Source organism: Podarcis muralis, chromosome 13 (genome assembly GCF_964188315.1).
Source record: "Podarcis muralis chromosome 13, rPodMur119.hap1.1, whole genome shotgun sequence".
Classification (NCBI taxonomy): domain Eukaryota; kingdom Metazoa; phylum Chordata; class Lepidosauria; order Squamata; family Lacertidae; genus Podarcis; species Podarcis muralis.
Window position 1 is genome coordinate 3,179,592 of NC_135667.1, and position 283,736 is coordinate 3,463,327.

The 283,736-nt window shown below is 49.0% G+C and overlaps 8 protein-coding genes across 29 annotated transcripts in view; 3 read left to right on the forward strand and 5 right to left on the reverse strand.

Annotated features, from left to right (window-relative positions):
• The first annotated feature begins 4,079 nt into the window (after window positions 1-4,079).
• Window positions 4,080-75,520, forward strand: NLGN2 (neuroligin 2). Of its 4 annotated transcripts, XM_028703610.2 has the most exons (7): window positions 4,430-4,541; window positions 29,065-29,843; window positions 39,793-39,849; window positions 51,078-51,227; window positions 60,275-60,460; window positions 66,391-67,180; window positions 68,505-75,520. In XM_028703610.2, exons 2-7 carry the CDS (start codon window positions 29,378-29,380, stop codon window positions 69,322-69,324), a joined length of 2,469 nt encoding a protein of 822 aa, XP_028559443.1. In that variant the 5' UTR covers window positions 4,430-4,541; window positions 29,065-29,377; the 3' UTR covers window positions 69,325-75,520. The 4 variants fall into 4 exon arrangements, with proteins under 4 accessions (XP_028559447.1, XP_028559443.1, XP_077772926.1 ...); XM_028703614.2 differs by lacking the exon at window positions 29,065-29,843 and having other exon boundaries at window positions 4,080-4,541; XM_077916800.1 differs by lacking the exon at window positions 51,078-51,227.
• A 14,600-nt stretch (window positions 75,521-90,120) lies between these two features.
• Window positions 90,121-102,753, forward strand: TMEM256 (transmembrane protein 256). Its single transcript, XM_028703588.2, has 4 exons — window positions 90,121-90,275; window positions 91,590-91,627; window positions 100,987-101,067; window positions 102,266-102,753. Exons 1-4 carry the CDS (start codon window positions 90,188-90,190, stop codon window positions 102,407-102,409), a joined length of 351 nt encoding a protein of 116 aa, XP_028559421.2. The 5' UTR covers window positions 90,121-90,187; the 3' UTR covers window positions 102,410-102,753.
• Window positions 102,754-111,969: 9,216 nt separating this feature from the next.
• On the forward strand, window positions 111,970-140,335 carry PLSCR3 (phospholipid scramblase 3). The gene is given in 10 exon segments (XM_028702311.2): window positions 111,970-112,119; window positions 112,122-112,198; window positions 116,320-116,387; window positions 116,389-116,429; window positions 127,441-127,718; window positions 129,774-129,816; window positions 130,437-130,657; window positions 132,519-132,680; window positions 134,525-134,686; window positions 137,383-140,335. Coding segments are annotated over 10 exon segments (1,167 nt in total). The 5' UTR covers window positions 111,970-112,067; the 3' UTR covers window positions 137,446-140,335.
• A 6,179-nt stretch (window positions 140,336-146,514) lies between these two features.
• TNK1 (tyrosine kinase non receptor 1) lies at window positions 146,515-179,203 on the reverse strand. 3 transcript variants are annotated; one of them, XM_028703543.2, is made up of 14 exons: window positions 179,095-179,203; window positions 170,015-170,185; window positions 167,315-167,388; window positions 166,349-166,546; window positions 164,750-164,902; window positions 163,329-163,597; window positions 162,954-163,080; window positions 159,471-159,617; window positions 158,266-158,360; window positions 156,600-156,803; window positions 154,826-154,902; window positions 151,908-152,269; window positions 150,601-150,696; window positions 146,515-147,589 (listed from the first exon to the last, which is right to left on the reverse strand). In XM_028703543.2, exons 2-14 carry the CDS (start codon window positions 170,175-170,177, stop codon window positions 147,467-147,469), a joined length of 2,088 nt encoding a protein of 695 aa, XP_028559376.2. In that variant the 5' UTR covers window positions 170,178-170,185; window positions 179,095-179,203; the 3' UTR covers window positions 146,515-147,466. The 3 variants fall into 3 exon arrangements, with proteins under 3 accessions (XP_028559376.2, XP_028559377.2, XP_077772927.1); XM_028703544.2 differs by lacking the exon at window positions 179,095-179,203 and adding an exon at window positions 173,670-174,195; XM_077916801.1 differs by lacking the exons at window positions 167,315-167,388; window positions 179,095-179,203 and adding an exon at window positions 173,670-174,197.
• Window positions 179,204-188,839: 9,636 nt separating this feature from the next.
• Window positions 188,840-198,603, reverse strand: TMEM95 (transmembrane protein 95). Its single transcript, XM_028703298.2, has 7 exons — window positions 198,202-198,603; window positions 196,555-196,611; window positions 195,928-196,008; window positions 193,668-193,688; window positions 190,810-190,890; window positions 190,098-190,185; window positions 188,840-189,369 (listed from the first exon to the last, which is right to left on the reverse strand). Exons 1-7 carry the CDS (start codon window positions 198,479-198,481, stop codon window positions 189,324-189,326), a joined length of 654 nt encoding a protein of 217 aa, XP_028559131.2. The 5' UTR covers window positions 198,482-198,603; the 3' UTR covers window positions 188,840-189,323.
• Window positions 198,604-202,998: 4,395 nt separating this feature from the next.
• KCTD11 (potassium channel tetramerization domain containing 11) lies at window positions 202,999-218,500 on the reverse strand. Its single transcript, XM_028703297.2, has 3 exons — window positions 218,235-218,500; window positions 209,838-210,944; window positions 202,999-204,024 (listed from the first exon to the last, which is right to left on the reverse strand). Exon 2 carries the CDS (start codon window positions 210,920-210,922, stop codon window positions 209,927-209,929), a length of 996 nt encoding a protein of 331 aa, XP_028559130.2. The 5' UTR covers window positions 210,923-210,944; window positions 218,235-218,500; the 3' UTR covers window positions 202,999-204,024; window positions 209,838-209,926.
• Window positions 218,501-232,101: 13,601 nt separating this feature from the next.
• On the reverse strand, window positions 232,102-249,693 carry LOC114582012 (asialoglycoprotein receptor 1-like). Its single transcript, XM_028702763.2, has 9 exons — window positions 249,546-249,693; window positions 244,318-244,422; window positions 242,129-242,254; window positions 240,897-240,992; window positions 238,328-238,399; window positions 237,708-237,800; window positions 236,035-236,177; window positions 234,663-234,769; window positions 232,102-232,688 (listed from the first exon to the last, which is right to left on the reverse strand). Exons 2-9 carry the CDS (start codon window positions 244,388-244,390, stop codon window positions 232,538-232,540), a joined length of 861 nt encoding a protein of 286 aa, XP_028558596.2. The 5' UTR covers window positions 244,391-244,422; window positions 249,546-249,693; the 3' UTR covers window positions 232,102-232,537.
• Window positions 249,694-270,547: 20,854 nt separating this feature from the next.
• Window positions 270,548-283,736, reverse strand: part of DLG4 (discs large MAGUK scaffold protein 4) — a 128,162-nt gene continuing 114,973 nt past the window's right edge. For all 17 annotated transcript variants that reach the window (XM_077916804.1, XM_077916802.1, XM_028751884.2 and 14 more), the window contains 9 exons: window positions 281,720-281,896; window positions 281,585-281,621; window positions 279,609-279,636; window positions 278,135-278,182; window positions 277,830-277,931; window positions 277,511-277,683; window positions 276,769-276,878; window positions 274,721-274,812; window positions 270,548-273,158 (listed from right to left, as the gene is read on the reverse strand). In XM_077916804.1, coding sequence (XP_077772930.1) covers window positions 273,052-273,158; window positions 274,721-274,812; window positions 276,769-276,878; window positions 277,511-277,683; window positions 277,830-277,931; window positions 278,135-278,182; window positions 279,609-279,636; window positions 281,585-281,621; window positions 281,720-281,896 — 874 coding nt within the window. In that variant the 3' untranslated portion in view covers window positions 270,548-273,051. The remainder of the gene's footprint in view (window positions 273,159-274,720; window positions 274,813-276,768; window positions 276,879-277,510; window positions 277,684-277,829; window positions 277,932-278,134; window positions 278,183-279,608; window positions 279,637-281,584; window positions 281,622-281,719; window positions 281,897-283,736) is intronic.

A 283,736-nucleotide genomic window follows, 5' to 3' on the forward strand; every position in this document is an offset into this window, starting at 1 on the left:
ACAGAGCCTAGGACTTGCCGATCAGAAGGTCGGCGGTTCGAATCCCCACAACGGGGTGAGCTCCCGTTGCTCGGTCCCTGCTCCTGCCAACCTACCAGTTTGAAAGCACGTCACAGTGCAAGCAGATCAATAGGTCCCGCTCTGGCGGGAAGGTAAACGGTGTTTCCGTGCGCTGCTCTGGTTCTCCAGAAGCGGCTTAGTCCTGCTGACCACATGACCCGGACGCTGTACGCCGGCTCCCGCAGCCAATAAAGCGAGATGAGCACCACAACCCCAGAGTCGGCCACGACTGGACCTAATGGTCAGGGGTCCCTTTACCCTTTACCTTACATTCTTGCATGGCAAGATGGGCAAATGGGTTGAGATACCTATGAGGTCCATAAATGACCATATATTCATCACAAAAAACAGCGACAGCTTGTTGTTGACAAAGGACAGCTGGACATATCAAGGGCCCCATTGCCTTCAGTAGCTCAGGGTCTCATCCAACCTAAATCTGGCCCTGGTTCAGGGGGTTCCAGGAGCTCGAACCTGGTTCAGAAGCAGCTGAGCAGCCCCCCCTGCAGCTGACTTAACAGGGAGGGGGGTCCCCCACATCTGGGCCTGATGCCCCCAGGCAAGACACTGTATTGGACCCTGAGCAGCTCCAAAGAGCCCTCCTGGAAGAGGCCAACAGTCCATCTCACCCAACATCCTGTTCTCGCAGCGGCCCAGCAGGTGCCCATTATGGAGAACCAGTAGGCAGGATTCGAACACAAGACCCAGCTCTCCCCTCCTGCGGTTTCCAGCTGTCCAATCAATAGGCCTCCCCTCCATGAATTTGTCAGACTCCTTTATCTTCCTTTTTCAAAAGCAAATTTTATTTTCGCATTTTGCAAATATTGCAAAGGAGGAGAACAAAGCCTTTACAAAATTCAGTTGACATTTCGCTCAACTTCCCTCCTTTCCTTGGTGACTTAATTTATATCTTCTTATTACTGCATCTCTGATTCGAAACAATTTACTGATTTCCCTTTATCTTCCCATTTAATTATTTCTTACTGCACGTGTTTGTATCAATCCTGTTGATGTTTCAAATTGTTTACAATATATATTCAGATAATCAATAAATTTCCCCCATTTTAAAAGAGCCTCTCTTCTTGGTTTTTTATTCTTCCGGTAAGTCTCGCCATTTCTCCGTACTCCGTCTATTTTAATTGCCGGTCCCCCTTTGTCGGAACGGTTTCTTCTTTCCATCTTTGGGCACAAATCATTCGGACAGCCGTAGCAGCGTATGCCCGACTCCTTTTTCAAGAAGTTCAAGTTGGTGGTTTCCTGTGGGAGGGAGTTCCACAGTTTGCACCTGTCCATCTTATGGTCCTGAATGGGGCAACTGTGCCCCTGAAGGACCAGGTGCGCAGCCTGGGAGTCATTCTGGACTCACCGCTGTCCATGGAGGCACAGGTCAGTTCTGTGTCCAGGGCAGCTGTCTGCCAGCTCCATCTGCTACACAGGATGAGACCCTCCCTGCCTACAGACTGTCTGGCCAGAGTGGTGCATGCTCTGGTTATCTCCTGCTTGGACTACTGCAATGCTCTCTATGTGGGGCTACCTTTGAAGGTGACCCAGAAACTACAACTAATCCAGAATGCGGCAGCTAGACTGGGGACTGGGAGCAGCCGCCGGGACCACATAACACCGGTCTTGAAAGACCCACATTGGCTCCCAGTACGTTTTCGAGCACAATTCAAAGTGTTGGTGTTGACCTTTAAAGCCCTAAACGGCCTCAAAGGCCCAGTAGACCTGAAGGAGCGTCTTCACCCCTATTGTTCTGTCCAGACACTGAGGTCCAGCTCTGAGGGCCTTCTGACGGTTCCCTCATTGCGAGAAGCAAAGCTACAGGGAACCAGACAGAGGGCCTTCTCGGTAGTGGCGCCTGCCCTGTGGAACGCCCTCCCACGAGATGTCAAAGAGATAAACAACTACCTGACATTCAGAAGACATCTGAAGGCAGCCCTGTTCAGGGAAGTTTTTAATGGGTGACATCTTAGTGTATTCTTGGTCCTTGTGGAAGCCGCCCAGAGTGGCTGGGGAAACCCAGCCAGATGGGCGGGGTATAAATAAATAATAGATTTTTTATTATTATTATTATTATTATTATTATTATTATTATTATTATTATTGGATCTGAAGGCTCGGAGACCTCCTCCGAGCCCAGGCGAGACCTTTGCAGGGCATCGGGGCTGCGGAACTCCCTGCCACTGGGAATTCTCCAGAGCCCAAGCACTGCTTATTCGGGTCGGCTCTGAGCACCCAAGGCTAAGCAGGCACATTTGCCAGCAATGCGTTCCCCTTGGCATTTGACTCCTCTGCTTCGCCGGGTGGTGGGCCGCAAAGCCCACCCAGTCCAGCCTAGCGGCGTCGTGTGCTGCAAGCTTGAACCAAATCTGCCAGTGCCAGGATGACGCTGCCTTTCCGCTCGTCTCGTGCCGGGTTTTTGGTCAATTGAATCCTGTCGATAACAATTCTCACGGGCCCAGAGATCGCCCTTAGCCAATCCATCAGCATGCTTCAAATCACATTTTTTTCTTTCTTCTTGGACTGGTGCGGGGCGGAGTTTGGGGCAGGATAGAACCCAGGAGTCCTGGCTCCCCACTCTCTTACCTGCCTGCCCCCCTGTGAGCAGACACTCCCTTTTGTTGTGACATCGACACCCCTCCATTATCTCCTTTCCTTTTTGCTATCGCCCTCGTTCTTTCGTTTCACATTGCTGTCCGTGGGAATTTTCTGCTTTGACTTCACCCATCCGATATCCATCTATTTATCTCCCTCTTTTGGTCGCCTGCCAGGCGGTTGGACACAGGTCCTTCTCCTTCTTCCCGCTGTCATTTCTTCCGTAATCCGGGTTCAAACTGATTCAGACTTGGAGGGCACCACCTTGGGGGGTCTGATCAAGCCCCTTTCCCCCTGCCCTTCCTTCCACTCTGCAGCTCTTCCTCTTCTCCCATATCCTATCCATCCACCCACCTGGGAATTCATGTCTCTTCCAATTTCCTGCCTCGAGAGGCCCTTGCAGGGCCTGTGGAACTCCATGCCACTGGGGATTTTCCAGAGCCCAAGCACTGCTTATTTGGGTTGCATGCTCAAGGCTGAACAGACACCTTAGCTTTGATTTCTCTCTGCTGTTTTGTCTTCCTTCTCTCTCTCTCGTTCCCTGCTTCTTTCTTCCAACTCCACCTTCCTGTCTTCCATTCCCAGCTGGGCTCTTTCTCCTATTCCAGTCTTCCGTTTCTCAAGAGCTCCTTCTCTTTACTTGCTGCCCCTTTCACTCCCTTCCTCCCTCCCTTCCTTCCTTCCTTCCTCCCTTCCTTCTAGTTCTCTCCCTCTCACCCTTTCAACGGGGCCTTTCCTTCTCCATCCTTTCCTCCTGGCCTTCTTTCATCCTCTCTCTCTTCTCCCCAACTCTCCCTCCCTCTTTCCCAGGCCCCCCTCGCGCTCTTCTTCCTTGGCCCTGTCTTCCCACCCCCCTCCTTCCTTTGCACCCACACTTTCCCATCTACCCCAAACCCCCTTCGCTTTCCTTCCCCTTCTCCCCCTGATCTTCTCTGTTTTGCGCACCCAAAATCTTTCTCCCTTTGCTTCTCCCCAAAACTCCCTTCCTCGCTTTTTCCGAGTCCTCTTTTCTTGCTTTCTTCTTCCTCAATCCGTTCTTCTCTTCCCTCCCTTCTCCTCCTTTGCGCCCCTTTCCCTTTCTTCTCTTCCTTGCCCCTCTCCCTTCCCTGTCCTGCAGCCCCCTCCTCTCCTCCCTCCTTTCTTCCTATCCTTCTCTTCTTCCCCAGTTCCTCCTTCTTCCTCGGCTTCTACCCTCTCCCCCCATCTCCCCTCCCCCCATCTCCTCCGCCTCGCCACCCCCTCCCCCCTCGCGCTCCTCCCTCTCCCCCCCTCCTCCGGGCCGGGGTCCGCCTGCATCAGTTGGGAGGGAGGGGCTCCATCTCTCCTTTCCCTCCCTCCCTCTCTCCCTCTCTCTCGGCTCCCGCCTCCCTGACGCGGCCGCTGATGCGGGCTCGGTGGGCGAGGCGAGCGGGCCAGGCAGCGGGGCCGGCGGGCGGGCGGGCGCCGAGAGCGGCCAAGCGGCGGCGGCGGCGGGCGAGCACCGGCCACCTCCCCTCCTAAGCCGGGGCGCCGCCGGGCACAGAGGCGTCGGGGGGGGCGCCCTCTGGAACCTCCCACCGGCCACCCATCCCGCCCGGCTCCGGCCTCTCCACCCTCGGAGGCAACAGCAGCAGCGGACGATCCCCCAACCCAACCCACCTCTCCACCCGTGCGCCCCGGCAGCACCCCACTTCCACCACCCGCTCTTCCCCCCCCCCCATGGCCTTCGGCTGAGAGGCAGCCGCTCTCCCCCTCCTCCCTCCCTCCCTTCTCCCCCCAACCCCCCCTCCCAGGATGCGGGCAGCGCTGGGCAACGGACGAGACCCCCCGACGGCGGCCCCGGCACCCCGAGAAGCGCGCAGGCGGCGGCGCCGGCGGCCCCAACCCTGCTCCTCCTGCTGCTGAGGCCGGTAAGGAGCCGCGACCCCGCTGGGGGTTTTTTGGGGGGGGGAGAGACAGACCACCCACGACGGGCTGGGGTGGGGGGCGCAGAGCCACGCGGGCCCCGCCAGCACCTCCATCTTCATCCCGCATCTCCATCTTCCCCGCGCGCCTCCATCCCTCCGTTCGCCCGCTCCATCTCTCCATCACCCCCCCCCCCTCCAAAAGAAGAAGACTCCATTCCTCACCCCTCCACTTCTATAATCCCTTCTTCCTCACTGGCACCTGCTTCTCTCCCCCCCCCCATCTCCCCCCCCCCCACAACAGCAACCCAATTTGAATGGACGCACTCAGGGACGTAGGCCCCGGCACACGCGCGCTCCCCCTGCCTCTCCTCTCCCCCCTCCAACCTCCCTGCCACCCCAGAGCGGGGCCCCCCACATGGAAAATGCCCCCCTCTCCCATTCCTCACCCCCACCCCCGTTTTCCAGAGGAATTAGAGCAAAATGCTGGCGTCGCCCCCCCAGCGCAGCCGGCTTAGAAAACAAATAGATGCGATTCCCCTGCATCCTTCGTGTTAGCGCTGCCTCTCATCCTTCTGCAAAGGAGGAGCCGGGCCGGTAAAGCCTTTATTCCTTTATTCCTTCCTTCCTTCCTTCCTTCCTCCTGCTCTGCCTGTCGCCCTGGCTGCTGCTCCCGTCTTCCTTTGCTTACTTATCCATCCATCCATCTTGTTCCGCCTGACACCTGGTCTGTCATTTCTCTCTCTGCGTGTCCCCCCCCCCAACAATTCCCCCATTCCCTGCTCTCTTTCTCTCTCACACATTCACCCCTTTCCTCTCTCTCTCTCTCCTTCATTGCTCCATCCCCCCCATCTAACCCTGCTCTGCAACAGGGGAGCGTTTTGGACCAGCCTTTGGCGGGGGGGGGGGTCTCTCCCACCCACCTGCCTGCAGCTCAGTCAAGGCCCAACACGGTGGGGGGGGGTGAGACCTTTCAGGGCTGGATGCGGCAACCGAGGAGATCCTGGCAGACCCCTGGACCGACCCCACAAGCAGTCCTTGCAGGGGGCTGAGACCCCCCTGCCAGTGTGGGTCAGAGGTGTTTTTCCTTTGGGGTGGGGGAGCCTTTGGAGAAGATCTCCCCAGAGGTATGGCGGGGTGGTCGCTGTGAGAACCAGGAGGATGTGGAGAGAAGGAAGGCAGTGAGGAGAGAGAGAGAGGGAGTGAGGAAAACGGTTGTGTGGAGGAATAATCCCCAGGCCTGAAATGTATGGAAGCTCAGGTTGAGGAGAAGCCACCTGCCCTTTGGGGAATGATTGAGGACCATCCATCAGAGCAGGGGAAAGAGGGGGTTTGGAGGGCACAGAATTTGGGGGGGGGGCAGGCCCAGGATTTGGGGCGGAGGATGGAGGGGAGAGAGGGCTGGTTTCGGAGGCCGCTGAGCCTCAGCTAAGCCTCCCTCTCCTGGGACTAGCTAGAGCGAAGACTTGTAGGGTTGTAGCATCCCTGTCCATTGTCAGCTATTGCTGCTGGAGATCTGTTTCTTTCTACCTGTCCGCTGTGATGCAGAGCAAAAGTGTTGTGTTGTGGTGTGTTGTGTGTGTGTGTGTGTGTGTGTGGATCTGGGGGTGCAACACGGCTGGGGGAACCCGGTAGCGCTAAGGCGCCCGCTTTTCAAGCCAGGGCTCCTTGTCTCCATCCCTGATGGCGAGGGTGCGGGGTCGCCGTTGCTGCTGCCTGCCCGAGTAGGCAACACTGAAGCAGGTGGGCCACCGACTCCAAAAACGAGGGGACCAGTGTTTGGCCTGGGAGGGGGCGGGGGGGCGGGGCAAGGAGTCCCCTTGGGAAAACTCTTTGAAAAAAGTAAAGAGGAAGGGGGAAATGGGTTTGAGAGTGAATTCTGGCCCCATTTCTCTCAAACTCACCTCCACTCCATTTCCTACTTTCTCGCCCTCCCCCCAGCAAGGCCTATGCCTCAGTGAAGCCTTCCTAAATTTGGTGATCCCTCCGGACAAAGCTGGACTCTCCCCCCCCTCGCTATCGAGGGTTCAGGGAACAAGTTCCTACATGTGGGTGGATAACAGCCATATATCAAAAGGGATTCCTCTTTGCTGCTGGTTTGGGGAGTGCCTCAGATCCCCCCCGTTTTTATTTCCCCAGTCTTCTGGTCCTCATTACACACATGGCAAGACATTTCTGAATCTTCGGATTAGTCAAGCACCTCCAACTGTTTTGGGACTACAACTCCCATCATCCCTAGCTAACAGGACCAGTGGTCAGGGATGATGGGAATTGTAGTCCCAAAAACAGCTGGAGGGCGGGACGTGTTTGGGGATGCCTGGATTCGATAGTGTTGCTAGGACGCCTCCGGATATTTCTCTCCCAGGTGCGGTCCTGGGGTAGCAATGGGTTTTGGGGACTACAATTCCCATCGTCCACGACCCTTGGCTGTGGATCATGGGAGTCGGAGTCCAACGCATCCAGAGAGTGGCCACACAGGTGCCATGTCCCTGTCCTAGATTCTCCTTCGGGGCTGGTGTGTGTGTGAGAGAGAGAGATTGTGTAGAATTGACATGTGTGTTGGTGACATTAAAGTTCAGTGCGTGGGGTCAGGCTAGATGACCCCTCGGACCCCTTCCAGCTCCGCCGTTCTTAAGTTTATTATATGTTTGATGCACAAGCTGGCGCGGCTTCAGATCCCTGAGCGGGACAAGAGGAAGTTTCACTCGCAACGTTGCACCAAGAGGGGAGAAAACAAAAACTGAACGGGGAGTTGATTTGCCAATTGGGGGGCGCCATTTGTGTGCTAACCCAGCCACCCAGCCCCCAAATCTGGGGGTGGAAGGAAGCAGTACAACAGAGTGGGCACTTTGGAGTAGGGGAAATGACCAGGATTCGGTAAATTTGCGGAGGACAAACGTATTCGTTTGATACTGGCTGCGACCGCTAAAGAGAACCTCCTTTCGCAGGGGCAGTCTACCTTAGAATATCGGGTCGGTGGGGATAAATAGCAGGGAAGTTGGAGCTGTTGACACAAGTGGACCAGGCGGGCCTGATCCTGCGGGGCATGTCTAATGTCCTGACTTGTTTCTTGCATTTATATCATGCCTTTTCCCCTCTGAGGAGCTCAGGGTGGCCTGCGCGTGGTTCTCACACTCCTCATTTAATCGCCAGGTAGGTTGGGTTGAGAGGTAGTGGCTCGCTTTGTGGCTGAGCTTTGAACCCGGGTCTCTCCCAGGCCTGGCACTCTAACCACTATGCCGCACTGTCAGAAGGACTGTTTCTGAGCATCCTGACCTGCCATTTCCCATCGGGCCTCCTTTCATTAACCATGAGCCCGAGCAAAGGTCCTGCAATGCGGAGGGTTGGGCTAGATGACCGCTGGGATCCCTGCCAGCTATATGTGAGACCTTCAGCCTAGAAATGGACTCTGCAAAACAGGGCCGCGGTCAGCTCAGGAGAGAGCCAAGCCAGGACCGTCTGCGGAAGACACCCAATCCGTCGGTGGAAATGACCGCAGCAAGTTGTCCCAATGGCCGTCGCCTTGGACCATCCGTTCTCCAACCTGGTGCCCCCGTGCACCTGCTGAGAACTACAATTCCCATCGGTTCTGATGTCGTACAGCCATGCTGACTAAGGCTGACGGGAGTCGTAGCTGGAGGAGCTTGAGGGTTTGGATGACGTGAGGGTTTGTCAAGGGCTTTTGAGCCTCCCTGTTCAGGGGCAGTCTAACCCTCCGTCTATAACCCCACCCTCCTCCCTGACTCTGTCCAGTCCTCTTTCGAAGCCCTCCAACTTGGCAGCCATCAGTACCCCTTAGAACCATAGAATTGTACAGTTGGGAGGGGCACCCAAAGGTCATCCAGCCCAACCCCAAGCAATCGCAACCGTAGGACCCCTGGCAGGCGGCTTAAAAAACCTTCAGAGAAGGAGAGACCACCGCCTTCCATTCCGCTGTCACCGCCAGGAAGTCCTTCCTGATGTTGAGTCGGAATCTCCTTCCTTGTGGCAGCGAGTTCCGCTGGCTAACTGCGAAAACTTCAGGAGAGGCTTGTGGCCCGGCCAGGCCAGCATCCTGTCCTCCCAGAGGCCAACCATAGGCCCCAGTGGGAAACCTCGAAAGCAGGACACGGGATAGCTCAGGCAATTGAGCGTGAGACTCTCGACCTCAAGGTTGTGGGTTCGAGAGCCGCGTTGGGCAAAAATATTCCTGCATTGCAGCGGGTTGGGCTAGATGACCCCCCGGGGTCCCTTCCGACTCTAAGATTGTACAGCAAGTCTCCCTACCTGGCATCATGGCCTTCGACAGCTTCAAGAATTTGCCTAATCCGCTTGCAGAGCAGTCCAAGTTGGTCTGACCCAACAGAGTTTCCCTTAAGTGTGTGTGTGTGTGTGTGTGTGTGTGTGTGTGTGTGTGTGGGCAGGCGGGTGTGTGGTCTGTGGTTAGAGGTGCCTGTCTAGGATCTGGGAGAGATCAGGGTTCAAATCCCCCGCTCTGCCATGCTGACCTCTCGACCCGTCCCGCCTCACAGGGTTGTTGTGGGGTTTAAATGAGGGGCAGGGAGAACCATGAAGGCGCCTTGAGAGGTGGGATAGAAATGGGAAGGTGTGCGTCAAAACACCTCACCTGAGATGATGGGCTTGGAGGAGGAGTCCTAAGGCCAGGGCAGAGGGGAGGGCCTGCCCTCCCTCCCTCCCATTTCATATTCCTTCCCTTCTTTTCCTTCCTTCCTTCCTTCCTTCCTTCCCTCTTTCCCTCCCTCCCTTCCTTCTCTCTTCATATTCCTTCCCTTCTTTTCCTTCCTTCCTTCCTTCCTTCCTTCCTTCCTTCCTTCCTTCCTTCCTTCCTTCCTTCCCTCCCTCTTATTTCATATTCCTTCCCTTCTTTTCCTTCCTTCCTTCCTTCCTTCCTTCCTTCCTTCCTTCCTTCCTTCCTTCCTTCCTTCCTTCCCTCCCTCTTTCCCTCCCTCCCTTTCTTTCTTCCTTCCTACCTTCTTTCCCTCCCTCCCTCCCTCTTATTTCATCTTCCTTCCTTCCTTCCTTCCTTCCTTCCTTCCTTCCTTCCTTCCTTCCTTCGTTCCTTCCTTCCTCCCTTCCTCCCTTCCTCCCTTCTCTCTTCATTTTCCTTCTCTTCTTTTCCTTCCTTCCCTCTTATTTCATATTCCTTCCCTTCTTTTCCTTCCCTCCTTCCTTCTTCCTTCCCTCTTTCCCTCCCTCCCTCTTATTTCATATTCCTTCCTTCCTTCCCTTCTTTTCCTTCCTTCCTTCCTTCCTTCCTTCCTTCCTTCCTTCCTTCCTTCCTACCTTCTTTCCCTCCCTCCCTCTTATTTCATCTTCCTTCCTTCCTTCCTTCCTTCCTTCCTCCCTCCCTCCCTCCCTCCCTCCCTCCCTCCCTCCCTGCTTCTCCTTCTCTTCCCCAGGACTCCTTCAGTTGTGGGGCCGTGTGGGGCAGAGGTGATGGATTTGACTAAGGACATAAGGAGGAGAAACCTCAGTTGTGCCCCCATGGCTGGGCTCTCCTTCTGCAGTTGGAGGCAGCGATTATGCTTCTGAAGACCAGTTGCAGGATGGGCGAGGGGTCTTGGGTTCAAGTCCTGCTTGCGGGTTTCTTATTATGGGCTCCTGGCTGGCCACTGTGAGGACGGGGCGCTGGATTGGATGGGATCCTGGCCTGATCCACCAAGACTGTTTTGATGTTCTTCGGTTGCTGGATTTGGGGGCGCAACTGGACTGCAGCCTGACAAATCTGTGCCAGCGAATCGAGAAGTGTTGCCCTAAATGCATGTTTGGGCGGAAGGTCTGAGCATGGGAGTCAGGCTGTCTAACTCAATACTGCTTGCACGGGCTGGCAGCAGCAGCGGCTCTCTGGGATTCCGGGCACGTTTGTCTCCCAGCCCTGCCTGGAGACGTCACTTGGGATCGAACCTTCTGCAAGCCAAGCAGGTGTCCTGCCATGGAGTTGTGGCCTTTCCGCTAAGATTCTAGTCCTCATTGTTGCGAGCCAAGGCCTGGTGTGCAGGTTTCAGGCAGCAGGCCTCACCCAGTCTTGCCCAGAGATGCCCCTGGGGGTGAAACCTTCTACATGCCAAGCAAGTGCTCTAGCTCTAAGCTACGTTCTTTCTGCTGGATAGACTGGAGATTACGGGTAAGGGGTGTTTGTGTGTGTGTGTATTTGCCTGTGGAGTCCAGGACCAAGAGAGAGATTTGGGGTTGTTTTCTTGAGGAGGAGCTTGTGGTCTAACCCGGCCTACCCCAAATTGGACCTCTCCTGATGTTAGTATGAAGAATTTGTGAATATACTTACAGATATTCTGTCACATGTACATAGAATTGTAGAGTTGGAAGGGACCCCGCGGATCATCTAGTCCAACCGCTGCAACGCAGGAGTCTTTGGCCCAACGTGGGATTCGAACCCACAACCCTGAGATTAGGAGTGCCATGCTCTCCCAACAGAGCCATCCTTCAGGAAAACATTACTAGATGTAATAGTACTATTGCTAACGATGTCACTGTTTTGGACAGCGACTGGGCACCTCGAGGGCACCAGGTTGGGCAGGGCTGTCCTGGCCCAGCAGGGGGAATTGGGAGCCCGGACTCCTGGGTTCTGGCGGGTCAGCGCAGAGCATGTTGGGTCCGAGAGACAGGACCCCACTTAGCTGAAACGCTCGTGGAGTTGGACAGAAGGTGGCAAAGAAGTCTCTGGGTAGGCTGAGGTGCCCACGATGCCAGATTCTTGGGGAAGACAGCAGGCTTGCCGCGAACCCATCGTGTTGGGGGATCCCCCAAAGGCCATCTAGCCTGACCCCCTGCAAGGCAGGAATCCCAGCTCAGGAATCCCTGCCAGGCGGGTTTCCCCAAGGAAGGAGAGTCCACTACATTTTGAGTTGAATTAATTCATTTTATAAATGAAATGATTTTAGAATGTTGTACTATTTTATGGTTGTTAGCCGCCCTGAGCCCGGCTTCGGCTGGGGAGGGCGGGATATAAATAACTACTACTTCTTCTTCTTCTTCTTCTTCTTCTTCTTCTTCTTATTATTATTATTATTATTATTATTATTATTATTATTATTATTATTTTGAGGGAGCCCATCCCCGAATGGAAAGTTCTTCCTAACGGTCAGTCGCAATCTCCTTTATTAACGCCTAAGATAATAGGTCTGGGGGGGGGGCAGCCCCTCTGCCCGAGCAGCCCTTCCAGGCGGCTTGCCGAGAGAGGAAGGCCCTCTGCGCTTTCTCAGAGGCCCTCTTGCTCATTTTCGCGGATGCCTTGTTTCCTTTAGATAATCTGGTTTTCCTGGCAGGCATAGAAAGCTCATGACAGGTAGATGGATATTTGCGGGGTTTTCGGGGCACAGAAAAAGCCTTTCCCCCCCCGGCTCCAAATCCAGGCTCCCCCCCCCCCCGCGTGTGGTGGGGGTCCCACGCTGCCCACCGCAGGGATTTCAGGCAGGGATGAGTAAGCGGGGAGAACGGCGGCGGCTCTGGAAACCCGGTTGCCACGGATACCCGGAGTGACTGCCGCCACGGCAACGGGCCCATGCCTTTACGCCGGGAGATTGTGGGGTTGTGGAGTGGGGGGGGGGGGGGAGAGAAAAAAAGGAGGGTGGTGGTGCAGGGAAGGAAGGAATCTCCCCTGAGCTGCCTCCCCCCTTCTTGCGCTCCTCTGCGTCGCCATCCCTCTCCTTGCGCGGCCGCCACGGGGCTACAGCATCGCTGCCTTAGCAACACCTGGGGGACCAGCGATGGGAGAGACCCGTAGGTGGGCAGTGGGGGAGGCGAGAGGGGTGCCCCGGTGCCAGATGGAGACGTGGGCAAGATCCAGGCCTCGGTTTCCATCAACGCAGGGCGGCTGGCTGTGCGCCTCCTCCGTGCAAAACGCTCCGCGCGCGTTCCTCTCCCCTACGCGTAATAATAACCCTTTCCTCCTCTTGCGCGCGTGTCTCTCCCTCTCTCCCCCCCCCCGCAGTGTGCTTTGCAGCATGTGGGGGGGGTCTTGGGGGGAGGGGCTGGCAGGCAGCAAGCGGCTCCTTCCGTGGATTTACGGCCGGCCGATCCCCGAAAGGAGGAGGGGAGGGGGGAAAGAGGAAATAAAAGATCCAGCAAAACTGCCCTAAAGGGACATCCATTATTAATAAAAAAGATTGTTCCTCTCCGTGACCGCAGGAAGGAGGGAATGGGGAAGGCATAGAGGAGGAGGAGAGGAGAGGAGGAGGGAAAGGAGGCCGGCGCTCGCTTCCCTCCTCCTGCTGCAGGATTTCGGCAGAATATTTGACACACTCGCTCTCTCCATATTTATCTCCTCGCCCGCTTTCCCTGTTCGCCATCAGCTGAGCTGCTGGCCCTTCCACACTTCCCAGAGTGGAATTCCCTCCTGCCCCTTTTAAAATGCGAATTTGCCCCCCAGCCCAGGACAATTGCATGCACCCCTTTTCTCCCTTCCTTTGTCCACAAGCGCCAGGCTCCAGGTGGGATGCCCAGCCGATGGCTTGTCTTCCTGGCACCCTCAACAGCACCCAGCCTGGATGCCCCGGCCACCGTCTCTCTCTGCCCCCTTGCCAAGTTGCAAGCCACCTCAGAGGCCTCCTCCTCTTTTGCTTCGTGTTCACACGTCTAAAACAGAGAGGGATGCTGTTAACAACGGGCGGGAAGGTGAGGATCGGAACTGTAAAATGGGTGCGCAGAACGAGCGCAGGTGCGCAGCGGTTAAAATGTAAAGGATATCAGCGTTGTCCGGCTGGCGAGTTTAGGTCCAGATTCGCCGGGCTTTGCCGGGAATACGTCTCTTCCTTGTTTGGGGGCGGTTAGAGCTTACCCGCTCCCCTCAGTTAATTCCCACAACGACCCTGAGAAGTAGGCCAGGAGGCTGTAAGAGTCCTCGTCGGACACTAACGACTACATCGCGCTGGTGGGGCAGCTCTGTAAATTAAGTAGGTAATAAACATGAAGAGAGCAAAATGTCACTTAGAGAAACATTTCCCTTCAATCTTGACTTTTATTCCAGATGGTTTTATTTGACGTGTGTTGTAAACCACTTTGAGGCTGTTTCTGTCAAATACAGAGCAGCCCAAAAAACCCCGGAATAACAAAACAATAGATTCCGTTGCAAAACAAACGGTGCCTAGACAGTCTGTTGGGGTGACCACAGCCTAGTTTTAAGGCGCCATTTGGCGATTAGCTTATATATCTGAGTTTCTAACCCCGCCAGGAATCTTTTCCCCAGCGCGGGGCTTGAACCCGCAACCCGGAGATGAAGAGCTCTCCGAGTTGTCCGGGCCTAAATCAGTTCCTGGATGTCGGATCTCCCTCTTTCCGAAAGTCGGCCGGCAAAATTGGGGTGTCGGGGTAGAGGAGGCAGTTGCCCCTATCAGCCCCCTCCCTGCCAGTTGGCCCCCTAGCCGAGGGGACAAGGCCGAGCCTGGTTTGGGGCCTGGGAGACAAGTGTCTACCCCACCCGCTTGCCTCTGGCCCTCTGCCCAGCCGGGAGATGGTGGCTTTCTTGTCCTGGCCGCCGTCCAGCGCAGCTTTTTCTATTGAGGATCTCGTTTCCGGCCCTGTGCCCCCTCCTCCCTTCACCCTTGCCAGCTGCACCGAGACACAGCCAGGCGCCACAGTGAATCCCCCTCCCCATCCAGCCCAGGAGCTGGGGGGGATACATATTTTTTGGGCAGAAGGCATGTCCGAGCAGAGGCCAGGTACCCGACCCATCCTAGAGGACCCGGGTTCTCCCATATACAGGAACAGCTTTCTCTCTCTTCCTCCCCGCCTGCCAGAACGGATCTAGAATAACATTGGCTCCAGATCACACGCAAACCTGTTTTCCAGTAAATAGTGGACGCTCCATCCAAGCAGCCTTGGCCGACCAAGCGCCCTTTGGATCTTCTGCGCTACAACTCCCATCGACAACTCCCTCCCCCCAGCCAGCACATCAGTTTGGGCAAGGGAGGGAGTGGTGCTGATGGAAGTTGTGGTCCAAAAGTGGCGCTGGACGTCGCGGTGATGGGAAGTCCAGCCTGTTGCCTGGGTCTTGATTCAGGACGGATCTCAGGCGGGGAGAGAGAAATGAAAGTCCTTCTACATGCAGCAGAGAGTTAAACTGCGGAACTCCCTGCCCACTGACCTAGGTGGCTTTGAAAGTAAAGGTAAAGGGACCCCTGACCATTAGGTCCAGTCGTGGCCGACTCTGGGGTTGTGGCGCTCATCTCGCTTTACTGGCCGAGGGAGCCGGCGTCCAGCTTCCAGGTCATGTGGCCAGCATGACTAAGGCGCTTCTGGCGAACCAGAGCAGCGCATGGAAATGCTGTTTACCTTCCTGCCGGAGTGCTACCTATTTATCCACTTGCACTTTGACATGCTTTCAAACTGCTAGGTGGGCAGGAGCAGGGACCGAGCAACGGGAGCTCACCCCGTCACGGGGATTCGAACCACCGACCTTCTGATCGGCAAGTCCTAGGCTCTGTGGCTGGGCAAATTCACAGAGGAGAAGAGGGTTATTGATGGCTACTAGCCAAAGTGTTGGTGTTGACCTTTAAAGCCCTAAACTGCCTCAAAGGTCCAGTATACCTGAAGGAGTGTCTCCACCCCCATCGTTCTACCCGGATGCTGAGGTCCAGCTCTGAGGGCCTTCCCTCATTCCGAGAAGCAAAGCTACAGGGAACCAGGCAGAGGGCCTTCTCGGTGGTGGCGCCCTCCCTGTGGAACGCCCTCAGATGTCAAAGAGAAGAACAACCACCAGACTTTTAGAAGACACCTGAAGGCAGCCCTGTTCAGGGAAGTTGTTCCTGTCTTTTTGTTGGAAGCCGCCCAGAGTGGCTGGGGAGACCCAGCCAGATGGGTGGGGTACAAATTATTATAGCCAGGACGTCTGTGCTCTGCCTCTGCCGTTCGAGGCATTTGGACTGTTCCCTTGAACCCAGAACACCCGCAGCAGCCTTTCTCTGAACCTGCTGCAATGGAGTAGACCCCTTATGTTAATTGCTAATGAAAGGATCTCTGTTGGGAAATGGTGGGTGAAAGACGCACGAAAACAGCCTTCTGTCAAAAGAGGCTCAGTGTGGTCGGACGAGGGAGAGACCCGGGTTCAAATCCCCCCTCCCACTTGGCCATGAAATTTACTGGGTGGCCTTGCGGGGCCGGTCGCTGCCTCTTTCAGCCTACCCTACCTCGCAAGGTTGTTGTTCCTGGGAGAAAAAGTTGGGCCACCAATGCAATCTTAGCAGGTCAAGAAAATGTTTTGGACTACAATTCCCATCAGTCTCAAGGAGTTGGAATGCGGGAGGGGAACTCAACTTCATTTGCATTTAAAGGCAAACCCGATCCAATTCTGATTTCCGGGAACGAGAGGTGGAACTGAAACCCGGCCACCCTTCACTAATTTGACGCCGTCCGGTTTTTGCAGTGTATGTTTCCTTCATCCAAAGTTGATTCCTATATATTAGGGTAAAGCAATGGCACAAATGGGACGCAGGTGGCGCTGTGGGTAAAAGCCTCAGCACCTAGGACTTGCCGATTGAAAGGTCGGCGGTTCGAATCCCCGCGGCGGGGTGCGCTCCTTTCGCTCGGTCCCAGCGCCTGCCAACCTAGCAGTTCGAAAGCACCCCCGGGTGCAAGTAGATAAATAGGGACCGCTTACTAGCGGGAAGGTAAACGGCGTTTCCGTGTGCAGCTCTGGCTCGCCAGAGCAAGCGATGTCACGCTGGCCACGTGACCTGGAAGTGTCTCCGGACAGCGCTGGCCCCCGGCCTCTTGAGTGAGATGGGCACACAACCCTAGAGTCTGTCAAGACTGGCCCGTACGGGCAGGGGTACCTTTACCTTTACCTTTTAATGGCACAAATGCATGCATCGGTGAAAAGGACCTACAGTATGCCTTTGCAAAAATGTGTATATTGGGCAAAATATACACATGACCACGTGTGCAAGTTAGGAGAAATTTGCGCTTAAATGTTGGCGGGTTACCATGGTGCCTTAAAAAAATATAAATGCAATTGGATGTGGAGTTTAAGACTGGATAAATGAAAATCATCCCTGGTTGGACGAAGGACAGCAGGTTGACCAAGAATGTCTTATTTTTTAAAAAAAAATATTTTTATTCGCTTTTACATATACAAATTTATAACAAATACAAGCACAACTTCATGTAAAGAGATACCTCTGAATCTTTGGACTTCCCTCTATCCCTTCAATGGCTCCTTCTGTCAACATTTACACCTGCGTATCAACCCATTATCCACATTTTTTATCCATCTGAGTTATCCATAGTCTTTGTTACCTTGCAAGTGAGTTTAAAATCCCACCAGTTTTTTCATCTGCTTCCAATGATCTCCTAAGTAAATTATAAATTTTCCCCATTCCTTTTTAAAGTTGTTGTCCACTTGGTTCCTGAGTTTTCCGGTTAATTTTGCCATTTCAGCATAGTCCATCAACTTGGTTTGCCATTCTTCCCTGGTCGAGACTGTTTCGTCTTTCCATCTCAACAAAGAATGTCTTAGATACTGTGTGTGGGTGTCCCTACAATTCTCCCTCTTTCTAAATATGTATCTGTTCATTTGTCTGATGAATATGGGACGTGGGTGGCGCTGTGGGTTAAACCACAGAGCCTAGACCATGGGTAGGCAAACTAAGGCCCAGGGGCCGGATCTGGCCCAATTGCCTTCTCAATCCGGCCCGCGGACGGTCCGGGAATCAGTGTGTTTTACGTGAGTAGAATGTGTCATTTTATTTAAAATGCATCTCTGGGTTATTTGTGGGGCATAGGAATTCATTCATATTTTTTTCAAAATATAGTCCGGCCCCTCACAAGGTCTGAGGGACACCGGACCGGCCCCCCAGCTGAAAAACTTTGCTGACTCTTGGTTTAGACCCTTGTATGAAGGTAAAGGGACCCCTGACCATTAGGTCCAGTCGTGGCCGACTCTGGGGTTGCGGCGCTCATTTCGCTTTACTGGCTGAGGGAGCCGGCGTACAGCTTCCGGGTCATGTGGCCAGCAGGACTAAGCCGCTTCTGGCGAACCAGAGCAGCTCACGGAAACGCTGTTTACCTTCCCGCCGGAGCGGTACCTATTTATCTACTTGCACTTTGACGTGCTTTCGAACTGCTAGGTTGGCAGGAGCAGGGACCGAGCAACGGGAGCTCACCCCGTCGTGGGGATTCGAAACGCCAACCTTCTGATCGGCAAGTCCTAGGCTCTGTGGTTTAACCCACAGCGCCACCTGCGTCCCTAGACCCTTGTATACCCCTCCCCATTTGTGACATGCTAGTGATGTAATGATGATGTATCAGTGATGCCTCTTCAAGTGTATTCTGGGGAAAAGAGGGAAGTTTTAACAGAGATCACCCCCTGCTCGGGGTTCTTACTCCTGTAGGGACCTGTTGTGCAACAATAAAGATTGTGATCTACTGACCGCTCTTTGGCTCCAAATAAGTCATACCTCGCGTTACAGCCGCTTCAGGTTGCGTTTTTTCGGGTTATGGACCCGCCGAAACCCGGAAGTACCCATGGTCTAAACCACAGAGCCTAGGGCTTGCAGATCGGAGGGTCGGCGGTTCGAATCCCCGTGACGGGGTGAGCTCCCGTTGCTCGGTCCCTGCTCCTGCCAACCTAGCAGTTCGAAAGCACGTCAAAATGCAAGTAGATAAATAGGTACCGTTCCGGCGAGAAGGTAAACGGCGTTTCCGTTCGCTGCTCTGGTTTCTCCAGAAACGGCTTAGTCATTCTGGCCACATGACCCGGAAGCTGTACGCCGGCTCCCTCGGCCACTAAAGTGAGATGAGCGCCGCAACCCCAGAGTCGTCCGCGACTGGACTTAACGGTCAGGGGTCCCTTTACCTTTACCTTTACCTTTACAAGGGTTGCGCAAGTTCAACATTTTGTCCCTTTATCAGAAACCTTTCCCAACACCTCTTAAGTCCCCATCACCCAAAGAACAATCAAACTCTTGACATCTCTTTGCCCTCAGGACTTGTCTGGAGATGGGCTTTCAGAACACCTGACTTGCTCAACTGCCTCTGGGGATGTCTAATGTTGCCCCCCTGGTCATTCCCTGGGTGGGGGGCCGTGAATTCCCTCTCACACTTGGGGAATTATGGTGGGATGCCCTGTTCCTGTTTCTTGGTTCATGGAGGGAGGTGGAGCCCAAATTCACCTTTCTTTCAGGGTTAAAATGGTCTCAGATTGAGGCGAGTCGGTTAAAGTATGGATTTTCTACGAATTTATAACCCTAGATTTCTTCCCTGTGCTGTCAAGTCGAAAAGATACGTTCAGGCATAATATTTGCAACATGTAACAACTATAAAGATGCGTTTTCCCCCTTGTCATTTCCGTAACAAAAAGAATGGGGGAAATTCTTAATTTATTTAGGAGACCACCATGAGCAGATGAAAAGATTAGCAGGGTTTTAACCTCACTTGTCATGTAACAAGTACTATGGATAATATGGATAGATTCAAAATATAGATTATGAAATAATATGCGGTTGAAAACGTTGTCAATAGGACGCATGGAGGGGATGAAGTCTCAAGATTCAGAAAAATCCTCTGTATGTATATGTATTTGGTTTTGTGTTATATATTTCATCTTTTTTAAAAAATAAATTTATATTTGAAAAATCAAATAGGATCTCCTATTTAATAATGGGCAGCTTCTAACATACATAAAAACATAATAAAACGTTAAAGGTTAAAAAGCTTCCCCATACAAGGCTGTCTTCAGATGTTTTCTAAATGCTGTATAGTTAACAGTGAGGGGGGCGGAAGTATTTGATCCCCTGCTAAATTTGCCCGTTCGCCCTCTGATGAAGAAATGACCAGCCCATAATTTTAATGGCAGGTTTATCGTAGGTGTGAGAGACAGAATAACAACAGGAAAAACCCACAGAAACCCAGAAGACAAAAGTCAGAAATTGGTGTGCATTATAATGAGCAAAATAAGTATTTGATCCCCTGTCAACCAGCCAGATGTCAGGCTACTTGGTATCCCTCTCACTGTATCTCCTTGGCTCGGGGGTCCCATAACCCCATACCCTCTCCGCTGAGAATAGGAACATCCTGATCGCCGAAGAATGGATGCTTTTGAATTCTGGTGCTGGAGGAGACTCTTGAGAGTCCCATGGACTGCAAGAAGATCCAACCTCTCCATCCTGAAGGAAATCAGCCCTGAGTGCTCACTGGAAGGACAGATCCTGAAGCTGAGGCTCCAGGACTTTGGCCACCTCATGAGAAGAGAAGACTCCCTGGAAAAGACCCTGATGCTGGGAAAGATGGAGGGCACAAGGAGAAGAGGACGACAGAGGACGAGATGGTGGGACAGTGTTCTCGAAGCTACCAGCATGAGTCTGACCAAACTGCGGGAGGCAGTGGAAGACAGGGGAGCCTGGCATGCTCTGGTCCAGGGGGTCACAAAGAGGCGGACACCACTAAACGACTAAACAACAACAACAAGGAACAGGGGGAGGTTCCGGGATCAGTTCAGAAAATGGGACGGCTTCTGTCAATCTGGGACTGTCCCTGGAAAATTGGGATACTTGAAGGGTCTGCCAGGCTCCGAGTCTTCCTCCCTTGGGGGTTCCCTGGCTGGTGCCTCCTACCATTCAATGGCATCCAGGCAGTCCATGGCAAGACTTCGAACTGTGGAACTCCCTGCCACAAGAGTCAGTGTTGACCGCGAACCTGGATGGCTTTAAAAGAGGGCAGGACAAATTCATGGAGGAGGAGAGGGCTATGGATGGCTCCACCCCCATCGTTCTGCCCGGACACTGAGGTCCAGCTCCGAGGGCCTTTTGGCGGTTCCCTCCCTGCGAGGAGAAGTGAGGTTTCAGGGAACCAGGCAGAGGGCCTTCTCGGTGGTGGCACCCTCCCTGTGGAACGCCCTCCCACCAGATGTCAAAGAGAACAACAACTACCTGACTTTTAGAAGACATCTGAAGGCAGCCCTGTTCAGGGAAGCTTTTAATGTTTGATGTGCTTTTAATGTTCTGTTGAAAGCTTCCCAGAGGGGCTAGGGAAACCCAACCAGATGGGCAGGGTAGAAATAATAAATTATTATATATTATTATTATTATTATTATTATTATTATTATTATTATTATTATTATTACTCCTAGCCACAATAGCTCTGCCCTGCCTCCAAGGTTGGAGGCAGCAATGCTTCTGAATTCACTCCTGGAAACCGCAGGAGGGGAGAGCGGGCCTTGTGTTCGAATCTTGCTTGCGAGTTTCCCATCATGGGCATCTGGTTGAGAATAGGATGCTGGCCATTGGCCTGATCTGCCAGGGCTCTTTTGCACCTATAGCCACCTTTTGCACCTGGCTATAGGGACGTGGGTGGTGCTGTGGGTTAAACCACAGAGCCTAGGACTTGCCAATCAGAAGGTCGGTGGTTCGAATCCCCGCGACGGGGTGAGCTCCCGTTGCTCGGTCCCTGCTCCTGCCAACCTAGCAGTTCGAAAGCATGTCAAAGTGCAAGTAGATAAATAGGTACCGCTCCGGCAGGAAGGTAAACGGCGTTTCCGTGCGCTGCTCTGGTTCGCCAGAAGCGGCTTAGTCATGCTGGCCACATGACCTGGAAGCTGTACGCCGGCTCCCTCGGCCAGTAAAGCGAGATGAGCACCACAACCCCAGAGTCGGCCACGACTGGACCTAATGGTCAGGGGTCCCTTTAGCTTTACCTTTATTGGCCACCTGCGACCAGGTGAAGATGCCCGGGCGCCCATCCTTGGATCTGGACTGTTTCTACACTCATACCCCCGTCCTGTAGAATTCCATCAGCTATATTTTCTCTGCACAATTGGAATGAATTTCCGGAACCAAAACGCTTTTTCCGCGAAGCCTGAGAAGGTGCCCTCACCCTTCAGAAAAAGAGGCAGGGACGGGCCGATATATACCGTATTTTTCCGTGTATAAGACAATGTTTTCCCCCCTCTAAAAATGAATGTCAAAAATTAGAGGCCGGATAGATATACACGGATAGTGTCGAGGGTGGACTGGCAATTGGCTGTTGCCCCCCAAAATAGTAAAGGTAAAGAGACCCCTGACCATTAGGTCCATTCGTGGCCAACTCTGGGGTTGCGGCGCTCATCTCGCTTTACTGGCCGAGGGAGCCAGCGTACAGCTTCCGGGTCATGTGGCCAGCAGGACTAAGCCGCTTCTGGCGAACCAGAGCAGCGCACGGAAACGCCGTTTACCTTCCCGCCGGAGCAGTACCTATTTATCTACTTGCACTTTGACATGCTTTCGAACTGCTAGGTTGGCAGGAGCAGGGACTGAGCAACGGGAGCTCACCCCGTCATTGCGGGGATTTGAACCACCAACCTTCTGATCGGCAAGTCCTAGGCTCTGTGGTTTAAATCACAGCACCACCTGTGTCCCTGCCCCCCAAAATAGGGGGTGTCTTAAAGGCGGAAAAATACGGTATGTGGGCTGTACCTGGATCAAGAGACTTTTCTTCACGTTCTGAAAGCTCCTAACCTAGCTCAACGTTGTCGTCTGAGGTAGCCATAATAATAATAATAATGATAATAATAACAATAACAATAATAATAATAATAATAATAATAATAATAATAATAATAATAATAATAATAAATTTATTTGTACCCCCCCCCATCTGGCTGGGTTTCCCAGCCACCCCAGAAGCGAGAATCAATCACAGCCAGTCCATCTTTTGAAAAAATAAGACTTTACAGCAGCCTGGCCCCCAAAATGGCGACTGGTTTTAGTAGCCATTTGGCGCCTAGATTATACATATGAGTTTCTAACACTGGTTTTGAGGTTCCTGTGTATTGTGGTGGGCCTGTCCTTTAGCAGTTCCCCTCCTGCTTAAAAAGTCGTGTCCGGAGATCAGAAGTGGGAACCTTCGTTTCGACTTCACGTGCTACGGTGTCCCGTGGGGTCCATTCTCTTCTCATGAGGTAGCCAAAGTCTTGGAGCCTCATCTTCACGATCTGTCCTTCCAGTGAGCGCTCAGGGCTGATTTCCTTCAGAATGGAGAGGTTGGATCTTCTTGCAGTCCATGGGACTCTCCAGAGTCTCCTCCAGCACCAGAATTCAAAAGCATCCATTCTTCGGCCATCAGCCTTCTTGATGGTCCAGCTCTCACTTCCATACATCACTACTGGGAAAACCAGAGCTTTAACTATACGTACCTTTGTTGGTACGTATAGATGGGACGTACGTAGATGGGACGCGGGTGGCGCTGTGGGTAAAACCTCAGCGCCTAGGACTTGCCGATCGTATGGTCGGCGGTTCGAATCCCCGCGGCGGGGTGCACTCCCGTTGCTCGGTCCCAGCGCCTGCCAACCTAGCAGTTTGAAAGCACCCCCGGGTGCAAGTAGATAAATAGGGACCGCTTACTAGCGGGAAGGTAAACGGCGTTTCCGTGTGCGGCTCTGGCTCGCCAGAGTAGCTTTGTCACGCTGGCCACGTGACCCGGAAGTGTCTGCGGACAGCGCTGGCTCCCGGCCTATAGAGTGAGATGAGCGCACAACCCTAGAGTCTGTCAAGACTGGCCCGTACGGGCAGGGGTACCTTTACCTTTACTTTACCTTTGTTGGCAAGGTGATGTCTCTGCTACCCTGTGAGGTAGACTAGGCTAAGAACAACAACAACAACAACAACAACAAATTTATTTATACTCCGCCCTCCCCAGCCAGAGCTGGGCTCAGGGCGGCTAACACCAGTAAAATTACAGAAAAAACATAATAGGAAAAAAACCCACCAATTTAAAATACAGGTTAAAATGCAATTTAAAATGCAGCCTCGTTTTAAAAGCAGCCCATAGTTCAAGACCATAAGGGGAGGGAAACATAAGGGTCAGACCGAGTCCAAACCAAAGGCCAGGCGGAACAGCTCTGTCTTGCAGGCCCTGCGGAAAGATGTCAAGTCCCGCAGGGCCCTGGTCTCTTGGGACAGAGTGTTGCACCAAGTCGGGGCCAGTACTGAAAAGGCCCTGGCCCTAGTTGAGATCAATCTAACCACCTTGGGACTTCCAAGGTGTTGTCATTTGTGGACCTCTCTGTGGGGCATACCAGGAGAGGCAGTCCTGTAGGTACGTGGGTCCTAGGCCACATCGAAGTAGGAGCACTTCAACCCTGGTGTGCCCCATGCCCCAGTCCAGTGCTCTAACCACTATGCCACACTGCCTCTCATAAAGCACTGGAGGCTTTCTCACAGGAAGGGAGCTGGTTGGACCAAGGTGCCTCTGGCAAAGCCGAGGTGGTCAGAGTAATTGGCGGCTCTAAAAGGCGAATAATAATAATTAGCATTTATATAGTGCTTTTGAAACGCAGAAAGGTTGGTATTGTTCTAATTTGCCCGATTATTCCTCATAATCATGCTGGTTGTGCGGTGGGGATGAAGTGTCTCGCTGTGTTTTTTCGCAGGTAGGTGGAATATTTTGAATCCACCGATGATGCCTTTGTTTCCACACTGCTGACGAGGCGAAAACCGATAAGTGAACTGTAGAATTCTAGAATGGGGAGGTTCCCAGGGGTCATCTAGTCCAACCCGCTGCAATGCAGGAATCCCAGCGAAAGCATCCGTGACAGATGGCCACCCGACCTCTGTTTAAAAGCCTCTAGCAAAGGAGAACCCAAGGGAGACCGCTCCATTACGGTCAGAAAGTCCTTCCTCCTGTTCTGTCGGGATCTCCTTGCTTGTCATTCGAATCGACTTGGGTCTGGCCCTACGGAGCAGGAGAACGCAAGCTTTCTCCATCTTCCTTGTGACAGCCATGATATATTTGGTGAGATATTTTGGCGCTGTGGGTTAAACCACAGACCCTAGGGCTTGCAGATCGGAAGGTTGGCGGTTCAAATCCCTGCGACGGGGTGAGCTTGATCCCTGCTCCTGCCAACCTAGCAGTTCGAAAGCACGTCAAAGTGCAAGTAGATAAATAGGCATCGCTCTGGTGGGAAGGCAAACGGCGTTTCCGTGCGCAGCTCTGGTTCGCCAGAAGCGGCTTAGTCCTGCTGGCCACATGACCCAGAAAAACTGTGTGCTGACAAACGCCGGCTCCCTCGGCCAGTAAAGCGAGATGAGCGCCACAACCCCAGAATCGGCCACGACTGGACCTAATGGTCAGGGGTCCCTTTAACTTTACCTATCTCCTCTTAGTTTCCTCTTTCCCAGGCTAAACATACCCAGTTACTTCAACCGTTCCTCATCAGGCTAAACATACCCAGTGACTCCCATCAGCTTTGGCTAGTGGCCCAGCTACACCCCTATCTGGACAGGGATGATGATGATAATAATAATAATAATAATAATAATAATTAATTTATACCCCGTCCTTCCTGGTTCAAAAACTGGGCTCAGGGCGGCTAACGACAAATTTAAAGCACTTAATTGTAAAATCAGCATAAAATACAGTATAAAAACATGAATAGCAATAAAATTCAAAGTTCAGAAATCAATTTAGGGAAAAGCCATCTAATAATTTTTAGATAATCACCAGGGCTAGCTGGCTGAATTGGTCCTACTTGGGCCAGCGAGGAGACCAGGGGAGAATTAGCTGTGGGGTCTCAGAGCGGGTGATCTTCATAAAAGGGGAGGGGGAGGGAAGAGAAGGTGGAATAGCTCTGTCTTAAAGGCCTGGCGGAAGGAGGTTAAATCCTGCAGGGCCCTGGTCTCCTGGGACAGAGCATTCCACCAGGTCGGAGCCATCACTGAGAAGTGGCAGGAAACCTCAAAGTTAGATGACTGCAATGCGTTCTATGTAGGGCTGTCTTTGGAAACTTCAGTTAGTGCAGAATTCAGCGTCCAGGTTGCTCACTGGAGCAAGACGGTTTGAGCATATTTCACCCATCCTGGTCCGATTGCACTGGCTACCAATTAGGAGTCTTGGAGCCTCAGCTTCAGGATCTTTCCTTCCAATAGGCACTCAGGGCTGATTTCCTTCAGAATGGAGAGGTTTGATCTTCTTGCAGTCTGTGGGACTCTCAAGAGTCTCCTCCAGCACCAGAATTCAAAAATCTATGGACCTCATAGGTATCTCAAGCCATTTGCCCATGTTGCCCTGCAACCAGTCCATGCAGAATGTAGGCACCCTATATATAGAAAGGAGCAAACCAGTGATATTTTAGGAAGCAGGCTAGTAGGCGGGACCCATTATTTACATCATAGGAGCCTACACAACACAAAACACTGTTGCTGTAGGTAGGTTTTATTTTATGTGTTTTTTATCTTATATTTTGGAAATGTACATCCAGGGTTTTTTCTCCCCCCTTTACATTTTTTGGGGCCCCCCAAGAGAGTGGGGCCCTAAGCTATAGCTTGTTTGGCTTATACGTAAATCCGGCTGTAGCCCTCTTCCCTGGTCCCATCCACAACAAGCCTCCGCCAGGAGCCCACCCATTCCTCCCAGCACTCTCCAGATATGCAGGGAACGCAATTCTCAACATCCCCTTGTGCCACACACCCGCTATGCTCTCATCAGCCTCCCAGAGGGTCATGGGAGTTGTAGTCCCAGCCTGCTGGGAACTGTTAACGGAGAAATCTGAGGGCTCCTTTGGACATAAAACAAGGACCCCAGCCAGGAATACCAGAGCAAAACAGCAGCCAGTCGGCTTGGTCTTGATTGAAGGCTGTCGCGACAGGACTCCCACCTGCCACCTGGTGGAACAAGATGGAAGCCCCGAACAAAAGAGCCCCCAAACTTTTAGTAGCTGCTAATCCCCATGTTACACCCCCCCAAAACTACATCACTCATACATCATGGTTACATCATGAAAGGGGAGGTCTGGTGGCCGTAATCTGAGCATCCTGGACCCTGCCCCATGGTTCCCCTTGCCCTCCACCAAACACCCATCAAGTGTGACAAAAAATATATATTTACATTTCCCTGTTTCCCAGCCAAGTTCATCCCACCCTTTTGTCTTCACCTGGGTTTGTTCTTTCTGGAATGGCTACCTGTCTGGCACTCAGGTATCAGGAGGCCAGGGATGATCACTCAGGCAGAGGGGCTGCTGAGTAGCTGAGCTCACATGTCTATATGGATTTGTGAAGTTTTCCCTGTGAGCCAGTACAGAGATCCATTGATCAGTGAATTCTTACATTTGGTATCGTGCAGCAAAGGCCCTTTGAATAGATAGGAAGAAACTGTGATGAGAATGTTTTGTGGGGACAAATCACAAAAGTCACAAAAGCGATTGTGCTGGTTTTGGTAGTGGGCTGCATGTGCATGATATCTGCTGGAGGGGCAAACACCCCCCCCCAACCTATACATAAATTCCTGCAACAGCACCGAGTCTGGAGAAGGCTGTCTGCGCCGCAGCAGCTGCCTCGACTTCCCCTGCGTTGAAGTGTCTGTCCGTCGGCTGTTCTGATGGCGTCGGGTTCTGGCACGCGCTCCCAGCACCGCCCCCCCTTTCTCTCTGGGCCTTTTGGATTCTCCCAGACGCAATTTGGTACTAATTACACGTTCCTGCCTCTAATTGCCACATTGTGAATGATAAACAAAAAACTCCAGTTTTATTTAATTAAAGACCTGGTAGAATCCACCGGGGAGAATTGGTACGGTTGGGAAAGGGGAGGCGGGGGGGAGGACGCCGATTCTCCCAGCGCAGCGCAGAATCCCGCGGGGATTGGTTTCGGCGTGGGAAATGATCCGCGCTCCGATCTGCCCAGGGTGGAGGTTCAAGGGACGACGTGTTTGTGCCCCCCCCCCAATGGCTGCTTGCCTGCGTTTGGTCGCGCAAAGGCACACCTGGTTTGGGGAGAAATCAGAATTAAAGGAGGGCATGTCCAGGAAAGTCCATGAGGATTAAAAGGTAAAGGGACCCCTGACCATTAGGTCCAGTCATGGCCGACTCTGGGGTTGGGGCGCTCATCTCGCTTTATTGGCCGAGGGAGCCGGTGTACAGCTTCCAGATCATGTGGCCAGCAGGACTGAGCCACTTCTGGCGAACCAGAGCAGCGCACGGAAACACCGTTTACCTTCCCGCCGGAGCCGTACCTATTTATCTACTTGCACTTTGAGGTGCTTTCGAACTGCTAGGTTGGCAGGAGCAGGGACCGAGCAACGGGAGCTCACCCCGTCATTGCGGGGATTCGAACCGCCGACCTTCTGATTGGCAAGTCCCAGGCTCTGTGGTTTAACCTACAGCGCCACCCATGAGGATTACCTGTGGCCAAAGTGGTCTGTCCTTCCTTGAAGGTTTTTAAATAGAGGTTGGATGGCCATGTGTCCTGGAGATTTTAGCCGAGATTCCTTCCTTGCAAGGGGCTGGACTAGATGACTCGTGGGGTCCCTACGATTCTATGATTCTTTGAATCAGAAGGTTCCCCCTGTGCAGGAATCTCAGCATCCCTGACAGATGGTCGTCCAACCTCTGCTTATAAATCTCCAAGGAAGGAGCGAGTCCATGACTTCTTGTGGCAGTCTGTTCCACTGTCGAACAGCTCCAGCCGTCAAAAACTTCTTCCTGGTAGGAATCTCCTTTCTTGTCCCTTGAATCTGTTGGGTGTCCTCCCTCATAACGCCGGAACCAGCGGACGTCCAGCGAAGTTGAGGCTATTCGGGATGGATAATAGGAAGTCCTTCAGCATGTAGTTAGACGGTGGAACTCCCTGCCACTGGAGGCCACCAATTGGGATGGCTTTGAAAGAAGATTGGACCTATTTGTGGAGGGCTGGTGTTGCCTGCTGTGTTCCGCCTCTGTGGTTGGAGGCAGTAAATAGTTCTGAATCCCAGTTGTGGGGAACCTCAGGAGCGGGAGAGCGAGTCTTGTGTTCGAATCCTGGTCACGGGTTTCCCAGAATGGGCATTTGGTTGGCCACTGTGAGAACAGGAACGCCGGACTACACGGGCCGCCAGCCTCATCCTTACATTCTCATGTTGCATTTGGGTTCGTGGCCCATCACTCCCAACAGAAGGCGGAAAATGGAAGTGTGGTTAATAGAATAGTTGTGCAAGGAGAGAGAGAGGATATAATTTTTCCAAATGGACCTGTTTTCCCTTAAGGGAACGGAGGTGCCTGGGGTGAGCCAGGGTGTGCCTCTTTCCCCCCCCCCCCAACCCGACAAATCCCCAATCTCCCTTTTTGTCCTCAACTCCCTCTTCGCAGGGAATGTGAGGTGCATAATGCATTGCTTTGTAATCACACATAATCTACATGTCAATATGCAGATCAGTTCCCAAGCCCCCGAAAAGATTTTGGAGGTGAGGGGGCAACACATTGGGGAAGGTAAAGGTGTTTTGGGGATGGGAGCTGTGTGTACTGTACATTTAAAGCATATTTACCCCCTCCAAGAATCCTGGGAACTGTAGTTCGCACCTTCCGGAACTATAACTCCCAGCACCCGCAAAAAAACTACAGTTCCCAGAATATATATATTTTTTAAAGGGGGGAAACTATGCTTTAAATCAATGGCGTGTCAATTTTAGGTGAAGAAAACTATTTGAGGGGTGAATGATTGGAGGATAGCTTCTTTCTGAAAACCCCTTTCTTTCTCTCTTTCTCTCCACCCATCCTGCCTGTCTCCTTTCCGTTTCTCCCCTTCTGCCTCTTATTCACCCCTCCCTTCGATTCTCCCCCCCCCATCTCTTGACCTCTAGGTGCGTCTCTCAAGTCTGGCAGGACGCTTCCCGCTCTCCTGGGCCACGATGGAGCGCAACAGACGCCTTTCCTCTGCCGGAAAACCCTCCTGCGATTCCCGCTAAGACCTCCGGGCTTCCTAATCCTCTCCTCTCGGACCGCTCTCCTGGTGGTTATCTCCTCCTCTTCTTCTGCTGCTCCTCCGGCGGACGCCCGGCTCGCCTCCCGCGCCTCTTTCCTCTTCCCTCCTCCTCGCCCGCTCCTCGCGCGAGGACGCTCCTTTCTCTCCCTTCCCCAGAATCCGTTGCCCGCCACCCCACCGCCGCGTCCGCCATGTTCCTCCCGCCCTCGAGGCTCGTCCTGCGGGTGCTGAATCTCCGCACGGGCTCGGCCGTCCTCTTCTGGCTCCTGGGCCTAGCGCTGCGCTCCTTGCCCCTCTCGGGGCAGAAGCCGGAGGACAAGTACCCGGTGGTGCCCACCAACTACGGCAAGCTGCGGGGGATTAAGAAGGACCTCAACAACGAAATCCTCGGACCCGTGGTGCAGTACCTGGGCATCCCCTACGCCACGCCGCCCGTCGGCGAGAGACGCTTCCAGCCCCCCGAGGCGCCCGCGTCCTGGTCCGAGGTGCGGAACGCCACCGCCTTCGCTCCCGTCTGCCCCCAGAACATCCACGGCATGCTCCCGGGCATCATGCTCCCGGTGTGGTTCACCGAGAATTTGGAGATTGTGGCGGGCTATGTGCAGAACCAGAGCGAAGACTGCCTGTACCTCAACATCTACGTCCCCATGGAGGACGGTAAGGGTGCAAAAGGGGGGCGGGCGAGCGGACACGGGCGAGCCCCCCCCCAAACCCTCCCCCCAGCTGTTTCGCATTTCTCTCCCCATTCCCCTCTCCAGCGCCGTAGGTCAGGGCGTCAGGGAACCCGCTTAACACCGCAATCCCTTCTTTGAAATAATAAGAATCACCATCAGAATCAAATCCTCGTCTTTAGCTCTGTCCGCCTCCCCTGCGCTGCTAACCGGAAACCGCTCCAATCGCTAGCTTCCCAGAAACAGTTTGAGCAGCACCTCTGGGCATGTGCAGAGTGCTTTGTGCGGCCAGAAGAGCTCCGCAGGATCGGAGCAGCTAGACCAGCATCTTTTATTATTCTAATTTTTTAAAGAACAGTTTAGTTCAGGCGTACGGGATGGTCTAAACCACAGAGCCCAGGGCTTGACGATCGGAAGGTCGGTGGTTCGAATCCCCGCCACGGGGTGAGCTCCCGTTGCTCGGTCCCTGCTCCTGCCAACCTGACGTTCGAAAGCACGTCAATGTGCAAGTAGATAAATAGGTACCGCTCCAGCGGGAAGGTAAATGGCGTTTCTGTGTGCTGCTCTGGTTCGCCAGAAGCGGCTTAGTCCTGCTGGCCACATGACCCAGAAGCTGTATGCCGGCTCCCGGAAAAACTGCGGGCAAACGTCGGCTCCCTCGGCCAATAAAGCGAGATGAGCGCCGCAACCCCAGAGTCAGCCACGACTGAGCTATCCCAGTCTCAGACCAAACGCTCTAGCAGAGCGTTGCCAGCGCTGAATGGCAGCAGCGTCTTGCTAGGGCTCCCGGCCAGGCCCTTTACCTACCCAGAGATCGTACCCGGAGCCTTCTTCACTCCAAGCAGCTCTCCCCCTGAGCAGCTCAAAATGTACGAAGACAGGCAAACACATTATACCTAACGCTAGACCTCTGCAGTCTACCTAGCTCAGTGCAGCCTACACAGGCCGGCAGCAGCCCTGCTTTCAGGCACTGGAAGGGGGGGATCCCAGGCCTGCCTGAAGACGCTCCCCCAGGAGCCTTCTACACGCCAAGCAGGTGTCCCGCCACTAAGCTGCGACCTCGGGTCTAGCGATGAGCTTCATCCCTGCAGGAACAAGGGCTCCTCTCCCCCAAAACCCAGGGTGCTCTGGCTCCCAGAATCCTTTGCTGCTGCCCTTTGGGGCCATGTTTTTTTCACCGCCAGGTCCTGTCCGAGCGACGCTCACCCTACAACCACCCCACTAACTTCAGGGTCAGGGGGCTTTGCCGGTCGGGGCGGAGAACGGCGAGGGAGGGAGAACTCTCCGCAAAAAGCAGGGGATGGAGGGAAAGACGAGGAGGAGGAGAAACCAGCTGCTTCTCCTCTCCCCCCCCCCCAAACGCCACCCCTTCCATCTCCCACCAAGCCGTCCCTCTCTCTTTTTGCAGCATCGCTAAGCCAGTTTCCTTGGCAACGGCCGGGAAAGGGGGGGGTTGCATTTAAAGAAGGGGGGGGAGCAAATCCCAAAGCACTAGGCGGAAAAAAACACACACAAGGCATCGGAGCGTCTCCCCCCCCCCCCCGTGTGGGGCACCTGCTCCTGGCAGAGGCAGCTGCTGTTCCTAACCCCCCCCAACCCCAAACTCTGCCCCTCGCGCCCCCCCACCTCGTGCCCCACATCTTCTCTTTCTCTTTCTCTCTCTCTTTCTCCCCTCCGTGTGACACGCTTTTCCCCAGCTGCCGCCTGGGGCGCCGCAGAGAAATGTCAGGTCCCATTTGGGAACCCTGCCTACTGCTCTCCCCGCCCCCCCCCCAACCTCCCTCACCTGAGCGGCAAAGGCTCTCTGGTCCAGCCTCCGCAAGGATGCCCTCACCTGTCCTCACCTGGATGAAGCCAAGGCAGCAGGGATGCAATAGCTCCCCGGTGGAAATAGGGACGTCCCGTTCCGTCGCGATAATTTCTCTGTTTATGCCCCGTGCGTCGTCCTGGGTGGCAGCTTCCAACAGATATAAAAACATAATAAAGGCATTTTTTAAAAACACCCATTCCCTATACAGTGCTCCCTCGGGTTAAGTACTTAATTCGTTCCGGAGGTCCGTTTTTAACCTGAAACTGTTCTTAACCTGAAGCACCACTTTAGCTAATGGGGCCTCCCGCTGCCGCCGCGCCGCCGGAGCACGATTTCTGTTCTCATCCTGAAGCAAAGTTCTTAACCCGAGGTACTATTTCTGGGTTAGTGGAGTCTGTAACCTGAAGCATCTGTAACCTGAAGCGTATGTAACCCGAGGTACCACTGTAGTACCTTGGTTTTTGAACATAATCTGTTCCAGAAGACCGTTTTTGTTCTGAAACGTTCAGAAACCAAGGCATAAGCGTGTGTAACCCAAGGTACCACTGTACAGTCATACCTTGGGTTGAAGTAGCTTCGGGATAAGTATTTTTGGGTTGTGCGCTGCGGCGACCCGGAAGTTACGGAGCGCGGTACTTCCAGATTTCGCCGCATGCACAGGCAGCCAAAATGACGTCACGCACATGCATGGAAGCGGCGAATCGCGATGCGTGGACGAGGGTTGCGTTTGCTTCTGGATGCGAATGGGGCTCCGGAACGGCTCCCGTTCGCATCCAGAGGTAACACTGTACAGTGGTATACCTCGGGTTACATACACTTCAGGTTACATACGCTTCAGGTTACAGACTCTGCTAACCCAGAAATATTACCTCAGGTTAAGAACCCGGGTTAAGAACTTCAGGATGAGAACAGAAATCATGCTCCAGTGGCACAGCAGCAACAGGAGGCCCCATTAGCTAAAGTGGTGCTTCAGGTTAAGAACAGTTTCAGGTTAAGAACGGACCTCCAGAACGAATTAAGTACTTAACCCGAGGTACCACTGTACAGGATCGCTTTCGGACGGCTCGGGGGTCGGATAACTCCACACCCTCCGACATTTCTCAGATGGAAATAGGGACGTTCTAAGGAAAAGCAGGTGGCTCTGTGGGTTAAACCACAGAGCTTAGGACTTGCCAATCAGAAGGTTGGTGGTTTGAATCCCCGTGACGGGGTGAGCTCCTGTTACTCGGTCCCTGCTCCTGCCAACCTAGCAGTTCGAAAGCACGTCAAAGGGCAAGTAGATAAATAGGTACCGCTCCGGCGGGAAGGTAAACGGTGTTTCCGTGCGCTGCCCTGGTTCGCCAGAAGCGGCTTAGTCCTGCTGGCCACATGACCCGGAAGCTGTACGCCGGCTCCCTCGGCCAGTAAAGCGAGATGAGCGCCGTAACCCCAGGGTCGGCCACGACTGGACCTAATGGTCAGGGGTCCCTTTACCCTTTACCTTTAAGGAAAAGCGGGAGATTCCGGGATCAAATAAAAAAACCGGGACGGCTTCTGTAAATCAGGGGTGACCTGGAAAATAGAGATACTTAGAGGTTCCAGAATAGAAAACACAACCATCTTGGTCCGAAAGGTTTCACAGCTGGGGATAACCCTGGAAAATAGGGTCTCTTGGAGGGTCTGGAGTGGGGGTAAGAGAGACCCACAGAAAAAGGAGAAAGAGGTCCCAGCTTAGGGTTGGTTGGTTTGGATTTTGGTGTTTTGTTTTCTGGCCAATCTGAGCAGGTTACAGGTGGATTTAATGCCAGGCCCGATCTGGGATAATCTTTATTTAAAGAGGAGCCAGCAACTGGAAGCCCCATAACTGAATCTGCCCCACTGTGCGGTTTCCCAAACGTGAGTCTCCGGGACTACATTTCCCATCATCCCTGACCGCTGGTCTTGTTAGCTGCGGGCGATGGGAGCTGTAGTCCAAAAACAGCTGGAGACCCACGTTTGGGAAACACTGGCCTAGGAGGGCCACGTTCATGTCGTTCGTTGAGCGCTTTAAAGTCATGGTTTCTCCCCCAAGGAATCCTGGGAACTGTAGTTGGGTTGAGGGTGCTGAGAGCACAGAGCAAAAACCCCCAGAGTTCCCTGGGAAGCGGCGTTGGCGGTCAAACTGGCATGTCTTCTCCCAAGGGATTCTGGGAGCTGTAGTTGGCTGAGCGTGGTGAGGAGACCCTGCTGTTCCCGCTCATGGAGCTATCATTCCCAGAGTGGGTTAACAGCCAATCCCTCTTCCCAGGGAATTCTGGGAATTGCAGTTCTCTGAAGGGAATAGCGGGGGGTCTCCTCACAACTCTCTGCAGCCTTAGCAAACTACAGCTCCCAGAATCCTTTGGGGCAAGCCATGGCTGTTTAAAGCGGTATCGCAGCGCTTTTAACATTCGGCATGAATGCAGCCTAGGTGGCCATTGGCCGGATCCTGCAGCCTGGATCTTTTGATGTTCCTGTTTGATAGGGAAGTCCTGCCCCCTGTTTAGGGAAGCTTTTAATGCCTGAATGTTTTATTGTATTTTTTAATATTTTGTTGGAAGCTGCCCAGAGTGGCTGAGGAAACCCAGCCAGGTGGGCAGGGTAGAAATTATTATTATTATTATTATTATTATTATTATTATTATTATTGCAGGCAGCTGTAGGAAATGAGTATGGAAGCCTGGACCTCCTCAGAGTAACCCCTCTGGACAAATTTTCTTTAAACTATATATTTTTAAATTTAAACCCTACCTTTTCCCCAGGATGGGGCTCAAGACAGCTTACAGCTAAAAATACAGGAATGCAGATAAAGTTTGTCCGTATGGATATTGAAATTCAATTTTGAGGGCCAATTCCACCCCTCCCCAATAGTGGAAAATGATCTTCACCCACTCACCCGACATTTATGGCAAAATTTAACCTCAGGGACACCTCCGCGGCAGTCTCCCCCAATCTTTCGTTCCCTCCAGGCGTCAGACTACAACTCCCATTATCCCTGACCGCTGCCATGTTGGATGGACTTGACGGCAGATAAAATTTCCCCCAGCATCTGGAGGGCACCAGGTTGGCAAAGGCTGTTTTAGGCCCAGGGCGATTTAATATATGTGTCCATCCCAGTGCACTCTGGAAAATGTCGGCCGGCGAGGACAAGATAATAGGGCATGTCCGGGGCTCGCCCCAAACTATAACTCCCAGGAAGCAGGATAGTTAAAAGCAACGGGAGCATGGCAAAGGTGGCCCACCTTGGGTCTGATCCGGTGGGAAGCTGCATGCATTCATATAGAATCACAGAACCTGGAAGGGACCCCAGGGGTCATCTATACCAACCCCGCGCAACCACAGCTAAATTCCATTGGATCGGGTCCTTTGATAGGTAGCGCATGGCAGCTGGGTTCACCTACCTTTAGGTAAAGGTAAAGGGACCCCTGACCGTGGCCGATTCTGGGGTTGCGCCGCTCATCTCGCTTTATTGGCCGAGGGAGCCGGCGTACAGCTTCCGGGTCATGTGGCCAGCAGGACTAAGCCGCTTCTGGCGCACCAGAGCAGCGCATGGAAACGCCGTTTACCTTCCCGCCGCAGCGGTACCTATTTATCTGCTTGCACTTTAACGTGCTTTCGAACTGCTAGGTTGGCAGGAGCAGGGACCGAGCAATGGGAGCTCACCCTGTCGCGGGGATTCGAACCGCCAACCTTCTGATCGGCAAGCCCTAGGCTCTGTGGTTTAACACCCATGTCCCCGTGTCCCCTTCACCCACCTTTGGGTCGGCCCAAACACCAGCAGCCTCCTCCTTCCCTTTCCGTTTTTGTTCTCTGCACGAACGGCCGGTAACCTCCGGAACTGCCTGCCACAGGAATTCCCGAGAGAGTCAAGAGAGAAGGCCGCGCTTTGAATTGCGGGCGGGCGGAAGAAGAGAGGGGTGATGTCAGGGCAGAGAGTCACGATCCGTGGGCTTGTCCTGAGAGAGTAGCTCAGGTCAGGAGGGTGAAGGGGCACTTGTGGTTAGCCCCCTCCCTCCCTCCTTCTCTCCCTGTTTTTCGCTCTCCCGCTCTGCCCTCCCTCTCGCTGCTCTCTTTATATAGCGGAGGATGTTGCTGCCCCGGGGCGAGTCGCCAGCCCGTGAAAAATCCTTCTGTCTTAATCTGCAAATGCCCAGTTCTGCCATCACATCAGGGAGCACGCAGGAAAGGGAGACGCTCCGAAGTTGCCCCAGCCGTCGCGCTGCCCCAGATTTCGGCCGGCCGAACTGAGCCGGGCATGGTGCCAAGCCTTTCGCCTTTCCTTCCCCCGTCCCCCAAAACTCCCCCTCTGTTTTCTCGGCGTAGGATTTCCCTTCAGTTGCAAGTCCCCCTCCTCAGAAACTCAGCCGCCTTCCCGGCAAACTCGTCTCGGGAATTCCTGTAGCGGGGAGTTCCAGAGATGATGATGATGATGATAATAATAATAATTTATTATTTGTACCCCGCCCATCTGGCTGGGTTTCCCCAGCCACTCTGGGCGGCTTCCACAGAGACCAAAAATACACTAAAATGTCACACCTTAAAAACTTCCCTGTACATTTTTCACCTTCTCACCCCTTGCTTTTTCCTGTAAGACCTATTGCAGTCGTTAAGAGTCATCAACAGGCTCATCACAGCTATCTGCCAATCACCCATTCCCACCACCCTTCTGAGTAATACCCCTCCCCACCTTCTCACTATATAGAAGGATCTGGCAACTTCTGTTTCAGTGTATCTGAAGAAGTGTGCATGCACACGAAAGCTCATACCAAGAACTAACTCAGTTGGTCTTTAAGGTGCTACTGGAAGGAATTTTTTTTGTTTTGACTATGGCAGACCAACACGGCTACCTATCTGTTCCCTGTACAGGACTGCCTTAAGATGTCTTCTAAAAGTCTGGTAGTTGTTTATCGTTTTGACATCTGATGGGAGAGCGTTCCACAGGGCGGGCGCCACCACCGAGAAGGCCCTCTGCCTGGTTCCCTGTAGCTTTGCTTCTCGCAATGAGGGAACCGCCAGAAGGCCCTCGGAGCTGGACCTCAGCATCTGGGCAGAATGATGGGAGTGGAGACGCTCCTTCAGGTCTACTGGGCCTTTGAGGCCGTTTAGGGCTTTCAAAGTCAACACCAACACTTTGAATTGTGCTCGGAAACGTCCTGGGAGCCAATATAGGTCTTTCAAGACCAGTGTTATATGGTCTCGGCGGCCGCTCCCAGTCCCCAGTCTAGCTGCCGCATTCTGGATTAGTTGCAGTTTCCGGGTCACCTTCAAAGGTAGCCCCACATAGAGCACATTGCAGTAGTCCAAGCGGGAGATAACCAGAGCATGCACCACTCTGGCCAGACAGTCTGTGGGCAGGGAAGGTCTCATCCTGCGTACCAGGTGGAGCTGGGAGACAGCTGCCCTGGACACAGAACTGACCTGCGCCTCCATGGATAGCGGTGAGTCCAGAATGACTCCCAGGCTGCGCACCTGGTCCTTCAGAGGCACAGTTGCCCCATTCAGGACCAGGGAGTCCTCCACACCTGCCCACCTCCTGTCCCCTAAAAACAGTACTTCTGTCTTGTCAGGATTCAACCTCAATCTGTTAGCCGCCATCCATCCTCCAACCGCCTCCAGACACTCACACAGGACCTTCACCGCCTTCACTGGTTCTGATTTGAAAGAGAGGTAGAGGCCTGTTTGCATTGCTCAGGAGCTGGAAAACCCTGGTCTTCCACGTCTCCTCCTTGGGGATGCAGACAAACGCCTCTCCCCTCCCTTCCGTGGGCTTAAGAGTCCGACCCCCTTCTCTTGGTAGGGACAGGATCTGTGGGGCCCTATGGGGCATCGACATTACTTTTGCCCCCCTTCCTCCTCCAGCTCTGCGCTCTTCAGGCGGCGCTGTCTTCCCGTCTGTCGACACCTCCTCCTCCAGCCGCAGGGGGTTGAGATGGATGACCGTACGGGTCCCTTACAGCGTCCTGCAGCTTTGCGGCAGCCACACACGCCCCCTCTCCCATCTGCCTGCCAGATCCCGTCTCGACGCCTCCTTCCCGCGTCCCGCTGGGCTCTTGGCTTCGCCTCGGAGAGACGAACCTTTTCTCTAGGACACCAAATTAAAAAGAGTTCCCGGTTTGCTTTGCTTTCCGTCGCTTCCCTCTCTAGTCGTCATCCTCGTCCTCTTTGCCTCCCGGTTCCTTCCTCCCGCGTCTTCCGGAAGGATGCTTGGGACGCAGGCAGGAGTCCAACCGGTGCAGCTCATGCGCACAGTTCTGTCCGGGGAGTGGACTGCACCTGTGGCACGCCTGCTTTCTCGTAGAATTGTCCAGATGGAAAGGGGACCCCGAGGTGCCATCTAGGCCAACTCACTGAAATGCAGGATTCCTGCCCACAGCCGCCCGTGGCTGGACTCGAACCGCCAACCTTCCGGTTAGCAGCCAGGCGAACTGACCCTCTGCGTCAGTGGGAAATGATGTCACACACCGGTTAAAGGCCGTAAGAACCAAAGACGTCAACAAGGACCCAGGAAGCGGGTTAGGGACTCGATCCTGACTTTGGAATCGGCACCCTTGGGAGAAAAAGCCTCATAAAAGCATATTTATTTCATTTTATTTAAAAGCTCTTAGCATTTTTTAGCATTTCTAAGCGGTTACACGAGGAGATGTATCCGTTTATTAAATTTCTGCACAGTCGTACCGGGAGTGCGTTCGGGTTCCGAAATGTCCAGGAACCAAAGCGCGGCTTCCGATTGGCTGCAGGAAGCAGCTCCTGCAGCCAATCGGAAGCCGCGTCAGACGTTCGGCTCCCGAAAGGACGTTCAGAAACCAGAATGCTCACTTCCAGGTTTCAATTGTTCGGGAGCCAATTTGTTCTGGAGCCGAGGCGTCTGAGATCCAATGTACGACAGCATTTGAGAATCACAAAGGCAGTTTGCAAGATAAAAACGCACAATGTAATAACCAGTGCTTTTTTTCTGGAGGTACGCAAAGCCCACATTTTTTGAATCTTTGTACAGTCATACTTCGGGTCACAGACGCTTCAGGTTGCGGACCGCCGAAAGCCAGAAGTACTGGAATGGGTTACTTCTGGGTTTCGGCAGCCGAGCATGCGCAGAAGCATTAAATTACGCTTTGCACATGCACAGAAGCGCTAAATCGCGCTTTGCACATGCACAGAAGCGCTAAATTGCGCTTTGCACATGCGCAGAAGCACCGAATCGCAACCTGTGCATGCGCAGATGTGCGACTGTGGGTTGCGAACGTGCATCCCGCACACATCACGTTCGCGACCCGAGCGTCCCCTGTACTTTTGTCCATTTGCTGTATTTATTTCCCTCAATTTGAACTACAAAATGGTGATTTTTCAAAACGAGAGTACCCCTAAACATTCTCTTTAGGAAAAAAGCACCGGCGATAGCAGAACAGGACAGTTTTTGCAGGCACACAGATTTCTTTAGAGGCCCGTTTCCGATTTAAAGATCCGGCGAGTTGCGAAGAGAGGAATTTGGTGTGGCCCTTAAGGAAGTGAGTTTGTCTGCCCAAATGAAATTTGGAAAGGGAGCCCCAAATGTCATCTAGTCCAACCCTCCTGCGATGCAGGAAAATCGCATCTTGCAGGGTCCCTCGCAGATGGTTGTAGACTTGAAAGGGACCAGCAGGGGTCATCTAGTCCAACCCGTTCCGATGCAGAAACTGCAAGCAAAGAATCCCTCCCTCCCAGGTAGTCCATATGGTTCTGTTATCCATTTCAGGATCTAACCCACTCCCCCACCCCACCCCTCCCAACCTGGTTTGTCTCTAACCAACCTTTAATTTCACAGCATCCGGTTTCTCTATAATTCTGTGTCATATATATAAATCTATTATATATATATATATATGCTTTTTTCGGTGGGGGGGAAAAGGAAAAATAAAAATATCCCAGCAACACCACACACACACAAGCCCAGGAGAAAACAAAACCTTTAAAAAAACGAAAATTGTTTGTATTTTGCTAAAAGAAAGAAAAGAAATATTGCTTTTTTCCCTTTTTGCTGAAGCAGACGAAAAACGAAACGCAAAAAAACCGATCTCTTTTTTTTCTTGATCTTTCTCTCTCTTTTTACCCCCTTGTCCCATTTTTCTTTTTTCTTCTTTTTTCTTGCTCTTAGGTCCGCTCACGAAAAAGCGTGAGGAGGTGTCAACTAACAATCCCTCTCCAGACGAAGGTATTTTTCCTGCATGTTTCACAAATCTTGCTTTTTTAAAACAAAAAAACAAAACAAAAAAACAGAAACAGAAACAAAATATTTTCCTTTTTTTATTTTTGGTTTTGGTTTTTTGGTTTTTTACTTCTTCTTCTTTTTAAATATATATATATATTGATTAAAAAAAGAAAAGAAACCAGAACAAATAATATATAAACTTTTGGAAAAAAAGCAACCCTCCCCCTCCCCTCTTTTTTCCTTTTTTTGGGAAAGCGCACCCCCCCCTTTCTTGTTTTCCAAAATCATCACAATTTTCGCTTCCTTCTTTCTTTACCTTTTCCTCTCTTTTTTTTTCTCCTCCTTTTTTTTGGAAGGGAAACAAACAATAACAATACCACCCCCTGCTAAACAATCCAGCTAGGGCCAGATGATGAACTGAGATTTAGAAGAATTTTTGTTGCAAAGGGAAGAATTTCATTTGGGATCTGGGTGTGTGCTTGTATTTGTGGGTGGGTGTGGGGTGTGGGGAGGTGGATGGTATCCCCTCTGTTGTAAACAAAATGTGCCCTTCTTCCCTTATGGGGTATCCAAGAGCCCGTATAGAGTCCTTAAGAGGGTTCCCTATTGGTAGGAGAAAATAACAGAGGCCAACCAGAGAATATTGAGAAGCAAAGCGGCTCGTAAGCCTGATCTTTATTAAATTGTTGCTACAGGATGCTCCCCTCACACGCAGGAAAGGAGGAGGACCCAGAACAAAGGTGTGCCCGCCCTTATATAGACATTTTAAATTGCCTGCCCTGGAGTCCAAGACCACCCCCACAAACATCATACCTACATCACAGAAAAGGCGGTCTACAACAGAAATCTGAGTGCGTTGTTTTTACCCTGTCTGCCAAGTTATCTGATAATGCCTTATCTGATTGCCTTTCCTGGTAGTCCGCCCATTCCTTTGAGATGGTGATTTTCCAATTCCTGTAACAAGGAAGGTTTTTTTCCCCATCTCCTCCCTCCTTGCAGAGAAACATTTGGTCAGTTTGGGAGTCAAAATGGTTTCAGGGCGGTCTTCCTGTGCTGATCTATGTACATGCTTGGTTGGTACATTTATGAACATTTATTATATATTAAGACCTTAAATTTTATTATTACACCACCAAACCAAACCAAGCTTTGGGCCTGTTTCCCATAATCCTCCTCGCTCACAAATTCCAAAATAAAGTGGCTTTTTTTTGGTGGAGAAAAGCCCACGGGGGGGGGGGGGTGTTGTTTCCTCTCGTTTTCTGAACTTGGCAACTTTTAATTCATTGTGAGAGAGGAACGGGCTTCGTGGGATGGGACTCTGGTGTTCTCTGGTTCCCATTGTTTTCTTGCCTTTTCGAACTTAAAAATATATATATTTGGGTTATTTTCCCCCTAACCAGGGTGTCCCTTAAACAAGCCATCACCACCCCTTAAAAGTCCCCAGTTGTGAAACGGGGAACATTTATTGTCACTCCCAAACTGACGGAATTAAAGCCAATGGTGACCCAATTTCCCTTGTGCCCATTTTACAGAAAAGTTGCTCTGCTCCCTTGTTTTCTTGGTCAGCAGCTGAGAACGGCTTTCGTCAGCCAGATGTTGATGTACTACAACTCCCATCAGCCCCAGCCAGCGTGGCCCAATGGCCAGGGGGATGATGGGAGTTGGAGTCCAACGAGACCTGGCTCCCCTTCCGCCGCTTTGCACCAGGGCGGTGTGGGAATTGTAGTTCAGGGATGTCAAGAAAGGAACTAGAGAGTGAAGGAATTGTAGGTGCTTTGACTGTTTGGTTAACAGGATACGGCCGCAGCTTCTCGTAAGAAATCTTGCGTATTTGGGAGAAACGCAGAAAAAAACCCATGCCTTGCGCCATTTTCCCCATCTAATCCAGTGTTACCCGTTCTGGCTGGCAGCATCTCTCTGGGTCCCTGGCTGTTTCCTTTTAAAACGGAGACTCTGTCGGGGTTTGAACCCGCAACCGTCTGCATGCAAAGTGCTCTGGCCCCCTTGAGCAAAGGGGTCCGACCCCCAAAGCTAACCGATAAATACTTTTATGCGATAATTCCACCGATTTAGGGTGCAATGATGCGCCCATTTAAAGACCAAACAAGTTAAGAATTACCGTATTTTTCGCTCTATAAGACGCACCAGACCACAAGACGCAACTAGTTTTTGGAGGAGAAAAAAACAAAAAAAATATTCTGAATCTCAGAAGCCAGAACAGTGAAAGCAACAATCCCTCTTGCTGTTCTGGCTTCTGGGATAGCTGCGCAGCCTGCATTCGCTCCATAAGACGCACACACATTTCTCCTTACTTTTTAGGAGGGACAAATTGAGTCTTATAGAGGAAAAAATACGGTATTTTCCTTTTTTGCCCCGCTCAGCAGTGGCCTTACTGTTTTCCATCGCCTTTTGCCCCAAAACTATCAGACGGTTGTGTTTCGGGTGACCCTGCGGAATTATATCTCTCACCGTTCTGGCCAAGCAGGGAATTTTCGTGAAATTTCCGGAGGAGAAAGGGGGACGTCTCGCTGAAAAGCCGTCTGCGAATATCTTCCCTCTCTCCCCCTTTTCTTTTTGCAACCACAACCCTTTATTTCGCCCAGACTGGAACGGCGCTGCTGAGAGTTCGAATTTGAGGAAAGAAAACGCAGGAAAGGGTTTGGGGTTTTCTGTTGTTTTTTTAAAGGGTCCTGCAGCAAATTATTGCGCAGAGGGAGCAGGAAGTCGGTGGACCGGAATATTTTGGGTTTATTAGATGGAGCGGAGAAATTGGACTCGTGGGCCCTGGTATACGCGGAGGGTTATTTCGTACCAACAAGAGTCCAAACTGCAACTCTCCCCCAGGTATTTTAATCCCGTGTAGGAAAAGAAAAATGATTTGAAACAGTGGGAAATCCTCTGCTGTTAGCAAAATTTGCACACCGGTTGTGGTTCCAGCCTCTCTTTGCAAGGCTATGGAGACCGTGTTCGCTCGTAAATGAGCTACTGGATACCCTTAGTCCTCCGATAATTTGCCCAGTCCTCTTTTAAAGCCATCTAAGTAGGGACGCGGGTGGCGCTGTGGGTAAAAGCCTCAGCGCCTAGGACTTGCCGATCGAAAGGTCGGCGGTTCGAATCCCCGCGGCGGGGTGCGCTCCCGTCACTCGGTCCCAGCGCCTGCCAACCTAGCAGTTCGAAAGCACCCCCGGGTGCAAGTAGATAAATAGGGACCGTTTACTGGCGGGAAGGTAAACGGCGTTTCCGTGTGCGGCTCTGGCTCGCCAGAGCAGTGATGTCACGCTGGCCACGTGTCTTCGGACAGCGCTGGCCCCCGGCCTCTTGAGTGAGATGGGCGCACAACCCCAGAGTCTGGCAAGACTGGCCCGTACGGGCAGGGGTACCTTTACCTTTACTTTTTGAGTTGGTGGCCACCCTGTGGCAGGGAGTTCCACAGGTTAACAGCGCTTCAGGAAGAAAGGCTATCTTTTATCTGTCCTGAGACTTCCAATGTTCAACTTCATTTAATGTATTTTGAAGCTCTTGTTGGAAGCTGTCCCAGAGTAATAAATTTTATTATTATTATTATTATTATTATTATTATTATTATTATTAGTCCTACTGCCACGAGAGAGGGAGGAAATAATTTTCTCTGGGCCATGCATACTTGACTTCTATCATGTCGCCTCTTAATCGTCTTTTCTCTACATGAAAAAACATCCCAAACCCTTCTGCAACTTTTAAACTGACCTCAGTTTCCCATTTCGTCCAAATCTCCGGAACTGTGGTTTCCTCTAAACTGTTGGTTTCAGAACAAGCCAGTATGTCAAACCCACAATTTGATTGTGGTCCGTTTTAACAAGCCACGGTGTTTCCAGGAAACCGCAGTTTGGATGTAATGGGGTTGGGGGACTGTGGTTAGTTTAAGAGCGGAAATTGACACTTCTGATCTCCCAGAACCTGAGGCTCGTGGATGCAGAACCATTTGCGTGTGGTTTTTATTGTCATAAAAACTAGGCAAATGGAAGCGGAGGAAAGAAGAGAAAGCACAAAGAGAAACGCCTTGTTTCGCATCCAATGCCACACTTACTGATGGTGGCAGAATGAGGCGGTGGAACAGTTTCATTTTACTTATTTAAAATTTACACACTGCTTGTTTGTAAAAAAAAAAACAAATAAATCCTAAAAAAACAAGTTTACAAGGAGAAGAAAACAATAAATTTGCCAGGAAGAACAGTAAAAAAAAGAGACTCTTTAAAACAAACAAAAACCAGCAATAAAGTAAAAACAGATTAAAATGTACGTTCTACACATCTGTGCAGGCTTGTCTGAACAAAAATATTTTTTTTAGCTGGCCCCGAAAAGAGCCCAGCGAAGGCACCTGCCTGGTGGCAATAGGCAGGGAGTTCCACAGGCTAGGTGCTGCCACACAAATAGATCAACAAGGGTTTACCTGGGGTGTAGAATGGGCTGCACTGCTTTAGGCTGAAAGAGAAGGGTCACATTTTTTACAATCTTCTACTAGATTGGGGGGGGGGGGTATCTAAAAAAAACCTCCCTGCAAGTAGAAATCTAGCAGAGCAGGGAAGACACTGGTTATCTGAAAAAGACTCCCTGCAAGTAGAAATCTAGCAGAGCAAGGCAGACACCGGTTATCTGAAAAAAGACTCCCTGCATGGGGAAACCAGGAAACAGTGCCTGCTCAGGATTTTACCATTCAACTAAATAGATAGAGTTTGGTGGAGTTTTGGCAGGGAAAGAATTTGGGGTTCACCGTATACTTAAGAACCCCTTTCTTGTCCCATCCTGTGGCCTCCTCTCCAACATAGGGAAAAGGAGAACTTCCTCCTCTGGAAAGCAGAGGGGGAGGAAAGAATCCCATCTCTTGCGGGGGCGCAATTAGTGCCAGCACCGTCCGTTAAGAGTTTGGGTGTCATCTTCAACACCTCCCTTTCCATGGAGGCGCAGGTTGCAGCTACAACAAAGGCGGCATTTTTCCATCTCCGCCAAGCTAAGCAGTTGGCTCCTTACCTCCCTCGCCCTGATCTGGCCACTGTGATCCACGCGACGCTCACCTCCAGACTGGATTATTGTAACTCGCTCTATGTGGGGCTGCCCTTGAGACTGACCCAGAAACTCCTGCCGGTGCAGAATGACGCGGCGAGACTCCTTACGAGGTCTTCGCTGCGAGATCACATTCACCCGGTGCTATACCAGCTGCACTGGCTCCCGGTGGAGTACAGGATCAGGTCTAAGGTGCTGGTTTTAACCTTCAAAGCCCTATACGGCCTAGGAACCTCGTACCTACGGGACCGCCTCTCCTGGTATGTCCCACGGAGGACCTTACGGTCTTCAAATAAAAACATCCTGGAGGTCCCGGACCACAGGGAGGTTAGGCTGGCCTCAACCAGAGCCAGGGCCTTTTCAGCCGTGGCCCCAATCTGCTGGAACGCTCTGTCACAAGAGACCAGGGCCCTGCGGGACTTGACATCTTTCCGCAGGGCCTGCAAGACGGAGCTGTTCCACCAGGCCTTTGGCCAAGGCACAGCCTGACCCCCTCCTTTGGCAATCTTCACAGAACTCTAGCCCAATGGTTGCCATCAATTTGATTTGAATTAATTTTAGAATGAAATGATTTTAGAATGTCGTATTGTTTTATTGTTGTTAGCCGCCCTGAGCCCGGCTTCGGCTGGGGAGGGCGGGATATAAAAATTTTATTATTATTATTATTATTATTATTATTATTATTATTATTATTAATATTATTATTGAATTAGTCGTAGAATTAAAGAGTGGGGACACCAGGGGTCATCTAGTCTAACCCCATGCATTGCAGGAACTGCGGCTGTTTTGTGAGTTAGTCCAGTTAGTGAGCTAAGATTGTGACCTGCGTTGTTCAGCCGAAGAGTACGAATTTAGAAAATCCTGGTCTGAAGACAAGGCACACCCTTCTGAACACTTCCTGTGTGTGTTCCTGAGCACGTGCAGAGTTTTTCTTTCTTTCTCCCGTACCAATGTAGCCATATTCTGCCAGTACAGGACAGGTGTTTATTTCAAGTATCTATTTCTGCATATGTTTCCTTTATAAAGGAAAGGGCTCCAAATTGCTTATTATTTAAAACAGCAACAACGTTTCAGAGGTGTAGGTTAAAACCAAGAACTGAAACAAAAAATGCAACTTAAAACCAGTAAAACAGCGGCGCAAAAGCAAATGAAATTTGGAAATCAGAAAAAAATGAAGGCTGGGGCATGGTCTCCTGGGTCGAGGAAAACCTGGGCACATAATAATAAAAATAATAATAAATCTTTCTTTCTTTATCCTTTTTATTTCTTGAATTTATAGCCAGCCGTTCCTCCCTGAGGGTCCCTGGGCTACAAACGGAGATGCAATTGAAAAGCAAAATGCAAAAGCCTTGTAAAACAGGTGGAAACGTTCTAAAAACAATTGCATCTAAAAGCAATTACAAGCTAGAATCTGCCCCCAAAGCAATTCCAACTAAAAATAAAGCTTCTTGTCCAAAGATTTTGGCGGCGCCTGGGACCATATTTTGTACCCAGCACATGTCTGAAGGCGGGTTTGGGACATGTATGGGACACGGGTGGCACTGTGGGTTAAACCACAGAGCCTAGGACTTGCCGATCAGAAGGTCAGTGGTTCGAATCCCTGCGACGGGGTGAGCTCCCGTTGCTCGGTCCTGCTCCTGCCCACCTAGCAGTTCGAAAGCACCTCAAAGTGCAAGTAGATAAATAGGTACTGCTCCGGCGGGAAGGTAAACGGCGTTTCCGTGCGCTGCTCTGGTTTTGCCAGAAGCGGCTTAGTCCTGCTGGCCACATGACCCGGAAGCTGTACGCTGGCTCCCTCGGCCAGTAAAGCGAGATGAACGCCGCAACCCCAGAGTCGGTCACGACTGGACCTAATGGTCAGGGGTCCCTTTACCTTTACATGTCTGAAGCGAATGGCGTTTGCTGCTTCAGGTGGGGCCAGAGCGAAGGACGACCCAGAGATCTGGGGCCATATCCCACCTGAGGAAAAAGGTCTTCAAAATCAAATATCCCTGGGCTATTTATTTTTTTCCTTTTAGGGCAGCTGACATGGGGTTCGTTTAAAACAACGCCACAAAGCGCAAGAGGATACAGCAGAGGATTCAGCGTGGAACGGGTCCAAATTCAGAGCGGAGGGCTGTTTAAATGCCTTGGAGGGAGATTATAGAATTGTAGAGTTGGAAGGGGGCGCCGGGGTCATCTAGCCTGACCCCCCGCTTATTTACCTATTGTTCGTTTCGTTTGGCAAAACGCGCCTACCGCTCGATGGTGAGGAGAAGGAAAAGGTCTCAGAGCGGCTTACAGAAAGGATAAAGTGATAAGAGGATGGGTAAAAGCAGCTTTTTAAAAAAACATTTAGGAATAATGGACGAAAGATAATTCAGCATCAACAATAAGATAAAAAAAAACACAGATTAAAACACGTGCCAACGGCCTACGTGTCTTAAACAGGCTTGCCTAAACTAAAATATTTAAAACAGGCTCCCCAAAAAGTGTGGAACCTGATATCAAGTGGCAGGGAGTTCCAAAGTTATTAAATTTGCATCCCGATATATATATATATATATAAAACAGCATATCTGTTGGGGAAGACTTCTCACAGCGGCCAACCAGATACCCCAAGGGGAAGCCTACAAGCAGGACTCGAACACAGGATCTGAGCCTCGTTCCACCTGCTGTTTCCTACTGGTGGTAGAATATAGCCATTGCACTTATTATTATTATTATTATTATTATTATTATTTAATGCCCTTCATCCGAAGATGTCAGGGTGGTTCACAAGATTGAAATACAGCATAAAAGCACAAATAAATAGTTAAAACAATAGCCCCTCTCTCCCACATTTAAAAATCTATGGAATATTAAAAAGACACAAGCCGGCTTGGAGAGGAACGTTTTCGGCTTGCCCCTAAAGATGTCGAATGAAGGTGCCCGGCTGTCCAAAGCTGTCTCCTCTTCCGTGAATTGGTCCAGTCCTCTTTGAAAGCCATCTAGGTTGTCTTCCCGTGGCAGGGAGTTCCATAGTTGAACAACGCTGAACGAAGCATGAAAAAGGTCTTTTTTTAATCTTCCAACGTTCATGAGTTCCAGTGTTGCCAGAGAGGGAGGCAAACTCTTTCTCGGTCTCTATGCAAGGCCTAATTTCACGGATTTTGGCTTTTTCTCTGAAACCAGAAATTCCCAAACGCCACAACCGCCCCCCGTCCCCTCGATCATTTGGGTTGGCCTTTTCTGGACCCTTTCGCAGCTCTGCTTTGTGGGTTGCCACCGGCAATCCGTAAGCCGAGCAAAAAGGTCAGCAACATATTCATCTCCCCACTTTGGAGCCCCCTCCCCTCCTGCGAAACATCTGGCAAACAGCTGGTCCACCCAGAATTTCTCCTCGAAACACCCACAGCAGGGCGAGGGCTCACCGCAGCAATCCTCAACCGGGTGCCCTCCAGATCCTTCAAACATCAGCGCCCGTCGGCGGCGCCCGCTGTACTACAACTCCCATCATCCCCTGCTGGCTGGGGTTGATGGGAGTTCCGCTCCAAAATATCTGGAAGGGGAAAGGCTGGTTTACTGTATTGAAACGACTCAAGGGCCACCCAGTGGTTTTCATGGACCTGCCAATCTTCACGCAACAAATAACCATCGAGTTGCATGGGAATTGCAAGGATCTTTGGCCCAACATGGGTCTCGAAACCACAACCTTGAGATTAAGTGTCCCGTGCTGTAATTAACCAGTGGAACTCCCTGCCACCAGACGAATTCTCCCACAAATGGAATACACCTTCAAATCAGGATCGGAGAAATCGAGGAATATCCGCGGCTCTTGGCCAGGATGGCTGTGCGCTGACCTCCACGGTCAGCGGCAGCGACGCTCCTGGATTCCAGCTGCCGGAAACCGCAGAAGGCAATCGCAGGTCTTGTGTTCGAATCCTGAATGCTGGCTTTCCCACAGGTTGGCCACTGTGAGAACAGGATGGGCCGTCGGCCTGATCCTGGCATTTCTAAACATTGACTGGAGCGGGTGGGAGCTGGAGTCCCAACAGCAGTGCGGTGTAGCGGTTAGAGTGCTGGATTAATAATAATTTTATAATAATAATAATTTATTATATATACCCCACCCATCTGGCTGGGCTTCCCCAGCCATTCTGGACGGCTTCCAACAAAATATTAAAATACCATAATGCATCAAACATTAAAAGCTTCCCTAAACAGGGCTGCCTTCACATGTGTTCTAAAAGTCTGGGAGTTGTTCTCTTTGACATCTGGTGGGAGGGAGTTCCACAGGGCGGGCGCCACCATTGAGAAGTCCCTCTGCCTGGTTCCTGTAACCTCACTTCTTGCAGGGAGGGAACCGCCAGAAGGCCCTCGGAGCTGGACCTCAGTGTCCGGGCAGAATGATGGGGGAGGAGACGCTCCTTCAGGTCTACTGGGCCTTTGAGGCCGTTTAGGGCTTTCAAGGTCAGCACCAACACTTTGAATTGTGCTCGGAAACGTACTGGGAGCCAACCGGTGTTATGTGGTCTTGGCGGCCACTCCCAGTCCCCAGTCTAGCTGCCGCGTTCTAGTCTAGCCCCACGTAGAGCGCATTGCAGTAGTCCAAGCGGGAGATAACTAGAGAAGTCCAAGTTGCCCCATTCAGGACCAGGGAATCCTCCACACCTGCCTGCCTCCTGTCCCCCAAAAATAGTACTTCTGTCTTGTCAGGATTCAACCTCAATCCGTTAGCCGCCATCCATCCTCCAACCGCCTCCAGACACTCACACAGGACCTTCACCGCCTCCACTGGTTCTGATTTGAAAGAGAGGCAGAGTTGGGTATCTTCCGCATACTGATGAACACCCAGCCTAATGCGAGGGGGACCAGGTTGTCCAAAGTCAAACACACGTGTGTGGGGTGGTGGTTGTTTTTTTGGAGGGGATGCTATGAGTCACGAATCCCTTTCCTTTGGCCCCACCCTCTTCCCCATCTGTTCCCCTCAGGAAAGGCGGGCGGGGGGGAGGGGCCGAGTGGAAACCGCTAATTAAGACCTTGGTGCGTCTAATTAACGCTCTCCCCTTGCAGCGAATTAATTAGGCTCCAGGTTGCCATGGAAATGGGATGTGACCTAGAAACGCAGGCCGGGGCTTGAGGAGAGGGGCTGCCCTTTTTTTCGCGTCTCCCCTCCCCCCCAGGGAGGCATGGTTTGGGGGCACAGCGGGTCACAGCCCCCTAAGCCCTTTCACCTTATCCCAGGGGCCAAAGACGGGCTGAGGTGTCGCGGGGGATGGAAACAGGGACAAAAAACACCACAAAAATCCCAAAATGAGCACCCCTCCATTGGCTAAGCTTCAACCATCGTCCTTTCATTCATCTCTGGCCTGGGACCCAGCTCACCTGCGGACCCCAAACACACCTGCCCCACCAGTTCCCTGGTCATCGGTTTGTGGGATTTGGGTCTGGGGTCCCGCCGGGATTCTGGATCTCGTTGCAATAGCGCCTCGTAACCCTACTGATCCGCTGGGGTTCCCAGCCAAAGCCGCATTCGCACCCTGTCTTTAAAGCGCCATGGCTTCCCAGAGAATTCTGGGAGCTGTAGTTTCCGAGGGAAAACCCTTTTGTTCTTCCCCTTGCAGGCCTGCAATTCCCAGAGTTCCCTGGGAAGGGACATGGAGTATCAAAATTGGCTTCCCCCAAGGAATCCTGGGAGTTGCGGTTCGGTTAAGGGTAGTGGGTGTCGTGAGGTGACCCCCCTCTCTGAGCTACAGTTCCCAGAGTGACTTAACACATCCACCCCTATTTTCAAGGGACGGAGGACTGTAGCTGTGTGAGGGGAAGAGGGGTCTCCTCGGGGTGCTCAGCACCCTTAACCCTTCACGCAACTTGACTCCCAAAGGCCCAACAATTTCAGGGGCCCCGCGAGCGCCTGGTTTCGAGAACTCACGCTGCCCGTTCTCCCCTGTTCCCATCCCACTCACCTCCCAGCTCTCCTCAGCTACCGATTCCTGCTCCGTATTCATGGACTCTCAGAACCGCAGAATCGGAAGGGGGTCTCCCAAAGGTCATCCATCCCAACCCCCCGCCATTCGTGGAACAGCAGCGCACAGAGAGGAGCTGGCGTGTCTGCCACGCGCTAGGGGAGAACATCTCCGTCCTTCTTCCCAAAGAGGAACGGCAAGAGGCCGTCGCGGAGGGAACGGTCCCAGCCTCACGGCACCCATCTCTCCCTTCTCGCCCCGCAGATATCCGGGACAGCGGCAAGAAACCGGTGATGCTGTTCATCCACGGCGGATCCTATATGGAGGGGACCGGGAACATGTTCGACGGCAGCGTCCTGGCCGCTTACGGGAACGTCATAGTCGTCACCATGAATTACCGGCTCGGCGTGCTGGGTAGGGGGGCTTCGCTGGGGTGGGCTGGGGGAACGGAGCCCAAAATCTTGACTTCTTTCTCTTTCTCTTTCTCTTTCTCTTTCTCTTTCTCTTTCTCTTTCTCTTTCTCTTTCTCTTTCTCTTTCTCTTTCTCTTTCTCTTCCTCTCTCGTTTCCCCTAACATACCATGTTTTTTGCTCTATAAGACTCACTTTTTCCCTCCTAAAAGGTAAGGGGAAATGTGTGTGTGTCTTATGGAGCGAATGCAGGCTGCGCAGTTATCCCAGAAGCCAGAACAGCAAGAGGGATTGCTGCTTTCGCTGCGCAGCGATCCCTCTTGCTGTTCTTCTCAGATTCAGAATACTTTTTTTCTTGTTTTCCTCCTCCAAAAACTAGGTGCGTCTTGTGGTCTGGTGCGTCTTATAGAGCGAAAAATACGGTACATAAGTGTGAGAAGGGAGCGATAAAACCTCCGCATAAAACCTGGTTTCGTTTTCCTCTGCCGTTCTCGCGTTGCGTGCGTGCCACCGGCTCAAAGCGTTCGTTTTGCCTCAATTCAGATCGAGACTGGTTTGGCGGGGAGGGCAGGAACGGACGCCTAAAAATGCAGCGCTTTCTAAGAAACGGCCGGATAGTTAAAAACAAATCGCGGCCGACAACTCGTGTACAGTGCGGTGCGACTTTCAGTCTATGGTCACGTTATAACTTTTCTAAAGTTTTAAAGTGTTGTTGTGGGCAATTTCCGTGCTGGTAATTTTGTCGTTTTCTCTCTTCTTCTTCTTTTGTAAACTGGTTTGAGCTTGTTGCTTTTAACACCCAAGCAGTGTATAATCTTTAACTGAAATCAAATGAAATAAATACACGAGACAAGGCAGGACGGATGCAGAGGCGGTGGGAAGATGTGTGGGAAAGCCTTTGGGTGTCTTGGTTTCTGCCTCTCCTGCGAAGGACGTATTTTGAAAAATCGGAGAAATGAAAACCGGTGTTGCGTTCTGGAAGTCGTGCGCGGCGAGAGAGAAATCTGGCCTCCTGTTCTGATCTCGGAACAGTTCTGTACACGGTTCCGTGTGCGGCCAATCTGTTCCCTGCCCATATGCCAAAAAGTAAAGCAAGGTGTTTTCTTAAAACATATTTCTTTCTGCTCCGAATTGACCCTCATGGATATCCAAGCCGTGAAGCACCTTTGCCCTGGACTTAAAATAGCGGTGACAGCTCAGTTGCTAGAATCTTGATCCCAGGGTTGTGGGTTCGAATCCCATGTTGGGCCATAGATTGCTGCATTGCAGGGGCTTGGAATAGATGTCCCTTGGGGTCCCTTCCGACTCGCCAATTCCGTGATTCCGCTTGTACGTTCGGATAAGTGTTATGTGCACAGGAGAGCCGTTAGGAACATAGGAAGCTGCCGAATCAGACCTTTGGGGTAGCTACGGGACCGCCTCTCCTGGTATGTCCCACGGAGGACCTTACGGTCTTCAAACAAAAACATCTTGGAGGTCCCGGGCCACAGAGAGTTTAGGCTGGCCGCAACCAGAGCCAGGGCTTTTTCGGCTGTGGCTCCAATCTGCTGGAACGCTCTGTCCCAAGAGACTAGGACCCTGCAGGACTTGACATCTTTCCGCAGGGCCTGCAAGACAGAGCTGTTCCACCAGGCCTTTGGCCAGGGCACAGCTTGACTCCCTCCTTTGGCAATCTTCACAGAACTCTAGCCCAATGGTTGCCATCAATTTGAGTTGAATTAATTTTAGAAATGGGATGCGGGTGGCGCTGTGGGTAAAACCTCAGCGCCTAGGACTTGCCGATCGTCAGGTCGGCGGTTTGAATCCCCACGGCAGGGTGCGCTCCCGTCGTTCGGTCCCAGCGCCTGCCAACCTAGCAGTTTGAAAGCACCCCCAGGTGCAAGTAGATAAATAGGGACCACTTACTAGCGGGAAGGTAAACGGCGTTCCGTGTGCTGCGCTGGCTCGCCAGATGCAGCTTGTCACACTGGCCACGTGACCCGGAAGTGTCTTCGGACAGCGCTGGCCCCCAGCCTCTTGAGTGAGATGGGCGCACAACCCCAGAGTCGGACACGACTGGCCCGTACGGGCAGGGTTACCTTTACCTTTACCTTTTAATTTTAGAATGAAATGATTTTAGAATGTTGTACTATTTTATTGTTGTTAGCCGCCCTGAGCCCGGCTTCAGCTGGGGAGAGCGGGATATAAATAAAATTATTATTATTATCATTATTATTATTATTATTATTATCCACACTGACTGGCAGCAGTGACCCTCCAGGGTTTCCAGCAGGTGATATTCTGAGGGACTGGACCTGGCACCTTCTGCAGGCAGCGCAGCACTACTCCCTGAGCTATGCCCAAGTGCCCTTAAAATAACACAAGATTCTAGCCCTCTCTGCTCTGAAGGAATGGTTGTAGTAAATAGGAACATAGCAAGCTGGAGTGTTACTGGAGGGGGGGGGACACATTGTGCTCCTTCTGGCGTAGTTTGTCCACCTTTTGGCCCCACGCCTGCACTCAGCTCTCGCTTGTGGCTCCTGAAAGCGGTCAGTGTGCGACAGGGGCCACACCCTGGGAACGGCTGCGTCTGGCCGGCGGAACCAGGCGAGGGGAGCCGACGGGTCTCAAACTAACTCCGTGAGTTAGGGACTCTCTCTGCATGCGAAGACAGACTCTGGGAGATGTAGCGGATGAGACCAGGAGTGGCTCCAATGATCCTGAAAGACCCACATTGGCTCCCAGGATGTTTCCGAGCACAATTCAAAGTGTTGGTGCTGACCTTGAAAGCCCTAAATGGCCTCAAAGGCCCAGTAGACCTGAAGGAGCGTCTCCACCCCCATCGTTCTGCCCAGACACTGAGGTCCAGCTCCGAGGGCCTTCTGGCGGTTCCCTCCCTGCAAGAAGTGAGGTTACAGGGAACCAGGCAGAGGGCCTTCTTGGTGGTGGCGCCCGCCCTATGGAACGCCCTCCCACCAGATGTCAAGGAAATAAACAACATTCTGACTTCTAGAAGACATATGAAGGCAGCCCTGTTCAGGGACGTTTTTAATGTTTGATCTTTTATTGTGTTTTTAATATTTTGTTGGAAGCCGCCCAGGGTGGCTGGGGATACCCAGCCAGATGGGCAGGGTATACAGTGGTACCTCGGGTTACAGATGCTTCAGCTTACAGACTCCACTAACCCAGAAACAGTACCTCGGGTTAAGAACTTTGCTTCAGGATGAGAACAGAAATCGCGCGGCGGCAGCAGGAGGCCCCATTAGCTAAAGTGGTGCTTCAGGTTAAGAACAGTTTCAGGTTAAGCACGGACCTCTGGAACGAATTAAATACTTAACCCGCGGTACCACTGTAAATAATAAATGATGATGAAGGCAGTTCCTACATTTGCTGTAGAGCAGCGGTTCTCAACCTGTGAGTCCCCAGATGTTGTTGAACTACAACTCCCATCACCCTAGCTAGCAAGGCCAGAGCTCAGGGGTGATGGGAGTTGTAGTCCAACCACATCTGGGGACCCGCAGGTTGAGAACCGCTGCTGTAGAGGGAAGTGAGGGGCAGACAGGGCTCGCCCATCTAGGAGAAGGAAAACTCTCATCCTCAAACTCCGCTGCCTTGCGGGACATCTTCAGGAGAAGAAAAGGTTAAGGAGGAAACGCTATTTGTTGTTATTTAGTTGTTTAGTCATGTCCGACTCTTCGTGGCCCCCTGGACCAGAGCACGCCAGGCACTCCTGTCTTCCACTGCCTCCCGCACTTTGGTCAAACTCATGCTGGTTGCTTCGAGAACACCGTCCAACCATCTCGTCCTCTGTCGTCCCCTTCTCCTTGTGCCCTCCATCTTTCCCAACATCAGGGTCTTTTCCAGGGAGTCTTCTCTTCTCCTGAGGTGGCCAAAGTCTTGGAGCCTCAGCTTCAGGATCTGTCCTTCCAGTGAGCACTCAGGGCTGATTTCCTTCAGAATGGATCGGTTTGATCTTCTTACAGTCCATGGGACTCTCCAGAGTCTCCTCCAGCACCAGAATTCAAAAGCATCCATTCTCCGGCCACCAGCCTTCTTGATGGTCCAGCTCTCACTTCCATACATCACTACTGGGAAAACCAGAGCTTTAACTATACGGACCTACAAATCTGGAATGGAGTCCCTAAGGCGATTGGATGAGGCCTTGTTTGCCTCCTTCCAGCAACTCCTGCAGCGAAACTGGTGCCAAGCATCCTACTCTGGTTTCATTTGGACCACACCTGCGAGGCTGAGAGGGGGGTCTTGTCGTCTGGGCAGCCCAGGACCTCCACACACACTGCCCAGTCTTGCACCCCAAGGAGGTCACTTTGGGGCTGATGACGCAGTGGTTTGGCCTCACCCCGGAAGCGCACTCCATTGTCTCTCGAGACTGACGGTTGCCAACGACAGGAAGCGGATACAGACTCTGGCTCCGTCTAGCTCAGACCTGCCTGGAGAAGCCATGAGGGATTTGAACCCGGGACCAGGTGCCCTACCCACTCAGCTACGATGTCCCTTCCTCAAAGGGGAAGACGCACGCAGGCATTGCGTAATGTGGGAAGGGGGCCTCCCGCCGGCCTCTGGGTTCTGGGTTGGGGGTGAGATTCTGACCTGGAGCGTGGACCCCTCTTCTGAGGCTCAGCCTCGCCTGCCCGATCGGCGGTTCGAGCCCTGACTCGGCCCCTTCCTCTCGCCTCCGCTCCCCCTGCGGGTGTGAAATTTACCCAGGCGCAGTCGAAATTAATATTTCATTAAAAAGCTTTTAATAATTAACGGCGGGGCCTCGTTATCTCCAGCAAAAAAAGAAAGAAAAGCGGGCGCCCCCGGGATGGAGCGATGATTAATTTTAAAGGAGACGTGGCCGTGCGGACGGGAGCGTTGAGCAGAGGCAGAAAGAAAGAAAGAAAGCCCTTTTCCGATCGATCGCTTTCCTGAGCTTCCCTTTGTGCTGTGTGTTGAATTGGGAACAGGAGGAAGTTAAGACCTAGGACCCTCGTACCTACGGGACCGCCTCTCCTGGTATGCCCCATGGAGAGGTCCACAAATGACAACACCTTGGAGGTCCCAAGTCGCAAGGTGGTTAGATTGGTCTCAACTAGGGCCAGGGCCTTTTCAGTACTGGCCCCGACTCGGTGGAACGCTCTGTCCCAAGAGACCAGGGCCCTGCGGGACTTGACATCTTTCCGCAGGGCCTGCAAGACAGGGCTGTTCCGCCTGGCCTTTGGTTTGGACTCAGTCTGATCCTTCTGTTTCCCTCCCCTTGTGGTTTTGATCTATGGGCTACTTTAAAAATGAGGCTGCATTTTAACTTGTATTTTAAATTGGTTCCCCCCCCCCCTCTTTTTCCCCTAGGGACGCGGGTGGCGCTGTGGGTAAAAGCCGCAGCGCCTAGGGCTTGCCGATCGAAAGGTTGGCGGTTCGAATCCCCGCGGCGGGGTGCGCTCCCGTTGCTCAGTCCCAGCGCCTGCCAACCTAGCAGTTCGAAAGCACCCCCGGGTGCAAGTAGATAAATAGGGACCGCTTACTAGCGGGAAGGTAAACGGCGTTTCCGTGTGCGGCTCTGGCTCGCCAGAGCAGCTTCGTCACGCTGGCCACGTGACCCGGAAGTGTCTCTGGACAACGCTGGCCCCCGGCCTCTTGAGTGAGATGGGCGCGCAACCCCAGAGTCTGTCAAGACTGGCCCGTACGGGCAGGGGTACCTTTACCTTTTACCTCTTTTTCCACTATTGTGTTTTTACTGTGATTTTATTTTATTGGTGTTAACCGTCCTGAGCCCGGCTCTGGCTGGGGAGGGCAGGGTATAAATAAATATTATTATTATTATTATTATTATTATTATTATTATTATTATTATTATTATTATCAGGAGCAGCCTCTGCTGGAACCTGGTGCCTGCCAGATGTTGGGTGTGTTTTTTGGCGGGGAGGGAAGCCGGTTGGACTTGGAGCATGGAATCATAAAATCATAGAATTGGAAGGAACCCTGGGGTCATCTAGTCCAACCCCGCTGCGATGCAGGAATCTCAGCTAAAGCATCCATGACAGATGGCCCCCCCAACCTCTGCTTTCAAACCTCCATGGAAAGAGAGTCCATTACCTCCTGAAGGAATCTGTTCCACATCCAGAGGGGGAACCAGGATGGGTCGGAGGATGCTTAACAACCTGGGACCAGTTTACCTGCAAAGCCGCTTTGCCAAACGCAGCTGCTTTGATTGGTAGAATTGGTGCTGCTATGGGACCTTGTGATTCCTGTTTTCTGCATTTTTAAGAACCCGATTGCTTAGTGTGGCAGCGAGCAAGAGATCAAGCCCGCTAAAAACATGCTAAAAACATGAAGGAACTTTTCACCACATGTGGTGGACCTGCCCCAAGGTGAAAGACTTTTGGGAAAAGATTTAAAATGAATTGGGAAAAATGTCGGAATATACATTTATAAAGAAACCAGAGGCCTTTCTTCTCAGAATAACAGGTCTGGAATTGCCCAAGATGTTAAATTATTTTTGTGTGCCACAACTGCTGCTTGAATTTTACTAGCTAAGAAGTGGAAAACGCAATAACTACCAACTGTAGAAGAATGGCAGATGAAGATGGATTTTTCGGAGCTAGCCGACCTAAGCAGAAGAGTCCGCAACCAGAAGGAGGAGGAGTATCAGGGAGAATGGACGAAATTTAATGACTATTTAGTTAAATACGTTAAGTTAAACTAATTGGAAATAGTTTGCAAGTACTAGATCGGCTTAGGATTTCATATAAGTTAAGTGCTGAATTAATAGGTTTAATCCTGAATTGAAAAGTTAGAACGATGATAAGTGATTAAGTTAAGTTTATAAGAACTTTGATTTGGAAAACCGTTAAAAGGATATGCAATGAAATCCAACCAAGGGGAAGCGAGGAAGTCACTTAACAATGTTAAGAAGTGTAATTTTAATAAGGTTATGATTTATGTTTGTTTGCTTATTTGTTTGTCTGTTTATAATTTTGTGAAAACCATTTTAAAAATGTTATATTCTGTTGGAAGTTGCCCAGAGTGGATGGGCAATGCAGCCAGATGGGTGGGGTAAAAGTAATAAATTATTATTATTATTATTATTATTATTATTATTATTATTATTAAATTTTTTTTAGTGTTATGTACTGCAGTTCTCACCCTGGGCCAGTAGGGGGACACTGTAGATAGTTTTCACTCAAATCCGCATATGCAAATAAGGGATTGAAAGTGACGTTCAGTGATTGGATAGTTACAGAAAGTTGTTACAGTTGCGTGGTACTGGAGCTCTATATAAGCAGGCTGGCTGAACCCTTCAGTTCAGTTCTGTTCTGGCCTCTGAATAAACAAGAGCTGTTTGAAGAATCGCTGTGTGTTGTCTGAGATGTTCACCCACAACTTAACAATGATTATGATTATGATTATTAAAGACAAGCCTACTCAGATGCTTAGAAAGTTGAGGCAAATTGAATCTGTTGGTTTTTTTTTAAGTAGGGACCTGAGGTATCAAATGGTGTGTGTGTGTGTGTGTGTGTGTGTGTGTGTGTGTGTGGTTTCTCCCGAAAATCAGAATTATCAGAGTGGCCGGGGCAACCCAGCTGGACGGGCAGGATATACCGTATTTTTCACTCTATTGGACGCACCGGACCATAGGAGGGGGATAATAGGGGGGGGTTCCCTTGTTCTCCCCCTCAAAAACAAGGTGCGTTCAAGAGCAGGACTTCCCGCTGCCCCCCAAGCTTCTGGGGCTGGCGGTGGGGGGGAAGCGCTGCTTTCCCCCACTGCCAGCCTCAAAGATCCCTGAAGCCTTTGGAGCGCAGCTGCACCCCAAAGGCTTGAGGCTTCGGGGACATCCTTTGTAACCTCCGCAGGGCAGCGGGATGCCTTCACCCCACTGCCCTGCGGAGGCTTTGTGCAGCCATCCCAAAGCTGGAACAGCTAGACAGAGGGCTGCGCAGCGCCCCGTCTCGCTGTTTTGGCTTCGGGGACAGCAGGCTGCTATCCGCAAGCCTTGGGAGCCCGGCTGCTGCCTGCTATCCGCAAGCCTTCTGAGCCCGGTGGGAACTCCCGCCGAGCTCCGCAGGCTTGCAAAGAGCTGCCCGAAGCCTGGGGTGCACAGCGCCGCGCTCCCCAGGCTTCGGGCTGCAGGCAGCTGTCCGCAAGACTGCAGAGCCTGGCAGGAACTCCCGCCGGGCTCCGTAGGCTTGCAGAGAACTTCCTGAAGCCTGGAACGCGCACCGACCCCTCTTGTTCTCCAGGCTTCAGCGAAAGCCTGCATTCGCTCCATAGGACACACACACTTTTCCCCTTCATTTTTGGAGGGGGAAAAGTGTGTCCTATAGAGCGAAAAATACGGTAAATAATACGAATATTATAAGATTATTATTATAAAAAAGAAATATGTGTGTGTCTGCACACGCACCTCGTTTCTCCCAAACCAGCCTCGATCCGGATTGAGAAAAAGCAACGACCCGACTGTGTTAGGACCCGCTCTATAGGACGCACCGGACCACAGGACGCACCTTGTTTTAGAGGGGGAGAACAAGAAAAAAAATCTTCCCCTCTCTGCTCAGCGCCCCTTCAGCAAAGTGGCAGGAGAAATGGAACCACTTCCATTTCTCCTCCTGCTTGGCTGAAGGGGCGCTGCGCAGCTCTCCCTCTCTGCTGAAGCCAGGAGAGTCTTGCTCTCCCGGCTTCAGCGAAAGGAACCTGAAGCCTCTGGAGCGCAGCGGGAACTCGCGGTGTGCTCCGAAGGCTTCAGGCGGCCATCCCTGAAGCCTGGATTTCCAGGCTTCAGCGAAAGTAAAGCAAAGCCTCCGGAGCGCGGAGGGAGCGCTCCCTCTGCGCTTCGGAGGCTTCGTGTTGCTATCGCTGAAGCCAAGGGGCCTGCATTCGCTCCATAGGACACACACACATTTACCCTTCATTTTTGGAGGGGAAAAGTGCGTCCTATAGAGCGAAAAATACGGCACGTCGGCTGCAGGTGGATCAGCCTGCACTAAATCGCTCCTTTCCCCCTAGACGCTCGTCCTCTTCTTCCTCCTCCTGACACGGCTTTTTTCCTTTCTTTCCTCCTCTTCCCCTCGGCAGGCTTCATGAGCACCGGCGACCAGTCCGCCAAGGGAAACTACGGGATCCTTGACCAGATCCAGGCCCTGCGGTGGCTGAACGAGAACATCGGGCATTTCGGGGGTGACCCGGAACGGATCACAATCTTCGGTTCGGGAGCCGGGGCCTCGTGTGTCAACCTCCTCATCTTATCCCACCACTCGGAAGGTAGCGCTCGGCTCGTTGGGCGTTATGGCAGCGGGTTGGCAGGGTTTTTTGGGTGGTGGGTGACGATCCCGCGCACGAGAAACTGGCGTAAAGCGAAGCGAGCTAAGGCAGCGCAGTTTTGCACCCGATCCGAACCACATTCGGCAACAGGGGCCGCCGTTTTGCCTAAACCTGGCAGAGGGGAAATAATAATAATAATAATAATAATAATAATAATAATAATAATAATATATTATTTATACCCCGCCCATCTGGCTGGGTTTCCCCAGCCACTCTGGGCGGCTTCCAACACAATATTAAAATGCAGTAATGCATCAAACGTTAAAAGCTTCCCGAAACAGGGCTGCTTTCAAATAAACATTTGAAATAGTTATTTACCCGTGTGGCCAAAACTGAACAGGCCTAGGATCCGGCCTAAGTACCCCCAGTCTGGTCCCGCCCCATGGAACACCCCCTTTGGGGGGGGACTTAGGCCCCAGTCTCCGCTCATCCAGCTTTGGCTGAGCTAGGCATGAGGCAGGGCCTTCTCGGTGGTGGCTCCTCCCAGACCTTGGGACTCCCTCCCTCAAGAAGCCAGACAGGCTCCCTCTTGGTTGTCCTTCTGCCAGCAGGCAAAGACTGTTTCATTCCCACAGGCCTTTGGGGACTGACATCATCATCATTACTATTATTATTTTAATTTTACATTTCAAAATAAACATTGTACAAACGTTAAAATATCAAATGACTTCCCTTCTTCTCCTTCCATGGCTCATTTGATGTATCATACATTCCTGCATATTTCACTATAACCAATCAAATCAGTTTTCCACTTTTACAGCCATCAAAAATTACCATATTTTTCCGTGTATACGACGCCCCCTATTTTGGGGGACTCCAAATTAAGAAAACACCCCACAGCACTATCCGTGTATAAGACGAGCCCCAATTTTAAGCCTAATTTTTTGGTAAAAAAAAACTCTAGTCTTATACACGGGAAAATACGGTATTCACTCTGTTGAATTTATCATAGTGCTGCCAGCATTTTCAGCTGTGTACAGTTATTTTCCATATATTCAATAAATGTTTCCCACCCCTCTTTAAATATATGTTCTTCTTGCTCTCTTATTCTATGATGCCAATTTACTTGGGACCCCGTTCACTTTCCATTTTAGGGCTAACAAAACACAGGCTGCAGTTGTTGCATACATAATTAACTTTTCTGACACATAGGAATTTCTGTCTGGGTTATTCCCAACACCTGGGACGCGGGTGGCGCTGTGGGTTAAACCACAGAGCCTAGGACTTGCCGATCAGAAGGTCGGCGGTTCGAATCCCCGCGACGGGGTGAGCTCCCGTTGCTCGGTCCTTGCTCCTGCCAACCTAGCAGTTCGAAAGCACGTCAAAGTGCAAGTAGATAAATAGATATCGCTCCGGCGGGAAGGTAAACGGCGTTTCCGTGCGCTGCTCTGGTTCGCCAGAAGCGGCTTAGTCCTGCTGGCCACATGACCCGGAAGCTGTACGCCGGCTCCCTCGACCAGTAAAGCAAGATGAGCGCCGCAACCCCAGAGTCGGCCACGACTGGACTTAATGGTCAGGGGTCCCTTTACCTTTTTATTCCCAACAAAAAGGACTCTGGGTTCTTTTGGGAGGGGAGTAGTTTTAAACATTTTTTTCAATTCATTATAAATTATTTCTCAATATACTTTTACCCTTTTACAATTCCACCATATATGAAAGAATGTTTCATCCGCTTCTTTGCATCTCCAGCACTTATCTGATTCTGTTTTATAAATCTTAGCCAACCTACTCGGAGTTAGATACCATCTATGAATCATTTTCAAATAATTCTCTTTCAATAAATAACATGCAGTAAATTTCAGGTCGCTTTTCCAAAGTTTCTCCCAGAGGTTAAGATCTACATTGTGTCCTATATCTATTGCCCAGTGTCTCATTGAAACTTTAAGTAGCTCGTCTTTTGTTTCCCATTCTAATAAAAAGTATTACATTTTAGGTAGAAGTTTATCCTTGTTTTGTAAGAATTCTTTTTCAAATTGTGAGCTTTGATCCAGAAATCAATTCTTTGTATCTAATTTAAACATGTCATATATCTGGTGATATTAACTCTCTTAGTTGTAATTGCTTCAGTGGGAGATAACCGCAAATGTGTTTTTCTTTCCAGCAGTTTTTTTTATATTTCTCCCAGACTCTATATAGATACTTCCTAAGATTGTGGTTCAAAAAACTCTCATAGATTTTAGCCTTCCCATGCCAAAGACATGCATGCCAGCTGAATTTTAAATCATGACCTTCTAAATCTAGAATGTCTGCATTGTCCAATACAATCCATTCTTTTAACCAACACAAACAAGCTGCCTCATAATACATTTGCATATCTGACACTTATCTGAAATAATATTATTTATTAATATATTTGCAGATTGATCAGTATAGATTGCTTTAATTCCTGCTACGAAAGAATTACCTATTTCTCTAAAACCTTGATCATAAATGACCATGAAATATTATCAAAAGCTTTCTCCACATCTAGAAAGATTAGTGTGGCCTATTTTTCATTTATTGCTTCCAGATACTCTCTTAAATTAATTACATTTCTTATATTGTCTTTCTTTTGTCGGCCTGGTATAAAACCCAACCTGTTCTCTGTGGACTGCCTCAGTTAATGTCCTTTTCGATCTATTAGCCAAGATTGTAGCAAATAGTTTGCAGTCAATCATGAAATAGGTCTGTAATTTTTGGTCTTTGTTAAGTCGCTGTCTTATTTGGGGATCAAAGTAACGAATGCATCTTTCCATGAGGCTGGGACTACTCCCATCACCAAAATTCTGCTCATGCTGTCCTTAAGTGGTTTTATAAGTGCATCCTGAATCCTTTTATAATAAATTGCGATAAGTCCACCTGGCCCTGGTGCTTTTCCCATCTTCATTCGATTTATTGCCATTTGCAGTTCCGATAAAGATATGGGTGTATTCAGAATTTGCCGGTTTTCCTTAGATACTCCGGGGTATGTGACAGTCACTTAAATAAGAATCCATTTTCTTAAAGTTCTCCTTCTCACAACGGTATAATAAAGAATCCCCCCCCCCAAAATGCTTTCCTTAACTCTTTTGGGCTAGTCAAATGCTTATCCTCATCAACAATATTATTTATTGTCTTTCTTTTTTGAGTTGCCATGCTAATAATTTACCAGGTTTATTAGCAAATTCGAAAATTTTCTGTTTCATTAATTTAATTTTCATCTCAATCTCTTGATTAACTAACACCAAAAATTGTGCTTGCAGGAGTTTAATTACTTGACATACATCTTTCTCCTTTGGTTTTGCAATTAACTCCTTCTCTTTATTCAGTTGAGCATCTAATATCTCTTGTTTCTTTTTTTCCCCTTTCTCTTTTTTGAAAAGCATTTTGTTGAATTAGGAAGCCTCTCATCACTGCCTTACTGGCATCTCACACTACACTTCACTTAAATCAGGTCAAATCAGGTCAAAAAATTATTGTAGATAGTGTTGACCCTTACTTACAGTTTGTTCATTTTGCAACTCCACATCGTTTAACCTCCACCTAAATGAAGATCATTTCTCACCTGTTATTGTCATCAAGATGGCATTGTGATCAGATAGTGTATTAGGTTGAATTTCTACCCTTTGTACCCTGGTTGTTAATTCTTTCGAAGCCCATAAATAGTCTATTCTGCGTGAAGAATTGTTTGTGTTTGAGAAAAAAGCAGATTGACGTTCCAATGGATGTTTAAGTCGCCATAGGTCAATTACCATATTTTTCCGTGTATAACACGCCCCCATGTATAAGACGTCCTCTATTTGGGGGGGACTCAAAATTAAGAAAATGAGGGGATATTGTCAAGAGTTGTTGAGCTTTTGGGGGGGATTGCTCACCCGACGCTGACAATTGCACGCATCGCAGAAGACACCAATCAACTGCCCAATCACCGCCAGCAGCTGCCAATCAACCACCCAGTTGACGCAATGGCAGCCAATCGCCAACAGCTCTTCACACAGCCACCAATCACCCGCCCTATCGCCGCTGAGAATCTCATGCTCGCGGCTGCAACCAGTCGCCCGTCACCCCTCAGCACTACTCATGTATAACACAAGCCCAAATTTTAAGCATAGTTTTAAAATAAAAAAACTCTTGTGTTATACACAGAAAAATACGGTAAGTCAAAATTGGACACCATGTTGAAAAAAAGACATTTGGTAGTTTCCTTTCTTTTGAATTTATTTTCAGTACAGTTCTGTCTAAGTCAAGGGAAACAACAGCGTTAAAAGCACCCATCATCATCATTTTAGTATCACACAGATCAAACAATTTTTCTTCCAGATTTTTAAAAATCAGTTTTCCATTCATTGGGGACATAAATTCCCACTACAGTAATTGGTTCTCCACCTAGTCTCACTTCAATAGCCATCATTCTGCCTTCTTCATCTTTAAAGGTGAATTTAGGATACATCATCACTCCTCTCTTTTTAGTTTTGTCAGAATAGATAAATTCTTGTCCCGGACCTTTATTTATTAGTAATTTTCTATGTTGTCTTTTTATATGTGTCTCCTGTAAGCGAATGATGTCTAATTTCTGCTTTGTCAAGATGTGCGCTATTTTATTCCTTTTCGTTTTGTTATTTAGTCCATTTCCATTCCATGAAAGGATTCGAAGATCCGTCTTAAATCAGGGGTGTCCAAACTTTTTTCAAAGAGGGCCAGGTTTGATGAAATTAACATGCATGAGGGCCAACCAGAGCTTTTTTTTAGGATTTTACCCCGGGAAGTAAACAAGGGCCGGATTAAACTGACCAGTGGGCTGGATTAGGCCCCCGAACCACACTTTGGACATGCCTGATCTTAAATTATGCTGTGTGTGTGTGTAATAAATATACATACATACAGACAGACACACACACACACACACACACACACACACACAGCCAAACCTTGGTTTTTGATTGTCTCTGATGCCAAATGTTTTGGCTCCTAATTGTCGAAAACCCGGAAGTAAGTGTTCTGGTTTTTGAATGCTTTTCGGAAGCCAAACATCCAACGCGGCAGACAAGCAGCTTCCGATTGGCTCTTCCGATTCCAAAAGCCAATCAGAAGCCATGCCTCGGAAATCAAATGTTTCAGAAGTTGAACGTCCTTTTGGAACGGATTACGTTTGACTTTTGAGGCGCCACCGTGTGTGTATATATCTCACAATTCCAGTTTTCCTTCTAGCCCCTTCCCTCTTTACTTTTTGTCCTCTTCTTCCTTCTCTTCCTCTTCAGTCAGCAGGAAGGAAGGACAAAGCAAAATAATCCCAATTAGATTATGCAGGAATCCACCAGTTTTTTAAAAAAATATATAGAAATTCACAATCCATAAAGCGTATCCCACTCAGTCAGCCAAAATCCAAGCAGGAAATTATATTTATATATTTGAGTGTGCCCTCCACTCCATAAAAGAAAAAAGAAAAAAACAAATTCAGAAGCCTAGAGAGAAGAGCACAAAACTCTTCAGGAATCTCTGATAAATCCTTGCAGTAATCTAGGGGGTATACACCCAACTGCTGTAAGTTGAAGAGCAATGGGGGAAAATAAAATATGCCGGGGGGGAGGACAATCAATCAATCAATCAATCGATCAACTAATTTAAGTGTAGTGTGGGATGCCAGTATGGCAGTGATGAGAGGCTTCCTAATTCAACAAAATGCTTTTCAAAAAAGAGAAAGAGGCACGTTTGTTCATTTTCTCCATTGACTTTGCAGCGCACACTTTGAGCCTCGGTTGTCGAACATCTTGGAAGTCGAACGGTCTTCTGGAACAGATTACGTTCGACAACCGAGGTTCCACTGTAATCATCATCATCATCATCATACGTCCCAATGGCTTCTCCAGCCATTCCCTTCTCCTCTTGACCGCTGACTGTCCTTTTCCTTCCAGGTCTTTTCCAGAAAGCCATCGCGCAGAGCGGCACAGCCATCTCCAGCTGGTCGGTCAACTACCAGCCCCTCAAGTACACCCGCATGCTGGCCTCCAAAGTGGGCTGCGACCACATGGACACGAGCGACACGGTGGAGTGCCTGAGGCGCAAGGCCTACCGGGAGCTGGTAGACCAGGACATCCAACCGGCCCGTTACCACATCGCTTTTGGTCCCGTGGTGGACGGGGACGTGGTCCCGGACGACCCGGAGATCCTGATGCAGCAGGGCGAGTTCCTCAACTACGACATCCTCATCGGCGTCAACCAGGGGGAGGGCCTTAAGTTCGTGGAGGACTCCATGGAAAGCGAGGACGGCATCTCGGCCAGCTACTTCGACTTCACCATCTCCAACTTCGTGGACAACCTCTACGGCTACCCGGAGGGCAAGGACATCCTTCGTGAGACCATCAAGTTCATGTACACGGACTGGGCGGACCGGGACAATGGCGAGATGCGCCGCAAGACCCTCCTGGCCCTCTTCACCGACCACCAGTGGGTGGCGCCGGCCGTGGCCACCGCCAAGCTTCACGCCGAGTACCAGTCGCCCGTGTACTTCTACACCTTCTACCACCACTGCCAGACGGACACGCGCCCCGAGTGGGCGGACGCGGCCCACGGGGACGAGATTCCCTACGTCTTCGGGGTGCCCATGATCGGCGCCACCGACCTCTTCCCCTGCAACTTCTCCAAGAACGACGTCATGCTCAGCGCCGTCGTCATGACCTACTGGACCAACTTTGCCAAGACGGGGTGAGACGATTGTGTGAATGGATTGGTGCACTAGGAGAAGATAGGTTCTTGGCTTTTTTTCTTCCTTGGTGAGATCAGCAGAGCACCACCCTTTGCAGCTTTAAAACTTGGAAGCTGATTTAACCTCCAAGAAATAATAATCCAGGATGCTTTAAGGCCGACTGGATCCCCCCCATTATTCCTTTTCTCCCACTTAAAAATAACCATCTCTCACACACCTTGTTTTGTGAAGATGTAAAAGTAGCATTTACTTACATAATCCAGATCTCTGAGCAGCTAGGCAAAATGTTGTCTGAAGTGCATATTGTGACATCAGTTTCATAATTTTTGACCTGGCAATATATTGCGAATCAGGACGTGTGTGTTATGCAAAAATCATAATGTGGGGGAAACCGCAAAGCCAGCCAATGCTTCTCTCAATTCCTGCAGCCCCTCTTGACTCTGGCAGCTCAGCTGTCCCCTGACTCCTGCGGGGGGCAGCGAATCACAAGAGCAGCCACCAGCAAAAACCACAGTGAACTTTTTGTTTCTATTGTGAGATAAAGTGAAGGCGTAGAGCAGGGGTCAGCAAACTTTTTCATCAGGGGGGCGGTCCACTGTCCCTCAGACCTTGTGGGGGGCCGGACTATATTTTGGAGGGGGGGAGAATGAATTCATTTGCCCCACAGATAACCCAGAGATGCATTTTAAAGAAAAGGACACATTCTACTCATGTAAAAACACGCTGATTCCCGGACCGTCCACAGGTCAGATTTAGAAGGCGATTGGGCCAGATCCGGCCCCCAGGCCTTAGGTTGCCTACCCATGTGCTAAGCTACTGAAGGTAATGGAGCCCTTTCTATGTCCAGCTGTCCTTTGTCAACAACAAATTGTCGCTGCTTTTTGTGTTGAAGATATGCTATATGGTAATTGATGGACCGAATAGGTATCTCAAGCCATTTGCCCATGTTGCCCTGCAACCAGTCCATGCAGAATGTAGGCACCCTATATATAGAAAGGAGAAAACCTGTGATATTTTAGGGAGCAGGCTAGCAGGTGGGGCCGGATTTAGAAGGCGATTGGGCCAAATCTGGCCCCCAGGCCTTAGTATGCCCACCCATAGAGTAATGATGATAAGCAACATAAATTGAAATTTTGAGGGAACCAAGGAAGGAGGGAGGGAGGGAGTGAAAGTTGTAGGTGGAATGATCAATTGCTAAAGTTGAAATGTGGTTCCCTTGTTTGTTTGTTAAAATTTATAAATGAAAGAATCTCGAAAAGCATTTTAATTAACGCAAATGATGACGGTGATGATGATCTCCGTCTCCTCTCTCCCTTTCCGCAGGGACCCCAACCAGCCGGTGCCGCAGGACACCAAGTTCATCCACACGAAGCCCAACCGCTTTGAGGAGGTGGTGTGGACCAAGTTCAACACGAAGGACAAGCAGTACCTCCACATCGGCCTGAAGCCCCGGGTGCGAGACAACTACCGCGCCAACAAGGTGGCCTTCTGGCTGGAGCTGGTCCCGCACCTTCACAACCTCCACGAGCCGCCCTACACCTCCACCACCACCCGCATCCCGCCTTACGTCACCCGCTGGCCCACAACCCGCGTTGGGCCCAGCACCACCCGCCGGCCCATCCCCACCCTGCCGCCGGACGAGGATGACGTGGTCCGCCCCCAGCGCTACGTCCCCTTCCCGGGCGACTCGCGGGACTACTCCACCGAGCTGAGCGTCACGGTGGCCGTGGGGGCCTCGCTCCTCTTCCTCAACATCCTGGCCTTCGCGGCCCTATACTACAAGCGGGACAAGCGCCACGAACTGCGCAGCGGGCGCCGGCTCAGCCCCCAGCGCAACGCGGCCAACGACCTGGTGCACGGCGGCCAGGAGGAGGAGATCATGTCGCTGCAGATCAAGCACTCGGAGCACGACGCCCACGACTTGGAGCCGCTGCGGCCCCACGAGATCCTGCGCCCCGCCTGCCCCCCCGACTACACCCTGGCGCTGCGGCGCGCCCCTGACGACGTGCCCCTCATGACCCCTAACACCATCACCATGATCCCCAGCACTATCACGGGCATGCAGGCCCTTCACCCTTTCAACACCTTCCCCACCGGACACAACAACACCTTGCCCCACCCTCACTCTACCACCCGCGTATAGTCGCCCTCCCCTCCGTGCCCCTCGGACGCCCCGGCCCGCCCCGCTCGGGCAAAGAGCGGGCCACCTTTCCTGTGGACGGGTCTTTTGTACAACCTTGCGGGGGGAGGGGGGTCTAGCAGACGGAGGGGTCGGGCGATTCAGAGGTCCGCCCGTCTGTCCCCACGGCACATGGCACGGACGGGCTGGCAACGGTTCTCCGCCCTGCTTGGGTCCCGACACCCTTTGGCGACACCCGCGGCATGGCATGGCAGCAGAGGAGGGCGGCACCGGCGATCTCGCTTCCTTTTGGGGCGCTGGGGGTTCTTTCCGGCACGAGGCGAAGAAGCGGGTCGCCTTCCCACCCTCGTTTTCCGGATGGGCGGCAGAAGAGCGGCCGTGGTTTTCGCCGGCGCTCCCGGGAGGAAGATGGGCCTGCCGTTCCTCGTCCATCGGTCCGGGCGGCAAAGGCATCCTTTGTCCTTCTGGGCGGAGATAAGGGAAGTCTGACTCACAGGGAAAGGGTGTCCCCGCCGTGGCTGTGATTGACAAAAGAAGGCAGCCCCTCTGCCCCCAGGGGGGTCGGCGACGCCACTCAAAGCTGTCGGCTCGGCTTGGATGGACGGACGGACGGTGGAGAGGAGGGGTGGGAGGGTCAAAGGTCAGAGAGAGGGGAGAAAGAGAGAGAGGAGCCGGTTCGCTTTGGCGCAACCTCTCTCTTGGTGGTGAAGGTGCCCTGTGGTCCGCTCAGCGTCAAATTCCCAGTGCTGGATTGCTGCGGAGGGAGCAGCCAGTCAGCCCTGACAAATTCTGGGCTGAGAGAGGTTTGCTAGAGATCCTGCCCCCTTTCTTTCACCCCCCCCCCTTATTTTTCCTTTTTCGAGTCTGTCTGGCGGAGGTGGAGAGAGAGAAGGGAAGGAGACCTGGAGGTGTGTGTGTCCAGAGTGCAGAAGCAGGGGCGCGTTCCTCCCCAAGGCAGTGGTCCCAGCGATGGCTGGTTCGCGGCTGCCGAAAAAGGGTCGCCCTGCTGGAACGAGGAGCGACCCCTGCCTCTCTTCGCCGTTGGGGGGGGGGGTACTTGTCAAAATCCCAGTGCCTTCCTTGCACAATTTGCAGAGGGTCAGTTGACCCTTTCTCGTCCGTTGGGGGGCAGGGCCGCCAATTTGCTGCCCCCACCTCCCTCCAATTTGGTGCAAGAGCTAAAGCTTTGCCCAGAATCACTAGGTGTTGTTGTTTTTTGGGGTGGGTGGGGGGGGACTTAACAGACAGTGTGGGGATGTGGAGCATCTAGAAGGGAACCCAGAGAGAGGGGGTTCAAAGCGGGGTGGGGGTGGGCAAGCAGCATGCGCCAACTAGCTTGTTCCCAAGGTGAAATTTTTGAATGGAACAACTGGAAATCCGCTCCCCCCCCCCCCGAAGGGTGTGACTCCAAGATTTGGGGAGGAGGGGGGAGCTGTTAAGAAAACCTACAAAGGTACACTGCATGTTCCAGGCTTTATATTTTTAATTTTTAAAGATCTGAGCAAGGAAACGAAGGAGTGGCGATCGTGGGGCGTCAGAGTTTCAGTCTCTTTGGGATGGGGGAGCATTGCTTGCCTTTCGCTTCGGAGAAGCCAGACCTCCCCCCAGATCATTTCTCCCCCCCCCCACAACCCCTCTTCTATGGCGGTGGGGGGAGGCTCCCCCCCTTCCTGAACACCCTCCTCACGAGCTTCTGAACTTTCGCGGCTTTTCGGGTGGGATTCAGCCACGCATGGGCGCAAAATTCACTTTGTGCAGATCTAATTGGCCGGGAGGTCTTGTGCCAACATACCCATTTCTCCCCCCCCCCCCCAAATGTCATAAAAACAAACTCGCGGGCATCTGCTGAAACTGGATGTCGTGGGATTCAGGGCAGGCGAAAGCCCGTCGTGGTGAGACACAGAGTTAAACTCTGGAACTCCCTGCCACAGTGGCCATTCCTCAGGGCTTTAAAAGAGAATGAGGCAAATTTGTGTGCTCTGCCTTCACAGAGACTGTGATGCTTCTAGATTTTACTTGCTGGAAACCACAGGAGGGGAGAAGGCTCCTGGGCTCGGGTCTCGCTCGTGCGTTTACCATCATGTGCAAAATGCGCCCGAAAATGAGGGAGGCCACCCACCCATTCTCTTGACCCATGCTTTGATTTTATCGTCTATCGGTTAATTCTCCCGGGTCCCAGGAGCTTCTCTCGCCATTCTGCAGCCGCGCCTCGCGATGATCCGATCGCACCCGCAGAGGAATTGATGCTCGGTTAAGCAAAACCTCTATTTCAGAGTTTCCGCGCATCTGATAAGATCCGGGCAAGATCAGATGTCCGCAAAGCACAGCTGTGGAACAGCGGGAAAGCCCTCGAACCTGATCAGTCGGGACACAGTGCGATCAAAATATGGGTCAAACGAAAGTGGGTGAAGCCCACAAAATCCACATTTTATGCGATTGATTTGCCCCTGGAGGTGCGTACCCGAGCAGCCTACATTCAGGTGTGATTTTTTAACCTGTCCATTCTCCCTGTTTCACACAATTTGCTGTTTTAAGCAACCTCGCCCCTGTAGCTATTCGACATCAAATATGCCTATTTAAAAATAAATAAATCACAGAAAGCTTGTAAGGAGCGCTTTTAAAGAGGTGACCTTTCTGGATTTTTGAAGGACAGGGAATCTCTGGTTTTTAGCAGGGTGGGGAGTTTGGGACAGCAGTTGTTTCCAGTGAACAATGTGTGGACGATGGGAAATTAAAGGGTGGGTCCTTGCTTTGACGCAATGCCATCCAATTTCCTTGCATACAGTTCCTCCGTAAATAAATTGGCACCAAGGCGCAAGAAACAGGTCACCCGGAATCACCCTGTTTCTCTGCATAAAATTTCTGCAAAGTGGGTGCTTCCAGGTGGGTCCTTATTCCAGGATCTGTGGGTTGCTGTTTTGCAAGTGCAATTTTGTTTTGTTTCGCACAAGCCGCAGGACGTTTTTGGCGTCGGGAACGCCAGCCCGTTCGCCCTCCCCGTTTCCTTTTTCTGTGAAACATCCAGCAAGTTAAAAAAAACCAGCTGCGGTTGCCAGTGAAGGAATGAACGACGCTAAGCCCCAGCTTGGTCCATCGAGAGCTGCAAATTTAAATTGGTGTGAAACAGGTTTAAAAGTTACGCTTCTCCCCCTCCAAAGAGCGTCGTTTGCCAAAAAGTGCAGAGTGTGCTTTTGTTAGTGACTTGCAGCCTTTTCCAACCGGACGGCGCCTACTCCGGTTCGTAGAATTGGACAGCTGGAAGGGAACCCCAAAGTCATCTAGCCCAACCCCTTGCGATGCAGGCTCCTCATTCGAGAGACAAGGCAGTTCCGGTGGGTTTAGACGTGCGCCTCCTCCTTTGCAAACCTGTTCCCCCCTTGTTCCTTCCAGGAAGGCCAACTTTTCCTTCCTTCTTTGGGCTAGGTTTTCCGCGCACGACGCGGCTGGGATCTGACCTCTCTCCTCCTGGAGCGAAATGAAGTTTTGGATTTCTTCTCTTTGGTTACGTCTGGGTTGGCAACCGACCCAAGGAGCAGGTGGGATAGCAGGGTGAGGCCATGAAACAGCACCCTTCAAGAGAGAAGCTCTAGCACAGAAAACCAAGTCAAAATGTTCAAAGCCCTTCTCCGTGCAGTGCCGAGTTAGACTATGGAACTCCCTGCCACTGGAGGCAGAGATGCTTCCGGAAACCAGGAGAATGCTTTCTGTTCACATCCGGTTGGCCACTGCGAGGATGGGCCGTGGGCCTGATCCTGCCCCCCAAATCCACCCCGTTTGCCCTGCATAAGCTCCGCCTGTCCATTGAACCCTGCCCCTGATCGATGCCCACCTCCGCAGGACTGAGCCTTCTTCCCCGCGTGCCTCTCTCCCCGTAATACGCAGCTTGGCTAGCTTGCATGAGCCAGCTCTTGTTTCCTCCGAAGGCGCTCCTTTTCTGTGCGTGCCTTTTTCTCTTTGCTTGGGGGCCGGGTCGTGTAGGTCGAAGGGGAAGGGAGGGCCGGGGGCTCTTTCTCAGATAGGGGTGGCGCAGGGGCGAAGTCTAAAGGGCGTGCCGCCGCCGCCCCCCGACCCGGCGACCCTTCGTTCCCGACTTCCGTCTCCCATCCCCGCCGTGCAATATGGACCCATCTATGCACCCACGCGCACTTCCAGTGATCTCCTGGGATCCCCAGGAAGATTCCTCGCCCCCTGCTCGGCCGTAGTACGCTCTTTCTAGAGCGACCTCCTACTTGCTGGCTCCAGTAAAGATGGGGGATCGTAGAAGAATAGGATTGTAGACTTGGAAGGGACCCCCCAAAGGTCATCCAGTCCAACCTCTGCAATGCATGAAAGGGAAATGTGATATTTTTGTTTTCAGAAGCACATCGTTCTCGGGTGGGTGTTTGGCTCTCGTTTTTCCTTTCCCCTTCTTTTTCTATCGTGCCTCTGCCCTTCATTCTCATGGTTGGGGGCGTGTGGGGAGACCATTATCGTTTCCGGAATATTCCGACGACGACGACGAAAGAGGAAAGACGAAGGGGAGCGGATGAAGGCCGGTGGCGGGGAGGGGGAGGGCGGTTTTGGTTCTTAAGCCATTCTGAAGACTCCATCTTAACTTGGCGATGTTCCGAGTTGGTTTCCTTTTTCTAAAAAAAGAAAAGAATAAAAGAAGTTTATTATAAATATAAATAAATATATATATAGATATCTCCATTTTTTTAAAAAAGGAAAACAATTATTTTGTAAAAAAAAATATGAACAAAAACAAAAATTTAAAATGATTAAATGGACGGGGCGGGCGGGAGGGCGGGGAACAAAAGCGAATCTGTGCCAAACTCAGCAAACTTAGATGGGGAGCATATTTTTTTCAGGGTGGTTTGTTTGTTTGTTTGGGGGGGGCTGTTCTCTTGTTTTTTTTTTGCAAATATCGAGTTTCCTGGGACTCCTGTGAACAAAAAAAATAAAGTCTGTGCCAAGGAACGGAATGAAGTTCCAACGTGGGGTGCCAACGCACCTCTGGAAAGAGCGATGTCAGCGCCTTACACTGTTGCCAAATGCCGAACCCCCCCCAAAAAAACCCTTGCCTCTTTGTCCTTTTCACCCCCGCGCACCCCAAAAGCGCCAACTGCAATATCCCGGATCCGTCCTCCGGTGGAGAAAAGCACAGGCCATTTTGTTTGGAGGTCCAAGATGGCAGCCCAGATGTTCTCCGCCGACCCAACATGGCCGCCTGAGGGACGACAACTACGGCGGCAGCTCCGAAACCGAAAAGTTGCCATGCGGGGCCTCCCTTCCGTTTGTTTCCGACGACGTCCTCCTTCCCGTTTGCCAAATCCAAGGCGGCCCTCTTTGCTTTCCGAAAGCCAACCGACGTGGCCTCCTTGGGGGTGGCTCCGTCCCGCCGTTCAAGATGGCCGCCCGGGAAACGATGCCTCCGCCACCTCGTTTTCTAAAAAAAAATCAAGTGCTGCCTCCGTCTGTCGGCTTCGCAGGCCGGCGCAAACCCGACTCAGAGGATTTATTCTTGCTAGGATGACGACGGCCATCATTCTTACCGTCCCCTTCCAACATTTCAAGATGGCCACCGCCCCGTCCTTGTGGCCCGTTCAAGATGGCCGCCTTCCCACCGCCATGCGCCGCGACCCAAAATGGCTGCCAAGAACCTCGCCTCAGGCGGCACAAGAAGGAGGGTCGGCCTCCCCTCCTGCCGCCATTGTTCCCCCACTTGCAAACTGGAGAGAAATCTATTTTTATGAGACTTTAGGTTTGGGGCCAGGAAGGGGTTGATTTGGGGGTTTAGCAGAAAAAAAGCGAATTCTTTCCTGCACTCGGGGGCCACACCCACCCACGGCCGAGTCCTCTGGGCCAACCTCCCCGAACTTGCGGACTCTTGCCGCCCACCCCAGAAAAGATGGACCATTTCTCATGGAAGAGGGCGCGATTGAAATCAAAAACACAAATCCCAAGGTGGTGCTCTTCTTCTTCTTCTTCCTCTTTTCTTTCTTTTTTTAATTTCGTTGGTTTGTTACGATCGAGACACACTGGTGGGTCGAAGCGCCTCTGGGGTGGGTTGCCGCCCCCCCTTCCAGCCTCCGAGAGAAGAGGGACTTGGGGTGCAATTTGTGGGGAGGCGGGGGTCCGAACTGAGATGCTGTACACATTTTTAAACCTTGCAAGAAATGGAAAATGATATTGTAAATATATAAAAAAAAATGATTTAGCCGCTGGGTGTGCTTCTTGAGCTCTTGGGGGGCTGCGGCGGGGTAGGGTGGGGGCAAGACCCCGGGGCTTCAGCCTTGAAAAGAGCCTTCTGTAACCTGGGGCTGGCAGGCTGCCTTGGACTACAAATCCCATCGTGCTGGGAGTTGTAGTCCCAAAGAGCCGGAGCTGGCAGGGGCTGATGGGAGTTGGAGTCCAGAACAGCTGGAGCTGGCAGGGGCTGATGGGAGTTGGAGTCCAAAACAGATGGAGCTGGCAGGGGCTGATGGGAGTTGGAGTCCAAAACAGATGGAGCTGGCAGGGGCTGATGGGAGTTGGAGTCCAAAACAGATGGAATTGGCAGGGGCTGATGGGAGTTGGAGTCCAAAACAGATGGAGCTGGCAGGGGCTGATGGGAGTTGGAGTCTAAAACAGCTGGAGCTGGCAGGGGCTGATGGGAGTTGGAGTCCAGAACAGCTGGAGCTGGCAGGGGCTGATGGGAGTTGGAGTCTAAAACAGCTGGAGCTGGCAGGGGCTGATGGGAGTTGGAGTCCGGAACAGATGGAGCTGGCAGGGGCTGATGGGAGTTGGAGTCCAAAACAGATGGAGCTGGCAGGGGCTGATGGGAGTTGGAGTCTAAAACAGATGGAGCTGGCAGGGGCTGATGGGAGTTGGAGTCCAAAACAGGTGGAGCTGGCAGGGGCTGATGGGAGTTGGAGTCTAAAACAGATGGAATTGGCAGGGGCTGATGGGAGTTGGAGTCCAAAACAGATGGAGCTGGCAGGGGCTGATGGGAGTTGGAGTCTAAAACAGCTGGAGCTGGCAGGGGCTGATGGGAGTTGGAGTCCAAAACAGATGGAGCTGGCAGGGGCTGATGGGAGTTGGAGTCCAAAACAGATGGAGCTGGCAGGGGCTGATGGGAGTTGGAGTCTAAAACAGATGGAATTAGCAGGGGCTGATGGGAGTTGTAGTCCAAAACAGATGTAATTTGCAGGGGCTGATGGGAACTGTAGTCCTAAACAACTTGACGGCTCCAAATGGCATAAGGCTGGTTAGACAATGGCTACCCCTTCCCATGATGCTCTGCGTTGCACCATGCGCTCTACCAATAGGCATTGTGTGGCAGTGGCCAAAGGTAGCAGACGCTGTTGCCTCCCTTGTATCCGGCTGGATCCTAGATCTCGTCCCGGTTCACTCCAGTTAAAAGGATCTGGAACACATCACGGAAGAGAACCGCCCCCCTTTCCGCAGGAAGCCCTGGAGCGCCATCATCGGCCCAAGTCGAGGTCCTGCTGGGCTAGGCAGACTAACCTGGCCTATCACAGAACCGTCGTGTTCTAAGGGTCCACATGTGGTCATCCAATCCAACCCTCTGCACTACAGGAGCCACAGCCAGGAGGCTTCCTGCTGGGTTGCTGCCTGGACCATAGCTGTCAACCGTCCCTTATTTGGCGGGACAGTCCCTCATCCCAGCGCCGTGTCCCGCTGCTGTCCCTTATTGATGATGTCCCTTAAATTTCCCGGGTTTCAAAGGAAGCAGCTCCTCTCCCTCCCTCCCTGCCGGCCAGGGAGGAGGGAGGCTCCAACTGGGTTGCTTGGCTGCGTTGCTCACCCAATAAGGAGCCTGAGAACGACTGGGGGGTGGAGCTTGCATGCCTTGTGCCAATCAAATCGGCCGCGTTGCCTGGGGACTCGCCTTTGCTCAGCGCTTCCCAGCGGAGAGGAGATGGTGGTTTTCCTTGCTGCATCCCCTTTGCCGGGTTGCTGCGCTGTGGGAACCACCGCTTGAGGCTTCGTTTGGCTGCTGGCTGGGCTTTCTGCCTTTGGCTCGGAGGGGCTCAGAAGTCAAACATACCTGTGGCCTGAAAATCCCTTATTTTGGCTGCTGATCCCTTATTTTCGAGGCTGCTGGCCCCTTATTTTCAAATCTGTTGACAGCTATGGCCTGGATGTGCCCCGTGCCTCATCCATCCCGGGGGGTGGGGTTGCCCCTCGTCTATAGGAGCCCTTGCCCCAAAGCACGGGACGAGGACACATGCTAGGAATGCAGAACGTCTGGGTTCGATCCCCAGTTAGGAAGCGAGTTAGACCACTGGGGTCCATCAGGAAGGCGCACGCGGACTGGCAGCAACAGCCCTCCAGGATTTCAGGCCCTACCTAGAGATTGGACCTTCTGCACTCCAAGCCGATGTCCCAGCACTGGGCGACGACGGCCCTTCCCCATAAGGTGCCGGGTTCGAATCCTCCCTTATGCGACGTGGCCTGCAGGTCCTCCTCCTCACTCCCTGGGCATCAGCTAGCCATCTCCACAGGGACCACAGGCAGGGGGAGAAATCTGGACACCGTCAGCCGAGCCTGCTGTTCAAAGATGCCCCGTGGCTCATTTTAATTGGATTCTTCCCGGCACGGGGCGTAATAGAGCTTCCTTTGCCCAAACCGGCTTTGAGAGCAAACTTTGGAGGCAGCACACAGAATCGTGGCTGAAAGGGACCCCCCAAAGGCCATCTAGTCCAACCCCAGGAAATGCAGGAACGTGACGGGTCAGGGCTCCTTCCCAGGCTCTGTTTCCTCGCTCCTCAACCCCACCCCAAATGCACACTGCTCCCCTGACACCGAAACTGCCCACTAAGGGCCTGCGCACACCTCACCCGAATCTGGATCACGACCCTTTCTTTCTGCCCCACATTTTCTGCCCTATAGATTACCTACAGGGCCACTGCTGCAGCTCTCCTATTCAGATTTCCAAAGCTCTGAGAATCCCCGGGTTTATTGAATTCAGTGCATTTCATAAAATTTTCACACCGGCCAATTTTTACTTTCCTTATATTAAAGGAACAACAACGGCCAAAGCGGTTTGCAAAACACTAAGCTTACTGTTTGGAACTCTTTGGAACATTCAAAAAAGGCTAAAATCAGCAAGAAACGGAAAGCTGGTTGAAACGAACACACCGATGTTCTGCACATCTGGGTCCTCTCGCCTGGGCAAAAAATCCTTCCAAAAATGTACATCAAGTGGCAGGGAGTTCCAGAGGGTAGGGTATTATGGGGCAAGCATACCAGGACTGCCCTCCGGAAACCTGCAGGGAAAAAAATGGAGGGCAGGGAGCAAGCCCGGTCTCTCCAACAGGGGGCGCCGTGGGGCTTGCGGCCTTCCCCAACCCGGTGCCCTCTGCATGTGTGGGGCTACAGCTCCCGGCCACCCGCAGGCCCCTCTCTTCTCCCATTAGGCCTTCCAGTTCGGAATCCCAGAACCGTGGCCTGGGAAGCGATCCCCTAGGGATCCACTAGCGCAGCACGGAAATTGCAGCTGAAAAGGATCCACTGCTTTGAAACCTCCAGAGGAGAGCTGTGACCCCAAAACCTCTGCAGGGCATCCTGGCCGAGGCGGAAGGAGGGTGAGAAGAAGAAGATATCTCTAGGGAGATTTGGGGGGGCAGGGAGTGGGGTTGCGCAGGCCAAAGCCAATGGGTCCTGCAGCCTCGCACACACACCCCATTGCAGCGGCACAAAAGCGACGTGACCTATATATTTTTTGCAAACGGTGCAGAACAGTGGCTTCGTCGCAGGGGAACCCAGAGGGGGACACTGCGGAGGATTTTGGAGGGGGCAGGCGAGGAGAAGGGCTTGGAAGAGGGCAGGAGGCGGGGAGGGGGGGCCTTGTTTGGCAGCGCTATGGGGCAGCCCCCTTCCTCCCTCTCCATCCCTCTATCCCAAGCCATTTCCCCTCTCTAAGCTCCACATCCATCTCGCCTTAATTGCATCTCCTCCTCATCCATCCTCCGCTTTCTCTCCTGTCTTCTTCTTTCTTCTTCTTCTCCTTCGCCTCCCTCCCTTTCTCCCTTGCAAGTCACGGGATCCCCAAAGGTCATCCAGTCTAATAATAATAATAATAATAATAATAATAATAATAATAATTTATTATTTATTCCCTGCCCATCTGGCTGAGCTTCCCCAGCCACTCTGGGTGGCTTCCAATCGAGCATTAAAAACAACACAGCATTAAAAAATTCCCTGAACAGGGCTGCCTTCAGGTGTCTTTTAAAGAGAAGATAGCTGTTTATTTCCTTCACATCTGCTGGGAGAGCGTTCCACGTTGCGGGCGCCACCACCGAGAAGGCCCTCTGCCTGGTTCCCTGTAACTTGGCTTCTCGCAGGGAGGGAACCGTCAGAAGGCCCTCAGAGCTGGACCTCAGATGGGGGTGGAGATGCTCCTTCAGGTCTACTGGGCCTTTGAGGCTATTTAGGGCTTTCAAGGTCAACACCAACACTTTGAATTGTGCTCAGAAACGTCCTGGGAGCCAATGAAGGTCTTTCAGGACCGGTGTTATGTGGTCTCCCAGTCCCCAGTCTGGCTGCCGCATTCTGGATTAGTTGTAGTTTCCGGGTCACCTTCAAAGGTAGCCCCACGGAGAGCGCATGGCAGTAGTCCAAGCGGGAGATAACCAGAGCACGCGCCACTCTGGCCAGACAGTCCGCGGGCAGGGAGGGTCTCATCCTGCATACCAGATGGAGCTGGTAGACAGCCGCCCTGGACACAGAACTGACCTGCGCCCCCATGGACAGCGGTGAGTCCAGAATGACTCCCAGGTTGCGCACCTGGCCCTTCGGGGGCACAGTTGCCCCATTCAGGACCAGGGAGTCCTCCACACCTGCCCGCCTCCTGTCCCCCCAAAACAGTACTTCTGTCTTGTCAGGATTCAACCTCAGGATTCCAACCCCTTTGAAGTGCAGGAAAATCACACACACACAAAATTCCCCCAGCAGACGACTTGTCCAAAAACCTCCCTGGAAGGAGAGTTCACACCCCACCTCGCAAGGCCACAGGGCCAGAGGATTGTATAGAAAGGGACCCCCAGCGGTCATCTAGCCCAACCCCAGAAACGCAGGGATCATACCTAGAGAATGGCAACCCAACATCTGCTGGTCTTTCCCAGCTCTTGCCCGGGATCGAGCCTTCTGCAAGCCAAGCAAGCACCCCGCCCCTGACCTATGCCCCTTCCCCCTGTAAACATAGGCAGTGAGTCAGACCATTCGGGCCCCACCTAGTGCAGCGTTGCCTACACAGGCCGGCAGCAGCGACTCTCCAAGGCTTTAGACTCGGGGTCTCTTCCCAGCGCCACCTGCGCATGCCGTTGGGGACCAGAACTGGCTTCCTTCTGCAAGCTGAGCAGCTGCTCTGCCGCTGAGTTGTGCTCCTCATAATAATAATAATAATAATAATAATAATAATAATAATTTTTATTGATATCCTGCACTCCCCAGCTGAAGCCAGGCTCAGGGCGGCTAACAACAATAAAATAAGACAACATTTTAAAATCATTTCATTAAAAAAATTACTTCAAATCAAATTGATGGCAACCATTGGGCTAGAGTTCTGTGAAGATTACCAAAGGAGGGGGTCAGGCTGTGCCTTGGCCAAAGGCCTGGTGGAACAGCTCCGTCTTGCAGGCCCTGCGGAAAGATGTCAAGTCCCGCAGGGCCCTGGTCTCTGGGGACAGAGCGTTCCACCAGATCGGGGCCACAGCCGAAAAGGCCCTGGCTCTGGTTGAGGCCAGCCTAACCTCCCTGTGGCCCGGGACCTTAAAGATGTTTTTTTTTTTTTAAAGACCGTAAAGTCCTCCGTGGGGCATACCAGGAGAGGCGGCCCCATAGGTACGAGGGTCCTAGGCGTATAGGGCTTTAAAGGTTAAAACCAGCACCTTCAACCTGACCCTGTACTCCACCGGGAGCCAGTGCAACTGGTATAGCACCGGGTGAATGTGATCTCGCAGTGAGGACCCCGTAAGGAGTTTCACCGCAGCATTCTGCACCCGCTGGAGTTTCTGGGTCAGTCTCAAGGGCAGCCCCACGTAGAGCGAGTTACAATAATCCAGTCTGGAGGTGACCGTCGCGTGGATCACAGTGGCCGGATCAGGGCGAGAGAGGTAAGGCGCCAACTGCTTAGCTTGGCGGAGATGAAAAAATGCCGCCTTTGTTGTAGCTGCAATCTGCGCCTCCAGTGTCAAAGATTACACCCAAACTCTTAACGGACGGTGCTGGCACTAATTGCGCCCCCGCAAGACATGATACTAGCACCGGAAGCTGCCTTCTCCTGAATTCACCTAGCTCAATATTGTCTGCACGGACTGGCAGCAGCAACGCAAGGACATCTCTCCCAGCCCAACTGAAGATGTCATGGGGCGGGGGCAAGGAACTGAACTTGGATCCTTCTACATGCCAAGCAGGTGTCCTGCCACCAAGCCATAGAACCCTCCTGGTCTTTTGCCTGTTAATTTCACCCCCACAAACTCAAAAAGATATATTCTCTCTGCTCCTCCCTTGCTCCAAGCATGCACCCATAAATCCTTCTCTCCCCCCCCCCCCAGAAAAAAACCCCTCAACCCTTAAGCCGCCCTGACCTTGGCTGGGGAGGGCGGGGTATAAATAATAAAATATTATTATTATTAAGCAGCACCGGGGGAGCCAACTCCTAGGGGCCCGAGATCCCTTCGACCCCCTCCCCCAAATAAAATATTATTTTAAGGGAGCCTGGCATGGGCTTAGCCAGGATCTAATTTGGGGGGTGGCAGAACCGAGATATCTGCAATTGGCCAGTTCGTTAACTATTTCTATTTATTTACTATTTATTTAGGTACCCCCTGGCTTTGCCCACGGGGCCTGCCACCCCCCCCAAAAAATCGATGAGCATGTTCACACGTGCATGCGAAGCATCGTCTGATCCATTACGCAAAACGGGGTTCTCTGCCCCCCTCCCCATTTCTTTTATTCAAGTTGGCACCCCAAGGGGCTGCAACGGAGAGGTCGGCACTTCTGGAAGGGGGGGGGTTCAGTTCAGAAAAGCCCCCCCCCGTCATTTTTCTTTTGCCGGGAGGGGGGATCCTTTTCCCAAGTCACGCATGGACCAGTCGAGGTTGGGAAGGGAGGGGGGATGCGCGTGGAGGAGACGAGGAGGCGACGCGTGTCAGCGTCACGTGGGGAGGGGGGCGCTCCCCCTCTGCCTCTTTTGCATTCTGGCTCTGCGCTCAGGGCTGCTAAAAATAGACCTCCTCTCCCTCTCTCTCTAACCCCCCCCCAACTATGTCGCAGAGAGAGGGGGGGGATGGATGGGGGGAAGAGAAGGGGGCGGCTGTGATGGCGCTGGGATGCCATGGCAACGCCTGACTGGTTGCCCCCCCCTTTCAAAAGGATACAAAGGGGAGCAAGGGGATTTTATTGGGGGGAGAGACAGATGAGAGGCTGATGGACAGAGAAAACTGGGGGGGGGGTCCTCTAGCTGTCAACTTTTCCCTTTCCTTGCGAGGAATCCTATTGGGGGGAAAAGGAATTTCCCTTAAAAAATAGGGAAACGTTGACAGCTATGGGTCCTGGACCTGGGATGGGGGGGGGAGTGTTTGTTTGGGGGGGGTTATTGTATTTTAGTGTTTTGTTGGAAGCCACCCAGAGTGGCTGGGGGAATCCAGCCAGATGGGCGGGGTATAAATAATAATAATAATAATAATAATAATAATAATAATAATAATAATTTAATAATAATAATAATAATAATAATAATAATAATAATAATAATAATAATAATAATAATAATAATAATTATTATTATTATTATTATTATTATTATTATTATTATTATTATATTGGGGTTCCGCACCCAACTCCAGAGGCCGGCAAAAAATATTTTATTTCCCACCCCCCAAGAGTCCAGAAATCCAGGAAGCGGCGTAAGAGGTGACCACCTTCAGCCGAGCTTCCTTGCTCAAAGGCACTCTGTACATGCTCAGGAGCCCTGCCTCCTCCCCTTAGCGCTGCTAAGGAGTCTCCAGGGCCGCCTAGCGCGGGGGTCAGCAAACTTTTTCAGCAGGGGGCCGGTCCGCCATCCCTCAGACCTTGTGGGGGGCCGGACTATATTTTGAAAAATAAAATAAAAAATGAACAAATTCCTATGCCCCACAAATAACCCAGAGATGCATTTTAAAGAAAAGGACGCATTCTACTCGTGTAAAAACACGCTGATTCCCGGACCGTCCGCGGGCCGGATTGAGAAGGCGATTGGGCCGGATCCGGCCCCTGGGCCTCAGTTTGCCTACCCATGGTCTAGCTCTAGCCCAACGCCCAGTTTTATGCCCAACGCGGGTTTCGAACCCAAGACCCTGAGATTATAACAGCCTACCAATTGAACTCTCTGTTTGTTCTGGAGGGGCGAGAGGGAAGTTCAGGGTGTTGTGTGGGAGCTGGTGGTGGGGTGCAGTGGTTAGAGCGCCGGACTCGGCTCTGAGTTCAAATTTCCTTTCTAGGCCTCACCTGCCCCACAGGGATATTGTGGGGATTATTGGAAGGAGGGAAGAACCATGTACACTCCGCTTTGAGCTCCTTGGAGGGGAAAAAGGTGCGATATAAACACAACAAACAAACAAACAAAGGTTCTTCCTCCCTACTTTCCTAAATTGTGATATGTTGGCCTGGAGGAAGGAAGTTGAGGCTCCCCGTCGCAGAGATCTTTCCCCCTCTAAATAACAACAACAACAACAACAACAATAATTTTATTTATACCCTGCCCTCCCCAGCCAAGACCAGGCTCAGGACGGCTAACACCAGCTATAAAAACAATCGATTGAAATACAACTTAAGAACGAGATTAAAATGCAACATGAAAATGCAGCCTCATTTCAGTAGAAACTCAAATCAAACACTTTTGGGGGGATGAAAACGTCAAATCTTCACCAAGGCGCATACGCACACACATAGATAGATAGATAGATGATAGATAGATAGATAGATAGATAGATAGATAGATAGATAGATAGATATATGCAGCTATAAATGCAGCTATATATATATATATATATATATATATATATATATATATATATGCAGATATATATATATAACTGTGTATATATATATATATATATATATATATATATATATATATATATATGCAGATATATATATACAGTGGTACCTCGGGTTACATATGCTTCAGGTTACAGACTCCGCTAACCCAGAAAAAGTGCTTCAGGTTAAGTACTTTGCTTCAGGATGAGAACAGAAATCGTGCTCCGGTGGCGCGGCAGCAGCAGGAGGCCCCGTTAGCTAAAGTGTTGCTTCAGGTTAAGAACAGTTTCAGGAACGAATTAAGTACTTAACCCGAGGTACCACTATATATATATATATATATATATATATATATGCAGGTTTTGGTGTCCTCGGGTATCTTCCCGTGTAAAAGTTGGGGTGTCTAGGCGACGTTTCGACGAGGTCTCACTCGTCATCTTCAGGCTGGTGTTTTCGGCTTCTTGTTACTGGAACAGAGCAGGATCTCAGTGTTTGAGTTCCTATAAATACTGTTGAGGAGGTGTGGCCTCTAATGTTCTGGGCAGAGAGGAAGTTCCCAGGCTAGTGTGCCTTTTCTTCTTTTGTTCCTTAATTGCTTGAGGGATATCTTGAGTGATTTCTTGAGTGATATCCTGAGTACCACTTAGGTGGGTCATTAGGTGTGGATTAGTTGCTGAAGCCTTTGTGTCTTGACCTCTTGAACTTTGTGAAGAGTTTTTCTGAGAAGATGGGTGTACTACATTTAGTTGTGCTCTGGCTTGGCTTCGTGTATAGGGGCGAGCTGTGGTTTTGTGGCCTGTGCCAGCCAGATCTGTGTAGGGATTGCAGGGGGGTGCAGCATCCGGAGGTGCCACCATGGTTTGGTTACTGGATGGTGTCTGTAATTTATCTGTAATTTATCTCAGAAAAACTCTTCACAAAGTTCAAGAGGTCAAGACACAAAGGCTTCAGCAACTAATCCACACCTAATGACCCACCTAAGTGGTACTCAGGATATCACTCAAGAAATCACTCAAGATATCCCTCAAGCAATTAAGGAACAAAAGAAGAAAAGGCACACTAGCCTGGGAACCTCCTCTCTGCCCAGAACATTGGAGGCCACACCTCCTCAACAGTATTTATAGGAACTCAAACACTGAGATCCTGCTCTGTTCCAGTAACAAGAAGCCGAAAACACCAGCCTGAAGATGACGAGTGAGACCTCGTCGAAACGTCGCCTAGACACCCCAACTTTTACACGGGAAGATACCCGAGGACACCAAAACCTGCATTCCTGTACCCGTGAAAATCTACGAAAGCATATATATATATATATATATATATATATATATATATATATATGAGGCCAGGTGAGTGCTGAGCAAGAGCCACTCTGTGCATGCTCAGAGGCCCTCGCCACGCAGCCCAGTGGCAAAAAAGAAGTGTCAGCAAACATGTGCTAGGAGTGGGGAGGGGGGCGTTATGGGACGATTTGGGCTAAAAATAGGCTTTGGGGCTGAGCCCGGGCGAACTGCGGCTCCAGCCAGGCGTTTAACATTCCTGCTCTGTAACCTGCGGCAGCCGGAGGTGCCTTGTGGGGTTTCTCAGGCGCCTCCTTCCCTGTTCATTTATATTCTCCGGTGACAGGCATGGATAATTTATACGCTGGCAGTGGCAGATTAAAAGCTGCTTCGCTTCCTCTCAGCACAGGGCGGTCGCTCTGAGCCCGACTCCTGCCTCTCGGCTGGGGAAAGGACCCAGGCGTCCGGGCTGAGGCTCACCCAGGGAACTGCCTTCTCTGCCCAGAGACCACCCCCCAAATCATCGGGGAGAAAAGGCCATCGCTCAGGGGTAGAGCATCTCTCAGTCTAACCCAGGGGTCAGCAGACTTTTTCAGCCGGGGGCCGGTCCGCTGTCCCTCAGACCTTGTGGGGGGCCGGATTATATTTTGGGGGGGAAATATGAACAAATTCCTATGCCCCACAAAAAACCCAGAGATGTGTTTTAATTAAAAAGGCACATTCTGCTCTTGTAAAAACACGCTGATTTCCGGACCGTCCGTGGGCCAGATTGAGAAGGCAATTGGGCCGGATCCTTAGGTTGCCTACCTACGGTCTAACCTTAAAACCTGACCCTGTACTCCAGCAGCAGTGGCAATGGCCATATATATACATATAATGGATATATATATATATATATGCAGATATATATATATATAACTGCATATACTGTATATATATGTGCAGATATATATATATACAGTGGTACCTCGGGTTACATACGCTTCAGGTTACACACTCTCCTAACCCAGAAATAGTGCTTCAGGTTAAGAACTTTGCTTCAGGATAAGAACAGAAATTGTGCTCCGGCGCCAGCAAGAGGCCCCATTAGCTGAAGTGGTGCTTCAGGTTAAGAACAGTTTCAGGTTAAGAACGGACCTCCGGAACAAATTAAGTACTTAACCTGAGGTACCACTGTATATGTTATATATAAAGGTAAAGGGACCCCTGACCGTTAGGTCCAGTCGCGGACGGCTCTGGGGTTGCGGCGCTCATCTCGCTTTATTGGCTGAGGGAGCCGGATTACATCTTCTGGGTCATGTGGCCAGCATGACTAAGCCGCTTCTGGCGAACCAGAGCAGTGCACGGAAATGCCGTTTACCTTCCTGCCGGAGCGGTACCTATTTATCTGCTTGCACTTTGACGTGCTTTTGAACTGCTAGGTTGGCAAGAGCAGGGACCGAGCAACGGGAGCTCACCCCGTCGCGGGGATTCGAACCGCTGACCTTCTGATCGGCAAGTCCTAGGCTCTGTGGCTTAACCCACAGCGCCACCTGTGTCCCTAATTCCCATGTTACACCCCCCCAAACTACATCAAGGTTACATCATGAAAGGGGAGGTCTGGTGGCCGTAATCTGAGCATCCTGGACCCTGCCCCATGGTTCCCCTTGCCCTCCACCAAACACCCATCAAGTGTAAGAAAAGAGATACAGTATTTACATTTCCCTGTTTCCCAGGGTTCATCACACCCTTTTGTCTTCATCTGGGTTTGTTCTTTCTGGACTGGCTACCTGTCTGGCACTCAGGTATCAGGATGCCAGGAATTATCACTCAGGCAGAGGGGCTGCTGAGGAGCTGAGCTCACCTGTCTATATGAATTTCTGAACTTTTCCCAGTGAGCCAGTACGGAGGTCCATTGATCAGTGAATTCTTACATTTGGTATCGTGCAGCAAAGGCCCTTTGAATAGATAGGAAGAAACTGTGATGAAGTGTTTTGCGGGGACAAATCACAAAAGTCACAAAAGCGATTGTGCTGGTTTTGGTAGTGGGCTGCGTGTGCAGGATATCTGCTGGAGGGGCAACACCCCCCCAACCTATACATAAATTCCTGCATATATTTATATACATATATATAAGTATACGGGGACGCGGGTGGCGCTGTGGGTTAAAGCCTCAGCGCCTAGGGCTTGCCGATCAAAAGGTCGGCGGTTCGAATTCCCGCCGCGGGGTGCGCTCCCGTTCCTCGGTCCCTGCTCCTGCCAACCTAGCAGTTCGAAAGCACCCCTGGGTGCAAGTAGATAAATAGGGACCGCTTACTAGCGGGAAGGTAAACGGCGTTCCGTGTGCTGCGCTGGCTCGCCAGATGCAGCTTTGTCACGCTGGCCACGTGACCTGGAAGTGTCTGTGGACAGCGCTGGCCCCCGGCCTCTTGAGTGAGATGGGCGCACAACCCCAGAGTCTGTCAAGACTGGCCCGTATGGGCAGGGGTACCTTTACCTTTATATAAGTATACACACACACACATATATGTATATAAATATATATACATATATATTTTATATTTATGTTATATATAATATACATGTTATATATATATATGTTAAAAAACAACAACCCCTGAACAAGCTATTTGGGGCAGAGAGCGGAGGAGGAGGAGGTGTTGGTGGTGAATGCAATTTACACTGAACACTTCCTTGCCACCTTCCTCAGATGAGCAACACGGGATATCGCGGGACCGAAGGTGGCGTGATCAGATAGCGGCAGGAAGGAGGGGTGCCCCCACCCTTTCTCAAATCCCACTCTGCGCATGCTCCGATGCTCTCTTATTATTTCACGTGTCTTGAAGATCTGCCTTCAGAACACCTCCCACAAAGACAGCCTTCGTTATGAACCTGGCGCCCTCTGGATCTTTTGGACTACAACTCCCATCATCCTGAGGCAGCTCAGCCAATTGTCGCGGACGATGGGAGTTGTAGTCCGGCAGCGCCTGGGGACCTGGGGAAAGCGGCTTAGAGGGGCCTTCGGCAAGCTGGCACCTTCCAGGTGTTTTGGACTACAAGTCCCATCAGTTCCCATTGTGCTGATGGGAGTTGTAGTCCAAATATCTGGAGGAAGACTGCAATGGGAGAAAAAAGAGAATTTTAGAAGATGTGAGATCCTGGTTTAAAGCAAACATCTGGAACTGATCACATATGGAAACAGGATTGCGGTCTTATTGTGAGGTCTGGCCCATCCTTTATTAATAATAATAATAATAATAATAATAATAATAATAATAATAATAATTATACCCCACCCATCTAGCTGGGTTTCCCCAGCCACTCTGGGCAGCTTCCAACAAAAATTAAAAGTACATTAAAATATCAGTCATTAAAAACGTCCCTAAATTGGGGGTGTAAACGCTTTTAAACCCTGAATATTTGCTAAAACTGCAGGTCGCTTTATAAGCGGGGGTTTCCCCCTCTATCATTCACGGAAAACGTCTTCCAAAATTTAAAAAAAAAACCCAAACCTGTTACACTCGTGTTCATTTTTTTGTGCGTGGGTACAGCGATTGATTCCTCGATGCAATTAACCGGGCAAGGTTTTTTTTTTAATTTAATTTGTGGCATTGCTAAGCCAGCAATGCGGATGGCAGAGCCACCATCCACCCCAAAAATCAGCATTAAAAACCCGATGCTGTCGCCATGCGCTGAATGGTCGCGCTTTTGCCGCCCTCTGGTGGTCGACGCCTGCAAAAAAATGAAAAATTGGGGGAGCGAGGAGAGAAGTCTTGATGATGAAAAATAATTAAAGGACCAACGAGTGCTTTGAGAATTATTTGATATTTTTTTTGCTTTTTGTTTGAAATAATAATAATAAAAAAACACTTGGCGCCCTCCAGATATTTTGGACCACTGGTGGGAGCTGCAGTCGGCAACATCTGGAGGGCGCCAGGTTGGGGAACGCTGAAACAGACAATGATGGAAGAGGCAGCTGGAAGGAGGCAATGGCTTTAAAGGAGAAACCACCTGGGAATCTCTTTTCCTCCACCAGGCGGCGCTGTGGAGACACTTGGTGTCCCGTAAATATTCTAAACAAGGAGCCCGAACAAATTTCTTCCTTCCTTCCAAAAAGATGGGATGAAGGTTGGTAGGATTTTTAACGCGCAGCCGACTTTTCCTATTTGTCACGTGCTTACCGTATGCATCCTAAGAGCAGCGCCCACCTTAATTTTCCTTCCTCTTTAAGCTGCGGCAGAAGCTGCTGCAAGCGCGTTCCTAGCAGGCGCCCCCCTGATTGGTTGACGTGCTGAGATGGACTTCCCGGAGACAGCCTATCAGAAGAATGGAACTGGAGGAGAGAGGCGGGGAGGAGGCGAAACTACGCTTCTCATTGGACGCGCCCGCGTTCCAACCCCCGGCCTCGCACGTCATTGGCCAACCCTTTCCGAACTTTGGCTGATGCGGAAGGAAGGGCTGGGGAACGCCGATTGGCTGAGGCGCGGCGTTCTGCGGGGGCGGGGGCTGCATACTAACGAGCCGCCGAGGGCGCTGATTGGGTAAAACGCGCCGAGAGTCGGAAACGAGGTTGATACATTTTCACGTCGGGGATCGGAATGGTCGCGGGCGCCGGGGCGTTTTTCCGACGGCTCGGAGCGCTGAGCGGGGCTGCGGCCGTCGGGGCGGCCGCCTACGGGGCTCACGGTGAGGACAGGCGGGTGCCGGGGCTGGAGAAAAGGGGGTGCAATCCTGGCCTCGATCCCCCGACGGTATTTGTGGGCAGCTCCCAAATACTGCGGAGAGAATACAGTGGTACCTCGGGTTAAGTACTTAATTCGTTCTGGAGGTCTGTTCTTAACCTGAAACTGTTCTTAACCTGAAGCACCACTTAGCTAATGGGGCCTCCTGCTGCTGCCGCGCGATTTCTGTTCTCACCCGGAAACAAAGTTCTTAACCCGAGGTAATATTTCTGGGTTAGCGGAGTCTGTAACCTGAAGTGCCTGTAACCCGAGGTATCACTGTAACGGGGTGACCCACCTTGGATCAATTCTATGCTTCCAGGTGCCATAAGAAAGCTGCAGAGATAGTGCAGGATAGTGCGCACCCTTGAAATGATCTCTCTCAGCTTCTGCCTTCTGGAAGAAGGTACAGGGTTATAAAGACTAGGACTAGCCGCCTGAGAAACTGTTTCTATCCAAATGCGATTTTTGTTTTAAAAGCAGTGTAAGGTAGTCCACAGAGCCCTGCGATGGGGTGAGCTCCTGTTGCTCTGTCCCTGCTCCTGCTAACCTAGCAATTCGAAAGCCCGTCAAAGTGCAAGTAGATAAATAGGTACCGCTCCGGCGGGAAGGTAAACGGCGTTTCCGTGTGCTGCTCTGGTTCGCCAGAAGCGGCTTAGTCCTGCTGGCCACATGACCCGGAAGCTGTACGCCGGCTCCCTCGGCCAATAAAGCGAGATGAGCACCGCAACCCCAGAGTCGGTCAGGGGTCCCTTTACCTTTACCTGATTGCAAAATGAAATCAACCAACCAAACCACTCAAAGCGGTTTACTGCTACAACTAATAGTAACGCAATAAAATGACCAGCAAGAAAAATGAGCGGTAAATTAAGGCTTTTGAAACGTTAAGTTACAACAGGCCAAAAACCTGCACTATCAGCTTTCTAAATGTCTGCATGGGCTTGTCTAAGGAATAATGTTTTTAGACAGGCACTGAAAAGAGTACAGTGAAGGCACCTGCCTGATGTCAATAAGCAGGGAGTTCCAAAGCTCACTTAAATATCAGGTCAGGGTTTTGGCTCGTTTCGGCTGAGAATTTCCCCCGGTGAATTGGGCCCTCTGGTTTGCCTCCCCTGTTTGTGTTCCAAGCTCAGAGCATGGAGACTTTTCCTCCACCATATCGCATTTTGCAGCCGTCCGTTGGAGAGGCGTTGATGACCCACCCCTTTCCCCCAGTTTATCTCCTGTGCAGTTTCTGCTAACTCCACTTTCTCTCTCTTCCCCACCCTCCTCCTCCCAGATTTCCGTCGCAGCGACCGAGATGACTACTTGAAAGAGGTAAACGCTCTTATTTGGCTCGCTCAGTAGAGCATGAGACTCTTAATCTCAGGGTTGTGAGTTTGAAACCCACGTTGGGCAGATGATTCCTGCATTTGGGTTGGACTAGATGACCCTCATGGCCCCTTCCAACTCCACAGTTCTGTGATTCTATTTATTGCATTTGTATCTGTTACTTGGGTGGCGCTGTGGGTTAAACCACAGAGCCTAGGACTTGCTGATCAGAAGGTCGGCGGTTCGAATCCCCATTACGGGGTGAGCTCCCGTTGCTCGGTCCCTGCTCCTGCCCACCTAGCAGTTTGAAAGCATGTCAAGTGCAAGTAGATAAATAGGTACCACTCCGGCGGGAAGGTAAACGGCGTTTCCGTGCGCTGCTCTGGTTCGCCAGAAGCGGCTTAGTCATGCTGGCCACATGACCTGGAAGCTGTACGCCGGCTCCCTCGGCCAGTAAAGCGAGATGAGTGCCGCAACCCCAGAGTCGGCCACGACTGGACCTAATGGTCAGGGGTCCCTTTACCTTTACCTTTATCTGTTACGGAAAAATCTAGGTGCGAGGCTGCTCAGTCCCCCAGCTGGTTGGGCAGAGCCCACGGGTCCCTGCTGAATAAAGGAAGGAGTCCAGCCACCAACTGGAGCAAATAGCCGTAGACCAAAGTTTATCGCGTAACAGGTTCAAATAGGATTTTTGAACCCCAAGGAAGGGGTGACAAGGACTTTTAAAACTTTCCCACCATATCCCAGAATACAGTTCGTACAGCATCATTGCTACATCACTGACATGTCACCAAAGGGGAGGGATAGACAGGGGTTACACTAGTTTAACCTTGGCAAACATGTCCAGACAAGTCCTTGGTACAAGATTAGCATAAGCAGACATGTCAGGGCAAGACCCAGGTGTAAGATGAGCAGAGGCAAACACCTCTGAAGTCCCACCATCCAAAGTACAAGAGAACTTCCTTTGCATGTCTGGCCCCTTGGCAAGTTAGGTGATGGGATTAGGCTTTCCTTGGCCAACAATCAGCTCAGCAATTGTCACCTCTGGGAACTTCCTGGAGTCCTTTTTCAAGGGGAAAATACCGTATTTTTTGCTCTATAAGACTCACTTTTTACCTCCTAAAAAGTAAGGGGAAATGTGTGTGCGTCTTATGGAGCGAATGCAGGCTGCGCAGCTATCCCAGAAGCCAGAACAGCAAGAGGGATCACTGCTTTCACTGCACAGCGATCCCTCTTGCTGTTCTGGCTTCTGAGATTCAGAATATTTTTTTTCTTGTTTTCTTCCTCCAAAAACTAGGTGCGTCTTGTGGTCTGGTGCGTCTTATAGGGCGAAAAATAGGGTAGTTCTAGAATGGAGAAAACTGGCAAAGGAGTTGATTTTATATTATTGTTAAAGCTAGGTATCTTCAAGTCGAAAAGGTACATTTATGCATAATATTTGTAACATTAAACAACTTTAAAGATGTGCCCCCCCCCCGGTAATTTCTGTAACAGTTGTTGTGGTTTAGTCATGTCCGCCTCTTCGTGACCCCCTGGACCAGAGCACGCCAGGCCCTCCTGCCTTCCACTGCCTCCCGCAGTTTGGTGAAACTCATGCTGGTCCCTTCGAGAACACTGTCCCACCATCTCGTCCTCTGTCGTCCCCTTCTTCTCCTTGTGCCCTCCATCTTTCCCAACATCAGGGTCTTTTCCAGGGAGTCTTCTCTTCTCATGAGGTGGCCAAAGTCTTGGAGCCTCAGCTTCAGGATCCGGCCTTCCAGTGAGCACTCAGGGCTGATTTCCTTCAGAATGGAGAGGTTTGATCTTCTTGCAGTCCATGGGACTCTCAAGAGTCTCCTCCAGCACCAGAATTCAAAAGCATCCTTTACAGTATCCCAAGGAGCCCACAGTGAAGTGTACATGGTTCGCGTCTTGCCCCATCTTATCCCCAGAACAACCCTCCGAGGTAGGCTTGGCTGAGAAGCAGTGGCTGGCCCCCAAGGCCACATCTTTGTGGCTGAGTGGAGATTCGAACCCTGGCCTCTCCCAAGCTCAGAGTCCAGTACTCTAACCACTACACAACACTGGTTTTCCCCCTTCCCTTCCCAGTCCCTTTGGCTAAGCCAGTTAAACCGGAACCGCCGGTTGTCATTGTTTGTGGGTGGAGAGAGAAACCCCTGGGGGGGTTCAAATTTTCTTTTTTTTTTTTTTTTTTTTTTTTTAAAGAATTTTTATTAGATTTTCAGTCATAAAAACATACAAAAGAAAAATAAAACACTCAAAAAGAAGAAAAAACAAACAAAAAACAGAACAAGTATAATTTCATTTCCCTTCTTTTCTTAACCTTACTTTCCCGACCTCCTCATACCTTCCCTTACTGTATTCCATTTTCTATTAGTATTTTCAGCAAATCCCCTCCTTTAGCTTTGTTTAAATCTCCAAATTCCTTCCCTTTTCTTAATCATTACAGCTGACAACCACTTAAATTCCATATCAATATCATTCAACATTCATTAATTTTACAGTATTTCTTAAGATATTCTTTAAATTTCTTCCAGTCTTCTCTCGCCGTCTCTTTCCCCTGGTCTCGAATTCTGTCCGTCATTTCTGCCAGTGACATATAGTCTATTACCTTCATCTGCCATTCTTCCAGAGTGGGTAGGTCTTGTGTCTTCCAATACTTTGCGATGAGTATTCTTGCTGCTGTTGTTGCATACATAAAAAAAGTTCTGTCCTTCTTTAACACCAATTGGCCGACCATGCCCAAGAGAAAGGCCTCTGGTTTCTTCCGAAAGGTATACTTAAATACCTTTTTCAATTCGTTATATATCATATCCCAGAAAGCCTTAATCTTTGGGCACGTCCACCAAAGGTGAAAAAATGTTCCTTCAGTCTCCTTACATTTCCAACATTTATTATCGGGCAAATGATAAATTTTTGCAAGTTTGACTGGGGTTAGGTACCACCTATAAACCATTTTCATAATATTTTCCTTTAAGGCTGTACATGCCGTAAATTTCCTTCCGGTGGTCCACAACTGATCCCAGTCCACACTCATAATATTATGACCCACATCTTGAGCCCACTTAATCATTGCCGATTTAACCATCTCATCCTCAGTATTCCATCTTAACAGCAGATTATACATTTTAGACAAAGTTTTTGTATTGGATTCTAGCAGTTCTGTTTCTAGTTTAGATTTTTCCACCTGGAAGCCAATTTTCTTATCTTTATTAAATGTCTCCAAAATTTGATAGTAATGGAGCCAATCTCTCACTTTATCTTTCAACTTTTCAAAACTCTGTAGTTTCAATCTGTCACCTTCTTGTTCCAAGATTTCACAGTATTTAGGCCAAGTTCCTTCCATATTAAGTTTTTTCACAGCTCTGGCTTCCATAGGTGATAGCCACCTAGGTGTCTTATTCTCTAATAAATCTTTATACCTAGTCCAGACATTTAACAGTGTTTTTCTGACAATATGGTTTTTAAATGCCTTATGGACCTTGACCTTGTCATACCATAAATAAGCATGCCATCCGAACGCATTGTTAAAACCTTCCAAATCCAAAATATCTGTGTTTTCAAGAAGTAACCAATCTTTCAGCCAGCAGAATGCTGCTGCTTCATAGTAAAGTTTAAAGTCTGGCAGGGCAAATCCCCCCCTTTCTTTTGCATCAGTTAATATCTTAAATTTTATTCTGGGCTTTTTGCCCTGCCAGACAAATTTGGATATATCTTTCTGCCACTTCTTAAAACATTCTACCTTGTCCACAATTTGTAATGTTTGAAACAAAAACAACATTTTAGGCAATACATTCATCTTTATCACTGCGATTCGGCCTGACAAGGAAAGTTTCAAATTTGACCAAATTTCTAAGTCTCTTTTCACTTCTGTCCACACTTTCTCGTAGTTGTCTTTAAACAGGTTCACATTTTTAGCTGTCATATTTATACCCAAATATTTCACTTTCTTAACCACATTTAAACCTGTCTCTTTCTGAAACCTCTCCCTCTCAAGGGGTGTTAAGTTCTTGTCTATTACCTTAGTCTTTGACTTATTCAGTTTAAATCCTGCCACTTGGCCGAATTCTTGAATCAGTTCTAGAACTCTCTTGGTACTAGATTCTGGCTCTTGTAAAGTTAATACCAGGTCATCTGCGAAGGCTCTCAATTTGTATTGTTTTGCTCCGACCTGAACCCCCTTAACCATCCTGTCCCTTCTAATCATGTTCAGCAAAACCTCCAGTACTGAAATAAAAAGTAGAGGTGAGATTGGGCACCCCTGACGTGTTCCTTTTTCTATCTTAAATTCTTCCGTTACCACATTGTTCACAATCAACTTCGCTTTTTGTTCTGAATAAATTGCACCTATACCATTTTCAAAACCTTGACCCACCCCCATCCCCTGAAGATTTTTTTTCATAAAACTCCAAGAAATATTGTCAAAGGCTTTCTCCGCGTCCACGAATATCAGAACTGCCTTAGTGTTTATGTCTACCTCTAGCTTTTCCAAAATATCAATTATGTTCCTTACATTATCCGATAAATGTCTTCGCGGAAGAAAGCCGGCTTGGTCTTTGTGTATCTCCTCCATCAAAACTTTTTTCAATCTCTTTGCCAAAATGTCAGCAAAAATTTTGTAATCCACATTTAATAAGGAGATGGGACGGTAGTTCTTAAGTTGGGTCTTTTCAGTTTCTGTCTTTGGTATAAGTGTAATATACGCCTCTTTCCACGTTTCAGGAGCCCTCTTTCCCTCCAAAATTTCATTGCAGACTTCCTTCAAAGGTTGTAAAAGCCAGTCCTTCAAAACCTTATAGTATCTGGAAGTCAGTCCATCTGGTCCTGGAGATTTGCCCAGTTTCATATTTTGAATGGCACCTTCTATTTCCTGATCAGTCACCTTTTGATTTAACAGTACTGTACTTTCAGTAGAGATTTTTTGTAGTCCATTTTTCTCGAGAAAACAAGCTATATCTGATTCTTTCTGCGGCCCTTGTGCGTATAATTGCTTAAAGTAATTCTGGAAGCAATTTCTAATTTCATTTGGGTTATAAATGCTCCTTCCCTCTATTTCTAAACTTGTAACTGTGTTCAGTTTTTGTCTTTTCTTTATTTGCCATGCCAGGAGTTTGCCACATTTATCTGCTGATTCAAATGTTTTTTGTCTCATTTGTTTAATTTTCCATTCTATTTCGTGATTCGTCAGCTCCATGTATTGTATTTGATGAAATTTGATTTCTCTCAAAATTTCTTGTGATTTTGGTTTTGATCTCAATTTCTTTTCTCCTTCTTTTATCTTTTCCAAAATCTTATCCTTTTTCTCATTTTGGCTCCTCCTTTTTATTGCATTTTGTTGTATCAAGAATCCTCGCATTACAGCTTTACTTGCGTCCCAGATCACTCTTTTCTCCACATTTGTTTTCAAATTTATTTCAAAATAGTCTTTCAAAGTTTTTTGGGCCTTTTTAAGAACTTCTTCATCTTTAAACAAGGTGTCATTCATTCTCCATCTATAGGAACCAGATGTTGTATGTTTCATCTCCATCTTTACTGCGTTGTGGTCGGAGCAAGTTTTTGGGCAGATTTCCACATTCTTTACCTTTAGTGCCATTCCTCTAGTAACCCAGATTTGATCTATTCGGGTCCATGTCATTTGAGCTTCAGAGAAAAAGGTCCCCTCCTTTTCTAAGGGGTGCCTTGTTCTCCAGATGTCGATTAAATCCATATTGTCAGTCATTTCAAAGAAGGTCTTTGGTAACCTTCCCTCCTTTGTAATTGTCTGTCTTTGTGCCTTGTCCATATTTGTAGATACTACTCCATTCATATCTCCCATCAGGATTACATTATAGTCTATATATTCCAACAGCGTCTCATGTAGTTTCTTGTAAAATTCAGATTTTCCTTCATTCGGCGCGTATATTCCAACAATCAAAAGTTTCTCTCCCTGGTGTTGTATTTCAATTGCTAGGGTCCTTCCTTGTTCATCTTTGAAGATTAATTTTGGTTGTAATTTTTCCTTAGCGTATATCACCACGCCTCTTTTCTTGACTTTATCTGACGAAATAAATTCTTGTCCCAATCTTTTATTTATAAGTAATCTTCTATTTGATCTTGTTACATGTGTTTCTTGTAAACAAATCAGATCTAATTGCTCTCTCTTTAAAACATGGAAAACCCTTCTTCTCTTCTGAGGCATGTTCAAACCATTACAATTCCAGGTTAAAAGTTTCAGCGCCATATTGATATTATTTATCTTTACCACCTACCGCTCCAAGAAGTTCTTCCTCCTCTGTCGTTGATTTTAGTCCAAAGGATAGGTTTGCCACATCCAGCAGTCCTTTTACAGTTGTCTCCTCTCCACGATCCACCTCTTTCTGCAGGTCCTCACCGTAGTCTCGCAGGAATTTGTCTTTTTCACTCAGTGTCTTAATCCTTATTTTCTTTCCTCTGAATTTGAAGGATAAGCCCTGGGGGTATTCCCACCTGAAGAAAATGTTGTTCCTCTTCAGCAAGGTAGTCAGGTCTCTGTAGTATGTTCTTATATCAAGAATCAGCTTCGGGATATCCTTGAAGATCTCCACAAAAGAATTTCCAATTTCCAGAGTTTTTTGATAGTGCCAATTCAGTATTTTATCTCTTTCTTCCTTAGATCTTAAAGTTATGAGACAATCCCTTGGTTTGTTTTTCTTTTGTTTAAATCCAAGTCTAAAGGCACTTACTATTTTGAGATCCTCTTTTTCCTGGTCCAGTTTCCAAAATTCCAAAATTTCAGTTGTCAAAAATTCCGCCAGGGGAGGAATGAAGTGGGGCAGGTTAGTAGAAGAAGAGGCACTATTGGGTGCGATAGATGGGAAATGAGTTTGTGCGTTCTTAACTAGATGGAAGGAAGAAGTTTGAAAAAATTGACGGAAGTTTATAAAATTACGCCTGGCATGGAGAAAGTTGACAGATAATTATTTTCCCTCCCTCTCCTGACCCTAGAACTTGTGAAGCTGAACACTGGGAGATGTTCTTTGGCTTAAAGCGACTGGCAGATTTAAGAAATAATAATAATAATTCAGGAATATAGTACCAATAAAAGAAAGTCCTTCATCCAGCACATGATACCTACCTCTCTTTCAAATCAGAGGCGGTGAAGGTGCTGTGTGAGTGTCTGGAGGCTGTTGGAGGATGGATGGCAGCTAACAGATTGAGGTTGAATCCTGACAAGACAGACGTACGGGAGGTGGGCAGGTGTGGAGGACTCCCTGGTCCTGAATAGGGCAACTGTGCCCCTTAAGGACCAGGGGCACAGCCCGGGAGTCATTCTGGACTCACCGCTGTCCATGGAGGCGCAGGTCAGTTCTGTGTCCAGGGCAGTTGTCTACCAGCTCCATCTGGTACGCAGGATGAGATCCTCCCTGCTCGCCGACTGGCCAGAGTGGTGCATGCTCTGGTTATCTCCCGCTTGGACTACTGCAATGCGCTCTATGTGGGGCTACCTTTGAAGGTGACCCGGAAACTACAACTAATCCAGAATGTGGCAGCTAGACTGGGGACTGGGAGCGGCCGCCGAGACCACATAACACTGGTCTTGAAAGACCTACATTGGCTCCCATGTCGTTTCTGAGCGCAATTCAAAGTGTTGGTGCTGACCTTGAAAGCCCTAAACGGCCTCAAAGGCCCAGGAGACCTGAAGGAGCATCTCCACCCCCATCGTTCTGCCTGGACACTGAGGTCCAGCACCGAGGGCCTTCTGGCGGTTCCCTCCCTGCAAGAAGCAAAGCTACAGGGAACCAGGCAGAGGGCCTTCTCGGTGGTGGCACCCACCCTGTGGAACTCCCTCCCACCACATGTCAAAGAGAACAACAACTACCAGACTTTTAGAAGACATCTGAAGGCAGCCCTGTTCAGGGAAGCTTTTAATGTTTGATGTATTAGAGTATTTTAATATTTTTTTTGGAAGCCGCCCAGAGTGACTGGGGAAACCCAGCCAGATGGGCGAGGTATAAATAAATTATTATTATTATTATTATTATTATTATTATTATTATTATTAACCTGTGGAACTCCTTCCCGCTTTAAGAGAGGATAGGACAAATTCACGAAGGAGGAGAGGACTGTTCGTGGCTATTCTCGGGTCTCTGTGGTCGGAGGCAGGGATGCTTACGAATACCAGTTCCTGGAAACCGCAGGAGGGGAGAGAGGGGATCTTGCGTTCGAATCCTGCTTGTGAGATTCTGATAATGACCGCTGTGAGAACAGGGTGCTGGACTAGACGGGCCCTTCTTGGCCTGATCCTGCTGATTCCTCTTATGTCCTTAAGAGGAATTGTGCGACCCATCTCCAGGTGGGCTACAATTTTGGGAAGGGGCTGGGAGGGAACCAGGATGCCTGGGTTCTTTGCGGAAAGGAGACTGGGTGGCGCAGGTGGGTGGAGCTGCCCGTTCTTAGTGAGATCACAAACCAGCATTCCCAAATTCACCTTCATAAGACGCTCCTCTTATTTGAACTCAGAGTCGTCTACGCAAGCGGGTTTTTTCAACCTGAGCCCCCCAAGATGTAGCCACGCCTGTCCAATTCAATTTGCAGATTTCTTCCCGCGAAATAATCTCAAAGCTGCATTTCCCAGAGAAAAACACCAGCAGTTAAAGCAACAGCTTTAATTCCACAAAGGAAAAAACAATGTCACAATTTAAAATGAAAACGTTCCTAAAAACAGTTCCACATATAGAAACAATTTGAAACACTTTCAAATCCAGTGCAGAGGTATAGGTAATGTATTTAAAACATGTATACAATACAATGTATAGATACTATATTTAAAACAAATGTTTATATTTAACCTTTTTTCTTTTTGCTTCTTGATTAAAAAGATTTAAGAAAATAATATAATACTGTGTAAAATATAACAAGGGTGATATAGGTTTTTTGAGAACAATCAGAAGTCTAGGTCTTTTTTTTTTTTTTGCTTTAATTTTCTTGTATTTTCATTTTTTTTCCCCAGTATGGGATGGGATATAAATTGTAATATAGTATATTGATGTATAAATCTGTGGAATATGTTCAATAATGAGTTTTATAAAAGAAAATCCAATACAGCGGCAGCCTGGGAAGCAGATCTCCCCTTGTTGAAAAAGGAAGGCACCGAAAAGACTACAAAGCCCATCATCCATTTCCTAAGCTTGCAGTGGATTATGGGCGTTGTAGTCCAAAGTCGGGTGGGGAGGAAGCAAATGGCTGAAGTACAGAGCTGGGGAACCTGTGGCTCCAGAAATTGCTGGACTACAACGACCATCGCACTTGCAGGGGCTGATGGGAGTTCTGAGCCCCCAACGACGACAGGGATGGCCTGTGTGTGTTGAATCACTGTCCTCACCCTGATCCTCGACCTTCTTTTGTAGCTCTATGAGACGGCCAACAAATACCACTTCCTCCACAGCTTGGCCCTGCTGGCTGTGCCCCACTGCCGCTATCCCATGATGGTAAGGATCCACGACTTAGAATTGACTGGGGTTTTTTTTGGGGGGGGGGTTACAAGGTGCCAACCATATGCCTTAGAGACTCCAAATTTGTGTAGGGTTTATTCCTCAGCTATTTCTTCTCCTAAAGGCACAGGTCAATTCTGTGTCCAGGGCAGCTGTTTACCAGCTCCATCTGGTACGCAGGATGAGACCCTCCCTGCCCGCAGACTGTTTCTCCAGAGTGGTGCATGCTCTGGTTATCTCCCGCTTGGACTACTGCCATGCGCTCTACGTGGGGCTACCTTTGAAGGTGACCCGGAAACTGCAATTAATCCAGAATGCGGCAGCTAGACTGGGGACTGGGAGCGGCCTCCAAGATCATATAACACCGGACTTGAAAGACCTACATTGGCTCCCAGTACGTTTCCGGGCACAATTCAAAGTGTTGGTGCTGACCTTGAAAGCCCTAAACGGCCTCAAAGGCCCAGTAGACCTGAAGGAGCGTCTCCACCCCCATCATCCAGCCTGGACACTGAGGTCCAGCTCCGAGGGCCTTCTGGTGGTTCCCTCCCTGCGAGAAGTGAGGTTGCAGGGAACCAAGCAGAGGGCCTTCTCGGTGGTGGCACCCTTCCTGTGGAACGCCCTCCCACCAGATATCAAAGAGAACAACAACTACCAGACTTTTAGAAGACATCTGAAGCCAGCCCTGTTTAGGGAAGCTTTTAATGTTTAACAGACCACTGTATTTTAATACTTTGTTGGAAGCCGCCCAGAGTGGCTGGGGAAACCCAGCCAGATGGACGGGGTATAAATAATAAATTCTATTCTATTCTATTCTATTCTATTCTATTCTATTCTATTCTATTCTATTCTATTCTATTCTAAAGCTGTTCCACAAGGCAGGGGAGGTTTAGGTAACTTTTGGGTGCGGATGATGGGAGTCGTAGTCCAATGTTTGGCGGGTGCCTAGCTGGAAAAAGCTGTTCCCATCATCCCTGACGGTGGGACATGCACAGCCAGGCCACATTCTAGGTACTGGTACTAACCTCAGAGTTGGGAGGGGACCCCAAATCTCATCTAGTCTGACCCCCTGAAATAAAACCTTTTCATTTCTATTCTTTGTATATTGTATTGTTGTTTTATTCCTGTGGCCGATGGCTGACGCAAATAAACATTCATTCATTCAGTGATTCTAACTTGTGCCTTTCGTTCCTCCCAGGCCGGCAGCATCCTGTCTCTGGGCATGGGGATGTTCTCTGGCGCCCTGTATTACCACGCCGTAACAGGGGACCCGATCCTGACCAAGGCGGCCCCGTATGGTGGTTCCCTCCTCATCCTCGGCTGGATCGCCATGGCCCCTTGACACCCCGTTCTGTCCCCATGTGGCCCCTCTCTCCCATCGCCAGGGCAACCAGCCCTGCCCCTCCCTCCCCCCTTAGGCTAGCCAGAAGGGAGCCCTAGGAGAAGAGAGATTTCCAAATGTCAGAGTAGGATCCCTTGAGGTCTTTAGCCTGCCCCAAACGCGTCTCTGTCCTGCATCTTGGAATTCCCCGAATGCCGAATCCCTTTTTAAAAAGCCAAGATCCTTTCCCCCCCAAAAAAATTGCAACCAGATTTGAGTTTGCGATGGAGGCCACGAAATGCAATGTCCGATCGGTGCTTTTCAATTGGTGTTTTTTAGCTTAATAAATGATGAGAGTGATTTAACTTTTTAAAAAACCCACGCAGCTTTTTTTCTGTGAATAAATTTATTCTGTGGATAAATGTCGTGGTAAATGGTGGCTATATGTTAGATGTCACATGTAAGCTAAGAGCAGGAAGCACAAAGTGTTTCAGTGCGTCTCCGCCTCCCTCCCGAGGTTGCTAGACTACAACTCCCATGAGTCATGACGTTTAAGGCAACCTGGCTGGCCGGGGATGTTGGGAGTTGTAGTCCAAAGCAGCTGGGGAGCCCTAGGTTAACAGACTAAGGTTGAATCCTGACAAGACAGAAGTGCTGTTTTGGGGGGACAGGGGGCGGGCAGGTGTGGAGGACTCCCTGGTCCTGAATGGGGCAACTGTGCCCCCGAAGGGCCAGGTGTGCAGCCTGGGAGTCATTTTGGACTCACAGCTGTCCATGGAGGCGCAGGTCAATTCTGTGTCCAGGGCAGCTGTCTACCAGCTCCACCTGGTACGCAGAATGAGACCCTTCCTGCCCGCTGTCTGTCTCGCCAGAGTGGTGCATGTTCTCGTTATCTCCCGCTTGGACTACTGCCATGCGCTCTGCATGGGCCTACCTTTGAAGGTGACCTGGAAACTGCAACTAATCCAGAATGCGGCAGCTAGACTGGTGACTGGGAGCGGGCGCTGAGACCATATAGCACCGGTCCTGAAAGACCTACAATGGCTCCTAGTACGTTTCCGAGCACAATTCAAAGTGTTGGTACTGACCTTGAAAGCCCTAAACGGCCTCAAAGGCCCAGTATACCTGAAGGAGCGTCTCCACCCCCATCGTTCAGCCCAGATACTGAGGTCCAGCTCTGAGGGCCTTCTGGCGGTTCCCTCCCTGTGAGAAGCCAAGTAAAGGGAACCAGGCAGGGAACCAGGCAGAGGGCCTTCTCAGTGGTGGCGCCCGCCCTGTTGTAACGCCCTCCCACCAGATGTCAAAGAGAAAAACAACTACCAGACTTTTAGAAGACATCTGAAGGCAGCCCTGTTTAGGGAAGCTTTTAATGTTTAACAGACTACTGTATTTTAATACTTCGTTCAAAGCCGGCCAGAGTGGCTGGGGAAACCCAGCCAGATGGGCGGCGTATAAATAATAAATTATTATTATTATTATTATAGGTTGGCAAAAGATAATAAAATTGCAGTTGCCAGGAATCCCCAATGATCATCTAGTGCAACCCCCAGCAATGCAGGAATAAATTGGGTCATAAAATTCGTTGTTTAAAAAGTGGGGATGGGGAAACCTTGGCCCTTCAGATATTGGGACGCAAACTCCCCATGAGCCAGCAGGACCAATGGTTAGGGATGATGGGAGCTGTAGTCTAGGAATATCTGGAAGGATCTGGGCCTGAAATTCCCACTAATTGCTCTTTGACAAATGCTAACCACTGTTAAGAAATCTCTCCCGATGCATTTATTTCACCAACATTAATTTTTTAAAAAATATATGCTTTTATACAATGGTACCTCAGATTACATAGGGGCGCGGGTGGCACTGTGGGTTAAACCACTGAGCCTCTTGGGCTTGCCGATCAGAAGGTCGGCGGTTCGAATCCCCGCGACGGGGTGAGTTCCCGTTGCTCGGTCCCTGCTCCTGCCAATCTAGCAGTTCGGAACTACGTCAAAGTGCAAGTAGATAAATAGGTACCGCCCCGGCAGAAAGGTAAACGGCGTTTCCGTGCGCTGCTCTGGTTCGCCAGAAGCGGCTTAGTCATGCTGGCCACATGACCCAGAAGCTGGACACCGGCTGCCTCTGCCAATAAAGCGAGATGAGCGCCGCAACCTCAGAGTCGGCCACGACTGGACGTAATGGTCAGGGGTCCCTTTACCTTTACCTTTACCTCAGGTTACATACGCTTCAGGTTACACACTCCGCTAACCCAGAAAAAGTGCTTCAGGTTAAGAACTTTGCTTCAGGATGAGAACAGAAATCGTGCTCTGGCGGCGTGGTGGCAGCCGGAGGCCCCATTAGCTAAAGTGGTGCTTCAGGTTAAGAACAGTTTCAGGTTAAGAACGGACCTCCGGAACGAATTACTTAACCCGAGGTACCACTGTAAACTGCCATCTCATAAAGATGTACAGAGCGGTGATTAAAAACAGCACCTGCCATCAAAGCAGAACAGTATAAAAGCCAAAAAGATAATACGGGGACTCCAGTATTGTTGCCGTAAAGCTCCTTTTTTTGGGAGTGGCATTAAAAAGCCGTCTAAATACAACACAGCCTCCATCATAAAAAAGCTCTGGGAAACCTGGTCAAGCATCAAAATCTACGCTGTGGCCGCATTTGGAATACTGTTCTGGTCGCCTTGCCTCAAAAAGGATGTTGAGGAGTCGGAGAAGGTTCAGAAAAGGGCAACGCAAATAACTGGGGAATGGAGAAATTTCCCTGCGATGACGGAAAAGATGCAACGTCTGGGAATTTTAAGGTTTTTTTAGAGGCAACACGATAGAAGTTTATAACTGAATGGAGTGTCTAAATGAATACCTTAAAAGCCAAGGTTCGAGGTCAGAAATCTGGCTGAGTCTGGAATAACCTTGTGAGGTGAAAGGATAAGAAAGAGGGATTTATATCTGGATGCTAGGCTAGAGATGATCAGGAAAACAGGAAGACACAATAAGAGGTAAAGGAGGTGCTGTGCGATTGGTGGAAGTCAATATTTGTTTTTTGTGTTTATATTATTAACTTGTAAGATATGGATTTGTTTGGGGTTTTTTGAATGTCGGTTGTTGTGTTGTGTGTATTGTTATTTTTCGATATTTTTCATGTTGTGTGGAAAATACTAATAAAATTTATAATAAAAAAAAAGAAGTTTATAAATGATCGCAACACAAGAACTCATGGGCACCCAATGAAGGTAGATGTTGGACGATTCAGGAAGGATAAAATAAAAGTCCTTCTTCACGCAACACAGTGTTAAACTCTGGAACTCCCTGCCACAGGAAGCAGCGACGGCCCAGAACCTGAATGGCTTTAAAAAGGGGACAGGGCAAATTCACGATGGAGAGGCTGATATCGATGCCCACTAGCCAGGATGTCTCTGCTGTGCCTCTGCAGTTGGGAGGCAGCGATGCGTCTGAACGCGAGTTTCTGGAAGACACAGGAGCGGAGATGGATCACGGGCACCTAGTTGGCCGCTGTGAGAATAGATGCAGGTCTAGAAGATGGTGTTGTTGTTGTTGTTTAGTCGTGTCTGCCTCTTTGTGACCCCCTGGATCAGAGCAGGCCAGGCACTCCTGTCTTCCACTGCCTCCCGCAGTTTGGTCAAACTCATGCTGGTAGTTTTGAGAACACTGTCCCACCATCTCACCATCTCGTCCTCCGTCGTCCCCTTCTCCTTGTGCCCTCCATCTTTCCCAACATCAGGGTCTTTTCCAGGGAGTCTTCTCTTCTCATGAGGTGGCCAAAGTCTTGGAGCCTCAGCTTCAGGATCTGTCCTTCCAGTGAGCACTCAGGGCTGATTTCCTTCAGAATGGAGAGGTTTGATCTTCTTGCAGTCCGTGGGACTCTCAAGAGTCTCCTCCAGCACCAGAATTCAAAAGCATCCATTCTTGGGCGATCAGCCTTCTTGATGGTCCAGCTCTCACTTCCATACATCACTACTGGGAAAACCACAGCTTTAACTATACGGACCTTTGTCGGCAAGGTGATGTCTCTGCTTTTTGAGATGCTGTCTAGGTTTGTCATTGCTTTCCTCCCAAGAAGCAGGCGTCTTTGAATTTCGTGACTGCTGTCACCATCTGCGGTGATCATGGAGCCCAAGAAAGTAAAAAAAGGAGGTCATAGAGGGAAGTTTTCTCAAGACAGCAAAGCTTTAGGTTGACTTGGGGGCGGGAAGATCTCTACCCTCAAAGGAAAGTTTTCTTGGAGAGAGCAGGCCTACACAGGAACTCAGCCCCACAATCCTGGAAGGACCAACTGTAGTTGCTCGAGTGGAGAAGTCACTCTGCACATGCTCTGAGAAAAAACACAAACACAACACACTGCAACCAACCAGCCACGCCCTGGGCCCTGTGGGCTCTTGCACCGCCAGCAAAAATAAGTACCGGTTTATGTGATGCTGACACACAAACTTTGCTGACACGCCATACAGAAGAATGAAATTTTACTGCCTCCTTTTCTCCCACACAACCCCACATTGCCTGTAATTGTAACGTCTCACTCGGAATGCGACTGATTTGTTTGACTTGAAAAGCAAGAGAGACTCTGTGTGTTCTATTGTTACTTCAGAAAATATTTTATTAAAAACATGTAATAGTAAAGAGACTTGCAGAGGGCTCTTTTAGCTGAGGCAGGCTGGGGGAAGCCTGAGCGCTTGAGATCAGTGGGGTTTGGAGCCTTACCTGGTCTTGAGATTAAATCTGGAGGGGAAAGGGGGCGGAGTCTACGTAGGGGGTTGGACTGGATGACCCTCGTGGACCCTTCTGACCCTACAATTCTTTGATTCTAGGTCAGGTGCTACAGGGAGTAGAGCTTGACCGTGACAACAGCCAGGAAGGCCATCATTGCGCACCGGTTATTGCTATAAACAGAAAGCGAGGATGCTTGCGCGTGGGATAGATAGCTGTCACGTGTTGTTGTTGTTGTTTAGTCGTTTAGTTGTGTCCGACTCTTCGTGACCCCCTGGACCAGAGCACGCCAGGCACTCCTGTCTTCCACTGCCTCCCGCAGTTTGGTCAAAGTCATGCTGGTAACCTCGAAAACACTGTCCCACCATCTCGTCCTCTGTCGCCCCCTTCTCCTTGTGCCCTTCATCTTTCCCAGCATCAGTGTCTTCTCCAGGGAGTCTTCTCTTCTCATGAGGTGGCCAAAGTCTTGGAGCCTCAGCTTCACGATCTGTCCTTCCAGTGAGCACTCAGGGCTGATTTCCTTCAGAATGGAGAGGTTTGATCTTCTTGCAGTCCATGGGACTCTCCAGAGTCTCCTCCAGCACCAGAATTCAAAAGCATCCATTCTTCGGCGATCAGCCTTCTTTATGGTCCAGCTCTCGCTTCCATACATCACTACTGGGAAAACCATGGCTTTAACTATACGGACCTTTGTCGGCAAGGTGACGTCTCTACTTCTCAAGATGCTGTCTAGGCCTGTCATTGCCCTTCTCCCAAGAAGCAGGCGTCTTTTAATTTCGTGGCTGCTGTCACCATCTGCAGTGATCATGGAGCCCAAGAAAGTCAAATCTCTCACTGCCTCCATTTCTTCCCTTTCTATTTGCCAGGAGGTGATGGGCCCAGTGGCCACGATCTTTGTTTTTTGGATGTTGAGCTTCAGACCATATTTTGCGCTCTCCTCTTTCACCCTCATTAAAAGGTTCTTTAATTCCTCCTCACTTTCTGCCATCAAGGTTGTGTCATCTGCATATCTGAGGTTGTTGATATTTCTTCCAGCAATCTTAATTCCAGCTTGGGATTCATCCAGCCCAGCCTTTCGCATTATGTATTCTGCATATAAATTAAATAAGCAGGGAGACAAAATACAGCCTTGTCGTACTCCTTTCCCAATTTTGAACCAATCACGTGTCACGTGTGAACCCTCCCAATCCGGTGGCGCAGAAGTGCTTCTCCCCAAGGCGTCGTGGAAACAGGCCTGAAGTCGGTGTCCAAAAGGCAAGTTCCCTCCTACCAGCCAGCAGCGGGGCCGCGTTCTCGCGTGGCGGTGCGTCCAAACAAACAGCCGCGCAAGACGCGCGTCTCTCCCTCTCGCCCGCGAGGACTCCACAAAAAACCCCACCAGCTGGAGGGCGCCGGGTTGGCCGAGACCATTAACCCGGGCTAAGAGCCCCTAAGCTTTCTCCTTCCCCTCCCATCCCTCGAAGCGAAAGAGCAAGCCCGGACACGCCGCGTTCACACGACCGGCGCGCACCGCTCCTTTTCCCCCTCTCGCTTCTGTCTCCGGGCGCGGCGCCGCTCCAGGGCTGCTGCCGGCGATGGGAGGGCGAGGGGGCGGCCCCTGCCTCGCCCTGCCCTCCCTCCTTCCCTCGGTCCATCCTTTTCCTCTCTTTCTCTTCTTTCTCTCCACCTCCCTCCCTCCGCCACTTTCTTTGCTGGCTCCAGGGCGTGAAGGTAACGCGGAGTGGGGAGAAGGAGCCGGGGAGGCGAGGGGGAGGCCCAAATAATGTGGGGCGGGGGGGGGAGAGAGAAGCCACGGTGTGTGTGGGGGGGTCCTTGGCCTTGTCTCCCCCTCCCTCCTCTACCCCCCCCGCCAGGGGGCTGTTTGGGAAACCACCTGAGATGGCCAGGAAAATAAAAGCTGGGTATCCCCATCCTTTGCGCGCTTGGTTTGTTTCTGTTCCCGGGGACAGATTTGGGGGGCTCTTCAGTTTGCAATTGCCGGGGGGGGGGGTCCTTTTCTTTCTCCTCCTCGTGTGAATGTGGACAGCGGGGAGGTTGTTTTGCAAAGAGGGAGGGAGGGGCTTCCTGTTTGGAAACCCACCCACCCCCTCAATCCTGCCCGGGGGGAAAAAAAAGATGAGAGGAGGAAGAAGGCGGCGGCAAAGAAGTTTCTTTGGAAAGATGATAGCGGGGGGGTGTCTGGTTGGGGTTTGGGGCGCGCGCCCCTCCTCCCCATCTCCTTTGCTGGCTCTTCGGCGCAGCCTTGGCCATCCTGGCGCCCACCCCCGCGTCCTCAGCAGCTGGGGGGCGCCAGGTTGGCAGTTCTGGGAGGAGAGAAACCAGATGGTTTTAATTTTGCTGTTTTTGTTTCACGCCCCCCCCCCGGAGGGAGGGAGTCTCCCCTCCTCTCCCAACATCCTTCCTGATTTTCCTCCCTTCCCTTAACCCAACAATTTCCCTTCTCTCTCTCTCTCTCTCTCTGCACCCAGCCTGAGAGACGCCTCGCAGCCAGGTGGTGGTTGTTTTGCAAAACACTGCAGAATTATGTTTCCAAGGTTCTCGGAAGGCTCCACAAAACGCTTCCCCCCCTCCCCTCTCTATTCTCCCTTCATCCAGGTTTCCTGTCCGGCCCTCGCCTTTGTTCTCGCTGCTCCTGCGCAGCTTTCGATTCCCCGGCGTTGAGTGCGAATTCTGCGACACCCAGAAGGGAGGGAGAGTGGCTCTTGCACCCGGGCTCCGCTTGCTGGTTTTGCACAAGGACTTGGTTGGCTGCTGCGAAGGCAACATGCTGGATTAATGCTCTTTAAAAATGTCTCGTGGAACTGGGGGTGGTTGGGTTGTCTTCTGTTGTGTATTTTGTGTCTTCTGTATTGTAATTTTTGTTGGGGACCGATCTGAGATCTGCAGGTATAGGGCAGTATACAAATAATAATAATAATAATAATAATAATAATCCTCTCCTTAGGCTCTAGTCCAGCCTTTCTCAACCTGTGGGTCCCCAGATGTTGAACTACAACTCCCATCAGCCCTAGCTAGCAAGGCCAGAGCTCAGGGATGATGGGATTTGTAGTCCAACAACATCTGGGGACCCACAGGTTGAGAACTGCTGCTCTAGTCATAGAACTGTAGAGTTGGAAAGGAGTTTAAGCATTGCGATAGCTCAGTCGGTAGAGCATGAGACTCTTAATCTCAGGGTAGTGGGTTCGAGTCCCGTGTTGGGCAAAAGATTCCAGCATTGCAGGGGGCTGGACTAGATGACCTTTGGGGGGGCCCTTCCGACGCTACAATTCTGTGATTCTACAAGGAGAGCCTGCTGGATGAGGCCAGTGGCCCGCCTAGTCCAGCATCCTGCCTTCGCGGTGGCCAAAAACATGCCCCCAATGGGAAAGCAGCAAGCAGGATTCGAACACAGGAGCCACTCTCCCTTCCTGTGGCTTCCAGCAACTGGGATTCAGGAACAGCGCTGTGGAGGCAGAACACAACCAACCTGGCTAGTAGCCAACAATAGCTTTCTCCTGCATGAGCTTGTCTAATCCTCTTTTAAAACCATCCAATTTGGTGGCCATCCCAGCCTCCTGTGGCAGGGAGTTCCAAAGTTTATGTGCCGCACGAAGAAGGGCTTTCATTTTATCTATGTAGCGTGTAAAGTGATTTAGAGAGAGGTCCCTGCTCTCTAGGAAGTTACAATCTGAACACTGTAAACACTGGCTAGGGGGAGTGTATTATGGTTCGTATGTCGGACTGAGACCTGGGAGAGAGCCGGGTTCAAATCCTGCCTCGGCCCTGAAGCTCGTTTGCTGAACTTGGGCCAGTCGCTGTCCCTCAGCCTGCCCTACCTCGCAGGATTGTTGTGGGGGTGAAAGAGGGGGAGAACCATGTACCCCACCTTGATTTCCTTGGAGGAAAAGGGTGCGAATTAATGCAATTAATAAATAAATTCTCCTGGTGCTGCCTCGGTGCTGTCAGTGGACGCAAATATACCAGGGGGAATGGAGCAGGGGGTGGGATACGGCATGTAGAGCATGAGACTCTCGCGGTCTTGGGTTCGAGTCCTACATGGGGCAAAAAGATTCCTGCATTGCAGGGGGTTGAACTAGATGACCCTGGGTCCCTTCCGACTCTACAGTGATTTTATGTGTGTTTGAGCTTTGCCAGGAGGGAGGGAGAGGAAGGGGTTGATTAGAGAGCATCTGGGCTGCGGACTCTGAAAGATACAGGATTCCTGGGTGGCTTTTGCAAGAGGGCGAAAAGCCTGGGGTTTTGTGGCTTCTCTTAAGGGTGAGAAAACACCCTCTTGGCGAATCGTGGGGCGCTGCTTTTTTTATCTTAAGGGAGTGGAAAACAGGCTCTCTTGCCAGCTGCTTGGGTTTGCTGGAAAGCCGCCTCCATCTTTCCGCGGGGAATCCCTGCCTCTCCCTTCCCAACCCAGAACCCAGCGCAGACATCCAGGCACACCCAAAGGTCACTGGGATTTGCGGGGAGAGCGGACTGGATCCCACGCGGTCTCCGGAGTTTGGAAGCATCGCCTGGAAACAGGAGGCCCGAATCGTCCAACACACACACCCTCCAGCAACAATCCCTGCTTTGGAACAAAAAAAAACCACAAGCCCCAAACCTTGGGTGCCACCCAGTTTTGGAGCAGGGCAAAGACTCTGAGCTGTTGGTTTGCCAGTGAGAGGAGCCTGCCAAAAAAACCCCTATTTTTAAGAGGGTAGCTGCTGTCATGTGGTTTTTTAGCAAGGCTTTGTTTTCTTCCTCCCCCAAGCCGCTTGGGCGCAGAAGGAAGATCAAGGCAGATTTTGTTTTCGCAAGGCGAGAGATCGATGGGGAGGCAGAACTCTTGGGTGAGGAGGACCAAGGGTGTGTGTGTCAGGACTCCTGGGTTCTTCGGAGAGGGCAGGAGGGTTTTGTAGGCTGAAAGTTCGGCTCAGAGGCCTGGCAAGGAGTCGGGGATTGCCTCTCCTTCGGCTGCTCCTGCCCTCCCCGTGATGAGTCTGTGTGGGCTTGAGGAGGGGGGTGGGAAAGGAGAGATCCAGTTTCACTTGGATCATGTGTCTCTCGCTTAGGCAAGAGGAGTGGGCGCCATTTCTGGAAAGCCGGACTCAGGGACGGGCATGAAGTGAGTAACGCCTGGAGGCTTCTGAGTTTGGTTCTCCTTAAGACTTAGAGTGTTTGTGTTTGTGTGTCTTTGCACGCAACGCCTTGCACGGTTGCACAAATCTGTGTGTGACCTCTGGCATTTGGGCCAGAGGGTCTGGCGACTTTTAAACTGTTTGTTTCCCAATTCCCTCTGGGGACACGATTTGTGTTCTGTGACACTTTGTGTCTGTGTGTGTTTGTGTGTTGATGGCTATCATGTGTTTTCACTTCTGGGTGCAGGTTTCTGTACTCTGGTGTATCACAGAATTTCAGAGTGGAAAGGGACACCCTAAAGGACATCTATCCCAACCCTCTTTAGTGGCAGGAATCGCTGCTAAAGAAATCCTGACTCGGTCAGAGAGGAAGTGAGAACGCTGTACGCTTAATTCCTCTTCTTTGGTGTTTTTGACACCGTTGCGATTGTGCGAATTTGATTCTCTGTGTGCGCGCTTTGGCATGGGTTGTGTGTGTGCAAATTGCCACCCAGAGATTCCGTGTTTCCTTGTGCATTTAAAAACTGCGCAGTTCCACCGGTGAAGCATTTCTCACCTGCTGCAGCAAGGAATTCCGCACACCTGTTGGATTCCGGCTTGCCTGCTAGCTGTTCAAAAGATCAGGAGCCTTGCCAACGAGAGAGGTGGCAATCGTGTGTCTCCATTTTTGTTGTTTTTTGCTAATACCTTTTGTTTGGCTTCCTGGAGACAGGCCCCAGGTCTGCATTGTGATGAAGAATGAATGCAAAAGGGCAAGAGAGGGCTGCCTCTGTGCCAACTAAGTTTACCCGCTTTTGTGCCAGTCAGAGAGGAGGCTGTGTGTGTTTGTTTGAATCTAGGAGAACAGACCTCCTTGCTTTGCTGCAGCAACAGAGAGTCACCTCTCTCCAAATGACAAAGCTCAGGTATACAAGGATAAGTGAGACGACCGTATGGGTGCAGATTTTGATAAGCGGGCGGCACAAATCCAGTATCACTCATCACAAGGCGGTTATTTCTCCTTTAACCCCCTTTTAAGACCTGTGTCGGGATGCGGGTGGCGCTGTGGGTTAAACCACAGAGCCTGGGGCTTGCCGATCAGAAGGTTGGCGGTTCGAATCCCCGCGACGGGGTGAGCTCCCGTTGCTCAGTCCCTGCTCCTGCCAACCTAGCAGTTCAAAAGCACGTCCAAGTGCAAGTACAACAGTGTTTTGTGTTGTGTAGGCTCCTAAGATGTCAGTCATGGGCCCCGCCTGCTCCCTAAAATATCACTGGTTTGCTCCTTTCTATATATAGGGTGCCTACATTCTGCATGGGGACGCGGGTGGTCCCCATGATCATCTAGTGCAACCCCCAGCAATGCAGGAATAAATTGGGTCATAAAATTCGTTGTTTAAAAAGTGGGGATGGGGAAACCTTGGCCCTTCAGATATTGGGACGCAAACTCCCCATGAGCCAGCAGGACCAATGGTTAGGGATGATGGGAGCTGTAGTCTAGGAATATCTGGAAGGATCTGGGCCTGAAATTCCCACTAATTGCTCTTTGACAAATGCTAACCACTGTTAAAAAATCTCTCCCCATGCATTTATTTCACCACCATTATTTTTTTAAAGAAATATATGCTTTTATACAATGGTACCTCAGATTACATAGGGGCGTGGGTGGCACTGTGGGTTAAACCACTGAGCCTCTTGGGCTTGCCAATTTGAAGGTAGGCAGTTCGAATCCCCGCGACGGGGTGAGCTCCCGTTGCTCGGTCCCTGCTCCCGCCAACCTAGCAGTTCGAAAGCACGTCAAAGTGCAAGTAGATAAATAGGTACCGCTCCGGCGGGAAGGTAAATGGCATTTCCATGCACTGAAGGGGCTTAGTTATGCTGGTCACATGACCCAGAAAAACAGTCTGCGGAGAAACGTCTGCTCCCTTGGCCACTAAAGCGAGATGAGTGCTGCAACCCCAGAGTCAGCCACAACAGGACCTAATAGTCAGGGGTCCCTTTACCTTTTAAGACCTGTGTCAATCGAGGTTCTGGAGACCAAGCCTTGTGAGCAGGCATCCCCAACCTTCGTCCCTCCAGATGTTTTGGACTACAATTCCCACCATCCCTGACTGCTGGTCCTGTTTGTTAGGGATCGTGGGAGTTGTAGGCCCAAACATCTGGAGGGCCGCAGGTTGGGGATGCCTGCTTATGAGGAACGGTGGAGGGAATTGTCTAGGTTTAGCCTGGAGGACAGGAGACTGGGAGATGATGTGATAGCCAGCTTTAAACATTTAGTAGGGAAAGATGGACCAAGCTTGTTTTCTCCTGCTCTGGAGGCTAGGACCTCCAGTGGATTCAAGTTACGCAGAACACAGATTTGGAATAACTTTCTGAGGGTGAGAACAGTTCGACAGGGGAACGGACTCCCTCAGAAGTTGGCAGACTCCATTAGATGTTTTAAAAGAGAGTTTGGATGGCTATCCGTCAGGGAATCTTTAGCTGCTATTCCTGCGTTGCAAGGGGAGTCCCTTCTATGAATCAGGAGGTTTAAAAAGGTGGTTTTTTTTAATTTTATTTTTTTTAGATGATATGTATTGAATTTTTAGTTACATACTATACATACAGATGGGATGCGGGTGGCGCTGTGGGTTAAACCACAGATCCCAGGACTTGCCGATCAGAAGGTCGGCGGTTCGAATCCCCGCGACGGGGTGAGCTCCCGTTGCTCGGTCCCTGCTCCTGCCAACCAAGCAGTTCGAAAGCACGTCAGAGTGCAAGTAGATAAATAGGTACGGCTCCGGCGGGAAGGTAAACGGCATTTCCGTGCGCTGCTCTGGTTCGCCAGAAGCGGCTTAGTCCTGCTGGCCACATGACCCGGAAGCTGTACGCCGGCTCCCTCGGCCAGTAAAGAGATGAGCGCCGCAACCCCAGAGTCGGCCACGACTGGACCTAATGGTCAGGGGTCCCTTTACCTTTACCTTTACCTATACATACACATACATTATATTTCACATTTGTTCTCGCTCTCCTGAGCTGACTTCCCTCCTTCCTTCTTCCGGCTTTTTTATGCCGTCTATAACTTTTCGCATTGTCTTTGTCCGTTTTATATATAATTGTTATTCTTCAATTTTTCCCCCATAAAATGTCTGGAAACAAATAAATCTTTCCATATATACAATTCTTGTTGTCTGTCTATATTCATTTACAAATATTGTTCAACAATAGTCCTAATGTACATTTTTAATTCATTTTGATATTATTATCCAATAAATTTCTTGTATTTTCCCGTTATGAGGTTTAATTTAGTTCTGCTGGTTTCTCTATTTCACACCGTCTTCTCTATATATAACATAAATTTTCCCCATTCTTTTTGATATGTTTCATCACCCTGATGTCGAATTTTTGCTGTTAGCTTGGCTATTTCTGCATACAGTGGTACCTCGGGTTAAGTATTTAATTCGTTCTGGAGGTCCGTTCTTAACCTGAAACTGTTCTTAACCTGAGGTACCACTTTCGCTAATGGGGCCTCCCGTTGCCGCCGCGCGATTTCTGTTCTCATCCTGAAGCAAAGTTCTTAACCCGAGGTAATATTTCTGGGTTAGCGGAGTCTGTAACCTGAATTGTATGTAACCCGAGGCACAACTGTATTCCGTAACCTTGTACAGTGGTACCTCAGGTTACATACGCTTCAGGTTGCAGACACTTCAGGTTACAGACTCCGCTGACCCAGAAATAGTACCTCAGGTTAAGAACCTTGCTTCAGGATGAGAACAGAAATTGTGCTCCGGTGGCACGGCAGCAGCAGGAGGCTCCATTAGCTAAGGTGGTGCTTCAGGTTAAGAACAGTTTCAGGTTAAGTACGGACCTCCGGAACGAATTAAGTACTTAACCCGAGGTACCACTGTACTGCAAAAAAAGGTGATTTTTTAAATCCACACGCCCTGTGCTCTGTTCAGGCTTATTTGAGACGTCTTGGGCTGATTTGCACCTCCTTCTCTCGAAAAAAGATCCCTTTTTTCTCATTGTCTCCCTGCCTCCACCTAAACAGCCGAGGCCAGACCTCCTAATATTTTACAGATCTGTTTGCTGTGCTAGTGACCAATATGCTTCTGTCCTGAAATGATTCTATTCTCTTCCTATTTCCTTGCAGAGACGTCCAAATGGAAGGCAGTCGCCGCTGCTGATCACAAAGGCACCGGAAGTGGGGTCATCATTCACCCCCCACCCCTCGCCAGACGGATACAAAAATGGCGGCTCCAGGTCTGGCCTCTCATCCCTGACTTACCTTGCTTTTTAATTACGTTGCTAAATTACGGAGGAAACGAAGGCGCCGTTCCCCACATAAGTAGCAACTTGCACGTATATTTTGGGCGGGGAGGAATCTGTACGCGAGGGCAGTGTATTTAAAGTTAAATCCAATCCAGCTGTTTTGCAAACTCGCTCTATTCAGAGGATGCAAAGTGGATTTCAGCCCTCGGGAAATCTATATATTGGCCTCCGATAAGGCACTTAATTTTGCACGACGCAAGCAGTTGCACAGCCAAACGGCAGAAAGCTTGGATGCGTCTGATTTCTTTGCGTAAACTGGCCTCGTAGCTGGGCGGTTGATAACCTGCTTCCGGAATCTCGCCTCGATTGCATCGTCCGCACGCACAAAAATCGGAACACAACGCTGATAATTATTGTGTGCCTATTTAATACTACAGTGGTGCCTCGCAAGACGAAATTAATTCGTTCCGCAAGTTGTGTCGTCTTGCGATTTTTCCGTCTTGCGAAGCACAGTTTCCCATAGGAATGCATTGAAAATCAATCAAATCTCCGCTGTCCGGGGCGATCTTAAAATGCTGGCGGGCGGGAGCGAAGCCTCCGCTGCCGCCCGCCAGCATTTTAAAATCGCCCCGGGACAGCAGAGGACTTCTCCGCTGTCCCAGGGCAATTTAAAAGCCCCCGGGGAGGCAGGCGGGGGGAGCAAAGACTTTTGCCCCCTGCCGGCCTTCAGAAGAGGTCCTGGACCTCTTCTGAAGGCCGGCGGGGGGCGAAAGTCTTTACTCCCCCCCCGCCTGCCTTCAAAAGCCGTCCGGGATAGCGGAGAAACGAAGGCTGGCGGCGGGAGGAGGTCTCTCCGCCCCGCGGCCAGCCTTCGGAGGAGGTCCGAGGACAGTGGGGAAGACGTGCTGCGCTTCCCCGCTGTCCCGGAGATTTCTCTATGGGCTTTCGTCTTGCGAAGGAAGCCTATAGGGAAATTCGTTTTGCGAAGCGCCTCCAAAACGGAAAACCCTTTCGTCTAGCGGGTTTTGGGGCACCACTGTACTTTGATCTCTCTTTCTCATAGAATTGTGCAGGTGAAACTCAAAAAATTAGAATATCACAATAATATTTATTATTTTTCATGCAAAGACATAACAAAAGAAAGAGTTAGTAATAATAAAAAAGAAGAAAAGAAAAAAAGAATATAAAACATAAAAATACATCAAATCACCACATAAACTGAAAGTTAATTAATTAAAATCCATCTTCATAGACATATTACTTGACTTCCTCAAGTCTCTTCCATCTGAATTTCTTAGTAATTGTATATAGCAGTTTCCAATATCATTATTTCACACAACCATATCACAGTCAAAATCATGTTTCCTAACTTTTCTCATCGTACATTTTCTTATTTATTTATTTAATCCCAATTTAGTCCTAAGCCTAATGGATTCTTTCAAGTGATTACATATCTTTAATATTGCAAGAAAAATTAGAATATCGTGGAAAAGTTCATTTATTTCAGTAATTCAACTTAAAAGGTTAAACTGATATATGAGATAGACTCATGAGATGCAAAGCGAATTATGTCATGCCTTTATTTGTTATAATTGTGATGAACCCATTGCAGGTGTTATGGATTGAATAGCTACTGCACCTTTTCACAATATTCTAACTTTCTGAGATTGTTAATTTGGGGTTTTCATCAGCTGTATGCCATGATCATCACAATTATAACAAATAAAGGCGTGACGAATCTCGCTTTGCATGTCATGAGTCTATCTCATATATTAGCCTTTAAAGTTGAATTACTGAAATAAATGAACTTTCCCACGATGTTCTAATTTTCCGAGTTTCACCTGTAGAGCTGGCAAGGATAACAGGCGTGGGGTATAAATTAAACACACACAGTTGTGCCTTGGCACTTGAACGTTTTGGTTCCCAAGTGCCGCAAACCCGGAAGTGATTGTTCCAGTTTGCAAACATTCTCTTGGAACCCGAATGTCTACACAGGTTCCGCGGCTTCCGATTGGCTGCAGGAGCTTCCTGCAGCCAATCAGAAACTGCAGGACCTTCCTGCAGCCAATCAGAAGCTGCGCTTTGGTTTCCGAACGTTTTGGAAGTTGAACGGACTTCCGGAATGGAGTCTGTTTGACTTCCAAGGTACCACTGTGTGTGTGTGTGTGTGTGTGTGTGTGTGTGTGTGTGTGTGTGTGTGTACACACACACACACACACACACACACACACATATATACATATACATATACACACACACACACACACACACACACACACCCCGTATTTTTCGCTCTATAAGACGCACCAGACCACAAGACGCACCTAGTTTTTGGAAGAGGAAAACAAGAAAAAAAGTATTCTGAATCTCAGAAGCCAGAACAGCAAGAGGGATCGCTGTGCAGCGAAAGCAGTGATCCCTCTTGCTGTTCTGACTTCTGGGATAGCTGCGCAGCCTGCGTTCGCTCCATAAGACGCACACACATTTCCCCTTACTTTTTAGGAGGGAAAAAGTGAGTCTTATAGAGCAAAAAATACGGTAAGCACACACACACATTATCTAGTCCAACCCCCTGCAATCCAGGAATTTTTTGCCTAGTGTAGGATTCAAACCCACAACCCTGAGATTCAGAGTCTCACGCTCAACCGACTGAGCGATCCAGCCTCATCCATCCCTCCCTTCTTCTCCCAAAATGGATAAAAGACCATTTCTTTTTTTAAAGTCAGTCTGATCCTTTGGCTTAACAGTTTGTTTGGGGGGCAGCCTGCCATTATTTCCGCAGACAGACACACATTTCCCCTCCGACAATTAACTTGCAATATTTAATTTGCTGAGCTCGGTGATGGAACGCCTGCTTTTTCCCAGGCAGGGTTTGGGAAAGACCCCTTTGTCCGAAATGCTTGAGACATCCGTTGCTGGTTAGGGGAGACCCCTCTTCCCCAACCTGGTGCCCTCCCCTGGCAGTGCGGAGAGCTGTAGCCCCACAACTTCTGGGGGGCGTCAAGTCTGATTGACATATGGCCTCAAGGGGGGAGGAGCCAGCTGGGCCCCAGGGTCTCCTGTGGCTACAGCTCAAACCCTGACAATCAGCTGACAGTTGAAATGGGTCACATGACCTCAGATCACCTCTGCGCCAGATCCAGATCCCACACGCCCCAGGGCTGGATCCATGGTCTGGCTCAGAGTGCAGCAGTGCTTCTGAATGCCAGTCGCTGGTAAACCCAGTGTCGGTCTTGTGTTCGAATCCTGCTGGAGGGTTTCCCATAAGTGTTGGCCACTGTGGGAACAGGTTGCTGGACTAGACAGGCCATTGGCCTCATCCAGTAGGCCATTCTTATGCTCCTACAGTCTGCGAGAGCCAGGGGGGGGTGTAGGGGTTTAGTGTGTCCAACCAGGACCCGGGAGAGCAGGGTTTGAATCCCAACTCAGGGATCTCTGGCTGACCTCGGGATCCGGTCAGCTGCCTAGCCCGCCTCGCAGGTTTGTTGTGGGGTTTAAATGAGGATCATTTCCTCCACCCGGAGCTTCTTGCAGGAAAAGGCGAGATTATAAACGCAATAAGGAAATAATATGTAAGGCGGCGGCGACTTGCGTTCAAAAACGGGACCAGATGAGGGTTGGGATAGATGGCCTTTGGAGGATCCCGTCCAGCTCAAACCAAAAATCACCTCTGAGTCTGCAGTCTTGGCTGCTTCAAGGAGCGTCAAGGTTGCCAAATGCTGATACCTACAATATGCAAATGGCGTGTTCTCTCTCCTCGCCTGTCTTAATCGTCGTTGCCCTTTCGGTCTTTATGCCAATCCTGCGACAGTCTTTGTACAGTGGTACCATGCTGCTCAAATTTAACCCGTTCCTGGAAGTCCGTTCCAAAACCAAAGCACTCAATTACCCATAGAAAGTCACGCAAAACAAATTAATCCGCTCCTGAAATTTAAAAACAACCCCTAAAACAGCAATTTAACATGAATTTTACTATCTATTGAGACCGTTGCTCCATAAAATGCAAGCAAAAATCAATGGACTGTACTAGAAAATAAATAAGACAGTATTGTAGATGATAAAATAATAATAATAATGATAATAATAATAATAATTCATTCCCTGCGCTGATGATAGTCATTGTTTGGATGGGGGGCTTTTATCCATTTCCGCAGTCTCACAATCAATCCGCTGAATGTTGGAAGATTTGGGGCAGAGGAAATAAAGTTCAGGCAGAGGGAACTGTGGAACTCCCTACCACAAGAGACAGCGATGTCCACCAACTAGGATGGCTATAAAAGAGAATTAAATCAATTCATGGAGGAGGAAAGGGCTATCAATGGCTACTAGCCAGGATGGCTGTATTCTGCCTTTGCAGTTGGAGGCTGTAAATGCTTCCGAAAGCCGGTTGCTAGAAACCTCAGGAGGGGAGAGCGGGTCTTGTGTTCGAATTCTGCTTGCGGGATTCCCGGAAGAGGCACCTGCTTAGCCCCCTGGGGGAACTGAATGCTGGGCTGGCTGGCCTGATCCAGGAAGCACTTCTCCCGTTCAGTGGGCGAGGAAGAGAAAAGAAAAGAGGGATTTGGAGAGGAACCGGAGAGGCGGAACTTGCGATTCCCGTCTTCGCTGCAGACATGGGCATCGGGGCATGAAAAGAGGCGCCGCTGCAGCCCCACCCAAGTCAGCTGCGATGTTCGCCACCCCTTTCCCTGGGGCAGGGCAAGGCCTATTGTGACGGGGCATAGCTGGAATGCGGCTGGGCAGGATTTCGGCGCAGGGGGGCTGCGTCACCGTCTGCTCCCCGCTGGCTATTTTAACTTACCTGAGACGCCTGCAAGTCGCCTTCTCAGTGCCGGATTTCGGAATAAGCTAAACAAGCTATAGTATAGGGCCCCCCTCTCTTTAAAGGTAAAGGTAAAGGTACCCCTGCCTGTACGGGCCAGTCATGACAGACTCTAGGGTTGTGCGCCCATCTCACTCAAGAGGCCGGGGGCCAGCGCTGTCCGCAGACACTTCCGGGTCATGTGGCCAGCGTGACATCGCTGCTCTGGCGAGCCAGCGCAGCACACGGAAACGCCGTTTACCTTCCCGCTAGTAAGTGGTCCCTATTTATCTACTTGCACCCGGGGGTGCTTTCGAACTGCTAGGTTGGCAGGCGCTGGGACAGAACGACGGAAGCACACCCCGCCACGGGGATTCGAACCGCCGACCTTTCGATCGGCAAGCCCTAGGCGCTGAGGTCTCTTTGGGGCCCCTCAAAAAATTTAAAGGGGGACACACACCCTGGATGTACATTTCCAAAATGTAAGATAAAAAGCAAATGAAATACCGTATTTTTTGCTCTATAAGACTCACTTTTTCCCTCCTAAAAAGTAAGGGGAAATGTGTGTGCGTCTTAAGGAGCGAATGCAGGCTGCGCAGCTATCCCAGAAGCCAGAACAGCAAGAGGGATTGCTGCTTTCGCTGCGCAGCGATCCCTCTTGCTGTTCTGGCTTCTGAGATTCAGAATATATTTTTTCTTTTTTTTCCTCCTCCAAAAACTAGGTGCATCTTGTGGTCTGGTGCGTCTTATAGAGCGAAAAATACAGTATAAGCCTACCTACAGCAACAGTGTTTTGTGTTGTGTTGGCTCCTAGATGTAAGTAATGGGCCCCGCCTGCTCTCCTGCTCCCTAAAATATCACTGGTTTGTTCCTTTCTATATATAGGGTAGGGACGCAGGTAGCGCTGTGGGTTAAGCCACAGAGCCTAGGACTTGCCGATCAGAAGGTTGGCGGTTCGAATCTCCCGTTGCTCAACCCCTGCTCCTGCCAACCTAGCAGTTCGAAAGCACGTCAAAGTGCAAGTAGATAAATAGGTACCGCTCTGGCAGGAAGGTAAACGGCGTTTCCGTGCGCTGCTCTGGTTCTCCAGAAGCGGCTTAGTCATGCTGGCCACATGATCCGGAAGCTGTACGCCTGCTCCCTCGGCCAGTAAAGCGAGATGAGAGCCGCAACCCCAGAGTCGGACACGACTGGACCTAATGGTCAGGGGTCCCTTTATCTTTAAACAAGCTATAGTTTGGGGCCCCAATCTCTTAGGGGGCCCAAAAAAATTTAAAGCGAAAAAAACTCTGGATGTATATTTCCAAAATGTAAGATAAAAAAAAAAATGAAATATAAACCTACCTACAGCAACAGTGTTTTGTGTTGTGTAGGCTCCTAGGATGTGTAAGTCATGGGCCCCGCCTGCTCGCCTGCTCCCTAAAATATCCCTGGTTTGCTCCTTTCTATATATAGGGTGCCTACATCCTGCATGGACTGGTTGCAAGGCAACATGGGCTAATGGCTTGAGATACCTATGAGGTCCATCAATGACCATATAGCATATATTCAACACAAAAAACAGGGACAATTTGTTGTTGACAAAGGACAGCTGGACATAGAAAGGCCCCATTACCTTCAGTAGCTTAGGGCATGGGTGGGCAAACTAAGGCCCGGGGGCCGGATCCGGCCCAATCACCTTCTAAATCCAGCCCGCGGACAGTCCAGGAATCAGTGTGTTTTTACATGAGTAGAATGTGTCCTTTTCTTTAAAATGCATCTCTGGGTTATCTGTGGGGCAAATGAATTCATTCTCTCCCCCCTCCTCCAAAATATAGTCCGGCCCCCCACAAGGTCTGAGGGACAGTGGACCAGCCCCCTGCAAAAAAAAGTTTGCTGACCCCTGGCTTAGGGCCTCATCAAACCTAAATCCAGCCCTGGGCGAGACTACGCAGGTGCCCCCACTGGACTTTGCCCTCCACCCTAAAATAAGCTGCCCAAAGAACACCAATAGCATCCTGAACACTCCTTTTTATTAAAGAAAAATATTTTAAGCTTATGACCTGCTCTCACTTCCTTCCTGGCCGTGACTCCTCTCTGCTTTCCATTTGCAATTTCCTTTTTCTTTGTTTTCAGCTTTCTCCTCCCTGCCATTTCTGTGTATTTCCTCCTCCTAACACACGTCAACTCCTCCGATCGCTCTTTCAGGAGCTCCCGCAAAACCTTTCCTTTTGCCCCCTCCCCAGCCCAGCTCCCATCAGACCTGGAACCCCAAGTTTCAGCTAGGAAGTTGCAAGCCGTTTAAATAGCTTTTAAAAAAAAAATAAGGGAAAACGAAAAAGTCACAGAAGCGTGCTTTCAAGTTCTCCATAAATTATCTGGGAAATTCTAAAGCTTGCCCCCCTTTTTGTGGCTTCTCAGGTTAACCCTAATAAAGGTATTACCCAACTGTGGAGCTTAGAATATTCTTCTTATAGACACAAATATGGTTTGCTTTTTATAATATGCATCTTTCGGCAGGAATATTTATTTTTGGTTGGTTGGTTTAAGGGGGACACTGAGGTGCTGTGGTTTTTGTGATTTTTTTACACCTCTCCATTTTTCCCATTCTGTATTTCTTTTTATATAATTCTTTTTATATAATTTTTATTAAATTTTCCGTTTTACAATTTAAAGGTAATAGTGACTTCCCTTCTCTTTCCATGGTTCATTTTACCTATCACAAATCCCTGCATATTTGACAAAAACTATACCATTCAGTATTCCATTATTGCATCCATCAAAACTTATTTGCACTGTTGGATTTATCTTAATGCTGCCCGCATTAATATATTTCCCATATATTCAATAAACGTTTTCCAAACTTCTTTAAATGTATGTTGTTCTTGTTCTCTTATTCTATACGTTAAGTCCGCAAGCTGCGCATATTCCATCACTTTAAGTTGCCGTTCTTCTTTGGCAGGGACCCCGCTCGTTTTCCATTTTGGGGCTAACAAAACACGGGCTGCAGTAGCGTACATAAATAACCTTTAATAATAATGTTTACTGAATATATGGGGGGAGATTGTGTAGATTTGAAAACCCTGGCAGTGTCAAGATAAATCCAGCAGTGTAAATAAGTTTTGGTGGAATTAATAATGGAAGACTGAATGGTTTAGTTTTTTGTAAAATATGCAGGGATTTATGATATGCAAAATGAACCATGGAAAGAGAAGAGGTTTTAGGGTCACAGCTCTCCTTCTTTGATGGAGGTTTTAAAGCAGGGGATCCTTTAAGCTGCAATTTCTGTCTCGCAGTGGGTTGCGCTCTTGTTGTTGAGTTGTTTAGTCGTGTCTGCCTCTTCGTGACCCCCTGGACCAGAGCACGCCAGGCCCTCCTGTCTTCCACTGCCTCCCACAGTTTGGTCGAACTCATGCTGGTAGCTTCGAGAACACTGTCCCACCATCTCGTCCTCTGTCGTCCCCTTCTCCTTGTGCCCTCCATCTTTCCCAACATCAGGGTCTTTTCCAGGGAGTCTTCTCTTCTCATGAGGTGGCCAAAGTCTTGGAGCCTCAGCTTCAGGATCTGTCCTTCCAGTGAGCACTCAGGGCTGATTTCCTTGAGAATGGAGAGGTTGGATCTTCTTGCAGTCCATGGGACTCTCCAGAGTCTCCTCCAGCACCAGAATTCAAAAGCATCCATTCTTCGGCCATCAGCCTTCTTTGTGGTCCAGCTCTCACTTCCATACATCACTACTGGGAAAACCAGAGCTTTAACCATATGGACCTTTGTTGGCAAGGTGATGTTTCTGCTTTTTTTTTTTAATATTAAAATTTTTATTTTATTCCGGCATCTAAAAACACAAATACATTATCAATAAAATGAAACAGAAAACAAAAAACAAAAAAAGAAAACAAGAAATAAGTATAAAGTACAAAAGTCATTATACAATCTGTTACCTTATTTGACTTCCCACCACCACGACGTGACCTATATCTCAACAGTATATACAGCAGTGTCTCTAACTAATCATCATTTTTTACCTCGCGGTTTTTATATTATGCCTACTGTGATTTTAGTATTTCCTAGTATCGTCTCCATGTATGAAAAAAATTTGTTCCAATCGTTAATAAATTTGGTGTTCTTCTGAAGCCTGATCTTCTGCGTCATTATTGCTAAGTCAATATATTCAATTAACTTGGTCTGCCAGTCCCTGATTGTTGGGATATTAGGTTTTTTCCAGTTCTGCGCTAGCAGTATCCTAGCGGCTGCTGTTGCGTACTGAAATAGGGTTTGGTCGTCCTTGTTAATCTCATTCCCCACCATTCCCAGGAGGAATGCCTCCGGTTTTTTAGGGAAGGTGTATTTTAGAATCTTTTTTATTTCATCATAAACAGAGCCCCAGAACTTCTTCACTTCATCGCAGGACCACCACATATGGAAGAAGTCTCCCTCTTTCTTTTTGCATTTCCAACAGGTCTTATCTCCGGTTTTATACATTTTAGCTAATTTTTTGGGGGTGATGTACCAGCGGTACATCATCTTTTCCATGTTTTCTCGGAGTCCGACACACGCTGAAAATTTCATGTCCTTATTCCACAATTTTTCCCATTTTTCATACTCTAGGGGGTGTCCTAAGTCTATGGCCCATTTGATCATAACCTCTTTGACTTCCTCATCCATTGTGTCCCAATCTAATAGTTGGTTATACATTTTGGTTAAGAGTTTAGACTTCCCTTCTATTATTTCTAACTGGAACTTGGACTTGTTCTTACTCATGCCGACTTTTTTATGTTCATTCCATAAAGAATTAATTTGGTGGAATTGTAGCCACCCCGTTAATTTATCTTTTAACTCTTCGTAGGATCTAATTTCCACACACACTTCGATGTTTCTGCTTTTTAAGATGCTGTCTAGGTTTGCCATTGCTTTTCTCCCAAGAAGCAGGCGTCTTTTAATTTCGTGGCTACTGTCACCATCTGCAGTGATCATGGAGCCCAAGAAAGTAAAATCTCTCACTGCCTCCATTTCTTCCCCTTCTATTTGCCAGGAGGTGATGGGCCCAGTGGCCATGATCTTCATTTTTTTGATGTTGAGCTTCAGACCATATTTTGCGCTCTCCTCTTTCACCCTCATTAAAAGGTTCTTTAGTTCCTCCTCACTGCGCTAGAGGTGGCCAACTCCGAAGAGACTGTGATCTACTCACAGAGTTAAAAACTGGCAGTAATCTATTCCCCTTTTTGAAGTCCAGGAAGGAAAGCCTTGTTTTTAGGGGTTCAAGTCAAAGTTGTTGAACTTTTTTTACCGCGTTTCTTTGGGGTGCAGGGCAAAAATGTTCAGCTTTTTTTAGGGGGGCCAAAGTTGTAGAGCTTCTTTGCAGGGAGCCAGTGATCTACCAGTGATCCACCACAGACGTCCAGTGATCTACCGGTAGATCACGCTCTACCTGTTGGACGTGGGCAATCGCTTCCTGGGCCACGGTTCTGGGATTCCTAGCTGAAAGGCTACAATTGTTTTGTAATTCTTACTAAATTTTCTGTTTTACAAATTAGGATATTCATTTAAACCAGGCTTCCTCAACCTCAGCCCTCCAGATGTTTTTGAGAGTACAATTCCCATCGTACCTGACCACTGGTTCTGCTAGCTAGGGGTGATGGGAGTTGTAGTCCCAAAACATCTGGAGGGCCGAGGTTGAGGAAGCCTGGTTTAAATGAATGTCCTAATTAATTTAATAAGAATTATAAAACAACAACAACGTAACATTGGTTTCTTAAAGGCACAGTACAGTGGTACCTCGCAAGACGAATGCCTCGCAAGACGGAAAACTCGCAAGACGAAAGGGTTTTTTGTTTTTTGAGCTGCTTCACAAGACGATTTTCCCTATGGGCTTGCTTCGCAAGACGGAAACGTCTTGCAAGTTTGTTTCCTTTTTCTTAACACGGTTAATACAGTTGCGACTTGACTTCGAGGAGCAACTCATAGCACGCGGTGTGGTAGCCTTTTTTGAGGTTTTTGAAGACTTTGGTGATTTTTGAAGCTTTTCCAAAACTTTTCCGACACTGTGCTTCGCAAGACGAAAAAAATCGCAAGACAACAAAACTCGCGGAACGAATTAATTTCGTCTTGCGAGGCACCACTGTAATGTTTATTTTTTTAAAGGATTTGCGGGTGTAGATGAGTCTTAAACAATCTCTCTCTCTCTTTCTTTCTCTCTCCCTCTCTCTCTCTCTCCCCATCCCATAGGGTACCACGTTCCACAGCCCGGATATCCCACTGCATCTCCCCCATATCCCCTACACCAACCTCACCCTGTCCCCACGGCGCCGACCCCAGGGTTCAACGTCTATCCAGCCGGCAGCCCTCCAGCGGGGCAAATAATTCCCCCCCAGCCGCCTCCTCGTGCCTTTCGGGATCACGCCGCTACGCCCCACCACCACCAAGCTCCGGACCCCCACGCGGGCATCACCCCCTACCTGCCTGTGGCCAGCAGCATCCCTCCCGGCCTTGAGTACCTGGCGCAGGTAAGGGTCCGTATCCCGGCCGTCGGGCCTCGCGCTTTTCCCTGCCTTCACCCTCCGGCTTCCCTGGCCGAAAGGATATTGAGCAGCTTGAGAGGGACGGCTCACGCCCTTCTTCCGCTTTGTGCGCCGTTAACCTGTGGAACTACCCGCCACAGGAGGCAAGGACGGCTTTGAAAGAGGGTGGGACAAATTCATGGAGGTGGAGGAGAGGGCTATCGGTGGCTACGCTCAGGTCTCCGTGGTCCCAGGCAGAGATGGAAGGGTCATCTAGTCCAACCCAATCTTTTCCTCGAACCCACGACCCCGAGATTACATTTGCTTTCAAACCTTTTATTGGCATCACATCCAAAACAAATTGCCACTTCCCCAGTGGTGCAAAACATTTGCTAAAAGAAAAAAGGAGGCAGAGCAATCTATCGCCACATCTTTGTCTCCATGGAGGTCAGACGTCTGCGCTGTATTTAGACGACAAAAAACCAAATAGAGATATTTAGCCACTAACTCTGTGAGCTCCTGATCATTCCCCAGTAATAGGAAATGTATGACTTCCGTCTCTGGTTTCCGTTTGGGGATACGGAGTTGATCTAGAAATTGCTGGCGGAGATCATCGTATAGTCTGTGTTAGAATGCTTTACACAGGCACAGGTTAATTCTGTGTCCAGGGCGGCTGTCTGCCAGCTCCATCTGGTACGCAGGATGAGACCCTCCATGCCCACAGACTGTCTCTCCAGAGTGGCGCATGCTCTGGTTATCTCTCGCTTGGACTACTGCCATGCGCTCTACGTGGGGCTACCTTTGAAGGTGACCCGGAAACTACAACTAATCCAGAATGCGGCAGCCAGACTGGTGACTGGGAGCGGCCGCCGGGACCACATAACACCGGTCCTGAAAGACCTCCATTGGCTCCCAGTACGTTTCCAAGCACAATTCAAAGCATTGGTGCTGACCTTGAAAGCCCTAAATGGCCTCAAAGGCCCAGTATCCTTGAAGGAGCATCTCCACCCCCATTGTTCAGCCCGGACACTGAGGTCCAGCTCTGAGGGCCTTCTGGCGGTTCCCTCCCTGCGAGAAGTGAGGTTACAGGGAACCAGGCAGAGGGCCTTCTCGGTGGTGGCACCCACCCTGTGAAACACCCTCCCAGCAGATGTCAAGGAAATAAGCAGCTATCCTATCTGCAAAAGACATCTGAAGGCAGTTTATAAGATTTAATGCTGTATTGTTTTTAACACTCAATTGGGAGCCGCCCAGAGTGGCTGGGGAAGCTCAGCCAGATGGGCAGGGTATAAATATATTATTATTATTATTATTATTATTATTATTATTATTATTATTATTATTATTATTATTATTATTATTACACGTGACTGTCAGGCATAGAGAAAATGAGGCAGAGATGCTTGTGGGATGGATCAGAAATCATGTCAATGACCCAAACCCAGTTAAAGCGATGCTCGCTTCATTTTTCATAATTCCTCATAGCAATCCTACATGACCACTACACAAACAGGTCACACCTGCTCTTGAAGGTGGAGGCTCAGGTGTGGCCCCTGTTGAAAGCTGCCAGGTGAGGTCGGCTGAGCTGAACCGTGTCTCTAAACCGGGGTGTGTCCGGGTTCAGAAAGGACAAGGGAGTCCCATCTTTTCAGGCATAGAAATGCCATATGTCTAAATCGCTAGGATACCTCTTTAAACAGACACGGCTTCCCCCGTAAAATTCTGGGAGCTATAGTTTCATTGGGGTGTTGGTAGGAGACCTCCCTGTTCCCCTTCGAACAGCTACAGTTCCCAGAGTGATACCGTCTTCCATTTTTCTTCCCAGGGAACTCTGGGAATTCTAGCTCTCTGAGGGGAATGGGGGCGCCTCAACAAACTATAATTCCCAGACTATATTTTGGGGAAAGCCGGGATGGTTTAAACTGGCATCACAGTGCTTTAAATACATGTGGCCTAGGTCTATGTTGTGGATTATTTCTCTTTCCCCCCCCCCTTTTTTGAGGTGGGGGGAGACACACAATTTTTATTTTTCACTGATTTTTGTGGCCTCTGTCTCCTCAGGTTGACCAAATTTTGATACACCAGAAAGTGGAGCTCGTGGAAGGTGAGAGACAAATGGCAGAGATGTTGGCGTTCAGAGTCCACCAGGAAGTGGTTTCCTAAATCTGGACCAAAGTTTTGTTGTTAAAGCTTACACACAGAAGGCCTGCCCTCTAGTTTGAGATTTGGGTGCTGTGGCTGTGTAATTCAGATGTTTTAATTCAGATGTCCCCACTTGGCCACGAAGCTCGTTAGTGAGCCTTGGAACTCCTTGCCACTTGATATCAGAAAGGCACCTTCGCCGTGCTCTTTTCTGCACCTGCTAAAAATGTTCTTGATTAAACCAACCTACCAAGTTGCTTAGAAATGCTGGTGTGAATTTTAATTTTAGTCTGTTGCTATTTCAGCTTTCCAAAAGTCTCAAATTATTTCCATTAATTTTTCTTATTGATTATCTTCTTATCTGGAAACCACTTTGGAACTGTAGAAAGAGGGGGAAGGAAGTCAGGTTTTTAAAGTGTCGAAATGATTGCAAATTCAGTGAAATGTGTAGATCTGAAAAGCATATATAAATAAAAAAGAAAAGAGGTTGCCGTGGAAGGCCGTCGATGGTGGCGATGAGTCCGCCCGGCCTGTCGCATCACCGTAAGTGACACCATTTCTTCCCTGTCTTTCCCTCCCCAGCGTTCATAGGCTTCGAAGGCAACAACAAGTACGAAGTGCGCAACAGCCTGGGCCAGCACATCTTCCACGCCCAGGAGCAGAACGACTGCTGCACGCGGAACTGTTGCGGATCCCTGCGGCGCTTTTCCATGCGGCTGGACGACCCGGCGGGACGGGAGGTCCTGCGCATGGTGCGCCCCCTGAAATGCGTCAGTTGCTGGTTCCCTTGTTGCCTTCAGGAGGTGAGCAGTGCGCCTGCCCGGTCCATGCCATGTGCGGTTCTGGTCGCCAAGCCTCAAAGAGGATAAAGTCATACCTCGGGTTACAGACGCTTCAGGTTGCGTTTTTTCGGGTTACGGACCACCGAAACCCAGAAGTACCGGAAGAGGTCACTTCCAGGTTTCAACAGTCATGCATGCGCAGAAGCGCCGAATCACAACCCGCGTGTGTGCAGACATGCCGCTGCGGGTTGCGAATGTGCATGCTGCATGGATCACGTTCTCAACCCGAGCATCCACTGTATTGTTTTTTGTTTTTGTTTTTTGTTTAATTTTTTTTAAAGATACAGTAATATCCCTATGGGACGCGGGTGGCGCTGTGGGTTAAACCACAGAGCCTAGGGCTTGCCGATCAGAAGGTTGGCGGTTCGAATCCCCGCAACAGGGTGAGCTCCCGTTGCTCGGTCCCTGCTCCTGCCAACCTAGCAGTTCGAAAGCACCTCAAAGTACAAGTAGATAAATAGGTACCGCTCCGGCGGGAAGGTAAACGGCGTTTCCGTGCGCTGCTCTGGTTCACCAGAAGTGGCTTAGTCATGCTGGCCACATGACCCGGAAGCTGCACGCCAGCTCCCTCGGCCAATAAAGCGAGATGAGCGCCGCAACCCCAGAGTCGTCCGCGACAGGACCTAATGGTCAGGGGTCCCTTTACCTTTAATATCCCTATGCCTGAGTCTCATCACTCTCTCCCTCCTCTATTTCACACTGTTATCCGCCTTGTCACTTAGATATTTGTTCCAAATTTCTTCGTATTTCTCCATTCTTATTTTGCGCCGACAAGGAATTCTTTTGTACGTAGCTAATCTGTCCATGTTATCCACCCATATGCTCAGTGGAATCTTTTTGCGACTCTTCCAATCCATCAAAACAAGTTTTGTTTTGCTTCTAATATAGCGCGATACAACCACTATTTTTGACCCCTTGAGTTCTTCCAAGTTTCTGGAATATAATTTAGAATTAAGAATTAAGAGGATGTTGTTAAAAGAGTTGGGAAGGGTTCCGAAAAGGGCAAAATGACCAAAAGGAGGGAGGGACTCGCTTACGAGTTTGCAATGTTTGGGAATTTTTGGTTTGGGCAGAAGGCGAGTACAGTGGTACCTTGGTTCTCAAACGCACCATATTCTTCACTCCATAAGATGCACCTGACCATAAGACGCACCTAGTTTTTAGAAGGGGAATGCAAGAAAAATATATTTTTTTAAGGGAGCGCTGAGCAGAGCCTGTATGCATCCCAGGCTCTGCTCAGCGCTCCCTTTCACGAGCCGCGTGGAGCATGTGTGCGGCACTTGCAGGCTTTTCCCCGAGGAGGGAGAAGGGCAGCCCATCACTGACGGGCTGCCCTTCTCCCTCCTTGGGGAAAGGCCCCCAAGCGCCACACACACGCTCCGCGCGGCTCGTGAAAGGGAGTGCGGCTCTTTAAAGGGTGTATGGCTCCTGCGGGCTTTTCTGCGAGGTGGGGGAATTTAAAGAGCATGCGGCTCCTGCGAGCTTTTCTACGAGCTTTTCTGCCTCGTCAGTCCCTTCTCCCTCCTTGGGGAAAAGCCCGCAAGAGCCCCGCGGAGCGTCTGTGCAGCTCTTGGGGGCTTTTCCCGCCTGCATTCGCTCCATAAGACGCACAAACATTTCCCCTTACTTTTTAGGAGGGAAAAAGTGCCTCTTATGGAGAGAAAAATTCGGTAATGTGTTCGGATATCTGTTCCAAAACCAAAGCATTCTAAAACCAAGGCACTCAATTACCCATAGAAAGTAATGCAAAACGGGTTAATCTTTTAAAAGCAACCCCAAAAACAGCAATTTAACACGCAAAACTGTTCTCTTCTGCCCGCAGCTGGAAGTTCAGTGCCCCCCGGGCACCACCATCGGGTACGTGGTTCAGACGTGGCACCCCTTCAACCCCAAGTTCTCCATCCAGAACGTCGAGAAGGAGACGGTGCTTCGCGTTCTGGGGCCTTGCTTCGCCTGCAGCTGTGGCGGGGACGTCAACTTTGAGGTGCTCACGGGAGCGGGAGGCAGTTTGGGAAATTTCTACACACACACACACACACACATCCCGAGATTTACATTGTTGGCGAAGGGCACTTCGATATGGTACCCAACCGCTAAATCAGCTGTGAGGTGGCAGCCATGACAGCGAGTGACGTCCTGCAAGGCTGCCATATTGGTCGCCTTTGGTGCGGCCATGACGGTTAGCCACAGAGGCTGAAGAAGTGGCGAAGCTTCGCACAAACTGGCCAAAATGTATACAGTGGTATCTCAGGTTAAGTACTTAATTCGATCCGGAGGTCCGTTCTTAACCTGAAACTGTTCTTAACCTGAAGCACCACTTTAGCTAATGGGGCCTCCTGCTGCCGCCGGAGCCCGATTTCTTTTCTCATCCTGAAGCAAAGTTCTTAACCTGAAGCACTATTTCTGGGTTAGCGGAGTCTGTAACCTGAAGTGTATGTAACCCGATGTACCACTGTACATCACACCTCATGGTCTACTCAATGACAAATGGCATTTCGAGCTGTACTTAAATTTTGGGCAATCGTTCATAAGGATGCTCACTATTCCATAGCTGTCAACTTTTCCCTTTTCTTGCGAGGAATCCTATTCGGAATAAGGGAATTTCCCTTAAAAAAAGAGAAACGTTGACAGCTATGCACTATTCTAATGTACGGGCCAAATCTTCTTGCTCGCCCCACCACGTCTTTCTTCTCCAGAGGACGCACGGCTTCTGAGCATGTGCAAAGTGCCCTTTGCCAACAATGTAAGTCTCGGGATGTGTGTGTGTAGGTAGGTAGTTCTGTCCCTATAATTCCCAAAAGAAAAGCTTCTGGTTGTTTTCTTTCCAAACGTTATTTTGGAAAATCTTTTTCATTTTGTTGTATATTATTTCCCAGTAAGCCTTAACCTTACTGCAGGACCACCACATATGATAAACGGAACCGTCTTTCTCTTCACATTTTCAAACCTTATTTGATTTAGATTTACAGTAGTACCTCGGGTTACAGACACTTCAGGTTACAGACTCCGCTAACCCAGAAATATTACCTCGGGTTAAGAACTTTGCTTCAGGATAAGAACAGAAATCCTGCTCCGGCGGCGCGGCGGCAGCGGGAGGCCCCATTAGCTAAAGTGGTGCTTCAGGTTAAGAACAGACCTCTGAAACGAATTAAGTTCTTAACCCGAGGTACCACTGTACATAGACAGATAATTATTGCAAGGTTTAATGAGTTAACTTTATATTTGGACAACTTTTCTGCTGCACTTAGTTGGAAGGAGAAAAATAATCATTTCCTTGATAACAATTTAAACAATTTATTTAACTAAAGCAATAACGTTATAGCATATGTATCCATGCTTGTTAACTGATGTAGTTAAACTATACACACACACACACACACACACACACACACACAAAACTTAGACTGAGTTTTAGCACACATGAAAACCTTAAAACAAATCCTTATTTCCTCATGAATAGCCTTTGGACTATAATGTAACTTAAACAGAAAACTCTCTTTAGAAAGATTTTTCCTCCAAAAGCATTTTATTTTAAAAATCCGATTTAAATTTTTTAAAAATCCAATTTAAATTTTAAAAAATTGGATTTTTCAAAATTTATTTTTTTTTTAAATCGTTGATTTTTATCCACCCTGATCCAAAGCAAAGCTGGAGTCGTCGGTTCCTGTCCTGGGTGGAACAGGAAGTGGCTTCCGAAGCTGGTGTGTGAGGTCACTTCCTTCGAATGGACAGCGGGGTGGCTTATGAGGTCACTTCCTGTGTTGGGGCGGTGAGCCTCTGATGTCACGGCTTGCATTGCTGACTGCACCTCTCTGTACCTTCCTGCAGGTGAAGACCCGCGACGAATCGCGAGGTGTCGGGAGGATCAGCAAGCAGTGGAGCGGACTCCTCAAGGAAGTCTTCACCGACACAGACAACTTTGGGATCCAGTTTCCCATGGACCTCGATGTCAAGATCAAGGCAGTGCTTTTGGGAGCGTGTTTCCTCATTGTGAGTTCATCATCACCATCAATTTATTTGCACGCCGCCTTTCCGCAGTTAAAAGAATGCTCAAGGCAGCTTACAACACAAAAAGGTGGCTTACATAATTACAAATATAACAAAGTAGTCATTTTAAAAAAAAGGGACACGGGTGGCGCTGTGGGTTAAACCACAGAGCCTAGGACTTGCCGATCAGAAGGTCGGCGGTTTGAATCCCCGCCACGGGGTGAGCTCCCGTTGCTCGGTCCCTGCTCCTGCCAACCTAGCAGTTCAAAAGCACTTCAAAGTGCAAGTAGATAAATAGGTACCACTCCGGCGGGAAGGTAAACGGTGTTTCCGTGCGCTGCTCTGGTTCGCTAAAAGCGGCTTAGTCCTGCTGGCCACATGACCCGGAAGCTGTACGCCGGCTCCCTTTGCCAATAAAGCGAGATGAGCGCCGCAACCCCAGAGTCATTCGCGACTGGACCTAACAGTCAGGGGTCCCTTCACCTTTACCTTTAGTTATAAAAAAAACCCATTAAAAACGACATAACAAAACTGGACAATTTCCGCATAAAAACAAAGATACAAAGGTAAATATCAGTAATATCAGTTAATATCAGAAACAACAGCAAAAGCTCCCAACAAAACTTTCCCCAAAAATACCCCCTCCAAAACAAAGATCCTTCCATCTCAGGGAACGTGTCATAAGTTTTAAATTAGAAGGAGGGGATGTTTTGCAAGGAAATGTAAGCGCAGAGGACAGGTTTGACTTGGAGGTTGCTTGAGGTCTAGTAACTTGCCACCTTCCCTCAGAAATAATTCTGGTTTTTGCATTTAATTTATATCGCTTCTATCCCACCTTGTTGCTGTTGTTGATATTATTATGTGCAGACCACTATATCAGTATATATATATACACAGTGGTACCTCGGTTTTCAAATGCCTTGGAAGTTGAACGCTTCAGTTTTCGGACACCAAAAACCCAAAAGCAAATGGTTCTGTTTTCGAACGCGCCTCAGAAGTCAAACGGCTCCCGCTGAGGTTTTTTCCAGTTTTCTCTATTGAATTTGCAGACCACCCATTGTGTGTTATGCGATGGATCACGTTCAAAAACCCAGGTACCACTGTACAGTCATACCTTGGAAGTCGAACAGAATCCGCTCTGGAAATCTGTTTGACTTCCAAAATGTTCAGAAACCAAAGTACGGCTTCCGATTGGCTGCAGGAAACTACTGCAGCCAATTGGAAGCCGTGGAAGCCCCGTCGGACGTTCGGCTTCCAAAAAAATAGGTTGAAAAAAGAACACTCACTTCCGGGTTTCAGTTGTTCAGGAGCCGAAACGTACCAGTACCAAGGCGTTTGACAACCAAGCTACAACTCTGTGTGTGTTTGTGTATAAAATCAAAGTGGTTTGCTGCAATAAAAACATGAACGCGTACAATAAAACCATAAAAAGCAAAAGAGAGAGAGAGAGATCAATAATATATCAATAAGAAGAATAAAATTTAAACAGCAGCATATAGAACAGGAACAGGTGTGATCCAGTACAAACTTCTCTCAGAAACGCATCTTGTCGTCTTACTATCGTGGGGCTTGCTCTCTTCACCATTCAGCTGCCTAATAATAATAATAATAATAATAATTTATTATTTATACCCCGCCCATCTGGCTGGGCTTCCCCAGTCACTCCTTCCAGCTGTTTTGAATCACAACTCTGCCATGGCGTCTGAAGGTGCCAATGTACCGTATTTTTTGCTCTATAAGACGCACCTTTCCCCTCCTAAAAAGTAAGGGGAAATGTGTGTGTGTCTTAGGGAGCGAATGCAGGCTGCGCAGAGATCCCTCTTGCTGTTCTAGCTTCTGGCTTAGCCCCTCTGTCCCTTCCCCCACCTCCCGGAAAAGCCCCCAAGAGCCGCGCAGAGCTTGGGGGCTTTTCCCCGCGGAGGGAGAAGGGCAGCCCACCAGTGAAGGGAAAAGCCTGCAAGGGCCGCACACACGCTCCATGCGGCCCGTGAAAGGGAGCGCTGAGCAGAGCCTGGGATGCATACAGGCTCTGCTCAGCGCTCCCTCTAAAGAATGTTTTTGCCCTTGCATTCTCCCTCTAAAAACTACCGTATTTTTTGCTCTATAAGACTCGCTTTTTCCCTCCTAAAAAGTAAGGGGAAATGTGTGTGCGTCTTGTGGAGCGAATGCAGGCTGCGCAGCTATCCCAGAAGCCAGAACAGCAAGAGGGATTGCTGCTTTCACTGCGCAGCGATCCCTCTTGCTGTTCTGGCTTCTGAGATTCAGATTTTTTTTTTCTTGTTTTCCTCCTCCAAAAACTAGGTGCGTCTTGTGGTCTGCTGCATCTTATAGAGCGAAAAATACAGTGGTCCAAAACATCTGGCGGGGAGCTGATCTATCCGGATACCTGGGTTGGGTGTGTGTGTCTGTCTGCAGAACATAAAACCCACCGACAATAAATCGCACCATTGCAATAATAATAATAATAATAATAATAATAATAATAATAATAATAATAATTTTTATTTATACCCCGCCCTCCCCAGCCAAGGCCGGGCTCAGGGCGGCTTACAAGCAATAATAAAAACAAGTTGAATGATTACAACTTAAAAACAAAATTAAAATACAATATTGAAACATTAAAACATTAAAATGAATTTGTAGATGAATAAATAAGTTATGTTACTTTACCGTTGGTTTTTCCTCTCCTCTCTCTGCAGGATTTCATGTTTTTTGAGAAGACGGGGGAAGTCGGACAGAGGAGTTCGGTGATCACAAGCTAGAACCATCTCAAAAACGGGATTTCCTCTTTTCTCGATGGACCCTTTTCCCAGTTCTGACATGACAGCGGGGGAGCGGGTTGTGTGTGTGTGTGTGTTTGCGTGTTTGTGAAAGGAAGAGCGACGGAATAGCATTGCTGAGTTAGGCACGCGGCCCCTCGCCTTGTTCGAATCCACACGGAAGGAAAAACAAGAGAAAATTTAAAATGTACTAGGTTCCTTCTCTGTAGTGACTTGTATCCGTAACAGCTTGAGGAAGATTTGGGCGGCCCAGGGTATTGCTTTCTGCCTGAGGCCCCCAACCCCACACTGATGGTTGTTACTCACAGAGTTCATAGACTTGTACGGTTTAAAGGGGCACCCAAGGGTCATCCAAACCAACCCCAAGTCCTCCTTCACGTTGCGCGCCGTTAACCTGTGGAACTCATTGCCACAGGAAGCGGCGATGGCCGCTAACCTAGATGGCTTTAAAAAAAATTAGGGAAATTCACACAGTAGCGATTCTACATACCTGTTTCTGAAGCCGCACGAGGGGAGAGCGGCCTTTGCGGTCTGATCCTGCTTTGGGGCTCCTCATGATGGGCGTCTGGTTGGCTGTGGTGAGACCAGGATTCTGGCTAGAAGGACCTTTGGCCTGACCCAGCAAGAGGCTTTTAGGTGCTTATGATCTGTGGCAAAAGGTTTGGGTGTCTTGCGAAGGCCGTGTGTGGGGCTGAATCGGTGTTTTCTTCGGCAGGGTCTGGATTGGGACCAAAGCCTTCTGGCAGGCTGTGGTTTTTATCCCTGTTCTTTGAGGTGCCAAAAGTGAATGGGCCTCCGAGGGAGTAGTCCATCCCTGGAACGCTAAGAGGTGGATATTGCTACAGCTGTTGCTGCGCACACGTTTTTCTGCCATTTTCGGCGCACTGAGCCTTAAAATGTAGGGAGCAAGGCTTGGAGCCTCTCAGGTCTCTTCCATCAGGCCAGCGTCTCATTTCTGCAACGGCAGAGAGCTGGATTTAATTAAGGTTGCTTACAGAGGCTGCGGGGTCAGGTTTCAAGCTCCCGGCTGAGACAATAGGGAGGAGAGCGCAGGGACAAGAAGAGAAATGGGATGTTCCTTTCTGGAAACACAGAAACCAGCAACGACGCTTGTATGCGCGAAAAAACATTAGCCGGCCTTTTTCAATAATGAAAGAGGCAATTTTGGGCGTGGGAGATTCCAGGCATCGCAATGGTGAGCTGTAGCCAGGCCGTAAACATTCAATAAAAAGTTAAGAGCCCGCTGGGTCAGGATCCGTCTGTCTCAGCACCCCGTTCTCACAGGGGCCAACCGGATGCCCATTATGGGGAACCACCATCAGGATTCGAACACAAGCCCTTTCCCCGCCTGTGGATTCCAGCAACTGGTATTCGGGCGCATGGCTGCCTCTGACCGCGGAGTCATAGGCGTTGTGACCAGATAGCCTTCGCCTCCTCCATGAGGGTGTCAAATCCTCTTTTAGAGTTGTCTGGGTTGGCGGCCGTCCCTGGGGGAGGGAGTTCCACAGTTGCTGCTGCTGCGCGAGTTTAGCGTCCCATTTCTGAGACGCATGATGCGCAAGGTGAGCGAGGGCCGCAGTCCCGAGTTCTGCTCCATTTTCTGGTTGTTTTCGCTCGGCGTTTGGTTTCGAAACTAGCCTTCGTTGGTTTAGGACAGGAGTCCCCAGCGTTCTTTGGACCCGAGGGCCCATTAGGAAAATTTGAAATATTGTTGTGGGTGCCTCAAAATTCCCATTGCGCGGTGGCGCAGTGTGCTCTGACAGAATGAGTGGGACAGAGCCTGAGTGTGTGTGTTTGTGTGTGTATGTGAGTATGAGAGAGAGAAAGAAAGAAAGAAAGAAAGAAAGAAAGAAAGAAAGAAAGAAAGAAAGAAAGAAAGAAAGAAAGATGGAAGGTATAATGTGGAGAAAATGACTTTAAGAAACCAGGCTTTGTTGTTGTGCCATGAGAGAAAGCGCAAGAGAGCGTGGATGTTGGATCGTTCAGCTCCTGCCCAAACCTCCCTTTTACATTTTTTTCTTCTGGGGGGGTTCACTGTCAGAACTAGGCCCTCAGCCCCATTTAATCTCTTCTGGGCTTCTGCCAAAGCCTCTGGTCTCCAAACTGAGATATCAAACCACTTCACAGATCTGCACACTGGTCATCCACGCCACATTGCCTTAACCACTAAACCTGGAAACGCTCCTCTATCCTTTTTTAAAAAATAAAAAAGGGATAGGGGGGGTCTTGTTGTCCCCCTCTACCGTCGGGTTTGCAGCAGCACCTCCCCGTACGCCGAGGAAACCCAACGCTTGCATAATATCACTTAACGTTCTGTGTGTTTTATATATATATGTATATTTAAATGTTTACACCTCTGGTGTCTTGCGGTGGGTTTGGGGCACGGGAGGGGGAATAGAGAGAGGAAAAGGATGGGGGTATTTTAGACCCTCCTCATCCCCCCCCACTGCGCCAAAAGAAAACAAAGAGGGTAAAAGTCGAAGCCTTTCGAGTTTTGAGTCGACAGTGGCGGCTCACGAGGACGGAGGCTGCGGAGGAGCGGGAGGCGATTTGCACGATGTCGGGGGGTTGCACGTGACGAAATCCAGCCACCGCCAAGCTGTTAAAACTTCGGAGCGGTCGAGGCGAGCAGCAGGACAATTGACTGTTGGCCAAAGGAAACAGCTGGACAACTTGGCTCGCATCTCATCGACCTGGCCATGGTTGTCGTCTTCGGAGCTGGTGTTTAGCCGGACAGGTGAACGGGATTGTAGAAGGAGCGGTTCCTCCGGGGGGTGGGGAGCTGCAAGAGAGGCGAGTGCCTTGTTTCCTTGACCACACCTTCTGTTCCTCCGCAGCAAACCAAAGAATAAATGTATGTAGTTGTTCTGCAGTCCTTTGTGTCGCCTTGTAACTTTTCTCCCGTCGCCTCGACCACTCTTCTCCCAGCAGAGTTCTTGGAATTGTAGATTTGGAAAGAGATCCCAAGGGTAATCCAGTATGCGGATGATACCCAGCTCTACCTCTCTTTCAAATCAAAACCAGTGAAGGTCCTGTGTGAGTGTCTGGAGGGGGTTGGAGGATGGATGGTGGCTAAAAGATTGAGGTTGACTCCTGACAAGACAGAAGTACGGGAGGCGGGCAGGTGTGGAGGACTCCCTGGTCCTGAATGGGGTAACTGTGCCCCTGAAGGACCAGGTGCGCAGCCTGGGAGTCGTTCTGGACTCACCGCTGTCCATGGAGGCGCAGGTCAGTTCTGTGTCCAGGGCAACTGTCTCCCAGCTCCATCTGGTACGCAGGATGAGACCCTATCTGCCCACAGACTGTCTCGCCAGAGTGGTGCATGCTCTAGTTATCTCCCACTTGGACTACTGCCATGCGCTCTACGTGGGGCTACCTTTGAAGGTACCTCCATTGGGTCCCAGTATGTTTCTGAGCACAATTCAAAGTGTTGGTGCTGACCTTGAAAACCCTAAACGGCCTCAAAGGCCCAGGAGACCTGAAGGAGCGTCTCCACCCCCATCATTCTGGCCGGATGCTGAGGTCCAGCTCCGAGGGCCTTTGGGCGGTTCCCTCCATGCAAGAAGTGAGGTTGCAGGGAACCAGGCAGAGGGCCTTCTCGGTGGTGGCGCCCGCCCTGTGGAACGCCCTCCCATCAGATGTGAAGGAAATAAGCAGCTCTCTTATATTTAAAAGGCACCTGAAGGCAGCCCTATTTTGGGAAGGTTTTAATATTTAATGCTGTATTGTTTTTCACACTCAATTGGGAGACGCCCAGAGTGGCTGGGGAAACTCAGCCAGGTGGGCGGGGTATAAATAAATTATTATTATTACTACTACTACTACTACTACTATTATTATCCAGCTAATTGTCTTAAACCTGGTTTGCGGGTCACCACAATGGAAGGTCTACAAATCTTTTTTCCCCTCCCCCAGCGGAATTTGTTATCATTACTGTTCATTTCAATTCCACACTGCTTTATATTTTAAAGAAAGAATATCAAAGCGGTTTACATCGAATGAAAGAGTGCAGAATAAAACAAATTCAAGCTTCGAAGAAAATATTCAGAGCCTTCTCTAAGGGACATTTTTGTTTCCCCATATTGATTTACTTACTTAATTTATAGGGCTGCCCCAGAGCAGAAGGAGTCTAGGAAGGCAGTGGGGTGTAGTGGTTAGAGCGTCAGGCTGGGACTTGGGAAATCAGTATTGACCACGTGGATGAGGAGAAGAACGTCATTGTCGTGGTTGAGGAAGAAACGCAAAGATACTGCAGTGTTCTTCTGGGAGTTGTTGTTGTTTAGTCGTTTAGTGGTGTCCGCCTCTTTGTGGCCCCATGGACCAGAGCACGCCAGGCATTCCTGTCTTCCACGGCCTCTCGTAGTTTGGTCAAACTCATGCTGGTAGCTTCGAGAACACTATCCAACCATCTAGTCCTCCGTCGTCCCCTTCTCCTTGCACCCTCCATCTTTCCCAACATCAGGGTCTTTTCCAGGGAGTCTTCTCTTCTCATGAGGGGGCCAAAGTCTTGGAGCCTCAGCTTCAGGATCTGTCCTTCCAGTGAGCACTCAGGGCTGATTTCCTTCAGAATGGAGAGGTTGGATCTTCTTGTAGTCCATGGGACTCTCCAGAGTCTCCTCCAGCACCATAATTCAAAAGCATCCATTCTTCGGCCATCAGCCTTCTTTATGCTCCAGCTCTCACTTCCATACATCACTACTGGGAAAACCATAGCTTTAACTATACGGACCTTTGTTGGCAAGCTTCTGGGAGTACCACCTCCCAAAAGCTCAACTCTGCAGCTTCTGTGATGTTTTGCTATTGCTTTGGAAGTCTATTAGAAGAAGCATTGGAAGTGTTGATGGAAAAATTGATGCATCAATTTAACTGTGCTGCATTATATTAAGAACATAGCATCATAGAATATTAGAGTTGCAATCTCCTTTCTCATAACTGGAATCCATTGGTTCAAGTCCTACTCTAGAGCAGGAGAAAAGCAGCTTGCTCCACCTTCCAGGTGACGGCCCTTCAGATATTTGAAGGTGGCTTCTCATTCTCCAGTATAAACATCCCCAACTCCTTCAACCGTTCCTCATCAGGCTGGGTTCCCAGACCCTTGGTCATCTTAGTTGTCCTCTGCACACATTCCAGCTTGTAAACATCCTCCTTAAACTCTGGTACCCAGAACTGGACACAGTACAGTGGTCCTTTGGTTCTCAAACGCCTTGGTACTCAAACAACTTGGAACCCAAACGCCTCAAACCTGGAAGTAAATGTTCTGGTTTGCGAACTTTTTTCAGAAGCCAAACGCGCTCCGTATTGAGTGCTGCGCTTCCGTTTTGAGTGTTACGCTGATGTCTGCCTATTTTTGCTACTTATTTTGCGTTTTTGTGGCTGTGTGGAACCCAGTTCAGCTACTGATTGATTGTGTGACTGCAGTACATTGTTTATTGCTTTCATTTGATGGATCGATGGTCTCGTTAGGGAGTAAGGTAAATGTAAAGGGACCCCTGACCGTTAGGTCCAGTTGTGGACGACTCTGGGGTTGCGGCACTCATCTCGCTTTACTGGCCGAGGGAGCCGGCGTACAGCCAGCGTACATGTGGCCAGCATGACTAAGCCGCTTCTGGCGAACCAGAGCAGCGCACGAAAACGCCGTTTACCTTCCCGCTGGAAAGGTACCTATTTATCTACTTACACTTTGACGTGCTTTCGAACTGCTAGGTTGGCAGGAGCAGGGACCGAGCAACGGGAGCTCAGCCCGTCGCAGGGATTCAAACCGGCGACCTTTTGATCGGCAAGTCCTAGGCTCCGTGGTTTAACCCACAGCGCCACCTGCGTCCCGTCACGTTAGGGAGTAAACTTCATGTTAAATGGCTGTTTTAGGGGTTGTTTTTAAAAGTCTGGAATGGATTAATCCGATTTGCATGACTTTCTATGGGAAAGCGTGCCTTGGTTTTGGAACAGACTTCCGGAACGGATTAAGTTTGAGAACCAAGGTACCACTGTATACAGGTCTGGTCCGGCCAAGGCAGAACAGAGCAGTACCATAACTTCCCTTGGTCTGGACACGAGACTGCCATTGATGCAGTCGAGAATTGCAGTAGCCTTTTTTGCTGTTGCATCGCACTGTGGACTCGCATCAAGCTTGTGGCCTACTAAGACCTCAGGTTTTAAACATGTCCACACTGACTTGGTGCATGCATGCATGGCGCTGCCCCCCCAAAAAAACATTGGTAAAACACCCCTCCAAAAGAACAACTCCATATCAGTGTTTCTAAGTTGGATTTCTCATACATCAAATAAATGCAGGTGCTCAAAGCGAAATAATAGCCCAGGGGCCAGCAACCTGTTTCAGCAGGGGGCTGGTCCACTGTCCCTCAGACCTTGTGGGGGGCCGGACTATATTTGGGGGGGGGTGAACGAATTCCTATGCCCCATAACCCAGAGCTGCATTTTAAAAGCACATATTCTACTCTAGGATCTAGAGATCTAGGATCTAGGAGTCTTGGTTGACCACAAACTTGACATGAGCCAACAGTGTGACGCGGCAGCTAAAAAAGCCAATGCAATTCTGGGCTGCATCAATAGGAGTATAGCATCTAGATCAAGGGAAGTAATAGTGCCACTGTATTCTGCTCTGGTCAGACCTCACCTGGAGTACTGTGTCCAGTTCTGGGCACCACAGTTCAAGAAGGACACTGACAATCTGGAACGTGTCCAGAGGAGGGCAACCAAAATGGTCAAAGGTCTGGAAACAATGCCTTATGAGGAACAGCTAAGGGAGCTGGGCATGTTTAGCCTGGAGAAGAGGAGGTTAAGGGGTGATATGATGGCCATGTTCAAATATATAAAAGGATGTCACATAGAGGAGGGAGAAAGGTTGTTTTCTGCTGCTCCAGAGAAGCGGACACGGAGCACTGGATCCAAACTACAAGAAAGAAGATTCCACCTAAACATTAGGAAGAACTTCCTGACAGTAAGAGCTGTTTGACAGTGGAATTTGCTGCCAAGGAGTGTGGTGGAGTCTCCTTCTTTGGAGGTCTTTAAGCAGAGGCTTGACAACCATATGTCAGGAGTGCTCTGATGGTGTTTCCTGCTTGGCAGGGGGTTGGACTCGATGGCCCTTGTGGTCTAGTCCAACTCTAGGATTCTAGGATTCTACTCATGTGAAAACACCAGGCAGGCCCCACAAATAACCCAGAGATGCATTTTAAATAAAAGGACACAATCTACTCATGTAAAAACATGCTAATTCCCGGACCGCCCATGGACCGGATTGAGAAGGCGATTGGGCCGGATCCGGCCCCCGGGCCTTAGGTTGCCTACCCGTGAACTGTCTGAGGTGTTCAGACCCCCGTTCATTCCCGTCTCCAATTAACCTCCAAGTGCTACCGCCATGACATCACCACGGACTTCCCCCGGTGACATCACCACCCCAAGCAGCCTCAGCAACACGCCCCCCTCCCAAAAATAAATGCTGTTGCACCATCACACATGAACTACCTGGGCGGCAATATTTACACAGCATCTCATTTATTCACTCATTTACACCATATTTACAAATGCGACACACACATTATACACCTTCAAGATAGACGGGAAAGTGTGGAGAGGGGGATATGTAATCTGATAACTGCTGTCTGTCGGACTCCTATCATTTTGGACTGGAAGGACGGATCCTCTGTTGGGTCTGCCCCTCCCTGCAAAAGCAGAACCTTAGCAGCGCAGTCCAGATGGGTTTACTCAGAGGGAGAGGCCACGTGTAAGGAGAGAATGATCAGCCCAAAAGACAGCGAGGGGAAGCAGCAAGAAAGACTGCGTCGCTGCGGAACTTAAATTGCAGCGCCGCAAAGCACAGTGTAAGACACAAACAAAGCAATAAAAATACAATTAAAAACCGTACATCATCCAGAACAGTGCGTTGCAATTCCTACAAGAGGCAGAAAGGACGACTGAAGGCTTCGCCGAAGCCCTCGGCAATTTTCAAGTGGTCCGTAGGGAGAAGGGGAAGTTTGGGAACCACTGACTTAGAGGTAATATCTGTTGTGTTCGGGGAAATGTGCACAGAGTTGCAAATTCAAATGCAGTGGGGAGGAGGGAGGAATTCGGATTTGATACCCTGCTTTATCACTACCCTAAGGAGTCTCAAAGCGGCTTTCCGTTCCACCTCCAGCGCTGCTTGCTTTCTATAGGATTTTTATTTTTGCAGGGTTTGCAGTGACGCAGAGCTCCAGGTCGAGAAGCGAGTTTAGCCTTCTCAGCGAGAGCAGAACCTTAAAAAAACGGGGTCCTTTAACACTAGAGGAAGATCGGGTGGGAATCCTATCACCTGCCTTTTCTTAATGGACAAACGAGGAGGACGAGGGAGACAGGCAGGAAAGTCACAAACGCCTCTCTGCTGTGGGAGGAATTATGGAGTTAAACAGAGTTGGGAGGGACCCAAGGGTCATCTAGTCCAACCCCGCCGCAAAGTCGACAAAATGGATGAGTTAGAGCAGCCGTTCTCCAACATGGTTATCCGCTTTGCACCAGGTCCAGTGTCATTTGGCTGAGGTCAGTGGGGGAGCCCTAGCGGAGGTGTTGTGATCTGGAGGCAAGGGGAGCAATTTTAGCTACTGAGACTAAATCATCTCACCCTTTGGGCGGATTGGGACCGATTAAAAGAGTAAAAGGGTGGGTCACTCTGGAGAAGGGGGAGTTGTTCTTTATGCTCCAAAGTTAAGGATTTAGGAACAAGAAGGTGCTTCAGTTTCGAACAGGGCCGTCTTAAGCATATTCGGAGCCTTGGTGCAAAGATCTCTCTGGCGTGGCCCTCCCTTTCCCAGAGTTGACCTTTTTTTAGGGCTGGAGGAGGCGGGCAGCGGCTGGAGGGCAGCTCCTCTGGTGGGGAAGAGGCAGAGGCTGGACCCGACGCTGGACGCTGAGCGAACGGGCCTGCGCAAAGCGAGTGAGAGCGCATGTGCCACTCCTGATGGGTGTTGGCTCAGTTTTTCCCCTTTTAGCCTTCTGGCGCCCCGTAGAATTCTGTACCTGCAGACTAAAAGGGGAAAACCCGAGCCGGCGGGAGCGGCACACGCACCCTCGCGCTCTCAGCGCACTCGTTCGGTGTTCCTCGGACTCTCGCCTGGCGCCCTCCAGAACTTGGCGCCCTGGCGTCCCGCGCCACTTGCCTCTATGGGTAAGACGGGCCTGGTTTCGAGAGCACAGAGGGCAAGTTATGTGGCGTATGACGGAACTTCAGCGAAATATAAGTCAACTGGAAAGGAAACATTGGAGCACCCCAAATCATTTGCACAGAAAATAGCAGATCTAACAAATTATTGTCGTCGTCATTTTTCTCCTTTCTCCGTATTGGTTTTATCTGTACAGTCGTACCTCAGATCCCGAACGCCGTGCGACTCAAACGTTTTGGCTCCCAAACGCCGCAAACCCAGAAGTGAGTGTTCCGGTTTGCGAACGTTGTTTGGAACCCGAACGTCTGACGCAGCTTCCGATTGGCTGCAGGACCTTCCTGCAGCCAATCGGAAGCCGCGCCTTGGTTTCTGAAAGTTTTGGAAGTCAAAAGGACTTCCGGAACGGATTCCACTCGACTTCTGAGGTACGACTGTATTATTACTGTGACATCTGAGAAAGGGCCTAGGTGTGATCTTGCTGGCAGGCTTTCCAGTGGGGCAGCTGGTTGGCCACTGGGAGAACAAGATGCTGAACTGGGTGGGCCATAGGTCGGATCCAGCAGGCCCTTCTAGGCCTCGCATAAAGGCCCCTTGCACTTCTGAGTTCTGCTGAGGGCACCAGTTTGATGAAAGCCGCATGAGAGCCAGGGGGCAGGATTGCCGGAGGTCTCGCAGAATCCCCCCAAAGCCCCACGGTGGGTCAGCGAAGATTCGCCACCCAAAGGGAATGCATTGGCCTCGCTTTGCGTTTACGACGAGCTTTGCCGCTTGGAAGACGTCAAACGGAGGCGCCTTTTCGTTCTGTCTCTGAAGGATTTGACACACCCCTGTCTTCCGCAAAACACAGGTCAGGTCCGCAGGCCCCGGCTGAGCACATAGCGAGAGGCCATGGCCAGGTTCCAGCGATGTTTCTCTAGGATCCACCGGCACTCTTCCCGGGAGTGAGAGCTCAGGTGGAAGAGCTGGTTCACCTGCGGAACAGAAGGAGACCACGTCAGAGGGACCCGAGACCGGAAAGCATTTCTGGGGGCAGCTATAAGAGATCGCCACAAGTGTCCATTGGGCCGCTTCTGATCCGCAGAACTGACACTCGGCGCAAGGGGTTGGTGCATCGGTCTGTTAAGCAGAAGTTTGGTGGTTCGAACCCACCCAGGGATGGCTGTGGGCAGGATTTTCCTGCATGGCAGGGGGTTGGACTAGATGACCTTTGGTGTCCTACAATTCTATGAAATGCCCGTTCCACATTTGCAATAAATCGTTCTTATAGTGCACAACTATGGAACTCCCCGCCTGTTGACACCAGGCAAGCGCCTTTGCTGTGCTCTCTTCGGCACCTGCTAAAAACATTTTTGGTTCAAGAAAGCTTAGATGCTTAGAAAGTTTTAATATTTTTTTTAGCCTATTGTTACTTTTAACCTTCCAACAGTCTTACAATTTCCCTTAGTGATAACTTTGGTTCTTCTGTCCTTTGGGTAAGCTGCTTCAAGACTCTTCTCTACAATCAAGCAGTGTATAAATTTCACGAAATACCGTATTTTCCGCCCCATAGGACGCACCGCCCCATAAAACGCACCTAATTTTTGGGGGGGAGAATAAAGAAAAAAAAAATTTCCCCCTCCCCAAGCACGGGGCAGGCGCGGGGGAAGCCCAAGCTTCCCCCGACCCCAGCCCCCACAACAGCCTGATATCCGCAAGCCTAGGGAGCCGCACTGGTCTCCCCAGGCTTGCGGAGAGGTGCGTGAAGCCCGGGGGCGCTCTTCAGCGCGCACCAGGCTTTGGGATGCAGGCAGCTCTGCGCTACCCTCCGGAGCCCCGTGCGGCTTCGCGCTGGGATCCGGGGGGTGGCGCAGAGCTGCAAGAAGCCCTGGAGCGCAGGCAGCTCCGCAACACCCTCCGCAGCCCCGCGCGGCTTCGCGCCGGGATCCGGGGGTGGCGCGGAGCTGCAAGAAGCCCTGGAGCGCGGGCAGCTCCGCGCCACCCTCCGCAGCCTCCTACGGAGGGCACCCCGTGCTCCGCGCTGCTGGCTGCCGCCCGCAAGCCGTGCACGCCGGGGGGGAGTTTCCCTGGGCGCGCAAGGCTTGCGGACAGCTGCGCGAAGAACGGGGTGTCCTCCGAAGGACGCCCCGCGCTCTGCGCTGCAGGCTGCCGCCCGCAAGCCTTGCGCGCCGGGGGGAGTTCTCCCCGGCGCGCAAGGCTTGCGGACAGCTGTTCGAAGCACGGGGCGTCCTCCAAAGGGCGCCCCGCGCTGCAGGCTGCCGCCCGCAAGCCTTGCGCGCCGGCGGGAGTTCCCCCAGGCGCCCAAGGCTTGCGGACAGCTGCGCGAAGCACGGGGCGTCCTCCGAAGGGCGCCCCGTGCTCCGCGCTGCAGACTGCCGCCCGCAAGCCTTGCGTGCCCGGGGGGGAGTTCCCCCGGCGTGCAATGCTTGTGGATAGCTTCCTGGAGCCTGGAGAGCGAGAGGTGTCGGTGCGCACCGACACCTCTCGCTCTCCAGGCTTCAGCGAAAGCCTGCATTCGCCCCATAAGACGCACACACATTTCCCCTTCATTTTTGGAGGGGAAAAAGTGCGTCTTATAGGGCGAAAAATACGGTAAATAAACGAACAATAGAAGGAATGAATAATAGAAGGAACAAGAAAGGAGATTGCGACTCAAGAGCAGGAAGAATTTTCTGATAGTAAGAGCTGTTCATAGTGATGTATGGAAGTGAGAGCTGGACCATAAAGAAGGCTGATCACCGAAGAATGGATGCTTTTGAATTCTGGTGCTGGAGGAGACTCTGGAGAGTCCCATGGACTGCAAGAAGATCCAACCTCTCCATTCTGAAGGAAATCAGCCCTGAGTGCTCACTGGAAGGACAGATCCTGAAGCTGAGGCTCCAAGACTTTGGCCACCTCATGAGAAGAGAAGACTCCCTGGAAAAGACCCTGATGTTGGGAAAGATGGAGGGCGCAAGGAGAAGGGGATGACAGAGGACGAGATGGTGGGACAGTGTTCTCGAAGCCACCAGCATGAGTTTGACCAAACTGCGGGAGGCAGTGGAAGACAGGAGTGCCTGGCGTGCTCTGGTCCAGGGGGTCACGAAGAGTCGGACACAACTAAACGACTCAACAACAACAAAAGCTGTTCAGCAGTGGAAAGGTCTTCCTTGGGAGCAGGGCCGGATGTAGGTTTGATGAGGCCCTAAGATACTGAAGGTAATGGGGCCCTTTCTATGTCCAGCCGTCCTTTGTCAACAACAAATTGTGTTTTTTGTGTCGAATATATGCCCTATGGTCACTGATGGACCTCATGGGTATCTCAAGCCATTTATATATATAGAAAGGAGAAAACCTGTGATATTTTAGGGAGCAGGCTAGGGTCCAGGGGGTCACGAAGAGTTGGATACAACTAAACGACTAAACAACAACAACAACAGCTTCTTTGATGTAGCTATTGTTAGGAAGAGAGTTCAGGAAGAGAGTTCACAAAGAGATGGTAAATACTACCCATCCTTCCTCTCCTGTTTATTGCTGTTTATGACCTCTGGAGTTTCCTAAAAGCATTCCTCCTCCTTCCTATTTTATTTACTCTGAATTACATATGCATGCTCAAGTAGGAAATAGTAGTCTTTGTAGTTAACAGGATTTCTTCTGATCTAACTTTGTCCCATGTGGGGGTTTTTGAAATGCTCAGAGGAAATCTGATTGGTTCTTATGAACACTGTGTAAAAAGTTCTTTTGTGAATAAAACGACCTGGGCCAAGGGGTGTAGAGTGAATTATTATTGGCACCTCCTCCCAGAGTCTTGCTGGTCAAGCCTCGCATGTGTTTTATTAATCGGGGTCCAATCCTTCCTTGCTTTGGGAACGCAACACCCAGTTCTCGTGTTCCATCAGCTGTGCCTGCCGGGGTCTGATGGGGAATATTTGGGGAAGGCCCAGCGAGGGCTCCGTCTCTCCGCGGAACGGGGGCCAGGGTGCCGCTGGAGAACCGGACCTCTCACCTTTAGCAACTGGCTGGCTTTCTGAACATCCCAGCCGCTCGCCCTCAAGGCCTCGTGGCATTCCTCCGTCGTGGCGCCGTGGACCCTGTCTTCTACCTGGGGAGGCAAACAGCAAAAACAGTCAAAGGCAAAATATTCCCAGGGTGACCTCAACCCCTGCAATCTGGTGCGAGCAAGACGTCAGGGAGTGGGAAAAGATTTGAATCATAGACTTGTAGAGCTGGAGGGGAACCCTGAGGATCATCAAGTCCAACCCCCCTGCAACGGAGGAATATGGAGCTGTCCCATATGGGGATTGAACCTGCAACCTTGGCGTTATCAGCAGGACGCTCTAAGCAGTTGAGCTATCCGGTGGTCCAATCATTGCCCCACCCATTATTGGTTCCTGCAAGGGGGTTGGGCTGGATGACCTTTGGGGATCCCAGCACTGCGATTCCATGCATAGAATTCTATTACTCTTTCCTATGAACCATGGCGGGCCCCTACCTTTCCATTATTAAGAAGAAGAAGAAGAGTTTGGATTTGAGATCCCGCCTTTCACTCCCTTTAAGGAGTCTCAAAGCGGCTCACATTCTCCTTTCCCTTCCTCCCCCCCAACAAACACTCTGTGAGGTGAGTGGGGCTGAGAGACTTCAGAGAAGTGTGACTGGCCCAAGGTCAGCCAGCAGCTGCATGTGGAGGAGCGGAGATGCGAACCCGGTTCCCCAGATTATGAGACTACTGCTCTTAACCACCACACCACACTGGTGTACACCACACTGCACCACACAATAATATTTATTGTGGCCGCCAAAACCACATAACACTGGTCCAGAAAGACCCACATTGGCTCCCAGTACATTTATGAGTACAATTCAAAGTGTTGGTGCTGACCTTGAAAGCCCTAAACGGCCTCAAAGGCCCAGTAGACCTGAAGGAGCGTCTCCACCCCCATCGTCCAGCCCGGACACTGAGGTCCAGCACCGAGGGCCTTCTAGGGAACCAGGCAGAGGGCCTTTTCGGTGGTGGCGCCCACCCTGTGGAACGCCCTCCCTCCAGATGTCAAAGAGAAAAACAACTACCTGACATTCAGAAGACATCTGAAGGCAGCCCTGTTCAGGGAAGTTTTTAATGTGTGACATCTTAGTGTATTTTTGGTCTTTGTGGAAGCCGCCCAGAGTGGCTGGGGAAACCCAGCCAGATGGGCGGGGTAGAAATAATAAATTATTATTAGTAGTATTAGTATTAGTATTAGTATTAGTATTATTACATTTCTAGGACTCCCTGCTGCTATCTTTGGCATCGTTTGGTCAAATCCGTGCCCTCACCTCCTTGATCTTCTTCTCGATCTCCGCCAGGGTTGGCCTCTGCCCTCCAGAAGGGGCTGGGGGCAGCGCCCCTTTGGGGGGTGGGGGTCTGGGGGGCCGTTGCTCCTTCTCCCTGGCCCCCGAAGGAGGGCCTTCGGGCTTGGGCAGGGCCCAGGAGGGCAGGGCCGGATTGGGCAGGCGGGACAAAGGCTTCCGGCTCCGTGGCTCCAGCTGCTGCGCCGGAGGAGGCAAAGGTCCTGGCAGGTCACTTGAACGGTGCTGTTGGGAAGAGACGCCAAGAGGGTCCGGTTTGAAGGCGGGCAGCCGGGCTTTGGTGCGCAGAACGCTGAAGTCCGAAAGAGACTCCAAGCTCTTGGAGAGACCTGGGAGGAGGAACAGAAAGAAGCAGGGGTGAGAGAAAGGTGACGTTGCATATTTTTTGGAGAGAATTTATTTTATTTTTGAATCTGCATTTTATTTATTTGTTAACATTCTTATACTACATCGGTAAACCTTGACATATTACATTACAGGACTTACTATAATTTCCAACGTGTATAAAAAAATTATATACAAATTTTATAGACCTAGAAAGAAAATGAAACAAAAACAAAAAGGAAGAACAAAGAGAAAAAACAAAAACGAACCCCCCCCCCCAATCATATACAGTGGTACCTCGGGTTACAGACGCTTCAGGTTACATATGCTTCAGGTTACAGACTCCGCTAACCCAGAAATGGTACATCGGGTTAAGAACTTTGCTTCAGGATGAGAACAGAAATCGTGCTCCAGGAGCAGGAGGCCCCATTAGCTAAAGTGGTGCTTCAGGTTAAGAACAGTTTCAGGTTAAGAATGGACCTCCAGAACGAATTAAGTACTTAACCCGAGGTACCAGTGTACATACCAACACACTAGACTTCCTGTCTATCCTGTTGTATATTTCCTTTTTTACAAATGAATGTACTCTTATTATTGTACATTTCTTTACATTTTATCTAATACATTCCTATATCAATATGTGCTCTTAGTCTTATTTCTCAACTCGGTCTCACTCCAATCGGGAAATAAGCCAGGGCTGGATTTAGGTTTGATGAGGCCCTGAGCTACTGAAGGTAATGGGCCCCTTTCTATGTCCAGCTGTCCTTCATCAACAACAAATTGCCGCTGGTTTTTTTTTGGGTCGAATATATGCTCTATGGTCATTTATGGACCTCATAATGGTATCTCAAGCCATTTGCGCATGTTGCCCTGCAACCAGTCCATGCGGAATGTAGGCACCCTATATATAGAAAGGAGCAAACCAGGGATATTTTAGGGAGCAGGCGGGGCCCATGACTGACATCTACGTGCCTACGCAACACAAAACACTGTTGCTGTAGGTAGGTTTTATATGATTTGTTTTTTATCTTATATTTTGGAAATGCACATCTAGGGTTTTTTTCCTTTAATTTTTTGGGGGGCCCCCAAGAGAGTGGGGCCCTAAGCCAGTGTTTCCCAACCTTGTGCCTCCAGCTGTTTTTGGCCTACAATTCCCATCATCCCTTGCCACTGGTCTTGCTAGTCAGGGATGATGGGAGTTGTAGTTCAAAAGCAGCTGGAGGCACAAGGTTGGGAAACACTGCCCTAAGCTATAGTTTGTTTAGCTTATACCTAAATCCGGCACTGAGCCCAGGGCCAGGACTTCTGGGTTCTGTTGTTAAGTATACTTGGTTTAATTCACGCTGAAATGAGAAGTGGATTTAATGAAGTTTTGACATGGGATAAGATCCAACCTCTCCATTCTGAAGGAAATCAGCCCTGAGTGCTCACTGGAAGGACAGATCCTGAAGCTGAGGCGCCAAGACTTTGGCCACCTCATGAGAAGAGAAGACTCCCTGGAAAAGACCCTGATGTTGGGAAAGATGGAGGGCACAAGGAGAAGGGGACGACAGAGGACGAGATGGTGGGACAGTGTTCTCGAAGCTACCAGCATGCGTTTGACCAAACTGCGGGAGGCAGTGGAAGACAGGAGGGCCTGGCCTGCTCTGGTCCAGGGGGTCACGAAGAGGCGGACACAACTAAACAACAACAAGGATTGCTGTATTTCAAAGAAGTGGAAAAGTTGTCAAGCTATTTCTGGATCGTGGATACGTCCAGGAAAACCAAGCCTAACATGGGAATATGCTGCTGGAATATTCCTAAATAGATCAATGATTAACTAGTGCAGGGGTCTGCAACCTTTAAGACAAAAAGAGCCACTTGGACCCGTTTCTGAAGGGGGAAAAACTGGGAGCCGCAAAACTCGTCATTATAAAAATAACGTTTTTGTCACTTTTTTTATTATTTCTTTGTTTGACCCCTCAGAATTACTCCTCCTCATAGAAATAAATGTTAAATTAACAAGTTACCTTTTTTCTGTGTGTGTGTTCTTCACTCCCCTTCAAAACAGTGACCAGCTTACAATGTAGCGGGCAGGCGGGAAGGTGACGTCGGGACGGTGCGTGACTAACGCACGCACCGCCCCCATGCGACGTCACAGCCAGTACAGCGCCCGCCACAGTGGGGAGTGTCGGGGCGCACAATGCGCCTCCTCCCCTCGCTAGTATCCGCCCCGGAGCCGCGGCAAAGGTGTAAAAGAGCCACATGCGGCTCCAGAGCCGCGGGTTGCAGACCCCTGAACTAGTGAATGTTCCCTATTTTGTTTGTTCCCTACTTTGAGTGGCAAATCTTGCAAGGGTGGTCGTTGGAATAGAAGCCGATGCCTAAGGGCCAAGGTCTCATCGCTCCCCCCAATAAAATATTTGAGGCCTCCCCCTCAAGATAATGGGAATTGCCATTCAAATGGTGCTCCAGCAACTTCTCTCAGAGCAACATAAATTGTTGGAACACTTATTATTATTATTATTATTATTATTATTATTATTATTATTATATTAGAGGCGGATGAAGCAGACACTCACGAGCCAACTGCAACAGCTGCTTGCCTCCAGCTCGATTCTGGGGATTGGAGTTAACCGCCCGCGCTTTCGGTTTCTTCCTAGGGTAGAAAACAAACAACCCTCTAATTACATCTATTTAAAAAAACGATGATAATAATTGCATAGCTTTACTAATAGCTACTCCACGGACCGGCCTTCCGGCAAACGCGAAATCCTCAGCCGCCGATCCTTTTGCACCTGAAACTTTTAGAACCTCATCTTCCTGCCGAAGCAACTCAGAATATTTCCCTTTCTAAAAACATTGTTGCCAGGAGCTTATTGGTTTCAATGGCCAATTAATTGCTACTTTTATTCCTTGCAAACTGCGTCGCAATGCAGTCGAAGGCGGTTGGGGCCAGTCCCACCCGCGACCACCAGGGGGCAGCGCATGTAATGCTGCAGGGTCCCTGTGCATGACTCCCTCTGTGTGTGTGCGGGTGGCGCTGTGGTCTAAAACACCGAACCTCTTGGGCTTGCCGATCAGAAGGTCGGCGGTTCGAATCCCCGCGACGGGGTGAGCTCCCGTTGCTCGGTCCCTGCTCCTGCCCACCTAGCAGTTCGAAAGCCAGTGCAAGTACCGTATTTTTCACTCTATAAGATGCACTTTTCCCCTCCTAAAAAGTAAGGGGAAATGTGTGTGTATCTTATGGAGCAAAAGCAGATGGGAGGCTCTGCTCAGCGCTCCCTTTAAAGAATATTTTTGTCCTTGCATTCTCCCTCTAAAAACTACCGTATTTTTTGCTCTATAAGACTCACTTTTCCCTCCTAAAAAGTAAGGGGAAATGTGTGTGCGTCTTATGGAGCGAATGCAGGCTGTGCAGCTATCCCAGAAGCCAGAACAGCAAGAGGGATTGCTGCTTTCACTTGCTGTTCTGGCTTCTGAGATTCAGAATATTTTTCTCTCTTGTTTTCCTCCTCCAAAATCTAGGTGCGTCTTATGGTCAGGTGCATCTTATGGGGCGAAAAATACGGTAGATAAATAGGAAGGTAAATAGCATTTCCATGCGCTCTGGTTTCTGTCACAGTGTTCCATTGCACCAGAAGCGGCTTAGTCATGCTGGCCACATGACCTGGAAGCTGTCTGCGTACAAATGCCAGCTCCTTCGGCCTGAAAGCGAGATGAGTGCCGCAACCCCAGAGTCGCCTTTGACTGGACTTAACCGTCCAGGGGTCCTTGACCTTTTTACCTGCATGCACACATGTGCGCTAGAGTAAGGTTACCAGATTTTTTTCAATGAATCCGGGGACACTTTTCAACTTCAATGGATTTTGTCAGGGGTAAAGGTAAAGCTAAGGGACCCCTGACCATTAGGTCCAGTCGTGACCGACTCTGGGGTTGCGGTGCTCATCTCGCTTTATTGGCTAAGGGAGCCGGTGTACAGCTTCTGGGTAATGTGGCCAGCAGGACTAAGCCGCTTCTGGCGAACCAGAGCAGCGCACGGAAACGCCGTTTACCTTCCCGCCGGAGCAGTACCTATTTATCTACTTGCACTTTGACGTGCTTTCGAACTGCTAGGTTGGCAGGAGCAGGGACCCAACAACGGGAGCTCACTCCGTCGTGGGGATTCGAACCGCCAACCTTCTGATCGGCAAGCCTGAGGCTTTGTGGTTTAACCCACAGTGCCACCCGCATCCCCATTTGTCAGGGGACTGTTTTGTAAATCTGGAGACTGTCCCCGGGAAACGGGGGCGTCTGGTAACCTTACGCTAGAGAAGACTGTTCTCCATTCCCACCCCCCTCCTTACGACGACGTACTCCTCTATCCGGTCTGGAGCGCCCCATCCTCGCTCAGGGTCGATGTCCCCGTGTCCCAGGTGCACGAAGGAGCTTCGGATGGGGAGGCTGATCTGCGGTGTGCCAGCAGGGGGCGCTTCGTTCTCCGACTTTGCTATGGACGACGGGAAGATCCCTACCCTCAGGGTCCGCTTGTTCTGGCCTCGCCACGTCGAGGAATCGGGGCTGGAAGAGAGAGAGGGTGTGGGTCAGACAGATCAACCCCTGCCCCACCCGATGCTTCACCAACCACTGCAGAACATGAGTCCACAGGATCAGGCCAATGGTCAATCGAACCTATCCGCCTTTTCTCACAGTGGCCCAATGGGAAACCCACAAGCAGGATTCGAACTCAAGAGCCACTCTTCTCTCCTGCGGTTTCCAGCAACTGGGTTTCAGGAGCAGCTCTGCCTCTGATTGTGAAGGGAGATCATAGCGCAGGTCAATTCTGTGTCCAGGGCAGCTGTCTACCAGCTCCATCTGGTACGCAGGATGAGACCCTCCCTGCCTGCAGACTGTCTCTCCAGAGTGGTGCATGCTCTGGTTATCTCCCGCTTGGACTACTGCAATGCACTCTGCGTGGGGCTACCTTTGAAGGTGACCCGGAAACTACAACTAATCCAGAATGCGGCAGCCAGACTGGGGACTGGGAGTGGCCACCAGGACCACAAAACACAGGTCCTGAAAGACCTACATTGGCTCCCAGTACGTTTCCGAGCACAATTCAAAGTGTTGGTGCTGACCTTGAAAACCCTAAACGGCCTCAAAGGCCCAGTAGACCTGAAGGAGCGTCTCCACCCCCATCGTCCAGTCCGGACACTGAGGTCCAGCTCCGAGGGCCTTCAGGCGGTTCCCCCCCTGCGAGAAGTGAGGTTACAGGGAACCAGGCAGAGGGCCTTCTCGGTGGTGGCACCCGCCCCGTGGAACGCCCTCCTACCAGATGTCAAGGAAATAAACAACTACCAGACATTTAGAAGACATCTGAAGGCAGCCCTGTTCAGGGAAGCTTTTGATGTTTAATAGATTATTGTATTTTAATATCCTGTTAGAAGCTGCCCAGAGTGGCTGGGGAAACCCAGCCAGACGGGCAGGATAATAATAACAACAACAACAACAACAACAACAACAACAACAACAACAACAACAATAATAATAAATTATTTATACCCCTCCCATCTGGCTGGGTTTCTCCAGCCTTTCTGGGTGGCTCCCAACAGAATATTAAAAACACGATTAAACATCAAACATTAAACGTCAAACATAATAGCCTCTCTTGATGGATGGAGAGAGAAAGAGAAAGTGAGAGAGTGAGAGAGAGAGAGAGAGAGAGAGAGAGAGAGAGAGAGAGAGAGAGAAAGAAAGAAAGAAAGAAAGAAAGAGAGAGAGAGAGAGAGAGAGAGAGAGAGAGAGAGAGATGGAGAGAAGGAAGGAAGGAAAGGAGGGAGGGAGAAGCCATTAGCAATAAAGCTTATATAGAGAACAAAAGGGTCAACGAAGGGAGATAACTGCCAGAGGGAGGTACAGATTGAGGACCAGATACTTGAAAAATCAGCAACACGAAAGCCAGGACACATGGAGTCTTTAGAGAAGGGTTTCCTCTGGCCCCAACACCCCGCTTCCAAAGGGGACCCAGGCGTCCTGGACTCACCTCCCTTCAATCACCGTGATGCCATCGTTTGCCTCCAGACGCAGCCAGCCGGGTTCGTTCAGATCCTGGGACACCTTCACTTCTTTGGGACGGAGCTATGTTGGAGGGAGAGACGGGACGGTGGAGACGATGCCCAGGGGACCCTGAGGGTCATCTAGCCCAACCCCCTGAAATGCAGGAATCTTCTGCCAAGCACGGGCCTCAAACCCACAACCTTGAGATTCAGATGCTCTGCCCCCTGCCACCCCCTTGCCTCTTAGGGCCCCCCCAGCCAGGTAATTCCACGGCCCCAGGGGGTGCTGCTGCCCATTTTGGGACCCATGCAACAGTCACCTCCAGGCTTGACTACTGTAATTCGCTCTAAGCGGGGCTGCCCTTGAAGCTGACCCAGAAACTCCAGCGGGTACAGAATGCTGCGGCGAGGCTCCTCACGGGGTCTCTGCCATGGGAGCATATTCACCCAGTGTTTTACCAGTTGCACTGGCTCCCGGTGGAGTACAGGGTCAGGTTCAAGGTGGTGGTCTTGATTTTTAAAGCCCTTTGTGGCTTAGGGCCCTCGTATCTATGGGGCGGCCTCTCCTGGTCTGCCCCGCAGAGGACCTTAAGGTCCATGAATAATCATAGTTTAGAGGGCCCTAAGGAAGTCAGATTATCCTCCACCAGGGCCAGGGCCTTCTCAGTGGTGGCTCCGACCTGGTGGAATGCTCTGTCCTAGGAGACCAGGGCCCTGCAGGACTTGATCTCCTTCTGCAGGGCCTGTAAGACAGAGCTATTCCGCCTGGCCTTTAATTTGAATTCAGCCTGATCTTTTATTCCCCTTCCTTCCCTCCCCCTTCCCGTTTTATGAAGATTACCCACTCTGGGATCCTACAGCTAATTCTCCCCTGGTCTGGCCCAAATAGGATCAATTCAGCCAGCTAGCCCTGGTGATCATCTAATGTTTATTGGATGGATTTCCCCCCTAAATTGATTTTTGAATTCTGAATTTATTGTTATTCACGTTTTATACTGTACCATATTTTATGCTGTTTTTTGTTGCATCAATTAAGTGTTTTAAATTTGTTGTTAGCTGCCCTGAGCCCAGTTTTCTGAACCAGGAAGGGCGGGGTGTAAATAAAAATTTATTATTATTATTAAAGTCTCATTTTTATGGGAGAAATTCGCACCCAGGTCAGCCCAGCTGCTGACGGTTTCCCTTCTCTCACCTCTTGCAGAAGGCTGACAATCTCCCGGAAGCGGGGTCTGTCCTCTGGGTTGTGGGCCCAACATTTCATCGCCAGGGCGTGGATTTCTCGGGGGCAGTCGTCAGGGCGCTCCAGCCGCCGTCCTTCCCTGTCAATCTTCATCATGATCTGGTCGGGGAGGAATGGATGGGAAACGACAGCATTTAGGTCCCCGTTTCTCTACATTTGCACCAGAGGTAAAACTTCCATTAAAAGCACTCAAAAGTTATGTTTCATAGCCAGGCAGCAGAAAATTATAATACTCACATCTCACAGAGGGAACGACGGTAAAAAAAGCATTAAAAAACCATACAGTCAAATCGTAAAGAACTCTAAAATAAGTTATAAAGGAAAAAACTTTTCTCTAAAATGTACAATCTGTCATTAGATTGGGAAACAAAAGACCAGCTTGTCAAAGGTTCTATGACACATTGGGCAATAGATATAGGCAGTGCTTTCCCCCCTAAAAAATATTTAGGGGTACTCTCATTTTGACTCAAGAAAATCACCATTTTATAGTTGGAAAAGGGAAAAATAAATGCAGTCAATGGACAAAAGTACAAAGATTCACAAAATGTTTAGGGGTATGCGTACTACTAGGGACACGGGTGGCGCTGTGAGTTAAACCACAGAGCCTAGGACTTGTTGATTATAAGGTTGGTGGTTCGAATCCCAGCGACGGGGTGAGCTCCCATTGCTCGGTCCCAGCTCCTGCCAACCTGGCAGTTCGAAAGCACGTAAAAGTGCAAGTAGATAAATAGGTACCACTCCGGCGGGAAGGTAAACGGCGTTTCCGTGCGCTGCTCTGGTTCGCCAGAAGCGGCTTAGTCATGCTGGCCACATGACCCGGAAGCTGTACGCCGGTTCCCTCGGCCAGTAAAGCGAGATGAGTGCTGCAACCCCAGAGTCGGCCACGACTGGACCTAACGGTCAGGGGTCCCTTTATCTTAACCTATGCGTACTACTGCGTCCCCCCAGAAAAAAAGCACTGGATGTAGGGCATAATATAAATTTTAATATCTGCTGATGCATTCAAAAAATCTACACTTTCAAGATCATCCACCGGGCTTGTTTCTTGGCCTTTAAAATTAAAAATACAAACATTTGGACCTCTGTCTTGCTACAGTCACACACATTTATGGAAATGAGAATTTCTCTACATGCACGGTCTCAGAGTCTTGTGACGCCGCGAAGCCTGCAGATTTGATGCAGCGGCATCTTTTGCGAGCCACAGTCCACATCACTGAATGCGGAAGCGGTTATCTTGCAGCAGCACATATCTCTCTTCTGCCAGTCAAAATAAGAACCGGCGGCGCGCTGGCTCATAGGAGGTGAAGCCCCAAACATCTGGCGGGGACCGGGTTGGAAAAAGGCTGTGGTGATGCATCGTGAGGGCGACTAAAAACCTCGGACGTTAGATTCCCTTTAAGAAAGTCTGGGAGCCACTCAGAATACTTGAACCCTTCTGCGTTGCACGGGGTTTGGCTAGATGACCGCGTGGGGTCCCTTTTAACTCATGGTGGGGGCGAACGATCCATAGACAGATATCTCATGTCAAGAAGGAGTTAGGTGTCGTCGTTTTGTGGTTGTTGTTTAGTTGTTTAGTCATGTCCGACTCTTCGTGACCCCCTGGACCAGAGCACGCCAGGCACTCCTGTCTTCCACTGCCTCCCGCAGTTTGGTCAAACTCATGCTTTTGAATTCTGGTGCTGGAGGAGACTCTTGAGAGTCCCATGGACTGCAAGAAGATCAAACCTCTCCATTCTGAAGGAAACCAGCCCTGAGTGCTCACTGGAAGGACAGATCCTGAAGCTGAGGCTCCAAGACTTTGGCCACCTCATGAGAAGAGAAGACTCCCTGGAGAAGACACTGGTGTTGGGAAAGATGGAGGGCACAAGGAGAAGGGGACGACAGAGGACGAGATGGTGGGACAGTGTTCTCGAAGCTACCAGCATGAGGTTGACCAAACTGCGGGAGGCAATGGAAGACAGGAGTGCCTGGCATGCTCTGGTCCAGGGGGTCACGAAGAGGCGGACACAAATAAACGACTAAACAACAACAATTTTGACAAATAATTTGCTGGGGCAAATCCTCTCCCATTATCTTTTATTGCTGGGATCTAGAACTGCAATAAAGAACTAAAACGTACGTGCAAATTTTGTTCCATTTCTGTGGCCGGTTTATATTCCTCCTCCTCCTTTTTTTCAGGGCGATGGAAAGAAAGAATCAAACCCCACCCTGTAAATTAGGCCATTGCACTTATCCTAACATTGCTTATGTCGTGTGTGACGGGGTGTGTGGTTAAAGAAACTGGGTCTTCCCCGAGGCTCTACTGCAAAAGTTCACAGATGAATGAGACTTGAATCACAAGAGGTCATCTGGGGTCACAATAATCTCCTGACCCCGATTGTCTGCAGAAGCCGGGGAGTCACTGCCGAAGAATGAGGTTAAGGAGGGACACGGTTTCTCGAGGGTTAAAGGAGGCCGGTTCTGATGTGGAGGTTAAAAGTATTATGATAAGATGGGCTCGGGATCTGGGACATAACATTGATTTTGAGAGATGGGAAAAACTATGAACAAAAACAATAAAATTTACAGCATGTGTAATGAAGATGATGTACCATTGGTAAAGGTAAAGGTAAAGAGACCCCTGACCGTTAGGTCCAGTTGCGGCCAACTCTGGGGTTGCGGCACTCATCTCGCTTTATTGGCCGAGGGAGCCGGCGTCCAGCTTCCGGGTCATGTGTCCACTATTCTGTGCTTACGCCCACAAGAAGCTGCCGGCCAGGCGGTTTGTGTGCAGAGATTCTTACAACACAACTCCAAGTGTTGGTGCTGACCTTGAAAGCCCCAAACGGCCTCAAAGGCCCAGTAGACCTGAAGGAGCGTCTCCACTGCATGCCCAGATACTGAGGTCCAGCTCCGAGGGCCTTCTGGCAGTTCCCTCCCTGCGAGAAGTAAGGTTACAGGGAACCAGGCAGGGGGCCTTCTCAGTGGTGGTGCATGCCCTGTGGAACTCCCTCCCACCAGATGTCAAAGAGAGAAAAACCTACCAGACTTTTAGAAGACATCTGTAGGCAGCCCTGTTTAGGGAAGCTTTTAATTTTTAATAGGTTATTGTATTTTAGTGTTTAATAGGTTATTGTATTCCTCAGAGTGGCTGGGGAAACCCAGCCAGATGGGCAGGGTATAAATATTATTATTATTATTATTATTATTATTATTATTATTATTATTATTTCTCAACGTTCCTTCCCAAGGAGCTTGGAGGAAAAAGATTTACCAGCAAATAGATATACCACAGAAAAGCAAAAATGTTTTAAAACAAATCAAAATATTCCGAAAAAAATTCTAAAAACAGTACAGTGGTACCTCGGTTTACAAATTTAATCCGTTCCGGAAGTCCGTTCTTAAACCAAAACCATTATTATTATTATTATTATTATTATTATTATTATTAATTACCTGCCGTCCGGAGTATCCCATCCAAGGTTCTTCGCAGTAGGAGAACATTTCCCAGAGGGTGACCCCGAACATCCACACGTCGGAGGCGCTGGTGAAGACCCCCATGCGCAAGCTCTCTGGGGCGCACCTGCGAAGGCGGAGGAGGGGAGGGAGAGCCAATCAGAACAACCCCATAGCAAAGTGCAGGCAGCGCGGTGCAGTGGTTAGAGCAGAGGACTGGGACCTGGGTTCGAATTGCATTCTGAAAACGTTCGACTCAGATCTTCAGTTTTGAAAGAAAGAACCGTTGTGGGAACGTGGATCAGATCCGCCCTGCCCCAGAGTGGGGTTTTATATGTAAATATATTTTTGCAGGGTGGGTTCAAAAACTCCTACCAGGCGAAAGGGATGCGCCGGTGCGCGGACATGATGTAGCGGTCGCTCTTGCTGGACAGCGGCCTCATGAGCCCGAAGTCGCCGATCTTGACCGTCTCCTCGGAGGCCAGGAGGATGTTGCGAGCGGCCAGGTCGCGGTGGACAAAGAGCTTGGATTCGAGGTACGACATGCCTTGGGCGACTTGCAGGGCGTAGCTCCAGAGCTGGTGGAGAGGGAAGGGGGGCCGGAGGCGGTCATAGAGGGCGCCCAGGGGGGCCAGCTCAGTCACCTGCGGGGAGGCAGAGAGGCAGGGATGGATTAAAAAGAGCCTGGAAGGGGGTCCCCTAGCGGCCATCTAGACCAACCCTCTGCTGTTATGTACTGAAGTTCTCACCCTGGGCCAGCAGGGGGATACTGTAGATAGTTATGCAAATGAAGGATTGAAAGTGACGTTCAGTGATTCAGCTCCTTTCAGAGGGTGGCCGCATCTGGCTGTGCTCTGATGTCCATCGATCCCATCCTCGTTGCCAGTGTTAAGTTGTGGGTGAACATATCAGACGACACATTGATTCTTCAAACAGCTCTTGTTTATTCAGAGGCCAGAACAGAACTGACTGAAGGGTTCAGTCAGCCTGCTTATATAGAGCTCCAGTACAACGTTACTGTAGCAACTTTCTAAAACTGTCCAATCACTGAACGTCACTATCGATCCTTCATTTGCACAACTATCTACAGTATCCCCCTGCTGGCCCAGAGTGAGAACCTCAGTACATAACATCTGCAATGCGGGAACTGTGTGATGTGAGCAGTCAAGTACAACATTCCTTGTTTTCCTAGAGTGGACATGCAGGGGAAAACTCCGTTTCCTCCTGGGCTGGGACATACTTCCTTTGCATGTGACTTCCTTTGCATCTGAAGGCAGCCCTGTTCAGGGAAGATTTTAATGTGTGATCACCTTGCCAACAAAGGTCCGTATAGTAAAAGCTCTGGTTTACCCAGTAGTGATGTATGGAAGTGAGAGCTGGAACCTAAAGAAGGCTGACCGCCGAAGAATGGATGCTTTTGAATTCTGGTGCTGGAGGAGACTCTTGAGAGTCCCACGGACTGCAAGAAGATCCAACCTCTCCATTCTGAAGGAAATCAGCCCTGAGTGCTCACTGGAAGGACAGATCCTGAAGCTGAGGCTCCAAGACTTTGGCCACCTCATGTGAAGAGAAGATTCCCTGGAAAAGACCCTGATGCTGGGAAAGATGGAGGGCACAAGGAGAAGGGGGCGACAGAGGACGAGATGGTGGGACAGTGTTCTCGAAGCTACCAGCATGAGTCTGACCAAACTGCGGGAGGCAGTGGAGGACAGAGGTGCCTGGCGTGCTCTGGTCCAGGGGGCCACGAAGAGGCGGACACGACTAAATGACAACAACATGAAGTCTCAAATCTTTACCATCTTGAGGGGCTGAGTTAGGACCACCCCATGCAGGCGTAGAAGGTTGGGGTGGTTCAGGCAGCACATGGCGTTGACCTCGTTGAGGAAATCGATCAGGGCGCCCGGGTCGCAGGAGACGTCGGAGCGCAGGGATTTGACGGCGACGGGTTTCTGAAAAAGGGGGGAAAGGGAGGAGATCAAAGAATCGCTCAGTAGAAACCAGTAGAGTTCTGGTCTCCTCGCCTGAAAGAGGATTTTTTGAATTGTAAACTGCCCCTGTGATCGTCGAATGAAAGGTGGTACAGTGGTACCTTGGTTCCCAAACACCAAAAACCCAGAAGGAGGTGTTCTGGTTTTCAAACATTTTTCGGAAGCTGAACATCCGATGCGGCTGTCCGCTATCGTTTCCGGGGCGCCTGCACCAATCAGAAGCTGCGCCTTGGTTTTTGAACATTTCAGAAGTCGAACAGACTTTTGGATTAACTTTGGCACTTTTGTTTTTGCTATTTATTTTGCGTTCTTGTTTCTGAGGCTTTTTCGGTTAATTTGTTTTTTTGTGACTCTGTGGAACCCACTTCAGCTACTGATTGATTGATTGATTGTGTGACTGCAGAAATTGATAAAAAAAAAACGTTCAAACAATGACTATCATCAGCACAGGTAAGGGAAAAAATTAATTTTTTATCATCTACAATACTGTCTTATTTCTTTTATAGTACAGTACATTGATTATACAGTACATTGATTATACAGTACATTGATTATATGGGTAAAACCTCAGCGCCTAGGACTTGCCGATCGCATGGTCGGCGGAGGAGGAGAGGCTCCTATCAATGGTATCATGACGCCTACAGCTCTCTCTTGCCATTTTTGACCAGCGTCTGATATTGCACGGTAAACTGCTTCTAGAACTGGAGGCTCCACTAAGCCGTCTATTAAAGGTAAAGGTAAAGGGACCCCTGACCATTAGGTCCAGTCGTGATCGACTCTGGGGTTGTGGCGCTCATCTCGCTTTACTGGCCGAGGGAGCCGGTGTACAGCTTCTGGGTCATGTGGCCAGCAAGACTAAGCCACTTCTGGCGAACCAGAGCAGCACACGGAAACGTCGTTTACCTTCCCGCCGGAGTGGTACCTATTTATCTACTTGCACTTTGACGTGCTTTCGAACTGCTAGGTTGGCAGGAGCAGGGACTGAGCAACGGGAGCTCACCCCGTCATTGCGGGGATTCGAACCACCAACCTTATAATCAGCAAGTCCTAGGCTCTGTGGTTTAACCCACAGCGCCACCCGCATCCCAAATGTAACGCTAGACGACCTTAAATTGTCCTTTTTTTGTGGCGGACAGAAAAGCCCAGAGGAAAAGCAAGAGGGAGAGAAAAAGGGGTGGGAAAGAAAGAGAGGGGGGAGGAAAGGGTGGCCCCGCCCACTCCTTGAAAGCGGCCCCCAATAGATGGGAGGCGGCCCTCGGCAGGTTCCCCCCCCCAAAAAATAAACAAGCAAACAGCCCAGCAGCGACGGTTCGGCTCAGATGCAACTGGGATGGTCCCAGGTCCACAGGGCGGCTGTCCAACAGGTAGAGAAGCAAAGGAACCGGAGTCAGGGGGGTGAAAACGTACCACTCCCCCGCCGGGCGTGCTCCACTCGGCGCGATGCACGACCCCAAAGCAGCCGTCGCCCAGCCGCTCCCGGATCCGCAGGTCCCACTCGCTGATGAGGCACTTGAGAGAGGCGTCGGCGTCGGCCCGTGGTGTCGGGCAGGGCTGGGCTGGGCTGGGGGCTTCGTCGCTCTCGGGGATCCGCGTCCCGGTGAACATCTACATCAGAAATAAGAAAGGGAATTACCAACGGCGGAAGAATGGCAGGCGAAGGTGATGGACGAGGCGGAAACTGGCAAAGCCGACGGGCAAAATCCGAAACCAGAGCGACCAAACGTTTAAACGAGAATGGAGTAAATTTATTCAATATTTAGACCATCACTGTAAACATATAAAGACACGTTTCAGAGAAAATGGAGTAAATTTATTCCATATTTAGACATTCACTGTAAACATATAAAGACACTAGTAGGACTGAGATAAAAGTCACAATGTTTAAAACAGGCGTGCCCAATTTTTTTCAAAGAGGGTCAAATTTGATGAATTGAGCTTTTTTTTTAAGGAATGATTGAAACTGTTGAGTCAAGATATTAACTGATATGCATGAAATTTCAGATTTAGCTTTATAATCCCTAGTGTAGTAAGATAAAACCTTTGGAGCAGGCATTTTTAAAAAAAATGTTTTTTATGAACCACCCTACTGGGTAGGTCCGCCTTACAACAGAAACTTGTTTTTAATCGGTGAAACCCAGTTGCAGATGTGCAGTTTGCAGGGCAAGAGATTTCAGGAAGAAGGACACACCAATGTCCATTCAAATCTAACTTCGCGCCCTCAAGTGGTGGTGCAGAGAATTACACTTCCTGTTTTGCCAGGAAGGAGGGGCAGCCATCTTCGTCCCTGGACTGGCATAACTCAATTTACTTCCGATTTTACGACCATGACCCTAATATTTGTGTGTTTCTTCAAGGCAGGCAGAAAGTACCCACCTTATAGACCCAGGACATGGGGCGCTGGCCTTGAGGTTTTCTCCGCTTCAAGGCTTCCTCCAACCGTCTCTGTCCTAAAGGAGAGGGATGAAATCTCGATCTCAAATTATTGCAACCTATGACCCTAGGGGCCATTTTAGCTTTTTTGGACCTAACTGGTTAGGACTCCAAGGCTCCCATTATCCCTGGAAATCTTTTGCATGCAACAAAAAGAGCCCAGCCTTTACCCAATGCTTGGTGCCAGGGTGAATTTGATTTAAATCAAATCAATTTAAATCACTAGTCCCTAAGACATGATTTAAATCTCTTTTTTACAGAAAGGTTCAACCTTGCTGGCATCCTCTTAATATTTACAACTAGAGGAAGGTTTCCATTTTGGAATAATCAATTTTCAGAGTAGTTTTTACCGTTATATCAAAAATTACTGATTTGGTTATACTGTTAGAAATGCAAAGACAGGTAATGATGAAATTATTGTTTATATTTGGACAACATTTCTGCTGTACTTTACTGGAAGGAGAAAAATAACCATTTCCTTCATAACAATTTAAACAATTTATTTAACTAAAACAATAATATTATAGCATATGTATCCATGCTTGTTAACTGATGTGGTTAAATGATTTTTTGTTTAAAAAAACAACTTAGACTGAGTTTTAGCACACATGAAAAACTTAAAACAAGTCTTTATTTCCTGATGAATAGCCTTTGGACTATAATGTAACTTAAACAGAAAATTATCTTTAGAAAGATTTTTCCTCTAAAATATTTTAAAAATCCGATTCAAATTTTTAAAAAATCTGATTATTATTTTTTTTAAAAAAACACACAATGATTTTTATCCACCCTGCCTGGTTCCATTGGAAAGCAGAGAACTGCATTTTATAAATACAGTGGTGCCCCGCAAGACGAATGCCTCGCAAGACGAAAAACTCGCTAGACGAAAGGGTTTTCCGTTTTTTGAGTCGTTCCGCAAGACGAATTTCCCTATGGGCTTGCTTCACAAGACGAAACGTCTTGCAAGTTCTTGCAAGTTTGTTTCCTTTTTCTTAAAGCCGCAAAGCCGTTAATAGCCGCTAAGCCGCTAAGCCGTTAATAGCCGCTAAGCCGCTAAGCCGTTAATAGCCGCTAAGCCGCTAATAGCCGTGCTTCGCAAGACGAAAAAACCGCAAGACGAAGAGACTCGCGGAATGGATTAATTTCGTCTTGTGAGGCACCACTGTAATAATCAATGCTATTCTATGCTGTACTACACTGAAATGCTTAAATGTTTCTTTGGTTGTCACTGGATTTTCCTAGATTCAGGTAGGTAGCCGTGTTGGTCTGACACAATCAAAATATATATATAAATTGTCCAGTAGCACCTTAAAAAGGTAAAGGGACCCCTGACCATTAGGTCCAGTCGTGGCCGACTCTGGGGTTGCGGCGCTCATCTCGCTTTATTGGCCAAGGGAGCCGGCGTCCAGCTTCCGGGACATGTGGCCAGCAGGACTAAGCCGCTTCTGGCGAACCAGAGCAGCGCACGGAACGCCGTTTACCTTCCCGCTGGAGCAGTACCTATTGATCTACTTGCGTTTGACGGGCTTTCGAACTGCTAGGTTGGCAGGAGCAGGGTGATTCGAACCGCCAACTTTCTGATCGGCAAGTCCTAGGCTCAGTGGTTTAACCCACAGCGCCACCCGCGTCCCTAGTAGCACCTTAGAGACCAATTAAGTTTGTTCTTGGTGTAAGCTTTCATGTGTATGCACACTTCTTCAAATAGCATGCACACAAAAGCATATACCAAGAACAAACTTAATTGGTCTCTAAGGTGCTACTGGAGATTTTTTTTAATCTAATTTAGTCCTGCTGGCCACATGACCCGGAAGCTGTACGCCGGCTCCCTTGGCCAGTAAAGCGAGATGTGCGCCACAACCCCAGAGTTGGCCACGACTGGACCTAATGGTCAGGGGTCCCTTTACCTTTTTATATTTCGATTGGATTTTCCTGTTTTGCTTCCCATCCTCTCCCGCCAGATCCTTTGAGCACCACTACCATAGACCTCTCCGAGTCAGCAAACTTTTTCGGCAGGGGGCTGGTCCACTGTCCCTCAGACCTTGTGGAGGGCCGGACTATACAGTCATACCTCAGGTTACAGCCGCTTCAGGTTGCGGTTTTTTTGGGTTGCGGATCACTGAAATCCGGAAGTACCAGAATAGGTTACTTCCGGGTTTCGACAGTCGGACATGTGCAGAAGCGCTAAGTCGTGCTTTGCGCATGCGCAGATGCGCAAACGCAGGTTGCGAATGCTGCAGGTTGCGAACATGCATCCCGCACGGATCACGTTCACAACCTGAGTGTCCACTGTATTGGGGGGGGGGGGGAATGAATGAATTCCTATGCCCCACAAATAACCCAGAGATGCATTTTAAATAAAAGGACACATTCTACTCATGTAAAAACACACTGATTCCCAGACCATCTGTGGGCTGGATTTAGAAGGCGATTGGGCCAGATCCGGCCCCCGGGCCTTAGTTTGCCCACCCATGAACTGCCTGAGGTGTTCAGAATGCCTTCATTCCCGTCTCCCAATTAACCTCCGTCTCCAAGTGCTACCACCATGACATCACCACGGACTTCCCCCGGTGACATCACCACCCCAAGCAGCCTCAGCAACACGCCCCCCCAATAAACCCTGTTGCACCATCACACCCAAACTACCTGGGCGCCCCATGCCAATGCGTTCCAGATCCGCGGGCTTGACGTAATCGAAATGTCCCGGACGGGTGACGTGGAGTTCGTTGCGGATTTTGCCGTAAAACTGCTCCAGCTGGATTTCGGACAGCAGCTGGAGCAGCCAGTCGGTGCCATCGTCTGGCGCCATGACAGCACCTGGTGGGTTTTTTAAACAAGACCCAGTGGTTAGCAAACAAATAAAAAATAAAAATCTCAATTTAAAGATGGGCAAAAGTACCCTACTGTTTGGTTATTTAGAGGATTAGTGCCAAAAAAAGGTTCTCAGAGCTACTTATGTGCAATCAAAGCAAGACAGTCTGAAAAGAGACATAGCACACAAGGAAAAAGGTACAGGGAGGGAAGAGGAAAAACAAAGTGCAAATGCCAATTTCTAGACAGTTGTTCTTGTATCGACTGGCTGGTGCCATCCAGGCCCAGCCTTGTGGAGTTGAGGAAGCCTGAGGGAATTAAACCCTTTCCCAACGCTACAATATCCTTTCTGGTGTGAGGCAAACAGAACGGTAGACAGTATTTCAAGTCCGGCCACCCTTATGATATCGGCAGATTAATTCTCAATTATTTTCCTAATGATCCCTGGCATGGAATTTGCCTTCATCACAGGGTCTTTTTTCCTGGTCAGTCACCTTGGGTTTTTAAAAATCCATTTGGGCCTCCTCCTTCTGAGCGTAGCTTGACTCACTCACTCGAGTCATCATTTCCTGCAGTGAGTTTGCTCTCAGCCTGTGGCCTAAATGCTGCTGATTGATCTGTGAAGAGTCACTGGGTTAACTCCTCCTCCCTAGGCAGAATGGATTAAAGATTCAGGTCAGCTGCATCGAAAGCAAATTCCGACTGCCGCCATTCAAACCCGCAGCCGATATCCACCTTCATTCTTTTGGGGCGGAAATCAAATAATTACAGAGCTGGAAGGGATTCCAAGAGAGTCATCATTCGAATCCAACCCCCTGGAAACACAGCAATTGCAGCTGACGAATCCCAGAAAATAAAATCCTTATTCTCACGAACAGTTTTTGCAAACTCCTAAAGGCCTTTCTGTGCAGCTGCACCGCTTTCCCCTAAGACAGGCTTCCTCAACCTCAGCCCTCCAGATGTTTGGGACTACAACTCCCATGATCCCTAGCTAGCAGGACCAGTGGTCAGGGATGATGGGAATTGTAGTCTCAAAACATCTGGAGAGCCGAGTTTGAGGAAGCCTGCCCTAAAACCACAGGTGAATGGCAGCCAGAAATTCAACAGGGGTAGAAGCAAGCGCTAAGCCAGGCATAGGCAGACTCAGGTCTCCAGATGTTTTGGGACTACAACTCCCATGATCCCTAGCTAGCAGGACCAGTGGTCAGGGATGATGGGAACAGTAGTCCCGAAACATCTGGAGGGCTGAGTTTGCCTAGGCCTGCGCTAAGCGACGCCTCCCTGCTGAATTTCCCCTTGCCGCCCAGCTGCGTTCCCTCCAGCCCGGCGACTCAGGGCCCCTAAGACCAGCTGCACCTGTGTGATGGCTGCCTGACCTCTTTACCTGCGTGTGTGTGAAGAGAAGGAAGAGCATCTGAACCGCCAAGAGCGGTTCAACCTGGCCAAACCTGTTTCTGCTGGGGGAGGATTTCAGCCGGCGAGACAGGAGGGGTCGGCCTCCCAGGCTGCTGGGGAGACACCCGGACTCCTGGGTTCCTCGCAGGCGAGGGGCGAACCTGGGAAGCTCGACTCGCCCTGGGGGGGTTTCCCTTTCCTTTTTCTAACTTGGGTGTTTCCAGATCAGCCAGGAATGGCAGAAAAGACTTGCTCATCTGCAGGCGAGACAATCAGAGTCAGCCTGAAGGGCTGGAGAAGAAAGCGAGGTGTCAGCGGGTTCAGACGCCCCGAAATAAGCAATGGGGCAAGGGAGTTGGGTCCTATGGATGGCGGCTAACAGACTGAGGTTGAATCCTGACAAGAGAGAAGTACTGTTTGGGGGGGGGACAGGGGGCGGGGGGGGTGGGGGACTCCCTGGTCCTGAATGGGGCAACTGTGCCCCTGAAGGACCAGGTGTGCAGCCTGGGAGTCATTCTGGACTCACCGCTGTCCATGGAGGCGCAGGTCAGTTCTGTGTCCAGGGCAGCAGTCTCCCAGCTCCATCTGGTACGCAGGATGAGACCCTCCCTGCCTGCAGACTGTTTAGCCAGAGAGGTGCATGCTCTGGTTATCTCCCGCTTGGACTACTGCAATGCGCTCTACGTGGGGCTACCTTTGAAGGTGACCCTGAAACTACAACTGATCCACAATGTGGCAGCTAGACTGGGGACTGGGAGCGGCTGCTGAGACCACATAACACCGGTCCTGAAAGACCTACATTGGCTCCCAGGACGTTTCTGAGCACAATTCAAAGTGTTGGGGCTGACCTTAAAAGCCCTAAATGGCCTCAAAGGCCCAGTAGACCTGAAGGAGCGTCTCCACCCCCATCGTTCAACCCGGACACTGAGGTCCAGCTCCGAGGGCCTTCTGGCGGTTCCCTCCCTGCGAGAAGCAAAGTTACAGGGAACCAGGCAGAGGGCCTTCTTGGTAGTGGCGCCCGCCCTGTGGAACGCCCTCCCACCTGATGTCAAAGAGAAAAATAACTACCAAACTTTTAGAAGACATCTGAAGGCAGCCCTGTTTAGGGAAGCTTTTAATGTTTAATAGGTTATTGTATTTTAGTGTTTTGTTGGAATCCGCCCAAAGTGGCTGGGGAAACCCAGCCAGATGGGCGGGGTATAAATAATAAATTATTTTTTATTATTATTATTATTATTATTATTATTATTATTATTATTATTACTATGGGAGCCAGGGCTCAGGCTGTGGGGGGCAGCAGAAGAGAAGGGAGTAGCATAGAGGCTAGGAGGAGGCATCAGCAAACTTTTTCAGCAGGGGGCCGGTCCACTGTCCCTCAGACCTTGCAGGGGGCCGGACTATGATTTGCAAAAGAAAAAAAAAAAAGATGAATTCCTATGCCCCACAAATAACCCAGAGGTGCATTTTAAATAAAAGGACACATTCTGCTCATGTAAAAACACGCTGATTCCCAAAACTGGCAGACAAAATTAATGGACTGTGCAGAATTGCTCAAAATGAGAGGAAGGATTCGAAACCTGCGGGACCAGAGATTCACAGATCGGAAGGAATATATGAACTATTTGAAGAGCAATTGTAACCAACAAATTACGCTAGTAGGACTACAAGAAGTTTTGTAAAGGAGAAATATACGAAGTGCTAAAAAGATAGAGACATTGGTTATGAGTTTGAAATGTAAAAGGGAAAGTAAGGAATGCATACCAAGAGATTAGATTGGAAAAATTTCAGACAGGACTGATGGAATAAAAAAAATTGATTAAGATGTAAAAGTATGTTGAATTACTGTTGGAAATGGTATGTTAAAAAACTAATTATTATTTTTTTAAAAAACCACACACACAAAAACACGCTGATTCCCGGACCGTCCATGGGCCGGATTGAGAAGGCGATTGGGCCGGATCCGGCCCCTGGGCCTTAGTTTGCCTCCCCATGGGTTAGCATGTCGGACTGGAAGAGACCCGGGTGCGAATCTTCCCCACTCCTCACGAAGTTCGCTGGCTGGGACCTCAGGGGCTTCTCTCAGCCTAGAACCTACCTCTCAGGGTCGCTGTAGATATCGCTTGAAGGGCGGGAGAAGCACGCACGCCACTTTGAGCTCTCCGGGTCGGGGAGAAAAGTAGGATCCAAATGTGATAAATAAACGAGGGGGTGCAGGTAATCAGCCCCCCAGACCCCCAAAATTAACCCCGCCCCCCAAAAAGTGGGGGTTATCCCCTTGCCAGTTCCCTCAAAGGGGAAAATTCAGCCAGACAAGCATTCTGATCACAGATCAAAGAGCTGGAAGGGAACCTAGGGGTCATCTAGTCCAACCCGCTGCAATGCGTTTCTGCGCCTCTGTGCTGAGGTGGTGGTGGTGGGGGAACAACACCTGTTGGACATCCGCCTGCCGCCCGGGTCTTAAAGGCACCAAGCAGTGCTAGCAAAAATTATTTTTTTTTAAATGGGCTTTGAAGTAAAGAGGGGAAGAGTTGGAGAGTCTTCTGGGGACGCAGGACTCCTGGGTTCTTTCCAAAGCCTCTTGCTCTCCTCCGAGCCGCTACACACCCTCTTCCTTGTCCCACCCCCTCCCGCTGTTGTCCAAACCAGCTCCTGTCCGGAGCACCTCTGTGGCCCCACCCTGTGCCGCAACGTCAAAGTCCAAACCGTGAGCAAATATTGACAAGATGCGCGGCGGCGGACTCAGAGTAAGCTGGCCGCCCAAAAGTCATAAAAAGCTAAAACCTCTCTCAAACTTCAGAGATCCGCAGGCTGCCCAGACCCCGATCCCATTATCGTTTGTTTATTTATTTATTTATTGGTTGCATTTTTTAATCACACCTTTTATCTCAAAGGAGCCCGTGGCGGAATACATGATTTCTCCCCTCCCTAACAACAACCGTGCAAGGTAGTTTAGGCTGAGAGGCAGCGAAGGGCCAAGGTCAGCTTCCTGGCCAAGTCGGAATTCGAACCCGGCTCTCCCGCTAGGTCCCTGTCCCACGCTCTAACCACTAGACGACACTGCCTCTCGCTGATTTTAGCCGCCTTATTGTAATAAAAGTGGCCCAAAGCTGGTCAAAAGGTGTTTTCTGGCCCCGATCACTACCTAGTTTCAAAAGCATTCTTGGCAAAGGGGGCGTCCCGATTCGTTTGGACTACTGCCATGTGCTCTACGTGGGGCTACCTTTGAAGGTGACTCGGAAACTTAATGGCCGAACGATCGTGTGATTGAGCAGATGCCTAAATTGCAGCCTGGCAGTCATTTTGGACTCACCGCTGTCCATGGACCTGCAGGTCAATTCTGTGTCCAGGGCAGCTGTCTACCAGCTCCATCTGGTATGCAGGATGAGACCCTTCCTGCCCACAGACTGCCTCGCCAGAGCGGTGCATGCTCTGGTTATCTCCCGCTTGGACTACTGCCATGCGCTCTACCTGGGGCTACCTTTGAAGGTGACCCAGAAACTGCAACTAATCCAGAATGCGGCAGCCAGACTGGGGACTGGGAGCGGCCGCCGAGACCATATAACATTGAAAGACCTACATTGGCTCCCAGTACGTTTCCAAGCACAATTCAAAGTGTTGGTGCTGACCATGAAAGCCCTAAACGGCCTCAAGGCCCAGTAAACCTGAAGGAGCATCTCCACCCCCATCGATCAGCCTGGACACTGAGGTCCAGCTCCGAGGGCCTTCTGGCGGTTCCCTCCCTACGAGAAGTGAGGTTACAGGGAACCAGGCAGAGGGCCTTCTCGGTGGTGGCGCCCGCCCTGTGGAACGCCCTCCTACCAGATGTCAAGGAAATAAACAACTACCAGACTTTTAGAAGACATCTGAAGGCAGCCCTCTTTAGGGAAGCTTTTAACGTTTGAGATTTTATTATGTTTTTATATGTGTTGGAAGCTGCCCAAAGTGGCTGGAAAAACCCAGATAGATGGGCAATGTATGAATATATATATCAGGAACATCCATCTCCCAATAGACTGCGATCTACTCACAGTATAAAAAATCTGGCAGTGATCCACCCATTCTCGTAAGACAGGCATAGGCAAACTCAGCCCTCCAGATGTTTTGGGACAACTGTTCCCATCACCCCTGACCACTGGTCCTGTTAGCTAGGGATCATGGGAGTTGTAGTCCCAAAACATCTGGAGGGCTGAGTTTGCCTACTCCTGTCGTAAAAAGACGAGCAGTGATCTACCAAAAGTTGTGGAGCTTTTTTTTAGTAGGGCAAAGTTTGTCTGTTTTTTGCTTTTTTGTAAAGAGATCACTGAGGGGCCAGAGATCAACCAGGATCTACCAGGAACACCCGGCGATCTACCTGTTGGACATGCCTGATATACCGTACTTTTCGCTCTATAAGACGCACCAGACCACAAGACGCACCTAGTTTTTGGAGGAGGAAAACAAGAAAAAAAATATTCTGAATCCCAGAACAGCAAGAGGGATTGCTGTGCAGTGAAAGCAGCGATCCCTCTTGCTGTTCTGGCTTCTGGGATAGCTGCGCAGCCTGCATTCGCTCCATAAGACGCACACACATTTCCCCTTCCTTTTTAGGAGGGAAAAAGTGAGTCTTATAGAGCAAAAAATACGGTATATAAAAAGGCTGCAATGCAGGAAGATTGTAGCGCATTCATTTTGCAGCAGCACAAGAACAGAAGAGCCCAGTGCCAACCGGGTGCCCTAAAGAGAAACCCACAAGCAGGATTCGAACTCAAGACCCACTCTCCCTTCCTGCGGTTTCCTGCAACTGGTACCCAGAAGCATTGCAGCCTTCAGCTGTGGAGGCACAGCCATCCTGGCTAGTAGCCATAAATAGCCCTCTCCTCCTCCAGGAATTTCTCCAGTCCGCTTTTAAAGCCATCCAATTTGGCGGCCGTCCCTGCCTACTGTGGCAGGGAGTTCCGCAGTTTAACCATGCGTCGAATGATGTGGTTCGTTTATATGTCCTGAATCTGTCCAGACCTTCAGGTGTCCCGATTTGCCGTGTTATGAGAAAGGGAGAGAGACCTTTCTCTATTCACTCTCTCATGCTATCTACCTGCGTTCTCCCTAAACAAAAAAAGTCCCAAATACTCTGATCTTTCTTTTTGCAGGTGCAATAGTTTAGCCACGTACTGCATGATTTTTCCCCCTTTTAAAGCAAGGCAGTGGGGTGTTATTTGGTGGGGAGGGGGTTGCCTTTGGTTAAAGAAATTGTGCTCTCCTCCACCGGAAGTTTTTGAGCAGAGGTTGGAGGGCCAGAGATTTCTCGGCTGCGATTCCTGCGTTGCAGCGGGTTGGTCTAGATGAACCCTGGGTGCCCCTTCCAATTCTACAATTCCACGGTTCTGCAATTTCGGGTCTGGAGAGTTTTGCACATGCTCCCTGCTTTTCTATCCACCCACCGCATTTGCAAACAGCCGGCTTCTTCCTTCCAAAGCGTTGTTAATTAGATCCGTCAAACGGTTAGCAAAACGTTACGCTAATTCCTTCTATTGTCTGAGGCTCTGCCCACTAACGCAATGCAATTCAAATCGACGGAATAAGCATACATCAGTCCTGGGAGAGTTAGATTTGCAGGGCAAGGTTTGAGCCGGCACCAAACTCTCTCTTTCTTTAGTCAAAGGAATATCTGGGCAAACAGTAGGATTATCTTCACAGAACTGTAAAGTTAGAAGGGATCCCAAAGGTCATCCAGCCCAACCCTCTGAAATGCAGGAATCTGTGGAATGTTCCCAGGAGGTCGGGTTACAAATTATGAGGCTGTAACTTTAAAGTGTATGTTTCCCCCCCTCAAAGAATTCTGGGTAATGTAGTTTGCTAAGGGTTGCTGGGCGCTGTAACTCTGTGAGACGTTAAAGTACATTGCCCAGAATTCTTTGAGGCGTGTGGCAATGCGCTTTGAGTCTATAGCGATCCCTGTGATTGAATTAAATCAAGGGCTCTTGTGCACAGATCCTGATTGCTGGCTTCAAACTGCAGGATCTGTTAAGAACAGGCTGGATGGTCCAGGGGCCTGATCCTGCAGGGAATGTCACAGAGAGACACCAGAATCGTGCAGAGGTTGTTTTTCTTCTGGCGGTTCCCTCCCTGCAAGAAGTGAGGTTGCAGGGAACCAGGCAGAGGGCCTTCTCAGTGGTGGCACCTGCCCTGTGGAACGCCCTCCCAGCAGATGTCAAGGAAATTATCAACTACCTGACTTTTAGAAGACATCTGAAGGCAGCCCTGTTTAGGGAAGCTTTTAAAGTTTAATTGGTTATTGTATTTTAATATTCTGTTGGAAGCTGCCCAGAGTGGCTAGGGAAACCCAGCCACATGGGCAGGGTATAAATAATAAATTATTATTATTATTATTATTAAACTGTGGAACTCGCTGCCTCAAGAGACAGCCGCCCTCTTAGAAACACAGAACCATCGAATTGCAGAGTTGGGACCCCCAGCGGCCATCTAGTCTAACCCCGTGCATTGATGGGATCCTGTCCCCTGGGAGGGATCGAACCACCAACCTTCTGCTTAACAGCCAGACGCACAGACCCGTTGAGCCAACTTGGGTGGCTCTCTAAAAGAGGATGAGCCTAGCCGCGGCCACCAGCCATGACGGCTGTGTTTTAAGCTCTGGGTGCTGGGGAGAGCACTGATGTTGCTCTCATGTTTTGCTTGTGTGTCTCTGCTTGGTTGTTGCGATAACAGGATTCTGGGCTAGCTAGGCCTCCCCCCTCGGCCTGACCCAGCAGCCTCGTCTTCTGCGCTTATGACACATGATTCTGGCCTGCCCGCTGCGTGCTGCTACCTGCCCGCCTCAGTTCCCTCCCTCCGTCTGCGAAATGGGAACATGAGCAACCGTCGCCCCAGAAAATTTCGTCTCCAAGGGTGTGTGGGTTTGGGATGATGATGATGATATAGCAACTTAAATGGGCTCTTGTAACCTGCAGCGGCCGGGTGCTTCAAAGCTGGGGAGTCGCTCTCAGGGATAACCCATGAGTGATGCCAGGAAGTCTAACTCTTGCATTAAGACCCAGACATTAATTTTCCCTATTAACGATCCTCCTCCTATTCCCCAGGGGGGCAAGCCGGCCATCTGTTCAGGTGAGCAAAAAGTCAGGAATGGGGATTTCCTGGGTGTTGAGATTCCTGCATTGGAGGCGGGTTGGGATGGATGACCTTTGAGGGTCCCTTTCGATTTTAGAATTCTAGGATTCTATAAGAGAGAGAGATAAGGAGGAAAGGGGGTCAAAGAAAAACCACCTCAGAGGAGGAAGCTGATATAAGTGGGTCAGCCAGGATTGGAAGGAGGATAGAGATGAATGTGCAGAACTCAGCGTGGGTGGGGAAGGAGAGAAAGATCAAGAGAAAAAGAGGAAGAAGAAAAAGTAGGTGATAGACAGAACCAACCGGAGATAAGGGAGGGGCGTAAGCGAGTCAGACAGGTAAGGGGGCAAAGGTTTCCCCATTAGGAAAGGAGCAATCTTACCTGCTGCCCCACAACCCCTCGCTCCTTGGGCACTCACCTGGATGGAGGAACCTGTGGCGATTTCCTCCCCTCTCCGTATCTTTCTTACTTTCTTCCGTCCGTTCTTTCTTTCTTTCTTTCTTTCTTTCTGCCTTCTCCTCCTCCTGGCAGTCCCAAGTCTCCTGGGTGTCGGAAGCTCCTCCCTTGGGCGGAGGGAGCTCACCTGGGGCGGGACAGGTGTGAAGCAGGAGGCAGACAGAAACAGGTGGAGCCTCCGCCCTGGAGTGGGCAGGCCCTGGGTGAGATTACAGGCTCAGCAAAAAGGCCTTTCTCCCGACGGAAGCGCAGAGAAAATGTCAATCACTTCTCCTACCTGGGCAGTTATCTTTCCACAAGGGCCGACACAGATGCCGAAATCCAGCATCACCTGAGCTCTGCGAGTGCAACTTTCTCCTTATTGATGCACAGAGTGTTTGAGGACCGGGACATTCGCAGGGAAACCAAAATGCTCGTTTACAAAGCTATTGTACAGTGGTACCTCGGGTTACAGACGCTTCAGGTTACAGACTCCGCTAACCCAGAAATAGTACCTCGGGTTAAGAACTTTGCTTCAGGATGAGAACAGGAATCGCGCAGCAGCAGCAGGAGGCCCCATTAGCTAAAGTGGTACCTCAGGTTAAGAACAGTTTCAGGTTAATAATACTAATAATAATTCATTATTTATTATTTATACCCCGCCCATCTGGCTGGGTTTCCCCAGCCACTCTGGGCGGCTTCCAAAAAAATATTAAAATACGGTAACATATCAAACATTAAAAGCTTCCCTAAACAGGCCCGCCTTCAGATGTCTTCTAAAAGTTTGGTAGTTATTTTTCTCTTTGACATCTGGTGGGAGGGCGTTCCACAGGGCAGGGGCCACTACCGAGAAGGCCCTCTGCCTGGTTCCCTGTAACTTGGCTTCTCGCAGGGAGGGAACCGCCAGAAGGCCCTCAGAGCTGGACCTCAGCGTCTGGATAGAACGATGGGGGTGGAGACGCTCCTTCAGGTCTACTGGGCCTTTTAGGCCATTTAGGGCTTTCAAGGTCAGCACCAACACTTTGAATTGTGCTCGGAAACGTCCTGGGAGCCAATGTAGGTCTTATAAACGCCATCTCCAACTCCTTGAAAGATTCCATCAACAGAGTCTCCAAAAATTTTACACATCACTTGGGAAGACAGGTGAACTAATATCAGTGTACTGGAAGAAGCAAAGATCACCAGTGTTGGAGCAATGATTCTTCAACATCAACTTTGCTGGACTGGTCATGTTGTGCGGATGCCTGATGATCGTCTTCCAAAGCAACTACTCTATTCCGAACTTAAAAATGGAAAGCGTAATGCTGGTGGTCAACAAAAGAGGTTGAAAGACTCTCTCAAGGCAAATCTTTAAAAATGTAGTATAAACACCGACAATTGGGAAACACTGGCCTGCGAGTGCTCCAGTTGGAGAACAGCCTTGACCAAAGGTGTCATGGGCTTTGAAGACACTCGAACTCAGGACGCAAGGGAGAAATGCGCTAAGAGGAAGGCACGCTTGGCAAATCCACACCGTGATGGACTCCCACCCTGGAACCTATGTCCCCACTGTGGAAGGACGTGTGGATCCAGAATTGGCCTCCACAGTCACTTACAGACTCATTGGTAAAACCATGTTTATGGAAGACAATCTTACTCGGCTACGGGTGATCACCAAAGAGCTTGAGAATATCCGATGAGCACAGCAGGATCAGGCCGGTGGCCCGTCAGGTCCAGCGTCCTGAGCTCACAGGGGCCGACCAGCTGGGAAACTTGCAAGTCGGATTTGAACTCAAGACTTACACTCTCCCCTCCTGTGGTTTCCAACAACTGGCGTTGGAAGTAGAGCACGGCCAGCATGGCTAACGGCCACCGATAGCCCTCTCCCCTTCATGAACCTCTTTTTGTACCATTCAGGCTGGTGGCCGTGACTGCCTCCTGTGGCAGGCAGTTCCGCAGTCTACCGCCAAAACATTACCACCCGAGAGACAGAGGTCAGGCCAACGTGACTAGTCTCCTGGGATTATGAAGCAGGGCTGTTGTTGTTATTTAGTCGTGTCCGACACTTCATGACCCCATGGGCTGCCAGTCCAGAAAGCACTGAATTTCTGTATTTCAGAAATTAAGCAAATATAATTGCAATCTAAGAATGTAAACAGATTTTCTCCCTTTACACTCAGTGCTTTTTTTTTTCCTTTTAAAAAAAATGTTTAGGTCTCATTTTGACTCAAGAAAATCACCATTTTGTAGTTCAAATTGTGGAAAATAAATACAGTAAATGGACAAAAGTACAAAGATTCACAAAATGTTTCGGGGTGTGCGTACCCCTAGAAAAAAAAGCACTGACTGTATTTAAATCATTTTTTTAAAAGAAAAATAAGTTAAAGGCCAGGGTTTTGTTTACACCAGGTAAAGTATAGCATTCAGCTTCCAGAGAAATAAATATAAAGGAGAGCATGAGACTCTTAATCTCGGGGTCTTGGGTTCGAGATGCACGTAGGGGAAAAGATTCCTGCATTCCAGGGGGTTGGACTGGATGATCTCATGGTCCCTTCCATCTACAATTCCATTATTCTTTTTTTTTTTTTAAGGACCAAGGGGCTAGTTGAACAGATACGCTAAGAAAGCAGTTGAGATCTCCCAAGTCACAGAAGGGCGAATAAATGAGATTTGAATTGGAGAGAGAGAGAGAGAGAGAGAGAGAATGTTCAGCCTCTGCATAACCTCTGGAAGGACAGGAGATGTTGGGCGGTGGAATAGCAGAATATATTATGCAAAACACAATGCGGAGCAAAAATCTGCAGAGCTTTCCCTTCCAAGGGATTGTCTTTACATTGACAAAGGATTTATTTTATTTACTTTTTTAAAAAAGGTTCTTAAACAGGAGACCCAGCTGCCCACACTGGGATATGTCTATTTCCTCCAGAGCTTTATGTTAGTCACCTCCGAAAACAGCTGGGAAGCCGTAAAAGGTGAGTAATGAGGCAGATGACTGAGATCCTTGCAAAAAACAGGGTTTTCTGGAGGCAGACAGCGGTGGCATTGATGGGAGGGCGAGAAACCCAGGGGGTCCACATTTAAAAGGGGGCTCCAGGCCCACGGCTGGGTGGAGATTTGCAAAAGATGGTAAGGACCTAACAGAAGCAGAAGACATCAAGAAGAGGTGGCAAGAATACACAGAGGAATTATACCAGAAAGATATGGATGTCTCGTATACCCCAGGTAGCGTGGTTGCTGACCTTGAGCCAGACATCCTGGAGAGTGAAGTCAAATGGGCCTTAGAAAGCACTGCAAATAACAAGGCCAGTGGAAGCGATGGTATTCCAGCTGAACTATTTAAAATTTTAAACGATGATGCTGTTAAGGTGCTACACTCAAGTTTGGAAAACTCAGCAGTGGCCAGAGGATTGGAGAAGATCAGTCTACATCCCAATCCCAAAGAAGCGCAGTGCCAAAGAATGCTCCAACTACCGCACAATTGCACTCATTTCACATGCTAGCAAGGTAATGCTTAAAATTCTACAAGGAAGGCTCAAGCAGTATGTGGACCGAGAACTCCCAGAAGTGCAAGCTGGATTTAGAAGAGGCAGAGGAACCAGAGACCAAACTGCAAACATGCGCTGGATTATGGAGAAAGCTAGAGAGTTCCAGAAAGACATCTACTTCTGCTTCATTGACTATGCAAAAGCCTTTGACTGTGTTGACCACAGCAAACTATGGCAAGTTCTTAAAGAAATGGGAGTGCCTGATCACCTCATCTGTCTCCTGAGAAATCTCTATGTGGGACAAGAAGCTACAGTTAGAACTGGATATGGAACAACTGATTGGTTCAAAATTGGGAAAGGAGTACGGCAAGGCTGTATACTGTCTCCCTGCTTATTTAACTTATTCATCATGCGAAAGGCTGGGCTGGAATTAAGATTGCCAGAAGAAATATCAACAACCTCAGTTATGCAGATGACACAACCTTGATGGCAGAAAGTGAGGAGGAATTAAAGAACCTTTTATTGAGGGTGAAAGAGGAGAGCACGAAATATGGTCTAAAGCTCAACATCAAAAAAACGAAGATCATGGCCACTGGTCCCATCACCTCCTGACAAATAAAAGGGGAAGAAATGGAGGCAGCAAGATTTTACTTTCTTGGGCTCCATGATCACTGCAGATGGTGACAGCAGCCACGAAATTAAAAGACGCCTGCTTCTTGGGAGAAAGGCGATGGCAAACCTAGACAGCATCTTAAAAAGCAGAGACATCACCTTGCCAACAAAGGTCCGTATAGTTAAAGCTATGGTTTTCCAGTAGTGATGTATGGAAATGAGAGCTGGACCATCAAGAAGGCTGATCGCCGAAGAATGGATGCTTTTGAATTCTGGTGCTGGAGGAGACTCTTGAGAGTCCCATGGACTGCAAGAAGATCAAACCTCTCCATTCTGAAGGAAATCAACCCTGAGTGCTCATTGGAAGGACAGATCCTGAAGCTGAGGCTCCAGTACTTTGGCCACCTCATGAGGAGAGAAGACTCCCTGGAAAAGACCCTGATGTTGGGAAAGATGGAGGGCGCAAGGAGAAGGGGACGGCAGAGGACGAGATGGTGGGACAGTGTTCTCAAAGCTACAAACATGAGTTTGACCAAACTGTGGGAGGCAGTGGAAGACAGGAGGGCCTGGCGTGCTCTGGTCCAGGGGGCCACGAAGAGGCGGACACGACTAAACGACGGGGTTGTTTTTGCAATCCGGGAGTGTATAAATTTTATGAAACACAAATAATAAATCAGGTGAGCTTGGGCCATTCCCTGCCTCTCAAGCCAGCCTACCTCACAGGGTTGTTGTGGGGGGGGGGAGATTAAATGAGGAGGGGGAGAAGGGAGAACTGAACCCGCCACTTTCAGCTCCTTGGAGGAAAAAAAGGTGAAATATCAGCCATAAATAAAATACATGCATGCATAATTTTATTTGTCCTTTCCATAGTTCGAACCATGAAAAAGTTACGACATGAAATAAAACTTTATTAGAAAAGTTGCCGTAAACAATAAATAAAACATAAAAAGACACACAAGCAAACTGAGCAATTTCCACATAAATCATAATAAGATATAAAGATTCTGTGTTTCAAAAGCATTTAAAAATAATCCAAACATCCCCAAGCGTGGCAGCGACAACCTCAAAGCTTCCCTGTTGCTTAATCAGTGTGATGAGCTAATAAAAAGGCTTTGATTGCAGATTAAAAATAGAGCCCTTCTTAATTAAAAGGAGTCACCTGCGTCCCCCCCCCCCTTCGTGTCCACGGGAGGCTTTTGAACACCCCACCACCGCCTCCTGATTAATTTTTGAAACAAGAAGAGAAATCTTAATTGGAAGAGTTATAGAATCATAAATCGATGTTCAGTCGGAACCTCCGTCCCTGTAACTTGAAGCCACGGGTTCGAGTCCTGCCCTCCAGAGCAGGAAAAAACAACAAGCTTGCTGTTTCCTCCATTCCACCTTCAAATATCCAAAGGGTTGTCAGTTAACACAGGGAAGATGGGAGCAAGCTTGTTTTTGGCTACTCCAGACACCTGGTGGAGGTTTTTAAAGAGAGGTCAGGCAGCCATCTGCCAGAAATTCATATCTACAGTGCTATGACCCTGAAGGGGGCAAGACTCTTAGACTGGGGAACAAAAATTTTGTTGCATTGACACCTGCAGTTGTTCCAACCTAATTTCGACGTGCTGATTTCATATCTGAAGTTGGTTTTGTTCTGTAAGCTCTAGGGGTTTTTTTGCAGTTCATGTTTTTCACTTTTCACCACAATCTTTGTTTTTCCCAATGCAAGAATTCAATATTTTATTCAACACATAGCCAAAGTAGTACAATATGAGTATAAATGTAAGTGACTTATATAGCACTGAACATGACATGTATGGCATTGAAAATAACATGTATATCTATGTACAGTTGGAGGTATGCAAAAAAAATGTATTCCCTTGGGATACACAGTATTTGTTGTTGTTGTTTAGTCGTTTAGTTGTGTCCGTATAGCTTTAACTATACGGACCTTTGTTGGCAAGGTGATGTCTCTGTTTTTTAAGATGCTGTCTAGGTTTGCCATTGCTTTTCTCCCAAGAAGCAGGCGTCTTTTAATTTCGTGACTGCTGTCACCATCTGCAGCAATCATGGAGCCCAAGAAGGTAAAATCTCTCACTGCCTCCATTTCTTCCCCTTCTATTTGCCAGGAGGTGATGGGACCAGTGGCCACGATCTTCGTTTTTTTGATACTGAGCTTCAGACGAAACTGAGGAACAAAAAAAAAATTCATTTTCTTTTGCATGAGATTTTCCAACTGTTCTTATATGTTCTTTTAATGCTGATTTCAAATCTGAAATTGATTTTTGTGTACATGCTATAGTTATCTTTCAGATTCTGACTTTTGCCGATATGTCATATTTACACTGGGGATAAGTGGGCACGGACACGTTGATCTACCCTAACCACATGGTAATTATTGTTTTGCAATGATTCTTCAACATCAACTTCGCTGGACTGGTCATGCTGTGTGGATGCCTGATGATCGTCTTCCAAAGCAACTACTCTATTCCAAATTTAAAAATGGAAAGCGTAATGCTGGTGGTCGACAAAAGAGGTTTAAAGACTCTCTCAAGGCAAATCTTTAAAAATGTAGTATAAACGCCGGCAATTGGGAAACACTGACCTGCAAGCACTCCAGTTGGAGCCTTTACCAAAGGTGTCATGGGCTTTGAAGACACTCGAACTCAGGACGCAAGGGAGAAATGCGCTAAGAGGAAGGCTGTTAGTATTCCTGCTCCGTGATCGCAGTCATGGGATTGTTGTCTTTCACATATGTTTTTACTCCACAGATTGGGAAGTGACGGAGACAAGATGTTTGTGTTCCTGTGTTCCGTGAAGTGGGGCTATTGTCCTTTGTTCTTTTCCTCTTTGCTGTCTGATGCTAGAGAGAGAGGGGGAGCCATGTTGCAGTGCTCCGTGTGTGTTTCTATGTAAATATAGTAAAGGTAAAGGTAAAGGGACCCCTGACCATTAGGTCCGGTCGTGGCTGACTCTGGGGTTGCGGTGCTCATCTTGCTTTACTGGCCGATGGAGCCGGCGTACAGCTTCCGGGTCATGTGGCCAGCAGGACTAAGCCGCTTCTGGCGAACCAGAGCAGCACACGGAAACGCCGTTTACCTTCCCGCCAGAGCGGTGCCTATTGATCTACTTGCACTTTGATGTGCTTTCGAACTGCTAGGTTGGCAGGAGCAGGGACCGAGCAACAGGAGCTCACCCCATCATTGTGGGGATTCGAACCACCGACCTTCTGATCAGCAAGTCCTAGGCTCTGTGGTTTAACCCACAGCACCACCCGTGTCCCATAAAAAAATGTAGCTTAGCCAAAATGCTGAGTTTCTGAGGTCTGTCACGCAGTGGCGTAGCGTGGGTTGTCAGCACCCGGGGCAAGGCAAGTAATTTGCGCACCCTAACCTGTGGATTTGCGCCCCCTAACCCGTGGATTTGCCCTAACCCCAGATGTTGCGCCCGGTGCGGCCGGCCCCCCCTGCACCCCCCACGCTACGCCACTGCTATCACGCGAACTGCGAAGACTCTGCGGATCCCTAAGTGTGTTGATGTTTGTTGGCATCGGTCGCTGTGATGTTCGGGCTGAAGAAAGCTTTTGAAGCTCCCGAACGATCGGCCAGGAGGGAGAGAACATGCCAGTTGGGCATGTGTCTCTACCAGGGTCCTACTCAAGTGTAGGATGAGCTCCTAACAAATCGACACCGTGATCAACTCCTCCCCAGGGACCAATGTCCCCACTGTGGAAGGACATGTGGATCCAGAATTGGCCTCCACAGTCACTTACGGACTCACTGTTAAAACCGTGTTTATGGAAGACAATCTTACTCGGCTACAAGGGATCGCAGAAGAAGAAGAAGAAGAAGAAGAAGAAGAAGAAGAAGAAGAGGAGGAGGAGGAGGAGGAGGAGGAGGAGGAGGAGGAGGAGGAGGAAGAAGAGGAGGGTTTGGCTAGATGCGACAGGAACCCAGAAAACCACACTGGTTTGCATCTGAGAAAGTGCAGGGGAAAAAACCCCAGGGGTTTTCAAATTGGTAAATTGAGCATTTAATTGGCGGAGGCAACCCTAATTAATTGGGGCCTGTTATGTAACGCATTGACGGCAAAGCATCTCAGTGGCACCCCCCCTTTCCACCCGCCATGTGCTAGCAAGGCTCACAGCATCTCTTTCTCTCCACCAGCCGCCGGGTGCCAGTCCATAAGCGCTTGGCTGTTTCCCAGAGCCCACACACCAAAGGCCGGCTGGGGTTGCACAGCGGTGCTTCAGATGAGCTCTGAACGGTTTGCAAAACACGGGCGGCGAAGGAGCCCGAGAGCATGAGCATGAGCCCCGGAAAAAGCCGAGCTCAGGCGAGCAGCCCTTTGCACATGCCCAGACACACCCTTTGCACATTCCGGAACTCGCCTTTGCTGGGCAGCCGTTGGCAGGCTGGCATCCTCAGGGCGTTTTTGTTTTTGTCATTACAAAAGACTGGCCAGGCTCCCCAGGGTATCCAATCAAGTGACCATTAACAGGTAACCTGCCAGACAGGAGATAAACAATGCGCTCAGATTTCTGCTGTAGACCGCCTCTTCTGTGATGTAGGTATGATGTTTCTGAGGGTGGTCTTGGACTCCAGGGCGAGCAATTTAAAATGTCTATATAAGGGCAGGCACACCTGGGTTTTGGGTCCTCCTCCTTTCCTGCGTGTGGTGAGTGAGGACCCTGTTGCAACAGATCAATAAAGATCAGGCTTACAAGATGCTTTGCTTCTCAATATTCTCTGGTTGGCCTCTGTTATTTTCTCCGACCCATGGAGAACCTGCAAAGGACTCTATAAGGGCTCTTGTGTCCCCCATAAGGGAATAAGGGCAAATTTCCGTTTATTACAGTGTCACCTGCAAATTTGACAAGCATCCCCTCAACTCCTTCATCCAAGTCATTTATAAAGACGTTGAACAACAACAGGCCCTTCAGCCTATATTTGGGCACCTGGTTCTTCCAGAATAGGAGAAGAGGTTGCTGGATCAGGCCTATCTTGGCCAGCATCCTGTTCTCATGGGGGCGGAGGGGGGACAACCAGATACCCGTGGGAAACCAGTGAGCAGGATCCGACCTCAAGAACCCTCTCAGAGCATCGACATATTGGCTAGTAGCCATTGCCCTCTCCTCCTCCATGAATATGTCCCATCCTCTTTTAAAGCCGTCCTCCTGTGGCAGGGAGTTCCACAGGTTAACGTGCAAATAATTATTTCAAAAACCAGGCAAATTTGTCAAGGCAGGGTTCGGTTTTATGACACAACATTTGTAACAAAGGCAATGAAATACCGTATTTTTCGCTCTATAAGACGCACCAGACCACAAGACGCACCTACTTTTTGGAGGAGGAAAACAAGAAAAAAAAATATTCTGAATCTCAGAAGCCAGAACAGCAAGAGGGATCGCTGCGCAGTGAAAGCAGCAATCCCTCTTCCTGTTCTGGCTTCTGGGATAGCAGCGCAGCCTGCATTCGCTCCATAAGATGCACACACATTTCCCCTTACTTTTTAGGAGGGAAAAAGTGAGTCTTATAGAGCAAAAAATACGGTAAATTCCCCCTGCCCAACCCAATATGCTTCAATCTGGAACTCGTTAAATCGGACGATAATTTAATGGATTGGGCGTTTTAAACACAGAGTTTGCTTCCCCCCCCCCCCAAGACCCCTGCTCTCTGATTTCCTTACCCACTGCCTGTGGAGCTTTTAAATCAGCCTAGAAGTGCCTTTGTGGCTGATTGAACTAGAATATAAATAAATCTACATTTCATAACATGGGATAATTTTGCACCTCGGGAGTTATAGCAGCGGAGAGGGGGGGAATTATCGGTGCTTTCTAGTGTTCCTGTTTGCATCTGAATATGTGCTTTTTTTTCTATATATAACTGAATAAAAATAGGGGGTTTTTTTGGAATTACATGCGGATCTGTGCATTTTTTTAAAAAAGTGCAGTTATTTTGCACATGTGCTTATGGGAGGCAGCCACAGCCAAGACCTCTGTGTCCTGAACATTGCTTGCACGATGTTGGGTGTCGCAGCATCGCTTCTCTGAGCTCGTGCCTCACGTATTTTGACTCCCATACAACGCCCCCCCCTTCATGTGCAAAGGAGGAGATTATGGAGGGGCCTGCAAGCATTTTGCTCCCCTTTCCTATAACGGCCCCTCCTCTTCTCTCGTGTTCGCGCGGAGCCAAAACCTGCCAAAGAGGAAAGGAAAATATTCATCATCGGGGAAACCGGTTTGCACAGACTCCCTCCCCCCCCTTCTCTTTTCGTTTCTTTGCAGAGTGATTCATTCAGAAACTATGCCGGGTGCGTGTGGTGTTGTGACGCTTCTGGTGTCGTGAAACAGGTGTGGAAAACACACACACACACATGGTTGCATCCAGAGGCACTGGCTGGGAGATTCAGGGCAGAGAAAAGGAAGGATGTCTTCACATGGCACACGGTTAGACTGCGGAACTCCCTGCCACAGCAGGGAGTTGCTATTTATTTTGCCTCAAACTGCGGAGCGCAGTGAATTTGCCCTGCCCCCTTTTCAAAGCCATCCAGGCTGTGGCAGGCAGTTCTGCAGTCTAACTATGTGCCATGTGAAGACATCCTTTATTTATTTTGCATTGTGTTTATTGCTTTCATTTTATGGATCGGCGGTCTCGTTAGAGAGTAAAATTCATGTTCAATTACTGTTTTTTAAGGGGTTGCTTTTAAAAGTCTGGAACGGATTAATCTGTTTTGCATTACTTTCTATGGGAAATGGTGCCTCGGTTTTGGAACGTGCTTTGGTTTTGGAATGGACTTCAGGAACGGATCAAGCTTGAGAACCAAGGCACCACTGTACTGTCCATTATCCCATTAATTGATGTTCTCTTATCAGCAATGCCCCCCTTTGCCCCCTCCATCCTCCTCCATGGGGTGCCCCACTTACTCGAGAGCGCAAGAGACGATGCCCAGGAAAAGGCAGGACCCAGAGATGGAGCAGATTAACCGGGTGATTTTTTCCAGACCTCCGCCCTCTGTGGGGCGAAAGAGAGGGAGAGAAATGGGTAGGGGAGGAAGGTGTGCTTGGAAGAGACCAGGAAGGTCTTCGGTGGCTCCCAAAATAATAATAATAATAATAATAATAATAATAATAATAATAATAATAATAATGTGATAAAACATCAAACACGAAAAGCTTCCATAAACAGGGCTGCCTTCAGGTGTCTTCTAAAAGTCAGCTAGTTCTTTATTTCCTTGACATCTGGTGGGAGGGAGTTCAACAGGGCAGGCGCCACCACCGAGAAGGCCCTGTGCCCGGTTCTAAGGGGAAGCGGGATATACAGGGATCAAACCAGAAACCGGGATGGCGTCTGTCAATCCAGGGCTGTCCCTGGAAAACTGGCAAGTAGGGTGGACCCTGGAAAATAAAAGGGGAGGGAGGGGGCCAGGACTGCAAAGGAGGGGTGGGAATGGCACACCCAGAGGGTTTGCATAAGAGACAGGGTGCTTTTTAATTCTGTTTTTATTCTATTTTTAGTGTTCTGTTGGGAACCGCCCAGAGCGGCTGGGGAAACCCAGCCAGACTGGCGGGGTATGAATATTATTATTATTATTATTATTATTATTATTATTATTATAGCAAAGGAGAAGCCCCTCACCTGGATAACAGGTCTTCATTTCCCAGCAGCGCACCTCCACTCTCCGGCAAGTGGTACAGTTCCACACCAAGGCTGATCCCTCTGGAAATGGGGGTCAGGAGGGAAGGGGGGTCAGGTGAGGGTCTGGGGCAGAGGCCTTAGAACCCCCCACCTCCTCTGACTGAGGGGAAGGACCATAGCTGTCAACCGTCCCTTCTTTGGTGGGAAACCCCCTTATCCCAGCGCCGTGTCCCACTGCCGTCCTTTATTGATGATGTCCCTTAAATTTCCCGGGTTTCAAAGGAAGCAGCTCCTCTCCCTCCCTCCCTGCCGGCCAGGGAGGAGGGAGGCTCCAACTCTGTTGCTTGGCTGCGTTGCTCACCCAATAAGGAGTCTGAGAACGACTGGGGGGTGGAGCTTGCATGCCTTGTGCCAATCAAATCGGCCGCCTTGCCTGGGGACTCGCCTTTGCTCAGCGCTTCCCAGCGGAGAGGGGACGGTGGTTTTCCTTGCTGCATCCCCTTTGCTGGGTTGCTGCGCTGTGGGAACCACCGCTTCGTTTGGCTTATTTTCCCTTGTTTTCAAATCTGTAAGTTGACAGCTATGGACCGAACCCAGGCCTCCTGTTCCCTGTGCAAAGCAAAAGGAGCTTGTGGGAAGCGCTGAGCAAAGGCGGGTCCCCAGGCAACGCGGCCGATTTGATTGGCACAAGGCATGCAAGCTCCACCCCCTACAGTGGTTCCTTGGTTCTCAAATGTCTTCGTACTCAAACAAGTTGGAACCCAAACGCTGCAACCCGGGAAGTAAGTGTTGCGGTTTGTGAACTTTTTTCGGAAGCCGAACGTGCTCTGTTTTGAGTGTTACGCTGAGGTCTGTCTGTTTTTGCTATTTATTTTGCGTTTTTGTTTTTCATAGAATCATAGAATCCTAGAGTTGGAAGAGACCACAAGGGCCATCAAGTCCAACCCCCTGCCAAGCAGGAAACACCATCAGAGCACTCCTGACATATGGTTGTCAAGTCTCCGCTTAAAGACCTCCAAAGAAGGAGACTCCACCACACTCCTTGGCAGCAAATTCCACTGTCAAACAGCTCTTACTGTCAGGAAGTTCTTCCTCATGTTTAGGTGGAATCTTCTTTCTTGTAGTTTGGATCCATTGCTCCGTGTCCGATTCTCTGGAGCAGCAGAAAACAACCTTTCTCCCTCCTCTATAGGGCATCCTTTTCTATATTTGAACATGGCTATCATATCACCCCTTAACCTCCTCCTCTCCAGGCTAAACATGCCCAGCTCCCTTAGCCGTTCCTCATAAGGCATCGTTTCCAGGCCTCTGACCATTTTGGTTGCCCTCCTCTGGACACGTTCCAGTTGGTCAGTGTCCTTCTTGAACTGTGGTGCCCAGAACTGGACACAGTACTCCAGGTGAGGTCTGGCCAGAGCAGAATACAGTGGCACTATGACTTCCCTTGATCTAGATGCTATACTCCTATTGATGCAGCCCAGAATTGCATTTTATGGATCAATGGTCCCATCAGACAGTAAAATTCATGTTAAATTGCTGTTTTAGGGGTTGTTTTATAAAGTCTGGAACGGATTGATCCGTTTTGCATTACTTTCTATGGGAAAGCGCGCCTCGGTTTTGGAACGCTTTGGTTTTGGAACGGACTTCTGGAACGGATTAAGTTTGAGAACCAAGGTGACCACTGTAGTTGCTTAAAGACCCAAGGCACAATTATTATTATTATTAGCTGTTATTATTAATGTTAATCTTGACCCCATGCACGGGCTAGAGTGAAATTTCCACAGATAACTGAGTAATAGACCAAAATTCTTTTAAGCAATGTGGACATCTGTCAGGGATGTTTTAGCTGAGATTCCTGAATTGCAGGGCGTTGGAATAGATGACCTCTTGGTCCCTTCCAACACTATAATTCTATGGATGTAGCCAGGGGTGGGTAGGCGGGCAATGTAATAATAATAATAATAATAATAATAATAATAATAATAATAATAATAATACAGTGGTACCTCGCAAGACGAATGCCTCGCAAGACGGAAAACTCGCAAGACGAAAGGGTTTTTTGTTTTTTGAGCTGCTTCGCAAGACGATTTTCCCTATGGTCTTGCTTCGCAGGACGGAAACGTCTTGCAAGTTTGTTTCCTTTTTCTTAACACAGTTAATACAGTTGCGACTTGACTTCGAGGAGCAACTCATAGCACGCGGTGTGGTAGCCTTTTTTGAGGTTTTTAAAGACTTTGGTGATTTTTGAAGCTTTTCCAAAACTTTCCCGACACCGTGCTTCGCAAGACGAAAAAAATCGCAAGACGACAAAACTCACAGAACGAATTAATTTCGTCTTGCAAGGCACCATTGTAATAATAATAATAATTTATACCCCACCCTTCCCGCTTCAAAAACCAGAACGGCTAACAACAAATTTAAAACACTTCAAAACACTTAATTATTAAAGCAGCATAAAATACAGTATAAAAACATGAATAACAATAAAAAATCAGTTAGATAGTCCCCAGGGCTAGCTGGCTGAATTGGTCCTACTTGGGCCAGTGAGGAGACCAGGGGAGAATTAGTTGTGGGGTCTCAGAGCGGGTAATCTTCATAAAAGGGGAGTGAAGAGAAGGGGAATAAAAGATCAGGCTGAATTCAAATTAAAAGCCAGGCGGAATAGCTCTGTCTTACAGGCCCTGCGGAAGGAGGTTAAATCCTGCAGGGCCCTGGTCTCCTGGGACAGAGCATTCCACCAGGTTGGAGCCACCACTGAGAAGGGATGTAATAAGGGAGGGGGTGTTTCCCATCTTTTATAAAGGTGGGGCTCTTGATCCCAGTATTTCTCGTTCTGCCATCCCGTCCCCGGAACTTACGGCAAGCCGGAGGGCACAGCGCTGGAAGAGAAAAGAGAAAAGAGGTTTATTGCAAGACGCTCAGTCATCTAGCAAGCTAGTTTTCCCAGCCTTCTATCAGGGACTGGGGCTGGTCCCTGCCTTGGAAATTGTGAGGCATAGCTGTCAACTTACAGATTTGAAAATAAGGGACCAGCAGCCTCGAAAATAAGGGATCAGCAGCCAAAATAAGGGATTTTCCAAGCACAGGTGTGTTCAACTTCTGAGCCCCTCCGAGCCAAAGGCAGAAAGCCCAGCCAGCAGCCAAATTAAGCCTCAAGCGGTGGTTCCCACAGCGCAGCAACCCGGCAAAGGGGATGCAGCAAGGAAAACCACCGTCCCCTCTCCGCTGGGAAGCGCTGAGCAAAGGTGAGTCCCCAGGCAACGCGGCCAATTTGATTGGCACAAGGCATGCAAGCTCCACCCCCCAGTCATTCTCAGACTCCTTATTGGGTGAGCAACGCAGCCAAGCAGCACAGTTGGAGCCTCCCTCCTCCCTGGCCGGCAGGGAGGGAGGGAGAGGAGCTGCTTCCTTTGAAACCCGGGAAATTTAAGGGACATCATCAATAAGGGACAGCAGCGGGACACGGCGCTGGGATAAGGGACTGTCCCGCCAAATAAGGGACGGTTGACAGCTATGTTGTGAGGTCAGGATAGGACCCTGGAGGTTTCTGGAGCGAAGGATGCTTTTCAATCTGGGGAGTGCTGTTTCTAGTCACCCACACGCCTGATTCAGATCATTTCTCCTTTGCCTGAGGGGGCAAATTCTGAGAGGAAAAATTACCCTCTTGTCCCAGATGAGTGAGATTATGATTCATTCATTTATTCATTTCATAAAATCTACACACCACTTTTTTAAAAAATGCCCTCAAAGCAGGTTGCAAAGAGAACAAAACAATGAAATTATCAGTGAAAACGGTTTTTTAAAAACCAACCGAAAAACCGGCAATAAACTAAAGAGCAGATTGAAACATACACCCACGTTCTACATGTCTGAGCAGGCTTGTCTAAGCGACAGTGGTTTTAGCAGGGGCCTGGTGTCAAGTGGCAGGGAGTTCCAAAGGTGTTGGCGCTGCCACAACAAAAGATCCGGTTCCTAGCAAGGCAGAACGGGTAGCGTGTGGAAACAGCGAAAGTTCTGCCAATCAAAGCGGTCAAGTGGGGCGTTTATGGGGCGAGGCGATCTCACAGGTGAACCCGGTCCCAGGTTGTTAAGGGCTTTAGATACTTAGAGCAACACCCCGTAGCAAATCGGCAAATCTCTGAGCAGAGGTGCGATATGGCGACAAAGCCTCCCTCCTTTCAGCAATTGGGCTGCAGCAGTGGTGTGTGGTGAGGTTTTTCATAGGGGAACGGTTAGGGGCTAGATTGAGTGGGGCATTGGGGGGGTCGATGTCATGCGTGTGATATTGTGACGTCCTGTTGTCGCGCACGCGAGCATAAGTGAAACCCCACATTTAAGGTGCTGGTTTTGACCTTTGAAGCCCTATGTGGCCTAGGACCCATGTACCTATAGGACCGCCTCTCCTGGTACGCCCCATGGAGAGGTCCCCAAATGACAACACCTTGGAGGTCCCAGGTCGCAAGGTGGTTAGATTGGTCTCAACAAGGACCAGGGCCTTTTCAGCACTGGCCCCGACTTGGTGGAACGCTCTGTCCCAAGAGACCAGGGCCCTGCAGGACTTGACATCTTTCCGCAGGGCCTGCAAGACAGAGCTGTTCCGCCTGGCCTTCAGCTTAGACTCTGACGATCCCTTATATGGGATTTGGTATATAAATTTTCCCCTGGCTTTTTTGCTGACCCATGTAGGACCAGCATGGATAGCTGGCTCAGGTGAATATCTGATGTTTCCTCCCTTTATGGTCTTGATTTATGGGCTACTACTAAAAGGAGGCTGCATTTTAAGCCGTATTTTAATTAACTGTTTGGTGGTGGTTGTTGTTTTTCTATTACGTTTCATTGCAATTCGTATTTGGTGCTAGCCGCTGTGAGCCCTGCTGGCGAGGGAGGGGTATAAATAAACATTTATTTACTTATTATTTATGCGTGTGATATTTTGACGTCCTGATGTCGCGCACGTGAGCATAAGCGAAACCCCACGTTTGAGGGAAAACACACTTTGCACATGCCCAGAAACATCCTCTGTTTTTCCAGCACGTTCTGTGACTGAGATGTATGTAAACAATTTCAGGGCCGGTCCCAATACAGACTGGGTTTCAGACTGAACATCCTTTCTCATACCTTCTCTGCTCTGCTCTGGTATCTTAACTTCATGGAGCCAGTTCCAAAACTTTGGGAAGTCAGCGAGGCTCTGGTTTATTTCTGGTGGGGAGAAGGGACGAGAGGATTATAATCCCACTGCTACCACCAACAGCAGCTTCTCTAAAGGTAAAGGTAAAGGGACCCCTGACCATTAGGTCCAGTCGTGGACGACTCTGGGATTGTGGCGCTCATCTCGCTTTATTGGCCGAGGGAGCCAGCGTCCAGCTTCCGGGTCATGTGGCCAGCAGGACTAAGCCGCTTCTGGAGAACCAGAGCAGCGCACGGAAACGCTGTTTACCTTCCCGCCGGAGCAGTACCTATTTATCTACTTGCATTGGTGTGCTTTCGAACTGCTAGGTTGGCAGGAGCAGGGACTGAGCAACGGGAGCTCACCCCGTCGCAGGGATTCGAACCGCCGACCTTCTGATTGGCAAGCCCTGGGCTCTGTGGTTTAACCCACAGCGCCACTGCTACCACCAACAGCAGCTTCTCTAGACTGATGCAAAAGCAAGAGTTTTCACACACACCCGCCTTCCTTCATTTTACGCCCATTGTCCCAAGAGGGCGCCACCCTCTGAAATCTGCACAAACCAAACTGCTCCTCACCTATAACCCGGAAGACTCGGTGCGTTTTTTCCAGCAGCAGATCCAGGGACATGTCATCTGCAGGTGGGATGGAAGAAAGGGGAGCTGTGCATGAGCCACGGTGGTCTGCAGCACCTGCCACCCCCAACCTGGCACCCTCCAGAGTTGCGCATGCTCTGGTTATCTCCCGCTTGGACTACTGCAATGCGCTCTACATGGGCCTACCTTTGAAAGTGACCCCGAAACTTCAACTGATCCAGAATGCAGCAGCCAGACTGGTGCCTGGGAGCAGCTGCCTGGACCATATAACACCGGTCCTGAGAGATCTGCATTGGCTCCCAGGACGTTTCCGAGCACAATTCAAAGGGTTGGTGCTGACCTTGAAAGCCCTAAACGGCCTCAAAGGCCCAGTAGACCTGAAGGAGTGTCTCCACCCCCATCTTTCAGCCGGACACTGATTTCCAGCACCGAGGAATAACAAGCTTACGAAAGTATTTCAGTGGATTCTGGAAAACGCAAACTCTCCGAAGAACTGTGGTGATATCTTCCCCTTAGTTTGTCTAATTTTTAACAGCTATCTCTTGTGGGATTGAGTTCCACAGGTCAACTATGAAGGGGAAGCGCTTTTGTTTGTCCCAAACCACCCGGCATTATATACGAGTGATTGTGTGCATGTAGAAACCTCTTGGCTTTTGCCTGACTGGAATGCAGACCAACTAGAAATTCATATTATTATTATTATTATTATTATTATTATTATTATTATTATCTCTTCCTCTGCCCCCTTTCCCCCCTCTGGCCCCACCCACCACCAGCATGTGGACACCTGCCCCCCAAAGAGATAACCCACAGGGAAATATAGGGGGAGTCCCACCCCTGTTGTCACCCATAAGAATATATTGTTATTATTACTGCTAATAGTATTGATCTGAGTGACTATGCTAATGGGATGCATACAGAAATAATAACAGTGGCATTCCGGTCATGCATACAAAACTAATAATAGTGATGTTCCACGATGCAGACAGAATGACTAACAGTGACGTTCCATCAGTGTGTACAGAAATAATAACAGTGATGTTCTAATCGTTGCCGTTAATTACTTGCTAATAATAAAACCTAGACAGCATCTTAAAAAGCACCTTGCCAACAAAGGTCCATATAGTTAAAGCTCTGGTTTTCCCAGTAGTGATGTATGGAAGTGAGAGCTGGACCATAAAGAAGGCTGATCGCCGAAGAATGGATGCTTTTGAATTCTGGTGCTGGAGGAGACTCTTGAGAGTCCCATGGACTGCAAGAAGATCCAACCTCTCCATTCTGAAGGAAATCAGCCCTGAGTGCTCACTGGAAGGACAGATCCTGAAGCTGAGGCTCCAAGACTTTGGCCACCTCATGAGAAGAGAAGACTCCCTGGAAAAGACCCTGATGTTGGGAAAGATGGAGGGCGCAAGGAGAAGGGGACAACAGAGGACGAGATGGTGGGAGAGTGTTCTTGAAGCTACCAGCATGAGTTTGACCAAACTGCAGGAGGCAGTGGAAGACAGGAGGGCCTGGCGTGCTCTGGTCCAGGGGGTCACGAAGAGGCGGACACCACTAAATGACTAAACAACAACAATAATAAAACCTGTCCCTTTTCCAGACATCCCCAAAGAGCCCCGTTTTCTCTACCTAAGGCCAAGCCCAGGGAGGACTCTCTGCCCCAGGGATAACCGGTACAGTTTGCCTGGCTGTAACGCTCTCGGTATTGGGCGCAGAGGTGGGCAAAGCGGGTCTTCAGGTTCTTGGAATAGAGTCCGCAGTGGATGCACCCCTCTGTCCCGGGGCTCTCGCTGGCGAGGATGAGGAGCAGGAGAGCCAGAGTCGCGGGCGACCAAGAGCCCGGTCCCAGAGCCCTCGGAGCGGAGGACGCTTTAGAAAGAGCCATTGGTATGCCCACCAGGCAGAACATATTCCAGAACCCTTTTGGTTCTTTGGGTCGGGGTTCTAGGCTGCTGCCAGGGCAACCGGTTCCAGAGTCCCGGGGGCGGGGGCTCTGTTCATAAAGGGACAACTCTGGCCTCGGTCCTGTATACCTGAAGGAGCGTCTCCACCCCCATCGTTCTACCCAGACACTGAGGTCCAGTTCCGAGGGCCTTCTGGCGGTTGTCTCCCTGTAAGAAGCGAGGTCACAGGGAACCAGGCACAGAGCCTTCTCGGTGGTGGCGCCCGCCCTGTGGAACGCCCTCCCAGCAGATGTCAAGGCAAAAACCAGTTCTGGCATCTGGCTCAAGTGCAACCCTATAAAGGAGTATGTCTGTTTGCAGCAGTCGATCAAAGGTTCTGTGTCTAAGATTTCAGATTAAAACTGCAGAGTGGAAGGAAAGGAGGACCTTTTCCTGCCTCCCCACTTCCAGCTACTCTCTGAAGAATGGATAAGAGTCCCTCTTAAGAATATTAGGGGGGTGAGCAGGGGAAGGACTAGAACATGTGAAAAATGAACATACAGTGGTCCCTTGGTTCTCAAACGCCTTGGTACTCAAACAACTTGGAACCCAAAAACTGCAAACCCGGAAGTGTGTATTTCGGTTTGTGACCTTTTTTAAGAAGCTGAATGTGCCCCTTTTGAGTGCCACACTTCCATTTTGAGTATCACACCGAGGTCTGTCTGTTTTTGCTATTTCTTTTGCGTTTTTGCGGCTCTTTTTTGTTTTGTGACCGTGTGGAAACCCAGTTCAGCTACTGATGGATTGCTTGTGTGACTGCAGCACGTTGTGTTTATTGCTTCCATTTTATGGATCGATGGTCTCATTAGAGAGTAAAATTCATGTTCAATTGCTGTTTTTTAAGGGGTTGTTTTTAAAAGTCTGGAACGGATTAACGTGTTTTGCATTGCTTTCTATGGGAAAGCGTGCCTTGGTTTTGGAACGCTTTGGTTTTGGAGCGGACTTGCGGAACGGATTAAGTTCGAGAACCGAGGTCCCACTGTAATACTTTAGCTGCAGTTCATTCATTTTCAGCTTCGCAATCTTATTAAAAAAGTGCGCCTGGACATTCCGTTGTGCCCTTGAGCTCCTAGCTTTCATATCTCTGTTTCTAACACTGCATGACAGAGAGTGAGAACATGTGCTTGTGAGAGCCTCTTCATTCCCGCGCTGCGTCAAGATTCAGAAGACAAAAATTTCACGGAGAGCGACAGAGCCTCCTGCCCAATCCCGAGGCTCCAGATCCCGTGCTTCCAAACACCCAAGGCACCGGCTCTTAGGCCATGTGGCTAGCCAAGAAGAGAGTACCTCTGCGCATGTGTGGAGGGCATTCCCCGCCACCACCTCCAGCTTAGAAAACAGAGCCAGCCCAGGGAAGCTTTGCTGTGCGTTACGCATTAAAAGTGTGCCGGCGTGACAGGCCTGCTTTGAAGAAGATTCAATATTTAAGCAGTGCGTGTTGGGGCCTGTTGCCAAGTGCTTAAGATGCGCCACATCAGAGCTTGCGCATAGATACACAGAGGAGGAGGGGGGATGTGTGGGCGTTGAGAGCCTGAACAGGTTTAGCAGGTACACGATGACGACGCAGGTCTGTAAATAAGTCTAATGTAATGCCTCTTTTGTGCTTTGAGCTGGAGAGAGAGAGAGAGAGAGAGAGAGAGAGAGAGAGAGAGAGAGAGAGAGAGAGAGATTTTTCTCCCTCTACCGGTCAGTTCCCAGAGCTGCAAGCAGCTGCTAAAGGACACAGCAATTCAAAAAGCTGGCCAGGAGAGCCTTTTGCTGGACATGATCTAGCCCAGTATAGCAGTACCTTGGTTCTCAAACTTAATCCATTTCAAAACCAAAGCATTCCAAAACCAAGATGTGCTTTCCCATAGAAAGTACAGTGGTACCTCGGGTTAAGAACTTAATTCGTTCTGGAGGTCCGTTCTTAACCTGAAATTGTTCTTCGCTTGAGGTATCACTTTAGCTAATGGGGCCTCCCGCTGCCGCCACGCGATTTCTGTTCTCATCCTGAAGCAAAGCTCTTAACCGAGGTACTATTTCTGGGTTAGCAGAGTCTGTAACCTGAAGCGTCTATAACCTGAAGCATCTGTAAAACAAGAGGTACCACTGTAATGTGAAACAGATTGATCCGTTCCAGACTTTTAAAAACAATCCCCTGAAACAGCAAATGAACATGAATTTTACTCTCTAACAAGACCATCGATCCATAAAATGAAAGCAATAAACACAACGTGCTGCAGTCACACAAGCAATCCATCAGTAGTTGAACTGGGTTCCACATAGTTGCAAAAACAAAAAGAGCCACAAAAACGCAAAATAAATAGCAAAAACAGGGAGACCTCTGCGTAACACTCAGAACAGAAGTGTGGCACTCAAATCGGAAGCGTAACACTCAAAACGGAGCATGTTCGACTTCCGAGAAATGTTCGCAAACCGGAACACTTACTTCCAGGTTTGCAATGTTTGGGTTCCAAGTTGTTTGGGTACCAAGGTGTTTGAGAACCAAGGTACCCCTGTATACTGCTCCCGAGAGGGGACAGCCGCATTCCTCTGGGAGAGCCTGTGAAGACGGCTTAAAAGGAAAAACATGAGCTCATGGAAGAGATGTGGGATTATAAAAAAGCAGAGCCTTCGCGATGAGGTTTCAGCTTTTCAGTTGAAGACGTTTTTAAAACGCGCAGTTTGCGAAATGGGGAGGGTGAAATGGGTTTATTGAGGAAGACGTGCATTTCTGGGAAGGCAGAGAAAGGGAAGCAGGGCTTCCCACTGGGCCAGGATGTCGGCCTAGCTGAGCCCCTTGGCCTGATCCTATACAGGGGTCTTCTCATCTCATTTGACCGCCAGTCCCCTTTCATCCATGAGGGTGGGGCTCTGCATTCAAGTCAACCGTGCCAAACCTTGGCCATTGGGGGGACCTCTAAAGCAGGCATAGGCAAACTCCGGCCCTCCAGATGTTTTTTTGAGACTATAATTCCCATCATCCCTGACCACTGGTCCTTTTAGCTAGGGATGATGGGAACTGTAGTTCCAAAACACCTGGAGGGCCAGAGCTTGCCTATGCCTGCTATAAAACTACTCAATAAACACACAAGACGTAACCAGCTGTAAGGTAAAGGTAAAGGGACCCATGACCATTAGGTCCAGTCGCGGCCGACTCTGGGGTTGCAGCGCTCATCTCACTTTATCAGCCGAGGGAGCCGGTGTACAGCTTCCGGTTCATGTGGCTAGCATGACTAAGCCGCTTCTGGCGAACCAGAGCAGCGCACGGAAATGCCGCTTACCTTCCCGCCGGAGCGGTACCTATTTATCTACTTGCACTTTGAGGTGCTTTCGAACTGTTAGGTTGGCAGGAGCAGGGACCGAGCAACGGGAGCTCACCCCATCGCGGGGATTCGAACTGCCGACCTTCTGATCGGCAAGTTCTAGGCTCTGTGGTTTAACCCACAGCGCCACCCGCGTCCCTATACTTTTGAATAAATAAGGCATACTATTCATATTATCAAATTGTAGATTTTAACGGAAGTCTCATAAAGTTCAATGAAAAAAGCGGAGGACCCAGTGGATCAGTTCATTCTCTGGTCAGTTCATGCATAAGGTCCATACATGTATAAATGTCTATTCCACCTGTTCATAAGAATCCAATAATCCACATGAAGGATTGTTACAGTTCCACAGAGTCTAAGACAAGGATTTCCGGAATATTAGCCTTGTTTTGCCATCCTAGGCTTCCTCAGTAGAACAGGCTCATACAGGTGAAACTCGAAAAAATAGAATGTCGTGGAAAAGTTCCTTTATTTCCGGAATTCAACTTCTACTTCTACTTCTCAGAGGTCCAATCTTGCTCGATTTGCAATCCTTGTTTTGCTGATTTCCTTGAATATTCTAATTTTGTGAGATTGTTAATTTGGTGTTTTCATAAGCTGTAACGCCATGACCATCGCAATGATAACAAATCAAGGCTTGACATATCTTGCTTTGCATGTCACGAGTCTATCTCATATATTAGTTTCACCTTTCAAGTTGAATTGGTGAAATAAAGGAACTTTTCCACAATATTCTAATTTTTCGAGTTTCACCTGTATGTAATATTACAGGATAGTGGATCATATAGTGGTTAGACAGGTGGAAGACATGTACAGACCTTATGCATGAACTCACTAGAGAATGAACTGATCCACTAGGTCTTCTGCTTTTTTCGTTGAACTTTGCAAGACTTCCGTTGAAATCTACAATTTGATACTATGAATAGTATACCTTACTTATTCAAAAGTACAGCCTGTTACGTCTTGTGTGTTTATTATGTTTCACGTAACCATCGGTTTGTTGTCGTCGTTTTGCTCTAAAGCTACTGCAAGGGTGCTGAGATACATGGCCTAATATGGCAGGAATTTATTTTTATGTTCGCTTCTTCGCCCATCCACAAACAAAGGTGTGCATTTTCTGGGAATTCCCAATTTCCTCCATTCCCACCCCCCCAATATCCTCACCAAAGTCTGTATATTTTTATTAAAAAGCAAGCTTTATTGTACTGCGACACCGCGGTCAACCTCCGAGGCCGACACACCTGCTCACCATCAGCGGCGGAAGGAGAATGGTAGTGACTTCTCCCGAAACAGATGTTTGGCTCTCTAACCGAGGAGAATAGAGACCACACAAAGGGCACTAAGAATAATGGGGCATCTCCAGGTGTGCTAAGAACCACCGTGGCAAATGCAATATTTTTCTTCCAACAGGCCCAGGCCATTTCCGAAGGAGGGGGTGTGCATCTCCACCACCACCACCGAAGCACAGCTTCGCAAAGCAACTATCTAGATGTTCTCGTGTCGAGGGAATGATGTGAGAGGGAAATGTGAAGTTTTTACCCACTTAGCAACCAGGAAGTCTGCTAGACCAGCCTTTGCCAACATGGCGGCCTGCCGATGGGACTACAACTCCCATCATGCCCCGCCAGCACGACGCTGAGGATGATGGGAGTTGTAGTCCGGAGGTCGCCAGTTTGGCGAAGGCTAGCCTAGGCAGTGGCCAACATTCCCACCACCTGAGAAGTGTTTATGTGCCTAAAAAAAACAAACTACAAGGCAGTCAGAAACAAGACAACAGGTCTAAACTGAAAAAGCCACAGTGCTCCTTGCAAAACCAAACCGGATTGAAACCGGTTTCATCATTAAGACTTCCCAAGAAACCCTCAAAGGTTCCATTTTGTGAGTGTTACAAAAATGCTTTTTGGGTTTTCCAAAAGGCACACAATTGCGAAAGCCAGGAGGCAGCCCGTTTCACCCTAACGTCAAAGTGTCCTCAGTGAAAAGCGTTAACAAAAGTCTGTTTGATTCTCCCCCAAAATTGCACTTGTATGTTTCGAAACCCATCCATCCGTCTTCAGCCCATTCTCCCCTTTGTAGGGTATTTGGTTGCTGTGGTGCTAAGGTGGAAGATTTGGGTGAGGTGAGGCAGAACGGAGAACCCCAGAAATTCAGCTCAGCTGTGGGAACTGGAAGCCGAAGGCACAGGAAACTTTAATAAAAACCTAGAAGAAGAATAAAAAAGAGACTGTTAAACTTTGGGAATCATAGAGCTGTAGAGCTGATCTAGCCCAGTGATGGCCACACTTGGCCCTCCAGCTGTTTTTGGGACTACAATTCCCATCATCCCTGACCACTGGTCCTGTTAGCTCGGGATGGTGGGAGTTGTAGTCCAAAGACAGCGGGATGGAACAACGACCCTTAAAATCCGTTTCCAGTTGCCTTAGGAAAAACTCCTTGAAATTACCACACAGATGGCATTGCACTCCTTTGCAAAAGTCTAAAATGTTTTCTTCCGTTGCTGCTGGAGGGGTTGCGATAAACTTGGCACATATCATCACTTTAATTTTGACAGATATGATCAATATTACAGCGGTACCTCGGGTTACATACGCTTCAGGTTACAGACTCCGCTAACGCAGAAATAGTGCTTCAGGTTAAGAACTTTGCTTCAGGATGAGAACAGAAATCGTGCTCCGGCGGCGCAGCAGCAGCAGGAGGCCCCATTAGCTAAAGTGGTGCTTCAGGTTAAGAACAGTTTCAGATTAAGAACGGACCTCCGGAACGAATTAAGTACGGTACTTAACCCGAGGTACCACTGTACAAAAGAAAAAGATTGTTTGCTGCCCAAAATTAACATTACTATTTTTTGATGACACCGATGTAGATATGTTGTAAAAAAATATTAAAATGGTCTTATATAAGACCTGGGCAGCACAAATAGGAATTGCAACTCAACAGGAAACAGTCCCAAATCTTGCCCCAGAGACTTGGTAACACTCCCTCTGGAATATGGCTATCATAACAGGAAAAAATAGGGATAATTTGAGATTTCAGCAAGGACTGGAGCCTGTCTCTCAGGTCTCCAGATGTTCTGCGACTACAACTCCCATCATCTCTGGCTAGGAATGATAGGATTTGTAGTCTGTCTGGGAACCCAAAGCTGAGGCTGACACTTTTCATATAACTCAATTTGATAACTGGACAACACGGGTATTCTTCGCTTTGTTATTCAAACCCACGCACCACGATACTCATTCCGCGTGCCTATTTTATAGCTGGAACGCTTTTCACCTTTCAATTTCCATCTGTTGTCGTGGCTGTTGCAAAATGAAATAAATCTCGACCAGAGCAGAAGGGAGAGAGACTGTGAGCCCCATTGAACTGAGCTCCCCACAGCACAGACCCATAACAAAGGCTGCCATTCTGGGAGCAGGCAACCCATAATACAATAGCCTGCTTGTCAGCCCAGAAAGACAAAGATCAACCTCTCCACCAGCCATCTGGCCTGTCCGAGGTACCACTCTGCAACCAACCCGGGTTCTCAAGACGCCAATAGGAGAGCCAGAATGGTTCAGTGTTCGCCTTGACACACCTCAACCCATCTCTCCCCCAGTTTGGAACAAGACATGCACAGTTCTGGTCGCCTGGCCTCAAAACGGAGATTGTTAAGAGTTGGAAAAGGTCCAACCCAAACAGTCAAGGGGAGGGAGCAACTCTCCGATGAAGAAAGGCAGTTTCCCTGCTTGTTGTTGTTGTTGTTGAGTCGTTTAGTCATCTCCAACTCTTTATGACCCCCTGGACCAGAGCATGCCAGGCACTCCTGTCTTCCACTGCCTCCCGCAGTTCGGTCAAACTCATGCTGGTAGCTTCGAGAACACTGTCCCACCATCTCGTCCTCTGTCGTCCCCTTCTCCTTGTGCCCTCCGTCTTTCCCAACATCAGGGTCTTTTCCAGGGAGTCTTCTCTTCTCAAGAGGTGGCCAAAGTCTTGGAGCCTCAGCTTCAGGATCTGTCCTTCCAGTGAGCACTCAGGGCTGATTTCCTTCAGAATGGAGAGGTGTGATCTTCTTGCAGTCCATGGGACTCTCCAGAGTCTCCTCCAGCACCAGAATTCAAAAGCATCCATTCTTCGGCCATCAGCCTTCTTGATGGTCCAGCTCTCACTTCCATACATCACTACTGGGAAAACCAGAGCTTTAACTATACGGACCTTTGTTGGCAAGGTGACGTCTCTGCTTTTTAAGATGCTGTCTAGGTTTGTCACTGCTTTTCTCCCAAGTACTCTGGTCCATGGGGCCACAAAGAGTTGGACACGATTTTGCCTGGTGTGGGGAAAGAGAGAACTTCTCCTCCCTCTCTCTCGTAATGCTAGATCTCGCAAACATCGCGCGAGGCTGGAGGATGCAGGGAAGATAAAAGGAAGTCCTCCTCCATAGTTGACCTGTGGAACTCCCTGCCTCAGGATCGACAGCTTTCAAAGACAATCAGAGAAATTCACAGAGGAGAGGACTCTCGTTTGGAGGCAGCAAATGCTTCTGAATATGAGTCATGGGGAATCGCAAGAGGGGAGAGGGATCTTGGGTTCAAATCTTGCGTGTGAGTTTCCCTATTGGTTGATCACTCTGAGAAGAGGAAGCTGGACTAGAAGGGCCATTGGCCTGGCTGCGGAGTGAGCAGAGTTCATAGATGGAGGGGAATGATGATGATGATGATGATGATGATGATGATGGAACCACAATTCAGGTGGAAGTCCTACCCTATCTCCCAGACTCCCCTGCCCATCCTGAAGGACCGTCTCCACCCCCATCGTTCAACCCAGACACTGAGATCCAGCGCTGAGGGCCTTCTGGTGGTTCCCTCATTGCGAGAAGTGAGGCTACAGGGAACCAGACAGAGGGCCTTCTTGGTAGTGGCGCCCGCCCTGTGGAACGCCCTCCCATCAGATGTTAAAGAGATAAATAATTACCTGACATTCAGAAGACATCTTAAGGCAGCCCTGTTCAGGGAAGTTTTTAATATGTAACGCTGTACTGTTTTTAACACTGATTGGGAGCCGCCCAGAGTGGCTGGGGAAACTCAGCCAGATGGGCGGGGTATAAATAATAAATTATTATTATTATTATTATTATTATTATTATTATTATTATCCTTGCTAAACCCACTAAACACAACCAGCTCATCTTGCTTGGGCTTGGGAGGGGCCCAGGTGACCGGCCCTCTCCTTCCCTTTCGTAAAGACAGGTTGGCCGACTTTGGAGGCAGCGACGCCCAGATCCTAGCAACACTCTCGCCCAGGTGAGTCAGCGCTCCCTGGAATCCGGCCTCTGAGACAAGCCAGAAATTTATCTCGAGCACTTTGGGGGCAGCAGGAACAACAAGGGTACCACTGCACACGTGCAAAGTTCCTTTCCCTCTTCAGGGAGGTGCTGGGACCAGGAGGGAAGGGTTTCCTGGGGGCTGAGCCCCGGCAACTCTCATTTAAACCCCAGAACACGCTGAGCTTTGCAGCCAAACTCCTCCCCTAAGAATGAATTGATTTTAGAATGTATTTCTAGAAAGTATTTTAGAATGATTGTGATTTTATGTAAATTGTGTTACTTTTACTGTTGTTAGCCGCTCTGAGCCCGGCTTCGGCTGAGGAGGGCAGGATATAAATAAAATTATTTTATTAATTTATTATTATTATTATTATTATTATTATTATTCTCCTCCATCTATGAACTCTGCTCACTCCCCGGCCTCCCCTACAAAACTCCGCCTTTCCTTTAGGGCCTGTGTGAAACCACTTTCCCCCTGGGTGACAATTTCCCCTTCCCTCAAAGAAACTGGCCTGCAAAAATTCCGACCGTTTTTGCTGCCTGGTTGCTTGGAATTCCCATAAACATCACTGCGTTGCAGCCAAGTGGTGTCAGAAGTGTCAAGCAACACTGACAGACAAAAGAGGGTAAATTACTGCAGAAGATTTTAGAATGTATTTCAATTAATTGATTGTGGTTTTATGTAAATTGTGTTACTTTTACTGTTGTTAGCCGCTCTGAACCCGGCTTCGGCTGGGGAGGGCGGGATATACCGTATTTTTTGCTCTATAAGACTCACTTTTTCCCTCCTAAAAAGTAAGGGGAAATGTGTGTGCGTCTTATGGAGCGAATGGAGGCTGCGCAGCTATCCCAGAAGCCAGAACAGTGGGTGGCGCTGTGGGTAAAAGCCTCAGCGCCTAGGGCTTGCCGATCGAAAGGTCGGTGGTTCGAATCCCCGCGGCAGGGTGCGCTCCCGTTGTTCGGTCCCAGCGCCTGCCAACCTAGCAGTTTGAAAGCACCCCCGGGTGCAAGTAGATAAATAGGGACCGCTTACTAGCGGGAAGGTAAACGGCGTTTCCGTGTGCTGCGCTGGCTCGCCACATGCAACTTTGTCACGCTGGCCACATGACCCGGAAGTGTCTGCGGACAGCGCTGGCCCCCGGCCTCTTGAGTGAGATGGGCGCACAACCCCAGAGTCTGTCAAGACTGGCCCGTACGGGCAGGGGTACCTTTACCTTTAAGGTGAGACACGGGTGGCACTGTGGGTTAAACCACAGAGCCTAGGACTTGCCGATGAGAAGGTTGGCGGTTCGAATCCCCACGACGGAGTGAGCTCCCATAGCTCGGTCCCTGCTCCTGCCCACCTAGCAGTTTGGAAGCACATCAAACTGCAAGTAGATAAATAGGTACCACTTTGGCGGGAAGGTAAACGGCGTTTCCGTGCGCTGCTCTGGTTCGCCAGAAGCGGCTTAGTCATGCTGGCCACATGACCCGGAAGCTGTACGCCGGCTCCCTCGGCCAGTAAAGCGAGATGAGCGCCACAACCCCAGAGTCGGCCACGACTGGACCTAATGGTCAGGGGTCCCTTTACCTTTACCTTTAAGGTGCTACTGGACAATGTTAAATTTAAAAAAAATATATATTTACAGTCATATCTCGGGTTGCAGACGCTTCAGGTTGTGTTTCTCAGGTTGCGGACTGCCGAAACCCGGAAGTACTGGAATGGGTTACTTCCGGGTTTCGGCGGTTGTGCATGCACAGAAGCGCCAAATCGCAACCCGCGAGTGCACAGGTGCGGTGCTGCGGATTGCGGCTGGCGGACGCTGCGGGTTGCGAACGTGCCTCCCGCACGGATCACGTTCGAAACCCGAGAGTCCACTGTATTCTTATGCAAACATTGTTCAGCAGGGAGAACGCTTGGCTTCCTGCTCTGACTTTTGACTGCCAATATTTTGAACTCTGAACCTAGATCCAAGTCCTGCTGAAAGTTACTGATTTGCCACACGGCCCTTAATTTTTTTCTCCAAATTTGCCTCCACCTCTCTCCCGTCTAACTGTTCTGAAACATCCACCGCAGTTTGAGGAACCGGGATTTCAGCGTCCAAATTCAGAAATATTTCCCCCAGACTTGAGAGGACCCTGCCTTGCAGAGGCCATCTCTGATTTAGGGGAAGGAAATATTACAAGGGCTGTAGAAGGACCCTGGATAGTTCTTAAAAAACAATTAGTATTCTTTATATTTTGCCTTTCTCACACACACACTGCCAGGACCGCGACTCAAGGTGGCCAAGGAGGGAGCAAGTCTTTCTTCTCTCGAAAGGGAGTTCCAAAGTTGTTTGGGGGCAGCCACTACCAAGAAGGCCCTCCCTGGGAGGGTCGTGGGACTGAAAAAATGGTATCCCCCAAGGATCTCAAGAACAGACAGGTTCACTGGGGAGAATGGCAAAAAGTTCATTTTGCATTTCATAAACCACTTTGAGGTTTGTTTGGAAAAAATAAGAATAAATGGTGTATACAGGAGCTGGGACTGAGCAACGGGAGCTCAGCCCGCCGCGGGGATTCGAACCGGCAACCTTCTGATTGGCAAGTCCTAGACTCTGTGGTTTAACCCACAGCGCCACCCGCGTCCCTATAAAAACATGTATATATATATATTAAAAGAGGAACTTGCCCATCAAGCTGAACTCAACAAGCACCAACCTTCCCTCCTCTTCCATTACGTCCCCTCCAGTTTCTTACCCTCTCCATCTTCCTTTAAGACGGCGCTGATCTTCGCGCGGTGCTGCTGCTCTCCCCCTTCCCACCCCCGGCATTTGGTCACATAAGGTTCAGTGCCGGACGAACCGCAAAGAGCGGGCGTTCAGGATATCCGCCGGGTCGGGGAAGACGGAATCCACACGGAAGCCTTGCGCCAGCGCCACCTTCAGCACCTCCTCCAGGAACTCGTGGCCCGTACGGACCTCCCGCCCGCCAACCGCCAGAGGCTGCAGCTTCTGTTTGGCGTACTCGGCCACCGGAAGTTCGGCTGGGCGCGGCGCCCACTCCAGGCAAAGGTGGTGGCACGTCTTGGTGTCCACAGGGGAGTAGTCCCACGCCTCCTCGTCCGATTCGTCTTCGTCCGTGGAGTCGCCCGGCCAAATCCCCAGCTCGCCGCCGGTCCCCGAACCGCCCAGCCGCCCCTTCCGCTCTCTGAAATCTCCGTTGCCGATGACGGAATCCCTCACCGTGCCAGAGCCCGTATTCCTAGAGAATTGTCCCACACCCTTCCCAGAATGCCCCTCTTCCACGCCACTGCCTGATTGGCCCAGCCGCCTCCGCAGCAAAGCCAAGAAATGTTTATCGGTGCAGAAAACGTTGGCCGTGAAGATGTGCAGGCAGCTGGAGCTCAGCTCGTAGTTCTGCGGCCCTCGACGGACGTTGAAGTGCACCAGGCGTTTCCGTACGTCCACGTCGGCATGCAGCACCGCGTTCCTCCTCTGCCGCCATCGCTCCGCCTCGACCCGCCGTAGCTCCTCCAAGAGCGGCTGGATCTGGTAGAAGTCCGCCTCGGCCCGCAGGAGGGAGAGCTCAGCGTAGCCCTCGGGCAGGTCCAGCCGGCCGAAACGGAGGAAGTTGAGGATGTGGCGGAAGGCTTTGCCGTCGCGGTCGATGAAGTAGTTGCCGCAGCTGTCGGTGAGGGCCGGCTGGAGGCCGCGGAACATGGCGCCCAGCATGGAGTCAGGGAAGCGGGTGAGGGTGTCCAGGGTGGTGCTGTAGAGCTTGCCGCCGACGTTCAAGGTCACCAGGCCAGGCGTCCGCCCCGGGGCCTCGCAGGTGCCCGGCATCGTTGCGAAGGAGGGATTTCACCTGGCGAAAGAAGCATTTGTGATCAAGGTGGCTCACCTGCCAGGTAAGTATCAGTAATATCCAAAGGCAACACGATGACCGAGTACAACAATACGATGTCAATATAATCTCTTTATATAATCTATTCAGAACATTAAAGAATATGAAATATATACTCTCTGGAAAACCAAATGAACAGGAATCTTATAAATCTCTGAAAGTCACAAAATGTGTACTCTTGATGGATTCTCTTGAAAATGTAGAACCAAATAAACATACCGTATTTTTTGCTGTATAGGACGCACCCGACCATAGGACGCACCTTGTTTTAGAGGGGGGAGAACAAGAAAAAAAATTTCTCCCCCTCTCTGCACAGTGCCCCTTCAGCGAAGCAGCAGGAAAACGGAGCCACTTCCATTTCTCCTCCCCCTCTGACTTGGAGGGACCAGCTCCGCATGAAACGGGTCCTTTCCGCTGCGGCGAAGCGGGGACCCTTCTGGAAATCACAGGCGGATGAAGCCTGTGACCGTGGGACTCGGCGGGCACTCTTAGCGCCCCCCCCCAACCCGCAAAGGAACCCACTAACGGGCTCCGAAGCGACGAGGGGGAAATGGCGCGGTGCTGTGAGTCAATTGCTTTTTCTGCGGAGCGAAGTCGCATAGCCGTTGCCGGAGAGCGCTGCCTTTTTCCTGGGACAATTTGGTATCTAAAATAACCACCCGTGAGTACTGAAACATTGAACATTTGGACTTTAATAAAGAACTGGCGAAATAGAAAGGAATTTGGACTTAAAATTTACCCCAATTTGGTACTGAAACGGGAAGGTCTAAACAGGAAGTCAGCCTTCCGTTTCCTTGTAGCCAGAACAAAGCAAAGATAACGTAAGCTAGAGCTTTGAAAATCACTTTCAAAGGATTGGCTTTCATCATTTAAAATCGCTGAACCCCCCTTCGGCAGCAGGAGAAGAAGGGGGATCTTTTTTGGGCTGTTTAAACCTGCAGAAGTGAGTTTAAAGCAAAGTAATTTTCCACCGTCCTGATCCTGGAGCGGGGTGTCAGAATTGACGTTTGAAGCTCATTGACCAGAAATAAATGTCTCTGACAGATAGTTAAGAGAAGAGAAACATAGTGATTCCATTGTTTCCTTTCGCATTTTAAAAGAACAAATATGGACAAAATATCTTTAAAAAGAAACTTTGTTGCTATTGTTATCAAAAGAAAGAACAACTAGAAGCTTTCCCCCTAGAGGGGGATTGTGAAATTGTAACTAATTCCTGGGAGCTAGCAGCTGCCTCAGATTACAACCGTGGGAAAGGATTTGTGACCTTGCAGGACAATGTCTTCAGAAGCACTGTTGGGTGCTCTCTGCAAAATAAATGCCCTATTGGATCAGTTAAGCCAGAAGACGGATTTAATGACTAATGCGGCTGGAACCTTTGAACAGGTAGTGGGAAATTATATGGAGCCCACCCAGGAACTAAAACAGGAGTGTGCCATGACAGAACAACTGAAAGAAGAGGATGTTGCTGAATCTTGGGCGCCAGAGACGGAGGGAGCAGCGGCCCAGCAGGAACATAAATTTTTGGATTTGACAAATGAACTTGGAAAAAACCAGACTTCGAAAGATAAAGTTTGGTTAGGTTTGGAAATGGGGGGCTGGATAGACCCCCCTATACAGGGAGATTTGGACTTTTCGAGTCTGGCAATGTGCCGTCAGATGTCTGGAGCTGTGGGGGCTCTCAATTTTGGAGGGAATCTGGAACATGTTTTTAAATACCATATGGAGTCCAGTCTGGTCTATGGAAAAGGGGCTGATCTGTTGAAAAGGGTCCAAAGCATTACCAAGCTGGAGTTCCCACGAATGAAAGGAAAATATGAAGAAGAGCTGCGGAAGGGACATGGAAGAGACTTGAGGGCCTCGGATATAAGATTACCAGGTTAATGTGCTAGATTAATAGGATAAAAAGGACTGACAAAACCCGGGACCAGGAGGAAGGGACGCTGGATGAAGATTGGATTGGTTGTTTTTTTTTTGTTTTTTTATCATTAGGACTGTTCTATAAAATTGATGAATGTTAGAAAAATGTTGAAATGAAATTACTTGGCTCTTGTAAAAATGTCTAAAGAATTAGATAAGAATGTTATGGTTAGGAGAAGTTGGTAAAAATAAGATTTAAGTTTTAAACTTTAAGGTTTTCTATATGATAAGATGAAAATAGATTAAGGTAATGTAATGACAGAATATTATGAATTAAGGAAAGGATTTGCTGCGATTATTATTAATCAGGGCACAAGAAAAGGGAGGAGGAGGAGGTCAAAGAAAGAAGGTATTGAAAGTGGAGAATTTGAGAACGATGGTTTTATGTTTTATTTTTATTTTTCTGTTTTGTTTTTTGTTTTTTTGTTTTTGTGTGTGTGTAATTTTTTTAAAAAACTTTTTTTCAATAAATATCATTTTTTTAAAAATGAATGTAAACATTAATTGGAAAAACTGAATAAACATAATTTAAAACAAGAAAGGATGAAGAATTTGTGGATTGAGTTGTACACATCGGAGCGGAACAACATCCTGCTGGGATCAGGCCAGTGGTCCACCGTCCTGTTCACAGGGGGCAACCACACGCCCGGAAGGGAAACCATCTAGCAGTCAGGATTCGAACACGAGGGCAACTCTTCCCTCCTGCAGGAATCTAGAAGCAGGAAGAACTTTCTGACAGCAAGAGGCGTTTGACAGTGGAACAGACACCCTCGCGAGGCGTTGGAGTCTCCTTCCTTGGAAGTTTTGACGCAGAGGCCGGATGTCCATCTGCCATGGATGCTTTAGCTGAGATTCCTGCATTGAAGGGGGTTGGCATGGATGACCTTTGGGGGTCCCTTGCACCTCTACGATTCTGCCTGCAACTGTGAAGTCAGACCACAGTCAAGTAGCCATAAATAGCCACGGCTGGCTGGCGACAGGAGCAGAGACTGTTTGCCCACAAACGCCGAAGGATGTGGAGGCAGCAGGAGACTTTGGGTTTAGTAAACAGGGAGTCGTCTTTGTCTATGGAGTTTCCTTGGAAGGGATACTGCAGTGACTTGCCGGTTCCTGCTCCAGGTGGATCACGTTTGGTCAAAACTCTCCACTATGACCTGTCCATCTTAGGTGGCCCTGCATGGCATATCTCAAAGCTTCTCTGAGTTATTCAAGCCCTTTCGCCACAGCAAGGCAATGATCTATGAAGCAGTGATGTATGGAAGTGAGAGCTGGACCATAAAGAAGGCTGATCGCCAAAGAATGGATGCTTTTGAATTCTGGTGCTGGAGGAGACTCTTGAGAGTCCCATGGACTGCAAGAAGATCAAACCTCTCCATTCTGAAGGAAATCAGCCCTGAGTGCTCACTGGAAGGACAGATCCTAAAGCTGAGGCTCCAAGACTTTGGCCACCTCATGAGAAGAGAAGACTCCCTGGAAAAGACCCTGATGTTGGGAAAGATGGAGGGCACAAGGAGAAGGGGACGACGGAGGACGAGATGGTGGGACAGTGTTCTCGAAGCGACCAGCATGAGTCTGACCAAACTGCGGGAGGCGGTGGAAGACAGGAGTGCCTGGCGTGCTCTGGTCCTGGGGGTCACAAAGAGGTGGACATGACTAAACAACAACAACAAAACAGGGAGTCTGGTGGCACCCAAAACAACCCCCGGTGCATTGGGTGGGTCCCAGTCTTGTGCCCGTGACCACCTCTCTGGGAGAGGCCGAGGACGGGTCAAGGGGCAGAGGGAGGAGAAGGAACCGATTTTATATCAAGGAGAGGCGCTTACAGGTCCTGCTGGAGCAGAGCACCAAACAACATGTCGACAGGTGTGCGCACACCATCTCGCAGGAAGGAAGAGGGAGAAAGACGCACAGGTTTGGACGCATAAATTTCTCCAATCCTCTTTTAAAGCCATCTAATTTGGTGGGACACGGGTGGCGCTGTGGGTTAAACCACAGAGCCTAGGGCTTGCTGATCAGAAGGTCGGCGGTTCGAATCCCCGCAATGACGGGGTGAGCTCCCGTTGCTCAGTCCCTGCTCCTGCCCACCTAGCAGTTCGAAAGCACCTCAAAGTGCAAGTAGATAAATAGGTACCACTCCGGCAGGAAGGTAAACGGCGTTTCCGTGCGCTGCTCTGGTTCGCCAGAAGCGGCTTAGTCCTGCTGGCCACATGACCCGGAAGCTGTACGCTGGCTCCCTTGGCCAATAAAGCGAGATGAGCGTTGCAACCCCAGAGTCGGCCACGACTGGACCTCATGGTCTGGGGTCCCTTTAACTTTAATTTGGTGGCCATCTCTGCCTGCTGTGGCAGGGAGTTCCACAGTTTAATCCATGCGCCGTGTGAAGAAAGACTTTGTTGTATCTGTCCCGGCTTTGCCGACATTCACGTTCCTCAGATGCCTGCATATTCTCTTGTTATGAGGGAGTGGGGAAAGCTTTCCTCTATTCTCTTCCTCCTCATCATTCGTTTTATCAACTTCCATCCCGCTGCCTATGACCTTTTCTCTAAACTAAAATCTCAAACGCCGCAAACTTTCTATTCAGTCAGTAGTTTTGCTTGCCTTCTTCTGAACCTTTGCGTATGAGTAAGCAACTATTCTGACGCATTAAACATGTTGTTAAAGGAGGGGGTGGAAGCCTGTGGGGCCCTCCCAATGTTATTGGACTACAACTCCCATAATCCCTGGCTCCCGCCTGTCTGGGGCTGATGGGAGTTGGAGTCCAACAACATCTTGAGTTCCCAGCCCTGCCCCGCTGATTCTTTTCTACAAATAGACCAGAAGACGCTGAGGTCAAGGCAGTGATTAAGAACTGAATGGATTTATTTCCCCCGTCCTTTTTGACGCCTCGCTATGACACATGCATGTTTCATCTCAAGACAGGTAATTACTTTTTGCGGCTCAGGCCTCCAAGCAGCAAACGTTGAAAAACATAAATACATTACGCCACTGAAAATTCACAGGAAACTTTTCACATTCCTCACACAAACACCGACAACGTCAGGCTTCTGGAAAAGCTTGCTTGGTTGTTTTGCTGCTGTTATTTTCTCTCTTTTTTTCAGAGGGGGAAAATGTTTCTAGACCTCAAGGCTGCAAATATGTGACAGGAAGCTGCACAGGTAATCTCAGAGCCCAGGCAGGGGTGGAAGCTCTGCCCCAGAAAACTTGCAATTTTATTTAATTTCGACAAAGGGGAAAGGGGAAGATTGAAGCAAGCGTGTAAGGAAAAGATAATAACAGGGCATTCAATAGAGCTACACACTGGAGGGTTTTTCATTGGAAGTTTTTAAACAGGTTGGATAGCCATCTGTCAGATTCTTTAGCTCAGGGTTGAACTAGAAGACCCTACAATTCTATTTTATAGATAATAATAATAATAATAATAATAATAATAATAATAATATATACCCCGCCCATCTGGCTGGGCTTCCCCAGCCACTCTGGGCGGCTTCCAACAAAATAATAAATTCTGTAATACATCAAACGATAGATAGATAGATAGATAGATAGATAGATAGATAGATGATAGATAGATAGATAGATAGATAGATATGTATATACACACACTTTGTATCATTTTAACACTGTCGATTTTGGTTTTCCTTTTTTGGATAAATTTTACATCTCCTTGTTTGTAAAGTTTTGATTTTACCAGCATTTTCTTGTGCACGCATTACGAGATTTCATGTAGAGATTTTCATCGATTACGTAGCAGGTATAAATACCGTAAAATAACAAGAGGGGGGTTCCTTTGTGTGGCTTCCTTCCCAGAGAGCCCTTAAGGTTGACTAATCACCTTTCCCCCAAAATAAATTGACCTTCCCTTCTCAAAGATTTAAAAGTTTTGAAGACAGTTCATCTAAGCAAACGACCAATTTAAACGTTGCAGCTTTGTAAGGCTGGAGGAATCCTGATTTCAGTCCCTCTGCTTGGAATATTTTTTAATTCGGACAGGAGGCGGAGCGAAATATGGGTTCCAATACAATACAACTAGCTTGGGGTCCGAGCAGGAAACCTGCAATAAAATTGGGAGTTTTGACAAGGAGCTCAGGGGGTAAATTTTAAGGGGCAGTTCCACCACAATTGCGCCAAGCTGACTCAGGGTGTTGGGTGTTGTAGTCTAAAACATCTGGGGAGGAGCGCCATGTTGGCAAAAGATTCTCTCAGCCGAGGAAGGGGAAGAAGGTCTGATCAGTTTAATCTCGGGGTTGTGGGTTTGAACCCCATGTTTGGCATTGAAAGGGGGTTGGTCTAGATGACCCATGAGGTCCCCCTTCCTAACTCTACCCAGTATACCTGAAGGAGCGTCTCCACCCGCATCGTTCAGCCTGGACACTGAGGTCCAGCGCCGAGGGCCTTCTGGCGGTTCCCTCATTGCGAGAACCAAAGCTACAGGGAAGCAGGCAGAGGGCCTTCTCGGTGGTGGCGCCCGCCCTGTGGAACGCCCTCCCACCAGATGTCAAAGCGATAAACAACTACCTGACATTCAGAAGACATCTGAAGGCAGCCCTGTTTAGGGAAGTTTTAAATGTGTGGCATTTTAGTGTACTTTTGGTCTCTGTGGAAGCCGCCCAGAGTGGCTGGGGAAACCCAGCTAGATGGGCGGGGTACAAGTAATAAATTATTATTATTATTATTACAAACCTGTGAACCTTCGTTTTTTAAAAAAAATTCCCCAAGCCAGGAGAGCCCCCCCCCCCAAATTTACAGTCAAAAACGACCTTTTCAAAAAGGGAAATTTTTCAAGGCATACTCTGTAAGCTTTGTGTATAGGTTTTACATGAGTTGAACTTCTAAAGGTCGCTTGTAACGACATGAACAAGGTTTTGAAATTGGATTATGATATAAGATTATAAGGACGTGAATAAGTATAAAATAATGGAACCAGGAGGGAGAGTGGAGGGAAGGCAATTAAGATATATGATGTGGATTTCTGAATGTGTGTGGTTTTGTTTTGGTTATATAAAATGAATAAATTGTATCTAAAACGACGACAACAACAACAACCCGAAGTGAATGCACAGATGAGATCAAAGCACAATAAGTTGTTAAAACAGAATTAAAAAACCTGATCTTCCAGAAAGAGTCTGGCTGTACCAGGAATAGACTTCAGGGATGGCTGGTGGACTAGAAATATTTCAGCCCAGGAAAAGGCCCCCACCTATCCAACCCAAAAGGGCCTGGGAGCGCCTGGGGGGCGGGATCCTTTGGAGGGGGGGTGTCCTAAGGGAGGGAAAGGACCACCCAGGTGGAAAACAGGACAGGGGGGCCCGATCCTGCCGGAGGGGGTCGCTGTACCTGGAGCAGAGGCGAGGTCTCTGGGCGGCTCCCGGTGCCGGCGCAGGAAGTGGAGCGCAGCGCTGCGCGCAGCTGAGCTTATCTCAGCGCTGGCCGCGCTTTATAAGGGAGGGACCGGCCGGGGTGGGCGGGCAGGCGCCGGTCTCCGCCCCGACGGACGCCCCGGGAGGAGGGAGGGAAGGGACCCAGGCGTCCGGGGCGGGAGTTGTCTCCGCCCCCGCCCCGCGGGTCGCGTCCCGCGCGTTTCCCTAGAACAGGTATGGAGGATCCGGGAGCGAGGAGGGGACCCAGGCGTCCTGGCACCCCGCCGACCCTCCAGACCCCCCTGCTTCTGCAAGTGGGGGGGGGATGGGATGGGAAATCTGCAAAACAAAAGAAAAAGCTATGAAGTCTTGGGTTCTGTGAACTTTTTGGAACTTCAATCAATGTTTAATAGGTTATTGTGTTTTAGTGTTTTGTTGGAAGCCGCCCAGAATGGCTGGGGAAACCCAGCCAGATGGGCGGGGTATAAATAATAAATTATTATTATTATTATTATTATTATTATTATTATTATTATCATCATCATCATCAAATATATGTTTGGAAAAATGGAGGGGAGGTCTTCCAGCGCCCAGGTATGAAGATCCAGGAGCCCCTCCGCTTCCGACGCCTCCCCGCTTGCAGGAGCCTCTTAGAAGCGAGGAGGGGACCCAGGCGTCCTGGCACACAACCCGCCTCCCCCACGATCTTCCAGATACCCCTGCTTTTGCGGGGAAAACAATGGAAGAGGAAACATCACAGGAAATGGGATGGGAAGTCGAAAAAAAGAAAAGAAAAATCTATCATGTATTGGGTTATGTGAACTTTTTGGAAATTTAATAAAATATGTATTTGAAAAATGGAGGGCAAGTTTCCAAGCGGCCAATTCTTTGAGCCTCTAGCCGTGGAAATAAAAAACTCCCTCCTGGATCTCCGCAGTTGGTTTAACCCTCCCTTCTCCAAGCATAACACTTAACTTTCTGCTTTCCGGGAAGTTATGAAGCAGTGTTTCTGAGCATGTGAAGAGTGCCTTTGCCAGAAGCCCGGAGTCGGCACAGGTTGGGTAGCCACCTGCCATCGATGCTTTAGTTGAGATTCCTGCATTGCAAGGGGTTGGACTAGATGACACTGTTAACGGAGAAATCTGAGGGCTCCCTTGGACAAGAAACAAGAACGCCCACCAGGAATACCAGAGCAAAACAGGAGCCAGTAGGCTTGGTCTTTATGGAACACTGTCGCGACAGGACTCCCACCTGCCACAAGGTGGAACAAGATGGAAGCCCCGAACAAGAGAGAACCCAAACTTTTATTAGCTGCTAATCCCCATGTTACACCCCCCCCAAACTACATCACGGTTACATCATGAAAGGGGAGGTCTGGTGGCCGTAATCTGAGCATCCTGGACCCTGCCCCATGGTTCCCCTTGCCCTCCACCAAACACCCATCAAGTGTAAGAAAAGAGATATTCACATTTCCCTGTTTCCCAGCCAAGTTCATCCCACCCTTTTGTCTTCATCTGGTCTGTTATTTCTGGACTGGCTACCTGTCTGGCACTCAGGTATCAGGATGTCAGGGATTATCACTCAAGCAGAGGGGCTGCTGAGGAGCTGAGCTCACCTGTCTATATGAATTTCTGAAGTTTTCCCAGTGAGCCAGTACAGAGATACATTTATCAGTGAATTCTTACATTTGGTATCGTGCAGCAAAGTCCCTTTGAATAGATAGGAAGAAACTGCGATGGGGTGTTTTGCGGGGACAAATCACAAAAGTCACGAAAGCGATTGTGCTGGTTTTGGTAGTGGGCTGCATGTGCGTGATATCTGCTGGAGGGGCAACCCCCCCCCAACCTATACATAAATTCCTGCAACAAGACTCAGGGTCCCCTCCAGCTATGATTCTGTGAATGGATTGGGAAAAGGAAAGGACCAGCAGGTCAGGCGATGCGATGTCCCAAGCAGGATTCAGGCCCAACAGCACACCTCCTGTCAGAAGCACAAGGAAAGGGGAAAAGGTCTTGTTTTTTCCTCTGCCCTCCGCGAGCCCCACTCCTCTCCTGCTGACACCGCCCAATATGACCTCTTTCTCGCCTAAAATGCCAGAAGATTAAAGGAGGCCACTCTTCCCACAGGCTGCTTGGGATTAAAAGACTGCAGCAAAGCATCGTTTGCAGAATCTAATTATATCTTCTCCCACATTCCTCCCTTATCTTCTGTTGCATCAGTTTGGGAGCCCAGAATATGAATAATTCCCTTCGCAGCAAAACCTGAAGGGAAGCAGCGTCAGGAGTGAGCCAACCTGAGATTTCTGAGTCCTGTTTCTTGGCTATCAAAAATATTCTTCTGGATAGGAAAAAAAGGGGAAGATCCCTTTTCGTCAGCTTGAGGGAGGAGGCTGTGAATCATGTCCTGTGCAAACTCAGGAAGGCCCATTTACTCCCTGAGTAAACAGGCGGCGTCAGATAGCCCTGCAAATCCAGGTGCAGAACAACGGGGGCGGGGATTATTTTTAAATGATCCTCAATGCTTTAGTTAATTTTCCTTCTAAATTGAGACGCCTGCTTCTTGGGAGAAAAGCAGTGACAAACCTAGACAGCATCTTAAAAAGCAGAGACATCACCTTGTCAACAAAGGTCCGTATAGTGAAAGCCATGGATTTCCCAGTAGTGATATATGGAAGTGAGAGCTGGACCACAAAGAAGGCTGATCGCCGAAGAATGGATGCTTTTGAATTATGGTGCTGGAGGAGACTTGAGAGTCCCATGGACTGCAAGAAGATCAAACCTCTCCATTGTGAAGGAAATCAGCCCTGAGTGCTCACTGGAAGGACAGATCCTGAAGCTGAGGCTCCAAGACTTTGGCCACCTCATGAGAAGAGAAGACTCCCTGGAAAAGACCCTGATGTTGGGAAAGATGGAGGGCACAAGGAGAAGGGGAGGACAGAGGACGAGATGGTGGGCCAGTGTTCTCGAAGCTACCAGCATGAGTTTGACCAAACTGCGGGAGGCAGTGGAAGACAGGAGGGCCTGGCGTGCTCTGGTCCAGGGGGTCACGAAGAGGCGGACATGACTAAAAGACTAAACAACAACAACAATAGTGGTTAGAGCAGTGGTTCTCAAACTCTTTTTTTTCCTGGGCCGCACTTTCAGAATAAAAAATTGCTCGCTCCACGCTCAATTTTTTGATTGATAAGAAATACAAAAATAAACAACTCCAGGCAGTGCTTGATTTGTAACATCCAACACAACTCCTTTATAATATGATCAGAAAATATAAGACAAGGCAGTTACATGGTAACATTAACCGTTCCAAAAATATAATTATAAACGAGTCTTCTCTAGCACTCTGTTCGAACGGTGATTCTGGATCACAACTAGAATTGTCCTCATTATCACTTAGAATCACAGAATCGTAGAACTGTAGAGCTGGAAGGGAACCCAGAGGTCATCTAGTCCAACCCCTGCGATGCAGGAATCTCAACTGAAGCATCCATGACAGATGGCCACCCAACCTCTGCTTAAAAATCTCCAAGGAAGGAGAGTTCACAACCTCCTGCAGCTTGATGCTCTTGCTCTTGTTTTGAAAAGCTCTCCATCCATTTTCTGCAAATAAATAAAATTATTTATTTTGCTCTGCTAAGCTGAAATGTTTAAATGTTTCTTTGGTTGTCCTCGAATCTTCCCGCCGCCCTTGCTGTCCTCTCCTGCCACACCAGGGCAGAACTTCCCTCACGCCATTTGAGATCCATTGGGTTGGAGCGTAAAACTGGGACCTGGGAGAGGTCTGAGTTCAAATCCCGACTCGGCAGTGAAGCTCACCTGGTGACCTCACTGAGCCAGTCGTTCACTCTGGCCTGACCTGTCTCACAGGGTTGTTGTTGTGGGAATTAAATAAGAATCATATAAGCTGCCTTGAGCTCCGTGGAGGAAAACAAGTGAAATATTAATGCAATAAATAAATAAATAGAGGTTTCAGGCCTGGTTCTGGCCTGTGTTGATCTTGTACGCCAGGGATGGGGGACATTTTTCAGAGCCCAGGGGCTGCGCCATCTTCTTCTGGGTGTCTACAGGGCAGAAGCAAAAGGCTGTGGCATAACAAATGCAGATGTTCGCCTCTGGACGGAAGCCTAGTTTCTACACCCACACTCTCACCCAACCCTCCCTGCCCTACATCCGAGGGAGCAAGCACAGAGGTGTTATCGGAATTTGATGTCACACTCAAAGCAGGCCCAAAATAAAAAACCCTCAAGGAATGTTTGGAGGAGGGATGGCATTTGGGTGTGTGGCTGTGCAAGAGGGAAAGGTTGTGTGATGAAAGTTTCAAGGGCCACGTAGAAAAACATGCGGGGGCAGCATTCAGCTCCTGGAAGTAGGGTCCCCCTCGTTCTAAGCAAGGCCATTGTTGGTTTGCTGTGGGGTCAGCCTGGTTTTTTAATATATATATAAATGCTTTATTGAAATTAAAAAGAAATAACAAACAAAGGGCTTATCCAGAAAAAAGAGAAGTAAATGGGAATATTTGTTATTTCACATCACAATACCTAAGTAGGCATGCCAGCCATAACAGTTGTCACGTCCTTCCAGGTCTAGGTGGTCTGTATTTTGTAGTGTACACCATTCCCTGATCAAGGAGAGACGAGCCGCCTCGTAATAGAGTTTCAAATCTGACAGTGAAAATCCCCCTCTTTCTTTAATATCAATTAATAGTTTGTGTTAATTGGGCTTTCCCCCATGCCAGATATATTTAGAGATGCCTCGCTGCCAATTTTTGAGGCAGCCTGTCCCTCCAATCACAGGGATTGTCTGAAATAGGAAAGGCATTTTTGGTAAAACGTTCGTTTTAATGGTGGGTATTCTCTTCTGAGCCTGGAACGCTTGGGGTTTACCGTCGGTGGTTGGGCTGGCAGGAAACACTATCAATGGCTCCCAGCCCCAGTGGCTTGGCCCGGACTCCACACTTGCGAGGCATCGATGCTTCTGAATGCCCATTGCTGGGAGCTGCAAGAGGGTAGAGGGCTCTCGCACTCGGAACCCGCTTGCAGGTTTCCCATCTGGTTGGCCCCTGCGGGAACAGGATGCTGGACTTGATGGGCCCCTGGCCTGATCCTGCAGGCTCTTCCTTGCGTGCTTCAAGGGAGTGACATTCCATCTTTGCCCGCTGACTTCCTTTGTGCGTTTGCCACAACAAGTCTGGGCAAAGCCAGGGCTGTGGCGTCGTGGGTGGAGCCCAGCTTCCGAAAGACCTCGCTTTCCATTCGGTAATAACAACAACAGATATTCCATTTAATAATACAGTGGTACCTCAGGTTACATACGCTTCAGGTTACATATGCTTCAGGTTACAGACTCCGCTAACCCAGAAATAGCACCTCGGGTTAAGAACTTGGCTTCAGGATGAGAACAGAAATTCCGCGGCAGCAACAGGAGGCCCCATTAGCTAAAGTGGTGCTTCAGGTTAAGAACAGTTTCAGGTTAAGTACGGACCTCCGGAACGAATTAAGTTCTTAACCCGAGGTACACTGTAATAATAATAAAGGCAAGTTTCTGGGAGCGAGAGTGGGTGGTCCGTGCCTGGTGAGGGTGGGGTGGGGGGCTGTGCTGGATGTACGTATAAGGTAAACAAGCTATAGCTTAGGGCCTCACTCTCTTGAAGGTAAAGGTAAAGGGACCCCTGACCGTTAGGTCCAGTTGCGGATGACTCTGGGGTTGCAGCACTCATCTCGCTCTATAGGCCTAGGGAGCCGGCGTCCAGCTTCCGGGTCATGTGGCCAGCAGGACTAAGGCACTTCTGGCAAACCAGAGCAGCGCACGGAAACGCCATTCACCTTCCCGCCAAGCGGTACCTATTTATCTACTTGCACTTTGATGTGCTTTTGAACTGCTAAGTTGGCAGGAGCAGGGACCGAGCAACAGGAGCTCACCCTGTTGCGGGGATTCGAACCGCCGACCTTCTGATCGGCAAGCCCTAGGCTCTGTGGTTTAGACCACAGCGCCACCCGTGCCCCTCCCACTCTCTTGGGGGCCCCCCAAAAAAAATTAAAGGGGAAAAAATTGGATGTACATTTCCAAAATATAAGATAAAAAACAAGTAAAATAAAACCTACCTACAGCAACAGGGTTTTGTGTTGTGTGGGCTCCTAGGATGTAAGTTGTGGGCCCCACCTGCTCACCTGCTCCCTAAAATATCACTGGTTTGCTCCTTTCTATAAATAGGGTGCCTACATTCTGCATGGACTGTTTGCAGGGCAACATGGGCAAATGGATTGAGATACCTAGGAGGTCCATTAATTACCATATAGCATTCAACACAAAAAGTGACAATTTGTTGTTGACAAAGGACAGCTGGACATATAAAGGCCCCATTACCTTCAGTAGCGTAGGGACTCATCAAACCTAAATCTGGCCCTGTTTTTATCACATTTGGTGGTCTTGTAGTAAGGTTAAAGTTTACTGGGAAATAAGTTTACTGGGAAATAAACAAGTATCTGACTTTTAGAAGACATCTGAAGGCAGCCATGTTTAGGAAAGTTTTTAATGACTGGTGTTTTAATATATTTTTGTTGGAAGCCGCCCAGATGGGCGGGGTATAAATTTATGATGATGATGATGATGATGAATTGAGAAGGATGTTCAATTGAAAAGGATGTTTTTCTCCCTCTCTCATAACACTGGAACTCAAGGAAGCTGAATGCTGGGAGATTCAGGAGAGATAAAAGGAAGACTTTCTTCATGCAGCGCAGAGTTTAAACTGTGGAACTCCCTGCCACAGGGATGGCTCCCCTCTGTCTCCCCTGTCAGAGGAAGAGGAGATGGAGAAGGGATATGATAGCCATCTTCAAATATCACAAGGGCTGTGGATTTGCAGCAAGTTTGTTTTGTGCTGCTCCAGAGGACCCAAACCAATGGCTTTGAGTGAAAGGAAATGAGGTTGCTACACCAGGAAGAACTTTCTGAGGGTAAGAGCTGTTTGACAGTGGAACGGATGCCCTCGGGAGGTAATATAATAATAATAATAATAATAATAATAATAATAATAATAATAATAATAATAATTTTATTTATACACCGCCCTCCCCAGCCAGAGCCAGGCTCAGGGCGGCTAACACCAGTAAAATTACAATAAAAACATAACGGGGGGGGGGGGCAATTTAAAATACAGGTTACTCTCCTTTCTTGGAGGTTTTTAACCTGTTAGGGACGATTGGCTTGTGCTTCCTGCACATGTTCCTCCCAGCTCTACCATCCTATGATTCTAATCTAAGCAATGCACCTGAATGCCAATTGCCAGAAGGATGGGCGAATGGTCTTGTGTTCGAATCCTGCTCACTGGTTTCCCACTGGGGCACCTGGTTGGCGACTGTGGGAACAGGATTCTGGCTCAGAGGGTCCCTTGGCCTGATCCACAGGGCTTTTCTAATGTTCTCAATAATAATAATAATAATAATAATAATAATAATAATTTATTATTTGTACCCCGCCCAATGACAAACCTAGACAGCATCTTAAAAAGCAGAGACATCACCTTGCCAACAAAGGTCCGTATAGTAAAAGCTCTGGTTTTCCCAGTAGTGATGTATGGAGGTGAGAGCTGGACCATAAAGAAGGCTGATCGCCGAAGAATGGATGCTTTTGAATTCTGGTGCTGGAGGAGACTCTTGAGAGTCCCATGGACTGCAAGAAGATCAAACCTCTCCATTCTGAAGGAAATCAGCCCTGAGTGCTCTCTGGAAGGACAGATCCTGAAGCTGAGGCTCCAATACTTTGGCCACCTCATGAGAAGAGGAGACTCCCTGGAAAAGCCCCTGATGTTGGGAAAGATGGAGGGCGCAAGGAGAAGGGGACGACGGAGGACGAGATGGTGGGACAGTGTTCTCGAAGCGACCAGCATGAGTTTGACCAAACTGCAGGAGGCAGTGGAAGACAGGAGGGCCTGGCGTGCTCTGGTCCAGAGGGTCACGAAGAGGCGGACACGACTAAACGACTCAACAACAACAACAACAACAACAATAATAATTTATTATTTGTACCCCGCCCATCTGACTGGGTTTCCCCAGCCACTCTGGGCGGCTTCCACCAAAGACCAAAAGCACACTAAGGACCAAGGCCTTCACGTCCTACTTTGTAACTCCAAAGCAGCCTTCCCAAAATCACTGACGAGGAAGATTGCTCTCCTACGTGCCCCTTTGTGCAAACTCCACCGAAACCAATGCCAGGAGCTGCCTCGTTTGACTGTGTCTCCACCTCCTCCCAAGGCAGCATTCCACACTCCTTGCTGTTATTAAACAACACGCTCCAATTACTCACCAACCTGGTTTCCCAGGCAGGAGACAAAACATAACAAACTGGATCGAGGGTGGAAACAAGTTCAGGTTTGCAGAAAAACAGGAGCGGTGGGGTGGCGGTGGAGGAAAAAGTTGTCTCTTCCATCATCACAGCTTCGTTTCCTGCAGCACGTACTCAGGATTTGAACTCATACCCGCGGCGGCTAGCCACAGATTTGCCACCACTTGCCACGGCCCGGGTTGATCTGGGCAGATTTGCTCACACCCACGACATGAGTTATCATTTTGTGGCTTGGCAGCAGGTAAAATCTGAGGCTGTTGCCTTGCGGCTATTTTTAAGATGTCGGCCAACTGTGGCACTTGAATTTCCAGATCTGCACACCCAAGGTGGTGGCGGCTGCAAAATGCACAGCCCTGCTGCGATTACTAAGACAGACAATGTTTTCCAGCCCACGATCCCTCAGACATTCGTGGGGCCGTCCTTTTTGAAAATAATAATCAATAATAATAATAGTAATAATAGTAATAATAATAATACCCTGCCCATCTGGCTGGGCTTCCCCAGCCACTCTGGGCGGCTTCCAACAAAGTATTAAAATACCGTAATACATCAAACATTAAAAGCTTCCCTAAACAGGGCTGCCTTCAGATGTCTTCTAAAAGTTTGGTAGTTATTTTTCTCTTTGACATCTGGAGGGAGGGCGTTCCACAGGGAGGGCGCCACCACCGAGAAGGCCCTCTGCCTGGTTCTTTGTGACTTGGCTTCTCGCAGGGAGGGAACCGCCAGAAGGCCCTCGGAGCTGGACCTCAGTGTCCGGGCAGAACGATGGAGGTAGAGACGCTCCTTCAGGTATACAGGACCGAGGCTGTTTAGGGCTTTGAATTCTGCTCGGAAACGTACTGGGAGCCAATGCAGATCTCTCAGGACCGGTGTTATGTGGTCCCGGCAGCCACTCCCAGTCACCAGTCTAGCTGCCACATTCTGGATTAGTTGTAGTTCCCGGGTCACTTTCAAAGGTAGTCCCACGTAAAGCGCATTGCAGTAGTCCAAGCGTGAGATAACTAAAGCATGCACCACTCTGGTGAGACAGTCTGCGGGCAGGGAGGGTCTCATCCTGCGCCCCAGGTGGAGCTGGTAGACAGCTGCCCTGGACACAGAACTGACCTGTGCCTCCATGGACAGCGGTGAGTCCAGAATGACTCCCAGGCTGCGCACCTGGTCCTTCAGGGGCACAGTTACCCCATTCAGGACCAGGGAGTCCCCCACACCTGCCCGCCCCCTGTCCCCCAAGAACAGTACTTCTGTCTTGTCAGGATTCAACCTCAACCTGTTAGCCGCCATCCATCCTCCAACCGCCTCCAGGCGCTCACACAGATCTTTGCGTCTCACCGTTTTTCTTCCATTGCCTCGACCTGTCCTCTCTCCTCAAACCCCCAGCATTCACTGAATTGTAGAGTCGAAAGGGACCCTAGGGTCATCTAGTCCAACCCCCCGCAATTCCATCTCCCCCCAACGCATTGCCTCCTCCATGTGAGGGTTAGATTCCAACAGAGCCACCCTCCCCTTCTCAGACTTCCCTCTCCACCCCTGGCAGGAATTCTGACATCCTAGCTGACTATCGGAAGGAAGTTGAGCAGTTGGGGGAGTGGTGCAGGAAAAACAACTTATTCCTTAACTAAAAGAGATTATTGTGGACTTTAGGAAATGTAAATTGAATATTCAGCCACTTATTATAAAGGGGAAGTGCGTGGAACAGGTCTCGGTGTTTTGATTTCTGGGAATGGGGTTGATAGATGACCTAACCTGGGGAGAAAACAGCAAAGACCCAATGAAGAGAGCACAGCAGAGGTTATATTTTCTGAGAATCCTCCAGAAAAACAATCTTTGTTGATGGCATTTTACCATTGTACTGTGGAGAGTGTATTAACTTATGGTCTGTGTGTGTGGTTTGGGAGCTGCACGGTCAGGGGAAAAACAATGCTGTCCAGGGTTGTAAAGACTGCGGAGAGAATAATTGGGTGCCCTCTTCCCACCTTGGATCAAATCTATGCCGCACCCCAGAAATGATCTCTTTCAGCTTCTGCCTTCTGGAAGAAGGTAAAGGTAAAGGTAAAGGGACCCCTGACCATTAGGTCCAGTCGTGACCGACTCTGGGGTTGCGGCGCTCATCTCGCTTTATTGGCAGAGGAAGCAGGCATATAACTTCCGGGTCATGTGGCCAGCATGACGAAGCCGCTTCTGGCGAACCAGAGCAGCGCACGGAAATGCCGTTTACCTTCCTGCCAGAGTGGTACCTATTTATCTATTTGCACTTTGAGGTGCTTCGAACTGCTAGGTTGGCAGGAGCAGGGACCGAGCAATGGGAGCTCACCCCGTCGCGGGGATTCGAACTGCCGACCTTCTGATCGGCAAGCCCTAGGCTCTGTGGTTTAACCCACGGCACCACCCGCGTCCCTTTCTGGAAGAAGGAATAGCTGCCTGAGAAACAGTGTCTATCCAAATGTGATTTTGGTTTTAAACGCACTGTGAGGTAGTTTCTATGGGAGTATATTGTATTCAATTAGGGGGTATCAGAGTTTTTAGAGGGCTAACCAGGCTGGGATAGTTGGGATAGCAGGTTTGTTGGTTTTTGAATGTCTGATGTAGATTTTTTCAATTTCGTTGTTCTGTATGGGACAATGACAATAAAGATTATCATATTGTATCGTAGCGACACCTGAGGAAGATTTGAGAGGCCTGGCTGCACGCCAGGTCACCTGGCTGGGCTCCACCTGAAACCACGAGGCAGTTGAAGCAGAGAGCTGGGTGCTCCTTGGGTGAGACAAACCAGTAATTTAGGATGGCAACAAAGGCTTCACTCTGACAAGCCTGCCAGCCAAGTTGATCGCTCCAGGTGAGGAGGCACGCACATGCAGGCACACAGTGGCCTAGCCCAGGATTTGATCCCTGATTTATTACTACAATATGGGCATGTCTTTAAGTTAACATCTTACATTAAAAACCTGACAGTACCAAACTATAGAATCATAGAATCATAGAGTTGGAAGAGACCACAAGGGCCATGGAGTCCAACCCCCTGCCAAGCAGGAAACACCACCAGAGCACTCCTGACATATGGTTGTCAAGCCTCTGCTTAAAGACCTCCAAAGAAGGAGACTTCACCACACTCCTTGGCAGCAAATTCCACTGTCAAACAGCTCTTACTGTCAGGAAGTTCTTCCTAATGTTTAGGTAGAATCTTCTTTCTTGTAGTTTGGATCCATTGCTCCGTGTCCGCTTCTCTGGAGCAGCAGGAAACAACCTTTCTCCCTCCTCTATGTGACATCCTTTTATATATTTGAACATGGCTATCATATCACCCCTTAACCTCCTCTTCTCCAGGCTAAACATGCCCAGCTCCCTTAGCCGCTCCTCATAAGGCATCGTTTCCAGGCCTTTGACCATTTTGGTTGCCCTCCTCTGGACACGTTCCAGTTTGTCAGTGTCCTTCTTGAACTGTGGTGCCCAGAACTGGACACAGTACTCCAGGTGAGGTCTGACCAGAGCAGAATACAGTGGCACTATTACAGTACTTCCCTTGATCTAGATGCTATACTCCTATTGATGCAGCCCAGAATTGCATTGGCTTTTTTAGCTGCCGCGTCACACTGTTGGCTCATGTCAAGTTTGTGGTCAACCAAGACTCCTAGGCCCTTTTCGCATGTACTGCTCTCAAGCCAGGTGTCCCCCATCTTGTATTTGTGCCTCTCATTTTTTTTGCCCAAGTGCAATACTTTACATTTCTCCCTGTTAAAGTTCATCTTGTTTGTTTTGGCCCAGTTCTCTAATCTGTCAAGGTCGTTTTGAAGTGTGATCCTGTCCTCTGGGGTGTTAGCCACCCCTCCCAGTTTGGTGTCATCTGCAAATTTGATCAGGATGCCCTTGAGTCCATCATCCAAGTCGTTGATAAAGATGTTGAATAAGACCGGGCCCAAGACAGAACCCTGTGGCACCCCACTAGTCACTCTTCTCCAGGATGAAGAAGGCTTTTCACCAAAGCCAGACTAAACGTCTTTCCTTCTGCAGTGTTAGATGGCAGGTTGAGAGGAGTTCCTTACCAGGACAGACTTTGCTCGTGTGCTCAAGACATCGATTCCATAAAACATATTTTGTTGCACTGGGCAAAATATGAGCAAGCCAGGGCTGAACTGATACTACCCTTGCTGGTATCTTTCCTGAGAAAATCAGAGGCTCACTATTTCAGGTTCCTATTGGAAGACCGGACAAATGCTAGAACATTAGCAGTGGCAAAGTTTTTAGCGGTGGTTGCAAGAACCAATGATGCCTATATTCTGAACAAAATGCTTGTTTGACCTGGAGGTAGGCTGTATGAATTGTGTATTGCTTTGTAACGATTTGTTGGGTCTCTGGACCGTAATAAAGATTGTTGTTGTTGTAATAAAGGTGACACCTAATTTCTCCTTGAATTATTATTGCCGAGAAGTTTCCCCAGCCAATTTGCAAGCACAGAGAGAAATGGGGCATCGCTCCCCCCCAAAAAAACACACCTGCCTTCCCTGTTCCAAGTTCCAGAAACCGTACGTTAATTGCTAAGAGCCACACGGTCAGATCTTTTGCCTGATGTATACAAGCTCAGTTGCCCAGGGAGCTAAAGGATAGTGTGCGTTCCCAGGGCGGGGAGGGAAAAGGACAGCAGCAGAATGTTCACAGACAGAGCAACTTCTGCAAGGGAAGTGAAAGGCCGGAAGGAGAGCCCAGGAAATGAGGAAAGTAATAAAGGAGAAAGAGATGTCGGGGGAATCTCACATACAGCCAAGGGGCAGAAGGGTTTGTGTTCAGGGCTGGATTAACCATTAAGCAAAATAACCCCGTGCTTAGAGCGTCAAGGGAAGGGGGTGCAGCACAGAAATTTTGCATTGCCAGATTTTTAATATTAATGGTCACAAACTGCTCAGCCAAGCTTTCATTTTCTCAGCTGAAGTCTATTAAAAATCCCAACCGAGCAACTGTGCAACAAGGCAGGCTGGATTCCTTACAGTGGTGCCTCGCAAGACGAAAATAATCCGTTCCGCGAGTCTCTTCGTCTAGCGGTTTTTTCGTCTTGCGAAGCAACCCTATTAGCAGCTTAGCGGATTACCGCTATTAGCGGCTTAGCAGCTATTAAAGGCTTAGCGGCTTAGCGGCTAAAAGGCTATTAGCGGTTTAGCGGTTTAGCGGCTATTAAAGGCTTAGCGGCTTAGAAAAGGGGGGGAAAGCGAAAAAAATCGCAAGACTTGCAAGACGTTTCTGTCTTGCGAAGCAAGCCCATAGGGAAAATCGTCTTGCGAAGCGCATCGAAAAACGGAAAACCCTTTCATCTAGCGGGTTTTTCGTCTTGCGAGGCATTCGTCTTGCGGGGCACCACTGTATCTCTACCAAGTATAGAAGCAGATGTGTTACGTAAGATTAGTTTTGAGGATCTGATCAGAGACTTTGTAATCGGAAAAAGGAGGATAATTTCCCCCCAAATGCAGATAAAGTCGAAGTATGCAAAAAGAAACATTATTTCCCACCCTACTGTAGACTTCGTTTCATTTCGAAAAATAAAATTTTATTTCACGGTTTATTCTTGTTTGCATTCTGAATTAGATATTTGTGGGGGCACCAAAATCCTTTAAGCGCTTAGGGGCCTTTAAAGGTATCAATCTGGCACTGGCTGTGTTGTTAATGGTTGGAGCCAGAGTCACAACAGGGGAATCAAGGTTCTGGGTGCCCATTGCCGGTGTAGAAAATTAAAATTTGGGTTAAAAAAATATGAAATAAAGCAGTCAGGTATGGAGGGCTTTGTATGCCTGGCTGTTTTAGGACACAGTAGTCAAGTGGGGTTGTTTGAGAAGAAACTGAAGAACCTCCCCAGGGGTGAAGGCAGCAAAACTGCTCCCATTGCCCCAGGATCCCAGATCCTTCAGCAACTGTTGAGAACTCAGTTTCTTGGAGCCAGGGGTCAAAGGGCCGGCTGCCCCCCTTAATCCACTGCCTCCATCTCGCAGACCCAGCCGTAGTTGCGAGAGCAGTGGTCGTCGTTCCAGCTGCCGTCGTGATGGAGGTGGGCACAGTCCTCTCCTCCCCCAAGTCCGTGGCCATACCAGTTATCTGGTTGCCCCGGGGCCCAGTCCCTGGAAGGGAAAAAAGAGAAACCGCGGGTTATGACTCTCAAACACCTCCAGGTTCAAGCCCGGAAAGGAAGGGTGAAAAATGCACTTAGGTTATGTTCTTATATGCAACAACAGCGGCAAGAGTATTGTTAGCCCAGAAATGGAAGCAAGAAGAAATTCCGAGGAAAGAAGAATGGCAGACGAAATTAATGGACTGTGCAGAATTGGACAAAATGACAGGGAGGATTCGAAACCTGCGGGACCAGAGATTCACAGAAGATTGGAAGAAGTATATGAATTATTTGAAGAGCAACTGTAATCAACAAATTACGCTAGTAGGACTACAAGAAGTTTTGTGAGGAGAAATATACGAGGTGTTACAAAGTAGAAAAAGATAGCGATATTGGTTATGAGTTTGAAATGTAATAAGGAAGATAAGGAATGCATACCAAGAGATTAGATTGGAAAATTTTCAGACAGGACTGGTGGAAGCCCCAAAAAATTGAATAAGATGTAAAAGTATGTTTAATTACTGCTGAAAATGATATGTTAAAAAACTAATAAAAATTTATATAAAAAGAAAAAAAAGAAAAATGCACTTAGATTCTTAGCGAATGGGCACAGAGGTTGAATTCTAGGTCAAGAGGGACAGGTGTTAGGGTTAGTTTCTTACAACAAGGCTAAAGCACATAGTTTGATGACCACCTCCCCATGCCCTTGTTATAAGAAAAACTGCTTCTTTTTCCCCTTATGGGGTATCCAAGAGCCCATATAGAGTCCTCATGTAGGTTCTCTATCAGTAGGAGGAAATAACAGAGGCCAACCAGAGAATATTGAGAAGCAAAGCAGCTAGCAAGCCTGATCTTTATTAAAATGTTGCAACAGGGTCCCCCACTCACCCCACGCAGGGAGGGTGGAGAGGAACCCAGAACAAGCTCTTATATAGACTTTTGAAACTGCCTCCCCTGTAGCTCAAGACCGCCCCCCAAAACATCATACATAGACCACAGAAGGAGGTGGTCCCCAGCAATAAATCTTCCGTTAATTACCTCTTGCGTACTGCTTTCTCAAGCTGGCAGCTGGCCAGCTCCTGACAACTATGGTGGCATGGCTTCCCCCAAAGGATTCTGGGAGCTGTGGCTGGATAAGGGGGCTGAGAGAGTTGCCAGCAGACCCATTCCTCACCCAATTCCCCTCATAGAGCTACAGCCAATTCGTCTTCCCAGGGAATTCTGGGAATTGTGGTTCTTTGAGGGGAACAGGCATCTTCTCAGAAGTCTCAGTGCTCTGAACAAGCTCCCAGAATCCTTTGGGGGAAGCCATGACCATTGAAAGTGGCATCATAGCGGAAGCTTTTTTGCAGGGCTTGACGGGAGAGGAAACTGCAAAGGTAGATCAGAGACTATTTATGTACGCAACAACTGCGGAGAGAACTCGATTAGCCCCAAAGTGGAAGTTACGGGAATTCTCAGCGATGGAGGAGTGGCAGACGGAAATGATGGATTATGCAGAATTGGCAAAGCTGACCTGCAAGGTTCAAAACCAGGACAATTGAAAATTCCAAAGAGACTGGAGTAAATCCATTGACTGCATAAATAATAACTGTAGAAGTGTGAAGACACTAGCAGGATTGAAATAAACCCTATGGTGTGGACTTTATAATATAAGATTCAACTGTGAGATATAGATTTGAAAAAGGAAATCTTGTTGGTGAGATGGAGGGAAGTCATAAGCTCAGCAGGGAATGAGAGTTGTTTGAAATTACTGTTTAAAGTGAAAATTTAATAAAAATTATATTTTTAAAAAAGGAAGTGGCATCATGGGGGGGGGGGAAATAGGTGTCTTTCCTCACAACTCTAAGCACCCTTAACAAGCCACAGCTCCCAGAATCCTCTGGGGGAAGCCAGACTCTTTAAAGTTGTATCACAGGCCTTTGAATGTATGGTGTGAATACATTGCATTATGGGTTGGCCGCACGGCCGTCCGCAAACTTACGATTGGCGAACGGTGTAGGGCGTTCCGTCCACCCACTTCCAGCTCCCGGTAGCGTCACTCAAGCCGATCCACATAAACTGGGGGCGCACACGGACGGCCACAAATCGCTGGCGTGAGGAAAAAAAGCACAAAAAGTAGAAAATACAAAGAGAGGACAGCGCTAGGATTGGTCAGCTCTGTTTCTCATTTTTTAAATCTTAAATCCAGTTCTCGACATTTGCACATCAGTTTGCAATTAAAAACAACAGCAGCAACTATGAAATTCCGTCAGGATTTTAGGGCAAATTTGACCTGCTAGACTGGTTATATTTGTATGCCATTGTGACTAACTGACACATTTTTGCAACAACAACAAAAATCCCTAATATTATGGCGATGATAACCTACCTTTTAATATGCATTCTTATGCACACCTTACCCTAGTGTATGTATTTTTGCAGATCACACTTGCACTGAAAATTGCAGGATTTGTCAGCAAAAAAATTGCAAAATTCACCAGCATATTATATTTCACCTAATTTTTTTTGTACATTTGCACCAGATGCCCGTTTTTGCAAAGCAATGTTCTGCAATAGAATGCATTCTTTGATATGTTATTATCACCAATACAGTCAAACCTTGGTTCTCGAATGGCTTCGTTTTTTAACATTTTGGCTCCCAAACGCCAAAAACCCGGAGGTAAATTATCTGGTTTTCGAACGTTTTTCGGATGCTGCAAGTCCGACGCGGCTTCTGTTTGAGTGCAAGAAGCTCCTGCAACCAATCGGAAGCCATGCCTCAATTGTCGATCGTTTCAGATTATGTTTGACAACCGGGGTTTGACTGTACACGCAACTATGACCACGGGGTTCCCTTCCAACTTTACCATTCTATGATTTTAAGAGGGCCTCCTCTGTTGATCTTAACACCTAGGTGAGTCTGCAAGGATGGAGGCGACATTTTACCCCTGCCTACCACCAAACCCGAGATGCGGGTGGCGCTGTCGGTTAAACCAGAGAGCCTAGGACTTGCCGATCAGAAGGTCGGCGGTTCGAATCCCCGCAATGACGGGGTGAGCTCCCGTTGCTCGGTCCCTGCTCCTGCCAACCTAGCAGTTCGAAAGCACGTCAAAGTGCAAGTAGATAAATAGGCACCACTCCAGCGGGAAGGTAAACAGCGTTTCCGTGCGCTGCTCTGGTTCTCCAGAAGCAGCTTAGTCCTGCTGGCCACATGACCCAGAAGCTGTACGCCGGCTCCCTCGGCCAGTAAAGCGAGATGAGCACTGCAACCCCAGAGTCGGCCACGACTGGACCTAATGGTCAGGGGTCCCTTTACCTTTTAGCACCAAACCCACAGCGCAGGGGGCAGACCTGTAAGATCCCCAGGCCCCTACCTGTTCCTCATAGGAGTTGATGATCACCAGGTGAGCGTCTCGGGCCTCGCAGTCAGCCTTGGCTTCCTCCCAGGGCCTCCCGAGTCGGGACTCCCAGTAACAGCTTTTCCGAAAAATGTCCCATCCTTTGGGGCAGCAGGCCTCTGGGGGGCCAGGAGACAGAAAGGAAAGAGGGATATTCAGCGTTAGTCAGACTCCGAGCAGTACCAATGAAACAACCGAGGTCCGCCGATTTCAGTGGGACTTCTCTGACTAATGTTGGATCGAACCAGGGTTGTGTAGCGGTTAGGGTTAGGGGGTTCGTGGTTAGGGTTTCGTATATACATGTTCAGCCTACTCAGTTGTTTAGAAAATTCATGCGAGCTTTCATCTGTTTTTGGCCAATTGTTATTTTCAACTTTTAGAATGTTGCAATCCCTTTTCAAGAGCCTCGAATTGCTGTTGTTAATTCTTCTTAGTCACAATATTACTCTTTCGTCTTTTTTGTAAACCGCTTTGTGTGTGGTTTTTACAGACAAGGGATGCCTTAATCTTAGAAGAAGAAGAAGAAGAGTTTGGATTTGATATCCCGCCTTTCACTCCCTTTAAGGAGTCTCAAAGCGGCTAACATTCTCCTTTCCCTTCCTCCCCCACAACAAACACTCTGTGAGGTGAGTGGGGCTGAGAGACTTCAGAGAAGTGTGACTGGCCCAAGGTCACTCAGCAGCTGCATGTGGAGGAGCGGAGACGCGAACCCAGTTCCCCAGATAACGAGACTACCGCTCTTAACCACTACACCACACTGGCTCTCTTATGAATCGATGTATAAATCTTATGACTCAATCATTCCATCATCCCTGACCTCTGGTCCTGTTAGCTAGGGATGATGGGAGTTGTAGTCCCAAAACAGCTGGAGGGCCAAGTCTGGCCATCACTGGCCTCAAGCCTGCCTTCAGGGATCACACTGTGCTCTGCCTGATCGTGAGTAAACTTCCTTTTATTGCTTATGAATAAGGCTGCGGTGTCTTTATTCTTTTAGGAGGGATTCAAGGGGAAATATTAGAACGCATTTCAACCTGGACAAGCCAGATTGAACTGTGTATTGTCTTAAGAAACCCATATGAGTTTGCAACAAGTTTTCTGCTGTGTAAAGGGAAATGAACTCTGCTAAGGAAATGGTGCTTTTGAATTCTGGTGCTGGAGGAGACTCTGGAGAGTCCCATGGACTGCAAGAAGATCCAACCTCTCCATTCTGAAGGAAACCAGCCCTGAGTGCTCACTGGAAGGACAGATCCTGAAGCTGAGGCTCCAAGACTTTGGCCACCTCATGAGAAGAGGAAGACTCCCTGGAAAAGACCCTGATGCTGGGAAAGATGGAGGGCACAAGGAGAAGGGGATGACAGAGGACGAGATGGTGGGACAGTGTTCTTGAAGCTGCAAACATGAGTCTGACCAAGCTGCGGGAGGCAGTGGAAGACAGGAGGGCCTGGCGTGCTCTGGTCCAGGGGGTCACGAAGAGCCGGACACGACTAAATGACTCAACAACAAACAAGTAAAGGAACTTGCTAGTGCAAGTTAGGAATGATATGAATAAACAATACTGTATATCCTCTTCTGGGACCCTGAACATTCCCACAGTGCCTTGAACACTCAAGCACTCTGCTTTCCAGACCCCGACTCCCCGCACTCCTGACCTGTCCGGTTGTTTTTGAAGTTCTGCAAGTCGCAATTCATGCCTCTAAAACTCCTCTGCAAGGTTGTCATCTGGGACAGGAGTCGTGTCTTGGCTGGCAAAGGCGAGAAGAGAGGGAGGGGAGAGAAAAGGGGGAAGAGTTGAATAAAGAAGGAGTTGTGTGGAATAAAAGGAGACTCGCACAAGCACCTCCAAATAATAATAATAATAATAATAATAATAATAATAATAATAATAATAATAATTTATTTATACCCCCCAGCAACTCTGGGCGGCTTCCAACAAAAGACTAAAATACAATAACCTATTAAACATTAAAAGCTTCCCTAAAGAGGGCTGCCTTCAGATGTCTTCTAAAAGTCTGGTAGTTGTTGTTCTCTTTGACATCTGGTGGGAGGGCGTTCCACAGGGCGGGTGCCACCACCGAGAAGGCCCTCTGCCTGTAACTTGGCTTCTCACAGTGAGGGAACCGCCAGAAGGCCCTTGGAGCTGGACCTCCATGTCCGGGGAGATGAAACACCCCCCCCTCCAATTTGTGACCGCTTGAAAAAAGCAATTGCACCAGTTCTCAGTGGACTTTTTTTTAAAAAAATTGCATCCTGTTTTCCCTCCCCAACTTACCCGCTTCTGCTTCCTCCGTCAGCTTTTTCACCTTTGCCTCCAGCTGCGTGATCTTCGCGGCCGTGTCCGTCCCTGCAAGGCACAAAGTGTTAGGATACTGCCAGGGAGACAAATGCCATCATGCCCCCACGACGTCTCCGGATGATCCATCGACCTCCCGTAGAAACGCAGTATCAGTCAATTAGCGACACGAGCCTCAGAAACAACTGTCCACATTCCAAGGACTTGTGCACGCCCTTTGCAGAGTTCGCACAACGGAAGATGCACTCAGGAGAGCATTATTTACAACTTGATTCAGCGTTCGTCAGAACAAAGAAAAACATGACTGCCTGCCTGCGTGTCCCGGCAGAGAGAGAGAAAAACAACAGCTATATACAAAAGAGGTCGGGTCGGGTAGCAACATGGTCCGAGCTGGAGTCTTCTCTTGCGGCCCCCCACCCCGCCAAACCTTCGCTGTCGCCTTCCTTAGCGCTTGGGGACTGATCGTGGCGCATTCAGCATCACTCTCTTTTTAAAAAATCATTTTTATTAAATTTTCCACTTTAACAATCCGATCAAATCACATTAAATATTCCACACCATACATATACAGTGGTACCTCGGGTTACATACGCTTCAGGTTACATATGCTTCAGGTTACAGACTCCGCTAACCCAGAAATACTACCTCGGATTAAGAACTTTGCTTCAGGATGAGAACAGAAATCGCGCAGCGGCAGCGGGAGGCCCCATTAGCTAAAGTGGTGCTTCAGGTTAAGAACAGTTTCAGGTTAAGAATGGACCTCCGGAACGAATTAAGTACTTAACCCGAGGTACCAGTGTACATATCAAATAATCTGAATATTCTGCCAAATTATAATTTTTAAAATAGGACTTCCCATGCTTCAATTTCAGAGGGTTCTGATCACCTCATACTTCTACTGCTTTTCATAGTCACTTCCGATGGGTCCTCTAATTCTTTCTGCTGTTAACCTTCCTTCCTTCACGGCCTCTGAGTTGTTCCCACAAGCGAGTTAAAGCAAGCAATGATGTGTTTCTGTGTGGATTTTGTGTCTATGATTCCCCTCTGTAAGTTCACAGCATCTCCCGCGTTCAGCATCATTCTCCGGCAATGCTGCCCTCGCCCTGAACGGGGAGCAATGAAAGGAGCGAAAAGGAGTGGGAAGCTTCTAATTAACATGGCAGGGGACCTTTGCCGAATGGAGCTTCAGCGGGAGAAAAACATTACAGGAGGACTTGGGCTGTGGTCTAATACTGCAAGAGCCATCTAATGCTGAATTGGAGACCCTTGCTCCACCTAGCTTAGTGCTGCTGACACAGACTGGCAGCAGCGATTCTCCAATACAGAAATCACAGCTCAGAGAAGCTGCGGTTGTTCCCTGAAGTTTTTAATAAACACTTAAAAAAAAAAACACTCATTTTTTTTAAAACCACGTCACCCAAATCACCAGGGATGCTATTCCCGGTTGCTGCTAACAGTTTTTTATTGATTCACCTAATCAACGACAGTGGTTCCTTGGTTCTCAAACGCCTTGGTACTCGAACAACTTGGAACCCAAACGCTGCAAACCCGGAAGTAAGTGTTCCAGTTTGCAAACTTTTTTTGGAAGCCGAACGTGCTCCGTTTTGAGTGTCACGCTTCCATTTTGAGTGATACGTTGAGGTCTGTCTCTTCTTGCTATTTATTTTGTGTTTGTGTTTTTGCAGCTCTTTTTTCTTTTGTGACTGTGTGGAACCCAGTTCAGCTACTACAGTGGTACCTCAGGTTAAGTACTTAATTTGTTCTGGAGGTCTGTTTTTAACCTGAAACTGTTCTTAACCTGAAGCACCACTTTAGCTAATGGGGCCTCCTGCTGCCACCGCGCTGCCAGAGCACAATTTCTGTTCTCATCCTGAAGCAAAGTTCTTAACCCGAAGCACTATTTCTGGCTTAGCGGAGTGTGCAGCCTGAAGTGTATGTAACCTGAAGCGTATGTAACCCGAGGTACCACTGTAATTGATTGATTGATTGTGTGAGTGCGGTACATTGTTTATTGCTTTCATTTTATGGATCAACAGTCTCGTTAGATAGTAAAATTCATGTTAAATTGCTGTTTTAGGGGCTGTTTTTAAAAGTCTGGAACGGATTAATCCGTTTTGCATTACTTTCTATGGGAAAGCACACCTTCATTTTGGAACAGAATGGATTAAGTTCGTAAACCGAGGTACCACTAGTGATTTTAACTGTTTACAGTGGTCTTTAACAGGCTCCCTCAACCTCGGCCCTCCAGATGTTTTTTGGACTACAACTCCCATGATCCCTAGCTAGCAGGACCAGTGGTCAGGGATGATGGGAATTGTAGTCTCAAAACATCTGTAGGGCCAAGGTTGAGGCAGCCTGATTTTTAAGATAAGTTATAAATTATCCCCATTCCTTATTAAAATTTTGGTCTTCCTGATTTCTGACTCTTCTGGCCATTTTAGCCATTTCAGCATATTATAGCCCATCCACTTCACCTGCCATTCTTCTCCGGACGTCCCTATTTCCATCGGAGAAATGTTGGAGGGTACGCAATGCGTCCTTTACTTACCCTTCTGCTGGAGGGAGACGATTCCGTCACCAATACTTTGATTCAGGCTTGTGAGAGTATCGCGCATTCCCGATAGCTGAGAGCTGCGTTGACTGCCTGCGGTGCGGGTAAGAATGCAATAACGTAGTAAGAGGTTTGCTGGACCCAGCCAATGGCCCGTCCAGTCCAGCACCCTGTTCTCACTGTGGTCCAGCAGGTGCGGCTTAGAAGAAGCCCACAAGCTGGACATCAGCTCAGCAACACTCTGCCAACCGGCGAATTCCGGTGTTATAAGAAAAACTGCCCCTTTGTCCTTTATGGGGTCTCCAAAAGCCCGTATAGAGTCCTTATGTAGGTTCTCTATCGGTAGGAGGAAATAACAGAGGCCGACCAGAGAATATTGAGAAGCAAAGCGGCTAGTAAGCCTGATCTTTATTGAACTTTTGCAACAGGGTCCCCACTCCCCACATGCAGGAAGTAGGAGAGGAACCCAGAACATTCCACAGGGCAGGCGCCACCACCAAGAAGGCCCTCTGCCTGGTTCCCTGAAATCTCACTTCTCGCTGGGAGGGAACTGCCAGGAGGCTCTTGGAGCTGGACCTCAGTGTCTGGCTGAACGATGGGGGTGGAGACACTCCTTCAGGTCTACTGGGCCTTTGAGGCCGTTTACGGCTTTCAAGGTCAGCACCAACACTTTGAATTGTGCTCGGAAACATCCTGGGAGCCAATGTAGGTCTTTCAGGACCGGTGTTATGTGGTCTCGGCGGCCGCTCCCAGTCCCCAGTCCAGCTACCACATTCTGGATTAGTTGTAGTTTCCGGGTCACCTTCAAAGGTAGCCCCATGTAGAGCGCATTGCAGTAGTCAAAGCGGGAGATAACCAGAGCATGCGCCATTCTGGCAAGGCAGTCCATGGGCAGGGAGGGTCACCTTCAAAGGTACCCCCACTTCAAAGGGCAGTCACAACATGTGGGGGAAGAAGAGAGGGAGGTGTAGGTGGGGCGCCCCACAGCTGCCACCTCCCACGTTCTCCCTTCCTGTGTCTGCATAGGACTCCAGCTGTGCACTCAGACCCTTCATTGCGCTCCTCTTTCTCTGCCTGAGGCCTTTTCATTGAACACTCATCCCTTCCTTGGACATCCGCCTACCCCCTTGATCTTCAATATTCTCCCACTGCACCCCGCCCTTTTCTCATTCTCATTATTTTCTTAATGTCATTCCCCCACGTCATCCCTCAATCCTTGAAGCACTCACCTTTGGAGCCAAAGACAATGATTGCGATGGTGAGGATGGTGCTCACTCCCAGCAGGATCAGGACCAGGCGACGGCTGGGGCAGATCCGTTGCCTCCATGATAGGCCCGGGGAGCGTTTCTGGGAAGCTGAGGAGAAGGGACATCGGTCAGGAATACACCCTCAACTCCAGCATGCGTTTTAGATCTTCTCAAGTAATTTATCTGTCAGCGTTGCTTGACACTTCTGACACCACTTGGCTGCAACGCTGTGATGTTTATGAGCATTCCAAGCAACCAGGCAGCAAAAACAGTCGGGATGTTTGCAGGCCAGCTTCTCTGAGGGAAGGGGAAATTGTCACCCAGGGGGAAAGTGGTTTCACACAGGCCCTAAAGGAAAGGCGGAGTTTTGTAGGGGAGGCCGGGGAGTGAGCAGAGTTCATAGATGGAGGAGAAGCTTAGAAAGAGGGTGACTGAAGGAAGGTTGGAAAGCAGGCCACAGTTTGAGAGGAAGAGGAGGTGGAGAAGGGACAGGGATTGAAGGCAGAAGGATTATGAGACAGGGGAAAGTGTGGGCTGAATTTGCCATACAGTGGTACCTTGAGTTAAGTACTTAATTCATTCCGGAGGTCCGTTCTTAACCTGAAATTGTTCTTAACCTGAAGCACCACTTTAGCTAATGGGGCCTCCTGCTGCTGCCGCGCCACCGCCATGCAATTTCTGTTCTCATCCTGAAGCAAAGTTCTTAACCCAAGGTAGTATTTCTGGGTTAGCGGAGTCTGTAACCTGAAGCGTATGTAACCTGAAGCGTATGTAACCTGAAGCATATGTAACCTGAGGTGCCACTGTACTGATTTGTTGATTTACAAATTCCTACTACAGTATGGTCCGAAGTAGCCCATAATTACATGGCCACAGAGCTATTCCTGTAGGCTCTTTAGGAATGCGGAGACATGACTTTGCCACAATAAGCTGGAAGTTGACTTAAAACATGTCACACATTTTATCCAGCAGCGTTTTTCCACAGCTCTTTGAAATGTTTCCTCCCCAGTAATTACAAGGTCCCCTGTAATCTTAATTATTGGCTTTCTCCTTACAGCTTCTGCCTCTTTTACTGCTGACTAATCACATGACACGTCATGACTAATTTCCCAGCGTCACTGAACAGGAAGCACTAAAAGGCAGAGCAGGTGCAGAGGGAGCGGAGGGAGGGAGGGAGGGAGGGAGGGAGGGAGGGAGGAAGGAAGGAAGGAAGATTTTAACTGAAGGCACAGTAGCCCCAAGGAACCCCAATCCCAATTCCAGAGAAAACGTCTAGTTTTATGGAGTTACAATAGGAGTTAGATCTGACCGTATGGTGTGCTTATTTCTTGGAAGAATCAATCCCAAATTAGTCTTTGCTCTTTTGGAAAAGTGGACACTAGTCAACATAGCATTGCTAACTGTCACGATCCTGGTCCATCTCGCGAGGACCCCATGAATACAGTGGTACCTCGGGTTACAGACGCTTCAGGTTACAGACTCCGCTAACCCAGAAATAGTACCTCGGGTTAAAACTTTGCTTCAGGATGAGAACAGAAATTGCTCAGCGACGGCGCGGTGGCAGCAGGAGGCCCCATTCGCTAAAGTGGTGCTTCAGGTTAAGAACAGTTTCAGGTTAAGAACAGACCTCCGGAACGAATTGAATTCTTAACCCGAGATACCACTGTATTGTCTTGCAGCAGGTTGAACAAGGTATAAAAAAACAGGTAAAGGACCCCTGGACGGTTAAGTCCAGTCAAAGGCGACTATGGGGTTGCGGCACTCATCTCGCATTCAGGCCGAGGAAACTGGCGTTTGTCCTCAGACAGTTTCCCGGATCACTTGGCCAGCAGGACTAAACCGCTTCTGGTGCAACGGGACACTGTGACAGAAACCAGAGTGCACAGAAACGCCGTTTACCTTCCCGCTGGAGCGGTACCTATTTATCTACTTGCACTGGTGTGCTTTCAAACTGCTAGGTTGGCAGGAGCAGGGACAGAGCAACGGGAGCTCACCCCGTCATTGTGGGGATTCAAACCGCCGACCTTCCGATCAGCAAGCCCAAGAGACCTGGGTCCCTTCCAACTCTACAATTTTTCGCAAGCATGCCAGGAGAAGACTTCTTACGAGCCTTTACCTACATGGACCTAGTTCCCCACACGTCTTTTCAAAATCCCGTCTTGGCTACACACCTTTTCGGAGCTGTATTTCGTCGTCGTCATCCTCCACGTCCACAGCTGTGAGATCTCGGTAGTCCTGACTCATCGTGACTCTGGCTCCGGAATGAGACCAGGCGCCTGGAAAGACACGGAACACGGATGCCTGCATGTCAGAATCAGGCGAGGAGGCAGAACATGATGCTAAAGGATTGGTTAAGCTAGGCTTCTCAACCTGGTGACCTCCAGTTCAATTGTTTTGAATTACAACTCTCGTCAGACCTTGCATGGAGGAAAGGAGCTTTTAACTGAAGTTACAGTAGCCCCACAAAAGATAGATAGATAGATAGATAGATAGATAGATAGATAGATAGATGATAGATAGATAGATGATAGATGATTGATTGATAGATAGATATAGATAGATGATGATAGATAGATAGATATAGATAGATAGATGGATAGATAGATGATAGATAGATAGATAGATAGATAGATAGATAGATAGATAGATAGATAGATGATAGATAGCTAGATAGATAGCTAGATAGATATAGATAGATGATAGATAGAGATAGATAGATGATAGATAGATAGATAGATAGATAGATAGATAGATGATAGATAGATAGATGATAGATGATTGATTGATAGATAGATATAGATAGATGATGATAGATAGATAGATATAGATAGATAGATGGATAGATAGATGATAGATAGATAGATAGATAGATAGATAGATAGATAGATGATAGATAGCTAGATAGATAGCTAGATAGATATAGATAGATGATAGATAGAGATAGATAGATGATAGATAGATAGATAGATAGATAGATAGATAGATAGATAGATGATAGATAGATAGATGATAGATAGATAGATGATAGATGATAGATGATAGATGATAGATGATAGATAGATAGATAGATGATAGAAGATAGATAGAAGATAGAGAGATAGAGAGAGAGAGAGAGAGAGAGAGAGAGAGATGATAGATAGATGATAGATAGATAGATGATAGATTAGATAGATAGATAGATAGATAGATGATAGAGATAGATAGATAGATAGATAGATAGATAGATAGATAGATAGATGATAGATAGATAGATAGATAGATAGATAGATAGATAGATAGATAGATAGATAGATAGATGATAGATAGATGATAGATAGAGATAGATAGATAGATAGATAGATAGATAGATAGATGATAGATAGATAGATAGATAGATAGATAGATAGAGATAGATAGAGATAGATAGAGATAGATGATAGATAGATGGTAGATGGTAGAAGATAGATGATAGATAGATAGATGATAGATAGAAGATAGATAGATAGATAGATAGATAGATAGATAGATAGATAGATTCCAATCACACTTTCCCACTCCACACTGCACAAAACACTTAGACCAGGGCTCAGCAAACTTTTTCATCAGGGGGCCGGTCCGCTGTCCCTCAGACCTTGTGGGGGGCCGGGCTATATTTTGAAAAAAATTAAAAAGAACAAATTCCTATGCCCCACAAATAACCCAGAGATGCATTTTAAATAAAAGGACACATTCTACTCATGTAAAAACACGCTGATTCCCGGAGCGTCCACAGGCCGGATTTAGAAGGCGATTGGGCCGGATCCAGCCCCTGGGCCTTAGTTTGCCTACCCATGACTTAGAGGTACCAGGCTGACAAAGCCTGAATTAAACAGACATTAATGTCTGACACTGTATTGTTTTTAATAATTGGTTGGAAGCCGCCCAGAGTGGCTGGGGAAACCCAGCCAGATGGGCGGGGTATAAATAAATTATTATTATTATTATTATTATTATTATTATTATTATTATTATTATGGATCTTTCCAATGAGACACAGGAGACAAAGGGGAGAGGAAATCCAAAGAAATTATTGGTTTGCACAAACCTCGCTTCTAAAGTTCTGAGGTCTACATAGATGCAAGCCCACTGCCGGATTTACGTATAAGCCAAACAAGCTATAGCTTAGGGGCCCCCAAAAAATTAAAGGGGAAAAAACCGGATGTACATTTCCAAAATATAAGATAAAAAAACAAATGAAATATAAACCTACCTAGAGCAACAGTGTTTTGTGTTGAGTAGGCTCCTATGATGTCAGTCACGGGCCCCGCCTGCTCCCTAAAATATCCCTGGTTTGCTCCTTTCTATATATAGGGTGCCTACATTCTGCATGGACTGGTTGCAGGGCAACATGCGCAAATGGCTTGAGATACCTATGAGATCTATAAATTACCATATATTCAACACAAAAAGCAGCGACAATTTGTTGTTGACAAAGGACAGCTGGACATAGAAAGGGCCCCGTTACCTTCTGTAGCTTAGAGCCTCATCAAACCTAAATCCAGCCCTGTACAAGCCTACATGCGAAAAGGGAGAATTGTAGCCTCAGATTTATGTCTACACAGATAACAAATCTACATAAGGGAGTTGACCTTGGCAAGCTGGCACAGCCGGACTCACGGCCAGATGCCCATAAGTTGACTACTTCAGAAATTCACTTGCCCCCCAAAATGCCATTCTCCTCTGGTGTCTTCAGCTACTGGGCTGTGTGTCTTTTGTGAACAACAGCGAACTATTACGAACCAAGGATTTTAACAGAACTCCAATGTCTCATTCAGTGGGGGCTTTTACAGACCCCAGACCCCCAGTGCCTCAGTTGGATTCCCTGTAAGGGAGATCTCTAACACAAGACACAAGAGGGTAGGACTCCCGGAACGAGTGGATCCGAGTCCTGAGAAAGGTAAAAGGTAAAGGGACCCCTGACCATTAGGTCCAGTCGTGGCCGACTCTGGGGTTGCGGCGCTCATCTCGCTTTACTGGCCGAGGGAGCCGGCGTACAGCTTCCGGGTCATGTGGCCAGCATGACTAAGCCGCTTCTTGCCAACCATAGCAGTGGACGGAAACGCCATTTACCTTCCCGCCGGAGCGGTACCTATTTATCTACTTGCACTTTGACGTGCTTTCGAACTGCTAGGTGGGCAGGAGCAGGGACTGAGCAATGGGAGCTCACCCCGTCATTGCAGGGATTCGAACCGCCGACCTATATATAGAAAGGAGCAAACCCGTGATATTTCAGGGAGCAGGCGGGGCCCATGTATTACATCACAGGAGCCCACACAACACAAACCACTATCTTTTTGCTGGAGGAAGACACCCCGAGCTCTGCCGACATTAAAGGTAAAGGGACCCCTGAGCGTTAGGTCCAGTCGTGGCCGACTCTGGGGTTGCGGCGCTCATCTCGCTTTATTGGCCGAGGGAGCCGGCGTCCAGCTTCCGGGTCATGTGGCCAGCAGGACTAAGCCGCTTCTGGCCAACCTATTTATCTACTTGCACTTTGACGTGCTTTTGAACTGCTAGGTTGGCAGGAGCAGGGACCGAGCAACGGGAGCTCACCCCGTTGTGGGGATTCGAACCGCCGACCTTCTGATCGGCAAGTCCTAGGCTCTGTGGTTTAACCCACAGCGCCACCTGTGTCCCTAGACCCTGACAAAACTTCAGGGAGAGCTTTCTGACGGTAAGAGCCGTCCAGCAGCGGAATGGACTCCCTCCGGAGATGGGTTGAGCTGGATGACCCTCAGGGTCCCCATTCCGACCCCACAGCTTGCTCTCCGACCACGGAAGGCGGTGGTCAGCAGAGCCTCAGACGGTTGTCTGTCAGGGACTCTCCAGCTGCAATTCCTGCGTCGCGGGGGGCGGGGTTGGACTAGATGACCCTTGGGTCCCCCTTCCAACTTTACCATTCTAGGAGTCCACGACTTCAAAATGCAGCGAGAAGCCCGGTCTGCCGGGAGAAAATTTATAATGAATTGGAAAAAATGTTGAAATATACATTTATTAAGAAACCAGGGGCCTTTCTTCTTGGAATAACAGGTTTGGAATTGCCCAAGCAAGATGTCAGATTGTTTTTGTATGCCACAATTGCAGCTAGAGTTTTGTTAGCCAAGAATTGGAAAACACAAGAAGTCCCAACAGTGGAGGAATAGCAGATGAAGATGATGGACTTTTCGGAGCTAGCCGACCTGACCGGAAGAGTCTGCGACCAGAAGGAGGAGGAGTACCAGGAGGAATGGAGGAAATTCAAAGACTACGTATTTTTCGCTCTATAAGATGCACCAGACCATAAGACGCACCTAGTTTTTGGAGGAGGGAAACAAGAAGAAAAAAAATCTGAATCTCAGAAGCCAGAACAGCAAGAGGGATCGCTGCGCAGTGAAAGCAGCAATCCCTCTTGTGGTTCTGGCTTCTGGGATAGCTGCGCAGCCTGCATTCGCTCCATAAGACGCACACACATTTCCCCTTACTTTTTAGGAGGGAAAAAGTGAGTCTTATAGAGCAAAAAATACGGTAGCTAAATATGCTAAGATAATTTAAATAGAAATACTTGCAAACTCTAGATAGGCTTAGGATTTAAATATGTGATGTTATAGAATAACATGTTTAAATTTTAAATGAAGAGAAAGAAAGACGTTAATTGATTACCGGTAAGTAAATTTTATGAGAAATTTGTTTTGGAAAACCGTTATAATGATATATATTAAAACTCAGCCAGGGGGATTCGAGGTAGTAATATAACAATGTTATTAAGAGTGGAATAATTACCAATATAAAAAATTAGAAATCACTTGAAAGAAACAAATAGGCCTAGGATTAAACTAAGTTATAATTAAATAAATGGGATTTAGAATGTTAAGAAAAGTGAGTGAGATGGACTATAATTGGAAATTGTTTTGGCTTAATAATGATACTGGAAAGCTGTTACTTTTAACTACAAGGAAACTCAGAAGGGAGGGACTTGAGGAAGTCAACCCAGATGTTTAAAAGGTTGGATTTGTGAAGAATTAAGTTTGTTGTTATTGTTTATCTGTTTATTGTTCCTTTTTCCCCTGTTTTTGTCTATCGTTTTGCTTTGTGGCTTGTGTTATCATTGTGGAAAATCTAATAATTTTATTTTTTTTTAAGAGTGGAATAATTACAAGTTAGGATTTATGTTTGTTTGTAAATTCTGGAAAATCAATAAAAAAAATTGAAAAGAGAAGCCCGGTCCGGTGATCGAGGACCCGGACGCCTGCCCTGAAACCCTGTCCCTAAAATGGCAGCTTTGTCCCTCTCACCACGAGAATGCCGCCCAGCCAAATTCCAGTTCCTGGGTGGGTGATACCAGGCAGCCCTTCTCCCAGCAAGCTGCCCCAAACCCAAACTGGGATTAGGATTCCCCCAGTCCTACCTTTTTCCTGGTCTCCCGGGGGTGGGGGGAGGGTGTTCAGGGGCGCCTGACGTCTCCCAGTTTGGCCTGGCCCTGGCTGGTGATCTTTGCCCTGTCAACACGCCGCCTTCTGCAGGGAACGGTCAAATCTGAGAGCTTTCCAAAATCACAGAGCAGTGCCAGCAGCATCACGGGGGCACCCAGTTTCCGGGGTTTGCCCCCTCCCTCCCTGATAGCCAAGTTTACCCTCTTGGCTTCCTTTTAAAAGTGGAAGTTTAGCCAACAGAGGAGGACCAGGGAGAGAACAAAACGTACAGAGTTAAACCCATTTCCCTCCCACAAAGATACAAAAATGAGGAAATGTTTTATTATAGATTACACACACACACACACAAATACAGTGGTACCTCGGGTTACATACACTTCAGGTTACACACTCCGCTGACCCAGAAATAGTGCTTCAGGTTAAGAACTTTGCTTCAGGATAAAAACAGAAATCGTGCTCCGGCAGCGCGGCGGCAGCAGGAGGCCCCATTAGCTAAAGTGGTGCTTCAGGTTAAGAACAGTTTCAGGTTAAGAACGGACCTCTGGAACGAATTAAGTACTTAACCCGAGGTACCACTGTATTTGGAATAGGTTTTATTAAAGTTTTTTTGAAAAAAAACTTTGATAAAAAGATATTGGATTTTTTTTTATTCAGAATTAAAACAAGACATATTATCCAAAAACATATCATCCTTGTCGTCCCCCCCCCAATTTTCCTCCCTCCCCCCCAACCCCCCACCCCCCGACTTCCCTCAGTTCCAGTCTTTGGTTTCTCTAAGAATGCTGTTTTCTGCATGTTACAAAGTTGTATAGATCCTCCAACTACTTAGCTGATTATTATCAATAAAAAGTTTGTGCATGTTTATTCAAAACCTGCCAAGGAGTCCAGTTCGCTTTGTTGCATATTCAGAAACTTTGTAAAGGGTTCTCATTCATCTTTAAAGTCACAGTTATCCTTGTCCCATAGCTTATAAGTCAATTTTGCCAGTTTTGCATAGTCCGTCAATTTTTCTTGCCATGATTCTTTAGTTGGGGTTTCTTCAGTCTTCCATCCTTGTGCTATCAGAATTCTCGCGGCCGTTGTCGCATACATGAAGATGTTTTTCAGCTTTTTCGGCAGGTTTTTCCCTACAATCCCCAACAAAAATGCCTCGGGTTTTTAAACAAATGTTAAATGGAGCATTTTCTTCAATTCATTGTATATCATTTCCCAATTTTTTAAAATTACATTACAATCCCACCACATATGATAAAATGTCCCTTCCTTTTCCTTACACTTCCAACATCTATTTGAACTAGTTTTGTACATTTTCCCTAACTGCACTGGTGTTGTGTACCATCTATACATCATCTTCACGAAATTCTCCTTCAATAGGGAATCTGTAAATTTTAAATCAGTTTTCCATAATTTTCCTCAATCTTCCATCATAATGTTGTGACCTACATCTTGTGCCCATTTAATCATAACTGATTTTACCTCTTCATCTTTCCTCTCCCATTCTAATAATATGCTGTATGCAGCCTTCAATAATTTCACTTTCCCTTCAATCACTTCCATCTGAAACCTAGATCTTGTATAACTGAATTCTTTCTTGCTGTCTTCTTTATGTGTTTCATATAGTTGTCGATAATGCAACCAACTCTGAAAGTGGTCTTTATCGTAACAAGATATTGAATATTTGATGCTAACTTTTGCATCCCTCCTCCCGCTAAAAATACTAATCTAAATACAGATCTGTATGCGCAGACCATCTCCCAACTCAAACTAGTTCGTTAAGAAAAAAACCCCAAACTCGGTTCTATGGGTGACTCTGGGTCAGCTCCCTGCGGTAGTTTATTGTCGTACGTTGTTTTTAAATTGTACATTGCTTTTAAATTTATTGTTGTACATTGTTTTGATTGATTGTTTTCCTTCTGTGACTGTACCCCCAAGTGTGTTTGATAAGCTGGTCTCCGACCGTAATAAATTATCTATCTCATCTAAATAGAAACGCAAACTAAAAGAAAGAAAATAAAGGGGAAGGGGGAAAAAGAGAGAGAAGTTTCAAATCTTCGTTTATCTGCTATACACCGAAAATTGTTCAAAACGTCTATTCCAAGATAGCACCCGTTTTCTATAAACCAATGTTTTCTTCAGTTCTTAAACCCAGATATCATAATTTTTGTTTTATTTTTCTCTCAAAAGGTCTATAAGGAGTTTCCAATCTTTAGTAAATATTGACAATGGTTTTTCTCTGATTAAACACCTCAGCTAAGACCAATCATTTTAACAATAATTCCTCCATGGTAGGTAATGGTGAATCTTTCGATCTTTGCGCATATAAAAGCCCCGCCGCTGTGCTCATGTATTGAAATAATGTTCTATAGTCTTTTTCCAATTACATAGCCATTATTCCTAACAGGAAAAATCTTGGCTTCAACTGAATGCTAAGCTTTAAAATCATCTGCATCGGTGTAGGTGTTTGTATCCAATATCTCTTAGCTTTTTTACAAGTCTACCAAGCATGATAAAACATCTCTTCCTATTTTTCACACTTCCAGCAAACATTTGGAACATTCTAGATAATTTCGCCAGAGTTGGATACCATTGATACACTGTTTTATTTAAAAAGTTATTTAAGATCAGAACACAATGTGAATTTTAACCCTGTAATCAATCCATCTGCAATTTTTTTGCCCATTTAATCAAATTTCCACATGAAAGAGGTTTGGAGAACTGCCGGATGAATTATTTAGTTTGTGTGTGTTATTAAATTTTCTTTTTTACAGTTTAAATTACTCATTTCACATCCTTAAGATATCAATGACTTCCCATCTTCTCTTTCCATGGATAAATTTAAATATCACAAATCCCTGCATATTTTACAAAAACTACACCATTCAGTATTCCACTACCGTTGTACGTCAGAAGCAGAACGGAAGCAGCCTGTTCGACTCACAAAGCTTTCAGAAACCAAGACGCGGCTTCTGGTTGACTGCAGGAAGTTCAGGTTCCAAAGAACGTTCGCAAACTGGAACAATCACTTCCGGGTTTGCAGCATTCGGGAGCCAAAACATTAAAGTCGCAAGGCGTTTGGGATCCAAGCTGCATCTATCAAAACTTGTTTACACTGTTGAATTTATCTGAATGCTGCCAGCATTTTCACTGGATGAATTATTTGCGTTTCTCCCTATTTATCTGTTATTTATTTAATGTACTTCTTCTAAAAGTCAGATAGTTGTTTATTTCCTTGACATCTGACGGGAGGGCGTTCCACAGGGCGGGCGCCACCACCAAGAAGGCCCTCTGACTGGTTCCCTGTAGCTTTGCTTCTCTCTCGCAATGAGGGAACTGCCAGAAGGCCCTCGGAGCTGGACCTCAGTGTCCAGGCTGGACGATGGGGGTGGAGACGCTCCTTCAGGTATACTGGGCCTTTGAGGCCGTTTAGGGCTTTAAAGTTCAGCACCAACACTTTGAATTGTGCTCGGAAACGTACTGGGAGCCAATGCAGATCTCTCAGAACTGGTGTTATGTGGTCTCGGCGGCCGCTCCCAGTCACCAGTCTAGCTGCTGCATTCTGGATTAGTTGCAGTTTCCGAGTCATCTTCAAAGGTAGCCCCACATAGAGCATGTTGCAGTAGTCGAAGTGGGAGATAACCAGAGCATGCACCACTCTGGCCAGACAGTCCACAGGCAGGGAGGGTCTCATCCTGCGTACCAGATGGAGCTGGTAGACAGGCCACCCTGGACACAGAATTGACCTGCGCCTCCATGGACAGCGGTGAGTCCAAAATGACACCCAGGCTGCGCACCTGGTCCTTCAGGGGCACAGCTGCCCCATTCAGGACCAGGGAGTCCCCCACACCTGGCAAGAGGGGGAGAAGAGAATGTTCCTGTGCCCACTTCCTCCAACCAGGCCCAGCTTCATAAACTCCCATCCCCTTTTCCCCAAACCCTGTGACCTCAGCAGTGGAACAAGTTGGAAGTGGAATTATTTATGGCACGTTTTATCTGGCAATGTTTCTCCACGTGGCCAAGAAGCTTTGTTCCAGGTTCCTCTTTTGCACTGAGCTGGTAGGGGAAAGCTGCTGACGGAGACACGTTTGGGGTTTGTCATTTCCCTAGAATTCAGGGGCACACCTACAGAAGTCATTCTAGGTCATGTAGGACAGCAGGGTCATGATTCACAACAACACAAAATTAACTTATGAGACTCATTCCTGCAAGACGTGACTGTGGCTTGGGGAGTAATGGTGCATTTTGTATAGTGTGTGCACACTCAGAGGATGACCTCCAAACCATCCTAAATATCTTCTCAGAAGCTTACGAAAAGCTTGGCCTATTGCTCAACATCCAAAAAACCAAAGTGCTGCACCGACAAGCACAAAACAACCCCTCTGCAGCGCCACAAATCCAACTCAATGGTGTAACGTTGGAAAATGTAAATCGCTTCTCCTACCTGGGCAGTTATCTTTCCACAAGGGCCAAAACTGATGCCGAAATCCAGCATCGCCTGAGCTCTGCGAGTGCGGCTTTTTCCCGATTGAAGCGCAGAGTGTTTGAGGACCGGAACATTCACAGGGAAACCAAAATGCTCGTTTACAAAGCTATTGTACTGCCAACCTTACTGTCTGCTTGTGAAACATGGACCACTTATAAATGCCATCTCCAACTCCTCGAAAGATTCCATCAAAGGAGTCTCCGGAAATTTTTACACATCACTTGGGAAGACAGGCGAACTAATGCCAGGGTACTGGAAGAAGCAAAATTCATCAGTGTTGAAGCAACGATTCTTCAACGTCAACTTCGTTGAACTGGACATGTTATTGAGATGCCTGATTATCGTCTTCCAAAGCAACTACTCTATTCCGAACTTAAAAATGGAAAGTGTAATGCTGGTGGTCAACAAAAGAGGCTTAAGGACTCCCCCAAGGAAAATCTTTAAAAAATGTAGTATAAACACCAACAACTGGGAAACACTGGCCTGCGGGCACTCCATTTGGAGAACAGCCTTGACCAAAGGAGTTGTGGGTTTTGAAGACACTCGAACTCAGGACACAAGGGAGAAACGTGCTAGGAGGAAGGCACGCTTGGCAAATCCACATTGTGATCTACTCCTGCCCGGAAACCTATGTCCCCACTGCAGAAGGATGTGTGGGTCCAGAACTGGCCTCCACAGTCACTTACGGACTCATTGTTAAAACCGTGTTTATGGAAGACAATATTACTCAGCTACGAGTGACCACCAAGGAAGAAGGAGGAGGAGGAGGAGGAGAAGGAGGTGTATTTTTAAGCAGAGGTGCTTGTCAGGATGGCTCACCCTTCCACATTCTCAAGGAGCGCCCCAAAATGTAGTGGAGAGGAGAGAGAGAGAGAGAGAGAGAGAGAGAGAGAGAGAGAGAGAGAGAGATTTGTGACTGAGATATGCCCTAAAAACACCTGCAACTTTGTCCTTCTGACTTCATATGCTGTGACCATCTGTAAATGATTACAGTTGCATTTTAATGCCGTTACAGTATAAGAATTCATAGATGTTATAAATAAAATTAATGCTCCTAAGTGCGCACAGTAAGCACCTGTGCAGAAGTACATAAACTACATGTATGAAAGAGTACAGGAGAGCAATCCTGAAGCCATTTTGACTCTGAATGACCCCAGATAGTTCCTCTGCAGAAGGAAATATATTGGGGAAACCTCTTCCAATTATTCTTTTCATTTTCAAATCCTGCTTTAAGGGCATATTCTGTATATGCACAGGGCAGGACTCTGACCTGGATTCAAGAACTAAAATATTTACCATCTCAAAAAACTGGCTCAGACTGGCCAGGTAATTGGTGACCATTATCAGGTCTCTTGGCAGACAGGAGAGAAGCCATGCACTCAAATTTCTGTTGTAGACCGCCTCTTTCTGTGGCATGTGTGGGGTGGTTTTTGGCTAGGGGTTTGGACAATTTCTAAAGTCTTTAAAAGTTCTTGTACACCTTTGTTCTGGGTCCTTGCCTCCTTGCAAGGTGCAAGGTAGGGCACTCTGTTGCAACAGAAAAATAAAGATCTGTTTTGCTTTGACTGAATCCTGCCTCCATCCATTCTTCTCTGACTGATAATAGGCTTAGGGGACACAAAGCTCCTCGATAGGGCGTTGGGCTGTAAAAGCCAACCCCAAATTTTTCTATAACAGTGCGAAGGTTTACCATAGCATATGCATTTGTGAACATATTCCTTGGGCGGAGAACTGCAAAAATAATGTAATATTGACAGACGGCTGTGTTTTGGTTCATGTGCAACTTTGGCAGACTTGTCTTTAGATGAGAACTGAATCAAATTTCTTCAACCAACTTGTAATATATATTTTTTAATTACAAAGTTTTATTCCTATTCCATGAAAACAATAACCAATGGAAAGCGACAACACCAAAAGTTGGGAAATCATCAGTGAGACAGTTACACAACGGTAGTGAATACCGTGTGAAATGAGTGCAATTGTGCGGTAGTTGGAGCATTCTTTGGCACTGCCCTTCTTTGGGACTGGGATGTAGACTGATCTTCTCCAATCTTCTGGCCACTGCTGAGTTTTCCAAATTTGCTGGCATATTGAGTGTAGCACCTTAACAGCATCATCTTTTAAAATTTTAAATAGTTCAGCTGGAATACCATCGCTTCCACTGGCCTTGTTATTTGCAGTGCTTTCTAAGGCCCATTTGACTTCACTCTCCAGGATGTCTGGCTCAAGGTCAGCAACCACACTACCTGGGGTGTACGAGACATCCATATCTTTCTGGTATAATTCCTCTGTGTATTCTTGCCACCTCTTCTTGATGTCTTCTGCTTCTGTTAGGTCCTTTCCACTTTTGTCTTTTATTATGGTAATCTTTGTACGAAATGTTCCTTTCATATCTCCAATTTTCTTGAACAGATCTCTGGTTCTTCCCATTCTGTTGTTTTCTTCTATTTGTTTGCATTGCTCGTTTAAGAAGGCCTTCTTGTCTCTCCTTGCTGATGCTGGGAAAGATGGAGGGCACAAGGAGAAGGGGACAACAGAGGACGAGATGGTTGGATAGTGTTTTCGAGGTTACCAGCATGAGTTTGGCCAAACTGCGAGAGGTAGTGGAGGACAGAGGTGCCTGGCGTGCTCTGGTCCAGGGGGTCTCAAAGAGGCGGACACGACTAAACGACTAAACAACAACAACAACAACAAGTGAATACCGTACTACATTTTAAACAAGGCATGTACAAAGTCCGTTTCGGGGGCCTAATCCGGCCCATCTGGCAGTTTATTTGCAGGGGTAAAATCCTAAAAAAACCTCAACAACTTCAATCCTTAAAAAAGCTCTTGGGTCGGCCCTCACGGCCCTTCACTTCATCAAATCTGGCCCTCTTTGAAAAAAGTTTGGAATGAACTCATGGGTTTGGAGAGCCAAATTTCATTTTTGGGTGCCAGTGAGGATTCCAGCAGATCTGAAAGGTAGGATACGAAACCCCACCAAATTGCGCAAAACGGTCCTCTTTATTCCTTGCCTTTTATCACCTGAATCTTGTGGGTTATCTCCTCAGCAATGGCAACCATTTTTGTACCACCGTTCCAAAACCAGGTCCGTTAATTCTCTCTCCCCATTTTGGGCAATAGAAAGTCTGGCAGCTACTAAGAACCATGTTGAGAGGGGTTGGTTGGGGTCTGAGTTTCTTCCCCCCCCCCCAATTTTTTAAATTAATTTTCCACATTTATAACAGGCATAACATATAAAACACACAAAAGAAAACACATTCCAATACTAATGAATGTATTTTTCAACATTTTTTTCAACTCATTATAAATCTTTTCCCAGAAGTCCTTTACCTTGAGGCATGTCCACCACATATGATCAAAGGTGCCTTCTTTTTCTAACATAAATTATTGTTCGTGTGGTAAATCTTTACTAATTTTACCGGGGTTAAGTACCATCTATATATCATTTTCATAATGTTTTCTTTTAATGCAGTACATGCAGTGAACTTAACCCCTTTCTTCTGCAACCTTTCCCAATCTTCTAACATTATATTGTGTCCAACATCTCTTGCCCAATCTATCATTACAGATTTAACTTGTTCAGCCTTTGTATGCCACTCCAACAATAAATTGTACATTTTGTATAGGTTTGTAACATTGGTATCTAACAACTCTGTTTCCAATTTGGATTTTTCCGCTGCAAAACCTGTTGGAGTCTGAGTTTCAGCTGGAGGTCAGATTTCTGTCGCATGGGCATAGCTGGGGGGTCGGGGGGCAGCTGCCCTCCAATCAAGTAAATAAATAAAAATACTTAACTAACTGACCAATTGCGTTGCAGGTAACTCGGTTCTGCCGTCCCTAACTTAAAGCCTGCCCCCCTAAAATAAATCCTAGCTACACCCAATTTCCGCCGCCTTAATCGGTTATCTCCATCTCGCAGATCCAGCCAAAGTCGAGAGAGCAGTGGTCGTCGGTCCAGCGGCCGTCGCTGTGGAAGTGGACGCAGTTCTCTCCTCCCAAAAGTCCGTGGCTGGAAGAGTTATCCGGCTGACCTGGAACCCAGTCCCTAGACGGGGGCACAGGGAGGGAAAGGAGAGGCGAACCAGAGCAGCGCACGAAAACGCCGTTTACCTTCCCGTCGGAGCGATACCTATTAATCTACTTGCACTTGGACATGCTTTCGAACTGCTAGGTTGGCAGGAGCAGGGACCGAGCAACGGGAGCTCACCCCGTCACGGGGATTCAAACCGCCGACCTTCTGATCGGCAAGTCCTAGGCTCTGTGGTTTAACCCACAGCGCCACCCGCATCCCATGTATAGTATAGGTAGGTATTATATAGAGTAATGTAGTATGTTTTATGTTATGAAAATTAGGTAGTGTGTTGTGTATGTGTATGTGTATTGTGTAAATGTATGTGTATGTGTTTTATATGATAATAAAATAAAAATAAATAAATAAAAAGCACTATGAGACCACTTTGAACAGCCCCGGCTTCCCCCAAAGGATTCTGGGAGCTGTCTTTTTCTTCAGGTGCAGACAGTTGTGAGGAGACCCCCTTATTCCCCTCACAGAGCCCCCCCTTGCTCCTCGTCTTGAAGTCTGTTTCGAAGTCCTGCCCCAAAAGGCACCTTCTGCGCATGAGAATTTGCGAGGACATCGCCCACCCAATCCCAGTTCCCTCGAGTGCCACCCAGCAGGTCCAAACTGGGATTAGGAGCTCCCCGCCCCCAGTCCTACCTTTGCTTCTTTATTCGTCTCTCAGGCAGGGGTGAATCAGGGTTTCTGTCCGTCCGCCTGACACTTGTGGGTTATCTTGGCCCATGTGCTTCCTTCTCCCGGGGGACGGTCATATTTAGAGCTTTCCAAAACCGCAAAGCGGTGACAGCAGGGGAAGCCCAACCTCTGGGTTGCCCCCCCCCCAATAGTTGAACTGGGGCTAAGTTCACCCTCTGGCATTCTTTGAAAAGTGGAAGTTGAGCCGAAAGAGAGGAACCAGAAAGCAAACAAAGCATAGAAGCCAAGATCACGTTTCCTCTTTCGAAGCCAAACAATTTGTTGTCTCCAGTGGGAGTGAGTTCCACAGTCTGCATGAAGAGGCCCTTTCTTTTATATGCCCTAAATCTTCCAAGGCTCAGCTTCATTGCGTGTCTGCAAGTTCTGGAGTGATGAGAGAGAGGAAAACTTTTTACTGCAGAAGCTCATCCCCTCCAACATTTCTCGGTTCACATAGACGTCGTATACACATCACCTTGAGCAGATAAATTTTGTTGTTGTTGTTTAGTCGTTGTGTCCGACTCTTCGTGACCCCCTGGACCAGAGCACGCCAGGCCCTCCTGTCTTCCCCTGCCTCCCGCAGTTTGGTCAAACTCATGCTGGTCGCTTCGAGAACACTGTCCCACCATCTCGTCCTCCGTCGTCCCCTTCTCCTTGGGCCCTCCATCTTTCCCAACATCAGGGTCTTTTCCAGGGAGTCTTCTCTTCTCATGAGGAGACCAAAGTCTTGGAGCCTCAGCTTCAGGATCTGCCCTTCCAGTGAGCACTCAGGGCTGATTTCCTTCAGAATGGAGAGGTTGGATCTTCTTGCAGTCCATGGGACTCTCAAGAGTCTCCTCCAGCACCATAATTCAAAAGCATCCATTCTTCGGCAATCAGCCTTCTTTATGGTCCAGCTCTCACTTCCATACATCACTACTGGGAAAACCAGAGCTTTAATTATACGGACCTTTGTTGGCAAGGTGATGCAGAAAAATGGGGTGAAATAAACCTGCCTTGAGTCCTTGTCAGGGAAAAAGGCGGGTAATACTACTTTGTTGTTTAGTCATTTAGTCGTGTCTGCCTCTTCATGGCCCCCTGGACCAGAGCACGCCAGGCACTCCTGTCTGCCACTGCCTCCTGCAGTTTGGTCAAACTCATGTTGGTAGCTTCGAGAACACTACTACTTCAAGAATACTACTACTACTACTAATAATAATAATAATAATAGAAACTGTGAGAATGATCAGGAACATACCAGAGAGTAAATCCTATTGAACTCAGTGGGATTTAGTTCCCAGTAAAAATGCTTAGGATCGCAGTGTAAGGCCGCTCAGTCTTTACCCAGTTACCTGGGAGTAAGCTCCATCGAATACAGTGGTACTTACTTCTGAGTAGACAGTGCAAGGCTCCATTTACAATAAAGGAATCAACATCTCACGTGTTTCTTAAAAAAACTGCTAGCTGCTGAAGCGTTGCAGTGAAAGAACTGGTGACATTTTCCTTCAAAATTATACGTGGGAAGTGCTTCACCATTTCCTTCCTTTGGCGCAGGGATTTTATTTTCTGCATGGACAGGACCCTGCGCTAAAAGAAAAAGTAAGATATTCTGGGCTCCGAATAAGAAAGCAGAAGCTGATCGAGGAAAATGAGGTTGAGGAGAGCATATTTTGATCACGATGCCATGCAGGGGTCTGTAAAAAACGGGTGAACGAAGAAGGGAAGTCATCTAGGCAAAGGTGGGGCACAGTAGAGTTTTATAGAATTGTAGAGTTTTATAGAATTGCCAGCAAAGGTCTGTCTAGTTAAAGCTCTGGTTTTCCCAGTAGTGATGTATGGAAGTGAGAGCTGGACCATAAAGAAGGCTGATCGCCGAAGAATGGATGCTTTTGAATTCTGGTGCTGGAGGAGACTCTTGAGAGTCCCATGGACTGCAAGAAGATCAAACCTCTCCATTCTGAAGGAAATCAGCCCTGAGTGCTCACTGGAAGGACAGATCCTGAAGCTGAGGCTCCAAGACTTGGGCCACCTCATGAGAAGAGAAGACTCTCTGGAAAAGACCCTGATGTAGGGAAAGATGGAGGGCCCAAGGAGAAGCGGACGATGAAGGACGAGATGGTGGGACAGTGTTCTCGAAGCTCCCAGCATGAGTTTGACCAAACTGTGGGAGGCAGTGGAAGACAGGAGTGCCTGGCGTGCTCTGCTCCAGGGGGTCACAAAGAGTCGGACACCACTAAATGACTAAACAACAACAGAGTTGGAAGAGACACCCAGGGGTCATCTAGCTCAACCCCTGCAATGCAGGAATCACAGCTACAGAATCCCTGAAAGTTGGCCATCTATCTATAACACGGTGCCTGGTAAGAGCCAAGACAGGGAGATGAGGGGTTTTCCCCTCTCCCATAGTACTAAAAGTTGAAATTCTTGGGTGGTAGATTCAGGACAGCCAGAGCCGGATTTAGGTTTGATGAGGCCCTAAGATACTGGAGGTAATGGGGCCCTTTCTATGTCCAGCTGTCCTTTGTCAACAACAAATTGTCGCTGTTTTTTGTGTGTTGAATATATGCTATATGGTAATTTATGGACCTCATAGGTATCTCAAGCCATTTGCACATGACAAAATATGTATTTTATCAAAGTACCACATTTTTCTGTGTATAAGACTATATTTTTTCCCTAAATTTTTGAAGTTTAAAATAAGGGGTCATCTTATACAGTACACGGATAGTGCATAGTGTATTTTCTTAATTTTGACTCCCCCAGTCTTATACATGGAAAAATATGGTAATTGTTGAACTGAAATACAATTAAGAAGAAGTATATTAATAGTGAACTGATTACCAGTGATATTTGAGGGATAAGGCGAGCAGGCAGGGCCCATGACTTATATCGGAGGAGCCTACACAACACGAAACACTGTTGCTGTGTGTAGGTTTTATTTGATTTGATTTTTATCTTATACAGTGGTACCTCGGGTTACAAATGCTTCGGGTTACAAATACTTTGGGTTACAAACTCTGCTAACCCAGAAATAGTACCTCAGGTTATAAACTTTGCCCCAGGATGAGAATGGAAATTGCGTGGCAGCAGGAGGCCCCATTAGCGAAAGCACGCCTTAGGTTAAGAACGGTTTCGGGTTAAGAACGGACCTCCGGAACAAATTAAGTTCGTAACCCAAGGTACCACTGTATTTTGGAAATGTACATCCAGTTGTTTTTTTCCTTTTAATTTTTTTTGGGGGGGCCCAAGAGAGTGGGGCCCTAAGCTATAGCTTGTTTAGCTTATATGTAAATCCGGCGCTGGGGACAGCCAAAAACAAAGTGAGTTTTCTTCAGACAATAGATTACTACATTACACAATTTGGTGTTGGAAGATGGAAGGAGGACGGCAGCCACAGACTTAGAAAATGTTGACTTTCAATTTGTCTGACAGGCCTATCCATGTTTGTATCCAGCAATTAGCTACTGTAAATGGACCCTCAGAAGGCTGATGGCCGAAGAATGGATGCTTTTGAATTATGGTGCTGGAGGAGACTCTGGAGAGTCCCATGGACTGCAAGAAGATCCAACCTCTCCATTCTGAAGGAAATCAGCCCTGAGTGCTCACTGGAAGGACGGATCCTGAAGCTGAGGCTCCAAGACTTTGGCCACCTCATGAGAAGAGAAGACTCCCTGGAAAAGACCCTGGTGTTGGGAAAGACGGAGGGCACAAGGAGAAGGGGACGACGGAGGACGAGATGGTGGGACAGTGTTCTGGAAGTGACCGGCATGAGTTTCGAAACTGGGCGAGGCAGTGGAAGACAGGAGTGCCTGGCGTGCTCTGGTCCAGGGGGTCACGAAGAGTCGGACATGACTAAACGACTAAACAACAACAAATGGACCCTCCATCTTCAGGTGCAGTCTACCTCTGAATAGCAGTTGCCAGCAGGATGGAAAGCAAGTGGTTGGGACAGTTGTCTTCCTACTCTCCAGGGAGCTTCCTAGAAGTATCTCTCATTGCCTGGAGGGGGTGGTGGGAGGAGGTTGCGGTCCTGATTCCTCTGGCCTCTTCCGCTGTCCTTAGTTTGCAACTGCAGGATAAATCACAGCTCTTTTTCACAACAGGAAAGGCCTGCAAAATGCCACCAAATTTTACTGGAATGGCATGTGCCACGATGGCATTGGGTCCATGAATACCACAAAGGGGAGTGTTTTGCTCTAGGTTCCTCTTTACCCCAAGCTGGAAGGGGAAAGTTGCTGATATAAAAACAATTTCTTGTGTGTGTGTTTCTGTGTGTAATCTTCTCAGAATTCAGGGTTCCACCTACTGTACAGAAGTCATTTTCGGTCACATAGAACAGCAGGATAAAGGTAAAGGGACCCCTGACCATTAGGTCCAGTCGCGGCTGATTCAGGGGTTGTAGCGCTCATCTCGCTTTATTGGCCGAGGGAGCCGGCGTACAGCTTCCGGGTCATGTGGCCAGCAGGACTAAGCCGCTTCTGGCGAACCAGAGCAGCGCACGGAAACGCCATTTACCTTCCCGCCGGAGCAGTACCTATTTATCTACTTGCACTTTGACGTGCTTTCGAACTGCTAGGTGGGCAGGAGCAGGGACCGAGCAACGGGAGCTCACCCCGTCATTGCGGGAATTTGAACCGCCGACCTTCTGATCGGCAAGTTCTAGACTCTGTGATTTAGACCACAGCACCACCTGCGTCCCAGAACAGCAGGATAATGATGCACAAAAGAAGGGGGGGGGTCCCATCTCCCCACAACACAGAATTCACTTTTGGGATTCGCTCCTGCAAGACCTTCCAGTTTCTCCGTTTTAAGCAGGGTGGCTCTGCTTTCTTTGAAGGCAGCCCGGGTTCTGCCTTTGTTCCAGGGCTGTGACCATCATTTTTTGCCACGGGGCATAGGAAATCTGTCCCTGATAGACAACCACTGTGGGTATCTCTGTTTTCACCCGTGATACTTGGAGGCTGTAGGGTAACGCCACATTCAGAAGTACAGGTTCCCTTCACAGTAGTAGTAGTAGTAGAAGTAGTGGTAGTAGTAGTAGTAGTAGTAATAATAATAATAATAATAATAATAATAATAATAATAATAATAATTTATTTATACCCCACCCACCTGGCTGGGTTTCCCCAGACACTCTGGGTGGCTCCCAACAGAATATTAAAAACACAATAAAACATCAAACATTAAAAACTTCCTTAAAAAGGGTTGCCTTCAGATGTCTTCTAAAAGTCAGATAGTTGTTTATTTCCTTGACATCTGATGGGAGGGCATTCCACAGGGCGGGCGCCACCACCGAGAAGGCCCTCTGCAAGGTTCCCTGTAGTTTCACTTCTTGCAGGGAGGGAACCACCAGAAGGCCCTCGGCGCTGGACCTCAGTGTCCGGGCTGGACGATGGGGATGGAGACACTCCTTCAGGTAAACTGGGCTGAGGCTGTTGGAGAATTACAGTGCCTGTTGTGGCTGTAGAGACTGATATGGGAGAGACATGTTTTGTTGCAACTGGGGCGACCGAAGGTGTCACCTTCAAAGGTAGCCCCACACAGAGCGCATTGCAGCAGTCCAAGCGGGAGATAACCAGAGCATGCACCACTCTGGCGAGACAATCTGCGGGCAGGGAGGGTCTCATCCTGCGTACCAGATGGAGCTGGCAGACAGCTGCCCATCTTCCAAGGAAGTCCATTTCACCATCAAACAGCCCTTCCCAACAGAAAGCTCTTCCTCATGTTTAATAGGAATCTCGTTTCTTGTAATTTGAATGCACCGTAATCTTGTTTCTTAGAAGTGTCTACTATTTTTAAAGTCTGCTTTGATGGCTAATTTAAATGAACATTTTGCAAGCTGCAAAGAGATTTTCCGATTCAGCAGCGTATAAATCTTGCTAAATGAACAAAGCGCTCAGCGGGAAACCAGAGTGCAGAGTCCTGCTTCTGGGGGTCACTAACAATGCCACCAGTCTGTGGGCATCTCAGGGGTCCAGGACTGCTTGGGCTCCTTCAAATCTAAGTCACCCACTGCAATGCCCTCTCAGAAGGTTGCGGTTCGAATCCCCGCAATGACGGGGTGAGTTCCCGTTGCTCGGTCCCTGCTCCTGCCAACCTAGCAGTTCGAAAGCTCGTCAAAGTGCAAGTAGATAAATAGGTACCACTCCAGCAGGAAGGTAAACGGCGTTTCCGTGTGCTGCTCTGGTTCGATAGAAGCGGCTTAGTCCTGCTGGCCACATGACCCGGAAGCTGTACGCTGGCTCCCTCGGCCTATAGAGCGAGATGAGCGCCACAACCCCAGAGTCAGCGACGACTGGACCTAATGGTCAGGGGTCCCTTTACCTTCCACCTCAGCTCTGCCTTGGGCTGGCCATTGGCAGTGCAGGATGATCTCTGTCTCAGATGCTAGAGAGTTCTGATCTAGCCTGTGGTCCCTGGGATGTCCTGCTAGGGTGGTGGTGGCTGGTGCCCATTTGCGACTGGTAGGGTGGGAGGTTGGGAGGCCAACAGTAGGTGGCGCCAGAGCCAATGACAAGCAGAAACACGCAACTCTAGCCTGCTACTGATGAATTCCACAAAGGCAACGTTGAGACAGAGGAGGAGGAAGGTTCCCAGTGAGGAAAGGGAGCCATATTTGCAGCTTTTCAGTCTCGAGAAAAGGCGGGTAAGAGATGAAGCGATGGAAGTTTATAAAATTATGTGTGGGGTGGAGAAAGCAAAAAGAGAGAAAAGCTTTTCTGTCTCACCGGAGTGGTGCATGCTCTAGTTCTCTCCCGCTTGGACTACTGCAATGCGCTCTATGTGGGGCTACCTTGGAAGGCGACGTGGAAACTACAACTAATCCAGAATGCGGCAGCTAGACTGGGGACTGGGAGCGGCCGCAGAGACCACATAACACCGGTCTTGAAAGACCTACACTGGCTCCCAGTTGTTTCTGAGCACAATTCAAAGTGTTGGTGCTGACCTTGAAAGTCCTAAACAGCCTCGGTCCAGTATATCTGAAGGCAGCCCTGTTTAGGGAAGCTTTTAATGTTTAACTGGTTATTGTATTTTAATATTCCGTTGTAAGGCACCCAGAGTGGATGGAGAAACCCATCCAGGTGGGCGGGGTATAAATAATAATAATAATAATAATAATAATAATAAGAATAATAATAATAATTTTCTCCCTCTCGTAATAGTCAAATTTGTGGACATCCCATGTAGCTGAATGTTGGAAGATTCGGGGCAGATAGAAGAAAGTGCTTCTGCACAGACTTAAACTATGGAACTCCCTGCCACTGGAGGCAATGACCACCAGCTTGGATGGCTTAAAAGTGGAATAGATGAATAGACACCCTGGGGGTGCCTTGAATGATGGTGAGGGGTGCCACAGGCAACAATGGCCCCCGTCCCTCTTTCCTTCCCCCTCCTTCTGATGCCCTCTCGTGTCTCTATCGGGCCACTAATCCTGTGGGCATCCTCTTCCCATGCCCTGGGGCAGGGGGCATGAGGAGGCACCTCTCTTTGGGGTGTTGTAAACAAAAATTGCCCTGTTCCCTTATGGGGTATCCAAGAGCCCATACAGAGTCCTTACATAGGTTCCCTATTGGTAGGAGAAGATAACAGGCCCAACCAGAGAAGATTGAGAAGCAAAGCAGCTTGTAAGCCTGATCTTTATTGATCTGTTGGAACAGGGTCCTCGCTCACCACACGCAGGAGGGAGGAGGAACCCAGAAAAATGGCGCATAAGGCCTTATAAAGACTTTTGAAATTGCCACCCTGTAGATCAAGACCCCCCTTCATGGATCACTGCCTTGCCGTGGTGAAGGGGCTTGAAGAACTCAGAGAAGCTATGAACTACGCCGAGTAGGGCACACAAGATGAACAGGTCATAGTGGAGAGTTTTGACCAAACGTGATCCACCTGGAGGAGGAACCGGCAAGCCACTCCAGTATCCTTGCCAAGAAAACTCCATGGACAAAGACAACAGGCATATAAAAGTTATGACGCTGGAAGATGAGCCCCTCAGGTCAGAAGGCGTCCAAGGTTACCAGCATGAGTTTGACCAAACTGCGGGAGGTAGTGGAGGACAGAGGTGCCTGGCGTGCTCTGGTCCATGGGGTCACGAAGAGTCGGACACGACTAAACGACTAAACAACAAGAAGATCAAGACCAGCCCCAGAAACATCATACATACATCACAGAAAAGGCGATCTTAAAACAGAAATTTGAATGTTGTTTTTCTCCTGTCCTTGCTTATCTCCTGTCTGGCAGGTTACTTGATTGGATTGCCTGGGGAGCCTGGCCAGTCTTTCGTAGTGATAAATACTTACCATAGTTCCTGAGCCAGGTCACAGGCTCACACCCTATTCATATCTTAAATGTGCCCTTAAGACAGGATTTGTGAGGAAAGAAACAATAGGGAGGTTTCCCACTTTGACCTTGCAGAGAAAACATTTGCTCAGTTTAGGAATCAAAATGGTTCCAGGTCGGTCTTCCTGCACTGATCTATGTACGTGCTTGGTTGGTACGCTTATGAACATTACCATATATCTAAGACCATACAATTCCTATCACAGGGGTGAGGTGCGGCTCAGAGACCAGGGGTAGTGGTGGTGGCTGCCTGCAGGACTCCCAAGAAGAGGCGGCTGAGGGAACACCCCACAAAAGGGGGGCGTTTGAAAAGGGGTGAGGGGCTGCCGGCTCTTCAGGCAAGGGGTGACCTAACTGGGCTTTTGAAGCTTGGAAGGTGTTTCCCCAGAGGGGAGTTGATCAAGGGAGCCGTGGACTGGAAGAGGTTGAAAGCCTCTGACATAAGGCAATAGCTAGCTCCACCACCTGGAAAGTAGGCAGGTGAGACGCTGCCTGAAAGCAACACAAGTGGATCAGACTGCCTAGTGGATCAGACTGCTCCCCAGCGACCGTGGGATCATTGCACCCTTCGTGTCCACAGCTACAAGCCAATCGCTTTAGAGAACTACTGCAAAAGAACTGGCTTCTCCTGACAAGGTTTGGCAAGGATCCTTATCACGAGTTTCCAGAAACGTGGAAGCACATTGGTCCTGTGGAGGTTTGTGGAGCAGACACTACAAAGCGGGTGCTTCCGTTTCCTTTTTTCGGCTGTCCAGTGTCTCCCACAAGCGCTATGCACAGACTCCCTCGGCCCCCTTCCGCCAACCTTCTCCAGGCCCCCTCCACTGATCTTTGCACTGTCAACATACTTTTGCTCTCTCTCCAGGGAAGGACTGCATTTTCAGCTTTCAAAAAAGCTGATCAGGGTCAGGAACGAAGTTTTTTCCCCATTTTCTTCAAAATAAGTGAAATTAAGTGCACAAAAAAGTGACCGTTTATTTGGATCCTACCGCCTTCTTTGTTTGGGATGCAAAAGGGCCCAGCTTTCATTAAGTGAGAGAAGTCAAATATGGTTATTTATTGATCTTCGTATACACCAACCATTCCAAACCTAGGGCCCCCAGATGTTTTGGACTACAATTCCCAGCAGCGCACACACCCCTGACACCCGTCTCACACCTCCACATTCAAAAGCTGCATCCCTCTGAATACCTGGAACACCTGGATGGCCACCATGAGAAGATGCATCATCTGTGGCCTGATCCAGCTGCAGGGCTCTTCCTATGTCCTTGTTTTCCAGAGGTCGCATTGGGGTGACAATAGCCATTGGCACCGAGAACTTGAGTTTGCTATTATTGTACATGTCACACTGCACAGAGCTGCTTGCTAAACGACTGTGTGAAGGGCCTTTCCCTGCCCCTAATTAAATCTCATTGCAGGCACTGAGGTAGGGCGGGGGGAGGTGCTCCACACAGCAGCTTGCAAAACTATGGTGTGAATTAAACCCACCCTCAACATTGTTGCAGGCCCATTTAATGGAGGGAGGCACAGCTCCCCTGGAACAGCCTGCTATCCTGCATGCTGCAGTTGGTGTCGCCACCTAGTGGCAGCCATGCAAATTGCAGAGCATGATGACACCCTACATTCTTATGTATATAGCAGGCATGTCCAATAGGTAGATTGTGATGTACCGGTAGACGTCTGTGGTAGATTACTGGCTACCCCAGTTTGGCTCCCCTAAATAAAGCTCAACGCTAATGCCATGCACCCCCCCAAAAAATGTGGTTTAAGGCAGTGTTTCCCAACCGGTGTTCCGCGGCACACTAGTGTGCCGCGAGACGTTGCCTGGTGTGCCGCGAGATGTTGCCTGGAGGGAGGCGGGCGAGTCGGGCGGCAAGAGGCGGGGCGGCGGCGGCGAGGAGAGGCCGCCCAGCGCGGGGCTCTCGCCGTCTGCCTGCCTGGCTGCCTGCGTGGCGCTGACGTCACGGGGCCGTAACGTGCCCCACATAGGCACACGCGGGGTGGCGAGCGAGCTCCCTCCCACATCCCATCGCCGCTCGCTTCGGCCGGCCTACTGGGCTGTCGCAGGCGGAAGGCCTGCGCATGCGCGAGGTTTTCGCGCCTTCGGGATTCCCTTCACGCCTTCCTCCTCCCGGGTCCTTGAGAGCGCGGGAAGCGGCAGCGCGAGACCTGGTAGGTATTGCGCTTGCCAAGGCAGTCATTTGGGAAATGAAAACTTGCAAAGCAAGCAACCAGTTCAATCTGAAGTATGTGTATGCTTAATATCCTGTATCTGAAACCTGTTCTGCCCCCTCCCCCACACTTGGTGCCATTTTCATCTACACATGCAGCAGAGTAAGTTGACCCAGAATAGTACCAATTCAGATGGCAGATGGGAGAATGACAGTGCTGAATGCTTTCCCATGTAGAACAGTCCCTGCAAATAAAAACCTAGCATATTTGGAAGAGGGATGCTAGCCTAACCATTACCTTCTATGCTGTTACTATTTTTTTATTTTTTTTTACATAAGTAAAAAGTGACCTTTCCCCATCTGGCATGGTGGTGTGCCTCGAGATTTTTTCATGAAACAAGTGTGCCTTTGCCCAAAAAAGGTTGGGAAACACTGGTTTAAGGTAAAGGGTCACCTGACCATTAGGTCCAGTCGTGGCCAACTCTGGGGTTGCAGCACTCATCTCGCTTTACTGGCCGAGGGAGCCGGCGTACAGCTTCCGGGTCATGTGGCTAACAGGACTAAGCCGCTTCTGGCAAACCAGAGCAGCGCACGGAAACGCCGTTTACCTTCCTGCCAGAGCGGTACCTATTTATCTACTTGCACTTTGATGTGCTTTCGAATTGCTAGGTTGGCAGGAGCAGGGACCGAGCAACGGGAGCTCACCCCATTGCAGGGATTTGAACCGCCAACCTTCTGATCGGCAAGTCCTAGGCTCTGTGGTTTAACCCACAGCGCCACTCACGTCCCTTTATTGCACCATAGCCAGCCTTTATTGGGGATGGGATGCATGGCAAACAGCCCATGAGAACCTGAACCTCCAAAAAGGGGAAGGGGTCAGTCCTTAACTCTGTGTCAGTCCTTAACTCTGTGAGTAGATTGCAGTCTCTTGGGAGTTGGCCAAGGAAACAGAAGTGATTCTGAAGTTAACACAACTATTCCTCCTCTTCCCCGCCCGAAGCAAATCACACAGCCACACAAGCACATGGGTTTTTCATTGGTTTTTAATTATTCGTTGCCGAAGGCGATAATATTTCTATGCAAAATACTCTTATATCTCCCCACCCACCCACCCGCCCCAAACAAACTTCACGTGGCTCCCAGCAAGAAACAACCTCCAATTACATCCTGTTTTGTTTTTTTTAAATAATGCCCCAGGGGAGGGGGAAGAACCCTTTGCGTCTGACCAACCCCTTCCATGCCAACACACTGGTGTTTGGGGGGGGGAGGGGGTTGGCACCAGGAACCCCATTCCCTTGGGAGGAAAGCCCTTAACAAATCAGTGTGACGGGAGGCACCCATTGTGTTCAGCGAGCGTTACTGGGAGGGGAGGGGGGCGAGGAGAAGAGACGCAAAGTGTCCGATCCCTTCTGGGCCCTCTTGGAAAACCCAGGGAGTTCAGGAGCCTGGGCTGCCCTGCTTGAAACGGCACACTTTTTAGAAGGGCCTGAAGAGGGGGCGCAGAGGGCCAGATCAAACTGTTTAAACCAGGATCAGAGGCCACATCTGCCAGCCGCCATCTTGCCATGGATGGGCAGTTTCCCCAGAGTAAACGCCCCCCCCCAGCTTTACCCCACTGGCCTGTGGGTGAATTGGCATATTTAGTCGTGTGAGCTGGGGCGACTTTGGGGGAGGGGGGGCAAACACAGCCCTGGGATGCCCCACCCCCCTCCAAGCGCGCTGGTAACCTTGTGCTCTGTCCCTCCATTCCAGCTGCATCTTTCCCTTTGTTTTCTGTAGATTATCCTTGTTTTTGGCCTCAATTCAGGGGTTGTTAAAAAAAAAAGACATTTGCGCTCCTTGGGCGGGGTGGGGGTGGGGTGGTAGCCAGCCTTCGGAGCTTTTGGACCAGGTCCAACATATGCTTTTCAGGCATAATCAAAATGTCAGATTCAACCCCTGTCATTTTAAAAATTATTCCTATGGACGGTCAGGGTGAGGCTTGCTTTTGGAGGGTGGGGCAGGGGAGAACCCGGTTCGAGCGAAAGCTTAGTTCAAGTGTTTGGAGCAGAATCTGTGTTGCTTAACTTCCCGGCAGCTACAGAAATAAACTTCTCCACTGACACACCAGCAGCTCTTCCTTCCTAGAGTATAAGTTTGACCCGGCACCTTCCTCCTACCCCCGACAGGCTAACCTTTGGAGAGTTTTGTGTCTTGCCGGGGGCCAGCAGTGGCTGGAGCAGTGGGGCTGGGGGCTAAATATCTCCAACTCCCCCAACCCCCAAGTCCAATCTCTGTTTTTTTCTTTATATACAAAAAATAATAATTAATCCATTAGATTTGGAAATTAAAATCTTCAAAGTGAACTTAAAACAGCCCTCCGAAATATATCTCCCACCCACTAAAACTGTTCTCCTCTGTGTATTTTTTTTTTCATACATCACGCACAGCCGCACCAAAATACTTGATATGACCCCAAAAAATAGTCACAGGACATCAAAAAAACTCTATTTCCCTTTTCCCCCCAACCTTTCTCTTCTTTTTTTCTCTCTCCTCTCCCTCCCCCAGAAAGAAAAATATAGATTGCTGGATTAGCAAAAATGGTTCCATGATTATTGTTATTATTATTTTTTGTTATCCTTTTTCTGCTAAATTTTGAAGCCACAAAAGTAAACTTCATGCACTGAAGAGGAAAAAAACAGAACAAAATGAAAGAGAAAATCAAAAAGAGAGGAAAAAGTCAACTGAAAATAATATATATCTATCTATATAGAGATATATAGATATAGATATATTATATCCCAAAGTCATCGTCGTCATCAGGCCATTCTTGCAAGCGAGGATTATCTTGGATTCATCAGTCCTGGGTCTGTGCTTGTTTCAATCGTAGAATATTATTCAGCCAAAACAAAAGAGGGAAGGAACGGAAAAAGGTATCTTGTTTCCTTCCAAGGGGAAAATAGTCAGGTTTTTTATTTTTTAAAACAGCAGAAAACTTAGCTTGGTGAATTTGTTTTGATTCTTTTAACGAGTGTGCAGTGTTGCTCCTCCTTCCAAAATTTAAAAAAACCCTTTGGAATCCCCATCCCTCTTCTCTGCCCTAATGCTCAAACCACAATCAGGGAACTTTAAAACTCCTCAGCAACAATGCCTTCTTTTCTTCTGAATCACTGGGGAAAAAAGGGGCGGGAGTCCTGGAAAGTAAACTCATCAAAAGTGGCTTCCATTTGCAGAAAGTTTTTCTTAAAAAATATCTCTCTCTTCTCTCCCACAATAAGTTTGTTTCAGTCTTTCTCTCTCCGAGTTCAGAGTCTGCGTGTGCCTCCCCTCCACCTTGCTGCTTGTAAAACGAAACAGACCAGAATCTAAGAACCCCCCCATTCTTCCCCTGTGCCACCACCTGCCCCCCCAAATGACAGCATGCATGCGCTAGCGCTGTTGGGGATGGAAGAAAGCCCCACATTTGCTGCAGAAATTAAAATGGGAGCGGTTTTGAATCAGGATTAGGGGTGGGGGAGCCGGATCACGCAAGAAGAAGAAAAGAAAAAAGAAAGGAAAAAGGAAAACAAAAATTGAGAAGATTAAAGAGTCAACGGAAGAAACGAAAGAAGCCTGTCCCAAGACATCCCCACCCATCCCCAAAATATTAACCAAACAGCTAAGTTCAGTGGCAAGAGACAAGAGTCGGTCCCCCTCTCCAGAGAGGACAGCTCTGTCGCAGATTCGGTGGTGGTTGGTTTTGCCATCCCTTCCGGGAAATATCAGTTCACGTTAAGCTCCTAAAGTCTCTCGCGAGCCGGGATCCAAATGTACGGGCCGGAGAGCTCCTCAATGATTCTTTTGATCTTGTGGTAGATCTCTTCAAAGCTGTCTCCTTCTACAATGGCTGCGGGGAAAGAAGAAGATGGCAAGGGGTGAGTGTGTCAAAGAGAGAGAGTCTGGGGTTGCTTTTAGAACCCGAGAGATCAGTTAGTAAGAACATTGAGAAGAGGCTGGCTGCTGAACCAGGCCAGGGGCTCATTCCGGGATCTTGAGGATATTTCCGGGATCTAAGAGCCCTGCTGGATCAGGCCAATGGCACATCGAGTCCAGCATTGTGTCCTTACAGTGGCCAAGCAGATGCTTCAGTGGGAAGACAGGAGACACGACCTGAGCAAAACACCACTCTCTCCTCTCCTGTGGCTCTCAGCAGCTGATATTCAGCTCCTGGCAAGAGGGGAGTCCCAGAATGCCTGTTGTAGCAGATACATCCAGGGCTGTGCAGAGCTGGTTATAGGCCCACCATATGGGAAATGTAGGCCAAAGGGTCCCCCTTTGCCTCTACCAGGGGACTCGGATTAGGCCCCATGCCAATTGGCTCCACCCCCTCTGCTCTGGCCTGGATACATCAAGAGTCTTGTTGCACCTTAAAGACTAACAAAACTGTTGTGGCATAAGCTGTTGTGGGCTACAGCCCACTTTGTCAGATGTTGGCTCCTGCCCATCCACTGAGCCCCACACGGTGGCCTTGGTTAAGGGACGAACCTGGATAATGCAAGTCAAGCCCACCTGCATGAACTGTATGCACCAAAATCCTGCGGCAGGAAGGAACTGGATAGCTGCTGAAGCTCCTTCCAATAGGAGGAAATCATAGGTACATTGGAGGATGAGGCCGCTAAAAGGTAAAGGTTAAGGACCCCTGACAGTTAAGTCCAGTCGTGAACGACTCTGGGGTTGTGGCGCTCATCTCGCTTTACTGGCCGAGGGAGCCAGTGTTTGTCCGCAGACAGTTTTTCCGGGTCATGTGGCCAGCATGACTAAGCCGCTTCTGGCGAACCAGAGCAGTGCACGGAAAAGCTGTTTACCTTCCCGCCAGAGCGGTACCTATTGATCTACTTGCACTGGTGTGCTTTCGAACAGCTAGGTTGGCAGGAGCTGGGACCGAGCAACGGGAGCCCACCCCGTGGCAGGATTCGAACTGCCAACCTTCTGATCGGCAAGCTCTAGGCTCAGTGGTTTAGACCACAGCAGCCTCTACTGGTTACTATTCACAATGGCTATGCACGCGGGCAACCACAGGTAAGGAGGGTGCTGTTGTGCTGCTTGTGGTTTTCCCATGGTTGGCCACTTTTGAGAACCGAGTGCTGGACTAAATGGTTCCCCTTTGACCTGTTCCAGCTGCAGGGTTCTTCCCATGTTCTGATGTGCACAGTGACTGGCAGCAGTGGCACTCCAGACTTCCAGGTAGTGGACATTCCCAACTCTTACCTGAAGATACTGTCAGGGATTAAATCTGGGACTTTCTGTACACAAGGCAGATGCTTTCACCAATGAGCTACTTCCCTTCTCTGAAAACTCCAAAAGCAGCCTGAGGCTGCCCCTCCCCCCCCCTCCGCCGACTTAAGCCTTCTGTGAATTGTGCCCAGGGCTGATGGTTCGGAAAGCAAGAGGGGGCAGGAGGTGACCTACCCGAGAAGCACTCTGTAAATTCCTGCTCCAGTTTTGTAGCTCTGTCGAAGGCTTTCCGCGCCTGCTCCTCCGTTATCCGCTTGTTAATTTCTCTGGAGAAGAAGGAAGGGGGGAAAAGGAGGACACAAAGTGATTACGAAGACTGTGCAGCCCCAAAGCTATCTCTTCCACCTGCCTGTATTCTGCTGGGTTTCCCCCCTTTGCTTTGGGTGTGCAGTGTGTGTGTGTGTGTGTGTGTGTGTGTGTGTGTGTGTGTACACACACATGCTTCTGCTATTTGGGGAACCAGCTTGGGACAGCCTGGTTCCCACCCTGTGGCCAACCAGATGCTTCTGTAAATCTCACTAAATAGGACATGAAGGGAAAAACCCTCTCTAGTGGCTGCTCCCCAGCAACTGGTGTTCATAGGATATATCTGGAGGTTCTCTTTAGACATCACAACGGCTATCCCTTGCCTGCTTCCATTAATGCATCCAATCCGGCCTTTCCCAAGGTGGTGCCCTCCAGCAGTTTGGGACTACAACTCCCATCAGCCCCAGCCAGCTGCTGCCAAGACTGACCGGCAGCACTGGCTCTCCAGGGTCGGGGATTCGACCTTCCGCATCCAAAGCAAATGCTCCATCACTGAGCCTTTCCTTTTGAATGAGCATTCATTCTGATTTGTTTGCAGGGAGGTTGTTTCAAAGCACCCACCACATCCCCTATAGAAAAACGCCTATATATATTTTTGGAGGGAGGGAGGGAGGGAGGGAGGGAGGGAGGGAGGGAGGGAGGGAGGGAGGGATAGAGGAGAGCAGGTTTGTTGCACAAGACCTTGCCAATAATTGTGCAACCTGAATTTGCTGGTCTGTGATTGAATCCCACCCAAAAATAGTGACAGCATGGGAGTACCCTTTGTTGCCTTCTCTTTTTAAAACAAAGACTTAAAAGCCCCTGAACAATTTTGTCTTTCTTCAACGGCGCAGAGGAGCTTGTCTTGCTAGGTGCTGCTTAGAAATGCTAAGGATTAATCTTGTTTATTTATAGCATTTATATCCCACTTTTCCTCTAAGGAGCTCAATGTGGTGTACATGGTTTCCCCTCTCCTACTCATTTAATCTCCACAACAACCCTGTGAGGCAGGGAAATACCAAGAAGCAGTGGCTGACCCAGGGTCACCCAGCGAGCTTCATGGTTAAGCAGCATATACTGTATTTTCTGGCGTATAAGACTACTTTTTAACCCAGGAAAATCTTCTCAAAAGTCGGGGGTCGTCTTATACGCTGGCTACAGCAGCAGCTCCTGTAGCAACTCCCTACCAAAGGATAAAACGGCAGCAAATTAAATCAGAGGACACCAAGCTCTCTAGATGAAGCAGAAATACGCTTGGAAATTGGCCCCAGAAGCCCCTGGCCATTGGGAAGTGGAGCGGATTTCCGAGCCGGACTGGAGACTGGTTTAATTTTTATTTGGTGTGCGTTGGAAGAGGGGTAGTCTTATACGGTGAGTATATCCCAAACTCTATATTTTAACTGGAAAAGTTGGGGGGTCGTCTTATACGTCCAGTCGTCTTATACGCCAGAAAATACAGTAAATGCCTTAAGTAAATAAATGGTGAATGATAAATGAAAGCTTTGGCTGATCTCAGGCCACATCCCAACCCCTTCCACACTCCAACCTTTGTGCAATATCTTACACCCTTCTGGCCCTTGCAGACCAAAAAACCAAGGCAAAGATGGCAACAGAGGGCTCATCCACCACTTCTGCTTGTCACACCACTTTTCCCTGGGAAAACCTGCTTCTTACCATTGAGTTGGAACAAAAGTCTATCGGGTTTTCCACAGATTAATGTTGCCTCTGATTCAAGGGTCAAGAGTGAGGTTTCCTTGGTGAAAGCAGCAGGGCAAATGGAAAACTGCTCAGAGGACCCGTACTCAGGAAGCATGGGGCAAGCGGAAAACCTCTCAGCCCCCTCGTGCTTCCTAGGTGTGGGACAAGTGACGTGTGGACACCCTCCTGCCCCCGCCCCCCCATTCCACAGCCCCTGTCCACCCCGGGGGGCCACTCACAGAACATTCTCGAGGGAGCGTGGCCGGATAAAAACGGCGATGGGGTGAAGTTGAGCTGCCTGCAGCCTCCGCACGGCATTGGCCGAAACGTCCAAAATGCAGTGCTTGCCCTGGGCGGGGAGAGAGAAATGTGGTCAAGAGGTTTCAACACCAATTTGTATTCCACTTCTGCCCCCACTGGTCACACAAAGTCACAGCTATCCCATGGCCTCCCCAGTCGTTTCCGCATGCCAAAAATGTCCACTCCACTGGCAGGACAATCGCTTATTCTGTCCCCTCCCCTGCCCATGCACAATTGAGGGGATATACACAGCATATTGTGGGTGTCAACCTTCAGGGACCCTCTGCTAGCCCCTCCTATAACAACCAGCCCGCAGAGACCCAGTCAAACAGGGGAAGGGGATAATTTGAGTCTGGTGCGTTAGCACTGAGCAAGACCCTGGCTGCGTGCTGCTGGAGAGCGTCTAAATATCAATGGACTCTTGAGTTTTGGTAACCTCTCCCTGCTTGCTTTGTCCAAACCTTTCTGTTAGGGGGAAGTTGCCTACTCAGTCAGTGGTCTATCCAGTTCAATATTGTCTATGCTGAGTTGCTTTCCCCAGTATCAGGTAGGAGTCTCTCACAGTCCCTGCTGGGGACTGAACTTTGGACATTCTGCATGCAATGCAGGTGCTCTACCACGAAATGATTTCTCAAAAACTCTGGCATTTGTTTGATTCTTCGACTCTGCATTTCAGCCTACCTGCTCAGCCACCTCGCGCACTGACTGGACGCTCGTCCCGTACAGGTGGCTGTTGTACTGGCCGGCCTCAATGAACTTGTGGCTCTGAATGTCCTTCTCCATCTTCTCCCGTGAGGCAACAAAATGGTAGTCCCGCCCATCCACTTCGTACTCCCGTTTCGGCCGAGTGGTGTCTGCAGAAGCGGGAGTGGGGAGTCTCCGTCATGCCCAGGGGAGCAAGAGTAGCCCAAACCAAGGCTTCCTCCTGAAGCAGCAATCCTTCCCGCCCACCACCCATAATTTCATCTTGGGGCAGGGATAGGGACCCCGTCAGACTCACGTGGGACACAGGAGCCAAATTTGTCAGGGAACTCCGAGAGGAGGTCATCGTTGACTCGGTCCTTAGTGGGGCCCAGGATAATGATGGGTCGAGCGTAGTGAACTAAGGGTGGAAAAACCCAAAGAAATGGGAAATGGTCTGTGCTGGTGAAGAACACAACTCAAAAAAGGGAAATTGAAACCATCAGTTGGTTACAACCAACCACAAAGCAATGGGTGAGCTTCTGAGCCTTCCTCATTGTACAAACAACAACATCAATAATGATATAATTCAGGGTTGAGGAAGGGAAGGGTTAGGGTTCTCACCTTCCATTTGTACAACGGTTTCATAGCTCAAGACAGCATCTTCTCGACCTGGAAGGGAAAGAAGGAGGCTGTTAAGTACAACCTGTTCAACCCAAGCCCCAGAACAACTGCTCCTTAACAGGGAAAACAGCAAACTACAAAGGGCCTTTCCCAAACTTGTTGTTTTAGTCGTTTAGTCGTGTCCGACTCTTCGTGACCCCATGGACCAGAGCACGCCAGGCACTCCTGTCTTCCACCGCCTCCCGCAGTTTGGTCAGGCTCATGTTTGTAGCTTCGAGAACACTATCCAACCATCTCATCCTCTGTCGTCCCCTTCTCCTTGTGCCCTCCATCTTTCCCAACATCAGGGTCTTTTCCAGGGAGTCTTCTCTTCTCATGAGGTGGCCAAAGTATTGGAGCCTCAACTTCACGATCTGTCCTTCCAGTGAGCACTCAGGTCTGATTTCCTTAAGAATGGATGCGTTTGATCTTCTTGCAGTCCATGGGACTCTCAAGAGTCTCCTCCAGCACCATAATTCAAAAGCATCAATTCTTCGGCGATCAGCCTTCTTTATGGTCCAGCTCTCACTTCCATACATCACTACTGGGAAAACCATGGCTTTAACTATACGGACCTTTGTTGGTAAGGTGATGTCTCTACTTTTTAAGATGTTGTCTAGATTTGCCATCGCCTTTCTCCCAAGGAGCAGGCGTCTTTTAATTTCATGACTGCTGTCACCATCTGCAGTCATCATGGAGCCCAAGAAAATAAAATCTCTCACTGCCTCCATTTCTTCCCCTTCTAATGTTCCCCTTCTAATGCCCTCCAAATGTTCAGGGTTCAATTCTCAGCAGACCCCAGCCAGCACAGCCAAATGACGCTGGGGGCTGATAGGAATTGTAGGCCAAAACCCATCTGGAGGGTGTCAGGTTTGGGAAGGCTGCTCTAGAGCAACAGGGAAATAGGGGCAAGCTTAGAGCCAGTGTGGTGCAGAGTGTCAGTTTAAGACCTAGGAGAACCATGCTTGAAATCCCCCCTCGGCCATGAAGCTGACTGGATGGCTTTGGGCCACTCACTGTCTCTCAGTCAAATCTACCTCACAGGGTTGTTGTGAGGATCATATGGGAAAGGGGGAAGAACGGCACATGCCACTTCAAGTTCCTTGGAGGAAAGGTAGGATATATAAAAGCAGAAATAAATAAAATGGTGTGGAGAGAGAAGGGAGAAAGGAAAGGGGGGAAAGCCCCCACTCTTGTGGATTTCAAAGCATGGAAGTATTTCTCAAAGGACAGGTTTGGGGCGAGGGAAAGAGTGAAGAGGAAGGCCTGGAGCATCTTTCCTCAACCTGGTGCCCTACAGCTGTTTTGGACTACAATTCCCATCAGTCCCCAGTCAGTATGGGCAGATGATGGTGCTAGGGGCCAATGGAAGTAGTAGGGCAAGACATCCAAAGGACCCAAGTCAGGGATGGGCAGCCAAGAGACAGAGACCCACCTTGAGAGCCCGATCCCGGCACCCGATCCTGGAAGGAGAAGAAAGAAAGAAAGAAAGAAAGAAAGAAAGAAAGAAAGAAAGAAAGAAAGAAAGAAGAGACAGAGGGAAGAACCAATTAGTCAGCCTCATGGAAGCCTTGGAATTTCTGTCAGTATGGGGGGCACCAGCAGTTAAACCTGTGTTTAAATGCAAGAGTTACCAAACAGGGAGATGGGGTGGGGCTCTTATCTCAGCCCCTGGAAGGATGCCAGAAAATTTTAGGGCCAGAACAAACACTACAAAAGTAGCTCACGTTGACTCTGGGGACCATCCCCAGGATGAACAGGAGTGGAAAAGCAAGGCCCTTAGACAAAATAAACAAATGGCATTTGTAAGCTGCCCTGGGAGCCTTCTGTGGGGCTGAGAAGCAGGGGGATAATGAAACAACTATTTCATTTCCATAATTCATGCAAGTGCTGAATCTCTATTTTTGTTATGTAACACACAAACACAGGAACCCCACAACGGAACAGCTCAAGGTTATCTGAAGAAACTGGCAGCAGATTCAGGACAAAGAAAAAGAAACACGTCCCTCACACTATGCCTTAACTTGCTTATGGGATCCGCTCCTAAAAGAGGCATCCATGGCCCCCAAATTGGACAGCTTGGAAACTGGATTAAACCAGTTGATGGAGGAAACGTACTTCCTGCAGGATCACAGAGTTGGAAGGGTCCTCGAGGGTCATCTAGCCCAACCTCTCTACTCGAGCCTCTCTTTTAAAACTTCTTCACAAAGGAGAGTCTGCTACCTTGTGAGGCAGTTTGTTTCACTGTCATACCGGTCATATAGCCAGGAAGTTCTGCCCAATGTTTAGCCAAAATCCCTTTCCTAAGAGGCTGATTCAGGTCCTACAATCTGGAGCCACAGAAAAAGATGCATGGAAAAAAAGATTTCTACTGAAACTGACCGCTGGTCCATCTAGTTCAGTATTGTCCACACTGACTGGCAGAGGCCCTCCAGCATTTCAGGCCAAGGGCATTCTCAGGCCCTACCTGGAGATGCTGTCCGGGACTGAACCTGGCAACTTTGGAAGGCGAAGCAGATTCTCTACTCCTGAGCTATGATCCTTCCAAGATGTGCCCCTCAAATGTGTGGTCATCATGATGCCCCTTAATCCACTCTTCTCCAGGCAAAACATACACCACTCTTCTGAATGCCAGTCATTTGGGTACGACAGTGGGAGGGGAAGGGAATCTGGTCAGCCCAGTCTTCTCTAACCTGGTACCTTCCAGCTGCTTTGGATTACAACTCCCATCCTGAACAGCCAGCGCAGCTGTAGGATGGTGGAGCTAAAATGGGAGCTGTACAGTGGTACCTTCAGGTGACATACGCTTCAGGTTACAGACTCCGCTAACCCAGAAATAGTGCTTCAGGTTAAGAACTTTGCTTGAGGATGAGAACAGAAATTGTGCTCCGGCGGTGCGGCAGCAGCGGCAGGCCCCATTAGCTAAAGTGGTGCTTCAGGTTAAGAACAGTTTCAGGTTAAGAACAGACCTCCGGAATGAATTAAGTACTTAACTCGAGGTACCACTGTAGTCCAAAATATGTGGAAGGCATGGGCGTAGCCAAGGGGGGCAGGGGGGTAGCTGCCCCTCCTAAATCAATACAAATCAATACAAATCTGAGGTTCTACTCCCCCCCTAACAAAAATCCTGGCTATGCCCATGGTGGAGGGTGAGAAATTATGGAAGGCTGGCCTAGAGGCTAGGGATGGAGACAAGCGAGTTGATCGGCAGGTCCAGTTCCCTGCATGTGGGGATCTGCCTTGTGTTGAAATGGCGCCCGCTGCGTGTGTGAGAAGACGAAGCATACTTGCACACTGGGGTGCAAGTGGGAACCTTTTTCATCAGGATGAAGTTCTCCCTCTTTCACACACGCACACAAGAGTGCCTTTTTTCAGCTTCCACCAACAAGAGAGGGATGGAGCGCAAGTTACCTTTGCTTTTAGCCGTGTCCATTCCCGTCGCTCGACCCTGCGAGAGACACAAAGAGAGGGCGGAGGCTTAGGGCAGTGACACAAACAGCTTCCCTCTGATCCCGCCCCCAATTGCCAAGACCCCTTCACACATACCGCCTTTTGCTGGGGATGAAGCCAATCTCATCGCTGTCGCCATCCGGATGGACGCGCCGCGCCTGCCACCACTCCTCGTCGGAAGCGTCAATCACGTGCAGGACGTCGCCAAAATGGAAGCTCAGCGCTTGGCTCAGGAAACCGCAGTCCTTGGTCTTATCATAGTCAAAGAGCGCCCTGGGAATTGGGAGGGAGAGGAGGTTGGCCAGGGGGTGAACACGGGAGTAGTGGGAGCTGGTGCCCATTGGAAATGGTGGGGCAGAAGGCAGGGAGACCCAACAGCAGGTGCAGCCAGAGCCTTCTGGGTTGGGGTCACATTTACACCATGCATTTAATGCAGTCTGAAGCTACTTTAAACAGTCATGGCAGTCCTCAACATGTTATGAGTGCTTTGGTTCTTTGAGGCTGGTGAGAATTGTTAGGAGATTCCCCACCTATCCCCCTCTTCAGATTCAGAGTGGTTTAACAGTCAATCTCTCTTCATGGGGAACTCTGGGAATTGCTGCTATTGGAGGAGAATGGGGGTCTCCTTACATCCCTCAGCACCTTTAACAAACCGCACTTCCCAGGATGCTTTGGGGCAAACCATGAGGGTTTAAAGAGGTATTGTATTGTTTTAAGTGTCCAAAATCAGAACATAGCTGACTTCCTGCATAAGGTTGTCTGGGGTGGTTGTTGTCTCTCTAATTCTGCATTATGCCACGTTCTCAATGGCAGCCATTTTGTGCCATGTCATACCCCCTGGAAGCTACTTTGTGATTGGCACCCCCAGCACTCTCCCGAAATTCAAAATGTGCCCGCTAGTCCAAACGGGTGGGCAACAGCTGATCCAGATCCAGAGGGAACACGGTATGTAAATTCTGAAAGGGAACATTTTCTGCATTGACAGAATTGCTTGGATGGCCTGGGGATATTTGCAGTACAGTGGTACCTCGCAAGACGAATGCCTCGCAAGACAGAAAACTCGCTAGACGAAAGGGTTTTTTGTTTTTTGAGCTGCTTCGCAAGACGATTTCCCCTATGGGCTTGCTTCGCAAGACGGAAACGTCTTGCAAGTTTGTTTCCTTTTTCTTAACACCGTTAATACAGTTGCGACTTGACTTCGAGGAGCAACTCATAGAACGCGGTGTGGTAGCCTTTTTTGAGGTTTTTAAAGACTTTGGTGATTTTTGAAGCTTTTCCAAAACTTTCCCGACACCATGCTTCGCAAGATGAAAAAAATCGCAAGACGACAAAACTCGCGGAACGAATTAATTTCATCTTGCGAGGCACCACTGTACTTACTTTAGGGAGAGCTAATCTGTGGTCACTCAGAAGTTGTTGGAAGACTCTAACTCCCATCAGCACAGACCAGGGTCAGGAAAGATGGGAGCTGTAGTCCAGCAACATCAGCAGGGCTATACTATTTTCCAACACTCGACGTAAAGAGACACTAAGTCTGGTTATAGGTTTCAGACTCAGAAACAACATAAAAGGGATGGTTTTAGTTAAAATGCCTCTCTGTTTCAAAGGAAAGAGGTTATCATAATTAATAATTGCTTATATGGAACTCGGGAGGGACGCGGGTGGCGCTGTGGGTAAAACCTCAGCGCCTAGGACTTGCCGATCGCATGGTCGGTGGTTCGAATCCCCGCGGCGGGGTGTGCTCCCGTTGCTCGGTCCTAGCGCCTGCCAACCTAGCAGTTCGAAAGCACGTCCAAGTGCAAGTAGATAAATAGGGACCGCTTACTGGCGGGAAGGTAAACGGCGTTTCCGTGTGCTGCGCTGGCTCGCCAGATGCAGCTTTGTCACGCTGGCCACGTGACCCGGAAGTGTCTGCGGACAGCGCTGGCTCCCGGCCTTTAGAGTGAGATGAGCGCACAACCCTAGAGTCTGTCAAGACTGGCCCGTACGGGCAGGGGTACCTTTACCTTTACCTTATATGGAACTCTAGCTGAACAGAGCCCTTTATCATTCTTATCCAGCCGTAAAACAACCCTGCTCCCATTTTACAGGTGGGAGAAAGTGAGCCCAAGGA

Coding starts and splice junctions, on each gene's coding strand:
- KCTD11 (XM_028703297.2), bottom strand. CDS start 210,922: ATGCCGGGCACCTGCGAGGCCCCGGGGCGGACGCCTGGCCTGGTGACC.
- TMEM95 (XM_028703298.2), bottom strand. CDS start 198,481: ATGTTCTGCCTGGTGGGCATACCAATGGCTCTTTCTAAAGCGTCCTCC. Junction 196,612..198,201: donor CTCCCTGGGCTTGGCCTTAG/GTAGAGAAAACG, acceptor TCCCACCTGCAG/ATGACATGTCCCTGGATCTG. Junction 190,891..193,667: donor GCTGTGCCCTCCGGCTTGCC/GTAAGTTCCGGG, acceptor CCCCATTTCCAG/AGGGATCAGCCTTGGTGTGG.
- TMEM256 (XM_028703588.2), top strand. CDS start 90,188: ATGGTCGCGGGCGCCGGGGCGTTTTTCCGACGGCTCGGAGCGCTGAGC. Junction 90,276..91,589: donor GGCCGCCTACGGGGCTCACG/GTGAGGACAGGC, acceptor TCCTCCTCCCAG/ATTTCCGTCGCAGCGACCGA. Junction 91,628..100,986: donor GAGATGACTACTTGAAAGAG/GTAAACGCTCTT, acceptor CTTCTTTTGTAG/CTCTATGAGACGGCCAACAA.
- TNK1 (XM_028703543.2), bottom strand. CDS start 170,177: ATGGCGCCAGACGATGGCACCGACTGGCTGCTCCAGCTGCTGTCCGAA. Junction 164,903..166,348: donor GCACGCCCGGCGGGGGAGTG/GTACGTTTTCAC, acceptor CCCCTTTTTCAG/AAACCCGTCGCCGTCAAATC. Junction 158,361..159,470: donor TTGTCAGCCTTCTGCAAGAG/GTGAGAGAAGGG, acceptor CCTCCAACATAG/CTCCGTCCCAAAGAAGTGAA.
- NLGN2 (XM_028703610.2), top strand. CDS start 29,378: ATGTTCCTCCCGCCCTCGAGGCTCGTCCTGCGGGTGCTGAATCTCCGC. Junction 51,228..60,274: donor TTACCGGCTCGGCGTGCTGG/GTAGGGGGGCTT, acceptor TCCCCTCGGCAG/GCTTCATGAGCACCGGCGAC. Junction 67,181..68,504: donor ACCAACTTTGCCAAGACGGG/GTGAGACGATTG, acceptor CCCTTTCCGCAG/GGACCCCAACCAGCCGGTGC.
- LOC114582012 (XM_028702763.2), bottom strand. CDS start 244,390: ATGAGTCAGGACTACCGAGATCTCACAGCTGTGGACGTGGAGGATGAC. Junction 242,255..244,317: donor CGAAATACAGCTCCGAAAAG/GTGTGTAGCCAA, acceptor CCTTCTCCTCAG/CTTCCCAGAAACGCTCCCCG. Junction 236,178..237,707: donor CTTCAAAAACAACCGGACAG/GTCAGGAGTGCG, acceptor CTGGCCCCCCAG/AGGCCTGCTGCCCCAAAGGA.